The 288,358-nt window shown below is 45.5% G+C and overlaps 6 protein-coding genes and 1 non-coding gene across 27 annotated transcripts; 3 read left to right on the top strand and 4 right to left on the bottom strand.

Annotated features, from left to right (window-relative positions):
- Positions 1–3,116: 3,116 nt before the first annotated feature.
- On the top strand, positions 3,117–17,651 carry MAPK1IP1L (mitogen-activated protein kinase 1 interacting protein 1 like). The gene is made up of 4 exons (XM_005295492.4): positions 3,117–3,256; positions 12,785–12,812; positions 13,367–14,080; positions 14,883–17,651. The coding sequence occupies exons 2-4, from the start codon at positions 12,789–12,791 to the stop codon at positions 14,892–14,894; spliced, it is 750 nt and encodes a 249-aa protein (XP_005295549.1). The 5' UTR covers positions 3,117–3,256; positions 12,785–12,788; the 3' UTR covers positions 14,895–17,651.
- A 20,335-nt stretch (positions 17,652–37,986) lies between these two features.
- LGALS3 (galectin 3) lies at positions 37,987–53,855 on the top strand. Of its 4 annotated transcripts, none has more exons than XM_008170924.4 (6): positions 37,987–38,302; positions 47,228–47,249; positions 48,987–49,379; positions 50,208–50,296; positions 51,450–51,618; positions 53,564–53,855. In XM_008170924.4, the coding sequence occupies exons 2-6, from the start codon at positions 47,232–47,234 to the stop codon at positions 53,717–53,719; spliced, it is 825 nt and encodes a 274-aa protein (XP_008169146.2). In that variant the 5' UTR covers positions 37,987–38,302; positions 47,228–47,231; the 3' UTR covers positions 53,720–53,855. The 4 variants fall into 4 exon arrangements, with proteins under 4 accessions (XP_008169146.2, XP_065449965.1, XP_023963358.2 ...); XM_065593893.1 differs by lacking the exon at positions 37,987–38,302 and adding an exon at positions 38,506–38,603; XM_024107590.3 differs by lacking the exon at positions 37,987–38,302 and adding an exon at positions 38,687–38,935.
- Positions 53,856–58,202: 4,347 nt separating this feature from the next.
- DLGAP5 (DLG associated protein 5) lies at positions 58,203–110,192 on the bottom strand. Of its 3 annotated transcripts, none has more exons than XM_065593892.1 (19): positions 110,061–110,192; positions 106,186–106,436; positions 103,017–103,228; positions 101,961–102,053; positions 99,755–99,851; positions 98,204–98,305; positions 97,037–97,113; positions 80,045–80,346; positions 79,458–79,585; positions 79,239–79,362; positions 78,549–78,634; positions 77,105–77,265; positions 74,933–75,025; positions 72,419–72,641; positions 71,242–71,476; positions 62,107–62,167; positions 60,738–60,987; positions 60,261–60,310; positions 58,203–58,676 (listed from the first exon to the last, which is right to left on the bottom strand). In XM_065593892.1, the coding sequence occupies exons 2-19, from the start codon at positions 106,424–106,426 to the stop codon at positions 58,551–58,553; spliced, it is 2,661 nt and encodes an 886-aa protein (XP_065449964.1). In that variant the 5' UTR covers positions 106,427–106,436; positions 110,061–110,192; the 3' UTR covers positions 58,203–58,550. The 3 variants fall into 3 exon arrangements, with proteins under 3 accessions (XP_065449964.1, XP_023963359.2, XP_023963360.2); XM_024107591.3 differs by having other exon boundaries at positions 72,419–72,638; XM_024107592.3 differs by having other exon boundaries at positions 79,485–79,585.
- A 15,107-nt stretch (positions 110,193–125,299) lies between these two features.
- FBXO34 (F-box protein 34) lies at positions 125,300–196,725 on the top strand. 16 transcript variants are annotated; one of them, XM_065595736.1, is made up of 5 exons: positions 125,322–125,342; positions 151,713–151,789; positions 152,425–152,739; positions 187,242–187,440; positions 194,000–196,725. In XM_065595736.1, the coding sequence occupies exons 4-5, from the start codon at positions 187,364–187,366 to the stop codon at positions 196,179–196,181; spliced, it is 2,259 nt and encodes a 752-aa protein (XP_065451808.1). In that variant the 5' UTR covers positions 125,322–125,342; positions 151,713–151,789; positions 152,425–152,739; positions 187,242–187,363; the 3' UTR covers positions 196,182–196,725. The 16 variants fall into 16 exon arrangements, with proteins under 16 accessions (XP_065451812.1, XP_065451808.1, XP_065451811.1 ...); XM_065595739.1 differs by having other exon boundaries at positions 125,325–125,342; positions 152,457–152,739; XM_065595734.1 differs by lacking the exon at positions 125,322–125,342 and adding an exon at positions 126,191–126,379 and having other exon boundaries at positions 152,457–152,739.
- On the bottom strand, positions 182,764–182,865 carry LOC135983489 (U6 spliceosomal RNA). The gene has a single exon (XR_010601171.1). It is a non-coding gene; the product is annotated as a U6 spliceosomal RNA (small nuclear RNA).
- Positions 196,726–202,015: 5,290 nt separating the features above from the next.
- ATG14 (autophagy related 14) lies at positions 202,016–227,762 on the bottom strand. Its single transcript, XM_005295554.4, has 10 exons — positions 227,511–227,762; positions 219,062–219,124; positions 218,877–218,919; positions 218,379–218,460; positions 214,210–214,447; positions 212,196–212,425; positions 211,610–211,727; positions 210,513–210,603; positions 210,322–210,407; positions 202,016–205,226 (listed from the first exon to the last, which is right to left on the bottom strand). Exons 1-10 carry the CDS (start codon positions 227,708–227,710, stop codon positions 204,917–204,919), a joined length of 1,461 nt encoding a protein of 486 aa, XP_005295611.3. The 5' UTR covers positions 227,711–227,762; the 3' UTR covers positions 202,016–204,916.
- Positions 227,763–228,940: 1,178 nt separating this feature from the next.
- Positions 228,941–256,966, bottom strand: TBPL2 (TATA-box binding protein like 2). The gene is made up of 8 exons (XM_024107585.3): positions 256,777–256,966; positions 249,185–249,603; positions 248,077–248,164; positions 245,976–246,067; positions 242,952–243,119; positions 239,512–239,606; positions 234,106–234,221; positions 228,941–230,623 (listed from the first exon to the last, which is right to left on the bottom strand). Exons 1-7 carry the CDS (start codon positions 256,819–256,821, stop codon positions 234,142–234,144), a joined length of 987 nt encoding a protein of 328 aa, XP_023963353.3. The 5' UTR covers positions 256,822–256,966; the 3' UTR covers positions 228,941–230,623; positions 234,106–234,141.
- Between the last annotated feature and the right edge of the window lie 31,392 nt (positions 256,967–288,358).

The raw sequence follows: 288,358 nt of genomic DNA, 5'->3' as shown, positions 1-288,358 counted from the left end.
CATTGAAGAGAGTGGTACTTTTGTAAGTGATGTCAAAGGGGAGCAGGAGCAAGACCTTGGAAAGTGATAAAAGAGGTACATTTATGACAACAGTCAAATGCATAGAATGAGGGGCCCAATTCTTCAGACATGCGTGTACTCACATGAATACATTTCACTGAATTCAATGGGACTACTCAGATACAAAAATGTTTGCAGGATCGTTACTACAGTTTGGAGTGTCAGGCAGGAGAATGTCCCAAAATCCTACCTAAATATATCACCAATGCTTGGATATAATTTTAAATAACACATTGGAGGGTTTATGCTCATTAAGACTCAATAGCTAGGGCTACATGTGCTAGGTACAATATATGGAGCTCATAGACAGATTCATAGATTCCAAGGCCAAAAAGGCCCATTATGATCATCATCTAACCTGGCCTCCCGGATAACACAAGCCATAGAACTTCCCAAAAATAATAGAACTTTTTGAAAAACATCTAATAGTGATTGAAAAATTGTCAGTGATGGAGAATCTACCATGACTCTTGGTCAATTGTTCCAATGGTTAATTACTCTCACTGTTCAAAATTTAAACCTTTTTTCCAGTCTGAATTTGTCTAGCTTCAATCATTGGATCGTGTTAGACCTTTCCCTGCTGGACTGAAGAACCCATTATTAAATATTTAATCCCCATGTAGGTATTTATAGACTGTGATCAAGTCACCCCTTAACCTTCTCCTTGCTAAGATAAATAGATTGAGCTCCTTGAGTCCTAGATAGATCGCTAGACAGGCTGACAGATAAATGACACCTACCCCCTTTGTAATAGAGTAAGAGTTTTGGATGGATGGTGCTATATAAGTGCAAAGTGATGTTTATATATTTATTATTTATATATATAAATTTATATTGTTGCTACAGCTGCTTGACACTTTTCTGATAAAAAAATTTGTAAATAAAAATTAGGGTTTCATAAAAAATGAAGATCTACAAGATCTTCACCAAGCATTCTCAAAACTACGATACCTGCACGAGGAAATAAAGAAACAAATCAACAGAGCCAGAAGTGTACCCAGAAGCCTCCTGCTGCAAGACAAGCCCAAGAAAGAAACCAACAGAACTCCACTGGCCATCACCTACAGTCCTCAGTTTAAACCTCTCCAACGCATCATCAGTGATCTACAACCCATCCTGGACAATGATCCCTCACTTTCACAGACCTTGGGAGGCAGGCCAGTCCTCGCCCACAGACAGCCCGTCAACCTTAAGCATATTCTCACCAGCCACCATGCACCGCACCATAACAACTCTAACTCAGGAACCAACCCATGCAACAAACCTCGATGCCAACTCTGCCCACATATCTACATCAGCAACACCATCATAGGCAAGGCCGGCTCTAGCTTTTTTGCTGCCCCAAGCAGCAAAAAAAAGCGCCGCCCCCGAGCCCCCCCCCGCCGAGCGCCGCGCCGCCCCCCCCCCCCCCGCGCCGAGTGCCGCTGGAACCCCCCCCGAGCGCCGAGCCCCGCGCCGCCCCCCCCCCAGCGCCGCGCCGCCGGAGCCCGCCCCCGCCCCCTGCCAAGCGCCGCCGGAACCCCCCCCTCCAGCGCCGCGCCCACGCCGCACCCCCACCAAGCGCTGCGCGCCGGAACCCCCCCCCCCGCCGAGCGCCGCCAGAGCCCGCCCCCGCCCCCCCGCCGAGCGCAGCTGGAACCCCCCTCCAGCACCGCGCCCGCGCCGCCCCCCTCGCTGAGCCCCGCGCAACCGGAGCCCGCCCCCCCCAGCGCCGCGCCGCCGGAGCGCCCCCCCCCCGCGGAATGTCGCGCCGCGCTCCCCCCGCCGCCCCTTACCAGGTGCCGCCCCAAGCATGTGCTTGGGTGCCTGGAGCCGGCCCTGATCACAGGGCCTAACCAGATCAGCCACAACATCACCGGCTCATTCACCTGCACATCCACCAATGTTATATATGCCATCATGTGCCAGCAATGCCCCTCTGCTATGTACATCAGCCAAACTGGACAGTCCCTACGTAAAAGGATAAATGTCAGATATCAGGAATGGCAATATACAAAAACCTGTAGGAGAACACTTCAACCTCCCTGGCCACACAATAGCAGATGTAAAGGTAGCCATCCTGCAGCAAAACAACTTCAGGACCAGACTTCAAAGAGAAACTGCTGAGCTCCAGTTCATTTGCAAATTTGACACCATCAGATCAGGATTAAACAAAGACTGTGAATGGCTATCCAACTACAGAAGCAGTTTCTCCTCCCTTGGTGTTCACACCTCAACTGCTAGCAGAGCACCTCACCCTTCCTGATTGAACTAACCTCGTTATCGCCATACTGATTTATACCTGCATATCTATACCTGCCTGTGGAAATTTCCATTATATGCGTCTGACGAAGTGGGTATTCACCCACGAAAAGCTTATGCTCCAATACATCTGTTAGTCAATAAGGTGCCACAGGACTCGTTGTTGCTTCATAAAAAATGAAGCTTTTATGAAAAAAATATTTTTGACCAAATATTCAGGGTTTCTTCAAATAGCTAATCCCCCCACCCCATTATATTCTTCTTGTACTAAGCAAATCCCCAGCATTTGGGGGTTTAAGTCAGAATTTTTCAGTTCTGATTACTGGTGGTAGGGCTGTGTTTGTTCTCCTTCCCCGAGAGCTGCTGTTTCATTGTTTGTTTCATATCATATATGCAAGTGTCATGTGACTTATTCTTTCACATTAGGCTGTTGCTATTCTATTTGGGTTTTTCTTGGCTTCTTGCCAGGAGTTATTTCCATGATCAGCCTCACTGGTCAGTGCGCTATTGTTATTTGCTAATGGCCCAAGCATGGGATTCTCTCACCTTCTTCATTGCCATGAACGGCTCTGCCCCTCACAGCTGCACCTCTCTCGCCTTCCACTAGGGGCCGCTGTGGCGCCCTCAAAAATCGGCAGCGGAGCAGGGAGGGAAGGAGGGAGCCTAGACAGGGGAGGAGGCTGGAAGGTGTCACGTGATCCATCTCGCGCCGGGAAAGGCCGCTCGGGCTTCGGGCCGCGGGTGGAGGCTTTTATCACGTGACCCGTCTTTGAGGCGAGGGGGCGGGGTCCGATCGCTCCTCTGTCGGGAAGGGGCGGGGCTAGCGGACGCGACCTTCCTGTCGGGGGGAAGAGACGCACTTCCGCTTCCGCGTGCGAGGCTGGGTCGCGGTGCTGCTGTTGGGCCGGCTTCCTCCCTGCTGCCCTCGGTCTGCGGCGAGCGGTGCCCTTCGCAGGTAGGGCTGGGGGCGCCTGGGGGTGCCGGGGCGGGGCGGGCTGAGGGGCCTGGAAGGCGGGTGGGCTCGGGGGCCCGAGGTGGGAAAGGGGGCGGGGGCCGGCTGAGGAGCTGGGGGCGCCGGGGCGGGCCGGGCTGAGGGGCCTGGGAGGCAGGTGGGCTCAGGGGCCCGAGGCGGGAAAGGGGGCGGGGGGTGCCGGGGCGGGCCGGGCTGAGGGGCCTGGAAGGCAGGTGGGCTCGGGGGCCCGAGGCGGGAAAGGGGGCGGGGGCCGGCTGAGGAGCTGGGGGCGGGGGCTGTCTGAGGGGCCTGGAAGGCAGGTGGGCTCGGGGGCCCGAGGCAGGGGAGGCTCTGGCCCAGCCGGGGTAGCCTCCCTAGGGCTTGTTCTCACAGATCCTAGCCGTGGTCTCTGTGGGTCTGATCCTCTGGGCTGGGGTCAGGCCTCTGGTTCCCTCCAGCGCCCCGCGGGTGGGTGGGGGGGGGAGGGTTGTGCCTGGGGATGGGGAGCAGAATCTGGTTTCTCCGCCCTGCATGAGGTGATCCGGGGATTTATTTTTAACGCGGTGGAAGGGTTTGTTTGCTTATATTGGAAGCCGCTGCTAAGCCCTTGCAGGGTGTGGGTGTGGATGTGTCATGCGAACAGTGTAGCCGAGTGTTCCAAGGTTCCTCTGTGACTCTTGCTTAGGGGATAAGCCACACTACAGTCCCGTACACTGGAGGTTGCTGACCTAGTTATTGCCTCCTGCTAGGTGCAATTTATCGCACTAAAAGGAGGTGCCTCAAAGTACAAACACCATCTGCAACCTACCCAGAGTCATCCATCAAAGCTGCTATTTGTGCGCACAGCAAAGTGTCATTAAACGAATGCCACCCTTGGGATGACAAGAAATATTGCACAAAGGAATTCAGTTAATGCGGCAGCATGCTGTATTACATCAGGGGGCATTTTGGTAACCAGTTGGTTTGTTGCTTAGTAGCTGATCATAAAAATAGCATTTATACTAATTAGTGCTGTATTCTTACACCACATGTAAAAAGCAAAGAGGTTCAGTCTAAACTTTGTTCAGCTATATATAGTGTAATAGTACAAAAAATACTGTGTGTTTGGAGTGTCTGTTTAAAAAAGCACCCATTAAGCTTATAAATGCTTATTAAAATGTATATAAACTCGGGCACAAGGACACCTCATTGAAGAAAGCCTTTGGCGAGCCTATTTCCTTTCAGTATGACTTTAGTTCAGATCATGTGAGATGTAATACTTAAACTTTTGTAAGCTGTTTGAGTTAGTATCACATGACATTCTGACTTTAGAATTAATGTGCAATATTATGTACAAGTTAAATACATTAATTGGCTAATTCACAGACTTGAAGATTCCCCACTGACGAATTTGAGCATAGATTAGTGGGTTTCTGCTGGGTTGGGACTAAGCCTGGCACAGCAACATTTCCATCAATGAACTGGAAGTGTCACTGATCAAATTTGCAGATTGGCAGAGTGGTAAATAAGGAGCACTGAGTACTCATACAGTGTGATTTGTGTCATTTGGCAGCCTCGGCCTGTTCAAACAAGATGGGTTTCTGTACATCTGTATGCGGAGATGTGCATCTAGGAATAAGGAATGTAGGCCATACCTGTAGAATAGGGGGTCTGAAGTCTGGAAAGCTATGACTTTAAAAAGGATTTAAGGTGTCTTAGTGGACAAGCATCTGTATATGAGCTCCCAGTGCAGTGGTGTGGCAATATGGAGGTGATTTTACCTCTGTATACATAGTCATCCTATTCCATGTGTTAATCCCATCAAATGCGGACAGAACTTCAAATCCTCTTCCTCCAAATTCTCTGATGCTGTAATTAAGGCTACGAATCTCTCACGGAAGTCACAGATTCCATGACTTTCCATGATCTCCATCACTTCTGCAGTGGCTGGCCCGGGGGCTGCATGAGCAGCTCGGGCAGCCACACCGGCCACTGCTGGCTGGGGCAGTCTCAGGCCACCGCACCTCGGGGGAGGTGTCCACCGCACCTAGGGTGGGGGGACGCCAGCAGTAGCAGGAGTTTGCGTGTGGAAGGGGGCTCTGGGCTGAGGCAGTGGGTTGGGTTAGGGTGTGGTGAGGGCTCTGGTCAGCGCTTACCTGGGGGGACTCCTGGAAGCAGCGACATGTCCCTCTCTCAGCTCCTAGGCGGAGGTGTGGCCGGGCAGCTCTGCACACTGCCTCTGCCCACAGGCACCACCCCCACAGCTCCCATTGGCTGCAGTTCCCAGACACGTCACTGCTTTCAGAGGGTTGGGTAGGGACCCTGCCAACGCACCTCTTCCCCCACCCCACACACACCTCCCCAGCACCCAAGTTTTAGTTAGGGGCATATAGTAAAAGTCATGGACAGGCAACAAAAATGATTAGGAGTATAGAACGGCTTCCATATGAGGAGAGATTAATAAGACTGGGACTTTTCAACTTGGAAAAGAGGTGACTAAGGGGGGATATGATAGAGGTCTATAAAATCATGAGTGATATAGAGAAAGTAAATAAGAAAGTGTTATTTACTCCTTCTCATAACACAAGAACAAGGGGTCACCAAATGAAATTAGTAGGTAGCAGGTTTAAAAACAAACACAAGAAAGTATTTTTTCATGCAACGCATTGTCAACCTCTGGAACTCCTTGCCTGAGGTGTTGTGAAGGCCAGTTCTATAACGGGGTTCAAAAGGGAGATAGGTCCATCAATGGCTATCTTCCATTAATCTATTAGCCAGGATGGGCAGAAATGGTGTCCCTAGCCACTGTTTTCCAGAAGCTGGGATTGGGTGACAGGGCATGGATCACTTGATGATAACCTGTTCTGTTCATTCCCTTTGGGGCACCTGCCATTGGCCACTGTCAGAGGACAGGATACTGGGCTGGATGGACCTTTGGTCTGGCCCAGTATGTTCTTATGAATTTTCATTTACTGCCTGTGACCTGTCCATGACTTTTACTAAAAAAAAAACCCATGACTAAAATATTGCCTTAGCCATAATCCTGTCACACCACATGCTAACCTGTCTTTGTTTATGCCTTCCCACCACTTTTTGGTTTGGCTTCTCTCTTTTTCCTTTACTCTTTATCTGTTGGACTCTCTTAACCACATAGTTATCAGGACTGTGCTTCACATGACCAAACCATATTTTTTTCATGTATGGGTATTATTTCAAGTGCATCTCCAACATTCATGTTCTTCACATGGCCTTTCCTGCTTACACCACTTATTCACCTCAACATTTCCTTTTCTGTGGGACAGATCACTTGCTCATGTTTCTTCTTTGTTGTCTAACACTCAGGCTTGACCTACACTAGAAAATTAGGTCGATTTTAGCTATGTCAGTCCAGTGTGGAAAAATCCACACCCCTGAGCGGCATCGTTAAGATGACCTAAGTTCCTATGTACAGACCACTAGGTTGGCAGAAGAATTCTTCCGTTGACCTGGCTACCGCGCCTCAGGAGGTGGATTATCTACGCCAACCCTCCTGTCGGTGTAGGTGTTATCTACACTGTTGCATTTTAGGTGTAGAAAAGCCCTCAGTACCATATACTAAAACTGGATAGACCACTGTTTTATAGATATTTACCTTTTAATCTTCTTGTCACATACTACAGCACTTTTCTCTCTCTTTTTCTCTCTGAGCCAGGCATTTATTAGCTGAGCTCTAATTTCACCATTTTTCCTGATTCTGAAACCCATATACTCGAAACATTGCATTTTCAGTAATGTCTGCCCATCTAGTTTCAAGGATAATTCTTCAGTGTTCATATTATTGAAAAGCAACAGAGGGTCCTGTGGCACCTTTGAGACTAACAGTCTTCTGTTAGTCTCAAAGGTGCCACAGGACCCTCTGTTGCTTTTTACAGATTCAGACTAACACGGCTACCCCTCTGATACATATTATTGAAGTTATATACCATATACTTTCTTTCCTCTGTTTATTTTGAGCCCATCTCTCTTCAACACATCTCTCAATTTATCAGTATCCTCTTCTAGACTTTCTGCAAACAACTTGCACCAAAGTTCTGTATATTTCTTGTGAGGTATCCAGGGTGAGCATAAACAAGAAAGGGCTCAGTGGTGGAATACAGTGTACACTTCTGGTATCCATATCTTAAAGGTATGTTGAAAAATAAGAGAGGGTGCAGACAAGAGCCACAAATTATTTCAGGGTCGGAGAAAATGCCTTACAATGAGAGACTTAAACAGTTCTATCTGTTTAGATGATTGAAAAGAAGATTAAAAGGTGACTTGACTAGAGTGTAAATACCTTCAAGGGGAGAAAATATCAGGTACTACAGTGTTCTTTAATCTAGTGGAGAAAGGCATAACAAGAGCCAATGGCTGGAAGCTGAAGCCAGAAATACCAAGAGGAAGTGATGGATTCTCCATCTCTAGATGTTTTTAAATCCAGAATGGATGTACTTCTGGAGAATATGCTTAAGCCCTACCCAAGTTACTAGGGTCAGTACAGAGGTAACAGTGAAAATGAATGGCTTGTGATGTACAGTTCAGACTTTATCGAATGGTCCGTTCTGTCCTTAAACCCTCTGAATCTGAGAATAGAAGCTATGTAATGCTAAGAGAAAGTGAAAGAATAAAAATGTGGTGAGGCAACAAACAGAAATCCCAGCAGGAAGGAAAAGAGTGGGGTAGGAATATGAAAAAAAGCTTTAAGAAACTTACATGCCCAAATAGTTCAGTCTTCTACGGGAAACACTCTTATTTTGATTTTTAAGGTGAAGTAAACTTGGCTCTTGAGTTGTAAATAATTGATACCAAGGGCCATGTGTGTTTATGGCAATTGCCCTGCCATTCCTTATGCCTGTCCTGGAAATAGCTGTTAGTTAGTTCCAGATAATATTTAAAAATCCTACAAAGCCCTTTTTCCTGTTCAAGCCCAGTTGTGGTGGCACAAGGACAGAGATTATCAAATCTCAGTAGCTAGTTAATGACCTAATTATTTGCACATCTCCTCCACATGTATTTATAGTCCTATAGTGAAGAATGATTGTGCGGGTCAGACTGAATGATCTATTTGGTGTGGAGAGGGACTGGAAAAAGTGGCAGGGCTTCTCATAAAGCATGAAGTATAGAAAAAGAATGGCTAATAGATCACCAGCACTTAATGTTAGGGTTAACTGAGTAGTGTTTGGGGTGGGGGGGGGAGAGCGCGAGTGAGTAGCAGGAGGGTTGGATATGATTTTAAAAGTCAGTGTAAATGTATGTGACTTCAGGAGTATGTAGTCCAGTTGTTGGGTCTGCTGTGGAATTGGAGGCTGCTGGAATGTTATGCCCCATTTCATCTCTGGATCGGAATAGTGGAGTATCTAGCAGGCCCTCTTCTTATCCTAGATGCTGGGGGAAGAGGGAGGTGGTTGGCATCTAGAATCAGAATCTTTTCACAGACCATTCTAGCAGCTCCATCTCCCTTCCCCTGATTCACCCTGTTGTGGCTGTATATGTAGGTGGAGGCTGCTGAGGCTTGGTGTCTCAAAGCTGCTGGATCTGTTGGAGCAGGGCATGGAGCTGGCATGGAGGGTGTTTCCAGAGGCAGGGGTCTTTATAAGACAGAATTTCCTTTGTCTTGCCACAAATGGAGGGAAGCGTGACTTGGGTTTGATTTCTTTCTTTCAGTTCTGTAATCATCCCCACTCCCTGCCAAACTCTTAAACTAGATAACGCCTTTCTCCCTTATACCCAAAAAGAATCATTGGAAATAGAAGAACAGGAGTACTTGTGGCACCTTAGAGACTAACAAATTTATTAGAGCATAAGCTTTCGTGGACTACAGCCCACTTCTTCGGATGCTGTAGTGGGCTGTAGTCCACGAAAGCTTATGCTCTAATAAATTTGTTAGTCTCTAAGGTGCCACAAGTACTCCTGTTCTTCTTTTTGCGGATACAGACTAACACGGCTGCTACTCTGAAACCTGTCATTGGAAATAGAGTACTTCATCTTCCAAATTCTTGTGCAAAAACCATGTCCGTTAAATTAATTGGCTTCATTTTTGTCTCTGTAAGTGATAGCACTTGTGTAATGGTTTTCTAGGAAACGTATAGCAAAATAGCTGGTTTCAACAGGAAAATGAGATTCCATATACTGTTAACCACCCCCTTTTCATAAAATGAAGTCAGCATCTCATTTGCTGCGAACCCATGCAATTATGAGCCCATGGCTAGCAGTGACTTTAAAGTGGAATTATTGGATGTTGCTGAATAAAAATACTTTCCACTTCTGAGTCTAACTAGCTGTAGAGACTAGGTGGGTGAGGTAATATCTTTTATTGAACCAGCTTCTGTTGGTGAGAGACCAGCTCTTGAGCCACACAGCTCTTCTTCAGGCATATGAAAGGTACTCAGAGTATCACAGCTAAACACAAGGTGGAAAAGATTGTTTAGCATAAATAGTTAACATGTATTCTAAGGGACCATTCAAGGTAGAGTGGTCTCTCACCAACAGAAGTTGGTCCAATAAAAGATATTACTTCACCCACCTTGTCTCTCTAATATCCTGGAACCAACATGGCTACAGCTCCACTGCATCTAACTAGTTGTAGGCATATATGAAGAGTATCAAGGGAAAAGATGTCAAATGAAGCATTTACAAATTGATCTGGCATATTGAGACTTTAATTGAAGCATAATGACCATACTGGGTCTGACGAATGGTCCATCTATTCCAGTATCCTGTCTGACAGTGGCCAGTGCCAAATGCTTCAGAAGGAATGAACAGAACAGGCAAATTTAGATTGATCCAGCCCCAGCCTCTGACAGCTGGAGGCTTATGGACATGTGGTTGCATCCCTGACCATCTTGCTAATAGCCATTGATGGACCTATCCTCCACAAACTTATTTAATTCTTTTTTGAACCCAGTTTTATACTCTTGGCCTTTCCAAAATTCCATGGCAACAAGTTCCAGAGGTTGACTGTGCACTCCACGAAGAAGTACTTCCTTTTGTTTGTTTTAACCCTGCTGTCTATTTCATTGGGTGACCTCTTGTGTTTATATAAATGGGTAATACTTCCCTATTCACTTTCTCAGACTATTCATGATTATCTAGACCTCTGTCACATCCCTCCTTTTTCATCTCTTCTAAGATGAACAGTTCCAGTCTTTGTAATCTCTCCTCAGATGGAAGATACTCCATACCTCAAACATTTGTGTTGCCCTTCTCTTTACTCCGGTTCTAATATTTCTTTTTTAAGATGCAGCAGCCAGAACTGTACAGAACTGTATTCAAGATGTGGGCGTACCATGAATTTATATAGTGGCACTATATTTTCCGTTTTATTTATCCTAGTGGTTCCTAATATTAGCATTTTTGATTGCCACTGCACGTTGAGCAGATGTTTTCAGAGAGCTGTCCACAATGACTCAAAGACCTTTCTTGAGTGGTAACAGCTAATTTAGACCCCATTATTTGGTATGTATAGTTGGGATTATGTTTTTCAATGTGCATTACTTTGCACTTATCAACATTGAATTTCATCTGCCATTTTGTTGCCCAGTCACGCAATTTAGTGAGATCCCTTTGTAACACTTCCCAGTCAGCTTTGGACTTAACTATCTTGAGTAAGTTTGTGCTGTCTGCACATTTTGCCACCTCACTGTTCACCTTCTTTTTCAGATCATTTATGAATATGTGGAACAGCACAGGTCCCGATACAGATCTTTGGGGGATCTGTATTTTCACTGCGTTGAACAACTTGAATGGAATATTAATTTAAATATAATTTCTAAAACATTTTAGTGAAAAACTACATAAAATATAATTAATTCACCTTAATGTATCTAATATGTTTTAAGGGTTTACTTTTAGAGCTCTGGAAAGGGGAGGGGTATACTGGTATGGCAAGTCTACACTAAAAATATAACCACGATAGGGGATACTAGATATAAAATGATTGTCCTCTGAGCTGGCACCAGATACATGCATGGGATTAGCCCATTTATGCACAGAACATTTAAATTTTACTTGATGTCTACTAGTTTGAGGGTTAGGCCTACTTGCCAAAGTAAAAATTATTGTTAAAACCTCACATCAGGCTATGTCCTTTGTAATTTAATGGAATAAAACAATTGTGCATTGTTTTTAACGGCAACATTGTCAGTCACCACAGAAAAACGTTCATTGACTATATTTGACTAATTTTACAGATATTTAGCTTGTATTTTTCAAAGTGTTTGTTTGGTCAAATAGTGCAAAACATGTTGAATGTACCATTTGATAAATATATTTGATGAACACGGTTCAGCCATCCCTATTTATATTGGTTTTGCTTTTTGTTATTCTTTCCCTTTCCGGATTCATTGCCCATTGTCTTTTTTTCTATAATAAATCATGAGTATCTATTCCTGAGCTGGCTTTGTGGTCTGTTTCTTCTCTTCCCATTGTTTTGTATTCTAGCTCCTGTCCTAGAAAAGCTTTACTCTTTCCCTACTTTCCTCACAAATCTCTTCAGGCCAGAATAGATGATAAAATGCTGCCCTCTGGCCTTAAGGTCTGTCCATCAGTCTCTCCAGCTCACTCCTGCCCACCTCATGCCTATCTATGCACCATAGGCCTTAGAAGTTAATTGGAGATCTAATAGCCTGAAGATTAAATCTACTAGCCAGAGATTGATACGAAGGCCAGGTCTGCATTACAGACTTTTGCACCTCCACTTCTTTATGCCTCCCTCTAGCCTTCCGGCCACAGTGATGAAGGGCCATCTGCCACCCATTCTATCCCTCAAGATTTCTGGTTGCTACAAAGTATCTCCACTACTCTGCACCTCCTTTGTTTGTGGGCATCCTCAATGAGTAGCTCAAGGGCCAACCTTTGCCAACCCTCAATTTGCCCAAGCAGCAGAGTGAAACCGGTTTGATTCAGCTCACTGCTGCCCATGCTGTTCCAAATAGGAGCAGTAAAAACTGACAAGATGTCAGTTTTCATCCTGCTGCAGTTTGGGAAGGTTCTGAGCAGCAGTAGACAATGGAATGGTTTGTCTTTAGATTCACTAAGACAGCATCTGTTTAGTCAGTTCACATTTTGAAGGTTGTCTTCACAAATTTAATGCTACTTAAAATGAGCGTTTAGATTCTGCAGAAACTGAGGGCAGTTGCCTGGGGCAGCTTCCAACTTGCCTTAAGCACATGCAATTCTTAAGTTCTGGTTATATGGTCCAATTACAGGATAGGTAGGTCCCATCTATCATGTTATGACTGGTTCCCTGATGTGCTGGAACTGCAATGTAGACAGAGGCCCTACTAAAACTGACTCTTCTCCCATGAGAGAACTACCTTAGTCCGCTCTGGCAACAGATCGATATCTGTTCAGCTCTGAATCCTGAAAACAAAGCCGTGGTTGGGGAAACACTGACATCTAGTAGAGTAGAACTGCTGTGTGCACTGAACCTAGACAAATAGGCAGGGATTAGCTTCCTTACAAGCTCCTGCCTGAAACACTGTGAGAATTGCTTTCAACTAACTTCATTTTTATTTCTTTATTTCTTTATTTCAGTAAAATGTCTGGAGCTGATGACTTTTCGGTAAGTAATCACATTTTTTTCTTAATCGCTTGGCCAAGCAACTTCATTCTGAATTCCAGACAGTTATTTAAGAAAAAATGGGGAGGTGATTCTTTTGGTGCTGCAGTTGTGGTATTAGCTGTGGAGTGAGTAGATCAATTCAGAGGGCTAAATGTATAATAAACTGTCAGATGGTCTCCTTGGGATTTTCAGGTCTGAGATTAGTATTGCAATGTAATTCCAACATGATGCCTTCAAGGTAGTTATGTAGAAGATGCTTAATGACCCTTCTCTCTGGGTTTGCACTGAAAAGGTTGCTTATTGTCACATATGGTATCTCTCCTTTTGTCTTCAGTTTTATAGCTATAGCATGTCAGAATACCTCTTAACTTCTATTCTAAAGTGAAGCTGTTCTGAAGAGAGAAGCTATATGAAATTAAGCACAACCATGTAGGAGCTAATATAGCTTTACCTAACGATATTGTCCATTATTTATAAATGTAATGGATTGCCATGCACAGTTAGTGATTACAATAGTAGGCAGTTTGCAGTCTCACTGGTGCTCTATTTTCTAGTTGGCAGATGCTTTACCGGATCATTCCCCTGCTAAAACCTCCAAAGTGAGCAATACAAAATCTGGTCAACAAACTGGTCAGCCAACACAAGGCTGGCCAGCTTCCAATCCTTGGAACACCCCAAGTGCTCCACCTACGGGGCCATCTGGATTGCCACCAAATACAACAGCCTCCAGTGTGCCATTTGGACCTCCCCCAACAGGAATGTATCCTTCAATGCCACCTGGACCGCCTGCTCCATTTCCACCTCCTCCTACTGGACCCTCTTGCCCTCCTCCTGGTGGTCCATATCCACCCCCATCTGTGCCAGGTCCTGTCCCACCAGGGCAATATCCTCCACCAAATATGCCCTTTCCAGAGCTTCCAAGACCATACGGTGGTCCAACAGAGCCAGCTGCACCTCCTGCTCCTGTTGGGCCATGGGGATCTATGCCTTCTGGAGCATGGGGAGCAACAATGGGAGGGCAATATCCTGCACCTAGTATGCCATATCCACCCCCTGGGCCATATGCCACTCCTACCCAGACACCCGGGGCTGCACCTACAGTACCGTGGGGTACTGTCCCACCTGGAACATGGGGACCTTCACCACCGGGTCCATTTCCTCCACCCACGGGATCATATCCAGCTCCAGGACTATATCCTACACCCCCTAATCCTTTTCAAGTGCCATCTGGTCCTGCTGGTACTCCATCAATGCCTGGTGGTCACCATGTGAGTATTTAAATTGTACTGTGTTGAACAGTTCCAAAATTCATCACACACAAGTGCTGATGTTGGGCAGTGGAAAGACCACTTAATAAAATGGTATGGACTGTTAGAACTGCTATGTATTTTTTCCAGTCAACAGTTTAATGAGAAATTAGCTGCCTAGTGGAGTTAAAAAGTATGGGAATGCTCAGTTTAGGCAGTTAACTCAGATTTGAAATACTATTAAGCCTGAGAACTATGACAATAGTCTTTAGGGTTGTATTTTATTGGCCTGCCAAAAATACTTCCATTTTAGACATCACTTTGATGTGTTTTCTAAGCATGAACATGCAGCTAGGACCCCTTGCTTAAATGAGAGAATGGAAAGAATTATTTGTATAGGGACTAGAATCAAAGGCCATGTCCACGCTAGCACTTTTGTGGGAAAAACTTATGTCAATCAGGTGTGTGTGTGGGGGGGAAACACCCCCTGACTGACATAAGTTTCATTGACATAAGCACTGGTGTGGACAGTGCTATGTTGGCAGGAGATGCTCTCCCACTGACATAGACTTACTTCCGCTCGTTGGGGTGGTTTAATTATGCTAACTGGAGAGCTCTCTCCCGTTGGTCTCTAGTGTAGCCATAGCCTTAGATTGTAGAACTACCGGTAAAAAACAAAACAAACCACTATAGTAACAATTGACTTGTACACTTAAATTTGTCCTTGCCTTTAATTGAGACATTTGCTTAGTGCTGATTTGAGGATGTATTGTCTTGCTAAAGCCATAAATTGACCTTGAATTTCATTTTTTAATTTTTACAGCCTTACCGTTGAATTCATGCTGGGCAACAAAGTACTGTAGCTTTCCACCTTCATCCACTATTTACAGAGATTTTAAAAAAATTTGTTTCAGTAACTTTTGGAATTGTGAAGAGCAGTCACCTCTTGTACGTACTTCTGAGGTATGAAGGAGTAATCTGCATACATTTTAACTTGCTCATATGCTGGCATCTTTTGGTTTATTAAAGTGAATTAGGATGAGCAGACAGTCAAGTCCGGTGGTTCTTACTCAAGGCAGAGCTTCCTTTGGGGGAAAAAGGAATTGCCAAGTGAGTAAGGATTACAGGATCAGGCCTAAAGTCTTACTAAAAAGTTAAGCATTCACTGACATTTAATGTTTAAGTTTTGATACCAGACTTGTGGGGGTCACTAAATGGATGGATGGTCATATTTTGTCTATTTTCTGGTTATTCCAAGATATCAGTAAAAACAACATATTTTGAGATTTCTTTGTGAAATCTCTTAATATTTTAAACATGCTACAGTAATTCAGCATACTAAAGAGAAATGGAGCATGTGAATTTGAAGGTGTTCTCAGCATTTATATAAATATACACTCAAGCAGAATTTCTCTCAGATTCTGGGACTACAGCGGAGCGGTCATAGGCCAAAGTACTTAGTCTAACTTGTATGCACACCTGTTCACATTCGCAAACAGGCATTTATGTGCAAATCAAGTAGCTGGATCTGCAGTTCAGTTAATTTAAATTCACAAATGTGAAGTTTGTGCATGAAAATGAGGGCATAATTTTGCCAGCCCAAAATTAGCAGTGGTCACTAGAAGTTTGGCTTGTTCTCTACATGAAGATAAACTGATCCCACTGGGAGATAATCCTGTCTCTTAACTTGGGGTTCTATCCATCTGAAACTTGGCTTTGCTGCCAAGCGGTGTAAACTCTGCAGAACTTTTATTCAGCATCCTTGGAAATTAAGCCTGAGTTTAAATTCAAGTAGTCCCGTGGCAAAAAGCTGCTTTTGGCCTTCCACATAGTCCTATCGCCTAGATAGAGCCTTAGAATCCATCTCCCTTCTGCCATAGTTTGAAAATGAGCCAGTCTTATGTCAGAGCTCCATTGAACATAGTAATTGGGTAGTCCCTTTGTTCATACCTAAATGTACGTTGTACCTTGCTGAATGATGTGATCTGATTTGGTTTTAATTGAATGACTAGAATTCTGTGTAGCTGCCTTTCATCGGAAGGGTCACTGCTATCAATTTCATTCTCCTGACTGAGAATCTTTATGGAATTATCATACTGGTAGTTTTGCATTACCAAGACACATTCTTCACTGAGACTTGGGCTTTTTTTAATTCATTATGGTACTTTGATTACCTAGACTTTCTGTGACCATGCAGAAGTTATTTTATCTCAACCTGGGAAATCTTAATTTAGCCTCTGTTGGTGGAATTAAAAAACTGAATTAGTAATACTGACGGATTAGTAATACATCGGCTCATTAGGAAATCCCTTTTCGTAGTGGAACTGTGAAATCAAGTTACCTTTCTCTTCTCTCTTACTATGGACTTCTGCATGCACAGAGTAGTGGACTTTTAAAAATAAACTGACTGGCCTGGTAGTGATGTTGAATACATAACCATAGTCTCTATGGCAGTTGCAAGAACCCTGAAATAAATTTTACAGAATAGTGCAGTCTGTGAAGGAGCTGTGGCCACTCTTGCATCTTGACATGAGGTCTAATAAATAGCCAAGGTAGGTGTGTTTTGTACTAGGAAGACAATAGTGAAACTGAACACAACCAATTAAGATTTGTCCCTAACGTTCAACATAAATCCTAGTATCTCTGAACACTGGAAATCAGAACCAGAAGAAATCTTTTTAAATCGGATATTTCATAAATGTAGTGTAGACTACTATTCCCATAGAATATAGACTTCAAAAATTCATTGTTGAATTGACTTAAATTTCTCCAAGACTGATACAACTTCTACACGTGATTATAGCAAACATGCTTTGTTGCATCTGCTCAAGTGCATTCGACATGTGCGGCCTTAGTCTGTAAATTGATCTAAGGAAAACATAAATTATTTAAATGAATTGATCCTATAGTCACAATGTGGGTTGAACGTGCACTGGGTCTGGATCTGTTTGCAGGGGGAAGGGGCCAGATGTAGAAAATACAAAGTTAACATATCAAATTATTTTTAAATGGGGTTTTCCAAAAGTAAATAAAATAAATGTCTGGTTTCTTCCTGGAATGGGCAGGATTTATTACTGGAAAGGTTAGGCTAAAATTCAGATACACATGGGACACTTTTTCAATGCATATTCATATTTCTTGAAGTCAAGAAAACTGTTTCATATCCCCTTTGTTTTGTGAGCAAGGATCCTTGCATAGCAGTGATAGGGTTTATCTGTTAATGTATTGTGTAAAAACTCAAGTTGTCACTATATGCTGTGTAGTAACTTTATCACATGTAATGTCAAGTGTGAGCAACTTCTGGCCTGAAGCTTTTGCAATGGAATTTGTACATTTCTATGCATCATTTAAGTTAAATTGCTGAGAAGTTTGTTTTGACTTGTGCTTTGAGATTGGCCTACTGCATTTGTTTACAATATGAAATATAAGCAATCACATCTTTAAAGTATAGACTATCACCTGCTGCTGTATTTTCTTTAGATGAGACAAATATTGCTGTATGATAGTGAAAAGCTATAAAAACAGGATTTGATATTTTTTTGAAAATGCTGTCACTTTTGTATAAGATTAGACATTAAACGTATTTTCAAGACTGATGTTTTTCTGTCTTTCAATTCCTGCTTTTACCCACTTTTGCCACACTTCAAAGCACAAATTTCATATTGATTCTGAATAGCAAAAACAGGACTTCCCTGAGTGAAGAAAGTAAGGAAAAGCTGAATATAAATTTGGAATTGTTTGGCCTCTAAAAAGGCTGCTTGTGACCCTTGGATGCAGGATATACAGAAAACATGGATGTAACACTGCAGTGCTGTCTGTAGCACCTCTTATGTGGAGCCTGTTTTTAAAAACTGTCTTGCTAGCTAGTGGAAATTGGACATCGTGGATGTGATTTGTTCAGGATTCTATAGTCCTTTGGCCTTATCTATATTGGGGGAGGTACCATTTTATAAACTGTACACCTTTTCTCCTAGTCTAGACAAGGTCTATGCATATGTACTCCTTGTATACCACGTGTGCCTTCCAGGGAAAATACATACTGAGCTGACCAGTGCCTGAAAGGTCATGCTCCCACCAAATGACTGGAGGATAGCTAATGTGACGCCAATTTTTAAAAAGGGCTCCAGAGGTGATCCCGGCAATTACAGGCTGGTAAGCCTCACTTCAGTACCATGCAAACTGTTTGAAACTATAGTAAAGAACAAAATTGTCAGACAGAGATGAACATAATTTGTTGGGGAAGAATCAACATGGTTTTTGTAAAGGAAAATCATGCCTCACTAATATGCTAGAATTCTTTGAGGGGGTAAACAAGCATGTGAACAAGGAGGATCCAGTGGATATAGTGTACTTAGATTTTCAGAAAGCCTTGGACAAGGTCCCTCACCAAAGGCTCTTAAGCAGAGTAAGCTGTCATGGGATAAGAGGGAAGGTCCTCTCATGGATTGATAACTGGTTAAAAGATAGGAAACAAGGGATGGGAATAAATGGTCAGTTTTCAGAGTGGAGAGAGGTAAATAGTGGTGTCCCACAAGGGTCTATACTGGGACCAGTCCTATTCAACATATTCATAAATCATCTGGAAAAAGGGGTAAACATTGAGGTGGCAAAATTTGAAGATGATACAAAACTACTCAAGATCATTAAGTTCCAGCCAGACTGCAAAGAGCTACAAAAGGGTCTCTCACAACTGGGTGACTGCGCAACAAAATGGCAGATTAAATTCAGTGTTGATAAATGCAAAGTAATGCACCTTGAAAAACATAATCCCAACCATACATATAAAATGTTGGGGTCTAAATTAGCTGTCACCACTCAAAAAATCTTGGAGTCATTGTGGAGAATTCTCTGAAAACATCTACTCAATGTACAGCAGCAGTCAAAAGAAGAAACAATGTTGGGAGTCATTAAGAAAGGGATAGAGAATAGACAGAAAATATTATATTGCCTCTATCTAAAGCCATGATACGCCTACATCTTGAATACTGTGTGCAGATGTGGTTGCCGCACCTCAAAAAGATGTATTGGAATTGGAAAAGGTTCGGAAAAGGGCAACAAAAATGATTAGGGGTATGAAACGGCTGCCATATGAGGAAAGATTAATAAGACTAGGATTTTTCAGCTTGGAAAAGAGACGACTAAGGGGATGTGATAGAGATCTTATAAAATCATGACTGGTGTGGAGAAAGTAAATACAGAAGTGTTATTTACTCATAACACAAGAACGAGGGGTCACCAAATGAAATTAATAGGGAGCAGGTTTAAAACAAACACAAGGAAGTATTTCTTCACACAATGCACAGTCAACGTGTGGAACTCTTGGCCTTCACAACATCATCTGGCAAAGATTATAACAGGGTTCAAAAAAGAACTAGATAAATTCATGGAGGATATATCAATGGCTATTAGCCAGGATGAACAGGGATGGTGGCCCTAGCCTCTGTTTACCAGAAGCTGGGAATGGGTGATACGGGATGGATCACTTCATGATTACCTGTTCTGTTCATTCCCTCTGGGGGTACCTGGCATTGACCACTGTTGGAAGACAGGATACTGGAATAGATGAATCTTTGATCTGACCCAGTATGGCAGTTCTTATATTCGGCCAAAGTAAAAGTTGCAGGAGAGAGAGAGAAAATTTAGGTAGGAGAAATTCTATCTTCCCTCCTAGCTTACAAGGTAGCAGAAGTTGTTAGGGGTGATAATTGTGTTTTCTATCATTGAAACCATGTACACTTGCCTAGTGCTGCTAGCACTGTAGTATCTAGAGCCAGCCCGCACTCTGACTGCACCTCTCCTTTCTGATCTGAATGAATCCCCTCAAGTGATAGGCCTCTTATCTTTTCCTGTCTCGGTGGGATTTTGCAATTTTTCCACTCTGACACTGGGACCTGGGTACTGACCTATGCATACCCCCTGCTTATCATCCTGCAGGAGCACCTCTGTTTCTTTCCTTTGGGAACCTATAACCAGTATTTACCAACCACCTTCTTGAAGTATTTAGTCATTAGAACAAGTATATGAGAGGATATTAAAACAACTTCTCTCTCTCACCACTAAGATGTTACCTCACCCACCTTGTCTCTCTAAGCTAGTGTGACCAGACAGCAAGTGTGAAAAATCGGGATGGGGTGGGAGGTAATAGGCGTCTATAAAAGTCAAAGCCCCAAATAGTAGGACTGTCCCTATAAAACTGTGACATCTGGTCACCCTACTCTAAGCCTCTCTCATGTCTAATTTGATACTTCACTACATGCCAAGTTAGAAAGCCTTTCCTCTTAATTTATGGGTACAGAATAGAACCAACTTCTATTCTTCTAGCAAGACCAGATCCTCCTGTGTGTGTCCATGGGACTCTGGTTCTTTCTGACCAACACCAGTTTCACTGTTACTCAAGGAGAGTGGGCTAGAGCCATTGAGGCTACCTGCACTGGTGTTCTCCTAATGATCCGTTAGTGTAAGCTGTTAACTTTAGAAAGGGCCTCCTCCCTTTCCCTAGCTTCACGCACCTATCTCCACCCCCATGTCTTGGAACACAAGCATGTGAAATCACATGTTGGGATACAGGCCTTGTCTGCACGTAGAAGGGTTTGCTGGTGTAGATACACCAGTAGGGGTAAACTGGCAGCCTTCCCAGTGGTATAGCTTAAACCACTTCTCCGAATGAAGAAAGCTGTACAGCCAAAATGCTGCTCTTGCAGGTACAACTGCATCTCCACTGGAGCTTCTGCTGGCATAGCTCTGTCAGTCAGGGTGAGGGGGAAAAAAATCCTACCCTGACCCATATGTATACGCTAGCAAAACTCAAGTGTAGACCAGGGTGAAGTTGGAGACTAGCTGTCTGATTTGTGTGGAAGTCACGTACCTTATGGCTTCTTTGCATTCTCCTACTGCCATGTTTCCACTAAAGGCATTCTACCCAGAGCTCTGATCAGCAGCTTGAAACTCTAGAAGTGTTTGCAGTTAACTGTAAACGAAATCTAATAGACTGTATAGAGTCGCCTTACTGTTCTTCCTCTATCAGGATCTCTTTCCCATTACCATGTAGAGGCAGCACCTGACATTGCTGCAAATATACATCCCTTCCCATATCGGATTAAACACACACATGGAATTAGCTCTTTCTCTAAGGACCCTTTTTGAGAATCCAAAATCAAAAGATGAGAAATGACTCGAATTCCCTCTGAGATGCTCTGGCTGTACATAACTGGTGTGAGGATATTTAGTTTGTTTACATGGATCTCAGATAGTAAAGTATCCCACAGGCTCACTTAAAGAAGTGGCAGATTATTATTACTGTTTCTTTATCAGGCTGGAGCTCTGATCACATGACCCGAGGCGGCGTTAGGAATAGAGTGTATACAAAGGAAGACTGAGTTATTTGCGAGCTATTACTTGTATTTGACTGAGCTGTTCGTAGAGGCTGAAAACTGAAACTACTTACTCCAGTGTTGTTCTTACCCAAGGTTAAGTGTTAAATTTCTATGTGACAGCCTTGTGCAAGTGCTCAAACTATGGTATCGGTTATCTGCATGATTTGAACTCTGTGTGCATATTCCCTTTCTGACGGATCAGTCCCTGGTTGCTTTTTTTTTAGGGATAACTCAGACCCAAGTGCAGCTAGAATATGATAACTGTAAAGGGGCTTAGATGCGCAAAGCATGAATGCATGTAGCATAAATGGAAATAAGTGCTCATGCTCCTTGGGAATAGTCTATTATACAAAGCGGGAGGAGTTAGCCGTGATCCAGAAGACTGCCAGAGAGACGGTATCATTAGGGCTGTCGATTAATCATGTGAGTTAACTGCGATTAACTCAAAAATATTAATTGTGATTAATCGCAATTTTAATCACACCATTAAACAATAGAATACCAATTGAAATTTATTAAATATTTTTGGATGTTTTGTACATTTTCAAATATATTGATTTCAATTGCAACACAGAATACAAAGTGTACAGTGCTCACTTTATATTATTAGTTTGATTACAAATATTTGCACTGTAAAAATGTGAATTGAAAAATACTATTTTTTTAATCATACAACTATTGTAATGCAAACTCTATTGTGAAAGTGCAATATACAAATGTTGATTTTTTTGTTCGTTAAATAACTGCACGCAAAAACAAAACAATGTAAAATTTTAGAGCCTACGAGTCCATTCAGTCCTACTTCTTGTTCAGCCAATCACTAAGACAGTCAAGTTTGTTTACATATGCGGGAGATAATGCTGCCCTCTTCTTATTTACAATGTCACCTGAAAATGAGAACAGGTGTTCGCATGGCACTTTTGTAGCCACCATTGCAAGGTATTTAAGTGCCAGATATGCTAAACATTCGGATGCCCCTTCATTCTTTGGCCACCTTTCCAGAGGACATGCTTCCATGCTGATGATGCTCATTAAAAAAAATGTGTTAATTAAATTTGTGACAGCTCCTTGGGGAAGAATTGTATGTCTCTTGTTCTGTTTTACTCGCATTCTGCCATGTATTTTATGTTATAGCAGTCTCGGATGATGACCCACCACATGCTGTTCGTTTTAAGAACACTTTCACTGCAGATTTGACAATGCAAAGAAGGTACCAATGTGAGACTTCTAAAGATAGCTACAGCATTGGACCCAAGATTTAAGAATCTGAACTGCCTTCCAAAATCTGAGAGGGACGAGATGTGGAGCAGGCTTTCAGAAGTCTTAAAAGAGCAACACTCCAATGTGGAAACTACAGGACCCAAACCACTAAAAAAGAAAATCAGCCTTTTGCTGGTGGCATCTGACTCCGATGATGAAAATGAACATGTCGGTCCGCACTGCTTCAGTCATTATCAAGCAGAACCTGTCATCAGCATGAACGCATGTCCTCTGGAACGGTGGTTGAAGCATAAAGGGACATATGAATCTTTACCGCATCTAGCACGTAAATATCTTGCAACACCAGCTACAACAGTGCCATTCAAATGTCTGTTCTCACTTTTACGTGACATTGTAAAGAAGTGGGCAGCATTATCTTCTGCAAATGTAACAAAACTTGTGAGTGGACTGAGTGGACTTGTAGGCTCTAAAGTTTAACATTGTTTTAATTTTGAATGCAGTTATTTTTTGTACTTCTACATTTGTAAGTTCAACTTTCATGATAAAGAGATTGCACGACAGCAGTGAATGGAGGTGAATGGAGAAATATTTCTTTTTTTACAGTGCAAATATTTGTAATCAGAAATATAAAGTGAGCACTGTGCACTGTATTCTGTGTTGTAATTGAAATCAACATATTTGAAAATGTAGAAAACATCCAAAAAGATTTAAATAAATGGAATTCTATTGTTTAACAGTACGATCAATCATGATTCATTTTTTTAATCGCTTGACAGCCCTAAATATCATCATCATTCTCTACCGTTGGCAGCCTCTTTGGCACAGCGGTTACTTTAAATTTCCATCTAATCTTTCTTTACAGACACTAAACGTCACACGATTCCTAGGGCATTTCCCCATTTTCCTGCTAGGAAATCCGAGCACAGGCACCCAGGTAATCAGTGGCATAGCTTGGAACAACTGCCAGTCCTCAGAATTACTGAGTAATACAGAATTACTGAATAACCAGCTGCCTCTCGGCTGCAGCTTCTGTGGCTTAGCTACAAACCATCCTTCCTCCCTCTGTTATTTACTCTCCGTATTGTAGCTTCTTCCTCCATGATGGTGTCTTGCTGGTTCTGCACGAGGCCTGTTTCAGCAAATGCTCACCCCAAAGAGCAGCCATGTTGAGGCGACAGGCAGCAAAATCTATCTTGCCATGTTCTAATGAACTCATATAAGCTTCTGTTCTAAGACTGGGTAAACATACAATGACAGATCTCCAGGTTTGCAGGCCTTGTTTAACAGAATAGCCTGAATCTACTACAGTTTTTCTCGGGGGCTTGCGGATTGACTTTTTCTGCCAAAATTATAGCAAAAAATGGCACGAATGCAGAGTCCCAGTTTGGACAATAGAGGGCATAATGGCTATTGGCTTAACAGAGAGCAAACTGTAATTAACGAGCTGACGCATCTCCATTGATTCTCTCCACATGGTCAGACACAATTTGCTACTCAGCAGTGTCTCAGTGAATCTAGCAACCCTTTCAATGCTTCATACTGCACCACTACACTAGGGAAACTTTCTGTTTTGTCTCTGCCTGGTGCTAGCCCCATGAATTGCTTCTGCCCTTGTTTCTGAGGGGAGAGCAAAGCCAGCATAACTCATGTACTCACTCATGAGTTAATGGGGTAGTGGCCTTGTTTTACTTACTTCAAATCCATCAGCCTGGAATTCTCCTCTCTTAAAAATCTAGACTTTATTATAGGTTGACGGTGGCAGATCTCAGACCTTCTCCCTCAGCCGCAGGTATGACTTTGAATGCTGCTGTTTTCTTCCACCTGATTTTCTTAAGTAGTATGAATCCCAGTGCATTTCAGCATCAAATGTCTTCACAACAGGGATTTTTATGATCTCTCATTTAGTTTGATTGTAAAGACAGAACACAAATTGGTAGCTTCCAGAATAATATACCCCCAGTTTATAATAAGACTTAATATACCTTTATATTAAATTGTGTGCCCAGGGAACAGGGTGAAAGAAACAGCACCTGGAGGAAACAAATTCTATACGAACCATCCCATGTAACTAACAAGGCTGATCTAATTTGATTCTTTTCTGATTTAATGTACTATAGTAACTAGTCATGGATAATACCCCAATCATCACTGTTCTATATTAAAAATAAAAAAGTGTCTCCCTTAAGCTAAATTCATCAAGTGCAAGAGACACATTGTTTGGCCCTCTATCAGTCAGATCAGTTTGAACAGCCCCATCCTTTCCTCCTGAACCTACGGCAGGTCATTGTTCCATGTAACATCAAATAGGGCCCTTACTCTCTCCCACTATCTTCCCCTCAACACAGCTTCTTCACCTTGCTCGTTCCCACTCTAGCCCCCGGTCAGGACTCAGGTCTATGATAGGAGTGGGTGGATGAGGTTCTGTGGGTTGCAATGTGCAGGAGGTCAGACTAGGTGATCATGATGGTCCCTTCTGGCCTTAAAGTCCACAAGGTAAGATGGGATTTGGGAGCTTGGGGATGGGGAGAGCTGGAATCTATTTGATGTCATGAGGAGAAAAGGAGCTTGAAGGGCTATTGTGGGGGGTGGAGCCTGTCAGGTAGAGAAAGGGAGAGTCTTGGAGGAGATTGAGGACCTTCAAAGGGTACCTATGCTCATCTGAACCACACACTAGAGGTTCACCCATTGTTAGGCAATGGTGGCTAACAGATAGGGCACCGGAATGGGGTTCAGGACGCCTCGGCTCTACTCCCAGTGCTGCCCTGCTGCGTGAACTTGGGCAAGTCCCTTCACCTCCCTGAACCTCTGTGCCTTCTCCCCCAACTTACTGGCCTTGTCTGTGTAGAATGTAAGCTCATTAAGTGCACCCTATAAACAGTTCAGTGCACCTTCAGCTCTCCTAACAGAGGAGGAGATTTAATGTCTGGCTTGAAGTTAGTTTTTAGATTTTTTGAGCTCTAATTTCTATATATTAGGATCGAAATTGCGATAGTCGTCACTTTAGTTTATCCTTGGAAAGCAGCTTCACATTCAAATCGACAGCAAGAGGCATGGGGGGCTCACAGGACGAGTATGCAGCGCTCCCGGCTACGACCTTCTGCATACTAGAGAAAAGCTGCACAGTGTTCCACTCACTGGCATACCCAGCACCTGGGCAAGTGGGCTCAGCCAGGGGGGTGAGGAGCTGCCTTTGCTTTAGTTTTGCACGAGGGGAAGTGAAATGCACCCTCCAGACTTCGACGTTTGTAAACCATTAAGAGAAGAAACTACACCTGGATTGTCGGCTCTACAAACAGCTGCTGTGCTTCACAATGGAAAAACAAGCAGGAGGAAGTCACCACTTGGCTACTATGTGCAAAGGTGGTGCCAGCTCCTTGCAAGAGGACATACCACAGATGCCGAATGCAGGAGCAGCATGGAAGATCCTTAGAAGTATTTAAGTGCCTTGCTCCCATTGAAATCACACCCGCTAGCCGACATGGCCGTGCTGGCAAAGCCCCCAGTCTAGATCCAGCTATGCCAACAGAAGAGTGGTTCTGTCAGCATAGCTAATGTTGTTCAGGGAGGTGGTGTTACTGCAGAAACACTCCTGTCGACAGATGCAGACTCGATGCTAGGACTCTGCCAGTCTAGCTGTATCAGCAGAGCCTGCGTAGTGGAGACGAGCCTCTTGTCATTTGCTAAAGGCCCCGGCGGGAGAGTCAGGCAGAGCTGGGGTCAGACCATGGTTCCATGCTTTGAGCCAGAGGTGTGAATTGCAGCGCCAGGAAACAGCCTTGTGGTGGCTTTGCTCGAGCTAGTGGATTAAAAAGCATGTGGCGTGTGAATGGCAGACGGGGCTGGCTGCCCCAAGTACAATCCCAGCCGAAATGCCAGGCACGAACTTGGGCCGTTCCTGGCTCCCAGTCCTGTGCTCACACCACTCTGAATAATTATCTGCACGGCCAAGTGCCTTGTGTATCTTGTACCCTCTCGACTAACAGAAGTACTGGGAGCATAAGCTTTCATGGGTAAGAACCTCACTTCTTCAGATGCCATGTGTGAAATGGGCAGCCATTGCTCAGTGGGAGAAGGAGGCCCGAAGCCTAGCTGGCCTGGTAGTAATAATGCAAGTGAGATATTTGGTCAGTGATCATGTGAATGAATTAAATCACATAGGCCAAAAGCGAGGGAGGCGATTCACACGGAGCTTCACGACAGCGGCATTTGCTGAGTAAAAACCGAAGGCTGCATCACTGCCCTGCGTAGCACCTGTGGCGCTTGGGCTGGTGGGGGTCACTCTGCTTTGCAACCCACTCTGGGCAATGTTTGAAAGCTCCCCGATGGCAAAAGCCATTGTACTACGGTGCTAGAGCTCGGAGCTGAAGAGCTGCCCAGACTCACCCTTGTCCTAACACGACATTTCCTTGCTCTCCCTTAATAGGTTCAGATCAGGAGTGGATTTACCAGGAGACAAACTTTGCGGTGGCCTAGGGCCCCCAAGGACGGGGCGTCCCCAAAATGCAGGACAAATATCTGACAACCTGCCCCGAGTCCCGGCCAGTGGCGCAGCAGGGCTCAGGCAGGCTGCCTGCATGCTGTGGCCGGCAGCCTCACGCCGCTCCCAGAAATGGCCAGCTGCTGGCACATCTCTGCGCACCCCTGGCAGGGGAAGGGGGGGCGCTCCATGTGCTGTCCCCGCTCCAGGCAGCGCTCAGAGACCCGCTGCCCCCCTCTCCGCAAGGGGCGCGCAGAGACGTTCCAGCAGCAGGGCTAAGGCAGCTCCCTGCCCATTCTCCCGCCGTGCCGCTTCGCTCCCAAACTTCCTCCCAGAGCCCGCACCTCCTCCTGCAGCCCAACCCCTTGCCCCAATCAAGGTACCTCACTTTAGTTTCATTTACTTCCCGTTACTTATAGGAGGAGGATGAAGAAAAAAAGAATGAAGAACGGGGCGGGGGGGAACAAGAGAGAATGTTCTGTTTCTTGGCTGAGTCCCGAGGGAGGGGAGGGGGTGCGAAAATGAAGCTGCGCACAGGGCCCCACTAACTCTAAATCCGCCACTGGTTAAAATCGCAGCAGAGAACCCGCCCTGACCCCTGAAATAAACCCTGGTGCCTCCCAGCTCCCCCAGCCCAGCCACTCGAAACTGCCTCCCAGTCAGTATAAAATCCAGCTACACCCCCCTCACACCATGACTGTAGGGCCAGATTTTCAGTTTCTGAATCGGACTCCCAGGCACGCCATCAGAAATGACTTAGGGCATGAACAAGGCTGTGCCGTCCCTCTTTGCTGGAATAGCTACCTTGTGGTTTTGCAACTTAATTGTTTGGCAAGTCAAACAATTGCTTAACTGTTGGTGGCCTATCACCCAGCCCCCAGCCTGGAGGACCCAGGAACTGCTGTTCATCTGGTCCCTACCCTAACTGCCTTGGGTGGCTCTCCCAGGAGTTAAAACTGCTGCTGGCATAGCTCGCCAGGTTATTGGACCTCACAAGCCTTCAGCACTTTCCCACGGTGCTGTCCCTGGGGAAAGTTTTTCAATTTCAAAAGACTATCTAGGCCTCATCGCAGTAATATCTGAGCTACTGCGGACTCTAGCTTTGTGGTCTTATTGTGCCCAGGACTGTGGTGAAGGCTCCGGAGTTTTCCGGCCCCGGTTTTGCTGTTTCTAATGGTAGTACATTTCCCCAGTTACAAATCAGCCTAAATTTAGAACAAGCAGCTGGTCAGTGGGGCTTTAGTAGTGCAATGAATGCATCTCTTTGTCATAAAGAACCATCAGTGGTTCATAAAATGTTCTGAATCCTTTCAGGGATTTCTAGCAGTTTCTTCCCTGGTAGAGAAGGTATGTGTGCGATTCCCCATCCAGCGTTTCTCCCAGGAGGCCTGAGCTAATGACCGCGCCCTGTGTGATGCACGGTTCTTTTTCGCTGCCATGTGCGTGGCAGAGAGCTGGTGCAACTATACATGCTGCTCGCCAAAGGTGTGTGCAGAGGGATTTGAGTTAGGTGGGGTTTGAGACGCATGCCTGTGACTCAGGCTTTGGTTTGTGGAGCATGTTTGTAGAGTGAAACTAAAAGCTTTACCTCCCTGAAAGAAGTGGGTGCAGCGTTCTTGAATCTAGGGAATGCCTCGAGACATATAAAACACTTGCTCTGGCCAAGGCATCTCCAATCCCCTGATTCCCATCGCCTGGAGGCAGGAGTCACTCTTTGAGAGAGGAGGAGATGTCAAGGCTGCTTCTGCTCCCCGTCGGAAGCTGATTTTCTGCTGAAACTAGCTTCCTTTGGGCTCTTGCTGCACACTCTGGGTACCACCCGGGCTTATCCCCAGGATGCATCATGCTACTACCCTCTTTGTCAGTTGATGGGTTTTAGTGCCCATTTTAGTCACATGGCCAGTATCGCCAACCCTGTGCATTGAAAAATCATGAGTCAGGCCCCCAGAAGTCCTGAGATTGGCTTTACAATCCTGAGATTGTTTAAAAAGCAATGAATGCTGTGTTGTTTTTCTCTGCCTTCTGGTTTCTGTGATTTCAAGCTTTCCTCCACCACCCGGAGAGAGAGAAACGCAATTTATTGTTTTAAATGCAAGCTGAGATTCTCGTACAATCTCTTGACTCCAGCAGCCAGGCAAATATGGCAAGCCTCATGATCCACGTGAGAGCTGCTAATACTGCATGGCCATATTTTAACCCATGAGATTTCAATCAGAAACCCCAAAGATTTATTGTTTAGTTATTTATGGGTTGGTGTTTTTGTTTCCCTCCCCCCATTAAAAAGTTTATTTCTTCCAAAAGCTTAATAATATTCTGTGACTGTCACAGATACACAGGGCAGAATAAAGCCAAAGGCTGAAAGTAACAAACACAGTTGAAGGAACTATTTTCATCCAGTCCCTCCCCAGCCTTCTTCTGGGCCAACATTAGCCAACCCTGGGTGCTCCAAAACGTGAAAGAAAGGCAGGCAGTTACTTGGAAAAGGGTATGTCACAGTTACAAGGCTAACTGCACCTGTGAGCCCTCTCCAGTCTGAGTGTCCCCTTTCAGATGACAGGTCCTGTGCCCTCTCCTCTCTCGGGGTGGAAACCCGCAATTCTCCCATTCTTTGACTGGCCATAGCCCCAACCATGTGTCCCAACCATGATTTCTCAGCAGGTCCAACTGGGCTTGGGATCTGCAAGTCTTCCCACAGGAGCTGTGAGCAGCGATTCATACAGTGACCAGACAGCCTTTTTACACCAAGGTAGTGTTTGATCTTAGCGGTAGGAACAGTAAAAAGTAAAGCATGGAGGCTCATCTGCTTCAGACTCCCTTGCAGGACTTGTCTCTGTGTCAGCTCCCAAACACCTGCCCCTGTGAGACAGAGAGAGAGAGAGAGAGTCACTTTTTAACCCTTTTAAGTCCTATTCAACTGCCCACTCGCAGCCTTTGCAAACAGCTGTAACTTTGGGCTGGAGCCAAGGTAGTGGGATTTTCACAGCTAATGGCCCAGGCATTGTTTCTTACCCTCCTGACCTGTTTAGTAGCCAGTGATTTATCTGGGCCTGTTGTGTTAGCTTCCTGCCTGTTTCCTGCCAAGTTAATAAATTTTACTAACACTTGCGTGCAGTGGATTAATCCCATGTGGTCATACAGGAAATATTCCCGTGACTGGGTCACATACAATGCTCATGAATTAATACAAAACAATATTGCTAAATTATTACATATGAGCCCCTCCTCCTTCATGGGCTAAGCTTGGGAGGGTGGGGGGAGAAGTAAAATAATAGAAATATATAATAACTGACACCGTTCAAGGGCTGGAGAGGTGTTTTAAATGGAAAATCAATTATATTTAGAAAGCGTGTCCATATATTCTGGAGCTGTTAACGAGTCTGCATCACTAACCTGAGACACGGCATGCCCTGATCAGTGTGATCCATGTACTTGGTTCCCTCAGTCCCTCTCCTAGCCTTGCTTTATGCCCTGATCTGTGGGGGACCCTAATCTTGCAACTCATGTTGGCAGACCACTGCGCCCATGCGGCGCCCCACTGCAGCTGCAAGATCAGGGCCATAAATTGCCAGCTCTTCAGGTCAAAGACCGTGTTTCTCCTACCAGACTGTCATATTTTTGAGTGTGAATAAATAATAAAGTATAGGCGTGTGTGTATGTAATATACAAGGATCCCACCATTGGCATGCAGCCACTTCTGGGGTGGAAGGCAGAAGCTGTTTAACAGTGCACAACAACACTCTGGGACAGTTCAAGACAGAGAAGTGATAACTGTGAATCATAATATTTTTTGGAAGTGGTTTTTGTGTTCTCTGGCAGTAAACCACTGATTCTATTTCTTATTCCCAGGAGACAAAGCTTAATAATGACAACAGCCACGCCTAGGAATGTGACCACATGAGTACGGATCCGGTGAGTCATGCTATCTAAGGCAAAGTACACAACACACACTGTTCTCTCTAGACCAAATAGTTCTGTGTGCAGAGGGGCTGGTGGAATCGAGCCCTGTAATAGCTACAGGCCATCGGCTCCCTGTTTCTAGGCAGTGCTGTTTAGTGTAGCAAAAGGAAAAATGAACCAAAAGCTGAGGGTTTGGTTCATATTTCAATTTTCATCAAAAATTTCCTTTAACTTTTTTTTGGGTTTTCATCAAAAACAAAAAACAAAGCTGGTTTCTGTTTTGTTTTGCTTTTGTTAAAAACTGGAGGGGGGGGGGTAGAAATCAGGTTGGGGTTTTCAATGAAAACCTGAACATTTTCAGCCCCACAGGCATTTTTTGTGCAAAGTGCATTTGTCAAACATGCCATTTTCTGTTGGGACGGCGGGGGGAGGACGGCATTTTAATGGAACACTTTGGCCCTGCTCTAGTTAATGTTCACAAGGGATGAATGGCATTGGTGCCTATGCCACAAGGTTTTGTGCACACTAGTTTGTAACGTGGTTGGCTCAGAACATGTCCTCATACACCCTGGTTAATACTTACTCAAAGGCCCTGATTCAGGATAGCTCTTACGCATATGCTCAAGCGCTACACTGACTAGAGAGGCTTTCCTAAATCAGGGCCTAAACGCTATTCACTTTTGCCTGGGCTGCCACAGGTTGTCTTCGTGCAACATTGCCTTTGCATATTTAACCCTGCCCGTGTTACTGGTTTGGCTGGTTCTCATTTCTCCCAGCTTTCCATCCAGCAGAAAAATCCCAGGCTGCAGTGACACATGTGCCTCCTCTAGGCACTTTCACCCCTGCTTAGGCAGTAGGGGACAGCTCCCCTGATTGTCCCAGCATGCACCAATGCCAGTGAGCTTTAGGTGTGTGTGTGCATGCAAACATGGCTGAATTGTGGAAAAAGGTGTTGTAAGTAGAAAATTCAAATCCCATTTTTCAAATTATTAACATGCAGCCAAACCTCCAGCCCTGCTCTACCTCCCTCTAGCTGGCCCCCCTTAGGACAGAGATACCCCATATAGAACTGTGCTCAGGGCTGGCTCCAGGGTTTTGGCCGCCCCAAGCAGCCAAAAAAAAAAAAAAAAAAGCCATGATCGCGATCTGCGGCGGCAATTCGGCGGGAGATCCTTCGCTCCGAGCGGGAGTGAGGGACCGTTCACCGAATTGCCGCCGAATAGCTGGACGTGCCGCCCCTCTCCAGAGTGGCCGCCCCAAGCACCTGCTTGCCAGGCTGGTGCCTGGAGCCGGCCCTGGCTGTGCTCCATGATTTGCAAAGCTTACGGACCCCCTGCATGAATTCCCATGTGCAAACAAGCCCTGTGCAATGGAACCACACTACAATTATTCACCCTATCGAATTTTTGCTGCTGATCTAGTAAGTAATTGTGAGGTGGTGCATTAATGTAGATGAAATATATGGGCCCAAAAGTCAAAGGTGTTAACATAACCCAGTCACTGTCCAACATTAACCAATTTTAAACAAGGTTTGGGATGCAGAGACCTCAGCCTGCCTGGTGCCATGGCAAACATGCTGTTAACAAGCCTTGTAACCTTTTGTTAAAGACACAGAAAAGAAGGCACAACGGTTAAGGCATTTGAACTCTAAAGTAGTAAATAAGGCTTTCATGTCCACAACATCCTTTGTTCCCTTTCCCTTTAGCTGGAGAGAGTTTTTGAAGTAAAAATCCCTTTGTTTGACAGTCTCTTAGATGGGAATAACTCTCTGTTGGGTAAAAGGGAAGTTAGTTGAGATGAGCTGGAGCCAGGGGTCTTGGAACAATTTGTATAGTGGGGGTGTTAAGAGTCATTGAACCAAACTGAAAACTCTGTGGATGATGGAAACCACTTCAAGCCAAGGGGTGCAGCCACACCCCAAGTTCCAACACCTATGGCTGGAACTGCCGCTGTTGCTGTTAAAGACAAATCCCATTTCATCCCAGGTGGAGCCGATACAGGTAGCGATGTTATCTGTCTGTCTCTCTCTCTGGCCTGGTTTGGTCAGGACGTCTCAGGATTAGGATGTCGAAGGCCCGGAGTCTCAGAAGAGGTGGGGGTGGCAGTCTTGATGGTGAAGCATGGTTCAGCAGCCTCTGTCTGTTCTTCCTTATTGTCCCCCCAAAGTCTTTCTTTCAGGACCTGCGGTGGGGTGTCTGCCACACATCAGGCCTGAAGGGGTTAAGGTGGCTAGGTGGGCCAATTAACTGCCTAGGCTGCACGTGGAGGAGGAAGAGGAGCCAGGAAGCAATGAGGACTAATTAGAGATGAAGTTCAGCTGGGGAGGAACAGGAGGGGCCTGTATAAAGCCCATTAGCTGAGAGCAGGAAGGGGTTGTGTAGGCCAACTGCCCTTATGTTCTGTCTGGCTAAAATTATGATGATAATGGTGACAGAAAGATTGGTGGCCTGGTTGGAAAATAATGGCATTACAGATAAGGTGCAGAGTGGTTTTAGGAGAGGAAGATGCTCCATTGCTGAATGGGAAATGGGAATACCAAAAAGTATGAGGCACAAGGGCTCCATGATAGCGGTCTTTCTAGATACTGAAAAGGCATATGAATGCGATGGAGGGAAGGCTTGCTGTACAAAGTAGGTGCACTAGGGATAAGGGGAAGAATGTATGGGTGGATTAGAGAATTTTTGAGTAAAAGGATCATGCAGGTCTGAGTGGGAAAGTTACGTCAAATTTATATAATATTAAAAATGGTACACTACAGGGAAGTGTTATCAGCCTGACCTTAATTAATATTATGGTCTAGTTATTACTTAGTCCTGCCTTGAGTGCAGGGGACTGGACTAGATGACCTTTGAGGTCCCTTCCGGTGCTACACTTCTGTGATTATAAGTGATCTCACAAAACAAATAAATGCCGGAGTAGTGTCACTCTGTTCACAGATGATTGTGATCTGTGGGTTAGGAGCAGGAATATTGAGGTGTCAGAAAAGAGAATCAACAAAGCATTAAAAGAGACCTCTGACAGGGGAAATGCCTGGGGTTTCAAGTTTTCCACTGCTAAAACCAAAGGACTGATCTTTACAAAAAGGAAAGTTACAAAGGAATGTAAATGGTATTTGTATGGAGAACGAATAGATATAGTTAAAAGGTTTAAATTCTTAGGGGTAATCATAGAATCATAGGACTGCACTCAAGGCAGCACTAAGTATTATCTAGACCATTCCTGACAGGTGTTTGTCCAACCTGCTCTTAAAAATCTCCAATGATGGAGATTCCACAACCTCCCTAGGCAATTTATTCCAGTGCTTAACCACTCTGTTTTTCCTAATGTCCAACCTAAACCGCCCTTGCTACAATTTAAATCCATTGCTTCTTGTCCTATCCTAGGGGGTGAGGGATAGTTCAGTGGTTTGAGCATTGGCCTGCTAAACCTAGGGTTATGAGTTTAATCCTTGAGGGGGCCATTTAGCAAGCAGCAGGGGACAAAAAAACCTGTTAGGGACAGTACTTGGTCCTGCTAGTAAAGGCAGGGGACTGGACTCAATGACCTTTCAAGGTCCCTTCCAATTCTATGAGATAGGCAAATCTCCATATTATATTATTATTATCCTCAAAAGTTAAAAAAAAAAAATTCTCCCTCCTCCTTGTAACAACCTTTTATGTACTTGAAAACTGTTATGTCCCCTCTAATTCTTCTCTTCTCCAGACTAAACAAACCCTATTTTTTCAATCTTCCTCATAGGTCATGTTTTCTAGACCTTTAATCATTTTTGTTGCTCTTCTCTGGACTTTCTCCAATTTGTCCACATCTTTCCTGAAATGTGGCGCCCAGAACTGGACACAATACTCCAGTTGAGGCCTAATCAGCGCGGAGTAGAGCGGAAGAATTACTTCTCGTGTCTTGCTTACAACACTCCTGCTAATACATCCCAGAATGATACTTGCTTTTTTTGCAACAGCGTTACACTGTTGACTCATATTTAACTTGTGATCCACTATGCCCCCCAGATCCCTTTCTGCAGTACTCCTTCCTAGGCAGTCATTTCCCATTTTATGTGTGCGCAACTGATTGTTCCTTCCTACATGGAGTACTTTGCATTTGTCCTTATTGAATTTCATCCTATTTACTTCAGACCATTTCTCCAGTTTGTCCAAATCATTTTGAATTTTAATCCTATCTTCCAAAGCACTTGCAGCCCCTCCTCGCTTGGTATCGTCAGCAAACTTGTGTACTCTCTATGCCATTATCTAAATCATTGATGAAGATATTGAACAGAACCGGACCAGAAACGATTCCTGCGGGACTCCACTCATTATTCCCTTCCAGCATGACTGTGAACCACTGATAACTACTTTCTGGGAATGATTTTCCAACCAGTTATGCACCCACCTTATAGTAGCTCCGTCTAGGTTGTATTTCCCTAGTTTGTTTATGAGAAGGTCATGAGAGACTGTGTCAAAAGCCTTACTAAAGTCAAGATATACCATGTCTACCACTTCCCCCCATCCACAAGGCTTTGTTACCCTGTCAAAAAAAGCTATCAGTTTGGTTTGACATGATTTGTTCTTGACAAATCCATGCTGACAGTTATTTATCACCTCATTATTTTCTAGGTGTTTGCAAATTGATTGCTTAATTATTTGCTCCATTATCTTTCCGGGGACAGAAGTTAAGATGACTGGTCTGTAATTCCCCGGGTTGTCTTTATTTCCCTTTTTCTAGATGGGCACTAGATTTGCCCTTTCCCTGTCTTCTGGAATCTCTCCCATCTTCCATGACTTGTCAAAGATAATTGCTAATGGCTCAGATATCTCCTCAGTCAGCTCCTTGAGTATTCTAGGATGCATTTCATCAGGCCCTGGTGATTTGAAGACATCTAACTTGTCTAAGTAATTTTTTACTTGTTCTTTCCCTATTTTCCCTATTTTCGACTCTGATCCTCCCACTTTTTGCTGGGGTGGACCCCGCCGCCTTCCCTTTGTCTTCCCCCCTAGGCCCCACCCCTGGCCAGGCCAGTGTGGACCCCTTCCAGGGAGCCTGGGCAGTTGTGGGAGGGCTGAGAGCCCGGCCATGATAAGAGCTGTACGGGCAGCTGTGGGGAGCTGCGGCGGTGTGGACCCTCCACCTGCCCTGTTCGGGAGATCCGGGGAGTGGGGACACGGGCAGGGGGCTGATTTCAGCCCCACCCCACCCCAGGCAGGGGGGAACGGGCTTCCAGCTTGGCCAGGGGTGGATCCTCAGGGGGCGGGGTCCCCCCAGCCCCTCACTTTTGGGAAGGCTCCGACACCCTTGGGACATTATGGCTTAAACAAGACTCTTTTTCAAATAAATAGACACAAAGATGGACTATGTGCACTCAGTAAGGTGGCCCCTTTTCTGGGTATGTTGGGGCTTTGATAAAGAAAGGGAGGAATTCAAACATCTTAAGGTTAAAAAAATTACATTGTTATTTAGTAAAAGCATCGGGGAAATGGAGTGTTATTAGAAAGGGGCTGCTATATTACCTGAAAGACGCAGAGCAAGAGGATATAATCTGCAAATATTGAGGAATGATAGTTGGTGGTGACTATAGACTATTTAGTCAAGTCAGCTCTTGATGGCGTGTTGTAGGGTCCCTGGGCTGGAACCCAGTGTAGAGGGTGGGCCTGGGTTCCCCTATCAGCCACTGTGGAAGTGGCACTGTTAAGGAGCAGTGGGTCATCATGAGAGAATTTGATACATGCACACCCCCCCCCCCGAAGGGGAAAATAACAGTGACCTGGCCAGAGGGCCAAGCCACAAAATGGGAGCACTTGAGTCCTGAAAGAGCGAGACTGAGAGAAGTGACGGAGTGAGCAACCGCAGGAAGGGGCTTCACACGGGCAGAGCTAATCCCCAGATGTGGCCAGAAGTAGGCACTCCAGCGGTGAGTAGAGCATCTCTGACAGGGCACCAAGAGGGAGTGCTGAGTGGAATAACTCATCCCCTTATTATTTTGGTCACAAATTAGGCCTTGTTTCCAACACAATACTTTCAGTTTATTAATTTCCGGACTCACATTTTCTTATTTACCAAGCATGATCTTAAGACACTCCTTCAGTTAGATCAGTGGGCTTTTTTGTTTGGACTAATTCCATTTTTCTCTCTGGCTTTCTTGTGCCTCCTTATAACATTCTTTATTAAAAATAGCTTGATCTACTTTTCAACCGGGCCAAGCAGGCAAAAACTTCTGGGCCCAGTTGTCACAAAAGACTATTATCGCTGGAGGTGCTGATATGGACCCTCCCCCCCATAGTATTTGAGCTCCCTGACTTAGAGCGGAAGGTCTATTGACACACACAGTCAGTGAGTTATGGATTGCAGCTGAGAAGCAGGACAGTCATGTGGGCATATCGTTGGTTTTGTTACTCAGCAACAATGCTTGGGCACAGCCAGTTTAGCTTGCACAACATGGAAGGTGACCTGCGATGGGGAAAAATGGGTTTGGTGCCCTTTTTTTGCTTCTTTCTGGTGAAGGAAGGGAGGGCTGAAAGGTGTGGGTTTTCAGATTATTTTTTGACATGAGAAATTCAGGCCTGTTTTTGCGGAGGGCTGGGGAAGCAGTTGGGTTCTCTGACCCCACAAAGCTGTGCATTTACATTAGGAAACATTCCTGTGTTTGAACCTGGCTGGGAGCGCTTGAGTTAGGTGGCACAATGCTGAAGTCAACATCACTAGCTCAGGTCCTCCCCCTCAATACGAAGAGAAGCCCACAGCTACCCTGGAGGCCGGAGCTGATTAATTCAGAGGGAAACTGATTTTTATTCATTCTGTTTAAATCATGGGGGCTTGTTCATTAACACCTATTTCACACAGATGCTTAATGAACAGTGGGGAAGGAAAACTCCCCTTATTAGAGTCCATCCATGCCCCAGCCAGTACTTTTTCTCAAGTGCGCTTCAGTCTGAGGGACATTTCAAGTCCCCAAACCCCTCCCTCTGGGTGTTGCCCGTTATCGATTCATACCCCCAGCAACAAAGACGCACATGAAGTTGGAGGCAGGGCAGGAAGGACTCCCATAGCAACAGCCCGGCAGTTTCCTTCCTTCATCATTTGTTGGAGTCCCTGGTTTGGGGCCTTCCCTGTGTCCCACCTTCTGCTCCACCCCATTGGCCATGGAGGGCTGAGTCCTGCCCCGTCTCTCCAAGCGCTAAGGAAACTCCCTGCTCGCTCCTTTGGCTCTTCCAAGGGAGGGAGACTTCCAGAGAGGACAGAGACGTGCAGGCTTGACGGTCCCGATACTCCGAAGCGAAGCGAAAGGTAACAGCGTTCTCAGGCCTTGTGCCCATCACAGAGCCGCCAAGAGAGGGCGGGGATCCTGCTTCTGCCCCTTCCAGTCCCCGCTCTGCAAAGCTGGAAGCGGGGAGAGGAGAGCTGGGGCAGGAGCCCAGCGTGGTGTCTACACGCGCGCCCTAGCCCTGGCCAGCGCTGTAACCCCAGCACCCCGGGAACACGCCGCGGGGTGCACGGGCAGGAGCCAGATCGCCGCCGTTCAGGGCGCGAGTGGCTCGTGTGAACAAGGTTCAGCTTTCTCAGCCCGTCCTGCTCTGCTGCTCCTGCGGTGGGTGACGGGTCCCCCCTTTTCCTGCCCCGGCAGAGAGCTGCAGGCAGGGGGCGGCGATCAGTCCCGACGGGGCAGCCGCTTTCCCGCACCGAGCTGGTGGCTTCGCCCTCCCACCTGCCCGCAGGGAGGCTCCACAAAGTCCCCACGGTCCAGCAGCTCTCGCTGGCCCCGGCTCCCGCCCACGCACACTGGCTCCGGCTCCGGTTCTTCCAGCGGTTGCCAGGCAGAATCCGATCCGGTTCGGCGGCCGCTGGGCGGAGCCGGGCCGCCCCTGCTCCCCGGCAGCTCCCTGAGCCGCCCGCCAGCCCGCGGTCCGCAGCAGCCGGCAGGTGAGCGGGGCCGGGGGCGCAGCCTCCCCCTGGGGCCGGGCTGCCCTGCTCCCCGGGGAGGTGCCCGCCCGCTGCCCAGGAGCTGTCCCGGGGGCGCGGGGGGGGGGGAAGTGGGGGCTGCCTGCCACGGGGCTGGGGTCCTGGCTGGCGCTGGGGTCCGCCCTGGTCCTCACCCCGCCTCGCAGCGAAGGCAGCCCCTGCCCAAGTCGCTTGTGCCGCTGTTCAGCCAGCGGTAGCCCCCACTGAGCCTCCAGCTGATGAGGGATCCCCAGAGGCCCCTGTATGGTGCTGCCCAGCCGCTGCTCTGTGACCCCTACCCCCATTTCTCACATGGGGAAACTGAGGCACGGAGGAGGTAAGTGACTTGCCCGTGGCAGGATTAGAATCAGTCCGGGCCCTGTGTCTAGTCCATGGAATCTGCCTCTCAACTAAACCATTGGGCCGTTCTGTGGGGCGAATGTAAATCCTCTGTTTCCCCCTCTTCGGTCCCCCACTTGTGGGAGTGTGGCTAGCACCAATGAATAGCAATAGGAACCAGCCACCTGGCTGTGGTTTCAGGCGGTTACATCCAGAGTCAACACTTCTGTTAAATCTGTTGTAGTAATGAAAGGTGCCCCTTGTGCTTTGCGTTGCTTGGAAATAGAAGCAGCTGTATAATCCCTATGCATTGTGTGTGTATAGTAGGTGTGTGCCCCTCCCTCTGGGGTGTGTGCGTGTGTGTGCAGTAGGTGTGTATCGTTCCCTATCCATTGTGTATCCCTCTCTGCTTTTCCTATCCTCCACTCCCTATAGCTACACAAGCCTTTTAGCTGATGAGATTCAGGAATATTAAAATAGCCACGTTTCGGTGCCTTTCAGTAGGAGCAGGATCGAACATTGATATTCATGTTTATGTTTGGTTGTGAGATGTGTAGCCTAGGATGGTGATTCTCAGCTCTTTCCATATCGGGGTCCCCCTTTCAACACTGTGATCCCCTGCCCTGTAGCTGGGATCCCTCCTGGCAGGGTGGTCACGCCCACCCACGCTGAGAATTCATGCCCAAAGACACAGACTGGAAACTAATGCGTGTGTCCTAAAATTGAAGACCTCTGCTAGTGTAACACCCCGGGGTGTAGATGTAAGCACACAAGCTGGGGATTTAAAAGGTTCTTAAATCAGTGTTAACTTGTCCACGTTGTGGGTACCTTATAGTAAGTAGCAGCTAGCAATAAACATTCTGAGCATGCGATGTGAATGCCAGGAACGCTGATCATTTCATTTCCTGGCATTCCTGTGTTCATTGCAGCCTGCCTGCTGTATTAGCCGAGGGTTTTGTACTGAATTCTCTTTTCTGAAAATGGAGGCAGGCAGGTGGGCATACTGCGGGGCAATCGAGTGATTGGGTTCACCTCAAACTTTCCAAAATACAAAGGTCTGATGCCAAGCATGGAAAGGGTCAGGCCGCGAGGGGAGATTTGGGGGGAGCTATGAGTGGAAAAAGTGGTTCTAATGAACGTTATCATGTGACTTTAATCCCAGTGCTTCTGAATCTTCACCCTCCCTTGGGTGCGTGCGTGTCCACACAGAGCTGGGGCAGTGGGTGGGCGGGAAAGCAGCCCGCAGGGTGAGGGATCTCAAAGGGACATTCTGTTTCCTGCAGCAGCAGCTGTGCCAGGCAGCCAAAGAGCGGAGTGGCAGCTGCTTGTCACAGCATGCAGCGTGAGGAAGGAGTGCTGAGATGGCCAGGGGTGCTGATGGTAGAGTTGCTGCAGAGCCGTCTGTGGGGGTGGGGCTCTATTACCAGAGGATTCCCGGTGCTTTTGAGACAATCCTTTGATGGCGCCTAGCTCATGGCGCATTGAAACCTAAGGGTTAATTAGAGCTTTTGCTATGGCTCTGAAAGCCACAATAGCCTTTGCTGACAAAACATTATTATCTATGCAGAGCTAGGTTCAAATATCAAACAAAACATTCCTGTAGCCGTGAGGAGATGTGAGGAGTTGTTGGTCTACACAGAGCACGAGGAAGGGATGTTGCCAACTCTCTCAGCTTTATCATGAGTCTCAGGATATTTGGTGTCTCTGCCTAAAGCCCCAGCTCTGGGAGTCACGTGACGATGTGAGAATTGGATTCCATTTGAAACAGGAAGCTTCTAGCCCAGGGGTGGCCAACCTGAGCCTGAGAAGGAGCCAGAATTTACCAATGTACATTGCCAAAGAGCCACAGTAATATGTCAGCACCCCCACATCATCTCCCCCCCCAGCTTCCAGTGCCTCCCACCCACCGGCAGCCCTGTCGATCAGCGCTTCCCCCTCCCTCCCTGCACCTCCCGATCAGCTGTTTCGTGGTGTGCAGGAGGCTCTGGGGGGGAGAGGGGAGGAGCGAGGGCACTGCAGGCTCAGGGGAGGGGGTGAGAAGCGGTGGAGTGGGGGCAGGGCCTGCGGCAGAGACGGGCTGAGCAGTGATCACCCCCCGGCACATTGGAAAGTTAGCACCTGTAGCTCCAGCCCTGGAGTTGGTGCCTGTACAAGGAGCCGCATAGTAACTTCTGAAGAGCCGCATGTGGCTCCGGAGCCACAGGTTGGGCACCCCTGGTCTAGCCCTTACAGCTGCAGAGAAAATCCTAAAAATGTGAATACTAAAGATGCAAAAAGCAGAAGGCAAATACAAAGACCTCCAAAAGGAATATTTGTCTTAAAAATTAAGATTAAAAAAAAAAAAGTGTCCTGATTTTAGGGGGCTCTGATCATTGGTTTAGGAACACTCAGGTTGGCAGTACTGATAAGGTCAAAAATTCTCAGAATCTGTCTAGCAGATGGGCCAGATCTCCAGTGGCATCATTATGGTGATGCCTCTCAGGATGGGAATCTTGTTCCACTGCTTTTCCCCTTTCCCTGAGACTCTTCCGCTCCCCCCTCCCCCGTTGACATACAAAATGTAAGGCCCCAATCATCTGCACATGGAATCCTCACTGACTTTAGTAAGCGCTTACCTATTTACCAATGCATCCAGCGGTAGCTTGGTACCTCACAATGCAGGCTTGCAGGATAGGGCCCGAAGGGCTTGTGTTGACTTCAGTGGGCTTTGGATCAGACATCCAGGCCTCGTGGTATTGATTTGTCAGAGACAAAATCCCACCCGCAGCTCTGCCAGTTCAGCCTGGCACAGGGCAGACAGACAAACGCCACCTGGGCTGGATTAACAGCGCCACCCAGCAAACTCGACCTGCAGGCTGGCTGTCTAGCAGCTTGAGAACTCAGCCTCCGGCTCTGTGTTGTAACTTGCGGTGTTCAGGAGGAGGAGTCTGCCAGTCTCAGCAACAACACAGCAGAGCTGGAGAGCTTCGTGCAAACCTCCGGGGGGGAGGGGAAGAAATTGGGGCCTAAATAATTTGTGCCCCTTTTCAGTAGTGCTTTGGCCCATGCTTTTAACCAGGGGAAGGAGTTATCGTTTGTGCTTCGTTCTGTTGCAGTTTGCCCCGAGCTCTACTGAGAGCATGCGGATGTCCATGCTGAACGCAAGGGAAGCCCCACTCTGAAGTAGCTGTGCTACTGGTTCTGTTCCACTGCAGCTCTGACGTTCCCTCCTCCTTCCGAGGCTGCCGTCCCATCATCTTGTCTGTCAGCTCGTCCCAAAGGGACTGGACATCCTGTGTGACCTTGGCCAAATCACTTCTCCCCGCCCCTCATCGGGCCTCAGTTTCCCCTCCCATCTTTTGTCTCTCTTAGTTGTTTAGGTTGTAAACGGTTCCAGATAGGAATCGTCTCTCATTATGGGCTTCTCTATGCTAGAAAAGTGGGTTGAGGTTAGGTTGGAGTGTGTTAACTAACCTGCACTTATCCACAACACGTCCTCGTGTGGCTGCATTGCAATATCCGTAGCCTTCCCAGAGCAGGTCCAAATATCCCCATTATTCTAGCACAGACCCACCCTAGGTTTGTGTACAGCCCCTAGCACAAGGGGCTCCCTGAGATCATTTGGATCTTCCAGGTGCTTCCATTAATACAGATCAATAATAGTGTTGCTCAGAGGACAATTTTTGCGCAAACACTTGTGCTTCCAGTTGATTGAATTAATGCATTCAAATGTGTTTTGCATGGTGAATTTCTAGCCTCTGTGAGTGTGCAAACGTCGCAGATCCCGGAGTGTGCGCACTGAGAAGTGGAGGCTCTTCTATTCCATGAGTTGTAGCATTGTGGCCGTAATGATAGTACTCTTAGGCCTTGGCTATACTTGTGAAGCGTGAGTGTAGTCGCTCTCGCAGTCGCGCTGTATGTACTCCAGCTCTCCGAGGGGAGTAGCTTGCAGTGCTGTGAGCGAGCGTGCAGCGCTGCAGGCGCTGATTACACTGGCGCTTTACAGCGCTGTACTCGCTGCGCTCGGGGGGCGGGGGGCGTTTTCACACCCCTGAGCGCAGCAAGTTGCAGCGCTGTACAGCGCCAGTGTAGCCAAGGCCTTAAACACTGACTTGCGTAATGATCAACTCTCCTGTGGATGGATCCGGTGATGGGATCCGTTTCTGGTGAGGGGAAGTCAGAATTACTGCGTATCCCTGTTTGTGTTCATTTAGACAGCAATCTTCAAGGCACGTGCGGTGAGGGTCTACTGCAGGGGTGGGCAAACTTTTTGGCCCGAGGGTCACATCTGGGTATGGAAATTGTATGATGGGCCATGAATGCTCACAAAATTGGGGGTTGGGGTGTGGGAGGGGGTGAGGGCTCTGGGGTAGGGCCAAAAATGAGGAGTTGAGGGTATGGGAGGTGGTTCCGAGCTGGGGCAGGTGTTTGGGGTTCAGGGAGGGGGTTCTGACTGGGGGTGCAGGCTCTGGGGTGGGGCTGGGGGGTTGGGGGTGCAGGAGGGTGCTCCGGGCTGGGACCAAGGGGTTTGGAGGACAGGAGGGGGATCAGGGCTGGGGTAGGGGCACAGGAGGGGGTCAGAGATGCAGGCTCCAGGTGCTTCCCTCAAGCAGCTCCCGGAAGCAGCAGCATTTTCCCCTCCAGCTCCTACGCAGAGGGGCAGCCAGCCAACTCTGCGCAGTGCCCCGTCTGCAGGTGCCTCCCCTGCAGCTCCCATTGGCTGTGGTTCCCGGCCAATGGAAGCTGCGGGGGCGGTGCTTGGGGGCAGAGGCAGTGTGTGGAGCCCCCTGGCTGCCCCTACGCGTAGGAGCTGGGGGGTGGACATGCCGCTGCTTCCGGGAGCCGCGTGGTGCCACGGCACGTGCAGAGTGGGGCAAGCCCCCGACCCCGCTCCCCAGCTGGAGCGTTGGAGCAGGGCAAGCCCTGGACCCTGCTCCCTGGCGGGAGCTCAAGAGCCAGATTAAAACGTCTGAAGGGCCGGATGCAGCCCCCGGGCTGTAGTTTGCCAACCCCGGTCTACTGCATCGTTGTTGTTTGCGTAATGGTAGCATCTACGAGCCCTGGTCAAGGACCAGGACCCCAGTGTGCTAGGTGCTGTCCAAACACAGAACAAAAAGACAGTCAGGACCAAACAAAATAACTGCCCCCACATTCCTGTCTGCGTTGCAGTGATTCCTGTTTACGGCAGAGGATGTACGTGCAGTTCAGCTAAGCAGCTAACAAAGACGTTCTCTGTCCCAGCTCAGTGCCAGTGTAACTATTTCTGTTAAATAAATTTAATTCTTTTCTTTGCTGGCCTCAGTGCTGCTCACGGTTAGAGCCCGAATCATGTTTAGAGCCTGATTTTGGTTCCCTTGGGTAGAATTGTTCACCTAAAAATCAGGTGCAGTTTTGAGTGGCAGGACGTACAATATGACTGATGCTCTATTAACAACTTAGGAGCTCTCTCTGAAGTCAGTGGGAATTTTGCAGCTAGTATACTGCTAGAGAGGTAGTGTAGCCTAGTGACTAGAGCACTGGCCTGGGACTCAAAGGACCTAAGTTTATTCCTGGCTCTGCCACTGTCCTGCCGGGTAACTTTGGGCAAGTCACTTCACGGCTCTGTGCCTCAGTTTCCCTGTCTGTAAAATGGCGATAATGATACCTCCTTTCTAAAGCAGTTTTGATGAAAAGCGCAAGACAAAGCTGGGAATTTTATCACCGTACAGCATTATGTGACACTCTGAGATAAGCTAGTCGTATGCCATAACCAAACTTTCTTTATTATTAACGGAAGGAGAATCCTACTCCATCTGAGAGCAGTTGATCAAAATGGGTGAAGTCCTGACTCATATTTGTGCCACGCCTTAGCTGAAGGCTACACAGATCAGCCAGGCGTTCTACCAAGAGAGGTTACTATGGAGATATCCCTGAACTTAATTTTTTTTTTTTTTTTTTTTTTTTAATAAAAATCCATTACGTAGTTTGTGGTTTTTGCTCCAGAAACTTTGGGCTGCCCTTTTTTTTTTTAGTATGTCGAAACATCCACTGTGGTGGGGGATGGGAGGTGAATAGTCTCTGGGTTTTGTATTTGTGTCTCCTAGGATAAGAGTCACAACCACTCACGTGACAAACGTAAATGAAAACTTGTTATGCGTCTGAATTATTGAAACAAGCCATTGTGCGACTTAAAATGCAGCTACAGTCAGGGGAAAGAACGAAATAAAACAGCACCTTCTTATTGCACAAAGCTGCTGCGTGTCTGAGGCAGGTCTGCCCACTTCGCTAACACAAACCATCTTCTCCAGCGCACGGCTGGAGCGTGCTGCATTCTGTTCTGCCTAATGCACGACGCTGAATTCCTCTCACATGCTGTTTGCTCCGGTTTCTGAACCTTTCTTGTCCGTATTGGTCTAAACCAGACACTTGCAATGCCTCCAGGCAGAGACTTTGTCGTGCTACGTGACTGTAAAGTGTCCTGCATTCCTGTAGCACTATAAAAATAATAATTAGAGTGCTAGCAAATCTCTGGTTGCAAAATCTTCATTCCGGGAGGCAAGAAGAACAGAGTCGGTGGGGTTTCTTTCATTTCTTCCTACTGAGTTTTCAATTGGGCAGAAGTCTCGATGTGCAAAGATAAACTTGATGTGGTCCTTATTGACAGACTGAATATGGAGCTTTGATGCTATTTATGTCTGTAACTATAACTGTGTGTTACCACTTACTGATACAAATCTATTTCCAACTGTTATGGCCGGAGGAAAACATTGTGATGAAAAGTATTTGACAAAAAGGAAAACTTAAAGCTGACTACTCTGAGTGCAGCTCTGTCTTTTGCTGCTTATACACTGCGCCGGGCCAGATTCTGATTTCTGTAACATTGATGTAGAGCTAGAGTCACTTCATTGACTTCAGGGGCGTTACTCTGGACTTACACCGATGTCACAATTTTGGTGTCTAGGATATTGGAATTGGCTTTACACTTTATCAGGACTGGCAGCCGTTCAAAAAATACATAAAGAAATCAGAACACCGTTTGTGGAAAGGCTGAAATTTTGTTACCTAACAAAGATTCAGTAAGAAACTGTCAGTACAAAAATCATCGCAAGTGCAAATTATAGTTATCTGGAAAATGACAGCCAATAGAAACACGGATATTACGGCCTGTCTGATTTTTTTCATACTGTCGATCTGAGAGATCCATTAATTAAAAGGACTCGCGTCTGTTGGAAAATTCAGCCATGCTTGTTCTCTCACTGTGGTCCTGATTCAGCAATATACATGTGCTTAATTTTGAGATCATTGGGATTACTCTGGTGTTTAAGGATGTGCTGAATCAGGACTTGTGTAACTGAATATGCTGCTGTACATGACTGCTATATGTTTAAACAGTATTTCCTTCACTGGATTTTAAGCCCCCACAGATGATACACTTCAGATTGGCGTCCATCTCTCCAGGAAAGATAACCGTATTGATTCAAGTCCCCTACAGCAAAGCCCTTGCCGAGATAGTGGCCCTTGCATGCATATCTCACAATGTAGCAACTATCCATTTAATTTGCAGTCCTTGAGCACTGAAGATTCCAGTGATGATTAGCCTCCTTCCCATTAAGGTCTTGACCCTCAGGGTTAATATAGAAAATAACATCATCTAAATAAGGAGGCACTAATTTTAAACGTCAGTCCAGGTACAGCAGTGTAACATCTAGTATGGTACTGATATCTTCCCGTTTAATTTTTAGATAACAATGTTTCATATAGATGTCATTAGTCCTTGCTGTAGTTAAGAGACATTCACTCTGGAAGTAGCAATACTTTGAGGTGAAAAGTTGGCAGGCAAGACATAGGGGATATATTCTTCAGGACTTATTAAATATAAACCCGTGTGACTTTTAAAAATGCAATGCTGAGATCTGTATCTTGTAGATGGAATGTGGGAAAAATAAGTATTAACTGTCTCCTTTGTCTTTGTTTCAGGAAAATGGCAGACGGTTTTTCTGTAAGTTCTGACTTTTTAAACAAAATTCACAATCTTTGAGCATTATAAATGATGTTGCCTTGTACTAAAGCGTACAGTTGGTGTGGAAGCTAGAATTTCTCATCTTTTCTAGGCTGTATAGAACTCGTCAAAACTAAATTCAACTCTTAATCTGCACATTTAGTGCTGAAATAATCCCTCCTGGACATCTCAGGTTGGGCACCCAAAATCACCAGCAGCTCATGAATATTTAGGGTTGTGTGCACTGTCCCTGCTCTCATTGACTTCAATGGGAAGATTCTCATTGGTGTCAGTGGGAGTGGGCCCAGGCTCATGGCCATTATTCTGGCTTTCAATTGTATGTTTATTACCATAAACACCACACAGTGCAGCTTGCTGGAGTGTGATGCTTCCCAGGGGTGTGAGGCACCTTGCTACCACCTGCCCTTAGCATGAGGGAGGCTTGTCTGTGCCTACTCTGGATCCATTGGCAACACAAGCTGCCTTCCAGAACTTTCTGCAGGCCTTGTGTTCTCTGGACAGGTTAGCAACCCCCAACTCCTCAGAGTGTCCCTCTGAAGTGCCCAGTCCCTGATCCACTGAACACTCCCAGAACTCTCAGGTCCTCTACTCCCAAGGGAATAGCACACACCAGCGTACAAGATTCAACGCCGGATCATCAGTCTGCTGAAAACACAGCACTTAGATACATTTATAGTGAAAACAAGGATTTATCATCAAAGAGCAGATAGTAAGAAAGAATATTGGAAACAAATGGTTACATATAAAACAAAATTCTAACATGCTTTCTAGAGCTTAAACTTAACTCACAAGCCTTTTTCTGTCTCAACAGGATAGCTTACTCTAAGTCCTTTTCCCACTGTTTTCAGCCAGGATGGCTGAGATCCTGTTTCAAAAGATCAAGCCTGTTGGCAATGTGCCTTCACAGGTTGAAGGCTGCCAGAGCATCTTTCTGCACCTTCCCCCCACAAATATACCAGAACAGATCTTTGAGATTCATCTGAAAACTGGGATCCCTCCTCAATTTGCCTCTTCCTGTTAATTTCCTTCTGAAGTCTCCACAAGCTCTTCATTAGCATTTGACTCAGTGTGTTAATAGACTTCTACTGTAAGACACACAATGGTCCAGCAGGGAGATAAACATCTCCTCTTCCTGTCTGGAGAAGTTTGCCTCAAGGGACGCTACCTTTGAGTGCTCTGCCTTTAACTACAAGGCCTAGAGAACATAATTTGCTGTATATATGTGTAACTCTTCACATTTTCCATACATACATCGCATGATGATGATGATGACCAGTGTGCCACAGGTTTTTCATTAGAGACCTTACATGACATTATTTTGGTGAACCCAGGGGATCCCCGTGCCCTCTGCCAGTTGGCATCCAGAGTCTTTGGGTCATATAGAGACACTCCAGAGTAGCCTGTACTCCAAGCCAATGTCCCCTTCTTTCTAACCTCCCTAGGGCTCTCTCTCCAATCCCACTCCATGCCACCCTGGATCTCAAGGCTCTGTCCAGTGACAGGCCAGATCCTGTAGTTCGTGAAACACATTCCAAACCCCCTCTCCTGGTCAAGAAGTAGAATGATAATGAGCCTGCTGTTCGATGTTCTGGTCTCTGTCTGTCCTTTCTCCTCATAAAGCATCAAGAGACACAAGCATGTAAGGAATCAAAACAGACTCACGTTGGCTGGCAGGATGCAATGGCAGCATACTGATGATGTTTGTTTTCCATCCAGTTATCTGATGCTTTAGCTGGAGCCGGTAACACAAACCCAAATGCTCCTCCAAACCAAGGCTGGCCTGCTGGTCCCTGGGGAAATCAACCTGCTGGTCCGGGGGCGTATCCTGGAGCGCCGGGGGCGTATCCTGGAGCGCCGGGAGCCTATCCTGGAGCGCCGGGGGCGTATCCTGGAGCGCCGGGGGCGTATCCTGGAGCGCCAGGGGCCTATCCTGGAGCGCCGGGAGCCTATCCTGGAGCGCCGGGGGCGTATCCTGGAGCGCCGGGAGCCTATCCTGGAGCACCACCTGCCCCTGGACAACCAAGTGGACCTGGAGCACCTCCTACTGCACCACAAGTTGGACCTGGATTTGGATCTGTCCCTCAGCCAGGGGGACCTACTGCTCCACTGGTGACAGCTATATAATTTTTGAATAGCTTCCAGTTCTTAGACAATCTGCAGTGTCTGATAGGTTGAGAACAGGAGGGACCTGGGTGACTGAGAATGCAGTAGTGTGTGAATTAGGAACCGGAGCACATGGGGCTCAATCTTGCAAGGTGCAGAATCCTTCCTGGAAGGTGCAAAGTGCCCTCCTGTCTCCCAGCGTCCATAGGCATTGAGAGTACTCGGGCCCCTACAGGATCAGGCCCATAGTGCTGTCACCCAGCCCTTTAGAGCGCTGGTGTTACTGCCTAGGAGGTGGAAGTGCCAGTGTGCATACCTGGTCCTTCATGGTGAGTAAGGAGATGTTACAGAGCTGGGATCTTGCTGGAAGAAACTGATAGCTCTGAAAAACACCACGCTCCTTGTTGTCACCTTGCATCTAAATTAGCCCTGAACATTTTCATTCCTGAGGAACAATCCACTATTGCAATTTCTAAAGCAAACATCCCAGAAAATGTTAGTTATTCCCTTTTGTTCCAGACAAACTTGGTTCCTTGACAGAGATCTTAAGTCATTAGCTTCCAGCTACATTTATACTGTAAAGCACCAGTAACTGGGAAGTCTTCAGTCAGCGTCCCTTTAATGCTAGGGAGGGATGAGAGGGGCTCAGGGGTAGCTTTCCTGCATGGGTCAGTCAGCCAGGTGTCTAACAGTCTCCTGAGGAGCCTGTTGTGTTCCTCTGATCACTATCAAGCTATGAGAACTTAGGATTTGTCTGTGTATTTTTATAGATGTGGTTTTAAATGTCGGCTACGAGTCGGTTCTTGCTAATGAAACGTCCATGTTCTTTCACAGAGAGTCCCCTTTGACCTGCCCTTGCAGACCGGCCTCGTGCCTCGCTTCTTGATAACCATCGTGGGGACAGTGAATCCAAACCCCAGCAGGTAAAGTGAGCCGGAGCAAGGAGCGTCCCCAACGGAGCCAGGGTGACGATGCGGGGAGAGGAAGGGGTGAGGACAGAGCCTCTTCCAGCCGCGCTGCCCAGGGCAGGGCAGCAGCTGCCGGGGAAAGTGTCTGGCTGTGGTAGCAGCAGGTTGCCCCCTGCCCAGGCTCAGCATCTGGGGACAGGAGACGACTCTGAGCGTGCCCGGGGGTGGGGGCTCCAACTCGCTCAGCCGCTGTCCTGGAAGCCAATCCCGGGCAGGAGGCAGCGCGCTGGGAGAGCAGCTGAACATGCCGTGGGGAGCTGGCCCAGCGGGAGACAGAGCCCGCCCCTGCCAATGTGGAAGGGACAGGGAGAGCACAGGGACCCTGGGCAGGGCGGAGGCACAGGGGGAGGTCACGTATCCTCCCCTTTGGGCAGGGACCAGTCACCCTCTGTAATCTGAACTACACCTCCCTGGTTGCTGTTTTATGCTAACTCAGTGCAGCCTCTGCTTCCTATGAATTGCCCAATGTGTCCTTTCATTAAGCAGAAGTTTCTCAAACTATAAGTGCAAACTGGCGTGTGGAAGGGGCTATTGAAGCAGCCATTCAGATGAGGAGTTCACGGGGGCAGCCATGAGTATGGGGCAGGAACAGTCAGCCAGTCGGAGTGCAGTGTGTAGTGTGCTGTGGTTGTAATTTTAGACACACATAGGGTGACCAGACAGCAAGTGTGAAAAATTGGGATGGGGGTGGAGGGCAATAGGAGCCTACATAAGAAAAAGACCTAAAAATCAGGACTGTCCCTATAAAATTGGGATAGCTGGTCGCCCTAGACACACAGGGAGTTGCTGATATGCCCAGTCAGTGAACGCAGGACCTCGGGCTGCCTGTTTCATTACGACTGTGTAACTTGCATTCAGGTACCACTCTCCTGAAAGATAAATGTCCTTTTTGGCAGGACAGAAGTTTCTTGGCTTTCTGCTTTTGAACGTTGCCTTAGCTGTACTAGAGTCAGTGGCGCCAGAAACGTACGACCTTGTTTTCATGACTTACTCCTCCGCTTTCTGTGACTAAAGGCAACCGCTGTAGGAAATAGCCTACGAGCTGCACCACAATACAGTTCAGGGGTTGTGGAAAGAGCAGTTCTCTATCTCTTGCCATCTCTTACAGATTTTCACTGGATTTCAAGAAAGGGCATGACGTCGCCTTCCACTTTAATCCCCGCTTCAACGAGGACAACAGACAAGTCATTGTCTGTAATTCACTGATTCAGAATAACTGGGGAAAGGAGGAGAGAACCGCTCCCAGGTTTCCATTTGAAGCTGGCAAACCTTTTAAGGTACAAGCTAAACTTTACCCGGCAGGCCTGGTGACTGGTATACCTGGTACTGCACGAACTTGAAATGTGTATTTTCTAAATATCCGCTTTTAAATGCCATATATTGGACAGGAGTGTTCACTGGCTCCAGTGCCCCACTGCAAAAAGGGCACCACTGTGGTACTAACTGGCCCTTGCCTTTAGCAATCGAGGTGAATGGGCAAAAACAAGAAGCTGCCCTTTCAGCCCTATAGCTGGTCCTTCCAGCAGCCCTGGGAGACTCACATGGCTATTGTCCCTTTTGGTGACTAGAGGACTTAAATCGCCAGGGCTGTCATGCTGGTACCTTTCAACAGCACTACATGTGTGTTAAATTCCTTCTGATGCCAAGACTGTGTGTCAAAGCAATAGCAGTAGCTGCTCTGTGGTGCGGTGTGACAGATACGACCGGGTTCCCTACCAGCCAGGGCTGGCCAGTGCAGGACAAGCTAAGGGCCATGGAGTAAAGGCTTTGCTGCTTGCACAAAGGAGAAAGTCCAGTGAGTCTGGTTATAAAGAACCCTGCTTTAGTAAAAGCAGCAAAGAGTCCTGTGGCACCTTATAGATTAACAGACGTATTGGAGCATGAGCTTTCGTGGGTGAATACCCACCTTTATCGGATGCATGTAGTAAGGGGCACGTTAAGGTGGGTCTTACATTTTATGAAGTTGCCAGTTAAGGTATCCGTTCCATAACTTTCTCAACTGCTTCTGCCAAGGCTCTGGGCATAGCTTTTACCCCCTTCAAACCCTCTTCACCCCCCCCCCCCCATTCATGTTGCCTCTCTTTAAGAGTTACTAATTGGGTTGCTACACAGAGCTGTAATCATAGCCTTATGATGCAGATCAGGGAGGTCTCCCAGCAGACCACAGGGAAAGCCAGCTGATGCAGAAAACTGCTGGTCAAGGAACCCTTTCTACAGAACAGTCTAGTGGTTGGTCAAAGCCAGGCTGACAAGGTCAAGGTGCTACAACCTCTCAAAGGTTAGCAGGTCCTTGCCACTCACAGAGGGGCTGGGGCATAGTATCAAAGGGGTGCATCTTTGCCCCACCTAGCTAGCTAACACAGGGAAAAGTCTCTACTATAGGAAGCAAATGTCCTGTTACCATTGATTTGCTTTGATTGTGTGGTGGTTTGGTGGATTAAAAAAAACAAGCCCTGAAGCAAGTCCTTTTAAGGCCCTGAAGCTTGGAGGGTTTTTTCCCTTCCCTGGTTGGTGAAACAGCTCCCCAGTTTACACATCGCTACTGGAACATGTGGAAGTAGAGTTACAGTATCCAGGGCCCCTGCTCGCTCAATGTTTAAAACAGCCTAGCAAAGCTCTACTTGACGCAGGCAAGTAAAACAGCAGGTTGTTGAGCAGGTGTCTGGTCTGCTAGATATTCTTGACCATTTTACAAGGGAGCCTGGGCTTTAACAGGGAACTGTAACCCTGGGATAGCATGCAGTAGTACAGGTGGTGGACAAGACTCAAGCAAATGTTACTGAACTAGTCCTTATAAGGGAGAAGGGACTGAACCAACACTTGGCTTCAATTAGGGAAGAGAGATGCAGAATTAAGTGCTTATGAAAGGTATCAGAGGGTAACAATGAGGTCCCCCGTCCACAGCACTAGCACAGCATGGATGTCAGCCTCACTGCAAAGCTTTCCCACCAGCTCTGGAGGGATGACGGCTCATGAGGGATACTTTAATTTGAATCTTTGGTCAGTGGAATGGCAGCAGAAAGGCAAATGGCCATTTTTTGCAATAGACACTTACCCCTCACAGTGCCAACTTGTTTCACATCCACTGCTAGCTGCTGCCAGCGTGACAATGGTATTCGCCTAGACTTGATTCAGAACAGTCCCTATAGTCCCTGTAGCCTGAGACCTAGTCCCTGAAACAAATGCAACATTAAACTCATCTGCTTGTCTCACATTTTTCAGATCCACGTTCTGTGCGAGACGGATCATTTCAAGGTAGCTGTCAATGATGCTCACTTGCTGCAGTTCAACTACCGGCTGAAGAACCTGAATGAAATCACCAAACTCAGCATTGCTGGGGACATCTCTCTCACCAGTGTTACGCCTGCTATGATATGAGTGGGGTTTTTACACCAAGAAACATACTCCGGTCATTTCTTGAATAGCAGTTAACCTTTAAAAAAAAATAAAAATTGCTGGCTTCATTTATCCTTTGTACGATAAACTTAATAAAATACTTGTACTAGAAGTGAAATTTGCTTCCCTGTTATTTAAAAAGGGTATCAGAAAATGGGTACAAAAAGCTTCCCTAGCAAGCCGCGGAAGTTTAAATATGGCAAATATTTAGGTAAATGCATATTAAAGGCCCGAAGGGGTGTTTACCAAAGGACAGAACAGAGGAACGAGAGCTTTGGCATGGGCCCACCCAGAGAAGAAGTGAGGACCTCATTGGAAGAACAGCCTGATGCATGTGACCACTGGTCCTATGAGTAAAAGGAACAGCCAGGTCAGGATTTCCCTATCAGATGCCTGATTGGGTTGTGAATCTTCATGTTGTTTTAAACTGGCTCTGGGCAGAATCTGACTCCACACTAAGGGTAGGTCTACACTTACCTCCGGGTCCGGCGGTAAGCAATCGATCTTCTGGGATCGATTTATCGCATCTTGTCTAGACGCGATAAATTGATCCCGGAAGTGCTCGCCGTCGACGCCGGTACTCCAGCTCGGCGAGAGGAGTACGCGACATCGACGGGGGAGCCTGCCTGCCTGCTGCGTCTGGACCCGCGGTAAGTTCGAACTAAGGTACTTCGAATTTGCGTACCTTAGCTCGAAATGGGGGGTTAGTGTGGACCAGGCCTAATTGATACAGAAGTAAAAGCTCAACCATGCTCAAGATATCAATATTGGTCATGGTTTGGTCACCTCCTCTGAGGGATGTCACTAGGATCACTTTTCTTCCACATTCTCTCAACTTTAGAGAGAGTGCAAAACAGCCACTTTCTTTGCTTCTACAGGAAGCACAGCTGGAGCCTAGAGCATTCACTAACTCCTACTTGAACTCAATTCAGAAGGAAGCCTACAGCAAGATGCACTGTAATGTTTTGATCCTGTAAAGCACAATACAGCTCTCCACTCACCAATGTTAGCTGAAGATATTAGGAATAAATGAGGCTCAAGAAAAGTTACTCTAGAATTGCAGCTATTGGGGGGGGGGGGGGGGAATCAAATCTGGAAAGACCTTTTCAGACAAGCTAAAAGCTTAAGCATGTCCAAAAATTAATGTTATCAACTCCGGTAGCATTTAAATGGTAAGTCTCATTAAAGTTGAAGATAAAAGTTAATTAAAAGTTGCAACAGTCCAGCCTGACCTAGCTTGTTTGAAAAAAAAAAAGATGCAGGTATCTCCCTTCTAATGGTCAACCTTCTCTGACAAGAAGAGGCTGAGAGAACAAGAGGGGTTACACTTAATATAGGAAAAGCAAGAGGTTCAATAGTAACCTAGTTTATAAAATGTGGAATAAAAACTGTATTGAAAACTTGATGAATTCTTCCACTTAGGACAATGAAGTCCTAGCTCCTTTCAACTACTCCATACTATGAGCTAGTTAAAAACTTAAAGGAATTCATGTTTAAGTGGAGAGGATTTTCCTGGAAGGGGAATCTTCTGAAGAGACACTACTACACAAAGCAGCAACATGGGAAACTGACCTTTGCACCTGGTAGTATAGCTGGTGTGTAGTGAACTGAACAGTAAGAATACTCTGTGGGGCACTAGATTCCTAATAAGTTACATTTAGCTGGGAGAAATTACTCAGGTGGATTTGATTTAAATCACTAGCGAGGAAGACTCTATTTAATCATGGTTTTTTACATAAAAGCGCATTCTTGTTGGTTGTTATAACCTTAATACATATTCTTCACCACTCAGAGATAGATGTAGGTTTCCTTTTTAGAAGGTACACACTATACATTCTTAAACAGTGATTTATTTTGAAAACTTTTCAGGTTAGTTTTACAGCTACATCAGAAAATAAATGATGGTTTAGTTATTTCATTTACCAAAGGTAACTGAAGCAGATATTTATGAAGTCATTTGGGGAGGTGAACTCTCTCCAATTCAACAGGTTAATCATTAATATTTGGAGGATTTTCTTGCCATGCTCTATTAGGAGAACTTTACCAGACAGACATTTAAATTGTTTTATTTAACTGAAACAACATTAAGTATTCTGGATTTTTTTGTTCAACAGCAAACATATGTTTGTTTTGTTATAATATTATATGTCCCTCACTTCTCACATTTATCTCCAGACTTCTTCTCCTTGTCCAGATCTATTCCACCCCCAAAAATCTTTTAATCATTGAACTTTTTGAAACTTTGCACTTTTAGAGAGAGGTAAGGGATTGACTCTGCATACACAAATTTGCAGAGGGACAATAGAGTTGAGGTCTGTTATTTCTCACTTCTATATATTATTTATTTAAAAACATTTTTGCAGTTAACAAGCATGTTACCTCTGGAGACACAAATCTACAGTTTGAGAACTGCAAAACTAAGCGCATCTGATGGTATCTTCTAGACTGAGCACTAAGTCCTATTGGGTAGATAGAAAGATTAACCTAAATAATCTATAAAAAGCCTGTGGAACTCCTAAGATTGGGTCCCTAATCCATGAACTATTCGAACTCATTTACAAAACTTATATTCATGTAATGTTTAAGAAATTGTCTCATACTATAGAATTAGACTTTATAATCCCTATTCCATCATGAGATACCTTTGAGCTATAATGTATCTTTAGATATGCATTTTTGAGGGGAAAAACTTATAAAAAAAATCCAATTTAAATAAAAAAAATAGATTATTTTTAAAAATCATTGATTTTTATCCACCCTGAAATTACTCAAGCACCATGGAAATGTGTAGATACTTGCATCACAGAAAATACAGTACAGACAAGCTGATTCTCCTTCCCTCTCTAAAGTTTGACAGTGAGTTGGGGCTGTTAGCAACCTCCAACTTCAAGAAGAAGGTTTGCATGAAGAGGTGGGGAGTGGAGGGGGGAGAATACACTGATCACCCCAAATGGGAAGGAGCTGGAGTGGTGGCCTTGGGGATCTGTTAAAGTTGTACTTTCCCTTCAATCTTAGAGAGTCCATTTTTGGGATTTGATTCCATTCACATGCAGCACTCCCCAGGAAAGCTGCAATCTGAAGTCACATGAAGAACATCAGGACAGACATTACTTTAAAAGAAACCCTTAATGAACCTGCTTACAAACTTATCAAGAATGAGTCATATGTAATATACGAGTTGTACACTTAAGGTATCTAACAGATATGCCTTAATTGTGACATTACATAGTAAGGTGCAGGCAGTCTGAGTTGCCAGCAGGTGAGATGTGCTAGCCCAGAAGGACAGTGTCATCAGAACCCCCCCCCCACCACCACCATTTAACACTAGTGTATACAGACTAACATTTCACATACGAGTCTCCAACACTCCTTACTACACAGGATTTTTAAGAATACAGCTGAACAAGAAATTTGTCCTCCGTAAACGACGAATGGAGATGGCAATCTGCCTTGGGGACCGAGTTCAGCAAGTGGACCAGCACAGCAATCCTGAGACAGGTTAGCACCCTCATCTTTATTTCAACACACGACTAGTGTCATGAATACAGCACTTTCAGCTTAACATTCTGAAATAAGATCCCCTTGTCAGAGGTGAGATGCAGCAGAAAGCACTGTAACTATGGAAAGATACTAGGTATCTGACTAAGGAGTTGGTTTAAAGTAAAGCTAGGGGAGAATTGGTATTTTATTATACAAAATTGACTATTAGACAATGAAGAGGCGAAAAGTCACTTTTGTTTTTTAAATTATGTGTGACAGTTGGAGCTGATCTATAATAATTTATGAATACTGGATGTTGCCTTGGTTACTGGGATGTTTGCTGTATGAATATATTGATCTAGTTCAACCGGGGGCCATAAAGAAAAGGAAGGGTTCAGGATAAGCCACTTCTCCATTACCACTTGTAGGTTGTTAAGAGACAATGCCAAGACAGGCAAAGGCTCAGGAACACAGGAGATCAAAGAACTGTGGCAAGTTTAAGGAGTCTCTCTCTCTCTCAAAAAATGGAGGGGGAGTTTGGGGAAACCAGGGTGACATACAAGAACTTGCTGGGGGGAGTCTTAAGAAAAAACTTGCCTCAGGTGCCATCAGCAACAGACATACACACGGGTTATCAAATCCTCTTTAAATGCTTTGTTCCTACTGTTAAAACCAACATATTGTTTGTTTTAAGAAAGCTGGTTGGTCACTGGACAGCACTGATCGCTAACTCCTAAAAAGAACCCCCATCAGATCTGCTGAATAAGCACAGTCGATAGACAGGGCTCAGTGTAAGTGTGGGAGAATTGTGGAATTCCAGAGTGTAGGTAAAGACAAAGGGCCCGAATGGGTGCACTCAAGAGACCAGAAAGGGGACAGAGGTGCAGCGAGAACTGTAACAATGACTGCACACAGTACGCCCCATCTTTTGTACATAAATTATTTTTTCAGGTAAGGAAAGAAATGAAGGAGAAAAGCAAAAAACTGAATAAAATAACGTTTATATTTTGAAGTGGATAGGACATGTGTGGAAGCTTAGACATGATATATTATCCCTAAATAGGAGCGTCATCATGCAAGTCACTATGGATACAACAAGCCTACTTATCACCCTCCCTAGCTATTACTGTACAGCAGTTATCAAATTGCATCATCATCTGCTTCATAAAAATGTTACAAAACGTTTTTAATAAGTAGCTCTACTATTTAAATACCAGGTTAGACACATTTACTCAGTACACAGTTGGTCTCAAGGGTAATATCCTGGTACTTCAGATGTCCCTCTCTGTATTCAATTAGTGTAATTTACACATTCTGAATTCAAAGTCAGTCTTCATTTTTCCACAGAGGGGGGAGACAAAGGAGAAAATACAATTAGATCATTGTGTATTTCAGCTGCTGCAAACTTCTGTGCTTCATTCCTGACTGGCGTGAAGGGGAGGCTGCAATTCGAGCTTGGCTGTAGGGGAAATTAGAGCGTAAAGTGTTCAAGCAACAGTTATCCAGTCTACAGCACAAATTCACTAAATCATATTACAGCAGCAGATTACTGATTAGCACAGTGATTTAAATGCCAGACTGACAGGAACTGTCATTATCAATCAATTGTTTATGCCTGGTGTAGGTGTCTATGAATAGTAGACATGTATAAGCCCCTGGGACAAGAGGTGGTGGACAATGTTTTGACAAAGGGATTTTATTAAGGGAATTCTCATCCCCTCATTCAGTACTATGGGCACTAATCACAGCTTTAAAATACACAAGTTTAAAGGTAAAACATAGGTTTTGCTAGCAGAATCCTTAAGAGTGCTGGAAGGTGCAGAATTACTAGAAATATTAAGTATTGGATGGAGTGCTTGACTCAAATGTGGTGATAGTTGTTGTGCTGCACATTTTTCCAGAGCAAGAATTAAAAAAAAAAAAAAAACCCCAAACCAACTTACCAATGTCACTGGGGCCCCCTCTTTGGTCCAGCACTTTGCCGGCTTGTTTCCAATCACATAAGGAGAGTTTAAATATCAGCTCAGTTTTGGAGAGAAGGGGACCAATTACAGTAGCAATCCACATGCAAGGTGGGCTCTTCAGAGGAGCCAAGGGAGCTGGGCACCCAAATCCCCTAGATTTGGGCACCAACTTTCCCCTGGGGCTCTTTTGACAACTTCAGCCCTAGAAAATATTAGAGCTACCAAGGCAGAGATAGAATAGAGACCTGAAGCATTCTCGTATGAAAGAGGGAAGGAAAAGGACAGATGAAGGCAGAAAGCAAGGAGCATATTATCCATTTTTAGCAGGTATAACAGAAGGAAATAAGCCTTCACCTGGTTAGCTATCATGCCTCAACTTTTCAGGAGGGAGAAGATCACTAAGGGTTCAGACTAATTGGATTTTCTGGCTGTTTGGTAGTTTGACCAAGTCAAGGATCAAGCAGTTTGACAGGAGTTAGACAACTGTTCTACAAAAATCTTGAGCTATTTTATCCTGGATCCACCTAAGCTGTTCTTGAGTCACCACAAAAGGCAGCATGCACTAAAGCAGTGAAGTGTGAAGTGAGGGTTATCAAACTTCATTGCATCGTGACCCCCTTCTGACAATAAAAATTACTTCACGATCTGGGGCAGGGAAGAGGAAACGAACCCTGAGCCCGCCCAAGCCCCACTGCCCTGGGTGGGAGGGCTAAAGCCCAAGCCCCACTGCTCCAGGTAGGGGGGCCAAAGCTGAAGCTCAAGGACTTCAGCCCCAGACAGGGGGCCTGTAACCTGAGTCCTGCCACCCAGGGCTGAAGCCCTCGGGCTTCGGCCCTGGGTAGTGGGGCTCGGGCTTCAGCAAGTCTAAGCCAGCCCTGGTGACCCCATTCAAAGGGGGTCGCGACCCAGTTTGAGAACCGCTGCACTAGAGTAACTAGGTCTTTGATACTAACTTTTTATGGAGTTGAATTCATTGCAGTAGTTCAGGAAATTTTACAAATGCCATTTAATACGAAAGTTTAATGGTGCTACCGTGTAAATGGATTGTTTTAGTCAAGAAAGACTAAAGGTGAACTTACCACGTGAAAGGGAGTTCCATCACTGGAGATAAAATCGCTATGCAAAAGATCTGGAAAATAAGACGACATTTCAAAACTTAAAAGTTACACTGCATTGCTTGATAGTGCTGGAAAAACTATACATTTTCTGCACTTATTCCGGTCTTCAGTTCGTTTTCATAGCGTCTATCAACCTTTGCTTCCGCTTTTTATAGCGGGATTACACACCCTATTGAAGATTATACAATTAAAAAAACCTCTCTTGATTAGTATGGTTGTTTGCTGTTGTGCATTCAGTAGAATACAAGGATGTCAGTGCAAATATCAAATAGACACAGACACTGCACCCCATTTAGAGAGACTAATAGTTCTGCAGCAATAAGTTCATGTGTTAACAAGGTCCATTAATAAGCTTAAGATTGTCAGATAAAGCCTTATTCGGATTGTAAATTCCTAGTAGTAAAACAAACCATGTGAATTAACTATAAAGAAACCCACCTGATTTATATTCTGGTGTGTGTGGTTTTTCAACCTGAATGAAATCAGTTTCTGACTGGGCATTCTTTTCTGGGCTGCGCATGACAATGTCTTGACCCGCAAGATCTGTAGCAGACAGTTCCATATCTTCTGTAACATCTGGCATTTCTATTTTAGTGTCAGGATCTTCCAATGCTTGAGAATCAACAGGACCTGAACGGCTCCTTTCATCTGGGCGTAAACACACCTCAAGGCCAGCTACATTTGTTTCCTGGAGAATTAAATGGGATAAGTAGAAAGTAAGATCGCAAGAGAGACATAAATCAGTACTCAGTTCTGTTTTGTGCTTTTTGTTTTGTTTTCATTAAAAAAAATAGATCAACTTTAGAAATGGAAAGAAAGCACAAAGTGTACATGAGGGCCAGGACACGTGCAGGCCAAGAGATCATGGAAGATGGTACTCCACCATGTGTATTGTTAAGATACAAGGCCTGTGGATTGGAGTTGGTCTATGGATAATTTGTTAGAGTTTAGTAGATTTACACAAGAGACTCTTCAAAAGACAAAACAAAACAAAAGGTGGCTTCTGTAAATCCATTGCTATGATCTATTTCAGATGAAAGGTAGTTTCTTTGGTGCTTCTTTGACAAGCTTTTAAAGAGGAAAATGCAAGGTCAATTCTCCCTCCCTGAAGAAAACAATTTACACTTGCAGCAGAGGTGTCTGAAGAGCATTTTAGGTAATCAGTTAGTTCTCTTGCTACATTGTTTCCTCAAAGCACAAAACTACCTACTGAGCAATACTTAAGCTTGAAAAGTCCCACAGGCAAGGCTATCTCCCTGAGGAAAGCTATGAGAAACTTCTTGGGGGGGGAAGAGAAGAGGGGCAGTCATAACTGAACAAATGTTTCACATACAAGATCCCTTCTGCAGACAGTGATGTGGAATAAGTTCATGGAGAAGTTAGATGCAGGTAAAGATAATATAGCATCTAGACATTCTCAGAGGTGAAACAAGTGAACAGCAAGAAAACTCTTTGCTTGCTCTTTTAAGTGTAGTAGATGATGAGGATAAAAATCAATGCAAGAGATTTTTAGCAGTTTGTAGGAGAATGGCTTTAAGTTGTTGGACTCAGTTGGCCACAAAAAGGATTAAATGTAGATCCATATAAAGAAACAAAGCTTAAGATAATCTGCCATTCAATACTAATGATCCTATGCAAACACCTCTCCGAACTTTCAGACGCTCTGGAGGAACTGGAAAGTACGTTCTCCTGATTTAGAATCCATGGTATCCACTGCTTTATGGGGGTAAACATTAACAGTTTCTTATATACGGAAGATAGATCTTTAAGGCACATACATGCACTAGTCAATGAAGACATAACTCACATTAGTTCTCTCTGCTGCACCATCTGTCATAGAGCATTGTTCTTCTGCAAGTGGGGAGCCACTGAAAGAGAAAAAAGACAGTTACCTGTTCCGTAACTGGTGTTCTTCGAGATGTGTTGCTCATGTCTATTACACAGTAAGTGTGCGTGCGCTCCCCGTGCACCGGTGCCAGAAGTTTTTCCCCTTAGCAGTACCCGTGGGGGGGGGGGGGGGGGGAGGGGGGAAGAGGAGAGGAAGCACCGCTGCGACCCCTGGAGTGGTGCCTCTATATCGCGCTATAAGGGGAGCCACACTCTCCCCCTACCCTCGGTTCCTTCTTGCCGGACAACTCCAACAGAGGGGAAGGAGGGCGGGATGTGGAATAGACATGAGCAACACATCTCGAAGAACACCAGTTATGGAACAGGTAACTGTCTTTTCTTCGAGTGCTTGCTCATGTGTATTCCACAGTAGGTGATTCCAAGCTGTATCTGTTGGAGGTGGGTAGGAGTTCCCGGGACGCAGTACCGTTCTGCCGAACCCAGAGTCATCCCTAGTTTGGGAGACAATCGCATAATGCGCAGTGAACGTATGAACTGAAGACCAGGTGGCAGCCCTACAGATGTCCTGGATAGGGACATGGGCTACATAGGGAGCCGATGAGGCCTGAGCTCTCGTTGAGTGTGCCCTGATGATCGGTGGCGGGGGAACCCCTGCCAGATCATAGCATGTGCGTATGCACGAGGCGATCCGGTGAGAAAGGCGCTGGGTGGAAATAGACTGCCCCTTCATACGCTCAGCCAAGGCAACGAAGAGTTGCGAGGATTTTCGGAACAGTTTAGTCCAATCCAGGCAGAAGGCCACTGCCCTATGCATATCGAGCGTGTGAAGGCGGCATTCCTCATTGGAGGAATGGGGCTTGGGACAGAGCACGGGGAGAAAGATGTCCTGTTCCATATAAATGGAGATATCCTATCTCCTAGAACTGGAAGGGACCTTGAAAGGTCATCAAGTCCAGCCCCCTGCCTTCACTAGCAGGACCAAGTACTGATTTTGCCCCAGATCCCTAAGTGGCCCCCTCAAGGATTGAACTCACAACCCTGGGTTTAGCAGGCCAATGCCCAAACCACTGAGCTATCCCTCCCTCCTAGGGATATGAAAGGCGGAGACCACCTTTGGAAGGAATGCAGGGTGTGGGCGAAGTTGGACCTTACCCTTGTGGAAGACCGTATATGGAGGTTCCGAGGTCAAGGCCCTGAGCTCTGAGACACGTCCGGCTGACGTGATTGCTACAAGAAAGGCTACCTTCCACGAGAGGCGAGACAAGGAACACGTGGCCAAAGGTTCAAAGGGAGGCCCCGTGAGGCGGGACAACACCAGGTTTAGGTCCCACTGCGGTACAGAGGTCTAGCATACGGGAATGAACGGTCAAGGCCATTCAGGAAGAAGGAGGTCATAGTATGGGAGAAGACCGAGTGCCCTTGCACCGGCGGGTAGAAGGCCTATATGGCCGCCAAGTGTACCCTAACAGAGGCGGGTGCCAGCCCTTGGGTCCTAAGGGATAGGAGGTACTCGAGGATAAGCTGGAGTGGTGCGGACGATAGGGAGACTCCTCACTCCCCCGCCCACCTGGAAAATCGGGACCACTTCGCCAGGTATGCCTGGCTTCCAACTTTCCAGGAGGACCTGCCTACTTCCTCAGAACACCTCCTCTCCTCCTCCTCCTCTAGCCACTGAGCAGCCATGCTGTCAGGTGGAGAGCGGCCAGATTGGGATGAAGGAGGCGGCCCCCGTCCTGGGAGAGGAGGTGCAGGCGTAGCGGCAACCTCCTCGGAGGGGCCGCCAGTAGGTCCCCGTACCAGTGTTGACGTGGCCAGGCTGGGGTGATAAGGATGATACGTGCTTTGTCTGTTTTCACTTTTTCTAGGACTTTGCCTATAAGGGGAAACGGTGGAAAAGCACAGAAAAGCTGTTCCGACCACTGCAGGAGGAAGGCATCTGAGATCGAGGCCCTCCCCAACCAACCCCCCCCCCCCCCCCGGAACAAAATCAGGGGCAATGCTGGTTCTGGCGGGTCGCGAACAGGTCCACATGGGGAATTCCCCACTCTCGGAAGAGCCGGTGAGTGACCTCCTAGTGGAGCATCCACTTGTAACGGGGGGAGAAAACCCTGCTGAGGCGATCGGCCTATGTATTGTGGGCGCCCGGTAGGTGGAAGGCCCTCAGGGACATGTCGTGGGCTATACAGAATTCCCACAGGCTCAAGGCTTCCCGGCCGAGGACCGTGCCCCACGGTGCCTGTTGATGTAGAACATCGTGGCGGTGTTGTCCGTAAGGACTCTGACCACCTTGCCACGAAGCTGCATGATGAAAGCTACACACGCCAACCGTACCGCCCTGAGCTCCCTGACATTTATATGGAGGGACAGGTCCGAGGCTGACCACATCCCTTGGGTTTGCATGTTCCCTATGTGGGCTCCCCAGCCCAAGTCCGACGCATCGGACACCAGGTCTATCGATGGGACCGCCTCCTGGAAAGGAACCCTTTGGAGCATGTTGCCCGGGAGGACCACCATTGTAGGGAGGCGATTACTGGGGTCAGTACCATGAGACCTTGTCCAGGCTGTCCCGGGCCTGGAAGAACTGAGAGGCTAGCCATAGCTGGAGGGGCCTCATTTGGAGCCTGGCGTGGCGGAGCACATACGTGCACACCGCCATGTGTCCTAGGATCTGAAGGCACGCCCGTGCTGTTGTCACCGGAAGTCGTGACCGAGGCGATGAGACCTTTGAGGGTTTCGAACCTGCCCACTGGGAGAGAGGCTGTGGCCCTTAAGGAGTCCAGTAGTGCCCCTATGAATTCTATATACTGCACGGGGACTAGCACTGATTTGGTCTCGTTTACCAACAGGCCGAGATTGGCACATATGGACAGAAGCAGGTCCTGAGAGGGTGAGTTGCCCTTGAGAAGCCAGTTGTCCAGATATGGGAACATCTGGACCCCTTCTCGTCTGAGGTAGGCCACTACCACCACCATACACTTTGTGAATACCCTGGGCACTGTGGATAGGCCAAATGGGAGAACCGTGAACTGGTAGTGGTTGGGCCCCACTAGGAAATGGAGGAAGCGCCTGTGCCCTTCTAAAATATGTATGTGGAAATATGTGTCCTGAAGGTCCAGGGCCATGTACCAGTCCCCCGGCTCCAGGGAGGGGATAATAGAAGCCAGGGACACCATGTGGAACTTGGAGTGGACCATAAACCGATTGAGATTCTGCAGATCTAGGATGGGTCTGAGACCCCCTTTCACTTTTGGGATCAGGAAATATCGGGAGTAGAAGCCCCTGCTCTGGAATTCTACTGGCACTCTCTCCACTGCCCCCAGGTGTAGTAGTCGTTCCACCTCCTGACCTAGGAGATGAACATGCTCCGGGTCCCCCGAGCCCACCAGGGATGGAGGGGTGGTTGGGCGGGGGTGAACTGAACTGCAACGTGTAGCCCTTGGAAATGGTGTTGAAGACCCAGCAGTCCGAGGTTATTCGTGACCAATCCCCACAGAAGGCAGACAAGCGGTTGCCGAACACAAACTTTATTAGTAGGGGGGTTTCCATGGCAACTGCCTTGGTGCCCCCCTTCAAATAATCAAAACCACCTCTTTCCCTGCCTCTTACCCTTAGAGGGCCCAGGCTGTGGGGCAGAGCGGGACTGTCGTTGAGGCCGGCGCTTCTGGTCTCTTGGCCTCTTGTAAGGGGGCTCATATCTGCTCTGGCAGGGTGAGCTGACGTCTGCGGTTTGGCCTTGTTCTTAGCCGGAGGGATGTAGAGGCCCAAGGTCTGCAGGATGGTACGAGAGTCTTTCATCCCGTACAGCCTGACGGGCGTCTGTTTGGTGAACAGGACCTTCCCATCGAACAGCACGTCCTGCATGAGGGACTGGGCCTCCGCCGAAAGCCCGGACAGGAGGTGCTATGACACCCTGTGCATGGAGATCGCGGAGCCCATCGAGCGAGCTGCCGTATCCACCGCGTCTGCCGCTGCCTGCAGAGCTGCTTTGGCTGCCGTCGCCCCCTCGTCCACCAATGCCTTAAAGTCCTTCCTATCCCGCTCTGGGAGGAATGGCTCAAATTTTGGCAGGGACTCCCATAAATTAAAATCATATCGGCTCAGTAAGGCCTGATGGTTGGCCATCCTGAGCTGGAAACTTGAAGAGGAGTAGTTTTCTACCAAAAGAGTCTAGTCTCCTGGAGTCTTTATTCTTGGGTGTGGGCTGGCCCTGCCGCTCCCGGTGGTTCACCGATTCCACTACCAGAGAGTTAGGTGCCGGGTGAGAATAGAGGTATTTGTGGTTCTTGGCCGGCACGAAATACTTCCTCTCAGCCTTCTTGGAAATCGGGGCCAGAAAGGCAGGAGTTAACCATAGGGCATTGGAGATGTTGGCTACTCCTTGGTGAAGGGGTAAAGCCACACGGCCCGGCACTGAGGGGGACAATACATTAAAAAGAGAATCGGACGGGCCCTCCATCTCCTCTGCCTGCAGCTGGAGGCTCGACGCCACCCGCTTTAGCAGGTCTTGATGCGCCATGAAGTCTTCCTGTGGAGCAGAGGGTGGCAGTGTCGTGATAGTATCATCCAGTGCAGGAGAGGAGGCGGGCACGGGGCTGTGGGCCGCAGCCGGTGCATCAACCCCCAGGTCGGAGTCCGGGCGCGGAGCCGACAACTCATGATCTGTCGATTTGTCCCTTGGCCTAGATAGCGAAGCTGATGGGGCCCCGTCCGCCCCGGCCATCAAGCGGGTTCCCGGCTGGGTGGGCATCGGCAGCCACGGGGCTCACTGACATCATTGTCCCACCATGGGGCCTCTTGCCAATGTCCATGCTGCAGGCCAGGTGGCGCTATCTGGTCCGGCTGATGGGTACGGCCCAGCAAGGGGCAGCTGGGTGCCAAGGCAGAGGTCACCACCGACCAAACGGTACCATAGGAGCGGTGGGAGCAACGGTGCCTACAATGCTGTCTTCCAAGGGATCGGGAGCTCGATGTCGAGGACTGGTACCCCCCGGAAGTACTGTTCCGAGATTCGCTTCGGCGCCAGGAGCTACAGTGCCGTGGTGCTGATGACGCGCGGCGGGAGCCCCATGTGTGATATCTGACAGAGCGAGAGCGTGGACGTCGGTCACGCCGAGACCGGTTACGATAGCTGCGTCATGAAGAGGAACGCCTTCGATGCCTATCTTGGTGCCTGCGCCCGCTGTTGCGTGGAGGGACCCCGAGACTCCTGCCCGGACGGCACCGAACCAGGTAACCTGGCTGGTATTGAGGATGGTGGAGGCGAGCTGCAAGTGGACCTGTCGTTGCGTGCCGAATGAGGTAGAGAGCGGGCTTCGGACTGAGAGCTGCGCTGTACCGGGGAGGCCTGTCAAGCACCCAGCGGCGGTTTGCCTCGGGACCAGGGGCCTGCCACCGGCAAGCTCAAAATGTCTCGAGTGGCCCGTTGAGCCTCCGGTGTCGATGGGATCCAGACCGCAGGAGAGTTGCATGTCGACGCTGCCGGGCTACTCCGTTCAGCACAAGTCAAAGGTTTCGAGCCCGGGGGGACACCGAGGGCTGCCCAATGCGGGACCAGCCTCTCCCCCTCCCTTCTCTCGGGACCGCTGCGAAGTCGAGCTCTTCCTTTGATTCTTGGAAGGGGAGTGGTGCCGACCGGGGGAGGGGGCTTCGCTGTGCACCGATGATGCGGTGCCAGATGCCAAGTCTGCTCGGCATACTGGAGTTGGAGCCAGCACTGATTCCATGAAGAGAGCGCGAAGTCTGACGTCCCTCTCCTTAGTTCATGGCTTAAAAGACCTGCAGATCTTGCAGCGTTCACTCGTGTGAGTTTCGCCCAAGCAGCGGAGACATTCAGCACGCGGATCACTCCTTGGCATGGAATGGCAACAGGAGTCGCACGACTTGAAGCCTGGGGCACTGGGCATGCCCCAGGCCCACTCTAACAACTGAAAACTACTTTCTACAAGCTACTAATAACTAGCTAAAGGTACCACTAAGATCAACTGGAAAGGCTGCAGCAGAGCTGGAGCAAGAAATTCCGACACACCTTCACTGGCGGCAAGAAGGAACTGAGGGTGGGGGAGTGCGTGGCTCCCCTTATAGCGTGATATAGAGGCGCCACTCCAGGGGTCACAGCGGTGCTTCCCCCCCCTCCCCCCACAGGTACTGCTAAGGGAAAAACTTCCGGCACTGGTGCATGTGGCGAGCACGCACGCCTACTGTGGATAGACATGAGCAAGCACTCGAAGAAGAGCCTGAGCATTCAGTCTTCTCTAACCATTCTCAGCTTTTGGCATAGGCAACCTTGACCCCATTACATAGTTTGTTCTGCAGTTATCGTAGAATCACAGAACTGGAAGGGACCTTGAGAGGTCATCTAGTCCTGTCCCCTGCACTCAAGGAAGAGCTAAGTATTATCTAGACCAGGGGTAGGCAACCTATGGCACGCATGCTGAAGGCGGCACGCGAGCGGATTTTCAGTGGCACTCACGCTGCCCGGGTCCTGGCCACCGGTCTGGGGGGCTCTGCATTTTAATTTAATTTTAAATGAAGCTTCTTAAACATTTTAAAAACCTTATTTACTTTACATACAACAATAGTTTAGTTATATATTATAGACTTATAGAAAGAGACCTTCTAAAAACGTTAAAATGTATGACTGGCACGCGAAACCTTAAATGAGTGAATAAATGAAGACTGGCACACCACTCCTGAAAGGTTGCCAACCCCTGATCTAGACCATGCCTGACAGGTGTTTGTTTAACCTGCTCTTAAAAATCCCCAATGATGGAGATTCCTCATCTCCCTAGGCAATTTATTCCATTGCTTAACCACTCTGATAGTTAGGAAGTTTTTCCTCATGTCCAACCTAAACCGCCCTTGCTACAATTTAAGCCCATTAATTCTTGTCCTATCCTCAGAGGTTAAGAACAACAATTTTTCTCCCTCCTCCTTGTAATAACCTTTTATGTACTTGAAAACTGTTATGTCCCCTCTCAGTCTTCTCTTCTCCAGACTAAACAAACCCTATTTTTTCAATCTTCCCCCATAGGTCATGCTTTCTAGACCTTTAATCCTTCTTGTTGCTCTTCTCTGGACCCTCACCAATTTGTCCACATCTTTCTTGAAATGTAGTGCCCAGACCTGGACACAATACTCCAGTTGAGGCCTAATCAGTGCGGAGTAGAGCAGAAGAATTACTTCTTGTGCCTTGCTTACAACACTCCTGCTAATACACCTCAGAATGATACTTGCTTTTTTTTGCAACAGCGTTACACGGTTGACTCATATTTAGCTTGTGATCCATTATGACCCCCAGATCCCTTTCCACAGTTCTCCTTCCTAGGCAGTCATTTCCCATTTTATGTGTGCGCAACTGATTGTTCCTTCCTACGTGGAGTACTTTACATTTGTCCTTATTGAATTTCATCCTATTTACTTCAGACCATTTCTCCAGTTTGTCCAGCTCATTTTGAATTTTAATCCTATCCTATGCACTTGCAACCCCTCCCAGCTTGGTATCATCAGCAAACTTTATAAGTGTACTCTCTATGCCATTATCTAAATCATTAATGAAGATATTCAACAGAACCGGACCCAGAACCGATTCCTGCGGGACCCCACTCATTATTCCCTTCCAGCATGAGTGTGAACCACTGATAACTACTCTCTGGGAATGATGGTCCAACCAGTTATGCACCCACCTTATAGTAGCTCCATCTAGGTTGTATTTCCCTAGTTTGTTTATGAGAAGGTCATGCAAGACTGTGTCAAAAGCCTTACTAGTGTCAAGATATACCACATCTGCCGCTTCCCCCCTATCCACAAGGCTTGTTACCCTGTCAAAGAAAGCTATCGGGTTGGTTTGACAGAATTTGCTCTTGACAAATCCATGCTGACTGTTATTTATCACCTTATTAACTTCTAGGTGGAGCAAATAATTAAGGAATCAATTTGCAAACATCATCTTTCCAGGTACCGAAGTTAAGCTGACTGGTCTGTAATTCCCCGGGTTGTCCTTATTTCCCTTTTTATAGATGGGCACTATAATTGCCCTTTTCCAGTCTTCTGGAATGTCTCCCGTCTTCCATGACTTTTCAAAGATAATTGCTAATGGCTCAGAGATCTCCCCAGTCAGCTCCTTGAGTATTCTAGGATGCATTTCATCAGGCCCTGGTGGTTTGAAGATATCTAATTTGTCTCAGTAATTTTTGACTTGTTCTTTCCCTATTTTACCCTCTGATCCTACCTCATTTTCACTGGCATTCACTATGTTAGACATCCAATCACCACCAACCTTCTTGGTGAAAACCGAAACAAAGAAGTCATTAAGCACCTCTGCCATTTCCACATTTTCTGTTATTGTCTTTCCCACCTCATTGAGTAATGGGCCTACTCTGTCCTTGGTCTTCCTCTTGCTTCTAATGTATCAGTAGAATGTTTTCTGGTTTCCTTTTATGTTTCTAGCTAGTTTGATCTCATTTTGTGCCTCGGCCTTTCTAATTTTGTCCCTACATACTTGTGTTATTTGTTTATATTCATCCTTCGTAATTTGACTGAGTTTCCACTTTTTGTAGGTCTCTTTTTTGAGTTTTAGATCATTGAAGATCTCCTGGTTAAGCCAGGATGGTCTCTTGCCATACTTTCTATCTTTCCTACGCAGTGGGATAGTTTGCTCTTGTGCCCGTAATAATGTCTCTTTGAAAAACTGCCAACTGTCTTCAATTGTTTTTCCCCTTAGACTTGCTTCCCATGGGATTTTACCTACCAACTCCCTGAGTTTGCTAAAGTCGCCTTCTTGAAACGCATTGACTTTATTGTGCTGTTCTCCCTCCTACCATCATGGTCGGGTCCTTGTCACTACTCACTACACAACTCATTTTCTGGACAGAAAGTAAACATATACTTATGCACAATGAAGTTATATGTGAGATGCAAAGCCTTAAGATTCGCTTTAGGTCAGTGGAGGGAGAAAAACAAGGACTTGACATTTTACCCAGGCAGAATTAATGGTAAGATTTAGCAAACATTAATATTGACAATTGTATGTGCTAAAAGTTAACTGGTAACTTCTGCTGCAACTGAAGTTAGAATGAAGCTGTATTCAAGTGTCTACCTTTGTTCAAGTGTGCTGCCAAACAGAGTTTTTCTAGTAGGAGCCTGGAGCCTGTTAGGATTTTGTGGAACATGAAAGCCTCTGGCTGCTGGTGTAGTCTGTTTTGCAACAGTGTCCTCAGAGCTGCAGAGAATGGCAAGACTGCTTTGGCGCAAAGTTCTACTGGCTGATCTTGGAGTTGTCAGTTGTTTAGAAATCCGTTGGGAAGATCTGCCAGGTGTTTTGGAAGGCAAAGCTGAAAAATGGGACAAATTCAGTGACCAAGATTCTGATTAGAAACACTTTCTAATTTGCTATTTTTTCTATTTGTTGAACTTAAGTGTTTTATTCAGATGGCAAGTTAAGAATAAATTTCTTGTAAATTCTACCAGGTAGAATATGGACAAAGGTGACAAGGGTGAATAGGTCACTAACAGTTTAAATCCAAAAAAACTACAAAATATGAAAAAAAATCTTTCAAGTATTCTAGTAAACATCTTGGATTTTAACATTCCCTTGTAGTTTACAGCTGTGCTAGTACAGGAGAACCAGAATCTGAAACTGAGTAGGAATAAGAAAGTACTGTAGTCAGTTTTACTATACAAACCAACTGAAGTATAAACAGCACAAATTATACAGTACACATTTTTGTATTAATTAATTTCAACTTATCTCTGGTTTTATTAACAATGGAGATTTTTAAACCTTAAGGTTTAAAAGGACACGGTCATGTTCATAGTCTTAACTGCTTCACCTGACAGAAGCAAGCCCCCCACAGACTAGAACACAACAACTCAAAGCAGCACTAGACCCCTGCAAGAACAGATGCAAAACCTGTAGAAATATCTCCACTGCTATAATGATTAACACCCCCCACAACACAAGGTGACTTGGGCTCGCAGGGCTTGGGCTGCAGGGCTGTTTAACTGCAGTGTAGACATCCAGGTTCGGGCTCTACAACCCTGCGAGGTGGAAGGGTCCCAGAGCTCAGGCTGCAACTGGAGCCAGAACATCTACACCACAACTGAACAGCCCCACAGCCTGAGCCCAAGTCAGCTAGCACAGGCCAGCCGCGAGTGCAGTGTAGACAAACCCTAAATGCCCCAACAACAACTATGTGGGTGAAACGAAACAATCACCATGCTCTCATATGAGCTCACACAGAAAAATGATAAGACAAACACAATATCACACCAACCTGGAAAAGATTTTAGAGGACTTTCAATTCTGAAAAATCCTGCCTCAAACACCACTTTTTCTTCTTCTTTTGGCATCTCTTGGGCTGCTGAGTCAGCTGCTGTCTCTCCCTGCTTCATTTTCTCCTTCATGGCCGCTCTGATGGCAGCAATACGGTTTCGGGCAGCAGTTCTTCCAGCAGCCCCTTGTTTCGGCTTAGATATCCCACTTGGGACAGCTTTCTTCTGAACGTTGTAAAAGAGAATCTCTATCACATCTTAAAGCTTAGAGACAAAAGGCAGTTACACAAGAACATCTTTGGAGCTGCTGGCCACTGTAAATAGTGCCCATACAAAGGTGGCAATGGGGAATCTAATCGCTGGGAAGATCATCCCTGTTCATGCCCTTGATCTCTTCTACTGTCATTCAACTATTTCAGGGTTTTGGGAATGGACAAAAAGAGCAGAGCAATTTCTTTTCAAGGAGTGTTGAAGTAAAAGCCTAGAGTTCAAAACTTCCTAACACCTTGCTGATGGCCATCAGGGTTTCTTTTGCTCATGTCCTTGTAAGCAGTGGGCTGCAGAGACTCCTAGTGGCCAGGAGATAGAGATGCAGGACAGCAAAAGGGATGCTACTAGCTTATCTGTAAAGTTTCTCTTCCTAACCACACTGGTCCAACAATTTTTTAACTTGAAGCTTATATTCTGGTGCATAATTCTGCAGCAAAGAATGGATTCTGCAGCCAAACTGTGGAACGCACACAGCCTGACTGTTAGTCCAATGAGTCACTGGAAGCGATTACCTACCTTCCACTTGGCAGACTGTATTAAATACTTTAACAGTTATGTTTTTGGAGCGTCAGACTGTTTCATACCCAAAAAATCAGAAGTATTCTAACCCCAAATAGTGGAACTGTCCTATATTTACTCCCCTTTATTACAGTTTAGCATTTACAGCACAGGTTTAGCAAAGTCACCCATAACTTTCTACTTTTGCCACTGGCATGACTGCAAAGACCTCACCCGAAAAAGCAAACTGAGTTAATATTGCATTGACAAGAGTCCTTGCTCTAGAGTACAACTGAGATGTTAGCTACTACACTTTAAGTTTGTGGCTTTGTAGCCACCTTCCCTCTCGGGTCTGTGGCACCCCCTTCTGGCAGGGGCAAACAGCAGTAGGTCTGGACTCTGGCACTTTGAGTGTGGACACAATAGTCAATAGTTTATGGCTCTCAGCTTCCTGGCTGGGACAAAGAACAACAGCTGTCTCTGAGCTCTGGCCCTCTGGGTGGAGCAGAGCAAATAAACATTCTATAGCCCTCAGCCTCCTGGCTGGGGCAAGCAATCAACCAGCAGTCTCTGATGCAGGCCTTCTGGCCTAGGCTGAGTACAGTATGTAGCCAGCCCTAGAGGTGGGGCAGTGGCAGGGCATAGGGGTACCTGGGCCCACCCTACTCCACCAGGTGCCAGCTCAGGGCCGTAGCAGTGGCTGACAGTCCCATAACTGGGTCAGTAGGGAAACACTGCCTCGTGCCCTGCCAGCACAACTGGACCAAGATCTGGTTTCCCTGAGCTACTTCCTACCCAACTCTGTCGGCATTGCTCCATCGCCACCAGGCTCTGTCCTGCAGTGCTTCCTCTGATGTCTCCCCGGGGCCTTTTGCCTCTTGGGTCAGTAGGGCATCGGTCTACTCCATGGCCAGTCCTGGGTCTTGCCTAGGGTGTGGCTCTCGGGGAGTTGTCCACTTCCTTCCCCAGTCCACCTGCAACTGAGCTGTAGGGCCGTCCTCTTATACTTCCTGACCCGCCCTTACACTTCCTGTGAGGGGAGCGGGGCAGATTTGCCTGCACCCACCCTGGGGAGTGTAATGGTCCCTCCCGGTCAGGTCCTGAGGAAGCCACTGCCTTATTCCAGGCTCTCTACCTACTTTAATTCTGAGGCCTACTCTACGCTGTAAGTGCAATAGCGGTGCAGCTACACTGATGCAGCTGCATTGCGGTAGCACGTCTGGTGAAGACACTATGCCGATGGGAGAAAGCTCTCCTGTTGGCATAATAAAACCACCCCAGCGAGAGGGGGTGGGCATGTTGGCGGGAGCTCCTGCCGACATAGTGCTGTCCACACCGGTGCTTAGGCCTCTGTAATTTATGTCGCTCGAGGGTGTGGCTTATTCACATCTGAGCGACATTAGTTATACCAACATAACTGTAGTGTAGACAAGCCTTAAGAGATGGTATGCCTTTGCTGTGGTTCTCTGTGCAAGAGTCAAGATTTCAATTCCTAGTCCAAATTCCTTGGGCCAGAAAAGGCTAAACTATAGGTCACTACTGCCAGTTAATTGGGGATGGGGGTGAAAGGGTGAAGACTGTTTTTTGAAAGGAGTTCTCTAATATTACTGGTTTTATTTAGAGAGGAAAAACTGAATGAGCAGGGCTTCAGGAGGCATAGTAGCCTTATACTACAAATATTCTATTTGGAACTGTTCAAAACGGTTACATGTTAAGTCTTAGAGCAGACTTTTAGGAGTTGCACATACCTTGATGGCTCTTTTGCTTGGGATGTTAACTGGCTGCCAACCATTCTCTTGAAGTTTACTCAGGTTATCAAATTTTTTATTCACATCTTCTACCTGTTGAAGATCCAAGAAAAGACTGCTGCAGAACTAGGTTTACAGCTGCATAACTTATTTCAATCAAATGTTTTTTAAGCATAAAACAGGTGGTTTATTGGGTATTTAGGTACCTTTACATTAAAAACATAAGAACGGCCATACTGGGTCAGACCAAAGGTCCATCTAGCCCAGTATCCTGTCTTCTGATAGTGGCTAATGCCAGGTGCTTCAGAGGGAATAAACAGAACAGATAATCAAGTGATCCGTCCCCTTTCACCCATTCCCAGCTTCTGGCGAACAGAGGCCAGGGACACCATCTCTCCCCATCCTGGCTAATAGGCACTGATGGACCTATCCTGCATGAATTTATCTAGTTTTTTTTAACCCTGTTATAGCCTTGGCCTTCACAACATCCTCTGACAAAAAGTTCCACAGGTTGACTACATTGTCTCAAGAAATATTTCCTTTTGTTTGCTTTGAACCTGCTGCCTATTTATTTCATTTGGTTACCCCTAGTTTGTGTATTATGAGGAGTACACAACACTTCCTTATTTACTTTCTCCACACCAGTCATGATTTTATAGCCCTCTATCATATCCCCTCTTAGTCTTATTAATCTCTCCTCATATGGAAACTGTTCCATACCCCTAATCGTTTTTGTTGCCCTTTTCTGTACCTTTTCCAATTAAATATAGAAGTGGGCTGAACTACCAACAGATTCTAGTAGGAGAAATGAATCGCTGGCTCCCAGTTAACATAGCTGATGTGACTAACACTAATATACACACATTAGAGTCCAAGATACTTGGGTTTATTCAAAACAGTCCTTGTCACACTGGATGATCCAATGAAAGAAAACACTGGATCACCTTCAGGAAATCCAGCACCTAGAATTAAAGTAGTCTGCTTACAGCCTACTGTTCACATGCTGAATTAGAAATAAAGAGTGACAAATTAAGTTGTGTCAAAGAAATTTTCTTAGAAATCATTAGGCTTAAGGGCTATGTGGAACACATTATTGTGCAACAGTACCTACAACGGCAACACCCAGAAGTGCAGGCTCTCCACTAGGCAGGAAACATTTTTAGTGTAGAGTTGTTGCAAGATTTGCTACATCTCTGCCTCCTTTCCTAGATTTCTTCTCCTAGCCTGTTCAGCCCCTGCTTTTGACATCCTGAGACTATGGACACAAACTTGTACTACAATAGTACCAGTACTACCAATAGTACCTTGGCTCGTCTTTGAATCTGGTAAGGAGTTTGCTGTCCCTGGTCAGTCTGGAGTTACAACACTTGGTCCGTCCCTGGTGAACTGGTTCTCTGAGGTAACATGCATCTGATTCCACCAGTTCTCCTCTCACCTCTCACTCACAGCATGTGCAAGTGACTGAATAGTGAGGGAGAACTGGGCAGAGCTGGGGATATTTTTACGCCAAGTTTGTCTCCACAGCACCCTTATGCTTCCTCCTAGGTAAAGGTTTTCTGCTGCCTTTCCAGCAATCAAATAGGTGTGTGTAGCATATTCCATTCTTTCAGCATATACAAAGTTGGCTGCATTAGCCAAAGGTTTCTTCCCAAGTGCTTGTGACTTTCCTGGTGGCAGACCCACCCATTTCCCTGAGAAAATCCAAGGACACACTCCAGTTCCCTTGGGTGGTCATTGCAAGCTAAATACATTTTTGCCTTTTGATTTGACTAGTTATAAATTTGCTGGGTTAAAAAAAGGACAAAAGAAGCACTAATCAATTCCAGTTTAGGAAAGGCTCATTTTTCCCCAGGCTCAAATGCATTTCACTACTGCTCTCAAACACATGGAAGATGCTCTTCCCCACTTCTCTCAAAAGATCTAGTCTAATGGTAACCTGTACACTGTAACACAGCTGTGACCATACAGTCACAGCTGTGTTACAGTGTACAGGTTACCATTAGACTACTAAACCAGCACCTATAGTTTTGTTTTGTGTACACAGAATACATTAGGGTCTGAAAATCTACAAATGCAGCCTCCATAAAATGAACACAGTGGATTGAAAGAAGTTTCACATGAATTTCGTAGAGGTTCTGTGTTTTGTTGTAGTTTAACATTTTAAGTGCATACCTGAAAACTAACCATATCCCAAAATCCATCCAGATCTGTGCATGTCGTCTCCTTATCACCCCGTTTAAATTCACAGTTATCCACCAGTCCTTCAAACTGTTTAAACCTCTCTGCTATGAGCAGTCTCGTTTGACCAACTGTTGTCCGAATGAGATCTTTTGCTGATGATAACAAGTTAACAGTTGAAGATACACATTAAAAGAACATTTCATTCCACCGTTATTGTGGTTTAATCTATTTATGTCTAATAGTGTAGAGTGCCAGAATTTGCTTCCTGTATAACCTGACTTCAGATTCACTGCATCCAGAGCAATGTTTCAAAACAGCTCATATGGAGCGGCAGCCAACCACCGTATATGCAACTCTTCTAGGCATGCTAGACACTTTTAGAAGTAGCACAACCTCCAGAGATCTTAAAAGAGGAGGTCTGACTATGGCATTGGACTCATATTCCCCAAACAAGAACAGTTACTCTATGTTAAGTCTTAAATTTGGTTTAAAAGCTATTCTATAGCTTGGCTATGTTTCATGCTTTCTTTTTTTTTTTTTGGTAAAAGTCACACAGAGGGCAAAGTTTGAAAATGACAAGTTGTTTTGGTGGACAACCCCATTTACTTTGTTAGTGTCAGCAAACTGCATCCTAAATCTCATGCTTCAGGGTTTCAGCTGGCCACCAGAAGGGGACAGGAATGGATTCCCCCCACCCCACAGCTATTCTGGGAGAGTTTTTATTTATCTTCTTCCTCTGAAGCATCAGAAGATGGCCATTGCTGGAGATGGGACGCTGCGGGGTGGCCAGAGCTCTGAGGTGGCACCAAGCACACTCTCTCTCTCTCTGGTGCTTGGTCTGCTGGTTCTGGCTTAAATGATCATGCTATAACTAATCACCATATGTGAGGTTGGGAAGGAATTTCCCCCCACGTCAGATTGACAGAGATCTTGGGTTTTTTTTGCCTTCCTCTGCAGTATGTGGGTGCAGGTCACTTGCCAGGATTATCTGGGTATATCTCACTTAATCATTTTCCTGCCATCATGGGGGCCTCGGTCACTGGTGTACCTCAGTCCCTCCTAGTCTCTGCCTGTGGCTCTTAATAGTCTAGTGTCCTGTGGGTTGTAAGACTGGTCTCATTTCGGTTGTTGGGTTAATGTGTGGATGCTAGGTGGGGTTGGTGGCCTGGTGCTATACAAGAAGTGAGACTAGATTACCCAGTGGTCCCTCCTGGCCTAAAACTCTGACACTCTATATGAGCTTTAATGCTAACATTTAAAAATATTCTGGACAAACTACACTTTGCCCAATACAGTTTTTTCATGTGTCTCAACCAATGCAATTTGGCCCATACAATCAAAATAAATTATGCTTTTCCCCCCACCCTCAGTGATCAGACAATATAGGGTTGGGATGAAACCCATTCCGTTCCCTACTACATGTTTGTTCTCTTACCATCCTCTGGTATGTCCAGTTCAAACTTTCCATCCCACTGGAGACAGTGTGACATCAGCCTCTCCGTCTCAGAGGCAAGAACGTTTCTTAAAAAGAAAAGAAAAGAGATACCCAACCTCTGTTATATTTTACAGTAAACTTTGATCCTCCCTAACTGCCATTAGTACTTTTGCAGCTGCTGGTGTTATCTTAGTCTCTTACTAGGAGGGAAACATTTCTTCTTTCTGCTCTAGGAGAGGTTTGATAGAATATACCAGCAAGCTATAAAAGCCCAAGCAGCCAGTCTTGGAGACTGATAAAAAGAGAACTTTCTCCGCTCACTCTCCTAGGGTTAAGAAGGCATTAGTCTTCATCACTTTAAATTCTGTTTGTATTCAATATGTATATAATACAAAGCACAAAAAGAGAATAGTAATTAACATCTGCTTGGTACATATAGGAAGATAAATGTTAATTTGGAATAGATCAGTGTCTTTAAGAGATGGTTTGTCACTGGCTTTAAGAACTCTAGGAAAGGCCAGTATGAGAGTTAAACATGACTCATTATCCAGCTACCAGGAAAACCTCTTACTATTGATGTTGTTAGAGTTTAAAGTGACTTATGGAGTTTGTGTTTTATGGATATTCTAGTTTTTAGTGCTCTGTTCTGAAGTCTTGCTAGCCAGGTAAGAAGCTAATCTTAACACAAACCTGAAATAGGGAACGTCATGATCTGTTTCTCCTGCTTTGGTTTCAATTGCGGAGATATCTGCAGACACTGGACTAGTTTCATGTGAACTCTGCATAGCATCTTGCGTCTTGGTTGAGGCACATTCTGAAAAATATATGAAGGATATTTGATCACCAGGACACTGCACTTGACAAACCAGGAAGAGAGGATTACATGAAATGTGAATCGCAATACTATACCATTCTTCACTTTCAGTGAATTTGTACCAATTCGCTGTTCTTGAGAGCCTTTATCAGTCCCTTCCTGAGCAGGTGAAGCTTGACTTTTTAACAAACACTCTTTTCTTGATTCTTCTTTAGAAACATTACTAAGGAATAGAAAAGTTAGAAACAGTTACTTGGCATGCCTTAAAATGGGCTAACATGGCCAATAATATACTACATTACAGGAACAAGGCATTTTTAAGTGCAGTTAATCAAATCTAAATGTTTGACTTCTCAAGGCACACATGTTTAACTATTTTTACTAAAAAGCAACAAGTGTGTATTTCATAGCATATATCAAGAGACTGCAGAGAGCTCTACTCCTAAAGGCACATGATTATAGACCATGGTTTCCTTTACCACTACACAGTCAAATATAGGCTTGGTGGGTAATGATCAGAAGTCATCGCATTAAATGTCAGATATCCTTCAACTGACATGCTGCTACAGTTTAATATTAGACAGGTTTCCACAGCAGAACTGCCATTGCAATTTGAATCCCCTTTCATCAACAAGGTCTAAGCTGTAATGGAAGCAAAGTCATTAGAAGAGGGAGTTCTTACGCTTCAATTTTCATAGGGCTCCAGGAGAGACAGGGTGTCAAAAATGCATTTGCCCTGGAAGGAGTCATGGGTGTAACTTTATAAGTTGTTAAACCATCTAGGGGCTGAAACACAAAGTTCTGAGGAGCAAAAGAACATGTTCTCTGTCTCACTGGAACTGGAATGCGTGTCACCGGTATGTTTTCCTTTTCTAGCAGGGTCTCTTCCTGATGAATTTCTGATGTTGGATTTTTAGAGTTACTGACAGAGACTTCAGTTAGTTGATCCATCAAAGTATTTCCTTCCACTTCATGTTTATGTGCCTGTAACAGCACAAGATAGACAAAGCAAACATTCAAACCAGTTCTTATAGTAGAAATAAAGTTGAGGTTATTGTCACTTCTATTTCAACTTTAGTCCATATTACTGCAAGTACTACAGGACTTTCATTAGCCCGTTTGTTTATAAGCCGACCCCGCCAAGATGGATAGGTAAAAATAGCAAAAACTGTATGACCCTTTCATAAGCAGACCCTATATTTCAGGGGTTGGCAAACTTTGGCTCCTGGCCCGTTAGGGTAAGCCGCTAGTGGGCCTGGACGTTTTGTTTACCTGGAACGTTCACAGGCACGGAGCCCCTCAGCTCCCAGTGGCCTCGGTTCGCCGTTCCCAGCCGATGGGAGCTGCGGGAAGTGGCGCCACAAGGAGCTGAGGGCTCCATACCTGCAGACGCTCCAGGTAAACAGAACGACAATGTATTAGATATTCAATTGAATGATTCCATAGAGTTTAAAATCATCAAATTTTGGTGTAGACCCATTTATAAGCCGACCCCTGCGCTTTGATGAGTCACTTTTTATCAAAAATATTTGGCTTATGAACGAGTACATACGGTAAGTACTATATTTATATTCCAATTGATTTATTTTATAATTATATGGTAAAAATGAGAAAGTAAGCAATTTTTCAGTAATAGTGTGCTGTGACACTTTTGTATTTTTATGTCTGACTTTGTAAGCAAGTAGTTTAAGTGAGATGAAACTTGGGTACACAAGACAGATCAGACTCCTGAAAGGGATACAGTAGTTTGGAAAGGTTGAGAACCACTGCTCTAGAAGACTAAATTTAGATCTAATCCTCCGTAAAAAACGGTTACTTACCTTTCGTAACTGTTGTTCTTCGAGATGTGTTGTTCACGTCCATTACCCATCAGGCGTGCGCGCGTCGCGTGCACGGACATCGGAAACTTTTTCCCTCAGCGGCTCCGGTCGGGCCGGCAGGGATCCCCCCGCCAGAGCGGCGCCCTGCTCGTGTGTGTGTGTGTGAGATATCTATATCTATCTCCCTGTGGGCCCGACCCTCCCTCGGTTCCTTCTTGCCGGTGACTCCGACAGAGGGGAAGGAGGGTGGGAAGTGTAATGGACGTGAACACCACATCTCGAAGAACAACAGTTACGAAAGGCAAGTAACTGTTTTTCTTCTTAGAGTGATTGTTCACGTCCATTACACATTAGGTGACTCACAAGCTTACCATTGGAGGAGGGTAGGAGTCAAGTAACGATTGATTGAAGCATAGCCCTACCGACCACCGTGTCCTCTCTGGTCTGATGGACTGCGTAATGGGCTGTGAATGTATGCACTGACGACCAGATGGCCACTTTAAAGATTTCCTGGAGTGGAACCTGCGCCAAGAAAGCTGCCAAGGATGCTTGGGCCCTAGTCGAGTGAGCCCCGATCGCCGGGGCTGGTACTTTGGCGAGCTCATAGCATGTGTGGATGCAAAGCACAATCCATGATGATAATCGTTGAGCTGAGATAGGCTAGCCTTTCATTCTCTCCGCAATGGCAATGAACAGTTGTGCCGACTTGCGGAATGGCCTGGTCTGTTCCAGATAGAATGCCAAGGCTCTACCGACATCGAGGGTCTGCAGGCTGCAGTGGCTTGGGGAAGAACACCGGTAAACAAACGTCCTGCCCCATATGAAATTGTGAGACAACTTTAGGGAGGAATTTGGGGTGCGGTCTCAGCTGTACCTTGTCCTTATAAAAAACTGTATAAGGGGGTTCCGAAGTGAGGGCTCAACTCCGATACCCTCCTAGCCGATGTAACGGCCACTAGAAATGCTACCTTCCATGAGAGGTGCATGAGAGAGCAAGAGGCTAGGGGTTCAAAGGGTGGTCCCATGAGTTTAGTTAGGACCAGGTTAAGGTTCCATGTAGGGACCGGCAGGCATGAGTAGGGAAACACCCTTTCCAGCCCCTTGAGGAATCGGACTACTGTGGGGTTGGAAAATACTGAAAAACCCAACTCTCCCGGGTGGAACGCCGATATGGCGGCCAGATGCACTTTAATTGAGGAGGGGGCGAGCCCTTGATGCTTGAGGTGCAGCAAGTAGTTCAGTATTGATGGGATGGAGGCCGGCAGAGGCTGTATGTGATTAGGCTTGCACCAGTGGGAGAACCTCTTCCATTTGGCAAAGTAGGTCGCTCTTGTGGAGGGCTTCCTACTACCAAGGAGAATTTGTTGGACCTGGTGGGAGCACCTATTCTCCATAGCGTTTAACCAGAGAGATTCCACGCCGTGAGATGTAGCGACGGTAGGTTTGGATGGAGTAGGCGACCCCGGTCCTGCGTGATGAGGTCTCGGTGCAGGGGTAGGGCAATCGGGGCGGTCGATGACCGTTCCAGCAGGGTTGTATACCAATGCTGGCGCGGCCACGCCGGTGCGATAAGAATAATTGTCGCTTTGTCCCTGCGGGTCTTGAGCAGGACCCTGTGGATGAGCGGGAATAGTGGGAAGGCATACCTCAGGCTCCCACCCCACTGAATCACGAAGGCATCTACCAATGAGCTTGGGCGGAGGCTCTGGAATGAACAAAACCGAGGGCATTGGCTGTTGTCCTTGGTGAAGAGATCCACCTGGGGAAAACCCCACCTCTGGAAAATTGAATGCACGTCCTTTTTCAGCGTCCATTCGTGCATGTGGTACGACCTGCTGAGGCGGGCTGCTAACCCGTTTTTGGACCACCAGAAGATATGCTGCCACCAATTGGACTGAGTGGGCTATACAGAAGTCCCATAGGAGGAGCGCCTTGTGACAGAGGGGAGAGGATCGGGACCAGCCCTGCTTGTTTATGTAGAACATGGCGGTAGTGTTGTCCATCAGAACTGACATGCTGTGGCCTTCTATGGTAGCGTGAAAGGTCTGGCAGGCGAGGCGAACTGCCCTTAACTCCTTCACATTGATGTGGAGCAACTTTTCTTCCCTGGACCATAAGCCCTGGGTCCGTAGGTCCCCTAAGTGTGCCCCCCAGCCCAGGTCTGACGCATCTGTTACTAGTGTCAGGGTGGGCTGTGCTGCAGCGAAAGGGACCCCTTCGCAAACTTGCTGTCGAGCGAGCCACCAGCAGAGGGAGTTCGACACCCGAGCTGGGATTGTCACTACCAGGTCTAAGGGGTCTCTGCTGGGGCAATACGTTTGGGCTAGCCACAGCTGTAACGGTCTGAGTCTCAGGCGGGCATGTCTGACTACGTGTGTGCAAGCTGCCATGTGTCCCAGGAGCTGCATACAGCATCTGGCTGTGGTCGTCGGAAATTGTTGAATGGAGGTTACAGCTCTTTGAATGGCCAGGAACCTGGAAGACTTGCTCGTGCCTCCACCGAGTCCAGGACTGCCCCTATGAAGTCCAGTCTCTGCGTGGGGATCAGTGAGGACTTGGGCACACTGACCAGTAGACCGAGCTTGTGGAACACCTGTAACGCCAGTGACACGTGGGAGCGGACCTCATCCTCTGACCTGCCCGCGAGGAGCCAGTTGTCCAAGTACGGGTATACCCGCATCTTTCTTTTTCGAAGAAAGAATGCCACCACAGACATGCATTTCGTGAACACTCGAGGGGCCGTTGCTAGGCCGAAGGGCAAGACTGTAAATTGGAAATGGTGTTGGTTGATTGATGAAACGCAGGAACCGCCGGTGAGCAGGGTGGATGGCGATGTGAAAGTATGCATCTTTCATATCGAGGGCAGCGTACCAATCCCCCGGATCCAGAGATGGGATAATAGCGCCAATGGAGACCATGCGAAAGCGGGCCTTCACTAAGAATTTGTTTAGTTTGCGAAGGTCCAAAATAGGGCGGAGACCCCCTTTTTGCTTTGGGAATAAGGAAATATCTGGAGTAGAACCCTTTCCCTCTTACGTCTGGAGGGACCTCTTCCACCGCCCCTGCTCTGAGGAGGGTCTGCACCTCCTGTATAAGGAGTTGCTCGTGAGAGGGGTCCCTGAAGAGGGGCGGGGAGAACTGAAGGGTGTATCCCACCTCCACCATGCGAAGAACCCACTGGTCCGATGTTATACGGGACCAAGCACGGTAGAAATGGGACAAATCGACCCTGAAACATAGGGGAGGATCCAGTACGAGGGTCGGTATGCTGTCCTCTATCGCAACTTCAAAATCCTTGCTTGTTGCCAGACTGCGGCTTGCCTTGGCCTTGGTTAGGCGTGTTGTTTCGCCTACGCCTGTTGTCCCTGCCCCTTCTGCGGTACGGTTCCTGCCTGGGGCGAGGGTGGTACTGTCTCTGCTGCGGTGCTTGGGGCTTAAAAGGTTTCCTCTGTGTCGCTGGGGTGTGCATTCCCAACAACTTGAGGGTTGCTCGGGAGTCTTTGAGGCTATGTAGCCTGGCATCCGTTTGGTCTGAGAACAAGCCTGATCCTTCGAATGGGAGGTCTTGCAAGGTGTTTTGCACCTCTGGTGGAAGGCCTGAAGCCTGTAACCATGCTGAGCGCCTCATCACCACTCCTGACGCGATTGTCCTGGCAGCTGCGTCCGCGGAGTCAAGGGAGGCCTGCAGAAAGGTTCTGGCTATCGCCTTCCCTTTGTCCACTATGGCTGCGAACTCTGGTTGTGAACCCTGGGGCAGGGAGTCCTTAAACTTGGAGACTGATGCCTAAGAATTGAAATTGTGCCAGTTCAGAATCGCTTGCTGATTAGTGATCCTTAACTGGTAGCCCCCAGACGAGTAGACCTTTCTACCAAACAAGTCCAAGCACTTTGCCTCCTTGGCCTTGGGGGTCGGGGCTTGCTGGCCATATCGCTCTCGTTCATTGACCGCAAATACGACCAGCGAACAGGGTGTCGGGTGACAAAAGAGGAAGTCGAACCCTTTGGAGGGGGCGAAGTACTTCCTCTCTACGCCCTTCGCAGTTGGTGCACTGGAGGCTGGTGTTTGCCATACTGTCTTATAATTAGACTGTACCGTTTTTATGAGCGGAAGCGCGATTCTGGAGGGGCCTTCAAGGCTTAGGATGTCCACCATGGGATCCTCCTGCTCTACCATCTCTTCTGCCTGTAACCCCAAATTGAGGGCTACTCGGCGGAGTAGTTCCTGGTGCGCCCGATGGTCAATCGGGGGAGGGCCTGATGCTGTCGTGCCTGCCACGGCTTCATCTGGCGAGGAGGAAGAGGTTAAGGCCTTCTGTGCTTCCTCCTCTAACCCTTCCTGCAACTCCTCACTGGCTGGGAGCTCCTCTGGAGTCTGTCCAGTTGAGCGAGCCTGAGACGGTACCGGGCTCGGTGCCATGTTGGCTCTCTCTTGCTCCAGTGGTCTGGAGACCGTGGCCTCCTTGTGAGAGGAGGGGCGCCCCTGCGGGGAGCGGGACCGGTGTCCCGAGGGGCCGGATCTCGAGGCCCTGGACGGGGGGCCTTGCTGGTGGTAGGCCTACGGAGTCCAGAACGGCCACTGTCCTGGCGGGCCCCACTGTGGGTGCCAAGCGGTTTGGTGTTCCCTGCTGGCTGGTGCCCTGTGGGAATATCTGCTGGAATGGCCCGAGTCTGCCTCAGAAACCACGGACGGTGACCTTGAGGGCCACGGTGGTGCCGTGGGACGGTGCCGGTCCGGGGTCGGAGAGTGGTGCTTCCGTGACCAGGACCGGCGCCTTGTCGACCTGGACCGGTACCAGTGCCCTCGGGACCGGGAATGACTGCTAGTGGTCGGTCTCAGGGATCGCGTGACTGACACGTCCCGGTGCCTGTTTGAATAAGGAGCCGGGGAACGCTGGACCGGTGCCGGGCGCTTGCTAGGGCCAGACACCCAGTGAGGCTCTCTGCGCCGAGGGTAGCCGTGAGTCCACCGAGGCGGAGCTCGGCCAGGATCGGCGCCGTGAATGGTGCCGAGATGGTGACCCTGATGGGCGCACCATTGCCGGCTTGCCTCTGGATGGCAGTCTCGGTGTCAGCTCCGGATGCTTGTCTTTGGCCTGGAGGGGGCTCTCCACGGACAATTCGATGAGGTCCCTTGCTGCCTCAAACGTGTGCGGCATGGAGGGCTGTTCCAAAAGCTCCTCCAGCCCTTCCTCCTCACTCGATGCGCTTATCCTGGGGCTCAGTGGGCCTTTCAACGGCGGAGTCACTGGCACCGGGATCTGTCCTGGGGCAGCAATGACCTTGGGTGCACTCGAGGTCTTCACAGGTGCTACTTTTTTATGTGGGGAGTGTCCTCAGGCCTTGGGTTGGCCCTTCGATTTTGTCGGCGAAGATGACCGGTGCTGGGGGCGGTCCTGCTGTTTTGGTGCTGTAGGCTTAGGGTGCCCCACCAGTGCAGGATCAAGAATAGATGCCGGGGCACTCCGCACCAAGGCTGCCGGTGCCGTGGCCGGATGCGTCAAAGTGGAGGGCTGTAATGCAGCCTCCATGAGTAGCTGCTTAAGTCGAAAGTCTCTCTTTCTTAGTCCTGGGCTTGAAGGTCTTACAGATCTTGCAGCGCTCTTTCTGGTGCGATTCCCCCAGGCAACGGAGACACGAGTCATGGGGATCGCCAATCGGCATAGGCTTGCGGCACGTGGCACAAGCCTTGACGCCTTGGGCGTGCAGCATGCCCCGCCGCCCAGGGACGGTGTCAGGATTTGACCAAACACCTAAAACAAAGGAGCTTAACTATCTACTAAAGAACTGGTAACTGCTAACATTAACACTGATACTACTAACGCTAAGGGACACTCTCAGGCGAGAGATAAGAGTTGTTCCAACGCCGTCACGGATGGTAAGAAGGAACTGAGGGAGGGTCGGGCCCACAGGGATGGATATATATATATATATATATATATATATATATATATATATATATATATATATATATATATATATATATATATATATATATATATATATATATACACACACACACATACATACATATACACATACATACATATACATATACATATACACATACATACATATACATATACATATATACACACACACACACACACACACGCTAGAGCGGGGCGCCGCTCTGGCAGGGCGGGGGGGGACCCCTGCCGGCCCGACGGGAGCCGCTGAGGGAAAAAGTTTCCGACGTCCGTGCACGCAATGCGCGCACACCTAATGTGTAATGGACTAATGGACGTGAACAATCACTCGAAGAAGAAGTGTTATTTACTTTAACTGAATGACATTGCTTTTTTAAATTAGAGGCTTACATTTCATCCTCAACTTGCCCATTGTGTTTAGATATTAGTGATGCTACAGGGTTAGCGTACTGCCAATACTTAGGCACATTAGCCAAGCTATAGACAAAATGAAGCACTGGAGTCCTGAAAGACTGTTACTTACCTGTACTGCAACTGTTCTTTAAGATATGGGTGAAGAGGTGTATTCCACTCAGGTATGTGCATGCCAAGTGCATCAAAGCTAGAGAACTTTGCCTAGCAGTACCCAAAGGGATGGTTCTTGCGACTGTTGCCCCTTAGCCTCTCCCCAGGCTATTTAAGGGCAGTGTGGCCCTGCTCTCTGTCACTTCCTTCATACCGAACGTCAAGAATTGAGACTGAGGCAGAGGGTGGATTGGGGAATACAAGTCTGCACCCATATCTCAAAGAGCAACAATTACAGTACAGGTAAGTAATCTTTTTTGAGTGGTTGCCGGCATGTATTCCACTCAGGTAACTCACAAGCAATATCAAAAAGAAGTGGGGCTTGAAGTCTCCTTAAAGAGTAACAGCAAGACTGCCTTCCTAAAATTCATGTCTGATCTGGATGCAGACGTAACAGCATAATGCTTGGTAAAAATATGTATGGAAGACCATGTAGCAGCCCTGCAAATATTCAATATCGAAATGCCATCGATGTCACTTGGGACCTTGTCAAATGGGCTCTTAATCTCTGCACAGGCGGGGTCTGAGCTATCTCATAGTAAGCCATTGTAACATGCGATGTTATTCACCTCGGAATTGCCAGCAGAGAGAGCACCTGACCCTTTTGCAATCCACAAAGGAAACAAAAAGACAAGGAAACAAAATGGCTTAGTTCTTTCCAAGTAAATGCCAAGCATTGTCTCACATCCAAGGAATAAAGACACTGTTCATTAGCATTCGAATGAGATTTTGGAAAAAATATAGGTAAGTAAACATTCTGGTTAAGATGAAATAGTGACACCCCCTGAGGCTAAAAACTTAGGATGAAGTCTCAAGGCAATCTTGTCCTTGAAAAAGTGAGTATACAGAGGGTCTGCCATCAGGGCCCTGCAGCTCACTAACTCTTCTCTCAGAAGATATGGCTTCAAGAAACACTGTCTTTCTGCCTAGGAGAGAGAGAGAGAGAGAGAGAGAGAGAACAAGTTGCCAAGGGAGAACCCATAAGGGAGGCTAACAGTATTAAGTCTCACTTCCTTCTCTGTTAGAAAGAGACAAGTGACCACTTTCAGAAATCTGACTACTATGGAGTTCAAGAAAACTGATTGTCCTTGGACTTCAGGATGAAATGCTGAAATCCCAGTCACACAGACTCTCAACAAACTGAGATATAAACCAGAGGACTGAAGACGTAACAGGTACTCCAGGATGTCCTGAATGCAGGATTGTATCAGTTGAATCCCCCGGGCTAGGCACCAAATGGGAAAATGTTTCCACTTTTCCAAATAGATAGGCCCTAGCGGAGGGCTTTCTACTGCTAAGCAGAATCTGTTGAACAGCTCTCTTTATCTAGCCATACTAGTATTCATGCTGGGGCAGACTGCTCAGTGCTGGATGTGAAATCTGACCATGGAACTGAGTCAATAGTGCCCGTCAACAAGGAAGAGGAATGGGTGGACAAAGACTAAGGAGGTCGGAAAACCAACATTGTCTTGGCCAAACTGGTGCTATAAGAATTAGTCTGGCATGATCCATCCTTGGCTTGAGAATGAGCTGAGGAATGAGTGGGATCAGGGGGAAAGCATACATCAATTCTGATCCCCAATTCACATGAAAGGCATTGGCTAAGGAATCTGGACTCAGACCTGCTCGAGGGCAAACTTGATTGCACTTCTTGTCCTCTGTCAAAATCAGGTCAATAGCAGGAATATCCCATTCTGTGAATATGGACCTCAGTATACTGCTCTTCAGAGACCATTTGTGATTCTGGGAGAAATTCCTGCAGGACGATCAGCTGAGTGACTGTGGTAAACGAGGAGCAGTGCGAATGATGTTCTCTGATTCAGAACTGCCAGAACTTTATCATCTCCTGACAATGCTGATGGGAGTGGTTTCCTCCATTTGTTCACATAATACATTGTGGTGATGTTGTTAATGAGTATGTGAATTGCTGTGACCCAATCTGCACTTGAAATACCTTGCATACATTGTAAATGGCCCGAAGCTCCACAACGTTGATATGAAGAGATGCTTCCTGCTCTGTCCATAAATCTTGTATCTTCAATTCCCCCCAGATGTGCTGCTAACCTATTGTGGAAGCATCTGTAACTATGATCCCATCTAAGGGGACACGGGGAGAACACAAGCATAGAGAACACCTTTGTATACTTTGAACTGTCCATCACTGAAGGGAGTTCAGAACCACTGGATGCACTTGGACCAGCCCATCCAATACCTGACAATTTGGGCAATAGACCAACTTCCACCAGATTTGAAGAGGATGAACGTGAAATCTTGCATGCTGGACCATGTAAGTGCATGCAGCCATTTGACCCAACAACTTTAGGCACACTTAGATGGTAGAAGTGTGAAAGCAGAGACAGAAATCGGCAACGAATTGCCTGGAATTGCTCATTTGGTAGGAATGCCCTGGATCTTATGGTGTCTAGGAGGGCCCCAATGAACTTGATTTTTTGAGTTAGTATTAATGTCCAACCTCCCCACATTTAAGATCAGACCCAGATAATTGAAAAGGTGTAGTGTTGGTGCCTTGGAATTGAGGGGAATGTTACCCCAGAATTTGATCAAGCTAATTGCAACCATGTTGTGTGCATTCAGTCACCACGAATTAATAAAATAGACCACCACACAGTTAAGGATTAATTTGGACAAGCCATGCTTCTGGAGGCAAGGTCAAATACTAGCTGTAGGCTTGCAGTTTCTGCTAACCACAATGGAGGGGAGAAAAGACTCAAACAGATTGAAAGAAAATAAGTGGATGGAGACATTGAGTTTGGGCACCTTTGATATAGAAGCTTATTATGACTAATACTGTTAGGAATGTTTTGTTGAGAAGTAGTTTATTGAAGTTAGGAGAGGTGATGACCCAGTAGGGGTTACTATGAGCGGTGTGTTTTGTAAAGGTTAGTTATAAAAAGACAATAGAGTGTACTTTGGAACAGGTCTCTGAAGCGATTATGAGAGACTTTTTCCTGACGCCATACTCCCCGGCAGGAAAGCTAGGGGCTATTGCTGACCTGCTGCTAATTACTCACTACCATTTCAGATTCTAGGTAATTGTTCGAGATGTTCTAAACCTATTGTTTATGTCTGTGTGCTTACATCTAATAAATAGTAGTTTTAGATAAGAGCATGTTTACTTTATCAATTTTCATCAGCCAGAAGCACTGTGTTCCCATTGATTTATTCCTGACACCGCTTGAATTGAAACAGTTAAGTTACCACTGCTTTGGATTCTGAAAACCCTGAGTAACAATGTGAACTGAACATGCGAGAGGACTTGTCTTGACCCTCACTAATCAGTTGTTCAGATATGGGAAGATGTGAATTGCTCTTTTCCTGAGGTATGCAGTCACTACCACCATGCATTTGGTAAAAACATGAGGCGCTGAGGACGGGCCAAGGGAAAGCACAGTGTACTGATGTTGACTGCCATGACAAGTCTCAGAAACTTCCTATGGCTTGAGAAAATCACCACGTGGAAATAAGCCTTTGAAGATCTGGGGCAGCAAACCAGTTGTGATTTAATGCAAAAAGGATCATTGCTAGAGTGACCATACAGAATCCCACATATCTGATGTATTTGTTAAGACTGTGGAGATTGAGAATTGGCCTCATCCCTCCTTTGGGTTTGGGGACCAAGAAATATCAGGAATAGAATCCCTTTCCCCAGTGATTCAGCGGGACCTTCTTTATAGCTCTCGCTAAGCACACAGAATTTAGACCAGCTGAAGAAACAGTGGCTCGCAAGAGGGGTTCTTGAGGAGGGACAGGGTAGGAGAGATGCAGAGGAACTGAATGGCATAATCTGAAGGTGCTTAGGATGCATTTGTCAGGGGTTACTGTATCCCAAGCACCATAAAAGCAAGACAGCCTGTCCCCAAACTGAAGAGATGGGGCACAGAAGTCACAAATGGAATGCTGTCCTGGATCTGAAAGTCAAAATGTCTGCTTACTCGACGGAGGACAATGGGCTGGGCTCACTAGCTAAAATTAGACCCAGAAGGCTTCTCTCTCTACAATCTATGACCTTTCCTAGAGGAGTCCTGCTGCTTAACAGGGAAGGATGACTGCCAGAAAAATGGCTGTGAGCGATACTGTCGCTGCTGACTTCCGTAATTATGCCTCCTTGTGGCCGAGGTTTAAACCCCCAAGAAACAAAGTGGCCCAGGAGTCCTTAAACAAAATGTAAAGTTCGTCAGTTCTCTCCAAAAACAAAATGTGACCATTGAAAGGTAAGTCCTCGATGCACTGCTGAACATCGAGAACTATGCCAGAATTCTGCAACCACAAGATGCTTCTCATAGTCACAGCTGATGCCATACAGTAGAACCTCAGTTACAAATACCTCGGGAATGGAGGTTGTTCATAACTCTGAAATATTTAACTCTGAACAAAACATTATGGTTCTTTCAAAGTTTACAACTGAACATTGACTTAATACAGCTTTGAAACTTTACTACGCAGAAGACAAATGCTACTTTTAATCATCTTAATTTAAATGAAACAAGCACAGAAACAGCTTCCTTACCTTGCCATTTTTTTTTTTAAGTTTTCCCTTTATTTTATTTTTGGAGGTTACATTTAACAGTATTGTACATGCTTTTTTTTGGTCTCTGCTGCTGCCTGATTGCATACTTCCATTCCAAATGAGGCGCTAGGTTGACTGGTCAATTCATAACTCTGAGGTTCTACTGTAATTCTAAAAGAGGAGTCTGCCACATCCAGGGCAGATTGCAATGAAGTTTTGGCTGCCAGGTGGCCCTCTCCAACAAACCTTAAATTCTTTCCTGGAGGTTTCTGGCAAGTTATCCATGAATTTGGAGATAGTGTCTCAATTGATGAAGTCATATTTAGGCCAGGTCTACCATAAAGACCTATACAGGAGTAAACTATGTCGCTCAGGGGTGTAAAAAATCCACACCCCTGAGTGACAGTGATATCAACCTAGCACCCAGTGTAGACAGCGCTATGTCAGTGGGAGAGCTTCTCCCATCAACATAGCTATTGCCTCTCCGGGAGGCAGATTAACTACACCGATAGCAGAAGCTCTCCTGTCAGCCTAGTAACTGCACCTTCACTAAAGCGCGACAGCGGAGCAGCCACAACAGTGCAGCTGTGCTGCTATTTGTGAAGACAAGTCCATAGATAACAATGCCTGCTGATTTACAATGCACATTTGTAATGGTAGTCATGTACATTTCTTACCCTCCACCCCCGGCAAGTCCAGCCTCTTAGATTCTTTGTTCTTGGGGGTGGATTCATCTCTCCCCTGTCATGATCAGTCATTTACTGCTGTTACTATGAGGGAGTTAGAGGCTGGATGGGAATAGAAGCAGTTGAATCCCTCCATGAGAATGTTATAGCGCTTCTCAAAATGCTTTGCTGTAGGTGGTAATGAAGCTGGGGTATTCCTCAAGTATTTTGCAAACTCCAAGAAGGCTTAGTTTACCTGGAGAGCCCTCCTCCCGGAGTTGACACCTGGAGAATATCCAGCAACTTATGTGTCTTCTCCTGCATGAACTCAGCCTGAATGCCCCAGGCAGAAGCCATACACCTCAGGAGGTCCTTAAAAATCTCAGGCACAGGTGAGGAAGAGTGCAGGGCCAATAGAAGCTCTGGTATGAGAGAATCAGTCTGGACCAGCTCAGGAGGAATGAACTCAGACTGTGCATGTAATAGAGATAGCTCACGATGAGAAACTGCAGCCAGAATCGGCAACCTTGCCTTGGACTGCATCAAAGAATGCGATTTGGCAGACCAAGGACTGTACTAAGGATTCCAAGGAGGCAACTGGGAATAGGGATAAGACATTGGTGACCAGTAGATACTAGGGCAGGGGCCCCATCCCTACTGCGAGAATGGTGCCAATCTCTATACCAACAGTGATTTGAGGACGGTCATGAGGATTTCCGAAAACAGTGCTCCAAAGGTGAGTGAGAAGTGGAAGATATCCCCAAACTCTGTCTCGACAAGACCAGCAAGTTGTCCACTGGTAGAGGAGGAGCCATCCCCAACGAGGCAAGCAAATTACCTACCTCATCCAAAAACCAATATGGAAATGGCATCAGTACCAAGGATGAATTAGCAGTTGGTGCCTCCCGTACCAAAAGAGGCATCACAATTCCACACAATACTGAAGCAAACGAGGGAGGTACTGTGACACCCTGGCACCCCAATATTCACCACTGTCCTGTAAATTAGGATATGTTTTGTACAAAATACGCCTTGTGAGGTATCATTCTAAAAGTCTTGACTGCTAGACATTAATATCTCGTTGGATTGTATGTGCTACTATTGTATTGTATGTGCTACTGTTGTATTGTATGTGCTACTGTTGTATTGTATGTGCTACTGTTGTATTGTATGTGCTACTGTTGTATGTAAAGTTTTGAAGTTTGGTTATGTATGTGTTACTGAAATATGTTGTGAGGTTGAAAACACCCACAAGCGGCCTTTTGGATACAACAGTAAAGAGGCCAAACAATATTAATGGCTTATTGAGGAAATGCACACAAGCACAAGGATTACCCCAGGAACTGTGTACAATAGAAACCTCTCAGAGATCGTTCCCATTGTGTAGTGCTGTTTGACCCAGGTCACAGCAAAAGAACTTTCCAGCAAGTGAGACGATATAAAAGAGTGATAATATCATGATGGTACCTTACTCTTCCTACAACACCACACCTGGAAACACCTGAGGAATAAAAACTGAACAGGGGGGAAGTGATGGTCCCCGGCTACGGGATTGCTAGCTTGTGTATAAAAACCTGGGAAAGCCAAGGCAGCTTGTACCTTAAGAATCTACCAGCCTGTTTATCACTCAGGGTGAGAATTTGGTAATTCATATCCTACCTATCTAGTGTGTTAAGCTCAGTTTGCTTTGATCTGTTTGCTATCACTTATAATCACATAAAAGATATCTTTTGTAGTTAAAAAACTTGTTTTTGGTCTGCCTAAAACTGGTGTGTGGAAATTATAACTTGTGGCAGAAAGCTGCATCTCTCTCCACATTGAGGAATTTTATAAGCTTATGCTGTACAGTTCCCGGTGCAGCGCAAGACAGTATCATTTTGGGTTTACCCTCCAAAGGGGGAGGGTGCATACCTTAGGAACTGGGAGATGCCTTAGCTGAGATTTCCCATGCAGTGTGTAGCTGCAGCTGGATGTGTCCCTACCTGTGTGCTGGTGAAAGAGAGACCGGGAGTGTGTCTGCAGCTTGTCAAACCCTTACGGGTGAAAAAGGAGCCCAGGCTGGTGAGTCAGGCATTCTCAGTGGTACCCCAGTTCCAGGCAGCACCCGGGGGGGGGGGGGGGCGCGCCAGGGGCAGGGAAGAACCTGTCACAGGTACCAATACCAAAGATGAGGTCAGCAGCAAAGGCATAGTCGGTGCTGAAGAAAGCAAGCATCCTACTGGTGCAGATGCTAAGAAAAAGGATGTTGACCACAGCTCTGAATTCTGAGTCTTAGGCAGAGTAGAATACAGTGCTGACGAACAAGACATCTCTGCGATCAGACCACATGGCGCAGAGGGCACAGCAGAAGCAGCATCCCTGGCTGCCGAATGCTCTTAAATTATTGGGGAATCAGGCTAGGAAAGGCAGAGCAGGTCTGACACTGCCTTATATGCTAATGGCGTACAGTTAGTGCCAACCCTGACATCGGTATTGGACTCAACAGATGTCATGGCCAATACTGGAGTTGGCACAGTGTCCAACTCATCTTGTCGCAGTACTGGGAAGCGGTGAGACAGCCCAGCTCCATCTTGCATACTGGAGGAATTATAGTGCCAGCCAGCACTCCTCTTAGAAGATTAAGAGAAATCCCTGAGTTCTGGAATGGTCTTGGTTTGTCTTGTTGGACCTCTTCCTCGGAATAATCCCTCATTCTGTTATGTGAAGCACCAGACCTTGTGTCGGAAGCAACATTTCATGTCATCTCTGAAGGAAAGTGCAGGGCTGGACAGTCTGTGGAGGTCCCTGGTACCAAGGGGGGGACTCATGGCCTGCTCTAGAAGGTGCTGCACTTCAGATGCAAATAGCTTGTCACCAGTGTTCTCTTTTTAAATGATTGGCAGACAGAACACCCTTCTTTAGATGTGCCCTTTTCCCAGGCACAACAAACACTGCGTGTGGGGGTCACTAGTGGGGACAGCCAACCCACATGACTTACCCAAGGGTTAAACTTTGTCAAACTATGGGTATGTCTACACACCAAAGAAAAACCCTAGAGCCCTGCGGGGTGGGAGGGTCCCAGAGTTCGGGCTTCAGCCCGAGCCCAGAAGTCTATCCAGCAATGAAAGAGCCCTGCAGCCTGAGCCCCAGGAATTAGAGCCAGCTGGCATGGGCCAGACATGGGTTTTTCTTTGCTGTGCAGACATACCCTGTCTGTCTAGCCTAACTACTATGACTCAATCTAAGCGTACCACGAAACTAAACTATATACAATAAAGGCCCCCAAACACAGAGTGAGGTAAACTACCACATCGAATGTTCCAACTCTCGTGGCAGGTGGTGAAAAGGAACTGAGGGGAGTTGGGTGGCACCACCCTTAAATAAGCCAGGGAGGGGCTAAGAGGCTAGAGTACTGACCCTACAGGTATTACTAGGCAAAGTTCTCCAGCACACCTGAGCGGAATACACATCTGCAACCACCCTAAAAAGAATGTGTGTTATAGTTTTATTTTTAAAAAAGTGTACATGCAGTTTTGTTCACAAATGCCACACAATAATACCTGGATGTGCGTGCACAAGTCTAGGATTTTTGCATGCAACCCAACTTGCCTAAAAAACCACTGACGTGCATATAACGCTCATGTAAGGGTGCATGCGCTCTTCTATAAAAGCATAAAGCCAAACTTTTAATCTGTACATTGCTATAAACTACATATGCCAATTCTGAGAAACTGTTTTGGAAGTGTATGTATTTTCCTCATGAAATAAAGACCCTATTCCATACAAAGTTCCCATGTCTACTTAAATACAATCTCATCAACACCATGTTTATGGTAAAGTATTTTCTGATCAAAGTAGCAAGGGCAGTGGTCTTTTAAATAAGAATACTAAAATTAGATTAATATTGCTCACATCGAATATTTAAAGTCTGGTTGTAAGCAAAAAGTTCTGAAACTTTACAATGTGAAGAGTTAAGCCTAAATATATTAATATGAAAATTAAAAAAACCAATGCAACAGTAGTTACAAGTTAACCTGCAAGTTGCAAGCAGACCAACGAAGACATGAGTCAAAGCAGTGGTCACTATTTTAGCTACAGTGCCTATATAGTACAGTTGCTTCTTGTGGACACTCCTGAATCTGTTAATACCCTTTGTTCAATTTTCATATTTACAAATATCAAGTAACATACCTCTACATTCGCAGCTTTGACCTCTTTTTGCTGTTTTCCTCTACTTGCTGTCTTTTTTTGTTGGTGGTTACCTAAGGCTGAACAGATTCCATGCCAATTAACACAGATAGCTTATTTATACAGCATCTTTCATCAGAAGGTTTCAAATTATTATATGACCATGAAAACACAAACAAGTAAAAAATAAGGCACATCACAATGGTTACAGATAGGGAGTAGTTAAAGAAAAGTTGTACAGTTTATACAAAAAGATGCTCTAGGATTTAGCAGCATGATGAGAGCCACGCTACCAAGAACTGATATCAGATTTTTCCCCCCTCCAAAACACAAGATGTTAGTCTTTGAAATGATTTTTAGCTCCCTATAGGGCTAATACTGAAATATCTAAAGAATTATACTACTCTAGCTTCCCCCAGATAGAACACTAAAAGTAAACACTGCAATATTTCCTTAAAGATTGAAGTGACATTGTCAAATAGTTGAGTCCAGAATTTGATCTACTTTCCTCTTGCCACATGGACATACTAGGATTAAAGTCATGCATGATTACTTAATGTTAGTCATCCATATGATCACAACAGTGGTAGTGGCCTGTTTAATTCAGGGGGTACATTCCATGCGTAATGGGCAGCATGAAAGAAAGTGTTACAGCTATCTTGAGGACAAGAAGGGATAACACTAAACATTTCTCAGAGCGCCAAAGGTTGGGGTTCGACTGTTCTGGGCAATGTACAAACACAGATGGAGAGCAGCCCCAACATCAGACAATATATTTCTTTTGATTTCTGTTACTAGACAGAGATAATTTATAACCTAAATCTTTTAATGGTTATACAACCAACTAGTATGACATTAAGCCAGATAAGAAAAAGCACAAGTGTGCCAGCCTTTAATTAACATAAGGTATAAAAACTTCCATATTGCTGTATTTTCCCCCAACTCTGTCGACTTTTGCATATTGAGTTAAACATTGAAATGGAGGCTGCAGTTAAAAGATCTTCTTTCATAAGAGAAATTACTGATTTCCACATTTAGACCCTTCCTTTCTGTCTGTCAGTTTGATACTAAGTTTTCTGTGCCACCTCTGAACGCTATGTCTTAGCTGTACAAGCTGAAATAGTTTTTCTATGAATACCAAGAATATAGGAGTCTTACTGCTTCACTTACTCATAGTGGTAGCTGGCTTTGACATCTGTTTGGTCAGAGTAGAGGAGGTTGCTCTGGTGATTCTTACATTTGAGGCTGTAGGGACTTCAGGTTGCATCACCACTGCAAGGAATATCATAATTCCCAAGGCTATTTCACCATAACTTGCAAGGAGGCAACATTAAAATGATATTATCAATTTAGGCCCAAAGTTCTGGTTTTATAAAAGCCAGTGGTAAATGCATTGGCATCAACACCGATGCAGGTCGCCAGACTTTTCTCTATGCTAATGCAGTTAGTGCTCACAGAGCACTGAGGGCAGAGATCAATCCTTGCATCAGGAGCGTGCTTTGAGTTGCCAAAGACAGCGCAAAGCCTCAGAATGTATTACGGCAGTCCTTAGAAACCCTAATTGAGATCAAAGCCCATCGCGCTAGACACAGTACATATGCATAGCAAGAGTCCCTGGTCCTGAAAGTTTGCAATCCAAATGGACCAGACAGACAAAGAAAGCAAAAGTGAATATTATCCCCATTTTACAGACACGGAATTGATAGAGTTACTTGCCCAGGCTCACACAGGAAGTACAAGGGAGAGCTAGGAATTAAACCCAGACCTCCCAAGTCCCAAACTTGTGCCTTAACCACAAAGCCATCGTTCCTCTAAGAAGAAGTCTTTGAATACACTTTTCAGGCAAAAAGCTTTAGCCTAGGATCGGAGTAGATATAAGTTACTGATTTTTTTAAAAATAAATTCTACGTTTTTTAACAAAAATAAATCTGTTTACAATTAAATTTATGACAAACGATGCTAAGGCCTATATTTACTATCACCTATTAAAACCATTTAAATAAAAAATATTCTGAATCTTCATGCCCTTTCTACTACACACTTTAACAAGTTAAAGGCTGCTTTTTATAAGCAGAATCAATGACAAACATAGTAACTTTTGAGGTCAAGCTTTAAAAAAAATGACGTAATATATGTCATGTATCAAAGTATCTATATCATTTTCCATCTTTATAATGGAGTCAATGTTGGTATTTTGTTTTTCCCAAATAAGAGTACTCCCCCCCACCCCGCCCCTTGTTCAGAAAAGCTTAGTAGGAATACTTTTAGTTTCACTTTTTTCCTTATGTATACAACACAGTTAAGGTGGTTTTATTTAATGAAACACAATGTTAAAATGCTGTTTGTGCATGTTTTTAATTGAATTACAATTTCCAAATGCAGCTTGACAACTGACTTTTTACTCAGATTGTTATCTAGTAAATGATGAACCTTTTAAGAAAATAACTAAAGTACTAATAAAAAGCATGACTAAAATCAATTATTTAAATCAACATTTGCTACTTGCTGATTTAAATAATTAAAATCGGCAATTTACAACAATCCATGCTGGAAACTACTGAGATTTTTAAGTGAGTTTGAAAATTACACACAAATTATCTAAGGTATTTAAGGCACCAATATCACAGGGATATTTAAGGACCAGTGCCAATCCATGTCCCAATGCTATGACCTTTTAACCCAGTGTCCCCTTTCACATTCCTAACCATTTTACATTCCTACCTTTCTTTTTTTCAGTCACTTTGTCTGCACATATCTGTCTGCGTCCAGTTTGGGTAGGGCGCACACTATGCCCATTGGTAGCATGGTCAGCGTAGATCTACAAAGAAGGTATATTTTGTGAAACTTCACCTTTCTAAAAATAAGCAAGACTAATTCTTTCCCATCTTTCATACTTCCTTTGTACCTCTTCTAGAAAGCCCTGATTAGTGTCTCGTTGATTTTAAGTGTTTAAAATGAGAGATTGAGGTAACTGAAACAGCTCATTTTAGACACGTCTCTCAATTTTACATTATACTTCTGACCCTTCCTCAACTGGATGGGTGAAGAGTGAAGCGAGTCCTTGAACTGGGTACTGATTTCTGCTGGATCTTTATGGACATGTAATGCAAGTTAGATGCCAATTCTCAGAAAACTTTTAGTACATAGAGCGAAAGTTATGAGTAGAGATCCTTCAAATGTAAGTTCACATTATGTCAGACAAGACTGTTAGAGAGTCAAAGTGTGACCGCTTTCAAAGATTATTTCAAATTAAGTTGCCCCCAAAAGCATACAGATAGTGCCCAAAAAAGGTAGATAGTCCAAATACAACATTCAATTAAACCAACAGCAAGACGGTATTATAATGTTTCAACCTTGAAGAGTTGTTCAAAGCAGAGAAAGTTAGTCATGAAAGATGTCAGAACTAACTGCATCTGAAATGCATAAAGTACTCTAGTCCATAAAGAAGCAAGTCATAACGAAGCAGAACGTGGTGTCAAGTAAACAGCACACAGTATAACTTAGAAAGAGTTTATCCTTTGATGTTAATAAAGTATTAAGTGATAATCAAGTTAGGCATGAAAGGTGCAAGACAAAACTCTGAACTCATTCTTGCTGACAAAATAAAACTGAACTGGGTCCTGGACCCATCACTCCAAAGGTCCAGTGCTGCAGTGGGATACTTGCGTACAGTCAGTCTTTACAATTCTTGAAGAGGGGTCTCATTTCAGATTGTACAACTGCTCAGTTGACACATTTGCTAGTTTCATCACTGAAAATTAGCAAAGCAATATGCAGAATAAAGAAAGGAATGGTTAGCATTCTAAGCATCAGATTTGCTATTTTAGACTCCCTGGAGACCAGCTGGGATCTATATCTATGGCTAAGTCAATCCCTCATCTTCAGAAGGTTAAATGAGTAGTATGCAATGTTACATGTGAGGACCTTTTAAAGGAGACATTAAAAACCAAGAGATCTTGTTCCACTGTATAAGAATATAAAAATCCATAGCCTGTTTTGTAGAAGTAAACACCTACGGTGCACCTAGTGTTCAGGGTGGTCCTCAAACCATTTATGCCATGAAGCCAGAAAGTAACGTAGAATGAGAAAATACAGGTTAGGAAAGGTTATTTATCTTCAAAGATCTGTATGCAAGGCTCATCATAGTTCACCAGTTCTCCAAGCCAAAGTCATGGCTACTGAAAGACTTGGTAGGAGAAGGAGGAATTTAAAACGTGTAAAGATGACCTGAGCAGAAAAGTTGGAGAGACAAGGTGGGAGAGGCAATGTCTTTTATTGGACCAACTTCTGTTGGTGAGAGAGACAAGCTTTTGAGCCACAGGTCTGTGGCGAAGAGCTCTGTGTGGCTCAAAAGCTTCTCTGTCTCTCCAACAGAAGTTGGTCCAATAAAAGATATTACTTCACCCACCTTGTCTCTCTAATATCCTGGGACTGATATGGCTACACTGCATACAGAAAGAAATCCTACACATTTATAAACTATGTTATTTGCTAGTACAGGCGTTTTCAAAAAAATTTCCATAGTGAGAACCAGATATTGGATTGTCTCATGAACCATCTCTACTTTGTGATCATATATCTCATCCCTGGGGTAAGTAGAGCAATTGTTTTCTATGAAAAAATAATATTAAGAAATTATTTTTGATTGATACAGAACTAAGTTAGTTTCTGTTAGTGCAATTTAGCAGGTGGATGTAAGAACAGACAGCACCACGTGATCAGTCAGCTCCCTGGAACTATAAGCAAGTGTTTATACCCTTACCTGTAAAGCTTGTTTACAATAGTTAGAACTGTCAGCTCGGCAATAAAGTTTTGAATGCAAGTACACGTGACCCAAAACTAGGGATTTTAAAGGAATTACAACATTCACAGTTATTACGCACATCTAATTCTCCCAATTTGTAAACAAAAAAAACAGAAGACAAACCACGGACTGCTGAGATCTAGCTGACATAACAGTTTGTTCCGCTTGGCTCTTTGCCTTTGATCTTGTAATCCTTGCAGAAGAAGTAGGAGCAGCCTAGACACATCCCCAAAGAAACAGAAGTTAGCATATTCCTTTCCCTTCTCCCCAGTTGCAGCAATTAAGAAGAAAAGGCTTTGACATACTAAGGACAGGTGTATACTACAAAGATTTGCCTGTGGTGCTATGCTAGTTAATCACACCCGTGAGAGCACTATGTAACCACCAACCCCATGTAGATGCATCTTATACCAGCAAGAGACTCCTTTTGCATTATAGCTTATGTTGTTTGGGGGATGTGCTTTAACTATACTGACAAAAGAATTACTTTTGCTGGTATATTCCTCCCTTCCGTTAAGAGGTACAGGTATATCGGCAAAGCCTTTGTATTGCAGACTAGCTCTAGGTCAGGGGTCGGCAACGTTTGGCACGCAGCTCGCGAGGGTAAGCACCCTGGCAGGCCGGGCCAGTTTATTTACGTGCTGACGTGGCAGGTTCGGCCAATCACAGCCCCCACTGGCCGCGGTTCGCCATCCCAGGCCAATGGGGGCGGCGGGAAGCGGCGTGGGCGAGCGATGTGCTGGCCGCGGCTTCCTGCCGCCCCCATTGGCCCAGGACGGCGAACCGCGGCCAGTGGGGGCCGTGATCGGTTCAACCTGCCGCGTCAGCAGGTAAATAAACTGGCCCGGCCCGCCAGGGTGCTTACCCTGGCGAGCGTGTGCCAAACGTTGCCGACCCCTGCTCTAGGTGCTTCTGTCCTAGCTCAAGAATGCAAGTTTATACATCATAGAAATCTATTCCACTTTGTTTATAAAAAACAGGACAGTCATCACTGGTATAACATTGACGCCATTAATGTTACACCAGTGATGAAGTTAGTCCACTGTCTTTGAATCAGTAAAAATGATATGTATAATCTCTATTAATTTCTTACTGTAAGATAAAACAAAACAAAAAAACGTATAAAGCATTATTTAACATGTGCCATTGAAGACCGGTACAAATTTTACTCTTCATTACCTTCTCCTTTGGCTTGACTATCACTGGGTTCTGTGGTACAAATGGAAGAAAGCCAGGTGCATTAGGTCTGTAAAGCCCAACTTTAAACACTTCCCGTTTAGCTTTCTCTCTTTGTTCTTTTAGTTTTCGAAGTTCTTTTTCCTCTTTGTAGCGCTGGAGCAATTGCTTGCGCTCATTTTCACTTTTATTGACGGCTGCATCTGTAGTTTGTTCTATGAAAAGACAGAAATGGACATTTTACAAAACTCTGAAGATACTTTAACAAAATTTGAGAGAGTACAGTATAACATGACCAGAATACTATGTTGCCTGGAAGGTTACACAAGTCATTGGATAAATATTTAGAAATCTCCTATTTAAGATACTGAATTGCAGCAGAAAGTTGCTCTCACTGTTTACTTTGAGATTGTGCTTGCATTACAAGTTTCAACTAAGGGTGTCTATTATTTATTGTGTATTAGTGCTAGGAGCCCTGGTCATGGACCAGGGCCCCAGTTGTGCTTGGCACTGTACAAACAAGAAAGAAAAAGACAATCCCTGCCCCAAAGAGCTCATAATCTAAGTATAAGACAAGGAACAACAGATGGATATGGATAGTGTAAAAGTGAAACTTGTATCCATCCAGCGGAATTCAGGTGTAACCCTAATGCAAAAGAGGAGCAAATCACAGAATCTGTACATCTCATAGCAAGTCAGACTAAAAGAAGTGAAAGCGGCCAAAAAACGGAAATGTTTTGTAATTGAGAACAAATCAGATAGTGATTATGTGAGAGATTAAATACTTATGCCAACTTGAAGAGAAAAAAAAAAAATCACACTTTCATCTGAAAAGTTTGTACTTATTGATATAAGTATCACCTACGATGACTAAATGAAAGATATTTTTGTTTTTCAGTTTGCTTTGTGCATTGTGCAAGTCAGTTTCACTGTTTGTTCTATATAGTTAGTTTCTCCCTGGTTAAAAAGACCCTTAATGTCAGAGCAGCAAGTCACAATTTTTAAAGGTGTTTATTAGAATGTCTTAATTTTTTATTTAAATACTCTTTCAACAAGTTCAGATTGATAATACTGTTTTATGAGAGGGTCAGGGGCTGCTTCATACAGCTCCAGGAAGCAGCAGCATGGCCTTGCTCCGGTGCTCCAGACGGGGAGCGGGGTTGGGGGCCACTCCACGTGGCTCCCGGAAGCAGTGGCATGGCCCCCCTCCGGCTCCTACGCGTAGGGGCAGCCAGATGGCTCCGCTCTGCACACTACCCCTGCCCCAAGCGCCACCCCCTTGGCCAGGAACCGCAGCCAATGGAAGCTGCAGGGGCGGTGTCTGCGGACGGGGCAGTATGCAGAGCTGCCTGGCCGCACAGGAGCCAGAAAAGGGACATGCCGCTGCTTCCGGGAGCCACTTGAGGTAAGTGCCACCCAGAGCCTATACCCGAGCCTCTCTCTGCGCCCCAACCCCCTGCCTCAGCTCTGATCCCCCTCCCGCCCTCCAAACTCCTTAATCCCAGCCCAGAGCATCCTCCTGCACCCCAAACCCCTCATCCCAGCCCCACCCCAGAGCATGCACCCTCAGCCGGAGCCCTCACCCCCTCCCTGCACCCCACTCCTCCGGCCCAGCCCAGAACCCCGTCCCACACCCTGAACTCCTCATTTCTGGCCCCACTCCAGAGCCTGCAGCCCAACCCCAATTTTGTGAGCATTCATAGCCCACCATACAATTTCTATTCCCAGATGTGGCCCTCGGACCAAAAAGTTTGCCCACCCCGACCTACAGAGTCGGTGCCTATGGCTACAATATGCTATACCTTCCTGGAATCTGTTTTGTATCCGAGTTCCCGCATGTCTGCAGCAGTGCACTTAACACAATATCATCATATCTCCTCCCCAGGACTTTTCCACTCTGCTTCCCTGCAGAGTTGGAGGAAGTAACTTGTTCTTGGCTGCTAGTCATTAGGAGTTAATGGTCCAGTTGCTGGGTCTGCCATTCACATGTGTTAATTCCAGCCAGTTCTTGTTAAGATACCTTGTTCCAACCCAGATCCTTTAGACTATGGTACATCTACGCTGCAATAAAAGACCCATGGCTGTGGCTGGCCTGTGGCAGCTGACTTGGGCTCAGATTGTGGTGACTAAAAATTACAAAGCAGACATTCAGACTGGAACCTGGACCCAAAACCATGCTTAAGAGGGTGGTTCCAAACCCATACACTGAAATTTTCAGCCCTGCAGCCCAAGCTCTATGAGCCCGAGTCTATTGATCTAAGCTCTGAGACTCAGTGCCACGTGTTTTTTATTGCAGTGTAGATGCACCTTCTGTGACATCCAGCTATATGTCCAGAGTGGGAATCAACCTTACAGTAAGGGCTTGTCTACACTACTGAGCCTTTGCCAGTATAGCTATGCCAGCAGCAGCCCCTGGTTGAGACACAGTAAGCCAACCGAAGGAGTTCTGCTGGCATAGCCACACCACCTCCCCAAGCAACATTAGCTAAGCCAACAGAAGCATTCTTCGGTTGACCAAGTTCCATCTAAACCAGGAATTCTGCCAGCAGAGCTCTGTCAGCTAGTGGTGTGTGATTCTTTTCCACACTCTTAACCAGCACCACTTTGTAGTGTGGGTGCAAGTATCACCACTCAGTGGGTAAACTGAGTCACACATACTGTCAAAAATAATACCAAAACATTCCTGCATTCTCCACAGCATTTTACAGACATTGGTATGTGTTATAAGTGCATTGGAAGGTGTTATAGGTGGTTGTAAGCCAGAGATGTAAGCAAATGATTGAGCTGCTGGCTAGACAATTTATAGCAGTCATTAATCATTTATTAAAACATCTACTAATCATAGGCATCTTATAAATGGAATCAATAAAATGTGCCCACAATACGATATGCATGAAATCCAAAGCAGGTTGAAGAATGAACCATGATCACTGAAATGGGGGGAAAAAGGGAAGAATTGTATATTAGTCTTATCTATCAGTCCAATTAATAGTCAGTAGAACTGGACTGGTAACCAAAGGACTCAAATCTCCCATTATCCAATTTATAATGCTCGCCTCCACACACAGTTAAATCCCTATAACTGCAAATATAGCTTCTTTATCCATAAAACCAGCTTAAAGAAATTTAAGAAATATTTTAATGCTGAACAGTACTATAAGCTTTTACTCACTCCGTTTGGCTGTGGTCTTTTCCTGAGAGCACACTTCGTTTGTCTCGTCCAGTTTAGGAAGTCCCCTCTCTTTCGATAACTGGACATTGACATCTGCCAGTCCAAACTGTCTGCTCCTTTCAAATTGCTTGTGTCTGTTCTCCTTTTGAAGCAGTGACTTCCTGCGTGCAACTTTTGTTCTAAGCGTTTCTGTGCTCAGATCCTTTCTATATCGATTGGCAAACTGGGGTGTAGCAGCCATCTTAACTATCCTAGAACAAGTTTGTAAGGAATTAGGAAATAAGACAAATGATCAAGTTCTGGTTTATTGTAATTTTACATTAAAGCCTTTAAAGTAGCCACTGAAAGCTTCCAAGTACCTCATTTTTGTTAGAGTTTCAGTAATGGCTCTTCACTACAACCATATGCATCAGACACTAAAAATACTTTTAACCAGTGGATCCTAAGCCACTGGCATCCTACTGGTCTGGTAGGGTAGGCTTTTGCCACCGGACTGGTACTTGCCTGGCTATCCTTACTGGGTGGTGTCCTATGCAACCATACCTATTCATGCTAAGGAATCATACAAGTAAACCAAAACACTGTAGAAGCTACTTAGAAGCTATTGACAATTTAGATTATGACCTTGTTGGGGCAGGTGTAGATAAATCTCTGCATTAAACATCTTCACATAAAACTTTCATATGACTTTGTATTATGCCTCTATTTTCATAGAACTTTGTATCAGATCCTTATATAGAAAACTTTGTATTGAGCCTTGGTATAATGTTAAAAAAAAAAGTCTTTTTGCTAGGAGTAGAATAAGATCTCTCCCCACACCCCTCCCTTTTAATCAATTGCCCTGTTGAATGAATGAGGCATGAATGAGCAAGGCCTGGAAAGCAAGCACCTTCAGACAGCTAGTTGGAGAGGGGATGGAAGCCAGACCCAAGAACAATAAAACTAGTCAAGTGGGCTCACTAAAGAAAAGCAGACATATTGACAGCCTTAGGGGTTAGAAGCAAGCACCTTCTTTTGAAACACCCTCTTTGAACAGCATTAGGACAACACCCAGAAAGAAGCAGTACAAAGGACCAAGGGACACAGACACAGATTTTGAATCTGTATAGATTTGCATGAGAGGGAAGCTGCTATAAATGTGAGGTGTCTTGCACAGGACCTTGGGTCTCGTCTTGTCAACATGGGAGCATTGATCCGGATTGGCAGAAGCCCGGCTCCACCCCTCCCCCATCTAACTCACCTGGCCATTGAAGTTAAGGGGAGCAACTAATTGGTAACAACAACAAGACGGAGTATGCTTGTGTGTGTGCGCATGAGTGTAATATATATCATATGCATATGATACAGTGTTGATTGATACATGTATTACAAATAAATGTGGCGCTTTGCCTTATTCCCCCTGAAAAGATCCTGTGCAGTACTTTAAGTACAACACAGGGACCTTTTGTGTTGTGAGTGTTCCTAGCACAATGGGGCCACCAGTTGATTGGGGCCCGTAAATACTACTGCAATACAAATAATAACTAACTACCATCATTGTAGAGAAAAAGTGGATGAGGTAATATATTTTATTGGACCAACTTCCGTTGGAGAAAGAGACAAGCTTTTGAACTACAGAGATCTTCAGGTTTGGAAAAGGTAATCAGAGTGTCACAGCTAAATACAAGGACAAATTGTTTAGCATAAGGAGCAAACATGTTCCAAGAGACCTTTAAAATGAAGCGGGCAACTAACACCTCTGCAGTCATAGAACAAAGGATGGTTAGACCTGGTCTAGGCTAGAAGATTAGGTCGGTTTAACTACGATCAGTCAGGGGTGTGAAAGATCCATACCCCTGAATGACATAGGTCAATTGACCTATCTATCCCCCTGTAGACAGCGCTAAGTCGATGAAGGAATTAGCTACAGCCTCTCAGGGAGGTGGATTACCTACGCCAATGGGAGAACCCCTCCTATGGGCGCAGGTAGTGTCTACATGGAAGCACTACTGCGCCACTGTAGTTTCAAGTGAGGACAAGCCCGTAGTATGTTAAATTGTTGTAGTGAGTCACAAAACAAAACCAGCATCTCTGCTGAGTCCATGATTTTTGAGAGTCTAGCAGACTTAAGAATTTAAACTCCCAGGCTCATCTTTTGAAGGTGTTGGGTAGGTTTTCTTTGAGCTTGATGGTGACCACATCCTGAAAGAAATCTTTCCCAAACCTCCTCTTCTGGCCTACAAACAACCCCTCAACCTCATCATCACAAGCAAGCTCTCACAGACCAGGACACACCAACTCAAAGCAGAACCAGTCCCTGCCAGAACAACAGATGCAAAATATGCAGACATATCTCCACTGCTGATCAACACCCCCACAATACATCTCTCAAGATCTGTGGGTCCTAGACATGCCGATTTGTTAGTCTCTAAGGTGCCACAAATACTCCTCTTACTTTTCATGAAGCGATGGCTCCCTATCTGACTTTTCAGACCTCATACTCAAAGAAAACCCGCACACCTTCAAAAGACAAGCCTGGGCGCTTACATTCATAACTTTGTTATGACTGCAGAGATGTTCATTACCCACTTCATTGTAAATGGTTCTTGGAAGATTTGTTTACCCCTTATGCTAAACAATCTCTCCTTGCATTTAGCTGTGACAGAGTAAGTACCCTTTCCAGACGGGAAGGAGAGCTCATCTCTTTCATCAACAGAAGTAGGTCCAATAAAAGACAGTACCTCACCCAACTTTTACCTCTCCTATTCTGGAACCAACACAGCTACAACAACACTGCATCCCATCACTGGAGTATTTTGGATAAGGATCCTTTCCCTACTTTACTTGTGACCTCTATGTGCAGCATAACCTGGGCCCCAGATGGTCATTACAACGGATGCTTCGGATACTTATACATGTTCTGGTCCAGTCTACACTCCACCCTGGGCTGTTCAAGACTGGAGACTTCAAGTTGAGGGTCTGGACGTTTGTATTAAAGTACACATATGAACCAGTGGTGGGTGAAAACTCATGGATATTTTTCTCCCTGCAGCAATCCCCACCCCACGTTTTAATCCCTCACCCCACGTTCAAAGTAGCAACTGCAAACCAAGCCGGTGTTAACTCTGCAGGCGGCAAGCCACACCAGACATCGGCAAGTGTGTGGCTGCCCCAGGCAGAACAGAAAACGGCGAAAGCGATAACGACCCCGCAGAGCTTCACCTCACCAGACGGCGAGGTGCTTTAATATAATAATAATATAATTAATGGAGATATCCTATCTCCTAGAACCGGAAGGGACCTTGAAGGTCATCGAGTCCAGCCCCCTGCCTTCACTAGCAGGACCAAGTACTGATTTTGCCCCAGTTCCCTAAGTGGCCCCCTCAAGGATTGAACTCATAACCCTGGGTTTAGCAGGCCAATGCGCAAACCACTGAGCTATCCCTCCCTTTACAAAGGAGGGGCACCGCCAGCCTCGTTTTACAGGTGGGGAAACCGAGGCACGGCACGGTGAAGCCGCTGGTGCCAGTCCCCCAGCAAAGCCAGGAGGAGAACTGCCCCCTGGAGCTAGTGCCCCCAGGTCACCTCCCTTATTGCAGGGTAGCCCCGCCCCCTCCATCCAAACCCTTGGCGTAAACGGCTTCGCTCCGCGCTGGATTTTGCGCCCCCCCGCCGACGCGCCTCTGTAGCGAAACGCAGCCGGGGGGTGGGGCGGGCACTGCCAGGGAGCAGAGCCCGTCCCGTGCCGCCGCCCGGGCTGTGGGGCGGAGGCCGCCCGCCGGGACTGGCAGGAGGGGCAGGGCCCATGGAGGGGGGCTGGCTCGACCCCTCGAGGCGGCAGGGAGCGGGGCTGCAGCCGAGGGGCGCCGTGCCGTGCCGCGCCCAGCCCTTCCTACCTGTGCTGGGCCCAGAGAGACCCCAAGTCCCCGACGCCTGCACCACCCGGCGGCGCGCGGATCAACCACCCCTTTCGCGGGCCCCGGCGCAATTCAAACCTCACCCCGCCCACCTCATTGGCTGAGCCCAGCCCGCCGGCGGCCGCTCATTGGCGTCACCGAGCCTCCCACCGGCCGCTCATTGGACACCGCGAGCTCTGTGCCTGCTGTTCATTGGCTGTTCAGAGCCTCTCCCGCTGGGTCGGTCATTGGTTAGCAGGCGCGTTCCAGCCCTTGGGGGAGGGAGGCGGGAGTGGTCTGTGATTGGTCGCGCCACGGGCCCGTGGGGCGGGGGAATGATCTGTGTGAGCAGCGCCCCCTGACGCCGCAGGCGGGAGCTGTGAGGCGGTGCCTCAGTCCCGGCACAGGGGGCCCTGTCGGGGGGGGGGCAGCGTCAGGGGTCTGCCAAGGGGGCGCTACCGGGCTGCTGGGCCACCGATCTTCCTGCCACCAGCCCCCACTCTCTATGTAGAGTTTGGGGAGAAGCTAGTGTCATGGCCTTGGAAGTGCAGGGCTGTCCTGCACCTTGTGCAGGGTTTGAGGTTAGATTCTCTCACCCCCCCAAACTCCATATTCTGCATAATATGTTTATAAACGTTTTGTGGAGGGGGAAGGGGGAATTTTGCCTGAAATCGATAGTATCCCCTTTAAGAGCAGTAGAGGATCCAAAGGGTAGGTGTGAATTGGGTGACACTGACAGTACAGAAAGCAATAAGCTCTTCAGGGCAGGGACTCTCTTTTTGTGCTAGGTGCTGTACACACAGAACAATGGGGTCCTGGTCCGTGACTAGGGTCCTAGATGCTTCAGCAATGCAACTAATAAAAAAACCAACAAACAGGAAACTGACCTTTAAGACTTTTCAATTCTGCTCCCGTTCAACACTAGGCAACAATATATACTGTAGTTGGGCTTAATTTTGTAAACAACTAGGCAAAGGTAGGATTTTCAGAAGTGGTCAGCGTTGGCCTAACTCTGCTGAAGTCTTTTGAAAATCCCACCCATAGCATGTTATGTGTCCTCCATGTTTCTAATTTCCCACTCCACTCACATACGCCAGGCCTGACCCCTATTTTTTCCCCAGTAACCATATCCGGAAGAAACTGATGTTCAATTGTGAAAAGGTGGTTTGTGTTTAATATGATTCTTACATATGGAAAATGTATCAACAACAGAAAACGGAGCCATACAACATTCAAAGATAAAAGTAGCCGTTCAAAAATCAGCCACATGGTGGCATTGCAAAAATGTAGCCTGTGGATTGAAAAAACAATATTGCCAAATAGGATATTGCTAAGTTTAAGACACATTAATAAGCATAGAACATAGGCATCTTTTGCAGGCAGTGTAAGAATGTTCCTTTTAGCATCTCAGTTCAGCATGCCATCAGGCTTTATAATTTCAGCTTTCAAACCACAAGGAAGTTGTAAGAAGTTCTGAAGGTATTGAGCCCTATACATTTTTATAATGGATCAGCACATTTTTAGCTGCACTTGGGTACAGTGAATGGGAACAGCAATACATGGATTAGACACTAATTACTGTGCTGAGCCACAGAGCTGCCTCCCATAGAAAAAGTTATATTGCATAATGTAAGGCTGTTTCTGGTTACCTCGCAATGTAACATCTGAAGACGTTTCCACCTATTTGTCTGACTGTATAGACTACTATTGATTAGAGCAAAGGCCTGGGAGCTAGGAAAATCCTGGCTATAATCAGAAGAGCTACTGCCTCACTATGTAACACTAACCAAGTTACTTTGGCCCTGTCCACCTTTGGATCAGCAATCATATGGCTGGGTTCTCAGCTGATGGAAATTGGTGTAGCTCTGGTTAAATCAATGGAGTTATGTTAATTCACACTAGCAGAGGATCTGGCCCCCAGAGTCCAATTCTGCGAGGTGGAAGTTGAAGGCACTCAGAACCTCACATAAGGTGCTCAACATGTTTCAAGATCATACCTGGGATCTATGGTCATGGCTAGCATGGCTCTGATCTGAGGAGAGACAAGAGTCAACAAGAGCTGCACCCAGTTACTCTGCAGCTGTCATCCCCACATTCTAAGTTACATTCAGTTGCTAACCACTGAAGGCTCAAAAAATTGGTGCAAGTTCTGATACTTGGCCATTTACATCTGACATGCAACTTACACTACTGTTTACATGACCACTAAATTTGGCCCAGAGACTTCTATGGGAGTTCCTTGCTGACTTCAGGCTATGTTCAGATGAATTTGGGCTATGGTGGGCCACTAACTCTGGTATAAGTGGATTTAAGGATTTCTTCCTTCCAACCAAAAATCATTTCAAGATTTTCTTGGATGTGCTGTACTTGAAGCTGAGGTGTGCCTTGCTTTTCAAATTACAGGTATTTTTGCTCCCAAAAGTGTTTAGGCTAAAGCATTTGATGTGTTAAATTCCACTGAACGTCAAGATCACACCTAGGTCCCATAAAATATTTGAATGAGTGCCATGATTTTAAAGTACTTCAGTGCCACTTTGGAAAAAAAGGTAGTAAGGATCTTTTGGCCTTTCCAATCAAATGCCTGAAACACACTGCTGATTTTATTGACTTTAAAAGAAATACTTTATCATTTAATAATAGCAATAGATAAGACAGACAACCTGTAAATTTAAAGTCCTTATCCCTTAAATTTCATACACATCATACATGCTTGAAAGATCAAATGTGTAACCTGTCATGTGCTTCTGGTCACTATATAAAATTATATCCCAATTTTAGCCATCAGAGCTTTGAGAACCAATTTACATTTCTGTATTCCATTGCAATGCAACTCTAAATACCACACATTATTTCTTTATTAATATATTGTTGTGGATGCATAATATTTGGGAATTTCCTTGCCTGCCCCTGCTCTCCTCTTTATTGCCCTTACATTGGGTACTGTTCATTTGAAGCAAATGTCACCCTTCCCCTGCACAAAGTTTTTTTTATAAGCAGGCCCTATATGTGTAACAATATGGAGTTTGGGGGTGAGAGGGTCTAACCTTAAACCAGGGGCAAGGTGCAGGACAGCCCTGCAGACTCCAATGACATAGCATTAGCCCTGGTCTGAAATTTGCTACAATTTCTGCACACCTACATGGGATTTCTGCCCACTGGAACTGTATAACTGCAGCCCAGGTGGCCACATGCCCACCACTCACCAGGCTCACATACATCTGCCTCTCCATGATGGACCATTTGTGTCATAGAGTGCAACTCAGCTCCTTAGTGCAGAGGGTACAAAGCCCGTATCCTACATTCTGGGCATAGTTCATCCTGTGTGTTCCCTGTCATAGGGTGGCTGGCTCCTGTAAAAGAAGTAGGTCCAGTTCCCCTTTGCCAGGACAGGTGCTCCCATGTGGCCAATTAAGAGGGCAGGGTTATAAAGGATCAGTGAATACTACAGTGGGGGGGAGTTTCAGTGAGTCAGAGCAGAGGGGTCAGTCAGGAAGGGTAGGTGAGAACTGCTAAAGCCAAGGGGACTCAGTGAGTTCTGAAAGGAAACATAATGTGGTTCCTGGGAGAAGGCTGAAGAGCAGTTTGCTGTATGGTGTCCCAAGCAGCCAAGGAGCCGTGTCTGGAGAAGCTGAAGGTGGTAGAGCTGGCAGCAGCACGTGTTGCTTGCTTGTTCTAAGATGGAGAGTTGGAGCCAAGCACTAGAGAGGGCTGAAGGCAGGGGACCAGCTGAGAAGCTTACCTGCTGACATCTCCAGGGTTGGACAGCTAGACTCAGAGGAACTGAGGGCTGGGGGAGTGAGGGATGCTCCCGGCAGACAGGCATTCCTGCTAGGATTGGGAAGAGGGTGGGGCTGCACTCCAGTTGGAAGGGTTGGGATGGCTGGCCTGGTACAAGGACAGAATGGGGATGACAGAGTCTGGGTGTGGTCAAAGGTGCTGGTATGGGGAGTGTCAATGGATGAGATGTCTTGAGTTTTAATGACTGCTTGCACTGGGGTGAAAAATGGACTGCATGTTTGGGCCTCTTGTTATGAACTACTTGGACTCTATTGTTGTAATAAACCAGCCCCAAGGAGGGGAAGTATAGCAACAAGAGATCCTAAAGTGAAGTTATTGTTACTACACAGAGGAAACTGAGGCTGGCATGCTCCTCATGCTGTGGCTTCCTGCAGGAGGATGCTTTGGGCAGGGGTGCCCTATGACAATCCCTCTGCCCACTTGGAACAGCTCGGGTACACTTTTATTAATATGTCTGAGAAGGTTCTGAAGTTAGCACAACTTTCAATAAGTTTTTTAGACAATAGACACCTCAGAAGAGAGCTGAAGAAATGGGATGGAGTGTCTTTAGCCTGTCCACACCATTGACTCATCCAGAGGCTCATGAGGTCACATAATAGTGGGGCAAATGTGAAGGGATGAGACAGGTCTGATAAGAATATGGTGCCATACCAGAGAGATGGTAATGAAGGGCTGTCGGTTTCCATTCCATTATACTACAACTACCTTTAAAAAATGTCTTTAACTGGATTTAGGACTCCTAAAACAAACACCATTTACCGTAAATTGAAAATACTGTGTACCGGGGTGGCCAAACGGCGGCTTGAGAGCCATATGTGGCTCTTTTTCAGTTAAAGTGCGGCTCGCAGAGCCTTCCCCACCCACCAGACTGGGGTGGGGGGTAAGCTCAGGGCTTCTGCCCTGCGGTAGGGTTAGGGGCTTCAGCCCCATGGGAGGCACCTGCCAGGGCTTGGGGCTTCAACAGGAGTGGGGCTGATGCCCTGAGCCCTGGCAGGTGCCTCCCGTGGGGCTGAAGCCCCTCACCCCCCACCCTGCCACAGGGCTGAAGTCCTGAGTCCTGGCAGGCGCACCCAGCTCTTGAACTTCAGTAGATTATCGTATGCAGCTCAGAGGGTGAGTAAGTTGGGCCACCCCTGCATGTACTGTAGTGAGCTGTTGTTTTATTCTAACAAAGAATTACAGATTATTTACTTGTGCATTATATCAGAAAGGACACAAACTTAAAAGGGAGGCAGAGTCTGAATTCTTTGCTGCACTAATCCTTTATGCAGTGGAGTTTGTAGTAAAATAGTGTCCTAATTTGATAAGGTCAGGGCCCCTTTGTGCTAGGTATTGTACAAACTCAGTGAGAAGCAGTGCCTGCCTTGAAACGCTTACAGTCCACATAAATAGATGAGACAGACAAACAGTGGGAGAGGAAACAGAGGGGTGATGTGTATTATCCCAAGTCACAGAGCAGGTCACTGCTGAGTTGAAAATAGAACTTGGGTCTCGTTGGGTATGTCTGTACTACTAAAAGACCTGCAGCACTGGCCCAGGTCAGCTGATTCTGTCTCACAGGGCTCGGACTGCGGGGCTAAAAATTGCAGAATAGACGTTCAGGCTCAGCCTGGAGCCCAGGCTCTGAAACAACACAAGGAGGGTGGGTCTCCGAGTCCAGGTTCCAGCCCAACCCCAACATCTATGCTTCAATTTTTAGCCCTGTGAGGCCAAGTCATTTGATCTGGGCTCTGAGACTTGGTGCCGTGGGTTTTTTATTGCAATGTAGACGTATCCTTAAATTCCATTCCGATGTCCTATCCATTGGACCACAGCATCTCTGCATGCTAACAGCAACCCTGGCAAGAGCACCATGAGCTTTCCACTAGTGCACATATTCATGTGGGAAAGGATACAAACAACAAACACTCGGCCCTAGGATCATGGTGGATGCTATGAATGCATAAGCAAGAACCTTATTTCTAGTACTGGTGTCATAGTGTCCATAGCAGCTATAGCCGGTAGGCCAAATTCACACCGGTGTAGTTACCCTAAAGATGATTTAGATTCTCCATTTAATAGAAAAAAGCCATGCAATGCAACTATATAGCCCCAATTTTTTGTTACAAGCTGATAAGCACAACTGAATGTCACTTGTCCCAAACTGGCTTCTAATGAATAATTTTTGTGGGAGGGGAGGGGAGAGGAGGGGAGGGGGGGCAGTCAGGATATTTAGTGATAAATATAAGAAGGATTTTGCGATTTGTTTATCTTCCCTAGCCATCTGGCACTTTTTGCATTTCAGTAGCCATGGACACTGAGAGAACAGTAGATAAAACAAAATAGTCCTATCTTATCAGGACCTGGAGAAATTTAACTCTGTATTTATAGGATTAACCAAGTCACTATAGCTCTTGTATGGCTTCCATCTTAATTAATGGTCATGTTCCTCAAAGCATTTCTTTGTTGCATGTTACTAAATAGAGCAGTCCTTTATCTCCTTTTAATTTGCTTTCACTGTGAACCAGTTGGCTGCAGCAATCCTGCCCCGCCTCAGTACTGGAGGTGCTGCTGATGGAGCAATGGAGACATAAAAGACATGTTTGTGCTGGGGGAAGAATCATTTTAACACATGGTAAAATTTCTAAAGCGCCTGAAGCCCTGGCCTTGTCTACACTAGAAAATTAGTTTAGCTACATCAGTCAGAGGTGTGAAAAATCCACCCACCTGAGCAGTATAGTTAAGCCGATCTAAGTCCCCATCTAAACAGCGCTAGGTCCCATTGACCTAGCAACAGCCTCTCAGTGAGGTTGGGCAGAGGCGACGCATGGGGGGGCATACAGGGTCAAGTGCCCCCCTCCCGATTGGTCTGCCGGGAGCGGGGAGGGAGAGGGGCTCTGTCCTTCTATCCCTGCACCTCTCCCGTGGCACGTTTGGCCCCTCTCCCTGGCAGCCAGGTGGGAAGCAGGATAGACATGGCTGGGAGGCAGCCCCGGGCTCAGCTGCTGGGGACATGGGCTGAGCATGCTGGGGGGGAAAGGGGGCTCCAGCTTGCTCGGCCCCTGTCCCCAGCAGCCGAGCCCAGGCAGGGAGTGGGCCACCGCTGCCTCCCAGCCAGGCTCTCTCAGGCAGAAGAGGCTCCGTCCTGCTCCCCGCCCCACTGCCAGGGCAAATGTGCCGGGAGGAGGCGCAGGGAGAGAAGGACAGAAACACCCTTTCCCCTTCACAGATAACGTGGGGTGGGGAAAGCGTGGTGGCCCCAGGCTGGCCACACGGTGTGGGGGTCACTGGGCAAGGGAGACACGCAGGGCGGTTATGTGTCCTCCCCTTTAGATTGTGCCCCCCACCCCCCAGTATGGGGAGGCACCATTCTATACCGACAGGAGAATTCCTCCCGTCACTGGAGGTAGCTTCTACATTGCAGTACTGCAACAGCGCAGCTGTGCCGCTGTGGTGTTTTAAGTGTAGCCAAGCCCATTGTCTAGGAGAAAAGGTGCTTTTTTCCTTCTTCAGACAACTCAGTGAAGTTAACTCTATTGAAAATTCCATTTAGTACTGTAAGCAGAGTCAGGATGAGCTCTACCCTGACATCTGGTGGTGAATTATGGCAAGTGTGGAAAAGAACTCCAGGGGCTGATCTTGTTTGCATAGGCACACCCACTTGCCTGGCATGAGACAACAGCAACTGATAGTGGTTACTTTGGACGGGGTGGATCCCCAGTTTCTCTGTTATTGGGGCAGGAGGAATAAAGTGTTGTTTCCCTGATTATGTGAATCAAGGACAATGAAACTGTTTTATGACAGAGTGTCTCACCATCACCTAAGTAGCTCTCGCTAGACAAGGGACATGGGTTCCACAACCCACTGAATTTTGAGAAAAAGGATAGGGACAGGTATTTATACTTGATGGTATACCCCTGCCCCCATATTTGAGGGCTTGAGATACCCATTGTAGTATCTCCACTGTTGAATGTCAGAGCTAACTTTGATTCTATTAGGAATCTAGTTACAGACTGCTGAGCTGAATTCACTTTGGGCTAATCACAAAAGAGCTAAAGTTATTAAGAGCTGAGATCACTGAGTGCTGTGTTAACTAGTGGGGGAGCCTGAAACTATATTGCTAAGTGGCTGGTGGAGCAGTTTGTGGGGACGGCTGGAGGAGCAGCGAGCGGCGCGGAGCCTTGTGGGGACGGTTGGAGTGGCCCAAGGAACGGTGAGCGGAGCTGTTTGCGAGGATGGCTGGAGCGACTCACAGGTCGGTGAGTGGAGCCATTTGCGGAGATGGCTGGAGCGGCTCACAAGATGGTGAGCGGAGCGAAGCAGCTCGAAGAGCAGAGCAGTTCGTGGGACGGCAGGAAGTGGACTGGCTCGTGGCGGAACCCCATGGAGAGACAGCTGGCCTCGGATCACGTAAGGTGCCCCTTAACACCCTGCGTGCCCCCCTGTTGCTCTGGGGCTGCACTGACCAGGGACAGAGACTTTGGGGGTTGTTGGACTTTTGGGACTTTGGGTGGTTGCTGGACCCAAGAGACTTTAGGGGTGTTGGACTTTGGGGACTCTGGGTGATTTTTGGGTTGCTGGATTCAAGAACCAAAGGGAAAGGACACAGCCCAATTTGCTGGGGTGGGTCTTTTGCTCATGGTTTGTGTTATGAATCCTGTTTGTGGTGTTTTTCCAATTTAATGCTGATGTCATTTACCTCATGTTATTAAGCATTTTCTGCTACACTCAGACTCCGTGCTTGCGAGAGGGGAAGTATTGCCTCTTAGAGGCGCCCAGGGGGTGGTAAGTAATTGTCCCAGGTCACTGGGTGGGGGCTCGAGCCGGTTTTGCATTGCGTTATTGAAATGGAACCCCTAGATACAGAACCCGGCCCTTGTTGCTGCCAACTTAGATGGGCAGAAGGGCTACAGTACCAATACAGAAACATTTTAACACTGGGAGGGTGATTAATCATTGAAACAATTTACCAAGGGTCGTGATGGATTCTCCATCACTGGGACTTTTTAAATCAGGATTGGATGTTTTTGTAAAAGATCTGCCCTAGGAATTATTTGGGGGAAGTTTTATGGCCTGTGTTATACAGGAGATCAGACTAGATGATTACAGTTGTCCCTTCTGGCCTTGTAATTTGTGAGCATATGAAAACACCTAGGCTATAACTTGATGGGCTAAAATTGAATTATTGGTGTTAAACTGTGTCTAGGTTGGTGTTAAGTGGGGTTTTCAATCAAGTTAAACTAGCTTCTATTCTATATATGTTCTTGTATAGCTCTCAGCCCCAGTATCTGAGCACCTTCCAGGAGTGCTTTAAGTGATGTGACTAACATCTGTCATATACTGTTTAATCTCTCATCCCTTCCCTAACGGAAGAAGAGTTTGCAAGTAGAGTGTCTTGTTTTGGTAGGGTTTTGGTGTTTTTTTCTGGGGGCAGGGGGAGTGGGGCCTGGGTACAGTATATTAGTTATTGTTGGGGGGCTGTATGTGTACCCCCCTCTGGGGACATCACCTGTGGATGGTGCTGGTATGAACAAAAAGATGCACAGTTTATATTAACATAATCCTCTTCAAACAGGACTATGGTAACATGAACTAGGTACCTTTTAGTTCATGCTGGCAGCATCCACACAGGGCAGTTAGAGCAGAACGTTTTGGTGTGCTCTGCAATCCACGCCCCCGTAATCCACACTGCAGCACCATACAGACAAGTCCTTTGTTCAGATAAGTGTTTTGTTGGTGAGTGCAGCATTTGTTCCTGGGGTTAATTCCTGCCTCTCCAACAGTTGTGGAAGGGAACCAAGGGGGGCTGGGCTTAGCTGGAGGCAAGTAGGGTTTTCTCAGGCACAGGACTTGGGATCCATTTAGCCAACCTCGGGCCGCCCCGTCACAATTGCAACAAAGGTGTGCTTTTTACATCAAGATAGATCAATCGCAATAGCTCTTGCTGTAAACTCCTAGTGGAGACAAGACACTGCAGTCTTCACCTCAATGGAACTAATCAAGGCTAGCCAGTTGTGGGGTGGACTTTGACCAGTTACACTGAGATAAAAACGACACATGTCGCATCTCCCCTGGAACTGTACATTGAAAAATAATTGTATGTTAAAAAAAAAACCCACACTTTTTTGCAGTAAAGACATAGCCTCAATTATGGGGGGAAATCTTTTTTTCCCCCTACTGCTCTAGACAAAGTTTAAATGATTTAGGAGCCTAAAGTCCCATTGATTTTCAAGTCACTTAAGCACTTCTGAAAATTTTACCTAAAGTCTCTTTGGCCTGGTGTACACTACAGAGTTAGGTTGATGTAAGTCTGGAAGCATCTACACTATAATGTTCTTCCTGCCAATGTAAGTCACCTGCTATGCCAACCTAATAACTACACCTCTGCGAGAAGCATATCACTTAGCTTGATGTAGTTAGGTCGACGCAGTGTCCATGTAGACATTCTGTTGCTTACATTACCTTACCCCTGCTCGGGGGTGACCACCGGAGCCCCGCGCTGACAGCTGGAGTTCCACAATGGCCTACTTATGTCAGCGCAAGCACTCCTGGTGAGGACATGCACCGCTGGCAGAGAAGGAGCATAGTGTGGACATGAACAGCTGATTTAATTACTTCAGTGGCTGTACGTCAACCTAACTTAAGTCGACTTCATTTTGTAGTTGAAACATGTCCTTTCTATGCTGATGCTGTCTCTTTTAGTGTTTTGTTTTTCCTTGATTGATCTATTTGAGAAGGTGAAGGGGAAAGGGGAACTGGCTTCAAGATCAGTCACATAAAATGAGCACTTTTATAGACACACCAATCCCTTTCAATAAACCAGAGTATATAAAAGATACATCTGACTCACAATATTTGTTGACATTTTAAATTATGCACTTCCTGTTTCCAAAATTGGTCAGATCTGCCTCATCATGCTAACAGGGAGAGTAACAGTCAGTCAGATAAATATTAAAGCTGTCACTTATTTTAGACACTGACAGCAACTTTGACAAGTTACTTTCTTACCCATATCACAAGGTGTAATTTTAAGGTCATCTCATTCCAAATTACCAGATACTTTTTTTTTTTTAACTCATCATACAAGACGTACTGGATTTACCAGCTATAGGCTCTGACCCCACAAACACTTATGCATATGCTCAACTTTAGGTATGTGAGTAGTCCAACCGACTTCAATAAAGAACTCTCACACTTGATGTAGGATTGGATCCTGAAATCAGTGGCTTAACTGCATGATGAATTTGGGCCATTGGGAGTTTTGACTGAGTTAGGACTTGACAGATCCTTTGAATTAAAAAAAAAAAAAGAAAAAAAAATTGCCAGAGTATATCATTATTCAACTCATGTTTTATCTTATCTGTGTGGGAGCAGGAATTTGCCTCTAGTTATGAAATTTCACTGATCATGCTGTCTGTAAAGGTTAAAAAGTATTGTGGCGTATCAGACTGGTTCAGGTTGATTTACAAAGGTCTTTTGATGAGGATTCCAGCAATGTTTGGTTCTGCATGCTGTTGAATAAAACAATTATAATTGTATAGTTGCCTGTATATACTGATTTGTATTTAAAAAGTCTGCATGAGGATTATATTTTCAAGGGACTTCTATCTTCACAATCACTAGTAAAAACTGCTCAGGATATGTTTACACTAGAGTTATTAACCTCAGACTAATTGATCATCAGATCACATTTGTGGAGGCTAGTATGGACACTCCGCAATATTTGTCACCTAGAACAAATGTCTGAGGTTTAGCCTGGGGTGATCTAGATACACTATATATACACAGAGCTTTTCCTTATAGATCATCAGTTTGAATCCAAACATGGCCAAAAGTTGTGGCCTACAGGAAATACGCTTGAGTCCACTTCCTTGTAGGCATATGTCCCCCTCAAAAGAGGCCTTCATTGGCACTCTCAGCAAAAGGGATCAACGAATGAATGTCCAAACATACTGGGCTTTCCTCTTCTAGAGATAGTCCTTGCAGGCACAAGTAAGGTGCATTCATGGGGGGTGGGGGTGTATATAAAGAACACAGACACTTTAAAATCATAGAAGTGTAGGGCTGGAAGTGACCGTGAGGTAATGTAGTCCATTCCTCCCATGTGGAGGCAGGATTAAGCCATTTGCTTAACCTGTCCTTAAAAACCTCCAATGACAGGAATTCCACAGTATCCCTAGGTAACCCGTTCCAGTGCTTAACAATCCTTATAGTTAGAAAGTTCTTCTTAATATCTAACCTAAGTCTCCTTGATAGCTAACTAAGCCAATTACTACTTCTCCTACCCTCATTGCACATGGAGGGCAACGGATCACCATCCTCTTCATAACAACATTTTACATATTTAAAGACTGTCATGTCCCCCTCATCCTTTTACTCTCTAGAAGGAGCATGCCCAGTTCTTTCAACCTTCCTCATGGGTCATGCTTTCTAAACCTCTTACTTTTGTTGCTCTCCCCCAGACCCTAATTTGTTAACATTTTTTTAAAGCATTGTGCCCAAAACTGGACACAATAGTCCAGCTGAAGTCTCACCATTGCTGAATAAAGCAAAACAATTATCTCCAGTGTCTTGCTTTAGCAGGAGCACCTTGCTCAGCTGATACCTCTCTGACCCTGCCAAATGAAAGGTTACTGTCTTGCAGGAACTTTTTCCCCAGCATGCCTTTCTGGGGCCAGGGCTTCTAAATTTGTAAACGGCAAACAGCTGCTGTTCGAAAGGGGTCATTTTGTAATTGCTCCTTCAGTTCTAGCTAGCAAATATTCTTATCACAGACTAGTGAGGAGGGCTTTAAACTAGGTTCACCGGGGGAAGGAGAGTAAAGCCCTGAGGTAAGTGGGGAAATGGGATACCGGGAGGAAGCACAAGCAGGAGAGTGCAAGAGTGGAGGACTCCGGTCTCAGACTGAGAAAGCGGGACAATCAGCGCGTTATCTTAAGTGCCTATACACAAATGCAAGAAGCCTGGGAAACAAGCAGGGAGAACTGGAAGTCCTGGCACAGTCAAGGAACTATGATGTGATTGGAATAACGGAGACTTGGTGGGATAACTCACATGACTGGAGTACTGCCATGAATGGATATAAACTGTTCAGGAAGGACAGGCAGGGCAGAAAAGGTGGGGGAGTTGCATTGTATGTAAGAGGAGTATGACTGCTCAGAGCTCCAGTATGAAACTGCAGAAAAACCTGAGAGTCTCTGGATTAAGTTTAGAAGTGTGAGCAACAAGGGTGATGTGGTGGTGAGAGCCTGCTATAGACCACCAGACCAGGAGGATGAGGTGGACGAGGCTTTCTTCCGGCAACTAGCAGAAGTTACTAGATCACAGACCCTGGTTCTCATGGGAGACTTTAATCACCCTGATATCTGCTGGGAGAGCAATACAGCGGTCCACAGACAATCCAAGAAGTTTTTGGAAAGTGTAGGGGACAATTTCCTGGTGCAAGTGCTGGAGGAACCAACTAGGGGCAGAGCTCTTCTAGACCTGCTGCTCACAAACCGGGAAGAATTAGTAGGGGAAGCAAAAGTGGATGGGAACCTGGGAGGCAGTGACCATGAGATGGTTGAGTTCAGGATCCTGACACAAGGAAGAAAGGAGAGCAGCAGAATACAGACCCTGGACTTCAGAAAAGCAGACTTTGACTCCCTCAGGGAACTGATGGGCAGGATCCCCTGGGAGAATAACATGAGGGGGAAAGGAGTCCAGGAGAGCTGGCCAGAAAGGGATCTAGGGTTATAGTGGACCACAAGCTAAATATGAGTCAACAGTGTGATGCTGTTGCAAAAAAAGCAAACATGATTCTGGGATGTATTAACAGGTGTGTTGTGAGCAAGACACGAGAAGTCATTCTTCCGCTCTACTCTGCTCTGGTTAGGCCTCAGCTGGAGTATTGTGTCCAGTTCTGGGCACCGCATTTCAAGAAAGATGTGGAGAAATTAGAAAGGGTCCAGAGAAGAGCAACAAGAATGATTAAAGGTCTTGAGAACATGACCTATGAAGGAAGGCTGAAAGAATTGGGTTTGTTTAGTTTGGAAAAGAGAAGACTGAGAGGGGACATGATAGCAGTTTTCAGGGATCTAAAAGGGTGTCATAAGGAGGAGGGAGAAAACTTGTTCACCTTAGCCTCTAAGGATAGAACAAGAAGCAATGGGCTTAAACTGCAGCAAGGGAGGTCTAGATTGGACATTAGGAAAAAGTTCCTAACTGTCAGGGTGGTTAAACACTGGAATAAATTGCCTAGGGAGGTTGTGGAATCTCCATCTCTGGAGATATTTAAGAGTAGGTTAGATAAATGTCTATCAGGGATGATCTAGACAGTATTTGGTCCTGCCATGTGGGCAGGGGACTGGACTCGATGACCTCTCGAGGTCCCTTCCAGTCCTAGAATCTATTAATCTATTTTAAAGAATCCTTATTGAGGTTGTAGGAAAAAAACATCCCGATGTGTAGAAAGAATAGTAAATATGGCAGGCGACCAGCTTGGCTTAACAGTGAAATCCTTGCTGATCTTAAATGCAAAAAAGAAGCTTTCAAGAGGTGGAAGATTGGACAAATGACCAGGGAGGAGTATAAAAATATTGCTCAGGCATGCAGGAGTGAAATCAGGAAGGCCAAATCACACTTGGAGTTGCAGCTAGCAAGAGATGTTAAGAGTAACAAGAAGGGTTTCTTCAGGTATGTTAGCAACAAGAAGAAAGTCAAGGAAAGTGTGGACCCCTTACTGAATGAGGGAGGCAACTTAGTGACAGAGGATGTGGAAAAAGCTAATGTACTCAATGCTTTTTTTGCCTCTGTCTTCACAAACAAGGTCAGCTCACAGACTGCTGCACTGGGCAGCACAGTACGGGGCGGAAGTGACCAGCCCTCTGTGGAGAAAGAAGTGGTTCGGGACTATTTAGAAAAACTGGACGAGCACAAGTCCATGGGGCCAGATGCGCTGCATCCAACGGTGCTAAAGGAGTTGGCGGATGTGATTGCAGAGCCATTATCTTTGAAAACTCATGGTGATCGGGGGAGGTCCTGGATGAGTGGAAAAAGGCTAATGCAGTGCTCATCTTTAAAAAAGGGAAGAAGGAGGATCTGGAGAACTACAGGGCAGTCAGCCTCACCTCAGTCCCTGGAAAAATCATGGAGCAGGTCCTCAAGGAATCAATTCTGAAGCACTTAGAGGAGAGGAAAGTGATCAGGAACAATCAGCATGGATTCACCAAGGGCAAGTCATGCCTGACTAACCTAATTGCCTTCTATGAGGAGATAACTGGGTCTGTGGGGCAGAGACTTGAACTCACATGTTCTAGGTTAGTACCCTAACCAGCTGGGGAGGGGGAGGATTTGCTCTCAGTCTTTCCTGCTGAAGCTGTCCCACTTTGTATGAATCATTCAGTATGTATGGGAGTAAGACGCTGAAGCAGACTCTCCTTCTACTTAACCACCAAGCTATAGAGCTAACCTCTGGCTTGCTCTCTCTAGCCCAATGAATATTTAATTATTTATACAAAGTGCCAGGTAGGGGGGGAGAGTAAAATCCCTGGGTCTCTCAATGCCTAACACTAAGATGGTAGTGAGTGCCCCGTGTCTTGCTTGGCCTGGGGCGGCAAGCAGGTGTTTCTCAGTGTGTGTAGTGGGCTGGTACCCCTATGGCTGCCAGTGCATGACTATGTGTTTGTGTGTGTGTCCACTGAGGCTCTCGGTGCCTGGCACTGGGTGGGTGGCTGGGACTAATAGTTCCCGGTGCCTAGCACGGGTGTGTGTGAGATTTCTCCCTGTGCCTGACACTGGGGGGCCGGAGGGGGCCGGCGTCCCCCCGAGGCTCCCGGTCGGTGCCTGGCGCTGGGGCGCGGGAGGGGGCCGGCGTCCCCCCCAGGCTCCCGGTCGGTGCCTGGCGCTGGGGGGCCGGAGGGGGCCGGCGTCCCCCCGAGGCTCCCGGTCGGTGCCTGGCGCTGGGGCGCGGGAGGGGGCCGGCGTGCCCCCGAGGCTCCCGGTCGGTGCCTGGCGCTGGGGGGCCGGAGGGGGCCGGCGTCTCCCCGAGGCTCCCGGTCGGTGCCTGGCGCTGGGGGGCCGGAGGGGGCCGGCGTCTCCCCGAGGCTCCCGGTCGGTGCCTGGCGCTGGGGGGCCGGAGGGGGCCGGCGTCCCCCCGAGGCTCCCGGTCGGTGCCTGGCGCTGGGGGGCCGGCAGTTCCCGCTGCCTGGCGCTGGGGGGCGGGAGGGGGCCGGCGTCCCCCCCAGGCTCCCGGTCGGTGCCTGGCGCTGGGTGGCCGGCGTCCCCCCGAGGCTCCCGGTCGGTGCCTGGCGCTGGGGGCCGGCAGTTCCCGGTGCCTGGCGCTGGGGGGCGGGTGGGGGAGCTGCCTGGGCCCAGCTCTGCAGCGCCGGCTCCGCCCCGGGCCCGGATTGGCGAGGCCGCGGCGGCTCCACCCCGAACAAGTTGGCTCCGCTGTGGGGGATCCGGCTGCGCCGAGCGACCGGGGTCTCCTGAGCCTCCCGCTCGCCACCGGCTCCGGGACCCCCGCTGCTCTGGGACCCAGGCGGGCCCGCGCTCTGTACCCGGTAGGGCCGCGGCTCGGGGGAGGGGCCCGGGTCCTGCGCCGCCCCGGGAGCGGGGGCTCGGAGCGCCGGGGCGGCCGGGCAGGTGGGTCCCGCTCGGGAGGCTAAAGGGGGGGGATCCCGGCGTGGGGCCCACCCGGCCGGGCGGGCGCTGGAGAGGGGGCCGCGAGCAGGCCCTGGACGGAGCCGCGGTCTTTCCTGCCCGGCCGCGGCGGCGCTGGGGCCGGGAGGGGGCTGCGTCTGCGAGGGCGGTCGGGCCGGAGCCAAACGCCAGGCAGCGGCAACCGGGCCTGGTTTGCCCGCCGCGAGCAGGAGTGGCAGGGGCGCGGGCCCCTTAGGGTGCGGTCCCCCATGGCTGACTCCCCTCTATGCAGCTCGAGACCAGGGGGGTCCTCTCCCCACAACAGCCCCCCATCGGGCTCTCTCCCTCTGCGGCCGTGGGGCTGGGGTAGCCCCCCCATCAGGCTCCCTTTCCCCCCTTCCCTGCTGCAGCCATGGGTACCGGGCGCTCTTGCAGGGTGTGCCATTGCCCCCCTGCTGCGGGGATATGGATGGGGCACCCCTTTATCGGGCTCCCTGTCCCTCAGCGCTGGTGGGGCTCGCGTACCCTTCTTTGCATTTAAAGGATGCTTCACGTTATCGGTCTACAACACACTCTTTGTCCCTTCATAGAGGAGCCACCCCCCTGCAGAAGGTTTGATGTGGCTAGGACACCCGCAGCCCTTATAGGGGCTCGCTTCCCCTCTCTGTTGCTGGGATGCCCCCTCTGTAGGGCTTCCTGCTCTATCCTCTTCCTGCTGCAGTTATAGTGGGGCTGGGAGGACAGGTATATGATGCTTTGGCTTCAGCTGTAGTGAAGTTATAATGTAGTGGGTAATGCCATCAGGCTGTGCCTGTGACTTCATTACTCTCTGCAGTAGAATAAGATGGGTCTGTGTGCCATGTCCTATAAAACTGGTAAATCTTTAACATACCTATGTGCAACATAAAAGGATTGAGTCTTTTAAAGGAACACTGCCAACTGGAAATCGAATCAACTTCTAAAAGAGAGTTAAAGTTTTATACCTGTCCAGAGTTTCCTGGCCAGTTTCTGTGGTTTTACCATCCCATTTTTCTAAGTGTTTTTTCTCTCTCCCTCCTGTTGCCTTGTGAAACTCCCAAAGAAGTTGTTGTGAAGCTGAATCCAAACTGCAAGCCAAACAATGGAACTCTATTCACTATTAAAAATAGTCTAGTTGTTACTTGTACCAATATGTGCTCAGATGGGAATTGTATAATAACTCAAATAAAAGGTTAAAAATACGGTTCTAGTGGATGTGATATTTTTATCCAGATGATATTGTCCCTTCAAGGCTGCACCTGAAATGAGTTGTAGCTTTTTGTTTAACAAAATAAAACCTAGTTTCTTCTTTACACTAAGCCCTGGTCTACATTACAGAGTTAGGTCGATGCAAGGCAGCTTACAGAGCCCTGCTTTGAGCAGGGGGTTGGACTAGATGACCTCCTGAGGTCCCTTCCAACCCTGACATTCTATGACCTAACTCTGTACATTTCTACACTAAAATGTTGCTCCTGCTGATGTAACTTACACACTACATCGACTTAATAACTCATCCTCCATGAGAGGCGAAGTGCTTAGGTTGATGCAGTGTCAGTGTAGACGCTGCGTTGCTTACATTGACTGTTGCTAGCTTTCAGAAGCCGTCCCATAATGCCCCACACTGACAGTTAAATTGGTGCAAATGCTCCCGGTGAGGATGTGCACTGTCAACACAAGGAGCGTAGTGTGGACGTGTAAAACGATTTAATTACTGCGGTGGCAGTTGATGTTGATGTAACTTAGGTCAACATAATTTTGTAGTGTAGACATACCCTAATTGTATGGTTAAATATAGGTGAAACATGCATATATTAGTCTCTATAATGGGAGTAATAACTCTCTCTCAGAGTGTGGCAAGGTTTAATGAATATTTGTGGAGCTCTTTTTGGTCCTTGGATGAAAGGTTCTATATAAACCCTTATTGTTATATTTGGGTTCCCTTCTGATATCCTTATAGGAAAACACTAAACACTGTGGTGGCCACAGTTGCTTTGGGAGTCCAAAGTCTAAACTTCATAAACGTCTGTGGGTGTGCTAATGTTACTGCTTAACACCATGGCAGAAATACTGCTGTACTCTTTCTTTGCTAAGTGTGTACTCGGAGTCTAGGCAGTGTGTCTGGATGAATGAAATGATATTGGTTAAATTTGAGTTATGTGGTCATTTGTGACCAAATTAATCCAGGGTGTAACTGTTAACTTCATTGAAGTTGGAGTAGGGATATATTTGGCCCTTGGAATCTTTCAGTGTTTTGCTTCCTCCTCAATAAATGGCTAATCCTTTGCTTCAGGGACTGGGAGTGTTTTGAATGCAGTGTGTTCAGCCCTGATGGGAGGGGGAAGGGAGTGCCTTGTGTTGCTTTCCAACTGCTACATGCCTTCTCTATGGCTTAATGAAAGAGCCTCATTGACTGGTTTTGGGAGGTAATGTGTCCCGCTCTCTGCTTGAAAGGTAAATTTGTCAGAAACCAGGGCCTTTTGAGGGAAAGAGGAGGACTGTCCAGAAGGTGATTGATGCCTTATCAAAAGCAGGTGGATAACAAAGACAATGTCTGTTAATTGAGTAACACTTTTGAAATTGCCCTTTTTAATGACATGCACTTAATAACTAGAAGTTGCATTTTAATATGGCTGATAAATCAAATCAGAAGCTCTCAATTTAATACCAGGGACTAGTCTTCAGATATTTTTCCATGCTCTGTGACTGAGTTGGTTCTTTCATATGTGACTAGAGAATTATTAAAAATACTTAAAATGCACAGACTGTGTATTGTTAAAGGTAGGTGAAACATTAAGATCTATTTTTGCATCAGTTCAGCTATGAAAGGGATTGTGAACATATGGAGACAACTTGTCGAGCATTGAGATGCAATAGTATGTTTTATTTTCTCAAGGGTATAAAATTATTTTTGCATATTTTATGATTTAGGGAGCATATTGCAATGACCTGCTAATGTGTACCATAGTGTTCCACTGGATAGAATGAGAACGGCTTAATTAACTGTTAGTGATAAAAGCTTATGTTATGATATTTGCCTCTAGTTCAAGTGCTAGGAGGTTTTGTGCATCTGGAGCAGGAAGAATAGAGTTCTGTCTTTGCAGTTGCTGTGAGTTCTGAGTGGCTGTGTACTGTAGAAACAGCCATGAAGTTCTGGGTGGCAACAGATTTGTTACAAAGTACTGGCCTTAGTTTCTTAGTTTTGCATTCCTTTGTGGCTGACATTTTAGCATAATTCTCAAAGTAGCACAATTATTGTAATAGTGGACAAGTAGCACAGGATTCAGTGTTCTACTGGTCCCCGTTTTCCCCCCTACCCCCCAAAAAATATTGTTGTTGTGTGGATGTAAATATATTCAAACTGCAGATTAGGTAGCTGGATCCAACCAAAATATCATTGTTGTGGTTTTTTTTTTGGTAAGGAGTCTTGCAAAGATTGCTATTAAAAAGCAACCATCAATAAGACACATTTATAACTGAGTCTGTTACCAACGCCCATGATTCAAGGATAGAGCAGCGTCGAAAACTCGCATATCTCCAGTTAATAATTGTATATATTTTCCCAAAACATCTTCTATACAAATACACAAAACAGTTTTGTTCATGTCTAAGACAATTTATGGCGTTTCTGGTCACTTCATTTAATATTCAAGTCTTTAGAAATGGATTTTGGCTTGCAAAACGAGGAAATTTGTCTGTAACCTTCAAGGTAGCTTCCACTAACATTATGTGCTGTACAGAAAACTGCGGATTTATTTTTGCTGTATACAGTAGTGAAATTGAAACTTGTTTAAAAACACCATTTTGAGCCTTTTTGCTCAGCGTTAATGTTCAAAGATTAGTGCAGCTGAGACGTACTCATTTTTGTGAATATTGCTCTTGTTAAAACATGATTAATGAGATTAGGAGAGTTGCCACACTTAGCAGAATCTGGCTGTAGTTGTGGAATTAGCATATGTTTCTTTTCTTCCTCCCTCTGTCATTTCCCCCAAAGAATCTTACCTCTTTCTTTTGTGGTAGGGGAAAAATCTGCTGTACCATTTGCTATTCCTACTGTCCATGTGATTACAAAATTAATCCTCACACACACTCACTTTTCTCTGAAGTTCAACCATCTCTTTCAGTGGGCATTCTAGTGACTACTAAATACTGCTTGAAGAGTGAAAACATACTAGCCTTAGATGCTCTTCAGGAGTAACACTAAGGGTACATCTACACTACAGCGGGGAGTCGATTTAAGATACGCAAATTCAGCTACGTGAATAGCGTAGCTGAATTCGACGTATTGCAGCCGACTTACCCCGTTGTGAGGACGGCGGCAAAATCGACTTCTGCCGCTTTTTGTTGGCGGCGCTTACTACCACCTCCGCTGGTGGAGTTAGAGCGCCGATTCGGGGATCGATTGTCGCGTCCCGACGGGACGCGATAAATCGATCCCCGAGAGGTCGATTTCTACCTGCCGATTCAGGCGGGTAGTATAGACCAGACCTGAGTGACATTATCTTACACAGAAATGTTTGAGCTGATTGGAACCAGATAACTTGGGGAAAACTACAATATTGAATGTAATGCAGGAGAATTAAAAAAAAAAAAAATCAACAAATGCAGTGTCTTCAGTTAGTTGTAAAGTAATGGATTCAGGTGATCTTGAAATTGAATTTCTGCCAGGGAAAATCTTGCTGTTCTAATTTATTACTCTATACTCCTGTTTGTAGGGCTTGGAAGCTAATGAATGCTTGCTTTGCTGGGAGCCAGGAGAACATTAGTGATTAAAAATTCAACAGGTGTTGTGGTTCACTTAACTACTTGTTCTTTCATCATTTAGGTCATAGACTCTTGTGTGTGGTAAGTAGTTTTTTCATTCTTAAAAGTCAAATTCTTTGGTGCAAACTATCATAGTGTTGATATAACCGATTTGTTAAGAACTGCTTTATGCAGAGTGAGTTATTCAGTATTATTCTCAAGCTTCCCTTAAGCTTTGGGAATCTCCTTTTTATTTCTCAGCTACTGTTCCCTTTCTCTCTACCCCCCCCCCCCTCCCCCGGGCGTAGGCAGATCCTCATTCCTGTCGCTTCTCTGACTTTGGAAATCCAGTGCTTTCTGTTGGTTGAATTGAGATAAGTGCGCCCCACTGTCCAGCAATTAAGTATGAGACATACATAGTCTCAAGGATCCTCACTTGAATTCATTGTCTGAAGCAGCATTTTTATATGCAAATGCTCTTATTGTTTCAGGCAGGATTTTTAAGTCTGAAGATAAAGCCGCTCAGAAAAATTCTGTCAGTATTATTTTATCCAGTATGCAGTTTACCTGGTCTGTTAATATTCATGATTCTCGTTTTTGCTCAGTATGTTTTTTAATTTATGACTTCTGTCTTGGGGTCTTTTTACTAGAAGACTTTATTTAAATATGGAATCCTCTTCTGGATTACATGAAGTCACTTAACCCATCTTGAAATGTGTAGACTGTGTTGCAGTTTGTTTCCACTTCCTTTAACACCTCCCCTTCTATTTCTTGTTTCATGAGTATTGGTAAAAGGTGAAAAAACATGTTTTGTAGTAGATACGTCATCTTCTTTCAGGGGGGGTTGGATTCTGAAACTGTAGCTTACCAACTTCTTTTGCTGCATCTGTCGCTATTCTTCTAACTGGAAAAAAATAAAACCAAATCAAAATAAGTCTGCCTTAAGCTAGGCTGTCCGTTAAGGAGGGTCTGCCTTCATTACATAAGTAATACTCAAGATGTTCTAGAATTGTTAGCAATAGCAATACAAGAGAGTGACTAACTGGGTTATATGCAAGATGGGTGGAGTACAAAAGTGCATCCAGGTGACATAATATATTCATATCCCTTACTGCATGAAATATGCATTTTTACCAATTAACATAACATTTCACAATCTCTTATTTCATATATAATGTTGATAAGGATTACTGCTTGTTATATATAGATTACAGATGCAGAGTTTGTTCTTTGAGTCGATGTGGATTGTTTCACCTAACTATCCTCTTTTAAAAGATGGATGAGAGAATGTCTTTTATTGAGCCAACTTCTGTTGGTAAGAGAGACAAGCTTTTGAGCTTACAGAGTACTCTTCTTCAGGTGACCTTCAGCTCTGTGTGAACTTGAAAGCTTGTCTCGGAGAAATAGAATTCAGGATGTAGAATGTAGAGCAAGTATCTTGATCAAGGTTATGAAGAAAGTGGCAGTCATCATCCAAAGCAGTGCCACAGAAGGGCTGTTGAGGGGCTTTTGGCTTAAAAGAAGGCTGTATAATGTAAGGTGGTGAGGCAACAGTGATGGATCAGTAGTGAGACTGAAGACCCCAAGTTAAAAAACATACAGGACCAAAAAAGTGCCACCATGGCAAAACAACAAAGTAAAAGACGTAGCTAGAGGCAAAAAGGCATCCTTTAAAAACTGGAAGTTAAATCCTATTGAGGAAAATAGAAAGGAGCATGAACTCTGGCAAGTCAAGTGCAAAAGTATAATTTAGCAAGCCAAAAAAGAATTTGAAGAACAACTAGCTAAAGACTCAAAAAACAAACAACCCCCCCCCAGCATGCATATATATATATATATATAATTTACGTACATGAGAAGGAGGAAGCCTGCTAAACAATCAATGGGGCCATTGGATGATCGCGGTGCTAAAGGAGCACTCAAGGATAAGGCCATTGCGGAGAAACTAAATGAATTCTTTGCATCCATCTTCACTGCAGAGGATGTGAGGGAGATTCCCACACCTGAGCCATCCTTTTTAGGTGTCAGAGTAACAGCCGTGTTAGTCTGTATCCGCAAAAAGAAGAACAGGAGTACTTGTGATGAATCTGAGGCACTGTTCCAGATTGAGGTGGTGTTGGGGGAGGTTTGGGAACAAATTGTTGAATTAAACAGTAATAAGTCACCAGGACCAGATGGTATTCACCCAAGAGTTCTGAAAGAACTCAAATGTGAAATTGCAGAACTACTAACTGTGGTGTGTAACCTATCATTTAAATCGGCTTCTGTACCACATGACTGGATGATAGCTAATGTGACACCAATTTAAAAAAAAACCTCCAGAGGCGATCCTGGTAATTACAGGCCGGTAAGCCTAACTTCAGTACCAGACAAATTGGTTGAAACTCCTGTAAAGAACAGAATTATCAGACACATAGATGAATGCTATTTGTTGGTGAAGAGTCAACATGGCTTTTGTAAAGGGAAATCATGCCTCATCAATCTATTAAAATTCTTTGAGGGGGATCAACAAGCATGTGGACAAGGGGGATCCAGTGGATATAGTGTACTTAGACTTTCAAAAAGCCTTTGACAAGGTCCCTCCATCTAAGTAAACAGTCATGGGAAGGTCCTCTCATGGATCAGTAACTGTTAAAAGATAAGAAACAAAAAGTAGGAATAAAGGGTCAGTTTTCAGAATGCAGAGAGGTAAATAGTTCCTCCTGGAGTCTGTACTGGAACAAGTACATTCTTGTTCTTATGTTAAGTGCTGTTCAACATATTCATAAATTATCTGTAAAAAGGGGTAAACAGGTGGCAAAATTTGCAGATGATACAAAACTAGTTAAGATAGTTAAGTCCCAAACAGACTGCAAAGAGTTACAGAGGGATCTCACAAAACTGAGTGACTGGGCAACACAATGGCAGATGAAATTCAATGCTGATAAATGCAAAGTAATGCACGTTGGCAAACATAATCCCAACTATATATACAAAATGATGGGATCTAAATTAGCTGTTACCACTCATGAAAGAGCTCTTGGAGTCGTGAATAGTTCTCTGAAAACATCAGCTCAATGCACAACAGCAGTCAAGCTAACAATGTTAGGAACCATTAGGAAAGGGATAGATAATAAGACAGAAAATATCATCATGCCTTTATAAATCCACGGCATGCCCACATCTTGAATACTGCATGCAGATCTGATTGCCGCATCTAAAAAAAGATATACACCTCTACCCCGATATAACGCGACCCGATATAACACGAATTCGGATATAACACAGTAAAGCAGCGCTCAGGGGGTGGGGGGAGAGGGGCTGTGCACTCCGGCCGATCAAAGCAAGTTTGATATAACGCGGATTCACCTATAACGCAGTGAGATTTTTTTGGTTCCCGAGGACAGCGTTATATCAGGGTAGACGTGTATTTGAATTGGAAAAGGTACGGAGAAGGGCAACAAGAATGATCATGGGTATGGAACAGCTTCTGTATGAGGAGGGATTAAAAAGGCTGGGACTTTTATCTTGGAAAAGAGTCAGCTAAAGGTGGAGATGATACCAGTCTATAAAATCTTGACTGGTGTGGAGAGAGTGAATAAAGAAATGTTATGTGAAGGAGTAAATAACCCAAGAATTAGGGGTCACCCAATGAAACTAATAGGCAGCATGTTTAAAACAAACAAAAGGAAATACTACTTCACACAATGCACAGTCAACCTGTGGAACTCCTTGCTGGGGATGATGTGAAGGCCAAAGCTGTAACAGGGTTAAAAAAAAAGGAAAGTTAGTGGAGGATAGGTCCATCAATGGCTATTAGCCAGGATGTCCCTAGCCTCTGTTTGCCAGAAACGGGGAGTGGACGATGGATGGATCACTGAATGATTGCCTGTCTTATTCATTCCCTCTGAAGCATCTGGCATTGGTCACTGTCGGAAGACAGGATACTGGGTTAGATTGACCATTGGTCTGACCCGGTATAGCTGTTCTTATGTTCTTAGACTTTGAAGATTCTTTGAAGTTGTGCGCTGAATCTAGAATACACAACAGAGACCTCTCTGTAAACCAGTTTTGGAAGAGTAATGGTGACTTTCAGCTTCAGGGTTTTAGCTATCTGGATTTCTCTTCAGATGTATTGTTTATATACTCCCATCTAGGGTGACCAGATATCCCGATTTTTGGGTCTTTTTCTTATATAGGCTCCTGTTACTCCCCACCCCCCGTCTTGATTTTTCACATTTGCTGTCTGGTCACCCTACTCCCGTCCTAATCAGCAGTGTGAGAGGATGAGTTTCTAATCAGGGCAACCATCTTTCTTTGAAGAAGCCTGATTGGACAAAGTTAACGTATTTAATACTCATTGCTGACAGTGCTTGTTCCAGTTAACCTGTCCATAGATAAATATTTGTAAGTGGATATCTCGGGTACACCTGAAAATCTTCCTTTTCCACCTTTCTAAACATCTCGTACAGATTAGGTTTGGCATGTTCAAGATATTGTATACCATACTCAGCAAAACTGACATTCAGGGTAATATGTTTAATACTGCAAAATAATTTCACATACAGCTGACTCCGTCTGCAGGAAGTATGAGGGACAAACTAACTTCATCACTTTGTTGGGATCTGATTACAGTGTATGAAATTAACAAATTTTGCATTTTTTTGGCAAGCCTAAGCAACAGGCATGTAATTGAGGATTTTGTTACCTTCAGACATTCCTAGCAGCTCTGAACTATTTTTGGCTTGGCTTGTGATTTGTGCTTAGAATTTTACTAGTTTTTAATTAAGGAAGTGCGCTAAGATGTCTTTTTTTCTCTCAGCAGCTATTACTGTATAGTGAAGACCAATATAAATACAAAGACTCTCTCTAGAAAAAAGTGTCCAATAGCTAAAATACAAAAATGGATAAATCCAAACATAATATACAATTTAAAGTGTGTGGTGTAAAGTTAGGTCTTTTTAAAGGTGAACTGCAAAATGTTTTAAAAAACCAGAATTGTGCTTTTTTTGTCTTTGAAGTACAGTATGAAGAAGGCCTGAAATATTTTTATAAAAAGCAGTTTTGATTTTCTGCTCATCTCTTTAACCTTGGGAATATGGAGTGTGTCAAGTCTGGTCTTCCTTGGTTTTGCTGGAGGACTTTCTAGGGCAGGGGTTCTTAGACTTTTGTACTGTACATAGCAAATCTCTGAGTGTGACCCCCCCCCCTTATACATTAAAAACACTTTTTAATATATTTAACACCATTATAAATGCTGTAGGCAAAGCGGGGTTCGGGGTGGAGACTGACAGCTCATGACTCCCCCCCATGTAATAACCTCGTGACCCCCTGAGGGGTCCCAACCCCCAGTTTGAGAACCCCTGTTCTAGGGCATCTCTGATCATGTGTATTGTGAGCTTTTGCAGTATAAAGGGTTTGGTGTATTGGATCCCTATTAAAGATATCCTTTCTCCAAAACATTCAATTAGGGCTTGTCTACACAGAGACACTCAGGAAAGTTAAGGTGAATTAACTTTTAAATTATGCACATTGACTTCACACTTTTAGCCTTAACTTTCCCGAAGATATGTCTACACTAGAAACACTACAGCTGCAGTGCTGTGGTGTAAATGCTTATTACTGTGATGAAAGAGGTTCTTCCTGCGGTAGTAAATCCTCCTCTCTGAGGGCTTGTTTCCGCTTATCGTGGATTGATGCTGCGGCGATCGATACACCGGGGGTCGATTTAGTGGGTCTAGTGAAGACCCACTAAATCGACTGCCGATCGCTCTCCCGTTGACTCCGGTACGACACCGGAACGAGAAGCATAAGGTAAGTCGACAGTAGAAACTCTTCCCTCGACCCAGTGCGGTGTGGACACAGCGATAAGTCGACCTAAAGTATGTCGACTCCAGCTATGTTGTTCACATAGCTGGAGTTGCGTAACTTAGGTCTAATTAACTCCGTAGTGTAGACCTGCCCTAAGAGATGATAGCTAGGTTGATGGAAGAATTATTCCATTGGACCTAGTGGTGTCTACACCGAGGCTTAGGTTGGCTTAACTAAATCTGTTGGAGTAGTGAATTTTTCACACACTGAGCAACTTAGCTAGCTTAACCTAACTTTATAGTGTATACCAGCCCTTAGTGTCTTCTGTAGACATAGCAACGACGACTAAGGCCAACATTTACTCAACTTCAGGGTATTTTGTTTTTCAAGAAGCCTGCTGAAAATTCCTTCCCATTTCAATTGCTCAGCTTTTGGTTTTGTGATGTGCTCGTCTCACTTGTTTGCTGGTGGTTATGGAGTCTTTCAGGTTGGACAGAGCCATGATGCAGGAAAAAAATGCAGGAAAAAAAGCTTGTTTTTTAGTGTGGGAAGGGATGAAAATCAATTAGTTTATTGGAAATGCTTGTATATTAACTAGTCGTCCCTTTGACACCAGGGTCTCAAAATAATTAAAATATAACGTATATTTTTTGTTATGTTTTTAGCCTGGCTCTTTTCTTAGTAACCTGGTAGCAAGCTTACTTTTTCCTTACTCTTAATCACCGGGTCAAGGATTTTGTTCAAGTAACTTCTGCTTTACAGAATTTCATTTTTTTTTCTTTTTTTCCCCCTCTTGATATTTTTATCTTAACCACTTAAAATTTGTGCCATGGGATGAAGTTAGTTGTGCAGCTTGACTATTTTTTAGTTCATGTTAGCTTGGCAGAATGCCAAATGTGCAATCTTGTTCATAGTGATTTCTTTATGGTTAGATATTTTTTCCCTGTGTCTGCATGTTAACATATTTCAAAAGAAAATAGCAATACATTTTTAAATTTAGATTTTGCATTTCCCTGCTGCTGATCTGTTGAGGATGGGAGTTTGCTCAGCAAATTAGCATCTGGGAGTCCTTTTTGATCTGCTGCCGCTTCCAGAATTTAGGTAGCACTGGAAATCAGGAGCACCGCCTTCCATCTCATAGACTCATAGACTCATAGACTTTAAGGTCAGAAGGGACCATTATGATCATCTGGTCTGACCCCCTGCATGCTGCAGGCCATAAAACCGTCCCTACCCCTTCCCTGGACTCTGCTGCTGAAGTCCCCAATCCTGTTATTAGTGATTTCAATCGGCAGAGACCCTCCTGCTAGAGATCCCTGCCCCATGCTGCGGAGGAAGGCGAAAAACCTCCAGAGGCTCAGCCAATCTGCCCTGGAGGAAAATTCCTTCCCGACCCCAAATATGGCGATCAGTAAGACCCCGAGCATATAGGCAAGAGTCTCCATCCTGACCCCTGTTAGCCATTATACTATTTACCTACCATTGCTTGGTTTTCCTTGACTACTATGTTTTACCATTAAACCATTCCCTCCATAAACTTATCTAACTTAATCTTAAAACCAGACAGGTCCCTCGCCCCCACCGTTTCCCTCGGAAGGCCGTTCCAATATTTCACCCCTCTGACGGTCAGAAACCTTCGTCTAATTTCAAGCCTGAACTTCCCCATGGCCAGTTTATATCCATTTGTTCTCGTATCCACGTTAGTACTAAGCTGGAATAATTCTTCTGCATCTAGCTAGGCATAGTGAGTGCTTTTGTTGGATCTAGACCTCACCGCTGTAACCAATGTCTCTTTGTGCCTCTGGAAGTGGAGGATGTAGCCTCCCAATTCAGTGGGTGCACACACTGCCACCTCTTCCGTGCTGTGCCAAGGAGGCAGGGCTGTCCTTAGGATTTATGGGGCCCTATACAGTATTATTAAACTGGTGCCCCTATGCCCAACGGCAGCCCGGGCTCGCATGTGTATTTTAGATAAGGAGGGGTCTTTTGAAGGATTTGTTTAAAAAAACATATGTCTGATGAGCAAAGCATTTAAGGCTAAAGATGAATACTCAGATTGTGCATCTAAAAATCTATGCAAGGATTTTGTAGAGATGTGATTTTTATAATCTTCAACAACACACTAATGAAATATTTTAAAGCAAATGTTAAACTAAGGTCCTGTAGACTAACATGTTCTGAGTAAATATTACAGTAATGCACAACTTTTGTCAGTAAATTCAGAAACTGACAGTATGGGGCGGGGAGGGGGCTTGGCAAATGCCTGTTAAATGGCTTCATTACACCTTGAATGGCTCTTTAACAGTTTCAGTGTTGTGCTAATGGGTCTGGCAGGCTGGAAGGCTTTTTCACTTTTAAGTACTAGATCCCCTCTCACCAGGCTGCAGCAGCCAGCTGTGGTGGGAGCCCACAGGAAGGGTCAGATTAGAACAGGGATAGGAAGAGGCTGGAGGGTGGACACTAAGACCCAGGGGTTCCCTACGCAGCCATGTATGCTGCATATGACTAAGGAAGGCCCTGCAAGGAGGCACTGACCACCCACAACAGCAACCTTTTACCCCAGCATTGCAACCCTAATGCATGTTTGGTGTGAATGGGTGGCCCTGGGGGGCGGAGGGCTCCCCACTCTGGACATTGTGACTTGGTGCATGGGGTGGCCAGTGCCATTTAGATTTGGAAGTTCTGAAGTTTATTAGTAGATTGAATTAAATCAAAGTTAAACGAAATAACCTCATATCTAGTATACGGGGTAGGCAACAGTCAAGCTAACTTATAGTTACAGTCCTGATCAATTGGAGATTAGAGTTCTAGCATTCTGTGTCTGTCTCTGGAGCGATCATGGACTCTGCCTTTATTCCAACATCCAACTGGCTGAGGACATAACTGTCAGTGAGACTATTCCAGTCCCCTCCTCCAAGGGTCTGCCATTTCTACGCTCACTTCCTTTGACGTCTAGGTATCAACACTTTTACCTGGTGACTGCTAATCCTGAAGCTGACGCCGTCTCCAGTGTATAGTCCCATTTTATTTAGTGATGAGGATTCTGCTTTCGTGAGCAAAGAGTTTTTCATCGGCTGTTACTTAAGGTACATCACTTCAAAGTAACTCCCGGAACTTTGTGCATACCACCTGATTGTAATGACGTGTAGCTACTGTAGTGTTAAGTCTATTTTTGTAATGAAGAATAATGAGGGAGGGAATAGGGCTGTTGGAGAGGGCCTAGGACTATGGGGTTGCTGCCCTCCCCGCAGGGTTACGGGGCCGGGGTGTGGATGGGGCATCAGAGAGGGCCATAAAGTATTTAACCGTAATTATATATCGAATATATTTCCGCCAAGCATTTCACTGTAGTTAAAGCATCTGTGAAATCTTTACTATGTAGTCCGGTAGAGACATAATACAATAAGAATCATAATTCATTAGTCTTATGCTGAAGTAACTTGCTGCTGTGTTGCTATAACTGCATTTTTGCATTGTACAAGAGACTGATTATGCTAAATTCTTTGTAGGGTGCATGTATACAGTTGTAGCAACACGGGCAAACTAATTCAGTGTAAGAGGACTTAATTATGATAATTACAACGGTTAGAAACCAAGGCTAGCAGGGCAGGGACCATCTTTTAGTTCTGGGTTTGTATGGTGCCTAGTGCAGTTGGTTCCTGGTCCATGACTGGGGATCATAGGGTCTATGGCAATACTATTGCTAATAAACGGAGGTGCTCGAGATAGCATTACACGGAGACAAACAGGGTTGGTGTAGAACTTTGTCCATGGAAGGTTTTCAATGTTGGAAGTGGCTTCCTTACCTGCTCTGAGGTAGCCGGAATTTGATTTTCAGGGTGCAGTGCAAGGTTCATCTTTCAGGCATTTGCATTAGGGAATGAGGTAAAGAGGGTGGATGAGTGATTTTATTTTTTAAGGGAGGAATGTTTTTCCTTTATTTGCTTTTAGGTAGATGTATGTACATCCGGAGGTACACAGACGGGTACATTTTTTATGAACCTTAAATTTAAGTAAACCTGTTCTTTCCCTTGAGGATTATGGGTGGCAACTGCCAATCTCCTAGGATTGTATTTAGAAAGACCTTCTTGTTGCTCTGCAAAGAATGCTCAAGAGTTTTGCCTGGTGTCCCCTTGTCTGTTTCAGAGGAGCCTATAGCAACTTGTCTTGATGATCCACAGCCTTGGCAAAGAACAATGCAAACATGGTATTTGGTGAATGTTACAGGGAGTTCTCAGGCACAGTATGGGTTTCAGGAGGACAAAAAATTAGCAGATCAAATGAGCCAGAGGTTAGAATGGTTCAGGGTGTGGTACGTTCTCAAGCTCTGTCCGCTTATGATGCCAAAATGAGATTGTGCAATTAATGTGATTCTCTTTTCTTGCATGCTTTGATCACTAGTGCAATAGTTAAGAATAATAATACAGTATACATGTCAACATAGCACTCCTTTAAAAAGGAGAGCAGTTCATCCTTTTCAGCAATTGTTTTGGGCTCAGGTAACACTTTACATCAGGTGCTCTTTTGGAAGGGCTGCTGGGAAAGGGGGACATACTTGAATATGTGGGGAATTAGATGGTTTGGGGAAGAAATTATTAGAGATTCACCTTATGAGAAAATGCAGCCTTCCTAGATATCCTCTGACCTGCTTACTCAGTGCTCCAGAAAAGGATCTACATTTTTCTTTATTGTTAGCAGCAAGTCTTTGTATTGCATGTTATTGGAAAAATGACTTCTCCTATGGAATTGTGATATAGCAAAATATGGACTGTCCTTGTAATGGAAAAGTCTTTACATCAAGTATATATACAAGAGCAGCACCAAAACGAGGATAGGTATTCAGAAATTTGATTCTAGTGTACTCAGAAGAGAAGAGCAAGCTGGAATCTTTAGTCCGGTTCTTTGAATATTAACACGAGTCTGAATAAATAATAAGTAATGTATGATATAATACTAATATTTTATTGCAACTTTGCCTTAATAAAAAGCTTCAAAAATACAAATGTTGCTGATTACATCAATAAAGGCCCTAAGATTCAAAAATATATGTAGCACATACCAGAATGAACTAGTCTTTGTTTCAGATGAAGCTCATCAATCTTCCGGGATAGATACGAGGTTGGGGGGATAGGGGCATATTAGATTAAAAAAAAAAAAAAAATTAAAGAGTAAGATGATAAATCTGAGTGGGTTTTTAGCATACTATTGATATTCCCTAACAGAATTGCACCTGGCGGGAGTGATCTGATTCTGGGTATGCCAGGCCTCTGGTCCTTTATGCCCGGTGCTCAACCATCCATGTAATCCACATGGGCCGTTTTACAACATATTCACTGTTTCTTTTTGGGATGAAGTGCATTTCAGTTCTTTGTGCATATGGGCCAAAACTCAGGTGCCAAAAGTTAGGCTGAATGCCAGTGTGCTGGCCACTTTGGCCAGCACTGGGAATTGAACTGGAGACCTCTAGAGCTGTAAGCACAAGTTTCTACAGCTGAAACTAAGGGCTGGTCCACACTAACCCCCCAGTTCGAACTAAGATACGCAACTTCAGCTACGTGAATAATGTAGCTGAAGTCGAACTACCTTAGTTCGAACCACAAAGTACTTACCGCGGGTCCGCACGCGACAGACAGGCTCCCCCGTCGACTCCGCATACTCCTCTCGCGGAGCAGGATTACCGGCATCGACGGTGAGCACTTCCGGGATCGATTTATTCTGTCTAGACAAGACACGATAAATCGATCCCAGAAGATCGATCGCTTACCGCCGAACCCGGAGGTAAGTATAGATGTACCCTAAAGGTCCAGGTTCTGTAGTGTGAGGCTGTAACACTTCTACTGGGCACGGGGGAGATGTAACGCGCACTTAGCAGTGATTTATACCAGTAACTGCCCACGGAAGATAATAGGAACAGTGATTGCTCTGCATTTGTGAAAATCAGGCCTCTTTTATTAAAGTACCTAAAGTTACAGATTCAGACTAACACGGCTACCCCTCTGATACTTGATACCTAAAGTTAGGCATTCAAGTCTGAAAATGTTGGCCTTGTTGTGTGCTAGGGCTGATTCTGAGAACAGGAAGTGATCATATCAAATAAACCAGCAATCTCCCTCTCTGTCTTGGCAGTTAGACCAAAGCAGGTGTTATGAAAATCAGTTTTCCAGACCAGACTTCTTTGCATCTTTTAAGCAACACCCTCAAATTTCTTCAAAGTAAATTGGGGTGGGCAGGAAGAACCAAAGAACAAAATGAGATATTGTGTACTTTTTTTTTTTTTAAAAGGGCTTAAATATTTATCTTCCAACTCCAGTGACTTCCATTACTAAATAGATTAGCACTGTAATGACATGACAATGGATTCTGATAGCCCTCGAGCAGCCGAGGTGTGGCTTGTGACACTTAATCGGAACAAAACTTGAACACACTTTCCCCCCAGTGATAAACTGTAATCTCATCCTATGAATGTCAGCTAGAGAACAAAGCTCCTTGCAGCTGTCATGACTCATATCTGGGCTGCACACTAAAAAAATGGAGATGTACCTCTAGCAAATGTGGAAAAGCTCTAAAACCCTCTACCAATTTATCTGGAAACTCTCTGTGAAAGTTCTCTAAAGCTAGTGTTGCTCTTAAGCGTTGAGTACACTGAAGAAATTGTACCATGTTAAGAATGTCTTGGCCTGGGCATGCTTATTAAACACCCTGAATCCATGGTTGCAAGTGTTCCAACTGGCTTGCACCTAGGCCAATATAGTTTGGGTTAATTTGACTTCTGCAAGGCTAAATACCAGTTCAGTGTCTGTGTGGGAGGCATTAAAATGGTTGAGTGAATCAGTTCAAATAGGACTTACTACTGTACCCACTGTGCTGGGAACTGTGGGATAGGTACCCAGAAGGCATTCCAATTGAAATAGCTTAGAATGTCATAGAAGCAGGGTGAAACCTCCAGTGGTTCAGATTCACATGACTAGTGTTTTCGCATTGAATGTTTTTTGTTTAAACTGGTTCTACCCTATCACTTCAATTCTGTGGTGTAGACATGGCCCTGGACACAAGAGATGAGGTCAAAGAGGAATTACTGGGTAAAGCTTTAGAGGAGGCTTTTGTCTGCTTTTGAAACAGAATAAAAGTGCATTTGTGCAGGTGGCTCAGTTCACAGACTTAAATCACTCTGTGAACTCCTGATAAAATACTTCGCTGGAACTGGTAAATATTGTCCCTTGGGCCAGTTCTTGTTACCTCAAAGAAACACTTTAAAAAAAAAAAAGCGTCTGGTTCCTGTATACTCCCATAAAAGGAACTAATTCCCTAAACATGTCAGGAGAATACTTTCTGCTGTGATATGACTGTTGAATATCTCAGACACCATCGTAGACAAGAGGTCCGCTTGACTTTTTTTTACATAATACATCTAGAAAGCATTTCACAAGTGTTTGTGTCTCTCTCGGATTGGCTTTCACTTGAATGGGAATCTTGTGGTTAGGACTTTAAGATCACTATGGAAAATTTAGTGTATATTCCATGTGGTTTTCCTGTTCGATCCCCAGCATAACTTAGAGCAGCCTCAGAGCTATATTCCATCAGCTTGTAACTACCTTTTTCATTTCATAAACTGCCTGTCAGAGTCTCTTGGCATGAGGAGCCTGCCTCAGACTCAGTGGAGGGAGCTGTTGGCTCTGATCTCCATTTGGCAGAGGCATGAGGTGGGGTATGAGGCTGTGCTAGGGTCGGGGTAGTAGGAGCACAATAATATGCTGCCATGAGGCATCTTTATTTTAAAGTTTGTTTCTCTTGAAGTGAAAGAAAATGAGGGATGGGTCTGACGCAAATGGCTATGCTGGTAACATTTCTTGCATTGATTTGTGGCTTGTTTACGCTGGTACTTTACAGCGCTGCAACTTTCTCGCTCAGGGGTGTGAAAAAACAGCAAAAACAACGTGGAGTCCTTGTGGCGCCTTAGAGACTAACACATTTATTTGGGCATAAGCTTTCATGGGCTAAAACCCACTTCATCAAATGCATGGAGTGAAAAATACAGTAAGCAGAATATGAAAAGATGGGAGTTGCCTTACCAAGTGGGGGGGGTCAGTGCTAACAAGCCAATTCAATTAAGGTGGAAGTGGCTTATTCTCAACAGTTGACAAGACAGGGTGAATACCAAGGGAGGGAAAAATTACTTTTGTAGTGCTAATGAGGCCAATGCAATCAAGTATCGAAGGGGTAGCTGTGTTGTCTGGATCTGTAAATGCAGTGGACACACAATAGCAGATTTAAAGGTAGCCATCCTGCAACAAAAAAATTTCAGGACCAGACTTCAAAGAGAAACTGCTGAGCTTCAGTTCATCTGTAAATTTGATACCATCAGATCAGGATTAAACCAAGACTGTGAATGGCTATCCAACTACAGAAGCAGTTTCTCCTCCCTTGGTGTTCACACCTCAACTGCTAGAAGAGGGCCTCATCCTCCCTGACTGAACTAACCTCCTTATCTCTAGCCTGACTCACTCCTGCTTGCATATTTATACCTGCCTCTGGAAATTTCCACTACATGCATCCGAAGAAGTAGGCATTCACCAACGAAAGCTCATGCTCCAATACGTCTGTTAGTCTATAAGGTGCCACAGGACTCTTTGCTGCCAATGCAATCAAGGTGGCTCATTTCCACAGTTGACAAGAAGGTGTGAGTATCAGCAGAGGGAAAATTACTTTTTGTAGTGACCCATCCACTCCCAGTCTTTATTTAGGCCTAATTTGATGGTGTCCAGTTTGCAAATTTAATTCCAGTTCTGCAGTTTCTCGTTAGTCTGGGAATTTCAAAACCAAAAGGCTCCCCCAGGTTAGGACTAGCATTTGTATGATGGCTTGCATCTAGAAGGATCTGAAAGCACTTTACTAACTGACTTAAAGACACAGCGTGTTGGGGCTAATGCACACAGTTGCAAAAATTGCCTTGGGATCTTTAATAAACATGTTATTGGGGCCTATGTTAGTCTCATTATACAGGCGAGTTAATTGAGAGCCTTTCTCTTATGAAATGTGGAGCGTCTTTTGCACTGAAAAAGCCCTACCCCCTAAATCAGTATGTAAGTGAACACAAACTTTGTTTAGGTACTGATTTTCAAAGCGGTTAGGATGTTTTCAGTGTAGTGGACTGGAAGGAGACTCAAGCAGTGAAATGCGATTCTCCGAATGTGGTAGTCTAGAGTGTCAGCTTGGCATCTTGCAGAGTGAGAAATGTTATACGGCTCTTGTCTGATAGTGATGGCCTTTCCTCTACACAATGCCAAAGATGCCATAAAACCTGATTCTGCTCCATCAGCCAGGTAACAGGTCGTTGTGGAATGATTATATCACATTTCCCTAGTCATAATAGTTACTTGCAGGGGCTAACCCATTTTCACTGAGTATTGTGTATGTTCCAATCATGGTATTTGTATCTACTATTTTGAATTTGTCCTTTTATGCCCATGTAAGCTGATGGGGTGATCTGCTGGCCTGGGATGGGGAAATTATGCTTCAACTAGTGGCATAGCTCCATTTCTTTTCTTCGGGCTTCAGACCAAAACTGCACAACCTGAAAAAGTTTCACCACCCCTCAGGGTCTTTTCTGCTTTTGTCTCCAGGGCTTCGCATCTACCCTGCCAGTTCCTCCTTCTTGTATAGAATGTCCTTTGGGTCTCCTCTGCCTGCCGCTCTGGGTAAGAGGCAGCAAGCCCGATATGAGACTTTCTGCAGAGCATATGCTAGGTGCAAGTATGGGACCTGCAACTGCAACTTCCAATATAAAAGGCCGAGGGCCATAATGGATGCATTAGGGCATGCTTATGTGCCCCAAGGTCCAGTGCCCTGTTACAGTCCTTGCCTTCAGTGTGTCTTCGACAAAGCATCCTGTACCTACTCTTCTCAGGGGGCAAAACTTATAACGCTGACCTGGAGGGCCAAGAACCCAAGACACACAATTGAGGTGTAGTGCCATGTAGACATGAAATGACCTTCTCCTTGTGGGGCCTGGATGCAATTCTCTGTGTCTTATGGTGTGGGGGGTATGTTTTAAAAAAAAAATCACTCTTCCTTCTCTCTCCCCACTCTCTTCCCTCACATCCCCATCCATTTCCATTATTAGCAAACCCAAGTCCTTGTTTAGTTATAAACAAGACCCTGTGTCCTGTAGGGCTCATTCAGCCTGCATTATGCAGCAGGGCCTTGGATTCATTTTGATATTAAATTCAGTTTACTTAATGCAGCCCCAGAGTTTCAGCTCTCACTGTGCTACAGATTCCTGTACTGGAAAAGAGGTGACTCTTGTTGTAACAGCTGTCGGAAGGGGCGGGAAAAGGCTGAAGGCTTGGACAGTTGGTTTTCTTGAGGTTGTGTTTGGGTTTGGAAATTGGGAGACAATTGAGGCTTTGTGCTGGAGAGGATGCATTTCTTTTTTCTCTCATCCTTTTGGGTATGGGTGGAGGTGACGTTACATTTAGAGGTGGAGAGATCTGACTTTTGTTTTCTTCCCAAGCACTCCTCAGCAACAATTCGCTGTCCTAATATTTGCCCCTACGTCCAGTGATGCTAGATATTTGCTCAAACTAGGTGTTTCCACTAAAGCGATTGGCAGTGAATTAGTTAATAGTGACACTTGAACCGTTCAGCTATTCAGAAGCTGATGTAAACCAGAGCTGAACCAAGCTCAGATTCTTTAGGCTTGAACAGGCTGCAGAATTTATTTATTGCAGCACCATAGGTGTGTATGGCAATGAACTATGGGACCCCGCCCTGCGGTTTGCGTTTTAAATTTGATAACACAGTGTGGGAGGATGCTGATAAACAAGAAGTGGGTGGAGGGGTTAGATGAGGGTGAGGTGAGATCGTGAGATGCTGCTTGTTGGTTCCTCTTTTAGAAACTGGGGGCGGGTCCAGGATTATAGTAAAGAAGGTCAGTGTTGGAAGATTTCAGAGTAGTAGTGTTGGAAGAGGAAGTGTTGAGAGTGAGTCAGGGAGGATTGTGACGCTTCTCTTGTGGCACTTAGAACTGAGAGCCACTGTTACCCCTCTCAGCCTCAGCAAGTGAGAGCTTTGCTACTGCTAAGCTGGATGGCAGCTCCCTGACACACCAGCCTGTCTGCCTTGCCAGCAAACTCTCCAGGACTCTGTGAGGCCAAACCTTGACTTGCAGGTGCTAACCAGGAAACCCCAATTCCCGAGTTCCCCAGAGATGTGTGTCTGCAGTGTCCAGTCCCTCTCACTGGACACTCAGAAGTTACATTCTCTGCCTCCAAAGAGATCGTGTGCTCATCAGCCTGCTAGGTTAGTTGAGGACTCACTCTCCAGTTTAATACAAAAGCATCTCAGTGCTGTGTAATAAAACAAGAGTAAGTTTATTAAGAAAGAACAGAGATCTAAGTGCTAATAGGCCAGGATGAAAGGGACAGATATGGTCCAAATAAAACAAGGCAAAACGTGCTCTCTAGTGATTAAAACTTAATTTCAGCAAGTTGCAATATTTGTCTGAACAGGTTTCTCCCCTATAATCGGTTTCCAGCTACTGTTGCCTCCCAGGTCAAGAGGATCCGCATTTTATGAACTCAAAGACGGCTGCTCCCCTTTGTCCCTTAGGTGATGGGTAACTCAAAAGCTCTTTGCCCTCATTATATTACTTCAAAGTTCACTGTCTCTGTTTCAAGAGCCCAGAAGGCTTCCTGGGGGTGCAAACTCCATCCCCTATTGTGATTAAGAGGTCATCTCCCCTGCTTGCTAGCTCCTGGCTTTGTTCATCTTATAGGTCAATGTACTTTTCCTTGGCCTCTGTGATCAAGCTGCTCAGATAGGTAAATACACATTCCTTTTGTCTGGGGAAGGCTGGACTTTATGCCAAATGCATTTTAAGAACATATTTCCAGCAGGCAATTATACATTTCTCTGCATACATCACACAATGAATTTCGGGACCAGCATGTTACCAGTTTGCTTACAATACTTTGCACAACGTCTTTTAGATACAGATTATGACGACGGTGGTTTGGGGGCAATGAATGTCAGGCCTGATGCGAGTGATGGTATAGGTTGCCCTCTGCCAGTTGGCACTGAGGGGCTCCCAGGGTTGTAAGGATGTTCAAGGGCTGGGAGCAGTAGGTGATGGGGGTGGAAGAAAGCAGGGGAGCCAAAAGGTGAGCTGAAACATCCACAGTGTAAGAGGTAAGCCGGGGTTTGATAGATGCTATAAAGGCAGGAGCAGCACCGTGCAGGGCCTTCGCTGTGAGTATGAAGAGTCTGATTGTGGTAGAGAAGTGTTTGGAAGCCAGTGCATGATCCCAAGAAGGACATATGTTTGGTGCAAACGGAGGAACAGGCAAGGAAAATGATGGGCATCTTTAAAAATGGAAGCTCCGCAGTCTTCCCTGGAGTCATCCCATCCGCGGACTGACCCATGGATGCCCCTAGATGCCCGCACCTCTTGCGCTTTCCCTGTAGCTGCAACACTTGTTTTGGAAGCAACGATGACACTGTTCCCCAAGTTCCTGGCTGACCAATGGAACTTGCCCTGGTGGCAGGGTAGCCACCCTTTCACTGTGGTAACTTGGCCCTCTTGAGCCAGGTGTTTGGCAGCTCTCAACAAAGGCATACATTTGTCTGTGAGCAATGAACAGCCATCGTTGTAGCAGTCCTGGGTGTTTTAAGGGAGCAAGACATGGTGCCACCGGTGCAGCCAGAAGGAGGGAAATGCAGAGGTGGCTTTTAATCCCCCTTTGCACTTTTAATCAGCCTAGAATCCTAGTGACCAAAACTGTCTGTGGTGTAATTTAGGGAATTGTCTGTGATGCCCAGAGTGGCTGTAGCAGCGTGTTGAGAGCTGTGCCCCAGCCCCTCTGCTGCTACTTGCAAGGGGCATGCACAAGGCCGCCTGCGGCATAGGCGCCGACTCCGTGGGTCCTCCGGGGCTGGAGCACCCACGGAAAAAAATTGGTGGGTGCTCAGCACCCACCGGCAGCTCCCCACCCCGCCCCCCTGCTTCAGCTTACCTCTGCCTCCGCGAGCACGCCGCCACGTCCTGCTTCTTCCCCCTCCCTCCCAGCGCTTGCGCTGCGAAACAGGTGATTTGTGGGGGAGGGAGGGAGGGCGGAAGAGGGGGAATGCGGCGTGCTGGGGGAAGAGGTGGGGCTGGGGCGGGGATTTGGGGAAGGGATCCAATAGGGGCAGGGAGGGGGCGGAGTTAGGGTGGGGACTTTGGGGATGGGGTTGGAGTGGGGGCAGGGCAGGGGCGGGGAAAGGCTGGAGTCGGAGCGGGGCCAGGGGCGGGGAAAGAGGTGTGGGGGGGGAAGGAGCGCGGGCACGCAACAGCGCCGGAGAAAGTTGATGCCTGTGGCTGTCCAACACACCATCTGTGCTGGGGAAATTCTCCTCTGGCTGGCTGTGAGGCTCTTACGGAGCAGTGAATGTGGATTGTAGCTGCAGGGAGAATTCCTCCTGTTGTGCCTTTGTGGGTATCTTTGAAAAGTGTTAAACTTACGACAAAGGTAATATAGCCATTTTCAGTCAGCTAGGGTGTGATTCCACCTCTAGCCTGAGGCTGGACAGTTGCCACAATGCCTTGCCAGTGGGTTTAGATCACATTTCAGTAAAGTCACAACTCTTTCCTCTCCTTTGAGCTGACCTTGACTGTCATTCATTTGTGGATGATACCAAGGTAGGAGGGGTTGCAAGTGCTTTGGAGGATAGGATTAAAATTCAAAATGATCTGGACAAACTGGAGAAATGGTCTGAAGTAAATAGGATGAAATTCAATCAGGAAAAATACGAAGTACTCCACTTAGGAAGGAGCAATCAGTTGCACATCTACAAAACGGGAAATGACTGCCTAGGAAGGAGTGCTGCAGAAAGGGACCTGGGGGTCATAGTGGACCACAAGCTAAATATGAGTCAACAGTGTAACGCTGTTGCAAAAAAAGCAAGTATTATTCTGGGATATATTAGCAGGAGTGTTGTAAGCAAGATATGAGAAGTAATTCTTCCGCTCTACTCCACGCTGATTAGGCCTCAACTGGAGTATTGTGTCCAGTTCTGGGTGCCACATTTCAGGAAAGATATGGACAAATTGTAGAAAGTCCAGAGAAGAGCAACAAAAATGATTAAAGGTCTAAAAACATGACCTATGAGGGAAGATTGAATAAAATTGGGTTTGTTTAGTCTGGAAAAGAGAAGACGGAGAGGGGACGTAACAGTTTTCAAGTACATAAAAGGTTGTTTCCAGGAGGAGGGAGAAAAATTATTGTTCTTAACCACTGAGGATAGGACAAGAAGTAATGGGTTTAAATTGCAGCAAGGGCGGTTTAGGTTGGACGTTAGGAAAAACGTCCTAACTGCCAGGGTGATTACGCACTGGAATAAATTGCCTAGGGAGGTTGTGGAATCTCCATTATTGGAGATTTTTAAGAGCAGGTTGGACAAACACCTGTCAGGGATGGTCTAGATAATACTTAGTCCTGCCTTGAGTGCAGGGGACTGGACTGGATGACCTCTCAAGGTCCTTTCCAGTCCTATGATTCTATGATTCATATGGTCCCTTCACAGTGGAACCCTCCAGATCTGTTTCCTGGTCAGTGTGTTCTCCTCTGTGCATTTGTTGATGTTTCTGGTGGCTTTTTTTAGTTTAAAGAGAGTGTTCGTTACATATTAATTGTCTGTGGTTCTAACCTCCCTCTTTCTTTTGCTCTTCAGAAATGTCATTCCCGGGAGTGTGCAAGAAACCCTAGAGAACTGTAATGTCTAAGCCTACATGGAGTGACAACTTTAAGGTACTTTTTTAATTGTCACACAACTTACTATGGGAATTGTTTACAGGTACACAGATCATTGCTCTCTGATTTCCTCTCCTCACTGCAAACTCTTGGCATCCAACTCAAGACCCCTTGTGATGTTTGGAGGGCCTGCCATGTGGAGCATCACCTTTTCCACAACAATGACCTTATCTCATGACCCCCTGGAACGCTGAGGCCAAAAATGTGTTGTTCCACAATAACAGGCCAGCAGGCAAAGCGAGCCTTCCCTCGTAGATAAACTACAGCGGCAGGATAGGTCTGGGTTTGTGTGGGAACACAAGTGACCTGTGCAGCGTCATGTACCCAAAGATATATGTGCTGTTCCAAGCCATCACTCATCACTCTGGCTGCCCTAGCGGACCATTCTCCTTTCTGTTTGTATGGGCGCACCGAGTCCCCTATAGTTGTCTCAGTAAGACCACATCTTGAGCTGGTACTTGCTGTCAGCCTTGGTGGTGTTCCCAGGTCAGTGAACTCCTGGACATCTGTGTAACAGAAGGCTTTTAAAAAATACTTTTTAGACTGCAGCTATCTCTTGAGGATAACATATTGCTAAAATTTAAATGAAAGGCCTTTTAGTAATTGTTCCTGCCACACTTGTTAACTTTCAGATGCTAGCTTTCTCTGCTGCTTGATCCTGCAGTGATGCCATAATGCTGAATTTTGGACAGCCCTCATCATTACCATGGCAACCGACTGATGTCACAGACTCAAGGACATGACTTCAATGCATGATCATGCAGAGGCAGAACCTGGTTTGTGAAGGAGAAAGCTGACTAACAGACACCTGAAAAGCAAGCAAGGTGTTTCAGTTTGAAAATCTCCCTTTTTAAAAGGCAAATATGAATCTGGTCACATCTTAGAGACGGGAATGTTCTGCATGGATGGATGGACGTTCTTAGAATCGATATGCTGACATTTCACAGGTATCCTGTATCTTTTAATCTGAGTGTTCCTTCTTGGCTGAGAAACTTTCTTTTTAGTTTGACCTTTTAGTGTGCCATTTTAGGACTCTTTGTATCTCGTGTACATAGTGAGCAAATTTCTGCTTAGTTAATATATTCAAATAATTAAATTTTGTTTTCTGAAGCTTTTATTTCACCCGTAACATTTGAAAGTGAAAGGGAGCGCTGCATCTGCATTATGGTCACATTTTCCTATATCCTATTAGCAGATTCCAAGATTGTTTAATGTGGTCTCCACCCATTTCATTTGGCTGCAACCTTTGCTCCCATGAAAGCAAGGCTGATTGTTCTGAATTGCTCTGTATATGTGCTTTGGCACGGCATAAAGGTACCTATAATAGCACATCCATTGTCTGAAAAAAAGCAACTTGCAGTAATAACTACAAATAAAAGGGTGCAGTGCTGGGGCAAGACAGATAATGGTGCTTTTCCCACCCGTTACATACAGCAAACTCTTAACGTTCTTGCCTTTTGTGTGAGCTCTTAATAACAGTGATCTAGGGTTTAGTTTAATTAATAGAGTGAGGGTGGACTAAAGTATTTGCATAGTTCATTGCTGTGCTCTAAGTCAGTGGCTCTTAATCTTTCCAGACTACTGTACCCCTTTCAGGAGTCTGATTTCTGTTGTGTACTCCCAAGTTTCACCTCACTTAAAAACTACTTGCTTACAAAATCAGCCATAAAAATACAAGTGCGTCACAGCACACTATTACTGAAAAATTGCGTACTTTCTCATTTTTACCATATAATTATAAAGTAAATCCACTGGAATATAAAGATTGTACTTACATTTCAGTGCATAGTATATAGAACAGTAGAAACAAGTCGTATAAAATTTTAGTTTGTACTGACTTCGCTAGTGCTTTTTATGTAGCTTGTTGTAAAACTAGACAAATATCTGGATGAGTTGATGTACCCGCTGGAAGAACTCTGCATATCCCCAGGGGTATGTGTACCCCAGGGGTATGTGTACCCCAGGGGTATGTGTACCCCAGGGGTATGTGTACCCCAGGGGTATGTGTACCCCAGGGGTATGTGTACCCCTGGTTGAGAACCACTGCTCTAGGTCACTATCTCCTGAATGTGGACTCTTTGGCTCCTCACATCTGAGGATGGGAGACCTAACAGCTCTTAATTGCACAGTAAAGTGTTGTGCTTTTATTTGCATGCCTTGAACAGGTTTTTACCAAATGGACTTGCTGATTTAAGTAAAGCATTTGCACTTGCAGTTAGCGGCCTGCGCTCCTCCAGGAAAAAAATGCTTACGTGTGTGGCTAATATAGTCTTGAGTAGTGTCATTCCATTCTGAGCTATTGAATGGATGGCCCAGTGTGTCATATTGGTACAGGATCTGATACAGATGACTGAGAGTTGTTCATATTGAAGAGTTCCAAAAAATGACTGGGGCACACTTGTTCAGTCCACCAGTGTTCCCTAGTGCTGAAGTCCTTTGCAGGCACTCTGTGAATACTTCTGCTTAATATAGTTACATTAGAGCTACTGTAGGCAACCTTCGGAAGTACCAGTTGTTTTTAAATGTTTCATTGTACAGTATTTGACAGGGAAATTTTTTTCAAGCTGATCACTTTGAGTTTAGAAAAATGAGCAGAGACTTCTTCTTGCAGCACAATCCCCTCCAAAAGCAGGAAGCCGTAGAATAGTAATAAGCAAAGAGAATTATCGGCTCAATTGGGAGACGTGGACTGAGTACCTAGTCTCCAGCTTCAGAGGACGGAAAGTATCACGAGACCTGGGGCTTCACATTGCTCTGCAATGACCAATCCAAGAGTAACATTCATGGACTATGAAGAGTCCTGTCAGCCTTCATCCAGGTGAGGTCATTATGATATGACCCTTTAAGGGAGGAAAGTTAGAGGAACCCAGAAATGTGTTTTTAAAAAAAAAGTTGGGGGAGCTGGAGGAACTTAATATGTACAGAAGTCCAGTCTTGCAGTGGAGCCTGTTGAAAGAGCTCTATGCCCCAGACAAATGTAGGGACACCCGGCTTTTAAGTGAAGGGATACTGGAAAGCTGCTATCTGGTCCCCTGAGTGTTTGGAGTAGTTGCTTTGGCCTGTGGGTATTTTTCTAATTGAAGGTGTATTATGTGATGACTTTGTACTTTGGCAAAAATGCATGTTGTGTAAGTGCTTAAGAAATGTCTCTTGGATTGTTTGTATGAAGAACCATGTAAAATAGGTTGGAAATATTTATTTGTCTCTTGTTTTTGAGGTCTGTGTAAAATTATACAATCAATGCAAAGAGCAGGGGATGCCACTTCCTAAAAAGAAGGAAAGACCTGACAGTGGGAAAAGAAAAGGTGTGAAAAAGGCAGAAGTGAAGAGGAAGGATGGTTCACAGGGTGTTTATTGAATAAACACTTCATCAGATGGAAGTGTGACAGATTTACAATGTGTAACAATAGGTCAATGATCTACATCTCCACGAATAAAGGCCATGGGGTTTCAAATTGTTGAAACTCGTGTTTTTAAAAAAAAAAAGACTCATGGTCGTTCTTAATCTAGTAATCCCTAATGAACGTACGAATACTTATACTTTGGGGAATTCTTCTCCTGTTCCTGTGATATACAGTATTCCCTTTGGCATCTGGTAGCTGCCCTGAAATTATTAAAACTGAAATCTTTCTGTAAAGCCAGTTCACTTTTTGCCATTTGTTTGCTTTTTTCATCCTGCCATTTGTAACAGTCAATTTCACTTCTAGGTTCTCGTACCCTGGCAGAATGCTGCAATGGTAGGGTGGTGTAGTCTTCAGGTGAATAATATTTCTCTAAAAGTAAAGTGTATGCAAAGAAATTTCGAAATACATTTTTTCACTGGTATACCTTGACCAAAAGTTGTTTTTTACATACCCGAAATTTTGGGCCTAACCTGACTCAACAGTGTGTCTTTAAAATATTTCCCCCTCTCCCTACCTTTAAAACCAAATAATTTGTTACTGCCATTATGCGTTGGCCTGTCTACTTAGGACGTGGTTATACTTCCCCAGGAATTGCATGAGCAGTGTTTCGGCACAGGGATTCCTCCTGCTCCAGCACATAGTTTCATTTCTCTGTAGTGTTTTGAGAGGCTGTAGGGTGGGATGCAGCTACGCTGAGTTTCCAGATTCCTATCAGTGTGAGTTAGGAGGGGCTGTTTATAGTAGTGATGATAAAAACAATTATTCCCAGTTGGAGGTTAGTCAGTGGTACAATTATCAGAGCTATGAAATAGTGCAGGAATAGCTCAGAACTGAAAAATTAAGACTTAAAAAAAACCAGTTTTTTTTCTTGAGGGAGATGTTTGAAATTTTTTCCTGCAAGCTTGTAGAACTCTAATGAGACGTGTTAAATGTTGAGAGATTAAGTTGATACAACTTGACTATTGCTCTAGCAATGTTCTTTCATGCTAGGGATTTAGTTGTGATTTGTTGCCCAAATCCCAACATTAGAAGCAAGCACTCTGAAGTTTCCTTTTTATTATGTCTGTAGTATTATGTTCTCACATCAGGCAGTAAATCTCTTACAGAGCATTCATGTACAGAGACCTAAACATCTGATCCCATTGCCCCTACCGACTTAAATCAGGTCCATTTAAACAAGCCTATTAGAAATCGTACTTTATCTGCTTCTGAATCCCATTGTCGATTTGTTTGTGGTTTGTTTTTGTTCACTTTTCCTCTTCTTAAAAATTCTTTTGATCTCCTCTGTTCTGTGGGTTTCTCCCCCTACATAGACGATATTGACTGACCCTACAGGGAAAACAGGGAAATTGACTATACACAGAGTTCTGTTTTCTCAGTTTGCTTACATTTGACATCTTTTTATTTAATCTTTCAACTGGTCCTTCTAGAGGTTACTTGGAATAACAGTAGGGACAACATTTTCAGACAGATCCGCTTTTTAGAAAAGCGGGTATCTCTTTAAATTAGTAGTTTGCATCAACAGAGCCCATAGCAAATGGGTAGACTTTTATAGTACACTAAAACCTTAGGTGGGACTGGGATCCCATGGGTCCTGCAGGACCCACTGCCATAATAACAGGAGTGGATAAAATGTTCTTTGTTGCAGGTGGGTAAAAAACCCAAACTGCAATAATTTGTGGAAAAACACTAAATCTCTCGTCAGTTTGTCATGAATAGAATTTCAGCAATGTAAAGCAAGTTTTTCTTTTTTAAATAAAGGTTTTAATAGTTAAATTTAGGTGAGGGATAGAAGCAAATTTGATGTCTATTATAACCAGAGTTCAAGTTTTGGGTTTTTTTTACATGGTTTAAGCAAGATTTGTTAAATTGTTTGTGGTAAAAATTGTGTCTGAATTGTGTGTGTGTGTGTGTGTGTAAAAATATAAACAAACTCTTTTTTTTTATATATGCTGCAATTTTTTTAGATTAAAGTATGAAGGGAGGGACATTGAGTGAGATTCCTCTTCATTCATCTATGATCAAAATTCCAGTGCAAACTAGAAAACATCTTTTATTGAAACTTGGATATTATTTTTTCAGCCTTTATTTTTTTTTTTCTTTCCAAAGAATTAATGAAATTGCAATTCATGCTGTTTATATGGTAGTTGCTAGTGCTTGGAACAGTTAGAAGTTTAATCATCTAAGTAGTTGCTAGTCATAATCTTGTGGTTGCTAGCTCTAGGTTTTTGTGGCCCTGCTTTTTTTTGTTTTTTTTAAAGAGCCATGAAGTTTGTAGGTCTTGAAATTGACTGTTTCAAAGGGCTGTTGTAAAATCTGAGCCAGTAATGTAAGCAGATACTGTACTGAACTTTGGTCTTTGCTGTTGTTATGCTGTTGACTTGCTCCCCAAAAAGGCTTATACACAGTTGAACTTGTTTGCAAAGGACACCCAGCATGTTTTCTCCATTGAAAGGCTTATAGAGAATCTGACTGGTAATTTAATAAGGTATGGCTTTTAACGGAGGTTATCACATGCCTCTGTTTTTATCCAACATGTAACGTCTTTAAGATGAATTTAAGCTTGTGGGCATATATCGCTGCTTTTGAATAAATATTATGCTGCCTAGTCCTTGTCTATGTGAACAGCCCCTCTGTCTGGGGTGGCTGTGGCAAGTAGCTTTGCACTGGTGGGGTTGCCAAGATGTGCTTAGTGCAGTTGGGGATTCCATCCGTGTGATAACACTACTGGAAGAATCAAGCCCCGTGTTTTCTGCTTTGACACCTCACTAACCTGTTCTCTTCTTCATGCATGTGCTCTGACTTCATAAACTGATCCTATAAAGTTTGTATGTAGGCATCCTCGGTCTGTGTCTAATGGTACTTAGAGAATGTGGTGCCACATGGAAATCACAGGGCCTGATCATGTGAGGTACTGAGCCCCCCCCCACCACTGTGGAGTTTTGAACCCTTAATGAGTGGGTTTTGACTGCCTTCAGTGTGCAATCTGTCTGACTGGGAATCCATTAAATTCTCGTACGTGTGCTCTGACTGTAAAGCTGCACCCGCAACGTATGATTGAGAGTCTGGGGCATTCTAGTTATTCTTTGAGTGATTGCTCATGTCAGTTCTAATTAGGTATGGCTATGCTGTGTGCACGGCAGCCGGAAGGTTTTTCCCCTAGCAGCACCCGTTGGGTCCGTCCAGGTGCCCCCTGGAGTCGTGCCTCCATGGCGCTGATGAATATAGCGCCCTGCCGACCCGCCACCACCTCAGTTCCTTCTTACCGCCTGTGACGGTTAGCAGGAACGCTCATTATCTCTTGCTTTGCAAGCATAATTTCTCTAGCAGTCTTGAACTGTTTTCCTGTAAATAGTTAGGTTATAGTAGTAGTTAGTATAGTATAGTTTAGAAAAGTTTCATTTTGGGGTACCCCCCCTCCTTTTCCGGGGCATGCCTCAGTCCCTGGAGTTTAAACCCTGCTCAGCGTGTGGCAAGTCTGTGCCAACAAGTGACCCCCGCACTTTCTGCTTGAAGTGTTTGGGGGAAAGCCAGCAGGAAGAATGCTGCAAGATCTGCAGGAAATTTTGTCCGAGGACTCAGAAGGAGAGGGATCAGCACCTCAAGATCCTTCTGATGGAGGCTGCTCTCCAAGGGTCATGTCAACTCCTGCCCCTGCATGGGACCAGTCGAGTCCGAGCCCCCAGCACTCCCCTATCTGGGAAGGCCTGTGATCTACAGTTGCCTTCCACGCTGGAGATGTTCGAGGCTGCCAAGGACCTCATTGCCTTCATGGCGCTGCCTTCCTCTCTGAGGCGAGACAGGACACCAAGCTCAGTTTCAGTGGCACCCGTGAGACCCTCGGTGCCATCCAGAGGCAAGATGGCGATGGTACGACGCTGGTCGTCATCTCCTTGGCACCAGTCGCCGGTACCATCCACCAGTGGGCGGATAGGGGAGCTGCACTGGTCCCCAAATTACAGTCCCCTCTCTCGGGCACTGGTGTGCGGTTGGTTCTCTTATAGCAAGACCTCAGAGTTGGAAACAGAATCCTATAGATCCAGGAGAAGCAGGAGAACCAGGACCGACAGACGTGGACAGCAGCAGCTTCTTCCGGGGCCCTGGCCCAGTCAATGGCAGGCTCCTGGCCAGTGGCCGTTCTGGACCCCCTGGACTTTCCACCAGGATCAGAGGTCCTACTCCAGGTTGGCGTCAGTGGCCTCAGTATCATATGGTGGCCTCAGTATTATATGTGCCTTCAGTACTTCATGTGGGACAGGACCAAACGTTTGCTGTGCCAGCACCGACCGCACCGGAAGACTGGGTGCTGCGAGATCCCCTCAATGCCGAGGGCAGGGAACAGCTAGGACCTCGTCCTCACCTGTTGAGGCGGTGGCAGGAATGTCGACGGTCCCTGCCTTGCAGGACAGCAGCTGATGATGAGGTTGGTGCAGAACCTGGGGATTCAGGCCGAGCAAGTCATAGAAACATCAGACCCCATGGTGGACTTCTCGCCCCCTCTGTTCCCTCCTGTATTACCTTGCCACTCATTAAAACAATACAGGACACCACGAAGACCTTGTGGCAGACCCCCGCCTCCTTACCACCAACGGCGAAGAGGAATGAACGAAAATACTTAGTTCCCTCTAAGGGGGTCGAGCACGTATACACTCATCCCATGCTGTACTGCCCATTGATGGCGGCGGCTAATGAGCAGGGGCGCCAAGATTACTAGGAATCCTCCCTGAAAAACCGGGAGGCTAAAAAGCTGGACCTCCCCGGGAGGAACATTTATTCATAGAATCATAGAATCATAGAATATCAGAGTTGGAAGGGACCTCAAGAGGTCATCTAGTCCAACCCCCTGCTCAAAGCAGGACCAATTCCCAGCTAAATCATCCCAGCCAGGGCTTTGTCAAGCCGGGCCTTAAAAACCTCCAAGGAAGGAGACTCCACCACCTCCCTAGGTAACGCATTCCAGTGTTTCACCACCCTCCTAGTGAAATAGTTTTTCCTGATATCCAACCTGGACTTCCCCCACCGCAACTTGAGACCATTGCTCCTTGTTCTGTCATCTGCCACCACTGAGAACAGCCGAGCTCCATCCTCTTTGGAACCCCCCTTCAGGTAGTTGAAGGCTGCTATCAAATCCCCCCTCATTCTTCTCTTCTGGAGACTAAACAATCCCAGTTCTCTCAGCCTCTCCTCATAAGTCATATGCTCCAGACCCCTAATCATTTTTGTTGCCCTCCGCTGGACTCTTTCCAATTTTTCCACATCCTTCTTGTAGTGTGGGGCCCAAAACTGGACACAGTATTCCAGATGAGGCCTCACCAATGTCGAATAAAGGGGAACGATCACGTTCCTCGATCTGCTGGCAATGCCCCTACTTATACAGCCCAAAATGCCGTTAGCCTTCTTGGCAACAAGAGCACACTGTTGACTCATAATGTTGACTTTCGTTCATTCCACCAGGGGGCTCCAGCTCTGAATTTTTAATCACCAGGCCGTCTTCAGTAGGTACAGCTACAACTCCTGTGGAGCGATAGCAACGTTTACGGAGCTGTTGCCACCAGGGCAAACCTCTCCTTGGTAGAGGAGGGTAAGCTCATTGCCTGGACTTTGCTGCAGGAAGCCCTCTGTGGCTGATTCGGCCATCCACGTTTAACCGTTAGGCTCCGCTGCCGGCCTGGTATCCCAGGTGCCGGCCCCAGGGACTCTGCTCACTGCCAGCCCCGCTCAGAGTCCCGGGCGCGGGGCCAGCAGCGGAGTTTAAATGTTAACCGGAATACCTTGCCGATAAGACTGATGCTAATCGGTTAATGTTTTACATCCCTATCCAGGGCCACCTCTTTGAGGGCTCAATCCTCTTTTCAGAAAAGACGGACTCACGGCTTTATAGCCTCAAGGACTCGAGGGCCACCCTCAAGTCCCTTGGTTTGCACACTCCAGCCACGCAGCATAGCCATTTTAAGCTACAACCTATGCCTCGTTTTTACCACCCTCAAAACATGCAGGACTTTTCTCGGAGGCAAAATAGGAACAGCAGGAAGAGGTGTCACCCTTCGTCAGTCCAGGGCTCTGGGCAGGCGAAATAGTCTGCAGGCCAGAAGCAGAATTTTTGAAGGTGAGCCCCAGGGCAGACACACCAGTCCAGACACTGGATCCATTCCCCCTTACCTTCTCGTGCCGACTGTCTACTCTGCGTGGGCCCGAATTACATTGGATTGATGGGTACTCTGCACGGTAGAAAGGGGATAGTCCCTCCAGTTCTCTTCCCTCCCTCCCTTCCACCCCTCTTCCCTGTCCCTCTTTAGGGACCCTTCTCATGAGCAACTCCTCGCGCAGGAGGTGCACTTGCTCCTATTGCTGGGGGCAGTGGAAGAGGTTCCTCAGGAGCTGAAGGGCAAGGGGTTCTATTCTCGGTGTTTCCTAATACCGAAAGCCAAAGGAGGCCTATCCTAGACCTGCAAGACCTCACAAGTTAATGAAGAAACTGAAGTTCCATATAGTCTCTTTGGCCTCCATTATCCCTTCCTTGGATCTGGGGGACTGGTATGCCGCCCTCGACTTGAAGGATGCTTACTTTCATATTTCAATAAGGCCGTCCCACAGAAGGTATTTCAGGTTAGTGGTAAACCACAATCATTATCAGTTCACAGTCCTTCTGTTCCGCCTGTGAGCGGCTCCTTGAGAGTTTATCAAGTGTATGGCAGTCGTGACTGCGTTCTTACACAAGCGTCAGGTGCAGGTGTTTCTGTACCTCGACGACTGGCTAATCAAGGGCTGCTCCAGGGGACAAGTGGAGGCGCAAGTGAGCATCATAAGGGCTACTTTCGATGACTTGGGCCTTCTACTGAATGTACAGAAGTCAACCCTATCTCCCGTTCAGCGGATAGAGTTCATAGGGGCAGTATTGGACTCTACACAGGTGAGGGTGTACCTCCCAGAGTAGCGTTTCCGGTCCCTGTGCAACATCATATGAAGTCTCAGGCAGTTCCCTACCACCACAGCAAGGAATTGCCTAAAACTTCTTGGCCACGTGTCTGCTTGTACCTATGTAGTACAGCACGCTGGATTGAGACTCCGACCTCTTCAGGCGTGGCTGGCTTCGGTATATCGGCCTATTTGGGACGGTCTAGACAAAATCGTCACTCTGCCCCGCCCGGTCCTCGAGTCCCTCCTATGGTGGCTTGACCCATAGGTGGTGTGTGCAGGTGTTCCTTTTGCCAGACCACAGCCATCCCTCTCACTGGTGACGAATGCGTCAGCCTTTGGGTGGGGTGCGCACCTGGAATGACTCAGGGCCTCTGGTCCCAAGCAGAGCGCTCACTTCATATCAGCATCAGAGAGCATGCGAGACGTTCCAAGTACATTTGGAAGGAAAATGTGTATCAGTCATGATGGACAATACAATAGTGAAGTTTTATATAAACAGATGGGGGTGCACGCTCCTCTCCCCTGTGCCAGGAAGCCCTCAAACTGTGGGACTTTTGCATAATGCACTCAATACACCTGGATGCTTTGTACCTGCCTGGAGTCCAGAATGAGTTGGCAGACTATCTCAGCAGGTCCTGTCACAGCCACAAATGGTCCCTACACCTGGATGTCGCGAATACCATCTTCCAACAGTGGGGATTTCCCCAGATAGACTTATTCACCACGCGGCGCAATAGGAATGATGAATGGAGATATCCCATCTCCTAGAACTGGAAGGGACCTTGAAAGGTCATCAAGTCCAGCCCCCTGCCTTCACTAGCAGGACCAAGTACTGATTTTGCCCCAGATCCCTAAGTGGCCCCCTCAAGGATTGAACTCACAACCCTGGGTTTAGCAGGCCAATGCTCAAACCACTGAGCTATCCCTCCCCCAGAACTGCAGGAAGTGCCTGCAGTTCTGCTCCTTCCTGAATCATAGCCCGGGCTCCATTGCGGATGCATTCCTCCCCTGGAAGGGACACCTTCTTTACATGTTTCCACCACTACCACTCGTTCACAAGGTGCTACTCAAAATTAGGAGGGATGAAGACTCAGTGATATTGATAGCCCCAGCCTGGCCCCGTCAGCACTGGTACACCTCTCTCCTGGAAATGTTTGTGGAAAACCCGATGACCGTACCGCTGCTCCCAGAGCTGATAACTTAGGATCATGACCACCTCCAGCACCCAAACCTCGAATTGCTCCACCTCATGGCGTGGAAGCTCTATGGCTAAACCCATTGGAGCTGGCTTGTTCGGGTCCAGTCAGATAAGTCCTCCTTGGCAATCGGAAGCCCTCCACTAGGGTCACCTACCTGGCCAAATGGAAAAGATTCACATTTTGGTCTTCACAATATCTCCCGTCTTCAACTCTGTCATTGATACCCATGATATTGGACTATCTTCTCCATCTTAAACAGCAAGGGCTTTCCATGTTGTCAATAAAGGTCCACTTGGCTGCCATTTATGCTTTCCATCCAGGCGTTGGGGGCCAGTCAGTCTTTGCCAATCCGATGGTGAGTCGTTCTCTAAAAGGTCTTGACAGACTATACCCTCATGTACGACAGCTGGTCCTGGCCTGGGACCTTAACCTGGTCCTTTCCAGACTAATTGGGCTTAGGGATGTAAAATAGTAAATGGCTAACCGGCTAACCGGTAAGTATTAGTCTTACCCATTAACTGCCCGAACTCTTAACCCCAGCCCCAGACCAGTCAGAGCAGCCCCGGCACCAGCTGCGCTGGCTGGCTGGTGGGAGCAGCCCTAGCCCTGGCCCCAGTGGTTAACCAGTTAAATGATATAATATTATTTACTTTACATCCCTAGTGGGGCCACCTTTTGAACCACTTGCAACATGTTCTCTACTGTACCTCTCCTATAAGGCATCAAGTATCAGGGGGTAGCCGTGTTAGTCTGTATCTACAAAAACAACAAGGAGTCTGGTGGCACCTTAAAGACTAAAAGATTCTCCTATAAGGTGACATTCCTGGTAGCAATAACGTTGGCCAGGAGGGTGTCTGAGCTCAGGGCTCTAACATCTGCGTGTCCTTACCCGGTGTTCTATAAGGACAAGGTTCAGTTTAGACGGCAGCCAGCTTTTCTTCCTAAAATTGTCTCCCAGTTTCATATTAACCAGGATATTTTTCTACCCTAAGCCGCACGCAAGCAGCAGGGAGCAAAACCTTCACTCATTGGATGTTCGCCTGGCGTTAACCTTCGATATCGAATGGGCGAAACTGTTCTGGAAGTACATTCAGCTGTTTGTCGCAGTAGCAGACAGAATGAAAGGACTTCCAATCTCCTCCCAAAGAATTCCGTCATGGATCACATCCTGTATGTGGGCATGCTAGGACCTGGCGAAGATACCTACCCCTCCACTTACAGCACACTCCATGAGGGCACAGATTTCGTCAGCAGTGTTCCTGGCTTGGGTTCCAACCCAGGAAATCTGCAGAGCTGCGACGTGGTCCTCAGTCTGCACTTTGACCTCACATTACGCCATTACCCAGCAGGCTAGAGATGATGCAGCCTTTGGCAGAGCAGTGCTACAGTCAGCAAACCTTTGAGCTTCTACCACGCCTCCAAAATTTAGACTTGGGAATCACCTAATTGGAATTGACTTGAGCAATCCCTTGAAGAAGAAAATACGGTTACCTACCTTTCGTAACTGTTGTTCTTACAGATGTGTTGCTCATGTCTATTCCAATATCCACCCACCTACCCCTCTGTTGGAGCAGACTGGCAAGAAGGAACTGAAGTGGCGGCTGGTCGACACGGCCCTATATTCAGCGCCATGGAGGTGCGACTCCAGGGGGCGCCTGGACCAAACCAATGGGTACTGCTAGGGGAAAAACCTTCCAGCTGCCGTGCATGCAGTACATACACACGTAAGTGGAATGAACATGAGCAACACATCTCGAAAAACAGTTACAAAAGGTAGGTCATTTTTTTTTTTTTCTGGAGACCTGCTAAAATGTAATGGTTATAGATAAGGTGGAGGTCCATCCCCGACTAAGGCCATGTCTACACTTACAGGCTAACAGCGGCACACCTGAACCGATACAGCTGTGCTGCTGTAAGATCGCTCGTCTAGCTGCGTTATGCTGATGGGAGAGAATTTTTCGTCAACGTAATAAAACCAGCTCAACAACCGGCGGTAGCTATGCTAGCAGGAGAATGTCTCCTGCGGTGCACACAAATCTTATGTCACTTAAGGGGATGTTTTTTTCATGCCCCTGGGTGGCAAAAGTTTTGCTGGCATAAGTGCTAGTGTAGATATGGCCTGAGTTTGTCAGGGCATTGCTAGTGGGGTTGGAGGAGTTTGTGTTTGAGGGCAGAGGTATGGTAGCTTGGAGACCTTCATTGTGAAATACAATAATTCTGCATTTCCTGGTTTCTAACACTTTCGTTGTCTTTAAACTCCTCCAATTCTAATTTTTTTTTCCTACTGGAAAACCTGGCTGTCATCTATTTCTGTGGTATCACTTGCATGCATACGTACGTGTGTGTGTGTATTCCATATTAAAAAAGTAAAAAAAGTAATGCAGTACTCCAGACTTCATTAAATTGGACAGTTGGGAAATACATAAGCCAAGGCTTCCACAGCAATGTTATTGTAGTGGGTACCTTCTAACCTGTATAGCATATGTTTAACAACATATAAAAACAAAGTATCACACTACACAGTGAACGATTTTAAATAGGAGTGGAAAATACTGTGCTGGAGTATAGCGGCTGCGTTGACATTTCTGGTGCAGTATTTTTTTTTAACTGTGACCATAGCAATGCACTAACTTTTTTGCATTTAATTTCCGTTTTTTAAAATTAAATACTAGTTGAAAGAAGGAAATTGCATCTGAAGCTTTGTCTTGCAGAACTTTTCAAATCCTTGCTCTGGAACTACTCTGCTTGCAAAGCTCACAGGCTGGTTGTTACTTGGCCAAAGCTTTAAAAGCCAAATAAATTACATTAAACTACCCTAAGAACTTCTTAGTTTTTAAAATTAATTAACCAACTGCAACAAGATGCACACTGCAATACAGACTGGACCATGGTCCTGAATTTGTAAATGTCTATAACTTCAGACAAATTTTCTCTCAAACCTAGCAAAGTATAATCAGTTGGAGAACTGATGTACCAAGTTTGACATTTCAGAGGTCAGCTGTTTTGAGATACCTTTGCAAAATAAAAAAAAGATTAGGTTTCCATTAAAGCATTGGGTGGGAACATTATCTCTTTCATAACTTAAATCCTTTCAAACTTTCATTCAGATCTTCTCTGAGCAGACTCTAAGAATGGCAAATTCCAGCACAACATTGTTTGAGAAAGCTGTTAGCATGTGAAAATGGGGAGGGAGGTTATAATAGAAAGTCTATGCAATTTGAACTAAAGTAGTACTGTAACTGTTGGCACAAGTTCTGTAAAAGTTTTGTCTGACCATTGCATAGTTGTTGGTATTTTGTAATCTGGTATCCATGTTGATGTATCCGTAGCTTACGTCTGGCAGAGCTGGTCTACGGGAGGCCCCTGGGAAAATTTGGATGCTTGGCTATGATGGGCAACATAATCTGACATCTCCATGTTGGGATGGTCGAATGAGTCTGTGTGGATGAAAAGATGTATTATCCTTTTGGCATAACAAATGGTGTTAAACAGGGTTGCGGTACTGCCCCTTTGCTGATTGGACGCTTCTTAACAGCAATGTGAGATGGGACAACTCATGACATAACCTACTGGGAAGATATGTAAGATTCCACTCATAGTCGGTGTACAACAGCAAAGGTGTCGGAAGGATATGTTCTTCTTCAAGTAGTGTCCCTAAGAGAGCTCCATTTCCTTTGATTGGAGATCTTCCATTAGCAATGTCCATTGGGTCTACGCATGCGCTTCATACAGCCCCATGCCACACACTGAGGATATATAGGGCTGTGCGGGCGAACCACCCTCAGTTCCTACGCTAACACCTTTGCCTGAGGTGGAGCTCTAGCGAGTCTGCCTTCTGCATGCCTCAGCATGTTTTGCAGTTGTTCTGTATTTAGTTGAGTGTTTCTCATTGGTGTGTGGTGTTGTCAGTACAGTATAGGATTTAGTTAAATAGCAGTGAGAGGTTTGGATTTTTTTCCTCTCCCTTTTTCACCCTTTTTTTCTGGGAAGCTTATTTGGCTTCGCTGGGTATGCCAGGCTCTGCAGGTTGTTCTTTGAGTAGATGCAGCTGTGTATTCCACTTAGGTGTGTGCACACCCAGCACACCGGGGCTGGAGAATTTGCCTAGCAGTACCCTTAGAGGGGTGGCGCTCACACCTCGTGGCTGTAGCCCCTCCCTTGGCTGTCTGAAGCGGCACTGCGCTGACCCCCCCTCCAAAACCTCCCCCCCCAAGTTCTTTCTTACCGCCTGTCGCTGGAGACCAAGCTCTGTGTTGTTTTCAACCTCACAATCCCTATTCAGTGAGTTTTTTCTAGTTGTACTTAGTTCATTAGTAGCTCTAGTACGGTGTTAGACTTATTTGTTGGTTAGTTGTAGTTTAAGAGTTACCTGGCGATGCCCTCACCAGCGTTTAAACATTGTCCATCATGGGGGGGGGGGGGAATCTTAACAATAATCCCCGCACGCGGTGCTTGCTGTGCCTAGGCAAAGCCCATGTCAAGAAATGGTGTTCGACTTGCAGATCGTAGTGAGGGATCTTTGTCTGAAGCAGCACCGGCTTGAACAGGCCATGTGGCTTTTTTTTGGCATCGAGGCCCTCATCAGATCAGAGGTCGCCCTTGGGTTCTGAGTGTGATGTTGCTTCGTATCCTGGAGCTGGCACCTCTCCAAAGAGATGGAGTTGTTCCCTGTCGAGGAAAACATTGTATAATACTGACTGAGGTCACTCCAGCTCCTGTGGGGACTCGTCTCCTTCCTCGAGAATGTGGTGAACACTGGTGCTCAGGATGGCAGCGATTGACAAGACCTGCTCCCAGCACCATGCAGGGAGCTCAGAGACCCCATACTGTTGATTCCAGTTCTGGCCCCAGGATGTCCATCGCGGGTGATGCTGACACCAGCTGTTTCTGTGCTCGCAGTGTACCAGGCATCAGTGGACTTCCTCTGTCCCAACCTCTCTCTTGGTCCAGGACTTTGCCAGGGCTGCATCCTTTATAATCCCATTGGCTGGGCGGGCTGCTCAACCCTGTAGGTCTATTGACCCCGCAGCCTGTTGTTTCCCTTCCATGGGCACCGGAAATGGGCCGGTACTGGACTTGGCACAAGGGACTTCTTCAATACTCCTGTGGCTGCTGCTGCCAGTGCTACCATGGCAGCAGTCACCACTCTTCACCTCAGCAACGTTACTTCAGTATCGATGCTGACTTCAGGGCTGACACCGCTCTCGGCACCGGAAACAATGGCAGTACCATTTCCACCAGCAGCGCCAGCCCCCTCATCATTCTGGGCTATGGGCAAGTCGGACCGTCTGCTCGCAGCCTCAGGGCTTGTCCCAGATTTCGGAGGATAGCAGTGGGGCTCCTTGGCATCTGATTTGGGAGCTTACTCCCCCTGCTCTCTATTGCTTGAGCGAGGACTGTTCGTGAAAAGTAATGGGAGCCAGGATTGGTGCTTATCTTGTGATTGGGACGGGGGGGGCCTGGCCTGAGGCATACTGGCCACCAATGCTCTATCCATGTCAGTGGCCTAGATGAAATCTGTAGGCTGCCTGTTGGTCACAGAGGTCCTACTCCTCGTCTCACTCGAAGCCGAGATCGCTAATGTAAGTTCATTATCCAGTCTGCCCCTTCTTCAATGTGGAGAAGACATGCACTAGCCTTTGTAACTTGAGCTGAAATTTCCTAACCACTTCAAGCAAGATACACTGTTTTAGATAAAATATAAAACAGGGTTATTAACTACAGAAAGATCGATTTTTAAGTGATTATAATTAGTAGGCATAAAAGGTCAGAGATATTTATTATTTTGTTTTGGTAACTAAAAGATAAGCGCACAATTTAAATCTTATTACACTCGGCGGTATTTAGATCAAGCAATTTTCTCACACCACTGGATGTTACAATTTTTACACAGGCTTCTCTCTCTTGAGCCTGGGACCAGTCTCCTCAGTTGAAGTTAGGGTGACCAGACGTCCCGATTTTATCAGGACTGTCCCGATATTTCCTTGTTTGTCCAGTGTCACTGGACAAACAAGGAAATGCTCCAGAGCCTGGAAATGCTTGCGGGGGCGCCCTTGACTCCGCCCCGTCCCCCCCCATTGGCTCCCTCCCCGAATCCCCGCCTCTTCCCCAGGCTCACCATTCCTCCTCCCTCCACAAGCGCTGGAGGGAGGCCAGGGAGATGCAGGGGGAGGGGTGAGTGAGAGTCCGGCCTGGCCCCGAGCAGGCAGGACTCAGTTGGGCGGTAGGGAGAGTAGGGGGGCGACCCGCGGGGCCAGGCGGCGGCTGTTTTCCCCCCCGGGCAGCGGGACTCGGGAGCAGCCGCTGCTGCAGCTCCCACTGCCGTGGGGGGAGGAAGCAGCCAATGGCCAACCTCGGCGGCTGTGGCTCTGGCGCCCAGGTTCGAACCCCTCGGGCTCAGGCCTGCCGCAGGGACCCAGCAGCGCACACACTGCGCCCAGCCCCTAGCCAGTCGCGTCTGGGCTGCTGCCCAGCTGGTGCTATCCCGTGGCGGCCCCGGGGTGGAGGCATCGGCAGCCCAGTCCCGTTCTTCCCCCCCCGCGTCCCAATATTTGACTTGGGTGATCTGGTCACCCTAGTTGAAGTCCTTGTCTTTCCCACGTTCTTGATGCTTCCAGTGTAGGTGGGGGGAGGAGAAAGGCAAAAGCATTATGCCACTATGTCCTTAGTTCGTATACCTAGAAGACACTTGCCCAGACATGTCCTTGTGGGCTTTGCTGAGTCACATGGTTGAGCAATTCCCATGATGTGATTTTTTTTGCAAATGCGTCATAGAGTTGAGCAGTCCCCATTGTGTGGTGCTTGTGCAATTGTCATTGAATTGTAAACCTTTTGATTACAACTCCCCTGTTGATTAATGGTCGTTTAACACCCTCCTGGGAATGGTTCATCACCTAGCAGTAAAGACTCTCAAACTTGTAACATTTTTCAGTACAACTACAAAGCAGAATCTCATAACTTCATATGCACTAATGATGTACATATTTGGACAGAACAGTGGGTTTCAGCAGATCATGACCTTTCATATGACATCTTACATGGCATGCTGTGTATGAAATATCACAATCATATGAATGATAAATATAGGGGTTACAGGGTGCTATTTTGAGGTACAGTGAGTCACACAAACATCCTTATATATGTTACAGACACTGCCACTAGATCCATTTTCACAGCAGTTGCCATGTGCAGGGTGTCATGGCTCCAGCTGTCAGGGCACTTCTCCCAGAATTATGAATGGGACTGGGACTCTGAGTCTGGGATGGGATATTCCAAAGGTGTGGATTTCCAGAGGTGGACCTATTTGCCACATTCAGCAACAAGAAGTGCCCTTTATTTTACTCAAAAGGAGGCATAGGTTGTAACTCTTTGGAAGACGCCTTCTCCTTCCCTGGACAAGGGACCTGTTCTGTGCGTTCCCTCCAACACCACTAATTCTAAGGGGAGGAGGAACAAGATCACACAAGACCAGGGTTATCCTTATGGTATTGAGCTGGCCAAGTCAAGCTTGGTGTCTTTGCCTGCTTCACCTGTGTGTCTCACTTGCGCTTAAGCTTCCGACCATCTCTCTGAGGATGCAGGTCGTGTTCTTCACCCCAACCTAAGGGTCTGCCACCTCCAAGCATGGCTCCTAGATGGTTCACAGGATTAGAATCCACCTGCTTGAGAGGAGTACTACAGGTATTACTGAACAGTAGAAAGGAGTCAATTCTGATTATCTTCAGAAATGGAAAAGGTTCAGCCACTGGTATCGCCCTCGCTGTATTGTGCCTGAATCTTCTCTCCTCTCAACCAGCTTGGATTACCTGCTGGACTGGAAGAAATCAGGATTATCAGTTAGCTATCATGGTTCATCTGGCTGTGGTATCACATTTCATTCCCCAATAGAGTGGTTTTCTATATTTTGCTCATCCGATGTCCTCTAGATTTATTAAGGGCATGGGGAATCTTTTCCCCCAGGTTAAGAATCCTACTCTGACATGGGATCTCAACCTGGTACTTAGGTGCTTCATGGGACCACTGTTTGAACCTATGGCAACCTGCTCCTTGTTTCATTTATCTAATGAACACCGCCTTGCTAGTAGCTGTCGAGTCAGCCCGTGGGGATGGGAAGATTGGGGCCTTGATGGCAGACCCTCCATTTATGGTATTTTTCAAAGACAAGGTTTCCTTATGACTGCACCCAAAATTCTTACCCAAGGTGCTGTCGGATTTTCATCTTTTTTCCCCCCTAAATCACAAAAATCTCAGTGTATCCTCCTTTCATATATGAGATGAGCTTTGGTCTTCTATCTAGATAGGACCAAGCAATTTAGGAAATCACCTAGACTGTGTTTCTCCATCGCAGAAAGATCGAAAGGATTCATGATTTCTTCCCAGAGACTTTCGAGGTGGATCCCTGGATGTATTATTGCGTGCTACAATGCAGTTGGTGCCTTACCGCCCCAAAGGATTATAGCACTCTCTACCAAATCATAGGCAACGTCCACAGCTTTACTCAAAAACATTCTAGTATTTGAGATCTGCAGAGTTGCTACATGGGCCTCCGTGCATGCCTTTTCTAACCACTGTGCCTTGGTTCACGCCATCAGAGCTGATGCGGCACTTGGTTCTGCTGTATTGTCTTCAGTCTTGGACTTGATTCCAAAGCTCCCTCCTCCCTGGGGAGATACTGCTTGGGAGTTACCTGAAGTGGAGCATCCATAGGGGCAGTACTTGAAGAAGAAAAGGTTACTCACCTTGTGCAGTAACTGTGATTCTTTTGAGATGTCCCCGTATGGGTGCTCCACTACCTGCTCTCCTTTCTCTCTGCTTCAGTCTGTTCTTTGTTGGACATTTGGATAGAGAAGGAACTGGAGGCAGTTCACCCACGCAGCCCTATATAGCTTTGGTATGCAGAATGAGGTTGTATGGAACACATGTGCAGGCCAAGTGGATACTGCTAACAGAAAAATCCTCAATCAAGGGCTCGAGAGGTGCATGCACACCTGAAGTGGTGCACCCCTAGAGGGACACATCTCGAAGAACCACAGTTACTGCACAGGGTGAGTAACCTTTTCTTATTGAGCATTTCTATGTGATTGTGCACTTGTAGCATGTTCAGAGCTGGACCTGCAGACAATGAGATCTCGTTTTGCAGTTGCCCCAGTACGCATTGGAGTCACAATTGACACTTTAGCAGTTTTGGTTCTGTATACCAACCGGAGCCAAACAGGTGATGTGTTGAATTAAGCATGAAGATCAATGATCCAATATTGAAGTCACCAAATTGACCTGTTGTGGAACTGCCATCCCTAACAAAACTGTAATAGATGAAGGTAGTAAGTCAAAGTGCACTCAGAAGCATGCTGTGCATTTGGTTGTCTATACAGTTGTATAGAAGCAACTTGGGGCTGGAGTCACAAAGAAACTTAGGTGCCTAGAAAATCACAAGGATTCACAAAGCCTGCGTTTGGCACTCAGGCTCCCTATACCGTGAATGGCGAGAGGTAGGTGCTTCAGAATGGGATTCACAAAAGCCAGCATGCTTGGTGGCTTCCCACCTAAGCTAGCCAGTGGGAGATGCCAAGGTGAGGGTTGCGTGTTAAGCATCTCTTTCCCCCCCCCACCCCCACCCCCGCTTCCCTCCCCCTTCGGAGATAGGTACTTAAGTCCAGGCTGCAGGGAGGCGCCTAGTCAGCTTGGAATTCTCAGCTGCAAACTCTCTCCTGGGGTTAGGTGCTTATGCTGTTTTTGCAAGAAGCTTGGCAGGGAGGGGAAGGACTTTCCTCATAACTTTTAACCCAGTAGTTAAGGTACTCACATGGGATGTGGGAGACCCCCAGTTCAAATCCCCCCTCCACCTGAGTGGAAGAAGGGATTTATACACAGTGGAACGGTGTCAAATAATGGAAAGAATCATTGGGCCAGAGAGAATGAGCATGAGTGATTCTGTAGGCTGGTGGTTAGTGCACTCACTTGGGAGGTGGGAAACCCAGGATCCAGTCCCCCTGCTCCAATGACTTTTAACATTACTTAGCCACAATGGACTAGCTTCAACAGGAGAGCCTGAGGGAACCTCATACCAGAATATCCCCTAGCTCTGTGGCTTGGGCACTCCCCTGAGAGGGGCAGATCTCTGTTTAAATCTCTTCTTCCCCCTTGGGTGGAGGGGGACTTGAACCAGAGGTTTCCCACATCCCAGATGAGTACCCTAACCACTGGGCTAAAAGTTATGAGGGAGGTCCTACTCCCCCTCATCCCCACCCTGGCCGTTTCGGGTAAGCTTGTCTACAGGGGCTCAATCCGGTAGGTGAGCTCTGAGCATACTCACAGGATCAGGCCTTGCAGGTGAGTTAGGCAGAGGTACGCCTGTCTTCCCCTGGTTTGAGCCTGACTTTGGTATCCAGATGCCAGCCATGGGGTTGCAGTGTGCATGCCCATAGGCACCTAGTGAGCTTTTCACTGCAAGAGTTTGGCACCTACAGGCTTTGGTGGCCAGTGGGGCCTGATTCTGGAATTTAGGTGCCTAAAGTGACAGTTTTGTGAATCTAGCCCTTGGTATGTGTCTTTGAACATTTAACTGTTACTGTCCACTATCTACCATGGTGCTGAGATGGACTTTTTATCAGTGTGATGTCAGTTTCAATTTGCATGAGACATAATTTTGGTCACCTATTTTGTATAGTGGCAAGATAAAATAGCCAAAACTGTCTTGGCGTGCATAGAGGCAGTGGAGTTGAAGATACAAGTTTTGTTGTTCACATGGATAAGGGTACACCAAAGCAGTTGAAAACTGGCTAACAGAAATTGCCACGAGCCAAGGAAACCTGTTTTTAAATATATTCAGAGACCGTACGAGTGATGCTGCATGGCATATGGGTGACTATTTATATTATTGATACCTTACACAGCATATCTTGTAAGATTCAGAATATTGGTATCAGTGGAAAAGTTATTATTTTCTAAATATGATACGCTTATTTATATGTATGTAACATCTTTGTATCGTGAGGTATAAATATGTGATCTATATCTGCATCTCAAACCTGTTCTGTGTTTCTTGGGAAAACCCCCAAACAGATTGGCATCAGCCTGTTTGATGGCCCATCAAGGGCAATCAGGTGTACAATGAACCCATTGAGAGACGCTAGGGGCTATGCCTGAGTCAGCAGGACATGTGGACAAGAGACTCCAAATGCTTTTCTATGCTCTTGTGCTATGATCCTGTTTTGTGGGACAGAGAATGTACAAACTACATGGCGAAGGATATAAAAAGGCAGCTGCATCGTCTCCATTGGTCTTCAGTCGTGCTGCTCACCTCTGGAGTAACTTGTCTACAAACTGAAGGTTTGAACAAAGCACTGATAGACACATCCAAGCTTTGGATGTGTTCCAGAGGGACTTTAAAAGCCAACAAACTCACCAGTGCTACTAAGAAACTGATATATGGACTTTGAAGTCATATGTATGTATCTGATTGCTTTGACCATTTTACATCTCTCTTCTTGTTCTGTTCTTTTTCTTTTATAATAAACTTTTGGTTTTAGATATTAAAGGATTGGCTGGCAGCGTGATATTTTGGGTAAGATCCAAATTGATCTGGTAATGTGACTGGCCCTTTGGGGATCAGAAGAACATTTTGTACAATTAATAGAGTTCTAAATAACTTCTCACTTCACTGGACCTATTTGCTGATTGAGAGCCAGAGACTGGAATGCAATAAAGGGGTCAGTGTGATATTTTTCCCTCAGCTTCTTGGTAACTAGTGTGGGGGATCAGGAGCAGTTTGACTGGGTGGTGAATCTAACGACTGTATTAACCACCAGTTTTGGGGGAATCAACTCTCCTTTTTGCAACCTGCCCTGCCCGTGGCATTTTCAGTGTGGGCTACTCTAGGCACCTTGGGTCACAGGCACCTTGGGTCACAGGCACCTCTACAGAATTTATCAGGATGAGCCAAATTGGTCTCTTCAGCCATAAATGCTCCTTAAACCTGAAAGCCTGCAATGATGCTTATGAAATGATTCACCATCGTAATCAATCATGTCGTTAATCTACAGGAAAAGCTGTTTAGAATTAACGTTGCTGTTCTAAGGAGAAAGCTGGTTTTTAAAAAAAAACCCACAAACAAAATAAAAAAACCCAACCCCAACAGCCCTACCACTAAGTCTGGGGTCCGTTAGGTTTGAGATCCAGAGTGGTCACAACAGTGTCATAATTTCCCCCCTCCACATACAGACTGTTTGGATGGAGAGCCTGTAGGCCAGTGGTCCCCAACGCAGTGCCCGTGGGCGCCATGGCACTTGCCGGGGCATTTATGTACGCCAGCCTAGTGACAAGGTGTGAAAAGTAGTGCCGCGGCCCCGTGCCTGCTGGGGACAGATGAATGTCATTAAAATAATTAACTCTATTCGAGCAAAACCTTTGCAACACTGACTTTTTAAGGCCCTGTTAGAAGATGTTGATGATAAACAATCTGATCTTATCTTGCACACAGAAGTACGATGGCTGAGCAAAGGTAAAGTTCTTGCACGTTTTTTAAGCCTAATTGAAGAGATCAAAGAATTTCTAAAGTTCATAAATCAGAACTTCGAGCAACTAGAAGACTCCAGCTGGTTAATGGACTTGGCTTTTCTTGCCGACATCACTGACAAATTGAACATTTTAAATCTTGAGCTCCAGGGAAAAGACAAATGTGGCTCAAATGATATGTTTTGTAAAATCATTCAAAGCAAAACTGATCTTGTGGATGTCACATATGAAGACGAAGTCTCGTACATTTCCCAAGTATGAAGAAAATGGTATGTGACCGTGATTTTAACCCATCACCATTTGTTATCCACATTCAAACACTTCTGGAACAATTTGAAAAGAGATTTCAACAGTTTACCATCATTGAGCCTGTAGTTGCCTTTCTTGTGAATCCTTTTACTTGCCAAATAGAGGTAACAGAAATGGCTACATCAATTGCGAGTCTCATTCAAGTAAGAACAGAAGAAGTGGAACTGGAGATTTTGGACCTTCAAAATGATATTGTTCTAAAATCCTGCGCAACAGATGAAAACTTTTGGAATCTGGTTGACTGAAAAAAGTTTCCTGCCTTAAAAATGTCACATAGATAAGTGGAACCAAAATAAGATTTTATTTTGTATGCTAAGTTCTGTTTTCAACAATGAACAACATAAAATCAAAATACAGATCTCGGCTTACAGATGCCCATCTTGATGATTGCTTACGAACGGGAATATCATCCTACTCTCCCAACTACGAAAAATTGGCTGAAGAAATGCAGTGCCAAAAATCACACTGACTTTATTAGAAAAACCACATGAATTAATGATACCTATTTTCCATTAAGTGCTGATGAGCGCGTATGATTAACTTGTGTTTAACTTTTTTTTCATATTTGTTTTTATTGAAATCCAGATACAAGTAACAATACAAAGAATATTTTTAAATTAACCATAACTGGCTATCTCTGTTAAAGTCAGAATAATAAATATATTTGCACCGGCAGTTCAACAATGTTTTACTTTTTTAAAATAAATTAGATGAAAACTGTTTGATATTTATTTTGTGAAAACTCCTTAATTTTTCTTACAGGTAGATAAAAAAAGAGCCAATTCACATGGTAAGGTGAAAGAGTAATTGCCAAATAATAATTTAATTAATACCTTTTCATGTAAAATTACCTTTTATCTTATTGATTCATATTATGTAATTAAATATGTTTTTCATATTATTTAATGTACAAATACAAAATAAGCCTTGAAAAATTGTTGGCGCCCGCCACACTCTTCTGAAAACATGAATGTGCTATTGGCCACAAAAAGGTTGGGGACCACTGCTGTAGGCTTTGTCCTGCAATTGAAGCTTGCTTCCAGCATCTTTCATGTGTGGATGAATAACCCAGCAAATCTTGTAAAGAAAAATCCAAAGGTAGCTCTAAAATGAGAGCATGAAGTCTCCAGGGCTCAGAGAGAACATGTCTATTTCTAGAGCAAATTCTGTTGCTCTATATTGGGGAAGGATTCAGGAATATCTCTCGTCCCCCTGCTCACAAAAGTAGTGGCAGCTCAGCTGAAAGGCTAACTTGGAAATTTCCACAGCATAACAAATTGTGGGCTTTACATGTTGTATAATTCAGAGGTAGTTCATAAATGGTGGCCTTGAACATGAAGCATTGTAGCCGCAAATTTTACCTGTACCTAGTAACCCCAGCACACGGCAGCTCTGAAACAACTAAGTAGAGTGTAGAACTACCTCTCTGTTCTGGGCTTGCTATAGATTATGAAGCAGCTTGTGCCAAAGGACTGAAGACTGGCCCAGCACCAACTAGAAAGTGGAGTAATGCGTGGTCCATGTGACACAATTTCTGCCGCCAGCACAATAATGGCATTGGCAATTACTGGGTTGTTTTCACTTCTTTGTTTCCTTCTAGGAAGAAGCAGAACTAGTCTAGTGAGCTGGTTCTTGTTGTTCATCCTATGGTAAATTAACAGGTGGTGTCTGTGGCCAAATCTTAATTCTGCTTCTTATTATTTGGAAATGGTTGGCTTAGTAAAAAGTAATACTGAAACTGATCACAGGAGCTTGAAAATACTTTTTTGGCAGTAGGTGGCAGGTGATCTGCTCTAGATGTTCTCTGTCCTTCATTTGAAGTTTTCTGGCCACCTTGAAGTGTGGCATGTGTTGGAATGATGGAGGAAATACTTAGCTGCAGGTTTGAGACATCCTGAAGTGACATGATCTAGGAAAGGAAGACACAGATTCTCTCCTTAGTATTCTATTAGATGAAGTGTTTTATTAGAACGAGCACTAAAGTTACTCGTGTGGTTTTGTCTTTCACATGCATATGTCTCAGTGCATATTATCTGTCAGATACTTTGCCTTCTGGTCTCTTTTTTTTTTTTTTTTTGGTCTTCTCTCTTATAATCCATTCAAAGAGCTTGAATTTTGTCATCTGGTTTGTAGCCTATCGATGTCTAGAGTGTTCAAAAGTATTTCTAGGTGCATTGCTGAGTTTCCTGGAATAAGACTTGTTGCACAAATACCATATTTAAAAAAAGAAAAGAAATCTTCACTCTCTAATGTTGAATCAGCAATATTTTTGAACTGTATTTGATATAATAATCCATAAACGTTTGAGATTCAATTTTAAACTTCCCCTTTTTTCTTGTAGTGTGTAACTTTGACTCTCCTCTGCCTGCTCATGGGCCTCTCCCTCCCCCGCCATTGGTGTTTTTTAAAGCATGTTCTTCAAAAGAATCTGAAAAGAATTTGAAACACAGTTGTGGCAGTGATGTACCTCCTGACATGAATAAGGTTGCTTGCATGCAAGCTCTGACACTAGGGTTCCCAAGATCAAATTTACACAAGTAAAATTTACCACTGTTCAGGTGCATGAAAAAGAGACTGGGGTGGCCCCTTCCCTATGCTAAGTGAAGGAGGACAAACAAAAGTTTGTGTTGCCTGTATAGATGCACCTGGGATAAACCCATTTTGGCTGGTATTACCCCCCAGGGTGTTAATCCCTGTCTTGTAGACTCAGTGAAGACTAAAGCAGTCAGTGACTTTACTCTGTGTCCAAGCGAGATCTGGGTATGGATGAGAACTAGCTGACAGAGTCTTAACGTATGCAAGACTGAAGTGATGATGGATGACTGGGGAAAGCAACTGGAGGGTAGGGTAAGAATGGTATCAACCACTCATTACTTGATCAGGTTTGACTCCCAATGGCTACTAGAAGACGAAGTAGCAGCAATAACTAGTCAGCTTTTTATCGTTTACATACAGGCAGAAGGTTGTGACCTTTCCTTTCAAATGTGTACCTTGTGACTGTCACTCATGTCTCTGTCACCATGAGATTAGATAATTTAGTGTGCTCTGTGTGAGGCTATGCCTTAAAATAATTCCAAAACTGAAGCTGGCACAGAATGTGGTGGTCTGCTTGATAAGTTGCTTTCCCCAGTTATTCATCATTACTTCAGTCTGCTTGGTAAGTGGAGTATCTCACTGTGAGCATATTCAACCAGCCCCATCATCTGCTCTGGCTCCTTGTGATTTTCTGGGTGAAGTTGAAGGTGTTGGTTGGACCGATAAAGATTTCAACGGCTTTGCTGCCTACCTGAGCCTGCCGCTCTCCCTGTTCCATGCCATACTACCACAGTGATCAGGAGAAGCACTTGAGCTGAAGTCCTCTTGGTATGTATGAGAAGGGACTACTGACTAGATGTACTCTGAGAGCCCCACAACTTTGGAATATGCCCTTTCCCCTGAATAACAGTCTGAATCTGGGGACCTTCAGGGAATACTGCAAAGCTCATTCTTTTTCCAGGTATCTGGAGATGTGGGTTGTGTGAATTGTAAGGGTGGGGTAATACTGGAGAGGGGCTAAAGGTTCTGAGTTTCCTGGTTTTTTGTTGGTAGACGTTATGTTGCATTGTCTTGCTATGTTCAGCCAGGACTGTGGGTATTCATTTTGTCGCATTCTTCAGTAATGTCCAGAGTGCCTGGAGAGCATACCAAGCAGTGTCCTTTCTAGTGTTCTATATCTGTCTGAAGTGTGTGTGTCGCGTTTCTGGGGTGAGCAGTACTATTGACCCCTAACTCGACCTCTCCATGGGCACCCCCTTCCAAGTTATAGGCCCAGATCACAGCACCTCTGGTTACCACCTGTGTGTCTTAAGCAGGTCCAGCTGGGTTTTGGCCACTGGTCTAGACCTCCCTCCAAGAGCTGTGGACAGGTGTGAGAATGCAGACAGGGCAGCTTGTTCAAATCAATGTATTTATTTATCCATAGGAATGTACCGGTCAGAGGGAAAGGGTCAAAACAACATAAGGCTTCTGTGGATGTTATCTTATCTAAACCTTAGTCTTTCCTTGCCAGGTGCGATTTCCCCCCCCCCCCCCCCCCCCCCCCCCCCCCCCCCCCCCCCAGCATTGGGGCTGGGTGAGACAGGCTGCACCCCTGCGGCTTATGCCTTTATCTCAGTCTGTCCCCCAGTCACTCTCTCCCCCTCTGAGTTCACAGGCAGTCTTGTTCAAAGCTTCTTTGTCTGCCCTGGGAACCCTGGACCTAGTCAGTGTGGTTTATATATCTCACCAGGGGTCAGAGGTAGGCTTCCAGCAACAGATTCACTGTATTGTTCATTAAGCATGAGCAATTGAGTTGGTCATGGTCCGCCTTCCTGGAGATGTGTAAAAGCCACTTAGGATGGAGTTAACTCTGCCCCCATGCAGCAGGCCACATGGTAGCTTGTACCCCTGTACAATTACTCTTTATAAGAAATACAGATATCTCCCATGTTCTTCATGAAACAATACAGAGAAAATAGCTGCTAGGACTATCAGGGCTCCAATCAAACAATGAACCTCCTGGGCAGAAAGAGGCTGGTGGAGGTGGGAGCAGCTTTGAAACGGCTAAAAGCTCAAGGAGAAACATCATAAGATGCTCATAGTGGATATTTACCAGACTTCTCATCAAAAGATTGTGTTTGTAGAACTTCTTCCCTGCTTGGAGGCCTTCCAGTGGGGGGCTTGATCACAGAAACATTCAGTTGTGGATGACTGGTGGGTGGGGTGGGTGGGTGAGATCAGAAATGGATGAGGGTTAGCCTTCATACTTGTCTATCTGTCTTGTCACTTTTAAATGGCATGGTTACCTTGAAGCCAGTCTTTGAAGACCGTGTCACAGGTCTGTTACGTGGAGAGCAGGAGTACTTGCCGTTTTGTTAGCGTAGACACCATGAACCGAAATGTGTTAGAAAAGTTAGAATGCTCTACAGCACACAACCGCCTCCTCTACCCTTTCGTTTGGTAACTGACCATTAGTCTGAGGACCCGGGTCTCTAGTGCCTCAGCACATCATCTTTGAAACCAGTTGTTTTTTAAATTTAAAGTGTGCCTGCTTAGTCTTTCCCACCCCTCTGCATTACTCCTCCTTATACTGCTGCTGTTTAGCAGTGTAATTACTAAAAATCTGCACCGTGGTCTATGAGATTATGAATGGGAGGGGGAGCACAATGTTTAGGAGGTGTAAGTGTTTTTGAACAGGTGGATTAAAGTTCCATCAATGGCTCTATCTATCGCTGTTAGGCTCTGTTGATGTCTTCCAGCTCTTCTGTTCTGGCTGTGGCAAGCTTACCTAATTACACAGAACTGGCTTTCTTTAGAGAGCAGGAGAAGCTCCACTCTTCATTGAGCTAGTTGTATTGAACAGTCCGGTAGGATAGTAGACAACTTCATATTCTTTTAATGATTTAACTGGTGGACTGTGTGAATTTTTATGCTCCTGTCAGCACCTTTGTTCTCCAACTCCCTGATCATCTCATGATGTTTAAGTTTATCAAGTATGGCAATGAATACTGAATCTTAAGAGTTTATTTAAAGCCGCACAGTATTTGTGTTCAACCTGCTTAAATCGGTCGTGGCAAGCTGTGCAAGATTATGTAGTGCCTGGGGAGTTAGTCTGACCTGCCTGTAGTCTGGGTAGCCTCTTGTAATGTGAGGCTATGCTTGTACTGGCTGGCTTGCTCTCTCTAGTGACGGCTGCCATCTGGTGTGGCTTCTTTATTCAGCTTTGCTCCAAATAATGTTGTTTGGAAACCTGGTATAGCATCTTGAGTTAGGAAATATTACCAAACAATCTTGGTTTGTGCCAGATACTTCTCGAGTCCTGGATTCAATGAACTGAGTAGTTGATGCTGGAAAAACTAACAACCAAACCCTCACAACTTGCTCAATACACTTTCTGAGTGGAGTTGTATGTACTATTCAGTGACCACAATTCCTGCACACTTTTCCCTCCTGAACGAAATCATGTGCAGTATGTATATAGTACATATTGATGTAGGTAGCTGTTTCCTGTGTTGTGGGGTTTTACTTAACTCTTGGGTTTAATTCTTCCTGCACTTTGGCCCTTGAACCTCTGCTGTTCTTGCAAGATCAGGGTCAGATGCAGAGCATCCTCAACTCTCCTTGACATCCACTTACAGTAGCTCCCACTGAAGGGCTTGGTCACCTCCCCCCCTGCCCCTTTGTATCTTCCTGGCCATTGAGCCTTATTCTTGTTGGCCCATCAGTGTCTTGGGTCAGTGGTGTTTCATAAGCCAAGAGGCTGTGGGTGTTTGGCTCTGACATAGACTATCTCACCACTGTACTTGGCCTACACACTATTGCCAGTTTCTGTGAATAGCTTTGTGCCATCCAGAGACGTATGAATGTTGAGACTAAATGAAGTATAAGCAATGATTTTGCACTTCTCTAGGATTCTCTCAGATATACCTATACCTATCTCATAGAGCTGGAAGGGACCCCGAGAGGTCATCGAGTCCAGCCCCCTGCCTTCACTAGCAGGACCAAGTACTGATTTTCCCCAGATCCCTAAGTGGCCCCCTCAAGGATTGAACTCACAACCCTGGGTTTAGCAGGCCAATGCTCAAACCACTGAGCTATCCCTCCCCCCCCAAAAAATATGGAACGCTTCACGAATTTGCGTGTCATCCTTGCACAGGGGCCATGCTAATCTTCTCTGTATCGTTCCAATTTGATGAGGGAAGCTACAGAGCATTTTTCATAGATTCCACGCTCTTTATAAGTAACAGGGCTGGAAAGTGAAAACTGTAAATCTCCTAGAATATTCTAACTAAAACTGTAGGGAGAACTTGAAATAGGTGAAGTGCTACGACCCAAAATGGAATTTGAACAAATGCTCTTGTTTTGTGAAATTGCTGTGGGATTTCTAATGACAAGGTGTCAGGATTTGACTTCATCTTTTGGAAGACTGGGCACTTCCCCCAGCAGTCTTTTAACACCGTGTTGAAAATTTCCTCATCTATGGCATAGATAGCATCACTTCTACAGCATCCTGAGAATGACTTGGTAGTCTTTCATCCAACTAGTGTAGTGACAAAACCTTGTTTAGCTTGATAGCACCCTGAGCTTACCTACCTGACCAAAAGGTCAAGGCGATAGAAGCTTAAATGACCCTTATTTTCACAATTTTGAATTTTCTTAGGTCTAGCCCATTATACTTCCTCAGTGGATCAGGCACGTCAGGCACATTCAAACAATTCTGAATGAAAATGGAATGGGCAAGGAGTTTATTTTGTTTGACCAGGAACAGTACAACATTTGTTTCTGCTGAAGAATTATAGGTCACTGCCTTGTTGCTATTTCCAGCTAGAAGGTGCCTTTCTGACCAGAGTGACTGGCCTGGCCTAACAGTGTGAATCCTTTCATTTTGTAAGTTAGGGTTGCCATGGTGTAAAGCTGAGACATTAAATAAAGTCCATGCCAGAAAAGGCCGAGCTACTGATATACCTCTGGAGCTCAAATAGTACAGTATCTCATTGCCCAAATTAAGAGACTTGACTCTGCGTTTGCCCTCATCTGTATTTCCTGAGTTAGGATCTCAGTTTTCACAAACTGTGGCAGCAGTACAGGTTGCGCTGCCTGCCAGCCATTGCCTTAAAAGGGAAATGTGCCTATTCACACAATGAGGGGCTGAATTCCTTCCCAGTGCTGATCTGGAAGCGGGGGGTGGGGAATGCAAAGAAGTCGAACTGGATGAGGCTGCTGGTTCCCTTTTCTGTTTTCCATACAGCTTTGGCCTGGTCCCCACTAAGCCCCCACTTCGGACTAAGGTACGCAAATTCAGCTACGTTAATAACGTAGCTGAATTCGAAGTACCTTAGTCCGAACTTACCGCGGGTCCAGACGCGGCAGGGAGGCTCCCCCATCGATGCCGCGTTATCCTCTCGCCGAGCTGGAGTACCGGCGTCGACAGCGAGCACTTCCGGGATCGATTTATCGCGTCTAAACCAGACGCAATAAATCGATCCCAGAACATCAATTGCTTGCCGCCGGACCCTCTGGTAAGTGTAGACGTACCCTTTGTATTGCATTAATTATCAAAAAAGTAATTAAGGATGAAAACTGGAATACTTCCTGGTGGGAATGCCTTCTCCAAGAGTAGCATTCTATAGCCGTGTGGTGAGCATTTCTGGGACTGAATCCTGGACGTCTGGATCTAAAACGCAAACCTCTACTGCTTGAGCTGAAGAAGTGGGTCTATGAAGTTGGAGACATTAGCCATCTAATGAACCCCTGTATGTGGACCAGCCACTAGAGGGGGACTAAAACCCACACTGAGTTTATGCTTTCTTGCCACACAGCATATCCTTAACTGGCTTATATTGGGTGCAATAGCTATCCATATAGTAACATTGAATAACACCTTTCTCTGATGAATTATGATGACAAGTCTCTTAGCTCTGCTTTTCTTATCCCTCCCCCAACACACACTTCTCTCTTCGGTGTACCTCCACTTTTAGCTTGTTCCAAAATGCCATGTGAATTTGCCCTTGACTATTTTAATGCAATCCTGGGTGCAGTTTGGTTTTCTTCTTTCTGCAGTATTCTGAATGAGCTATTTTAACTTCCCATGGAGCTTGTGTTTGGCCTCACTCACCACCAGTTAGAGTACCCTGGTTTTTTTTTTTTTTTGGTGTGACTTTGTACCCTATGGTTACCGGTAGGATTTGGAGATGGTATCGGTGCATGGCTAGTTTATGAATATTAACGTGCTCAGAAGCATTTAAAATATTTTTATTGGAGTTACCCTACCACAATGCACTTAACTAACATGCACATTGCTTACAGAAACACTTTTCAGTATCAGGTATCAGAGGGGTAGCCGTGTTAGTCTGAATCTGTAAAAAGCAACAGAGGGTCCTGTGGCACCTTTGAGACTAACAGAAGTATTGGGAGCATAAGCTTTCGTGGGTAAGAACCTCACTTCTTCAGATGCAAGAAGTGAGGTTCTTGCCCACGAAAGCTTATGCTCCCAATACTTCTGTTAGTCTTAAAGGTGCCACAGGACCCTCTGTTACTTTTCAGTATGTTACTTTTAACCCATGCGAAAGGTGTCTGGCATTTTTAAAATGCCCCAGTTGCCATTACATGGGCACCAACCCAGTATTTCATGCCTACACGTGATGGCTCCCACTGAGTCTGAAATCCAAGTGTGGATGAGCCCAAAAAGGGAAGCGAGCGACACTAAAGCCTGGGTGAAAATCAGGACCTAAGTGCTCCCATTGAGCGCTGGTGAGGCAGAATATAAGTAAAGACCTTTATGTAACTTTTGGTTTAAATCCCTGTTACGACTCCAGGTGTAAATTCTTGATAGAAACTCACAAGTTACTCATACATTTGCATATGTATTTATCATGGCCAGAATTTTTTTTTTTAAACACCACTTATTGGGAGTGGCTTATAGTACAGTTTATATTCTGTGCTGCAATTTTACCTTTGCAAATAGGTCTTTGTCACACACACACAGATTAGGTTATGACTGTGCTAAAGCTTCTAGTAAGAAGCTTTCATTCTCGTGCGAGTTCAAAGCCACCTAAACTCTTGTTCTGTGTTCCATAGAGTCAGTCAGAAATTCTCTAATTCCCCCCGCCAGCTCTATCATTCTAATGTGGTTTTTTTTGTTCTCCAATTTGTCAAGAAACTTGTGTGTGCCAGGAATATTCAGCATTGATTTTTTTTTTTTCCCTGTGAAGACTGCAGGATTACAGAGTAACCTTTATTTTTAGGCTCCTGCTTAGTCATATATGGGCAGTTGATTGACCTGCCTTCCCACCTCCAAAGGCTGCCACTCTTAATCTCCACCATCGACTTGCATCTGAATGCAAACCAGCTTGCCTTCTCTTTGCAGGAAAGTTGCCCTTAATTAGTTTTTCAATGAGTCGTGGTCCGATTTACTCTCCCCCTCAAGGAGAGCTGCATTAGTGAGGCGGAGGGTGGAGTTGCTGAGAAGATACAATCAACATCAGCCAAGTATTGATTAGCGGAGCCATTCATAGACCTATGAAGAGAGAGTTGGTTTTTGATGGGCAAGGCTTTCTTTTTGGCAGGCAGGCACCTGCTAACAGATTGTGCTATGCTCCCTGGCTGCAGAATTTTCAATTTCAGTAAACACTTGGCTTCAGCAAGTTCCTCCTCCTGCCGGGAGATTCTGCTTGTCTACGCTACCAAGATTCCCTTGTAAGAAAGGGGCAGCAGGAAGAGTGTTGTGCAAAGCAGTTGACACGGAGAACAACCTGCTACAATAAATGGTAAATCTTCTGGGTCACGGAGTTACAGTTAGCTTGGAAAAATGGCATTCCTTCACTATGGCGTCACTGCACATTGTCCTCTAGAGAGGAAGCAAACAATGCGCTGTAGAACAAGCTGTTGGCAGCTCACGTTTTAATGCATGAGTTTTTCCAGGTCTCATGTGCTGGTTCACTTTTTCCTTCTAGGTTTCAATTTTGAAGGTGGCTGTTGTTACTGTCCAAATGTGAATGCAGTGCTAATCGTGTCTGCTGCAAGGACAAGGAGTGAAAGAACCTAGTACAGATTGGAGATACTCCATAGTAGCGTTGTTTTGGCTAATTTGCTGTCTTATCTGTATGTGGTGTTAACAGAGGACAATTTCCACAGAGTTCTAAGGCAGCCTGGCAGTATGTGTTTGTACTTTTTAAAATCCAGTATGTCACTCAGCTTGGAAAGCTAACATCATTTTCTGGCAGTCTTGATGATTTTACTGCTTCAACATTTTAATTTCAGTCTTGAAAACCCATACCTCTGTGCAGTGCCATTAGGCAGAAAGCATAACGGAGCGGGTGTGTTGTTTGCAAAGGTCTTTGAAGATGTAAAGCATGCGAAGTGTTGTTGCAGCCACAGGTAGAATCAATCCTTGTAAGTACACCTGACTAGCTTTTCAAGCACGTGGATGGTTGGTGGTGGTGATGTATCCTAGCACTGCCCAGAGACCCTGATCAGGTTCATAGCGCCGTTATTTTGAGTTTTGTTCCTACACCTAATGTAGGAAGAGACCCTTCCCTGACTAGGCTGTGTTCTAACAGTATCATTTCTTTGTTTGTTTTGTTTCCCCAGTTTCTAGGTGACAGAGAGACACTGAAACGCTGTGGGGGGCAAGAAAAGCGGTTGCGGGAGCCTGCATGTAAACAAAGATGGATTGGCTGTGACAGTGTGCCTTAGGTGGGGAGATCGGTATTATGAAGACTTCCTACAGAGCTGGCCTCCACAGGGAACCACTGAATTCCACATCTTCTACATTCCATCAAGTCAAACGGTACAAACAGACCCCAGTTGGGCCATGAATGGTTAACACATGTAGGCCTACTCCTTAATTCCCTGCTTTGTGTGCCAGTCAAACTCTTAGATAAAACCCTTGCTTTGGAGAACCTTTGCCTTTAAGTGAAATATTAACAGTAGTTCTAATGACTATGAGGCACAATTGTTCCTTAATATTTTTTAAATTAGATAACGGCAGCTACATCGTTACTGCTGCTCGTGTCCTCGGAGAAGCCTTTGGATTTTTTTTTTTTTTTGTAGCAACCGCTGTAACTTTATGGGGATATGGCTTTGAAATACAAATATAATTGGAGAGTGGATTGCTGTAGTAGGATTTGAAATATGCAGTGAGCTTAAAAAAAGCTAGCAGAAATACCAGTAATCAGTAGGGTGGTCCGTCTGCCTAGAGAGTAAATAATTAGATTAGTACAAACTTAAATTTTGCTTCCAGCGGACACCTGTTTCTCTGATTAAATTGTTGTGCCCTTCTTTTTCAAACGTTACTGCTTACAAGGCAATTGAGAGCATCTGTGTTGCTATTGCAAGACTGAGAACAATTCATATGGATGCATTAAAGAAAATGCAAATGACAAAATACAGTGCTGAATTCAAGCTTAATAATATAAAATGTGTTTCTCCTTTTTAAAGATGTTGAAAACTTCCGGACTCTGGGGGGGAAATAGCTTTCAGCTTCTCATACTGTGTGCATGTGAAAGAAACAAATTCTGTGTAATATCTTTCTTGACTGGGTGGAGGGGACAGACGCTTCATCAGCCTGTTATTGACCTACAGCCAAATCTTGCAGTCTAACTAGGGCAAAACTCCCACTGACTCCCTGGGGGGGCTGTTGTCTCTGTGGCGATCAGTAAGAATGCATTGTATCCAGCCCTGCTTGCTCCCACCCCGTGTCACTCTCCATACACCGGGGGAAGGGTAGTGGGTGGTATAGAGCCAGATATGCTGACTTTATGCCACCCAGAGATTGCCCTATGCCACAGGGTTCTTTGACATGCCCTGTAGAGCAGCTTTTGGGTTGCTTTGCCGTGCCTGAGCAGTGCAAAGGGGACAGAAGCAGGGCTGAGAATCTGGGCCAAATGATTTTGGGGGCTTCCAAAGCTTACAAGTGGTTGACCAGAACCAAAATGTATTTTAATAGTAACTAGCTCTTACTCTGCATTCTTCATCTGTAACTTTCCAAGGGCTTTACAAAGGAGCTCCGGATCATTATCCCCATTTTCCAGATGGAGAAACTGAGGCACCGGAAGGGGAAGTTACTTGCCCAAGGTCATGTTTAGCAGTTGGTCCAGGCAATTCATTTAGACAAGGCACTGGTGAGACCACATTTGGAGTACTGTGTGCAGTTCTGGTCTCCCATGTTTAAAAAGGATGAACTCAAACTGGAACAGGTACAGAGAAGGGCCACTAGGATGATCAGAGGAATGGAAAACCTGTCGTATGTAAGGAGACTCGAGGAGCTTGGTTTGTTTAGCCTAACCAAAAGAAGGCTGAGGGGGGATACGATTGCTCTCTTTAAATATATCAGAGGGATAAATATCGGGGAGGGAGAGGAATTATTTCACCTCAGTACTAATGTGGACACGAGAACGAACGGATATAAACTGGCCGTGGGGAAGTTTAGGCTTGAAATTAGACGAAGGTTTCTAACCATCAGAGGGGTGAAATATTGGAACAGCCTTCCGAGGGAAATGGTGGGGGCGAAGAACCTGTCTGGCTTTAAGATTAAGCTAGACAAGTTTATGGAGGGAATGGTTTAATGGGATAACATGATTTTAGTCAAATCAACAGTGTGCCATCGCTGGCATCAATGGCCAATGAGGGTCTGGCTGGAGAATCTTGCCTACATGCTCGGGGTTCTACTGATCGCCATATTTGGGGTCAGGAAGGAATTTTCCTCCAGGGTAGATTGGCAGAAGCCCTGGAGGTTTTTCGCCTTCCTCCGCAGCATGGGGCGGGGGTCGCTAGCTGGAGGATTCTCTGCGACTTGAAGTCTTTAAATCACAGAATTTGGGGACTTCAACAGCAGAGTCAAGGGAAAGGGGTTGGGTCAGCTTTTGTGGCCTGCATCATGCGGGGGGTCAGACTAGATCATAATGGTCCCTTCTAACCTTAAAGTCTGAGTCTATGAGACTCTGTCCTTTTGTACTCTACAACACGATGGCCATGGAACTTGCTGCGGACTAGAGCTGGTCAACAAAAAATTTCTTTTCCTGTGGAAAATGTCAGCGTTTGGGCAGAAATGTGACTATTGAAATGTTTTGGTATTCGGCCAAGATTTTTTTGATTTGGAAGTGCAGCTGTGGTGCCTCATGGTCTTGTTCTCTATACGCCAGATGGAATTTCCCATCGTGCTGTGGCCTCCTCTCTTGAATCATGAGAGTCCCTGGCCATGGTGCATTCTGCGGGATGTAGTCTGATTGGGGAGCCTGGCCCATAGAGCAGAAAAATAATTTAGATTGAGAACTTCTAACCAGCCGTACTACAGACTTCTGCTCCCGTATCTAAGCTTTCATGGAAAGTAAACCATTTCTTTGGTTTCTGAGCCTCCTTCATTGTGAAGATGACCTTCCAAATATAAAACGATGCAGTAACACCTACCTGAGTCTGCAGGCAGCTTGAAACAGTAGCTCTTAAATCTTCTCTTCACTAGGAATAAAGGTGTGTTCTTAACTTGTGTTAACTAACACATGGTAAATAACTTGGTCAAATCCTAGTGACGACAAGGCAGGTTATCGTTTTAATATGAGTCAACACCTCTTTTCCTAGCGAAGATGCACCCTTAGAGATGTGTGAACCGCTCCGTTATCTCAGTGGCTTAAAGGTAGAATAATGATACTTTAAATAACATAGCTAATTATTTTACTACTGATCCTTTTCAGAAGAAATATCCAGGTAATGTTCTTGCCCTGGGGCCCAAAAGCCCAAACTGTCCATTAACCAGGTGCCAAAGCTTCCAGCTCCCACTTGCTGACTTCTACAATGTCCTTGTCTATACAAAAACATCCGAGACACCACGGTAGAGGCAAACAAATTGAATTTAATATCAGAATAAATATCACAAGGGGTAAGACCCTGATCTTGTGAATCACTCTTGTATTTAACTCATTTTAAAAAATGCTCAGTTTAAAAAACTTACCTGCAGCTCCCACAATAACTAGCCTGTAGCACTGGATGCTGCAGAAATTGGGGAGTGAAAGGGTATCTAGGCTATGGTTCATATTGTGCGCGAGTTCTGATCAGAAGATTCTTGTCTTTTATAGCTTCTAGAATGAGAACATGTGCTGTTACTCTGGGGGTGGGGAAAATGCTTGCTGGTTGATCTAAAACTAGCTCTTTTTTCTAATCTTCACACTGCAGTGGATGAGAACTTTTTTCCAATAAACTTTTTGCTGTAAAGTTTGTGACATTCTTTTAAAATGCAGCTTGCTGTCTCCCCAATGGCTGAAAATGTTGAGAAACGGATGCCACCCCCAATCTGTTGCTCAGATGGAATTAGCAGTGCTTCCTTATCACTGTCTGACGCTATTAGGATTTTCAGTAATTCTAGATAGACACCGTGTAATTGAACCCTGAATTCAAATGAGGCAATTGTTCTGGCAATAAAACTTAACTAAACTATGACTTCCTGATGTATGATATAATTTCTTCAGCCTTCAGGAATATTCTCCACCTCACCCACCAGTAACCTAAATACTGGAGGAAATGTGAGAACTTAAATGAAGAATCCATAATAGATGATCTGTGATTCTTCTCTTTCTCTTGCCATAAACCAGAAGTAGCCTTGAGCAGCTGAACCACTTCTGCTGACTAAGCATGTTGGAGTAATTCGTTCAGTCCTAGTTTATTAATTTAATACCTGGCCTTACTTTCAGCGGCAGTCTCCTTAACGAAGGATGTTTTACTGATTGCCCTGCTTAGTGCATGTCAGAAAATAAGTGAAAAGGGAGAAATGAGGCTCTGTTCGATCTTACGAATTTCCTGGCACTAGAAATTCCATCTGGGAATTTTATTTTGTACTTCCAAATTACTGGACTCCAAAAGGCAAAAACGTCTATGTAACTGCAGCTCTCTCTGTTTGCAAGATACCTGCAGTTCTAAGTGGCCAGAAATTTTTATTTCTAGTGCGAAAGGTGGCACTTCAGCAGCACAGTGCAGTTCCAGTATGAAGAGGAAAGAGTGCCACCTACTGTATCACAAGCACCACTTTCTGCATGCAGCAGCCTGGAAGCAGTGGATTTTTCTGGGAGGTTTCTCTTCCAGGAAGTTTAGTGACCGCTCACCCTGATTACTTTCTGAGTGCAGCCTGAGAGGACACAGCTAATCAGAAAGTTGGGCGAAGGAAGCAGATCTTAGTGTTGTGTAGTTCAGAAACCAACTTGGAAGGAAAACAAAGGACAGGGTCACAACTGTTGGAATACCGAGGAAGAGGTGATCTAGATCCAATAAAGGAGTCAAAATGAACACCTGGAATTGCGTCCAGAAGAGACTTAGCAGCCACATTCTGTACAAGCTGAAGCTTCCAAATGGCCACAGGGAATAACGCCCAGTGGTGCCTGTTGCACTAATCTAGTCGGAGACCAGCACATAGGTGACTGTGGCACTGTCTGCATGCGACGAGAGGTTGCGATCGTCTCACCACACACAGGCTGGGAGCAGAGGGAGGATGGGAAGGTGTTATTGGCTACTTCTGCTACTGGACTCACTGAAAGCAGCAGAGGATCCAATAGGACCTCTAGGTTGTGCACCTTCTGAGAATGTGGACTAGCCGACAATCAAGACCTCCTGTCCATCAGTTTCTAGTGTACACAGCATAGATTTCAGGTTTGGTGGGTAGGGCATACTCTTCTTTCCCTTCTGCCACTAAAGCCAAGGTGGTGAGCAAAACTGGAAAGGGAAAACAAAGGCAGAGCCCCCCTCCCAACCATGTGAAAGGAGTTCCCTCACTTTGGACAATCTGTTGCAGTGTCTCAGTCTAGAACTGTTGTCCCCAAGCACCAACGCATTTTACCCTGGCAATTGGAGTTGAGGAATCTTAGCTTCTAGCAAACACTCTTTGCTGAATGTCCTACTTTTCTCCTCCGAGGCTGGGTTCCTACTATAGGCTGAGTTGAGGAAAAAACAACAACTTGGGATGGTCCAAGTGTAACTAAGGGCATCATACAGAGCCTCTGTTGTGATGTGTGAGAAGGAAAGAGCCCAACTAGCTGTTGGGTCTCGGGTTGGATTCAATAGCCTGACAATTAGAAACACCTCTTGTCTATTGACTGGGCACATTTGATCTCTAAGTCATTCCACGACAGCCACCATGGAGCTCCATGATGCCTTTAAGAGACTTTTCCGAGTAGAAGGGCAAAGGTAGAGAGGCTGGTTTTGGAGTGGCTTTGGTCACTTGTTGCAAGCTGTCCCAATGAATTTGATGGCATTTAATTCCCATTTAAATGAACAGGAAGAGAGATTATTCCAGTTTCAACACAGGCTTTACAATATAAAAATTTAAATCTGTTCCCATGGAAACATACCCTACAGCTGTTCCGGTAATATGCTTGTGTAACAGTCCAGTGAGACCAGAGACTGAAGGCTGCTGGTAATTAGTCCTGCATCTCCCCCATGGCAGTGTGGATGCTCCCCTAGGCCTTTAACCGAGCCGAATTACAAATGTATAAATGCCCACGGTGAAAAGAGGGGCTGAGCGTAATCCTGCTGGAATAGAAATGCCACTTTTGGTCCAGTATACGTCTAATTTATGGCTGTTAGATTCTCAATAGAAAAACTTCAGATTGGCTCAGTTCATCATAAATATAGAAACAAAGAAGGTGACTCTTAATTTGATATCTAGTCTCTCTCCTCCCCCACTCCCGGGGGGTGTGTGTAAATTTTTCAGGTTTACCCTGCGCAGAATGTAGATATCTCCATAGGCAAGTGCAGTTAATTGGTTGTTAACAACATACTAAGGGATATCGTTGACTATAGGAGGTATCAGCAGATCAGAAATCAGGTGTGATCTTTGTATAACAGTATAATTCCAATTGCTAATTTCTCTATTCAGCTTTCATCATTCTTTATAAAAACCCTTTTCAGTAGATAATCCATGCTGGATATCAAGGCGGGGGGGGAGGGGAGAGAAGGGGGTTCTGGCTTGGTTAAAACATGAATGGATCAAGAATCTAGACGAAATCAATAGTTATAATAACAATAACTGAAAGCTGTAAGAACAACTGGGTGGAACCTAAAATGCTTTGGGGAGAATGTTTATATCTCAAATCTGTTTCCATGACATTTTAGAGAAATTATAATGGAAGCTTTTGGTGGTCTTTGGGGCTTATCAAAGCATTAGCAGGGTGCTAACGGAAGTTCTCCAAGGGAGAACTGCAGTGACATCACAGGCTGGGGACACGACAATTGTTGGTGCCTCTCCTGGCTCTGGCCCCCTCTTGTGGCTCCTGTCCCCCGTGGTGGGCCTTATTCTTATGACACTCACATTCAGGGGGAAGTGAGCCCTGGACAGCTTTTACAATAATTCCTTTACTTTTGTTTTCTAGGGCTTCTGGCATGCACTTAAAGCCATACCTCAAATTACAGAAGAAAGAGCGATCTCTAGATATAACCCAAGATTCCCTGAGAGGCCTGCATATGAACCATCAAAGGTCAGCACAGGAGGAAAAGTATACAAACAACTGCACCAAACTGAGCATTTTACCTACGTCCCCGGTCGTGACTCCCTCTCGAAAGCCTTTGGGAATTATTTATCGTAATACTATGTGCAATATGAGTGGGAAAGCTCCAGCAGAAGGCCCAAGTGTTGAGAAGAAGAAGAATGCCCCGTCTGCGACAATCCACCAGGGGGATGAGGGGGAAGGACCGTTAGATATCTGGGCCGTCGTGAAACCTGGGAATACCAAGGAAAAGATTGCCTTCTTTGCAGCCCAGCAGTGCAACAACAATAGGATGGGCTCAATGAAACTTAAAAGCAGCTGGGATATAGATGGAAGATCAGCTAAACGAAGGAAGAAATCCATGGATCTTATAAAAGCAAAGATTCAGTTAGAAAGGATGAGAGAGGCAAACAGGAGGTGCACCCAGCCTGAGCCTTTTGCATGTGGCATTGAGCACTGTTCTGTACATTACGTTAATGACAATGGTGAAGGGATATTTCCAGGTCGATCCTTGTCTGTAATCGAGATGGTAGCTTTTCTAGAACACCGAGCAAGTGCTTTGCTGGCCGACTGCACCAAAAACTGCACGAACGCTTCTACTACAAGGCTGAGTGGGCAATCCAAAGGTGCACTTCCTGCTTCAGACCCTTTCTCTGCCCCGGGGGCCTGCGAGGTACATTCTGAAAAAGGGACCTGTGTGAGCGGTGAGCAGCAGAATGAGCCTGTGCGTGTGCTGGACATGGTTGCAAAGCTTGAATCGGAGTGCTTGAGGCGCCAGAGCGAGCGTGAAGCCGGGGGCCTATCCAGGAACAACAGCTTCCGGAGAAACATAGGGCGGATGTTACTGGCGAATGGCACGCAGTCGGAGTGTGACGCTGGGAAGGTATCTTCCAAAGTCCTTGGCCAAGAGGTAAGTTTAAAAGATCCCGTTGCAGCGGATGATGTTGGACAGAGAACAAAGCGTGGCCCTTCGGCTGCTGATGAATCATGGGAAGGAGCTGCGTCTGGTCAGCAGTCCTTGGCGGCAGTAGCAGCTGTGGATATCCACATGGTGAACGTCAGTGTCAAGCTTGGTCAAGAAATCTCAGAGAGACCCAGCACCAGAGGTGATTCTGAAATGATTGTGGAACCTCTGGGGTCCATCCCTTCTACATGTCCCGTAGCTGTTGGGCTGTCGTCAGATGCCATGCGGAGCGGGAGTACGACTGTTGATTGTTCAGCTAGAGAACCTGTATCTGTTCCTAATCTGAGTTCGCATCCAATGAGGAGAGAGTCTTTATGCATCAGTATATCGGTCACCAAGACAGAGAAGGGGTGCAGGAAAGAGCAGCCTTCTAATTTTAGCTTTGGTGAAGATCCACTTCCAGGGAGGCTGTTCTTTCTGCCTCCTGGTCACCACACCAAGCAAGAACACACAGGGTTAGGGGAAAGTACGAAAGAAAAGCCAGGAGAAGTGGGCCAAGCTGAGGCTGACAATAACAGCGTGTGTGAGATAAATAATGTTTCCATGGAGCCATTTGCCCTGTCACTATCTCCCATGGAAAGGGCTTCGCAGGTACTTGACACTTCTTGTTTGAGACGGCAGGTGTCTCATGACTTTTTGGAGACTAGGTTTAAAATTCAGCAGCTTTTGGAGCCTCAGCAGTATATGGCCTTCCTGCCCCACCACATCATGGTTAAGATCTTCAGATTGCTCCCCACGAAGAGTCTAGTTGCTCTTAAATGTACTTGTTGTTACTTCAAATTTATCATTGAATACTACAACATAAGGCCAGCTGATTCCCGCTGGGTCCGTGATCCACGTTACAAAGAAGATCCTTGCAAGCAGTGCAAGAAGAAGTATGTGAAAGGGGATGTCTCACTGTGCCGGTGGCATCCCAAACCCTACTGTCAAGCTTTACCATATGGCCCGGGGTATTGGATGTGCTGTCACAAGTCTCAGAAAGGCATCCCTGGGTGTAAATTAGGTCTTCATGACAATCGTTGGGTTCCTGCCTGCCACAGCTTTAACCGCACTCTTCACAAGAAAGCCCGAGGAGGAGGAGCAGATGCGGAAGAGGAATATTAGTGCACATACACTTTCTCTTGGGAGGAGGACATTTTCATGCTCTGTGCTGTTTACAGTGTATATAATCGTGTTTTCACAGGGCTATGAAACTGCACATACTTAAACACAAGAGCCTTTACCTTTTAGATTACAGACCGCTTTTAGCCCATCATTGTAAATAACACTATTAAAAACAAATTGTACATATAGAGTCTACAGCTGGCTGAACAACTTAATCACTACAATGCAGCTATGATAGTGTTGCGGCTATAGTCATGTGTGTTTTTAAGTGTCTTGTTTCAAAATCTGTATATCCTGTATAATATATGAAAGTTTCTGAGAAGAAACTCTAAATAGGTAAAGGTTAATTTGTTTAAAGGATCTTCAAATGATTTAACTGGACAACCTTAACGTTAGACTAGAACAGATATTTGTTATAGTAGTGTAGCAGTGAACAAAAGAGAGGAATATTATTGTATAGGCAGAGTATAAAAAGGTTCTTGTCTCCATTGCCCATGTTGTCTGGTGGTTATTTTTTTTTTACTTTAATAAAATGTGCATTCTAGATCTGCCTAATCCGACTTTCTCTTCTTGTACAATCTGCCCTGAAATAAAGTGATGGAAAACTTCAGGCAGTAGTTCGTACTGTGGTGTAGTTCAGAGGGAGAGAAAAAGTGTGTTCTTATTTCAAATTAGTGCCGTATTTGAAAATCAGTTTTAATGAATGAATTCCTCACCCCACCCTTAGCTTGTGCTCTTTCACTGCTCCTTACACGGGAGTGAACGTTGAATTCCAAAAGATACTTTTAGGCCATGCCAGCTGCAAAACTTAATGGTAGAATTATGCTAAAAATGGTACTGGCTGGCTAATTCTATAACATCAGCTTCCGGTCCCCCTCAAGCATGGCTTGGTTCCTGCCAGAAGCCAGGCTAAACCATCGGTTGTGCTCAAGATGCTGGATTGATCACACTTTCTACAGTGGGTGTTTAAATGCTGTTTGAGTGTGTCCAGTGGCGTGGGAGCTGAATTCACTGCCCCTAGCAGGGCTTGGGAGTCTGAAGAGCAGCTTGCTGTAGGTACAGAGCATGTGCCTGACTCTTGTTTGAACAGCAATTCCATGCACCAGTGCATCCTCCTGAGGCCTGACTGCTCACAGTTGTACTTCATAAAGTCTGCGACCTGTTAAATTTTTAATCTGTGTAATTAATTGCCTTTTCATGGGGATTTTGCACACTCACCCAGAGGATGTCCTAGCTCCTGTGTGGATTACAGTGAAGGCCTGATATCGAACGATCAGGCTGAGAGAATAGTTTCCATAAGAATCCTGTTTTCGCATCACACAGTCTTTCAAAACAAATCCCCTTTTGACATTTTGCATGTCAGTGCTGTGGAGGCAGAACCGAAGAACTGCAGCTGTCCGCCCAGGCTTCCCTCCTGCCAATGGAAATGTGAGTGAACGTGTGTCACGAGCGCTTTTCCAGAGTGTTTTGCCAAGCAGAGTGCAGGCAGAGCCATGTAGCAGTCGCTTCATTTTGAATGCAAGCCTCAGTCGCAGCAAATTTAAAACATTCAAAAGGACCAAAAAAAGGAGGGTCTATAACCCGACTAGGTTAAGACAAGTAACTCCTCAGGCAAGGGGCAGGGGAGGGGAGGGGAACAGCTAGGTGCTGCTACAGGACAAAGCATCGGTCTGGGTGCTTCTTTCATACGCCCAAACAAGGCTGAGGACGTGACTGACCAGGATCACTGAATCACCGGTTCCAATTCAACTGGATCAAAATACATCTTGTGGGAGAGGAGCCCCAATGCACCTTTAACAGACCTGGTGGTGGTGTGATACTCTACACAGGCTCTGGCAGCAAAAGTAACAAGCAGTCCAGTCTGGAGCCAACGAAGGCCCTGCCTCCTGCATGGCAGCCTAGAACTGTGCTGCAGCCAAGTGTTTTGTTTGATGGTATTAGCTACATCTCAACCACTAACTTCATTTCCAACCAGAGCCTAAGGACTAGCAGCTGAAGGTGAGAGGAGAGATCGGGCTCCCACGGTGGCCAGTCTAAAAGCATCTCTATGCTATTGACGTGTGTTCCTGCTAGGAAAGGTGGCTGGCTTGTGTTTAGTTAGGGGTATGTCTGCACTGTAATTAGATGCCTGGACCAGTTGACTTGGGCTCAGGCTGCAGTCTGGGCTCTGGGCCCCTCACACTTCAGAGGGTCCTAGAGCCTGGCCCAGGCTCTACACTGCCCTTAAACAGCCCCTTAGGGTGAGCTTGAGTCAGCTGGCATGGGCCAGCCGCAGGTGGCTAATTGGAGTGCAAACATATCCGAAATCACTTTCCTGTTCCTTACATGGAGGGAAAGGGAGGGTGCTGGCCCCCTACTGAAGGGGTTGAGCATTTCTCTCTCTCAAAAATGGTCTGGAGCGGCCCTTGTGCGTCCTAGTTTCTGTCCAGCACAGCTCTCGTCCTCTGACCATGCAGGACAACGTGATTTTAAGAAGTAAAATGTTACATTTAACTAATCCATTACCACAAACAAACATTCCTCAGGGCAGCTGTCGGTGCTGTGGAAATCAATGGGTCTCAACTCTTTTGGGCAATTTAACCTTGCTGCTGCTCTCCTGGGGAGACTTCCATGAGCTGGGCCCAGCAAAGGCTGTGACAACTCAGAGGAGAGAACTGAACTTGGAAGGAAATCAGAAAGAAGAGAAGGGGTCCCTGGCACTTGCACTCAAGTGAACAACAGCAACTGAATCCCGTGGGGAGGAAGTGGAAGAGTGGGGGTGGCCCTTGTTAATTTGTGCTGTGACTTCACCTGCAGCTTTCCCTGAGCTCTTCAGGCCTGGAAAAGGAAATCCTAGCAGCTCAGCTCAATGCAAGATGGAACAGATTGTTTAGCATAAGTAGTTAGCACATATAGTAAAGGACCATTCAAAGTCCATATGCTAAACAATCTGTTCTGTCTTAGCTGTGATGCTAGGCGTTCCTTTCCCAGACCCGAAGAAGAGCTGTGTATGGCTCCAAAGCGTCTCTCACCAGCAGAAGTTGGTCCAATAAAAGGTATCACTTCACTTTACTCACCTTGTCTCTCTGATATCCTGGGCCAAACACAGCTCTAATGACATTGCAACCTCAACATTAGGTAGGTGCAAGTGCTGCTCTCCTTTCTAGTCCCACTGGAAAGAGCCGTAAAACAACCCGAGAAAGGATTGGGTGTGATTTGGCTTTGAGCTGTAGTTAAAGTAAGGAAGAGGGAGACTTCTACCCTTCCCCCCCCAGAAATGAGCAAAGATAAGATAAAATGCTCTAGCTTCACACCAGCCAGGCTGAGCTCAGCAAGGCAGAAATAGCAGCAGCAGTCCGAGGAAAATATTTTGTAACTAGAGATGGGTTCGTGGGATCAGGTGTGGAGCAGCGTGTGGGGATCCTGGTCACCTTGTTAGGACAAGGCAGTCATAAGCATGAGACAGTCTGGAGCCTCCAAGCAAAACTTTCCTCAAGTCTTAGAGGAGGAAAAAAAAATGTACATACCAAAGGGGAAAGAAGTCAACTGCTGCAGGATGCCTGAGCTAGCAGGAGGGCCAAGGGCCATCTGCCATCGCACCAGCCGAACCAGTGCTTTAATTAGCTGGGTGCAGCAAGCACAACTTGCATATTCTTTTCCAATAAACGGTCTTGGTGATTATATTGATATTGCACATACATAGACTCCTTTATCAAACAACCTCAGCCTCCCCAAGGAAGTCAATTCTCAGTCTGAGCAAAGGGGGGGCAGAACTGAGCCCCAGCAATTTGCTAAATAAATGGTAAATTCTAAGTCAGGGTCTGAGATGTCTTTCTCCCCCACCCCCTCCCTTTATGCAGAGGCCTGGCTTAGGGCTGGTCTACACTACAGGCCTGTAATAGTAGAAGTATGTTGCTCACAGATGTGAAAAATTCACACCCGAGCTATGTAGTTATACCGACCTCACCCCATATGTAGACAGCTGTCAACAGGAGAGCTTCTCCTCTCTCTGTAAGTACCACCTCCTATACCGCTGGGAGCACTTCTCCTGGCAGCATTTTCACTAAAGTGTTACAGCAGCCGGCTGCAGCGCTGCACAGGAAGACAAGCCCTGAGAAAATTCAGGTCCTGTTACACGTGAGGGATTGAGTCTGTGCACTGGAGTCAAAGCCTCCATTGCAGATGTGTTCAAAGCCAGGACTGGGATCAGCCCGGTCTGTGAAGAAGCTGCTGGAAATACATTACAAATACAAAACTGCCGTTGTTTCCATGATTTTTAATGAGATCTTAATTTTCTTAACCTTAAGCTGCTGGCTCCAGTCCCAAACCCTCAACATCTCCCATGCTATCCCTCCTCCCCCTTCCACTCAAGTATTCTACTGCAATGCTCTCCTGAGGGGCCAGACACATAAACCCTCTGCTCCACCTGAAATGTCGCTGCTAAATGCTATCTCTCCTTTGCATCCTTCTAGTGCCCCCTGCTCTCCCACCATCTGCTGGTGCATCAAGTTTAACCTCCCATTCCCCTCCTTCACGGCTCATTCTAGAATCTGCCTTTCCCTGACTATCCTTCCTCACCCCCCTGCTCTTGTCTGCCTCTCACCCAACCACTTCCATACATTCAGTCACATGGTCACCTATGAATGGCACCACCCCAGTGTAAGCTCACCTGTAAGGCCCCTGCCCTCTCCACTTGTAAGTCCCTCTTGCAAACACCACTGTTGTAGTGAATCAAGCTGTAGCCAGTTGCCTTTTGAGTTCCTTGAGTTACCAGCCTGTCCTGTTCACGGGAGCAGGGACTATCCCTCTTTGGATGGCTGGAACGCACCCAGGGCATCACAGGTGCGATTACAAACAAAATGCTGGAACAGTAAGAGTGCAACCCTTACTGATTAGCAACAATGCACCCATTCACGGAACCAGGCACCTCAAAGCTGGGACTGGCCGTCAGGCATTTCTGGTTCAGTTCTGTCTCAGACACCCCTCCCTAAGGTTTTTATGGCGAGTTACTGACCTGTGACAGCACTGCCTTGCGGCAACATGCAGCCAGGAACTTTGGTGCCAGCTTTGTTCTTACTCAATCAGCTTCTTGGGGTTGGAGAAGATGGAAGCTGATGGATGTTGGTCTTTCTTGTCAGTCACAGATAAAGAAAACCTGAACTGGGCCGAGCTAATCTTTAGACTCACCTTTGACTCCAGTAATTTTCACATTGGGATAGTCCACCAATCTAAACTATAACCGCTCAATGGCAGGGACCAGTTCTCTCTGCTTATGCTGATTCTAGCATAATGCAGCCCCTATCACAGTTGGGGCTTTACATGTTAGCATAGTAACAATAAATGTAATTTAAAAAGGTACCTATACAAAGAGTATCTGCTTCAAGTTACCTGGTAATATAAGGAAGTATTCTCATGGATGAAAAGAAAATAAACATTCATGAACAGCAATTGGCAATGTGACATATTTACCCAACATGTAAGATAGCAGATCAAAACCAGGCCTACATGAGAAACTTCCCAGAATAGTAGTGTCAACTAGGGAGGAGTTTTTTTCTTGGCAACATTTTTATACCAGAGCCTCAGTGTAGACAAAATTAAACTGGCAAAAAAGTGCTTCTGGCAGGATAGCACATTTTGCTCGTCAGTAGGCTATACCAATAGAAGCACTTTTTTGCCAATATAACTGTGTCTACACTAGGAGGGGTTTGCCACTCTAGCTATACCAGCAAACCATTTCTACGATAGACCTGACCCAAGTGCATAAGGTACATTTAAATTCTATAAACACTGATGCTCTTTACCCATATTTATGAACAAAACACACAAATTAAAAAAAAAAATACACCTTTGGAAAATGACTGTTAAAGATTTATTGCAGTAATACAATAAAATTTAGATAAAACATTTGTGTTTAGTTACACCAGTTTGGAAGTTGCAGAGGAAGGCCCAGCTTTTCAAAAATGACTAGTGATTTTTAGGTGCCCAATTTGAGACACCTGAAAGGGGCCTGGTTTTCAGCTGGTGGGTTCTCAGCCCTGTCCCTAAAAATCTTGGGTTGGGCACTTAAGATCACTAGTTGCTTTCAAAAATCATGGCCTAAATGGAAATTCCTGCATTGATGCTACCGTAAATCATTTAATAAATTCTCCATTGGCTGCCTTCAAATAGAATATGCATAATTGAAGGGTGTTTTCCCCCTCACGACCCCTGGAAAAAACAAACAGTCGATCTATAAACTAATCCAGTCAAGTGCACTCAAGTTTTGGACACATACCATCCCCCACCCCCCAAACTACATACGTGCAAAACACTTTTTTTTCTTTTCATTTTTTTTTTTAAGAAAAAAATTCTGCATTCTGTTACAAAAGCATTTCTTGAAAAGATATTGTATCCCATCTCATTTTAACAATCTTTTGGTGCCTTTGCGCACTTTGAGTGAAATGACATGTTTGCAAAGAAATTATTTTAAAATACGGAAAACATGATGTTTATGACGGTCTATGGCTTAAAGATTTTTTTGTCAAGTACCTAATTAATTTTAGTGTATAAAAGTGAATGATGGTTCTTGCATTTACATGAAAAGAGTTTTAATAAGTAGCACATAAAATGGTGGTAGAAATGTGTACAGAAAAGGATATTTACATGGCGGGGTCGAGTGCAAAATAAATGGAGAACCGAGTAGTATCAGAAGTGACACGAAGAGCCCGAAATACAGTACTTGTGAGCACGCGCTGGTTGCTCACACACACCAAGGGATCTGATCGGTTGCAACTAGTAAAGTGCCTTTACTTAAACAGTAACGGAACCCTAGCTTCCCCCGTCCTTGGACAGAGTTCTAATCTTATCCTCACTAGGAGTCTCTAGGGACCTGGCAGTCTTAATTCAGACTATATTAGACCAGGATTCTTGACTATTCTATTAACTCAACTGTTCCCTTTCCCAAAATGAACCCAAGTCTTGGGTTTCAACCAAAGCAGTTGTATGGACTGAGGATCAATCCCATCTAAAAGTTTACGTTCCAACATTATGGATTTAAGGGTCTTTGGTTTAAAAAAAAAAAAAAAATCCCCCAAGTTACAAGGTAGGAAAAAATAAAAGGAAACCCATATCCCCCCAGGGTTCCTTGTCACATCCTCACCCCTGAGGCCACGTGGAAAGAGCTGCCATACAGAAGAGGGAAAAGGGAGAGAGAAGAGCTTGTGAGTGATGCCCTTCGGTAAAAGGGCCCGTCACCGTGTGTAAACCTGCGTGGAAGTATTACAAGTTGCCCTTCTTCCAGTACTCCTTGCTGGAGCGATGTGAGCCAGCACTCAGGAAGTCACACATCTCATTCTTCTGGCTAGAAGAAAAATCACTACAGAGGGAAAGGAAGAGTGAGGTGAGCAAGCCCCAGAGCCAACCTCTGACGAGTGCACACGCACAGCGATGACGAAGTAATCCCACATAAGCATTAGCTCATCGCAATCTAACACCCACTGTTTGTACAGGAACAGAAGTGTCACCATAAGAGACCAAGAAGGTAGAATGGCTGAGATCTTCCATTTGAGGGGAACGCGAGGGGGACATGTGTTTATGCCATTTACCCCATGATGAAGTAAAATCATCTCAGCTGGATAAAATGTAAACCATGTGTTTCTGAAGCCTCGCTGAGAAAAAACATTTGTAAGCAACGTAATACGTATCTGCAAGGCAGGAGGCTGCAGAGGGGTGCTTGCTAATGAAAGCATCTGCCCGTACCACACCTTCCTGTGGTTTTACAAGCAGGCTGACTGCACCATAAGCATTTCTGCAGTGAAATGGACTTCTCAGTATTTAGTGAGCAAGAAAACCCCGCACTATAAATACAAAATAAAATAGCTTTTCAAATGCACGTAGCGTGGAGAACACACAACTTCATTAAACTAGCTTGAAGTGAAAACTGAGACCATGGCGATGTTGTAATCGATGGGTATTATTGCAGCAATGTCATCCTTCTGTATTGGTGAATGTGGGTCCAGTGAAAAGAATGTCCAGTGTTTCTTTGGTGTGTGTGGTATTAATATTACAAACCCTGGGTGCTTTGAACAGCACAACATGAAACTTTTAGACAACCTGCTAATGAAAACAGCGTGAAATGAACCAGCTTTCTACCAGAAGAGCATAACCCACAACCCAATTTTAAACAAAGCAATCCGCTTCGTAAGTCACCATCCAGGCTGCTTTCTATTAAAAATATGGCAACAAAGACAAAAAACCACGTTAAAAATGTTCATATCCTGAATGAGCAAAAAGATTCTGAAATGTACAGTTGTGCTGTAAGTTTTCTATGCGTTATGTGACACAGATCTAAACACACACAAACAAAACCCTGGTGGGAGTTTAACCAAATGTGAATCATGTGTTTGCGCACCACTGTCCCGTCTGAATTTTTAGCAGCTTTCTCCCCATCCTTGCCCCTGATCCAAGTATTCCAAATCTACTTTAGGAAGTAAAAATCTGGACAGTGCTGCAGGGTCCTTTTTCTTCACTATTCAACAATGTAGACAGAATTCAGAGGCAGCAAGTGCCCTTATGGAATAAGTCAGAAGTGTAGATCCAGCTAATTTACAAAATGTCACCATCACCGTCATCTTGGGTAAATAAAAAGGTTCTTCCGGCTTACAAAATTAAAGTCTGACCGTTTGCGCTCCAGGCCCTACTTAACTCAGCGTGTGAGGGTTACTACAGCATTGCTGGGGGAGATTCCTTCCGCGAGGCCTGGGACCCCGCCTAGGCGCTCAGTAGCGGTGTCCAGTGTACGCCTTGAGCCAGGATGTCACAGAGGCCGCAGCAGAAGAGATCATTCCGCCTGCGCTGCTGCTGGCGTTAGCCTGGGAGGCCTGCGTGCTCTGGCTCTGTGACAGCTCTGCCGGCTGAGAGGGGATATCGCAGAATCTAGGGCTTGGCAGGTTCTCCCAGTCTGTCCCTAGGTCAGTCTCTTCATCGCTGACGTGCTCGTCTCCGCTCTCATCCGTTTCACCAGCAGCACCGGGATCCACAAACTCCATGGAGTCTTCGAGATCAGCACTTATTTCAAATGGCCCAGACCTGTGAATGCATCGACACAATCCCATCAGCCCCCACAGTGGAAAACAGCAGCGGAACTACATCTTGGGTACATTGGGAAGCAGATCACGGCCAAGTAAGAGTGTATATCAGCTATATTACATGGTTACCATGTCTCTTTATTAGTTGGCTGAGAGAAATACTCAGTGATGACAGTGTATGCTGAGGAAATGGTATGTGATATTTAAGTTTTGGTCTACAGAGCAATGAAGAGGGAGGAATTGCTAACAGTGCTCTGCTTTGGACTCTGAAACATTAAAAAACCTGCAGAGTAATTATTCACCAACAGCCATGACGGTGGAAGTCTCTGACTGCTACAGAACAGCCGGTTTTAATTTTTAAAGCTAGCTCAGTATAAAATTAAATATACTGGGATGTGTCCGATATGAAATTACCCACTGTAGATCTCCACCTTGTACAAGAACTAGGACAAACTCATAGGTGGAACTCAGGAGCCCGTATTTATAAATGTATTTGCTCAGCCTGATTGTACTGTTCCGTGTGGCCACGCAAGAAGCATGGGTTTATTTTCTGCCCCCATCTTATAAGAACATAAGAAAGGCCGGACCGGGTCAGACCAAAGGTCCATCTAGCCCAGTATCTTGTCTACCGACAGTGGCCAATGCCAGGTGCCCCAGAGGGAGTGAACCTAACAGGCAATGATCAAGTGATCTCTCTCCTGCCATTCATCTCCACCCTCTGACAGACAGAGGCTAGGGACACCATTCCTTACCCGTCCTGGCTAATAGCCATTAATGGACTTAACCTCCATGAATTTATCCAGTTCTCTTTTAAACTCTGTTATAGTCCTAGCCTTCACAACCTTCTCAGGTAAGGAGTTCCACAAGTTGACTGTGCGCTGCGTGAAGAACTTCCTTTTGTTTTAAACCTGCTGCCTATTAATTTCATTTGATGACCCCTAGTTCTTGTATTTTGGGAATAAGTAAATAACTTTTCCTTATCCACTTTCTCCACATCACTCATGATTTTATATACCTCTATCATATTCCCCCTTAGTCTCCTCTTTTCCAAGCTGAATAGTCCTAGCCTCTTTAATCTCTCCTCATATGGGACCCGTTCCAAACCCCTAATCATTTTAGTTACCCTTTTCTGAACCTTTTCTAGTGCCAGTATATCTTTTTTGAGATGAGGAGACCACATCTGTACGCAGTATTCGAGATGAGGGCATACCATCGATTTATATAAGGGCAATAATATATTCTCAGTCTTATTCTCTATCCCCTTTTTAATGATTCCTAACATCCTGTTTGCTTTTTTGACCGCCTCTGCACACTGCGTGGACATTTTCAGAGAACTATCCACGATGACTCCAAGATCTTTTTCCTGACTTGTTGTAGCTAAATTAGCCCCCATCATATTCTATGTATAGTTGGGGTTATTTTTTCCAATGTGCATTACTTTACATTTATCCACATTAAATTTCATTTGCCATTTTGTTGCCCAATCACTTAGTTTTGTGAGATCTTTTTGAAGTTCTTCACAGTCTGCTTTGGACTTAACTATCTTGAGCAGTTTAGTATCATCTGCAAGCTTTGCCACCTCACTGTTTACCCCTTTCTCCAAATCATTTATGAATAAGTTGAATAGGATCGGTCCGAGGACTGACCCTTGGGGAACACCACTAGTTACCCCTCTCCATTCTGAGAATTTACCATTAATTCCTACCCTTTGTTCCCTGTCTTTTAACCGGTTCTCAATCCATGAAAGGACCTTCCCTTTTATCCCATGGCAGCTTAATTTACATAAGAGCCTTTGGTGAGGGACCTTGTCAAAGGCTTTCTGGAAATCTAAGTACACTATGTCCACTGGATCCCCCTTGTCTACATGTTTGTTGACCCTTCAAAGAATTCTAATAGATTAGTAAGACACGATTTCCCTTTACAGAAACCATGTTGACTATTGCTCAACAGTTTATGTTTTTCTATGTGTCTGATAATTTTATTCCTAACTATTGTTTCGACTAATTTGCCCGGTACAGACGTTAGACTTACCAGTCTGTAATTGCCGGGATCACCTCTAGAGCCCTTTTTAAATATTGGCGTTACATTAGCTAACTTCCAGTCATTGGGTACAGAAGCCGATTTAAAGGACAGGTTACAAACCTTAGTTAACAGTTCCGCAACTTCACATTTGAGTTCTTTCAGAACTCTTGGGTGAATGCCATCTGGTCCCGGTGACTTGTTAATGTTAAGTTTATCAATTAATTCCAAAACCTCCTCTAGTGACACTTCAATCCGTGACAGTTCCTCAGATTTGTCACCTACAAAAGCCAGTTCAGGTTTGGGAATCTCCCTAACATCCTCAGCCGTGAAGACTGAAGCAAAGAATCCATTTAGTTTCTCCGCAATGACTTTATCGTCTTTAAGCGCTCCTTTTGTATCTCAATCATCAAGGGGCCCCACTAGTTGTTTAGCAGGCTTCCTGCTTCTGATGTACTTAAACATTTTGTTATTACCTTTGGAGTTTTTGGCTAGCCATTCTTCAAACTCCTCTTTGGCTTTTCTTATTACATTCTTGCACTTAATTTGGCAGTGTTTATGCTCCTTTCTATTTGCCTCACTAGGATTTGACTTCCACTTTTGAAAGGAAGTCTTTTTATCTCACTGCTTCTTTTACATGGTTGTTAAGCCACGGTGGCTCTTTTTTAGTTCTTTTACTGTGTTTCTTAATTTGGGGTATACATTGAAGTTGGGCCTCTATTATGGTGTCTTTAAAAAGCGCCCATGCAGCTTGCAGGGATTTCACTTTAGTCACTGTACCTTTTAACTTCTGTTTAACTAACCCCCTCATTTTTGCATAGTTCCCCCTTTTGAAATTAAATGCCACAGTGTTGGGCTGTTGAGATGTTCTTCCCACCACAGGGATGTTGAATGCTATTGTATTATGGTCACTATTTCCAAGCGGTCCTGCTATAGTTACCTCTTGGACCAGCTCCTGCGCTCCACTCAGGACTAAATCTAGAGTTGCCTCTCCCCTTGCGGGTTCCCGTACCAGCTGCTCCATGAAGCAGTTATTTAAAGTATCGAGAAATTTTATCTCTGCATTTCATCCTGAAGTGAAATGTTCCCAGTCAATATGGGGATAATTGAAATCCCCCACTATTATTGAGTTCTTAATTTTGATAGCCTCTCTAATTCCCTTAGCATTTCATCATCACTATCACCGTCCTGGTCAGGTGGTCGATAATAGATCCCTAATGTTATATTCTTATTAGAGCATGACATTTCTATCCATAGAGATTCTATGGAACATGCGGATTTGCTTAAGATTTTTACTTCATTTGATTGTACATTTTCTTTCACATATGGTGCCACTCCCCCCCCCCGCAACACCTGTTCTGTCCTTCCGATATATTTTGTACCCCGGAATGACTGTGTCCCATTGATTGCTCTCAGTCCACCAGGTTTCTGTGATGCCTATTATATCAATATCCTCCTTTATCACAAGGCACTCTCGTTCACCCATCTTATTATTTAGACTTCTAGCATTTGTGTACAAGAACTTTAAAAACTTGTCACTGTTTATTTGTCTGCCCTTTTCTGATGTATCAGATTCTTTTTTATGTGAATGTTTATCATCTGATCTGGCCCCTACTTTATCCTCTTCCATCCTCTGCTTCTGACTGTAACCTGGAGATTCTCTATCATTAGACTCTCCCCTAAGAGAAGTCTCTGTCCGATCCACATGCTCCTCTGCAGCAGTTGGCTTTCCCCCATCTCCTAGTTTAAAAACTGCTCTACAACCTTTTTAATGTTTAGTGCCAGCAGTCTGGTTCCACTTTGGTTTAGGTGGAGCCCATCCTTCCTGTATAGGCTCCCCCCATTCCAGAAGTTTCCCCAGTTCCTAATGAATGTAAATCCCTCCTCTCTACACCATCGTCTCATCCACGCATTGAGACTCTGAAGCTCTGCCTGCCTACCTGGCCCTGCGCGTGGAACTGGGAGCATTCCTGAGAATGCCACCATAGAGGTCTGGGTTTCAGTCTCTTCCCTAGCAGCCTAAATTTGGCCTCCAGGACATCTCTCCTCCCTTCCCTATGTCATTGGTACCTACATGTATCACAACCACCGGCTCCTCCCCAGCACTACACATAAGTCTGTCTAGATGCCTCGAGAGATCTGCAACCTTCGCACCAGGCAGGCAAGTCACCATACGGTTCTCCCGGTCATCACAAACCCAGCTATCTACGTTTCTAATGATTGAATCTCCCAATACTAATACCTGCCTTTTCCTAGCAACTGGAGTTCCCTCCCCTGGAGAGGTAACCTCAGTGAAAGAGGCAACCCCAGCACCGTCTGGAAGGAGGGTCCCAACTATGGGAAGGTTTTCCTCTGCTCCCGTTGACTGCTCTGCTTCCCTGGGCTTTTCATCCTCCTCAACAGCGCAGGGGCTGTCTGACCGGAGGTGGGACAATTCTACAGTGTCCCGGAAAGCCTCATCAACATACCTCTCTGCCTCCCTTAGCTCCTCCAGTTCTGCCACCCTTGCCTCCAGAGTCCGTACGTGGTCTCTGAGGGCCAGGAGCTCCTTGCACCGAATGCACAGATACGCCACCCGCCCACGGGGCAGGTAATCATACATGCTACACTCAGTGCAATAAACTGGATAGCCCCCACTCTGCAGCTGGGCTTCTGCCTGCATTGTCTCCTAGTTAATGAAGGGGTTGTTTAAAGCAAGAAGTTTTGAATGTAGTTTGGGCTATAGGTTTTAAGGGGAATAAAGGGTATAAGATAGAACCGGCAAGGGACCCACGCTCCCTTCCTGCTCCCCTTCCAAAACTCCCCGTTAGCAGCCCCTGGTCGCAAAAGCTCCCTGGTCGCTTGTGCGCTGCTTTATAAAGCCCTGGCCTGGGTGAATGCCCCGCCCACTGATTAAGGCTCAGCCAATTACCAGAGGCTTCTAGCCTTCAGACCTTCCTTTGAACCTCACAGCTTCCAACTGCCAGCCACAGCACACGGCCCCTTCTAGTGATACTAACCATGATAAGTCAAACCTTTCGAATTTAAAAAGAAATTCTACATTACGGAGACAAGACACAAATGTTCCATCTATTTACCTGCCCAAGTTTTCAGTGTCTGGACTGACCAGGTACATAAGGTTCCTGAGCGTATGTAGTGGATGCAATAAATCTAAATTTACATGCTAGAAAAAGGGAGAGAGAGGAAAAAAAACTAGTTACTGGAGGATCCTTATAACTCCAGTTATTTTAAAATATATTCAAAGAATCTAAATATGTATTCACCCGACCTGAGAAAAACAAAGATAAAGGATATTGGCATTCAGCTTCTTCACTGCCCGAGTAAACTTCCGCCTGCTGAGGTTCTCGCTACAGAACTCACTGTTAAAAAAAGAAAACACACACAAACTGAAAAGCTGTTCATATTGTTTTGAGTCAGGAACTTGATCTTTATTTCATAGCACTCTGCCTTGGCTTATCACCATATGCGTACACATAAACACCCCCATGTTAAACATTTGTTTAAATCAATCATAGCACCAGTGTCTAGAGCATTTGTGAGAACACACATCCTCACCTTGCAAGCTCACTATTTTTTACCAGACAACACCCATTGGGGGCCAGATTCTGCCCAGCTTATTCCAGTGAATACTGCCATTGGCTTCAATAGGGGTAAGTTAGGACAACAGAAAGGCCCATTTCTCTTAGCAGCCTAAACCTCTAGCTTTAAATACTGAAAACGTCTCTGTAGCTTTTGGTTCAGACCTCTGCAGGGTTGACTGGGCCCTCACCGGCCTAGGTAGATAAACTGAACTCCATACAGTCTGCTGGATATGGAGCCCATCTGCTCTGCACAGACATTAAAGACTCAATGGCACTTTTGAAAAAATGTGGAGTTTGCATAGTGCTTCCCATTGGTTTGGCTCCCCACCCCAGAGATGGCTGCATTGTAGTGGGGCAGTGCGTATTATCCAGCTCCATGCTGCAGCCCTTTCTCAGCATGACTAGTACTGAGTCACATGACTAAGTTGTTGAATTGGGCCATAGAACTGAAGCTCTGTGGGTTCCTTTAGGATGAGAAGTACTATATTAATTCTATGTCATATTTCATTCCTAAATTGAAGTCACTGAATGCTTGTAGTGAAAAGCTGCAAATCCGACCTATCCCAAAAACTCTGGGCTCTCAAAAACATTAACTGGGCTCCAAGCTCCTATTACCCTCCCAAAGACAAGTAAAAGTTGCACAAAAATGTAAACATAAAGCCATTACAAACCAGCCAGCCCAGGTAACAGCTTCCTGTAGGATATACTCACAGAACAAGAGTGAACTAATGTCAGGTCTAAAGTAGTCAGGGATTCAGCTTCTTAAAAATGTGGAACTACTTGCCTGTTACACAACTTCTTGGGAAGATTTACATCAAGTATATGAGACAAAATGTTAACGAGTTGAGTTGCATAGCACAATGCAGCACTGATGGTATAGGCAGGATTATTATGCTCCATATCTAAAAGAAATCAAGAAATCATTCCAATATGGCTTTAATCATATCCAGGTTGATCTGTTAATGAAACAGACCCAAGACAGTGTCATTTATGGGTATTCAGAACCTCGGGAATCCAACTCTCGGTCACAACAAGGCTGCCAGGAGTTGGTAGAAAACAGTAATTCTTGGAATCGTTACAATTGTTCTACAGCATGTAAACCACGTTAACAACAACTGATATTGCTTTTCTTCTATGACGTATCTCACTAGTGTCTCCCCACCAGACGAGAATTACAAAGATTTGATCCCTTTATGAGCAATCCTTCATCTCTTTAGGACTAAGGTGAAACAGCTCATTTGCAGCTACAAATCTGCACAAAACAATCTGGGGAGGTCTCAGTCCTGAAGTGCCTTCTGCTGGCTGCACAACTTAAAGTTCTACAGACTGAGCCAGATCACTGAGAAAGTCAATAAGACTTTGCTTCTTACCTGGTCCTTGTGTAGTTTTTTTCTCTTCCACCCAATTGTAATAAGCTGAATAGTCTCCATTATTAGGAAGACTTATCCAAGGCCCTGCAATGCTGATGCTGGTGTCCCCATTGTGGTCATCACACACCCATCTCCCAGAGAGATACGTAGTTCTCCTGGCTTCTGCAAGCTTGCTCACAGTGCTAGAGGTCATGGCATTGTCACACTCAGAAGAAACATCTGCAGGGTCTCTGAAAAAACACATTGTTACACAGGGTTTGTAGAGCCCTTTAATACAGGCAATGGGTTTGGCAGCCATTTAGCCACATATCAAAGACAGCAAAATTCCTGAAACAATAACTTGCAAAAAATCTCTACTGCCAGGATAACTTTTCCTTGCATCTTCTGATCAAAGATCCCAGTTTTTTGTTTATTTAAATCTTCCAGTATGTTTTATTTGATCGCTCAATAACGTTTCCTTTTACACAGTTTCAACTTTCCTTATTTTGTTCAACAGATTACTGCAACAAACACAGTCAAACTCTTTGGGTGAACATGGGAACTTGTAGCGGCCAGCTTTGCAAAGGCTGCCCTGGCCATTCCGCAGCCCAGCCCATGCCTCCAGTTCAGCATGTCACTTAAGTACTTGCCGGACTAATTACATGGGTCCTCTCATTGATGGAACTATTCATGTCCTTTGGGCACATGCTTAAATACCTTGCTGAGTTGGGGCCTATGTGATGACTTCCTACTAAGGGGCGAAGCGTTCATAACTGGACAAGTATTAAAATATACAATAAGTTTTTTTCGGAAAAGAAAGACGTTTAGAATGTAATGTTAGAAAATAGTGTTAAAATGAAGTGTACAATCCACTTACTATTTATGTTCCTGTGATGCATGGCTAGAAAGGGTTAAACATCCTGCAAAACAAATAACCCTCAAAAAGACATGTGGGGAGATAATGTTTGTGGTTTTGTGTATTTACATATGTATGAGTAGGGTGGACAATGTAATCAACAGTTCCTGTCTATGCTGTATTCTGATAATCAGAGGTCAAAAGAACATCCTATCGTGTAAATGAATTGTAAACACGGGATATCTCAGTATTCATCTCTCTTTGACGTACTGTGAATGGTGGAGGAATAAGCAAATGGCCTTATGTTAATTCGTCTAGCTAAATACCGGTGATGGACCTCCTTCAAAGTCAATTAATTTTTGTTCCCTGAGGAATTCCAACTTGTCAAAAGACATGAAATTGTATAAAAGATCCTGGGGTCCTGATTCTGTAATCTCAGATCTGCTTAGACTTCATCAGGGGAAGTTTGAGTCGCAAGACTGAGGTCCCAGTTATGCTGGTATGCCCTGAATGAGAGATTTGGAAATTGGACTATAACCTATAAACTATTTCAGAACTCTTTGCAACTACAAAGCTCACCATCTCTGCTTTGAATCTGCACCCCCAATGGATTGAACTCATGTCTGTAGGTATATTGATCTTTTAGCCATACTCTCTCTCTCTCTCTCTCTCTCGTTTTTTAATAAATTTTAGTTTAGTTAATAAGAATTGTCTGTAAGCGTGTATTTGGGTAAGATGTGGAATATTCAGTAACCTGGGCGGTAATGTGTCTGATCCTTTGGGATTGGTAGAACCTTTTCTTTTATATGATGAAATAAGATTTACAGAATTTTTCATCATATTTGAAGTGGGTACGTGGATGGGGCCTGAGGCTGGATCACTTTAAGGGAACTGTGTTGTTTGGACTAAGTAAGGTAATAAAGAAGTTGTTTTGTGCTGGTTTGGTGAATATTGGAATATCCACCAGCTTTATGGGGACTGTCTGCCCCGTTCTTTGCAGTTCACCCCAATTGAGTGACCACAGCTGGCTCCCCACTAGGACCCCGGTCACAGTCCCCAATATGCCAGTTTGTTTTATTAGGACCACAAGATACAGACCAATACTTAGAAAGCAAATCTATCGACTTGTGTTCAGTTTTCTATCCTAAAAAAAAAAAAAAAAAATTCTGTATTCCATACCTCATGCCAGTCTTCACTTCCTCAATGGGAAAAATGACAGACGTTAGCTCCAGTATGTGTGACCGTCGAAGATTTGCCAAGTGTTCATGTTGGCTTCTCAAATCGTAATTTTTTTTCTCCACCAGGTCTCCGAGCTTGCGGTTATGTCTCTGGATCTTCTCTTTCTTCTCCTGATGCCTCTGAGCCCTGCGGTAAAGCTTCTGGTTCTCATCTTTAATTCTGAGAAGCCCCTCTGAGTCTATGAGAATAACAGCAGGCGTTATCCTTGGAAAATGAATGATGTAATGTAGCTCATATGGAAGGTGAGTCAGAGTTTAAGGCCAGAAGTGACCACCCAATTATCTTGTCTGATCTCCTGTATATCACAGGCCACCAACACCAGCCAGCACCAGTGCACTAACCCAACAACCGAAATTACACCAAAATATTATCGCCCACAGGAGACTGAACTATTATTTGTCACAGGCAGAGAATAGGAGGGACTGAGGTGCACCAATGCCTGAGGCCAGGAATTGATTAAGTGAGATACACCCAGATAATCCCAGTATGTGTCCCATGCTCCATGCTGCAGAGGAAGGAGAAAAATTCCTAAAGTCACTGGCAATCTCAGCTGGGGGGAAAATTCCTTCCTGGGCCCACATATTATGATCAGTTAGACGCTGGGCATGTGAGCAGGAGCCAGCCCGCCAAACACGTGAGAGAGAGAATGCTCCGTGTTACCTTAGAGCACTGGTCTACACCATCCAGTGTCCTATCTCCGATGCTTCAGAGACCAAACCCCCCGAGAATACACAGGGGCAAGGGGATCCCTTCCTGATATTTATAGAAAACCAGATATATGACAGCTTATTTTTCAAATTCTTTAACAGTTTCCCCCCTGCTAAGTGGTACAACCTATCAGTGGTACAACTTTTCCAAATGTCTATAAAGAACAGATTGAAATTGACTCTGAGCTTCTTCTATACCTTCTGTCCAAGTATTTTCTGGACTTTGAGCAGGAATGTCACGCTCTCCCAATTTAACTAACGAGCTAGTGTAAACATTTTTACTTATGTAGATTAAATGTAGAAATTAGCATGACGCTGGCCAAAATGGTGCACACTGCTGCATGCAAAATGAGTGCGGATCACATCTTTGTTCAGAGTTTGTGCCATCCACCTTTGCATTGGTACCTATTCTTTGGCTTGTCACAGTGTGTATGCTCGCTCAGGATATGTGGATCCCAACATAACAAGCCTTTATTACTGCAAAGGATAGCACTGAACACCACCGTATACTGTCAAATTAGAACATGCTAGCATCCTCAATTACTATAGCTGCCTGTATTCAGCGTGTGAATCAGACACACCACGCCTCAGAAACTTGACTTCATGAACGCCTGTTAACAAAATCATTCACTGCAGAAAAGAGCTTTCACAAACATATGGTGATGGCGACTGAGTGATGATTATCACAATCTTTAAAGAAGAGGCTTCTCAGACATGTTTAAATTAGCTTACTAAAGGAAAAGCCTTTAATATTTAAAACAATAGCCCTCAGATGACAATAAATTTCAGTGTCTATGGTCTCATTAGCAATAACATCAGCCAGGTTTTCTTTATACTGAAGCATAGTATTCATTTTTTAGTAATTTAAATAATTTTGGAGACATTTCTTAGTTTCTTGGGGAATGCTATCCTGGCACAGGATAGTTATTTGGTCAGGACTGAGTCCTGACATCATTTTATTATAATGTATGTTGCTTGTGAAGCACAGAAGATTCTGGAGTGATAATACCGTGGGAAAAGAACAGATTCCCTATGGTGTTTATTACTAAAATTAGCTGCATTGTATTATTTAAAAAACTCTCTGTGTGGTAGAAAGATCATCACAAAAATACCTGAACAGACCATTCAAACTGCTGACCTATAGAAAAATTAGAGCACAAAACAAGCAATGAGTCCAATCTTTGGAAACTATGGAATTAATCTTTACTTGGCCATCCAGTCTAGAGTGCTTTCAGCTTTACAAAATGGTGAAAAATGGACTTTTGACTGAATTGTGGGAAAACTGACTTTTTGCTCCACCAGTGCAGAAAATCTTTATTCACCACCATAGACAGTTTCCTTCAAACATTCTCATACCATCAACACAACCTCTAATAACAATTTAGATCAGCTCTCTCAAACACACCTTTTAAATAATAATAAAAACAGATGGAGAAAAAATTCCACGTTTACATATGTGCACTGCATTTTGAGAGCTACTTTCTTGTTACAAATTCAGCCTTTGTCTTGCACTAGAGTCAACAGTAAGACGTGAAAGAGAGAAGGAGGGGGGTGTACCAATGTTTTTTTAGCTATTCCAACATTGAAAAAATATAAATGTTCAAAAGTTGTTAAAATGACCAGCTATAATGACTTAAGGGGAGTATCTGACTGAGCTTGATAAGTTTATGGAGCAGATGGTGTGATGAGATTGCCCACAATGGCACATGGCCTAGCCACAACTGCTATTAGCAAATATGGCCAAAGATGGGACACTAGATGGGGAGGGCTCTGAGTTACTACAGAGAATTCTTTCCCATGTGTCTGACTGGTAGGTTTCACCCACATGCTCAGGGTCTAACTGATTGCCATATTTGGAGTCAGGAAGGAATTTTCCCCCTGGTCAGATTGGCAGAGACCCAGGGAGGGGGGATCGCCTTCCTCTGCAGCTTGGGGCCTGGGTCACTTGCTGCTTTGATAAATGATGAATTCTATGTAACTTGAAGACTTTAAATCAAGATCTGAGGACTACAGTAACTCAGCCAGAGGTTATGGGCCTATTCCAGGAGTGAGTAGGTGAGGTTGTGTGCTCTGCGATGTGCAGGTCAGGCTAGATGATCCTGACTGTCCCTTCTGGCCTTAAAGTCTATGAGTCTGTCTGTCACCTCCCGAGCCAGGTTTATACAAACATTAAAAAGTGTCACCCAAATTATGTCAGACTAGCATGACGTCCCATGTTTGCCCTGCTTGACCAATGTAAACACAGCCACACTAGTAACTGTTCCATAGAACGCGTGTCAGGTATTTGAGCCTCCTACGACACTTGCCATCCTGACCTCCCCTCATGGGCAGATGGTCCCTGCAGATATTTTAAAAGCTTAGGGTCTGATTTTCGGAGGGGCTGATCACCCCAGTCTATCACAGTCAACGGGAGAGACAGATGCTCAGCATCTCTGAAAATTAATGTTCATTTCTGAAAGCTTGAAGAATTTCATGTTCCAAGGTCAAAAGTACTTCAAATTCCATAAGAGGCCGTGAGGACTCTCTTCCATCTGGGAGGGATTTCAAGATGGGAGCTAGATTTCATTAATAGCCCCCTGAATGAGATCCTCTGGGATCTGCGTGCAAGAATAGGTGTCAAGTTACTAATTTAGGGGTGACTATGCAAATGAGGTTGTTAGTACAGCAGTGATTATGCTAATACGTTTTTTTAAATCTGAGCACGATCTGTGAGCTAGACATTTAGAGAAGCCTCGAGCAGACTAAAACTGAGCTGAGCACTCATAAATGTAAACAGTGTTTCACGCGGTCTCCTGAAACCTGACACACTGCAAATCTCCCATCTGCATCAAATCATGAAAATGAAAGATACAGAAGGCTAAAGTGCAGCTTTTACTCTGGCAAAATCCCCTTTGACTCCAGTGAGAGGTGTCCCACCCAAGTAAGGACTACAGGATTTGGCTATGAATCAGGCGCTTGATGTGGGCTAATGTTCACTGATAACTACACGAAATTTAGAGCAGCTCACGAGCTGTTTGATACTCTTAATCATAGTGGCAATGGTCAGGAGTACCAAGCTCGGGAAGCAGCCATTCTTGGAGATACAGCTGAAAGATGGAATAGGTTGCTAAACATTTACTCCATTCAAGCTGCCCCAGAAGGATTTTAACATCCCCCCCGTTGAATAATACATATCTACTTTAATTAAAACCCAAACATAAAAGTGATTAACAAAGATCACCCCACTTCCAATAGACCTTCCTGTATTGATCTCCCAAATAAGATCACACATCAGGTTTAAGAGGGGAGGGTTTGGCAAGTCACTTTTTTCTTTTAAGCTAAAACTCAATATTACATTGGTTGATGCTCTCTCTTCAAAACAATACAGGTATTACAATTGGCAGATACACAGACACTACTTACTTCTGGTCATTTCATCATTCTCCTTGCAAATGGTTTGTTTCAGCTGCTCAATCCTCATCTTGCAAGACATTATTTTCCATCTCTGAAAAAGAACATGCAGTGATTGCATGACAAAAACTAAATTGAATCCATCACCTTGATATTAACAACACCGACAGCTATAACTCAGACGGACTGGGATATTTTTAACAAAGTCAGATCCCAAGAATTTCAAATAGTCTCATCTCTGTACAGAAGAATGCCGTAAGCAAACAGAACCTTCCAACAGTAAAGTCAGGCAAAATCAAACGGTTGCTGACTAAATACATAACCAGAAATGATGAATACTGGTAGTTTTGAAAATTCTGTGCGTCCAAAATCAATTTCAGTTTTGTTAGGATCACGTTTTTCAGGCAGGCAGGCAGTACAACACCATCTCCAAGTTAAAATGAAACAATAATCTGAAAGATCTAGGAATACAAAGAGTTAGAAAACTACTGTAGACTTCAAATAACTCACCAGCTGATCAGTTATCCTTTTCCCTTCCATAGCCTTTAAAACACTATGGGAAAAAGATCATAATTGAAGATTAGCTGACAGTCATGATTACATGTGGCAAATACAAGAGGTTGGAGAGAATGTTTTATCTAAAATTGTTGTAATCAACCAATGACAACACTACCAAAAACTAAACTATAACTTACTGGTTTTGGAATTCACTCTGTTTGTTTTTAAGATGCTTTAACCTCTCTTTCTTGTCTAAAAACCTGTAAGAGAATAGATTAATTTGTTTACTGATGTTATGAACAAAGTATTTTATACAATGAGATAATGCAAGGTATCTGAAACATTAATAAGAGACCTGAAGTTTAAGAGCACCTAAATCCCAATTGTTTGTCTTAATCTCAGGAAGTTATGGCTAAATTCATATGAAACCTTACAGAATTCTAAGAGTAGGTCTACTGTGCCACCATGAGATGCAACCACAGCTCATGCAGACATACCTGAGCTAGCTTTAATCTAGCTAGCCAGGGTACTGCAGTAGCATGTGCTTCAGCATGGGTTGTACTAGCTCGCCTGGAACTCTAGGTAATTACTCGCAGGGCTAGAGCCCACATTATTACCCAGGTTTCCGGGCAGGCTCTTACAACCCGCTCTGAAGCATGTGCTGCTGTCGCTTCACTGCTTCAGTATGCCAGCTACCTAGGTTAAAGCTAGCTTGGGTAGGTCTACACACCCAGTGATTACAGTGTAGACATATCCTAGGACACACTGTAATATGAACAGAACCCATACACTGCAGAAACATCTGCTAGTTTGCCATCGAGCCCCGTCAGCATTATCCTTAATGACAACTATTCTCAAAGGTTTATTACTCAGCAATAAGTTTTGTTTAAAAAAAAAAAAACCCTCATAGAAATTTCAAAAACTCTCCGGTCATTTAAGATATAAATGGAACTCAAAGTCTTTCTGAAATTTTGAACTTAAAAAGAACACCGTTTCATAGGCCTTGAGTGAATTAGTTAAGCAAGTCTATTCTGATATTAAAAGGCTATATATGAAAAGCAAAATTTCATATATTATGCCTACAACAACCATGAAGACACAGAACCGAGAGTTAATAGGGGAGTAGCAAGAGCAATAACTAGGGGAGTTACTAAAAAAAAAAAGGGGGAGGGCGGGGGGTTTAATCTCTAGTTTTCAGTTCGTGTGCAGATACTGGACTTATTCCCAGATATCTGATTTGGCATTGTACCCATCCTGCCCCACACCTCCACTGGGCACCATACACTAGCATTCCAATCTGAAGATAATTCCATAGAGGATCAGAAGTTTTCTATGTGGCCTGGGCCACCTCTCCTCCCACTTGTGTTGGTATTTCATTCCTCTGGCAACTTCAGCAAACACATACATGGAAAAGTAATATTACTAAGCTCTTGGTGTAGATTAGCTGTCTTTAAAGCAAGCGTTTGCCTGGGCCTCTTCTTCTTCTCTCACACCGTATCCAGCCTCCTCCTGCTATACTACCTGACTGCCTCATTCCATTCTACCTTAAATATTCTTCTCCTGCTGGTGCCTGGCACCTTCATTCTTACTGATGTGTCCAGATCTGAGGGAGGTTCCTGTTTCCTCTCCTGCTCTTCCACAGCCCTATCCCCAATCAGAAGACTTAGATGCCACCCTCTCACAGCCAGCTGGCTTGAGAGGCCTTCTTCCTCGCCTTTACACTGAAGAATCTGGACACCTGCAGAGGCTTCTTGGAACAAAGGGAGGAGCCAGTACCATGCATCCAGCCAGCTTTCTAGGGCCCACAGACCACAGTTTGGGAGCCATTGATTTATAGTAGAAAAGCAACTTTTTACTAGTTTGAGGGGAAAAAATTATGTATCAGAGGGGTAGCCGTGTTTGTCGCTTTTTACAGATCCAGACTAAGTGTCCTGTGGCACCTTATAGACTAACAGAAGTATCGGAGCATAAACTTTCGTGGGTGAAATTCACCCATGAAAGTTTGTGCTCCAAAACTTCTGTTAGTCTATAAGGTGCCCCAGGACACTTTGTCGCTTTTTAAAAAAAAAATTATTGTTACTGTTTCCAACATTGTAGTCAGGTTTCCAAGCTAGTGACAGACCTCACCTACACTTCACAAAGCTGCCCTGGTCTAAACATAGGCTAAGCACTCAAAGGATCAAGGACCAAGGGCATGTTAATCCTTGACAGGTTAGAAAGTTGGGGTGTTTCTTTGCCTGACTACGTGGATTTGATTTGAGACAAAGGAACTGTGTAAGGCTTGCTTTAAAATGCTGAGGGTTGAGAGCTCACCGATATAGTGTAACTGTGGGTTTAGATAGAGTTTATTCAGCATTCCTACTGACTCACACAGTAAAATGGCAGCAGAAATATTTTTAGTCAAACAAATACGTGTTATACTCTAAGAAAAATACGGGAGGTGCTACGGAAGCTAGAGGCAGATCATGAGTTTGAGGAATGTGGTATTACTGGCATTCAACCTGCACAACTCAGCACAGTCATCCTTTCTGAACATTCCCAATCTACTAGAGATCATAAAAAATTACACAAGGTGCATTGGACTAGATTTATGTTTACCCTGGAGAAATATACAGGCCTACTGTAACTCTGACTTTTGGCTATAACTAAATGTAACTTGTCCAAGGACATGCTGCCCAGCAATCATGCATAGAGGGCTTATGGCAATTCTGTATTTTTTGTAACTAGATTAACAGGTGATGGAAAAAGGAAAACAGTGCTGGAAATCTGACAAAACTCATTGCCCTAATCATGTGTTTCACTTTAGGGAAAATGAAGACAAATGGTTAAGTATTTGGAACCAACTTCAGAGGGGAACTAACAATAGGAGGGGAATGAACAAAATGTAAGGCAGCAAAAATTGTAGACTACCACACCCACTCCATCAGTAATGTCAAGGAGCTCTCACAGATTTATTTAGCAGGTTTCTTCAAAACACAAAGTGCCATCCCTTTAATATGCTCCTAATTTTAATGTATATAAAGAAAATCAGTTACATATACACACACACACACAACATTTTAGTTTAGAAGGAAACAAGTGTAACTTTGAATGAACAGTTATAGATATTCCTATTACATGTAACTGAGAAGATGTAGAATACCTAAAGTTGTACATTAAATCTGTAAGCAAAGGAAGGTTTTTCTAGCTTCAAGTATCAACAGACAGGTCTCTCTACGTATACGTTCCTCTGAATTATTTCTCTAGAGTCAGCAATCATTAGAAAGAAACAACTGGAAAAGAGCACTTATTAATTGGTAAGTGCTCAACAGTAATGACAAAAGTGGGAATTGATAGGGAGAGCTGTCACTGTATCCATTTGTTATAATAAAAACCTACATAGTTTATAATTAGTGTGTACATCTGATTGTATCCCTCTTCGTATGTCACTTTTCCTCAGGGCAAAGAAGATATTTTTGTATGTATTTTATGGCGCCTAGCACAATAGAACTCTGACCCGGATTGGCACCCACAGATATTACAGGCCCTGATCCTGTATGCACACACATATATGCTTAACTTTGTGTGCACAAGTAGTCCCACTGAAATATGCAAAGTTAAGCATGTGCAGGTTTATAGGATTGGGGCTCTAAGTATTAAATAAATAAGTAATAGACTCTTTTTACTTAATAATGACTAAATTCCTTAATTATACCACTAACTTCTGATGTGGACAAAATGTAATTCTTTACCTCTACTTCAACTACTGGGAAATGTACTCTCCTCTTGTTGCATGCATCCTGGAAGAAGACTATACCTACCAAGTCCATATTTAATATGAGAAAAGGAAAAAGCTTTTTTGTCCCAGTCAAAAAATGTAATGCAAATTTTCATTATGTTTCAGTTTTTGTATTTTCGACCAGAGCCTGTAAGTTTCCAGTAAATAGCAAATGAATACCTGCAGAATTACTGTCATAAGAGAATTTTTTTTTAAAACAAATAAACATACGTTGCCCTTATTGTTTCCAAGTCAGGTAATGATAGATTATTTGACAAGCTGGCAAACAAGCATTCTAGGCTGCCAAATAGATGGTGTAAAATGAAAGGTCTCTTTTGCCAGAAAGCAATGATCATTTAGTTTCCAAAACAACAGTCAGTTGGTTGACCTGTCTGCTTATTAAAGGAACTGTATTTTGAATACAAGTACAGTATAAATATTGACTGCCAGATCAGAATGGAAGAATGGCCTATCTTACTTGAGTTTCCTCCTTCTAACCATGGAACACTCATTACTTCCAAACATGCACTGTATCTGACCATAAATAAGGCTGCGAGTTTGTCACGGAGGTCACGGATTCTGAGACTTTCCAGAACCTCTGTGACTTTTGCAGCAGCTGGTGCAACTGACCCAGGGGCTGCCTGAGGAGCTTGGGCAGTTCCTGGGCCAGCCTCACCGGCCACTGCCGGGGCAGTCTCGGGCCACCGCCCCCCACCCAAACAGCAGCAGGAGTTTGGGTACGTGTGGGAGGGGGCTCAGGGCAAGGGGCTTGGGAAGGAGTGAGGGCTTTGGGCAGCGCTTATCTTGGGAGGCTCCCCAGAAGCAGTGACATGTCCCTCCCTCTCAGCTCCTAGCACCGCAGGAGTACTTGTATATAGTATAAGTCATGGACAAGTCAGAGGCTGTGAATTTTTGTTTACTGCCTGTGACCTGTCCATGTCTTTTACTAAAAATACCCATGACTAAAATGTGGCCTTAACCATAAACCATGACTTACAGAAAGTGTACTTGCTTAAGACACCCAAGTTAATTCTTGGCTTTGGCATTTGTCATCTGTAAACAGCATTGCAAAGCTATCTGATTGACAGGTCTGGTTAACTCCCAGAAAAATTAATCATCCATGCTCAAATGTAAAGGTGTTGGCATGGATTTAAAACATGCCAAGATGCCCTATGTGAATAATGGAAAGAAGGATGGTGGTGTTTATATTACTGGAGGACTTCCGGACACATCAGTCTTAATTATGATTGCACTTTAGTAATTAACCTACATAGAGTTTCAGACTCACACTCAAAATTAGGTATGACAGTTCCCATCAAGGATGAGCATTATCTTCCAGGGTGAGCTACCATTATATGTAATTTTTGCCAGACATATGAGCAACTTCAATCTTATTATAGTTTAACAATTAGTGTATAATATTCTCCAGCACAAAGCAGTCTAAAATGATATGAAGCTCAGTGCTGGAATATGAAAAGTGACTAATAGCTCATAATGCTAAATACTCTAGAGTATAGGAAAACTAATAATAATTCCACAGTCTGGAATGAATAGCGATACATTTATTTTTTAACTTCTACCCCACCAGCCCTTCCCCCCCCCCCAAAATCTCCACTAATGTGTTTAATCAATACAAACGGTGGGCCCAATCCTACTCCAGTTGAAAAGAATAGGAAAAGTGTCACCAACTTCATGTAAAGCAGGTCTGGAGCTTGTATGAGGTACACTTCTCCTCTCTTTCATTACACGGGTAATCCTGAAGTTGAATTACCCAGGTCATGCATAGGACTGATAGGATCAAGGCAAGGGCCATCTGTGTGTCTTGTATGGCATTGAACAAATCGCTGGTGCTACATTAATCTAGGCACTACTTCAATATAGATGATAAATTAATAATAATAAAGGCTACGGTGACCAGATAGCAAGTGTGAAAAATCAGGACAGGAGGTGGTGGGCAACAGGTACCTATAGAAGAAAAAGCTCCAAGTATTGGGACTGTCATGATAAAATTGGGACAGCTGGTTATCCTAAAAAAGGGACACGAATTGAAATCTAGTCAATTAAAAAAAAAAGTTAAAAGTACTTCCAGTGACTGCACTGCTCTGGAGTATCTCTGCCAATTTATGTGATCACATTTTTTTAAAATTCTTCTCGCGCCACCCCATTGCTGTGTGAAAGACTCACACAAACAGCAAAAACTGAATAAAAAGAGGAAACAATGAAAGAAACAATCCACAAAATGCTCTCAATTGCAGAAACTAAAATAAAGACGGCTTTTCTAGAATATTTCAGTTAGTCACCTTAGGTGTTACTTGTAACAATAGTAGGTACAAATTTTCAGACAGAAAAGTGTGATTTTTTTGCAGTTGATGGTGTCCCACTAATCTTACAATAAAAAAAGAATGACAAGAATTATTAAGTTACATTCACACCCTTCAGTCTCCTGCTACAGAGGTGAATTCACATTAATGCTCTGTAATGGATTAAGAAGAAGCTGTTGTATGGTGGCCCTATGGCTACACAAATCCTGGATTGTGAGCTCAGTGTTTGTGTAAATAGACTGGATTTATCTAAAGAACAGCTGCCACTCAGAACCTTGTGCACAGCAGTGAAACTTGAGAGTCATGCTGGTGTCTGGTAAAGCTACAAGCAGCCATAGACCCTGGGGGTATTCAGCAGGGAAGGCGGCCCCCAAAATGGAGGCTGCTAGAGGAGTAGAGTAGTGGAGATCTCTCCACAGATGCAACTAGAAGGCAGTGAGAGAGGAGAGGAGACAAGACAAAACTCCTCCTCACTTCCAGCAGTTGGAAGGACATAGCTCAAATTTATAAGACTCTGTCTGGCCAAAGATGAATGAGGAAGATGGAACTTCCAAGTAAGGTCCAGAGAAAGCATTAGGGCAGAAATCTCAGCACCCATCATATCAAATGGGAATGGAAAGGACAGCTGGGCTTTTCATCAGAGCATTGGCTCTAGAACATCCAAAAGGGCTCCCCCCACCTTTGTTTCTCATAGCCACTTTCAAAGAGACTGGTATCCGATAAACCTCTGAAGCCTTAGCAATTATGGAAGGACAGCCATCACTCTATAGTAAAGGCTGTAGCTGAGTTTCCTGGTCTTGGTCGAACTCTTGATGCTAGAAAAAGGATAGAAGCCCCCAAATGCCCATTTAAGTTCCAGACTCACAAAATGAGATTAATCACAGAAGCTGTGGGTAACCCCTACACAGCCTTAAAGAAATGTTAGTTTCCATCTATTTTGGGAAAGCTAAAATATAGTCAGTTTGTAGTTCTATGACACTAATAAGAGCAGAGATCAGACTAAAGCCCCAGTCCTTCAAGATGGTTAACACAGGGCTCCCTGTAACCCATGCCCCACAGAATTCATTACGACTAAATGGCATACGGGTTCCATTATGTGGATCAGTTTGCAGACCAGGTCATAAGCGGACTTTCTACATTTAAGTTATATTGGAGAAAGGGTCACTTTTAGCTACATGAAAGGTCCAGCATACGATTATGCGCTAGTACAAATCTGGGTGAGTCAATATCTACAGAAAATTTTTTACATTTAAAACGTCAGTAGAACATCCTGAGTCAAGTGGCAAGTAGTGACATGATTGTGATTTTAAGATCAGTCGGCTAAGAAGAGATGCTAATTTCCTTGACCAGTTTTACATTAAATGTACTTGGTATCCTTCAGCCAAAAGTAAAGACCCAAGCATACAAACCTGTTCCCCACCTTCCCAAAACAGTTCAAGAAATCACACACAGCAGCTGCTAATGAAGCCTCAGCTAAAAAAGCCAAAAATTGGGACAATTCTTCAGACAGACAGTGCTGTGCAGACTATTTCTCGGGAATCTCAGATGGTCATCTTGTAGCAGGTAGGATGCCTCAATAGTTGAAAATATATTATGGAAGTGCATAGTTAAACCAGAACATTGTTTGCAGCCTTAATAGTTATTCAAATAACCTTGCCATCCAGCCAGCTCTTTGCAGGAAAGAACTATTGGGTCTGAATTTTTTTTTAAGTGAACAGTACAATATTTGGACAATTTAAAAACATGTAAGATAAGAACAGTTTCTATGGAAAGGGATAAATATAAGGCTCACACAAAACAAGGTGTCTGATTTTACCAGTTTACCGTAGAATTTTGAAACTCCACACATATGTGCATTTCAAATAGGCTACTATACTTTTGTTTCCACCTCTGAATATTTTTAAATATATTTCCATTTGTCTTAGTTTCGTAGTGGTATGTCATGGCATTTGTTATCAGATGCATTTGTTGACAAATGTTTCACAATCTCCGCAGCGGGCGGAAGGAAGGAACGCAAGACCCCGGACACAGCCCCATCTCTCTGCAATCCCTCCCACTCTGACCCCCCCTCCCCCACAAATCTCCTGAGTGGGGGAAGGAAGTTCAAGATCCCAGCTGGCGTGGAAGCTGAAGAGCCCCCAGACCCCCCCCCCAATCTTCCCAGCCGGGGGAGGAGCACCTTAACGTCCTCCAACCCTATCTCCCGACCCGTGGGGAGCTCAGACCCCCACCTCCCATTGTCGCTGGCCGGGAGGGGGCAGCTCAGCGCCCCCCCCCCGCCCATCTCCCCAGCCCGGGGAGAGCTCAGGACCCTCCCCATCTCCCCGGCCTGGAGGGGGCAGCTCAGGACCCCCGCCCATCTCCCCAACCTGGGGAGAGCTCAGGACCCCCCTCTCCATCCGGGACGGGGAGAGCTCAGGACCCCGCCCCCCCATCTCCCCGGTCGGGAGGGGAGAGCTCAGAACCCCCAGTCCGGGGGGAGCTCAGGCCCCCCCATGTCCCCAGTCCGGAGGGAGGGAACTCAGCCCCCCCACATCTCCCCGCCGGGCCGCGCGGCGCCGCCGCTACCTCTCGGAGTCGCGCCCGTCGAAGAAGACGAAGTCCCCGCCGCGGACGCACTTGGCGCAGGTGAGGCGGCGGCGGGTGGTGTTACACAGCGGGCACCGCTCCACCGCCACGTACAGCCCCTCGGCGTCCTCCTCGCCCAGCGCCCCGGCCCCGGGCCCCCGCCAGCCCGGCTGCGGCCAGCAAGCGCCGGGAGACGCCATGACGGGCCCGCCGCGCCGCCGCTCACGTGGGACTTTGTTTTCAAGCGCGGGCATGCTGGGAAAAGGGGGCGGGGCCGAGGGGAGGGGGCGTGAAGCAGGCAGGGAGGGGGAGTGAGAGTGGGGCAGGCAGGTGGGGGGGAGGAGTGAGTGGGGCAAGCAGGGGGGGAGGAATCAGGCAGGCAGAGGGAAGGGGGCAAGCAGGCAGGCTGTGGGGGGAGGGGGAGTGAGTGTGGGGCAGGCCAGGGGGGAGGGATGAGTGGGGCAAGGGGGAGGGAGGCAAGCAGGGAGGGGGAGTGAGTGGGGCAAGCAGTGGGGTGGGGGGAGAAAGGAATCAGGTAGGCAGAGGGAAGGGGGCAAGCAGGCAGGCTGTGGGGGGGAGGGGGAGTGAGTGTGGGGCAGGCCAGGGGGGAGGGATGAGTGGGGCAAGGGGGAGGGAGGCAAGCAGGGAGGGGGAGTGAGTGGGGCAAGCAGTGGGGTGGGGGGAGAAAGGAATCAGGTAGGCAGAGGGAAGGGGGCAAGCAGGCAGGCTGTGGGGGGAGGGGGAGTGAGTGTGGGGCAGGCAGGGGGGGAGGGATGAGTGGGGCAAGCAGATGGGGAGTGAGTAGGGCAGACAGGGAGGTGGGGGGAGGAGTGAGTGGGGCAAGCAGGGAGCGGGGAAGGAATCAGGCAGGCAGAAGGAAGGGTGAGTGGGGCAACTGGGGGGGGGAAGGGGGTGTGAGCATGGGGCAGATGGGGGAGGGATGAGTGGGGCAAGAGGGAGTGAGAGTGGGGCAGACAGGCAGGTGGGGGGAGGAGTGAGTGGGGCAAGCGGGGATGGGGGAAGGAATCAGGCAGGCAGAGGGAATGGTAAGTGGGCAGGCAGGCAATGGGGGGAGGGGAGTTGGGGACTGCCAGGGATAAGGGGCAAGCTTGAGGGCAGCAGTCCTGTGGGGCAGGAGTGTTGGAGCAAAGGGCCCCCATAAAGGAAGGAAGGGATGGGGGAATGGAGAGAGGGGGCTGCAGGGCACATGGGTTAGGACTCAGGCTTGGCCTTGACTAGGGGCAGTTTAGGCAACAACATGCACAGGCCAAGCCAGCTCCCTCAGTGTGATCTTAGGACCACACACTTTCCCCCTCAATGCCCCAGCTCCCGCCAGCCTCTGATTATACAAAGAATCTGTTTCCGTCAGCAACAGAACAGTTTAGCCATGCTGGTTGTGGGAGACTTACTTGAAAACATGAACACCCACAGCTGTGCCAGTGGTAGACAGAGAACCCAATGTGGTTTTTTTGAAATGTAATGGCGGCTGAACGGTGGGACTTACTGACAGGCAATGGGATTAGCAATACTGGTGTAAGATACCTGTATCCGCACCAACTGGAGAATGACCTCCCTTCCTCCATGAAAACAGAAGCCCTGTATTTACTGTTCTGCAAGTTACGTAGCCACCCATCCCTTCCCATAACAGACTTCTCCTTTTACACCCAGGAGTTTAGTATGTGTCACGGTAGCTTAAGTCAGTGTAGGAGAGAGTCCCTTAAATTAACTTTTACAGTTTTCACACTCCATTCTCTTTGAATTGGAGCAGCACAGTCACCCTCGCTGCATTACATACACCCACCTCCTTATTAAAAATAAGATGACCAGTTACAAAGGTTGGGGGTGGGGAAACGAAGAGGACTACTCTGTCTGCCCTAAGCCTCTAAAAACAGCATGACTAGGAGTGTAAACTGCCCCTTTAATAAAGGCAGAACACACAGGAGTGCTGCTTACAAGTTGGTCTTTGTTTCTTAGCCCTGTTCACAACATAGCTCAGGCTTACAAAAAGTTATTTCCCTGGCCCCTGACAGAGCAATACCACCACCCCACCTCATTCACTACTACTGCAGCATCCCCTTTTTATTTTAAAAATATAGTATAAATAAACCTCACTATCTTTCCTAACTTTCTGATCAGCCAGCTGCTTGTCAAAATTGCTCCTTCAGCAATAGCCTTTTCTGGCCTCTGGGATGCCCCCAGGAAGGCCTGCATTTGCTGGAAAATAAGTGACAGAGTGCGTTTGTGCATTCTGGATAGCCCCAGAAAAGCAGAGCCATCTTTGGTTTTGTTGATATGGTTTCTGTCCCTGCTGTATGTACTTGATGCAGACAGTTTAGCATCAAGCGTGCCAGCCATTGGATTGAAATCTAACTCTTGCATATACACCTAGGTTAACTATTTGGCAATTTTGTCTTCTATTCCAGTTAGGGTGACCAGACAACAAGTGTGAAAAATCAGGACAGGAGGTGGTGGTGGTGGTGGGGGGAATAGGAGCCTATATAAGACAAAGCCCCAAATATCAGCACTGTCCCTATAAAATCAGGACATCTGGTCATTCTAATTCCAGTTTCCTAGTTTATATAGTTCTTTTGCAACTACCGCAGGGTTACAAGTCTTTGGTGCAAGATACCCACTGGAAATTGGCAAAGGTATTTCCCCCCTGGGTCAAAGCCTCTAAAATGGGTGACCCTACTACGACATTTTGCAGTGTAATGATAGTCTAACAGTGGTCAGCATGAATCTCTTATAGCCAACAGTTCTTTTGTTTCAAGCGGTTTGAAATAAGTACTACTTTTCTGGTAACACAGTTGACTGTACATAGTAAAGTCTTGATGGGGTGTACTTGTATTGATATAATAAAAAAAATTGCCCAAATAAGTCAATCATGAATTATGGACCAGCTCATCTAAAATCCCATGACAAGCAGTTAATTTTTTTTTAAATAAATGGAACCACCTGTGTCCACTCACTGGACTTTCCCTCATCTAGTTCAAGCAGATTTGCACCAGCATTGGATCAGGAATCTCATTTAGTTTCAGTGGTTCTTCTCCATTCTGCTTCTTGAGTTGATTGCAGAGTTCACACTAATATTTTTTCTTCAGCATCATTCACACCTGCCCAAAATAGGACATCATGAGCTCTGATGTATACACTTCTCAATGCAGAGCACATGTCTGGGCACTAGGCTTATTTCTGACCTAGTACTATATGGTATCATGACAGCATCCAGAACCCCCTCATGCACCAATTTCATCTCTACAATCCCTGTATGTTTTGAGGTACCAGGGCTTCTCCCTTCCAAGCCAGCCATTCCATCTAGAATCACTCTAAAGTTCTCTAACTCAATTTTTCATGTTAAGTGACTCAGTACTACCCAAACACAAGTGACCTTTCCAAAACAAAGTCTAACAGACTCCTCTTCCGGCCATTTTGTTGCACTATTTATAGGCATTCTTGAAAGCATTTCCTTGCTCAGGTTACAGGACATGAGTCAGGGCTACAAAAAGTTTTACCATTTCACCTGACACTGCACAACCTATCGTCCCCCCCCATAGCTACTGTCATAACCAGCATGCAAATAGTGATCCATAGTAGTAATCTCAGTCAAAATCCACATACATTTCCTCCTCCACAAAACATTAAGATTAAGAATGAAACCAAAAAAAAGAAAATATCAACTGCTCTGAATTAAAGATCATTCCCAAGACAGAACTTGAATAAAATTCAGTGTACAAGGCATTGGGAGGGGAAAATAAAGCCCATTGAATTGCTACAAATCCCTACCAGAACCTGGACACTAGTATACTGCTTCATAAAAACAAAATAGGTAGAACCAAGACAAACTTACTAAACTTTTTAAAGACAAAAGCCGGACAATATCAAGAATGAAAGAAAACAACATACCAATTAGGCCTAATTCTCATTTATGAGGTACCTTGTCTACACCTTAAAGTTTTGCTGCCTTAAATATACTGCCATAGTTAAAGCAGTGAACACACCATCATTTAGATAGTTATACAGATATGAAAGCGTTGCTGGTATAACTGTTGGAATAAAACTTTAAATATAGACCAAGACGGGCTGCTTTTCACTTTCAAACTCAGAATGCTGCTCCCAATGTAAACTAATTTGTAACTACTTTAAAGCTACCAGAACTTCACAAACTGGCTTTAGTGCAACCAAGAATCAGGCCTATAGTTTTAAAGATTATTATTAGAGAGCCAGGAAATTGTAAGCTAAGGTTAAACTGGAGAACATTTAAAGTATGGAAATTCACAATTCAAATATTGCTCCTAGAATAGAGATTTAACACAAGGGAATGGAAGAAAGATTTCATCAAGTTATCAAGAATGAGATGATTTTTCCATTAGCGATGAAAAAAACAACAACTAACTATGCATGACTCTAGGAGATAGGAAAGGCTTCAGAAATAGCATTGGATTACATGGCAACTTGACAATCCAAATTAGACAAGTTGAAATGGAAGATAAAACTCCCAGACATGATTGTTAAGTCTTATCATGGGCAGAGGCTTGATATACTGCGTCTGCTGTCTGATACAAGGGGTGGAGGGAGAGACACAGAGGGAAGGGTAGGGAAAGTTTCTTGGCAATGGGTTATGCTTTTCTTCATTTCACAAGAAGGCACTCAACAGTGACCTCTAGTGGCTCCGTAGTGTGAAAGCTAATACCAGCACAGCTTTATTCTCTTGTGGGGTTTATCCTAGTTGCAGTTCAATGAAAGAAACAGATAAAAACTCCAGTCTCTGAAACCCTATCCTGAGGAGAGCATTGCTATATTGCATTTACCTCTGACATATAGACAAGGAGCTGACTTTTGCACTTTGATAATGCTGCTTCACCATTCCTCATGAATGAGTGTTGCCAGTTTGTATGGGGACAAGACTTGTAAATTTGCATGAAACAAAAAGTAGTAATATTTAAAAAAACAGTGACAGAAGAGGAAAGAAGGGGCATAAAATAGATTACCTACTTGGGAAGTTATTGAATCATGAGCAAAAAGTAGTCTGACTGTGTGTGAAATGTCAATCTTGCAGAGATTGGGCCTTCCTTCAGTCACTCATTACATTTAAAAGCAGTGTTGCAGGCTCTTTGGCCATGTTGCCAGGACGGACAAAAACAACTCAGCAGACTGTGCTCTTAGATTCTCTATTGACACACAAAGGAGTGCACCCCCTGACCCTACTTGGTACCACTGTAGGCCCACCCCACAGATTTGTGGATTTGCAGGATTAAACCAAATCTGGGAGCTTCACTACACAATACCAGTGCAATGCCATCAACTGTGGTCACACTGCCTGGTGCAGTGATCTTGAGCGGACTACGCGTGTTTGATGTTGAAGTTATCGAATGTCTCAAGGATGTTGGTGGGATCTCAGCTCTGGCTAAGCCTCAACTGGTTCTCTAGCTAAGCCTCGACTGGTTCTCTAGCTACTTTAAAATAAATAAATAAACCCTAATAAAGTTTGTATTTTTTCTATGATTTAAAGTAAGATGGTAAAGTCAGTATATTAAAGTAGTTTTCTAAACTAAGTTGAGAAGTTTTGTTGGTTCAGACCCGATTGTACTTACATACCCTGCACTTCGAGAGAGCTGTGATAATGCAAATGGAAACATCAGATTTTAGGTTTCAGAGTAGCAGCCGTGTTAGTCTGTATCCACAAAAAGAACAGGAGTACTTGTGGCACCTTAGAGACTAACAAATTATTAGAGCATAAGCTTTCGTGGGCTGAAGCTTATGCTCAAATAAATTTGTTAGTCTCTAAGGTGCCACAAGTACTCCTGTTCTTTTTATCAGATTTTAGATTACCCTTTACTTGTCCAAACCCAACTCCAGATACTTCGTAGAACCTGTGTCCACTATGGCTGGTGATTTTAAGATAACAGGTAGCTTGTCAGTTTTCAGCTGACACTCACACTAGCCCTCATTGACAACTTTACCCTGACCCAGTGCCACCAAGGGTCTTCACTTATTGTCAGTGAGGGGAGTGTCAACAGCAGCATATGACATAATTCACCTGATCTTGTATCATTCTCTGAGCCAGAGAATGATACAAAGATCATTTGTGAACTCATGTGTCTGGATGTTTGACACGAGTAAAAAGGCTCGCATTAAATTTTGTAAGATATATTATACACAAAAATAAGGTCTCAATTAACATGAAATTAGCTGTCAGAGCTACAAAATATTGATCAAAACCTTATGGATTTTAACTAGACTGATCTATGGACTAACCTCCATGGATACATCCATTCTACTGCAGAAAAACAGATTTCCATTAATTGTACGGTAAAATATTTTTTAGTGCAATAATGGTGCTAATTTACATTCCTGTTCAAAAGTAAATGTACTTTTGCTTATTGTGAATTCTTTAACAGAACTTGATACAATGACCAAACTCATTAGAAACATCAAGTTTTACAGCAAAATTGTTTCATGCTACTTACAAAAGAGTGCATTTATCTAGTCATAGTTTATAGTGTGTTCAAAATGGCTTTATAGGCCTAGTAATCCACAAATCTGTATTTAGATATAGGAATACTGTTACATTGGTTCTATGCATAAACATACAAACCTATATATTCCTCTTGATTTTTTTTGGAAAGAAATTTTAAGACGCTTTCTTGAAACCCTTTAGAATAGGATAGATGTTTTCAAATGCCTCATAGATTTCAGAACGCTCCTTGGCACCTAGAAAAAACAGTTAAAAACAGTTTAAGAACTCAGACAATATTAAAGATGGCTCACAAGGTCTCATTCATTACTATTAAGTCAACACCAATAAGTACTAGAAAAAATGGATGGAAAAAAAAAGGTTCTTATTTAAAATCTCTTTTAGGGGCATAGTCAAAATGAGATATAATTTAAGAAGCAAGATTCCTTTCCACGATACCATCACCACCTTATATTCTTAAAACAGTAGGTTTTTTCCCCCCTTGTTCTCATCTTCGGGGGGGGCAGGGGGGGGGAGCAGGGGGGGGGAGCTAGACTAGTCAGTATCTGATCTTTCGTTTTGGGTTCTTGCAGTGGAATACTGCTCTGATTTTTGGAGTGGCTTATACCATAAAGGAATACTACATTTTTTAAAAAAGAGAGAATACAGTGCCCCAGGGAGCTTTTTAAAATTCCCTGGAATTGTTTCTACTAGTTAATATTAGTCTTTTTTTATTATTATTTAATAGAAGAGTGTATGAATCCCATAATTTTTCAGATCAAATTTGGATGCAGCATCCCCATCACTATTAGTTGTAGGACTGACTAATTAGTCAGCAATTAATGTACAGTTATGTTATGAAACATTCAAAAGAACAGCCACAGTGGGTCAGACTAATGGTCTATCTAACTCCGTATCCTGTCTTCCAACAGTGGCCAATGTCAGATGCTTCAAAGGGAATGAAAAGAATAGGTCAATTATCAAGTGATCCATCCCATTGTCCACTCCCAGCATCTGGCAGTCAGAGGTTTAGGGACACCCAGAGCCTGAGGTTGTGTCCCTGACCATCTTGGCTAATAGCCATTGATAGACCTGTCATTCATGAATTTAATTTTTTCGAATCCAGTTATACTTTTGGCCTTCACCACGTCCCTGGCAACGTGTTCCACAGGTTGACTGCTATGTGTGAAGAAGTATTTCTTTTTCTTGGTTTTAAACCTGCTGCCTATTAGTTTCAGTGGATGACCCCTGGTTCTTGTGTTATATGGAGGGGTAAATACCACTTCCTTATTCACTTTCTCCATACCATTCATGATTTTATAAACCTCTCTCATATCCCCTCCCTTAGTTGTGTCTTTCCCAAGCTGAATAGTCCCAGATTTTTTACTCTCTCTTTATACGGAAGCTGTTTCACACCCCTAATCGTTTTTGTTGCCCTTCTCTGTACCTTTCCATTTCTAAATTTATCTGTTTTGAGATGGGGCAACCAGAACTGCACTCACTATTCAAGGTGTGGGTATACCATGTATTTATATACTGACATATGTTCTATCTTATCTTTCCCTTTCCTAATGGTTCCTAACATTGTTAGCTTTTTTGACTGCCACTGTACATTGAGCAGATTTTTCCCAAGAACCATCCACAACGATTCCAAGATCTCTTTCATGAGTGCAACTGCTAATTTAGACCCCATCATTTTGCATGGATAGTTGGAAATGTGTTTTCCAGAGCGCATTGCTTTGCATTTGTGAACATTCATGAGAATAATCTTAGAAAGAGACTGATCAAGAGAAGTCCAGTGTTGACAGGTTAATGGGACATTCTAGTTAGAGTCAAAAATGGAACAAAATACGAGGGTAGGCAGGGATAATCTCCCCTGGTTTTGCATTCAAGTACTCAGTATTATGAATATTGACCAGCAGTGTTTCCCAACTCTAGAGCATTTCTCCTACCCCTCAGTGCCTTAAGTTTTTATTGTGTCTTGCATCATTCATATAGAATCAGCCGGCAGTCTCTAATCCAGTGACATCTCCACTACCATACTAACTTTTTAATTAACAAAACCATGGAGGCCAAGAACATTTGTTGCGGACATTAACATTAGCATGGAGGAGCAACCAGCAAACACTAAAAATAAGCAATATGCACTGAAATGGACCTCTAGCCAGACTAAGACACGCCAACACGTGTGCCTTGTCATGCTGGCAGACTAGGTGCCAGCTCATACCAAGGTCCCCCTCCCTCAACTGAACAATGCCAAATACACAGGTGAGCCAGACTGATTTCAGCTGCGTGTCAGTAATTGTCAAATAGGTACAATTCTAAGAATGTGCTTAGTGTTTAGATTTTGAGTTGCTGCAGGCATTATTCTCACTTACAACATCATATCCCATGTTGTAAGGCAGTATTTGAGCATTTGCATTGTAAGCCTTTGTAACGGTGTAAGTCACCAGATAGGAAAGAGATGAAAATGATCAAGGGGCTGGGACACATGACTTACAAGGAGAGGCTGAGGGAACTGGGCTTGTTTAGTCTGCAGAAGAGAAGAATGGGGGGATTTGATAGCAGCCTTCAACTACCTGAAAGGCGGTTCCAAAGAGGATGGCGCTAGACTGTTCTCAGTGGTAGCAGATGACAGAACAAGGAGCAATGGTCTCAAGTTGCAGTGGGGGAGGTTTAGGTTGGATATTAGGAAAAACTTTTTCACTAGGAGGGTGGAGAAGCACTGGAATGGGTTACCTAGAGAGGTAGTGGAATCTCCATCCTTAGAGGTTTTTTAAGGCCCGGCTTGACAAAGTCCTGGCTGGGATGATGTAGTTGGTGTTGGTCCTGCTTTGAGCAGGGGGTTGGACTAGATGACCTCCTGAGGTCCCTTCCAACCCTAATCTTCTATGATTAACTATCAGAAGCTGTTAACAGAAGCTGTTATGTCCTGCCTGACAAGGAAGGCCCATCAACACCTGACAGACATTAAAGAGGACAAAACACTTTACTCTCCCCCTCCACCCACAGGAAGATGAGTCCTGCAAGTGAATTCCTTCCATCAGCTGTGTTTGCAGCTCACAGCAGAAGTGTGCCGGGGCAGGGGGGGCGGGCGGCACAGAGAGAAAAAAAAGAGGGAAAAGAAAAGCCTCACAAAATGGAGAAAATGTATTTCATTGCTGCTTGGACTCTGGGGGGCAAGGTTTCTAGGCATAAGCAAGGGACCCCCAGCTGCTTAGCTGAGGTTAGCTCTACAGGATATATAGAGCTTGCCTATTATAGAACCTTACCTTTTGAAACCTAAGACTTAATTTGTGGATGTTATATTTACCTACATTAACCTTGTAAAAGAACTCTTATTTCAGTTTCCTGTTAATAAATTTGTAGTTTATTATAGGATTGGCTACAAGCATGGTCTTTGGTGTGAGATCCAAGGTGTACGTGACCTGGGTAAGTGACTGGGATGCTGGAACAATTTTTTACAGTGGGGGTGCTGATGAGGGAAGCCATGTATTTGGTGGTGGTGATCACTACTTCAAGCCAGGGAGTGCAGTAGCATCCCCCAAACCTCTCATTCCAGCACCACTGTAAGTGACGGGTCCTTTGGGACTGGAAGTAACCTGAACAGTGCTCTGCTTCATGGTGTAAGGGGCCATCTACCACTAAGCCAGACTCGCCTAGGTGACAAGATAGATTGGAGTAGCCAATGGGACTGTCCGTGACTCCATGTTTAGGCTGTTGCAGTGCCTGAGGAGTTTACACGGAGGCTATGTCTACAATAGCACTTTTGTTGCTCAAATTTGTCACCCAGGGGTGTGTGTGGAGGGAAAGACACCCCCCCCCCCCCCCGACCAACATACACTGACAGAAGCGCTGGTGTGAACAGCACTACATTGGTGGGAGATGCTCTCCCACCAACATAGCTACCGCTGCTCATTGGGGGTGGTTTAATTATGCTTACAGGAGAGCTCTCTCCTGCTGGCATAGAGCGGCTACGGAGGATACCTTACATCAGCGCAGCTGCATTGGTACAGCTCTGCCACTGCAAGGTCTCCAGTGGAGACAGCCTTAGATTTCACCAACTAATCATCCAAGTATAGAACTCTCCGCCAATTTGGGGTTTGTGCCCTGGTTCTCAGTCTGCCTTGAGGTTGGTACGCATGTTCCTGAGCACTGCAGGACAGCATGACCTCAAACCTTTTTAGTTTCCCCCTCCATCGAAAGATAAACCTCACATCACACTCCCATTGACTCTGCTCCAAAACATTATTTCATGATGTTTGGATCACCAGAAAATTCTGGATCAGCCAGGGGACCATAGGAGCTCAGTAAGTCTTGATTTAGAATTGCAGTAAGGCCCAGCTTTCAAAATGGGACTTACCTGAGCTCTTATGGGCCTGCTGTATGCCTCAGCAGAGTGTGTTTTTTGTTGTGTGGTTTGTGGTTTTTTGTAGTTATGACATCCAAAAATGTATTCTGGAGGCATCAATGGAGTGTAGATGGCCAGGATGACGTCATGGGACCTAAGGAGGAGGAGATGTTTTAGCTTTCTGTCCTGAATGCCCAGTTAATTGAGCTCATTCATAATTATGATGGGAAGATCCTTTGGGCAAAGGCATGTAATTTTATTTGCCTTTAAAGTACCATCTAATACCCATGTTGGTACATTGGCACCATTCAGCCTGTATGTCTGATAGAGATACAGCTTGCCTTTTTAGTCAAGTTGAATAAGGGGAAGTTTTCCCAAGATGGTAAATGTTCCAGAAAGAATGCTCGGAAGTATTCATCCAGGAATGTTAATGTTTACTTACAGACTTGGATTCTAGGTTATTGACAAGTGTTCTGATTCTTCATAGCACTTAATTTTAAGTGCTTTGCTGAACACGGGCCAAAATTAGGACAGACACCTTCCTTTCCCATCAGCAACTACTATGCTAACCATAAAGAAATTTTCTAATTGAGGAGGGAAAGTATGACCAGGTTTTGTTGCAGTAAGATTGAGTTCCCTGAGAGTATCAGAATACATTACAAATAGGCTTCTAGTTATGGTGCTTATTAAAACAGCATGCTCATGCGTTTGATACCTTGACATAAGTGGAGAATTTAAAAAAAACCCCACAGGATGCACAAGTTTAGTGATGTGTAGGATTTCTTTTGAGTGGTTATTTGAACGCCTGTGGAGTGTTCTAATAGTACACAACTATGGTACTTTTGTATCCTCCATGTTTTGCTGAAAGGGATGCCTCTAGATTTTGCTAGTGTTTGCACTATGCAAGAAACATCAGCGTGGTTTAAATGTCATCCTACTATACAGAGTGCTCCGAGTTACTGCTGTACATAAACGGCTGGTCTACACTGGGGGAGGGGGGGGGAAATCGATCCAAGATACGCAACTTCAGCTACGCTGTGCTACCGCCGCTCGCTCTGGTGGAGTTCCGGAGTCGACGGTGAGCGCGTTCGGGGATCGATATATCGCATCTTAATGAGACGCGATATATCGATCCCGGATAAATCGATCGCTACCCGCCGATATGGCGGGTAGTGAAGATGTACCCGATCACTTACCAGTCAAAACAACTTTTCCAGACACGAAGATAAGCAACACAATCCTTGGTTTGACCATTCTATAAATAAGGCCAGGAAATAGTTCTGGTTCATAACTGTTGAAAGAAACAAAACGGGAAAAAGGGTTAGGAGCACTGCTTGGCAATTTGATTTTTACCACTAGTTTATTTGATGAAATATAAACTGCTCCTTTATGTTCGAATTTTGTTAGTGAAGCCAATGTTTTTGATGACCTATGATTAGATCCCTGACTAAGTAGCCCAATTTTCAGATGTACCGAGCACCTGTACCTCCTACTGAAGCCTTATAGCATCTCACCTCTTGCAGCCAGTAAGGACTGTGGATACGCAGCACCTTTAAGATCTGGGCCACTTTCAAATGTGAGTGACTGAAGGTAGGTTCCCAAGTAAGTGTTGGCATTACTGTCTTAGAACAGTCCAAGGAAGGATTCTCGGGGACAACACACAAAGCTTCAGTTACAAATGATTTATAAAAATACAGCAAAGAAGAAGATAACCAAGTAGTTCTACAATCCACACTAAGCCAAGATGGCCCAAGATAACAACACATAGGGCATTAAGCCTAATTCAAACAGACCCAATTTGAACTTTTTAATTTCTGTTGCATTCAAGCTTCACTCTTTTCCAAGCATCCTGTGGTGTCCTTTGTGGTGACTAAATTTTGAACAAATGCATCTTAAACACGCTAAGTCAGTCACCCAGCCATGAGGTTACACATGTATTACACGTTCACTTGAAATAGTCCAGAGCATAGATCAAACCTTGTACAAGAATACGCATACAAGAACTTTTCACTTGTGTATTGTCCACCAATAGGAAGTGTTCTGTATTTCCTTCAATATTTCTCTCTCCACACAGGATTAGACTACCTACCTCAGTGCTTCTAGAGGCACATTATCCCTGTGTACACACAATTCCCATCACACCAGAGGTTTTAAGACTAGCTTAGTAAGACCGGTTCAGGCTGCTGGAACTTGATCTACACTGTGGCTCCAAGGGTTTTAAAGAGTTGGTTCAGCTGAACCAACTATGAGATTGGTTAGAATTGGAGGAAGTTTCTCCATTCGTTACAGACTTGGTCCATGGGACCAAAACCTCACCATGACTAGATGTGCCATATGGCAGTGGCGAGTGCCAACCTGAGACCAGTCCAATATTATCTTGGATATGAATGTTGTTCAGTTTTACTGAACACCTCTGGCATGTCAAAATTCTTTGTACACAGCAAGTATGCTGCAGCAACATTGGATATTGCCATTATCTTGCCATACATGCTCCCCAGTCAGCAGGAAAGCTGTTTAAAGAGAAGCAGTTCTCTAACTGTGAGCAAAGGAACCAAGAATCATAGAATCGTCAGACTGGAAGGGACCTTGAGAGGGCATCTAGTCCAGTCCCCTGCACTCACGGCAGGACTAAGTATTATCTAGACCAGAGGTTCTCAACCTTTCCAGACTACTGAATCCCTTCCAGGAGTCTGATTCATCTTGCAATCCCTCAAGTTTCACTTCACATAAACGACTTGTTTACAAACATCAGACATAAAAATCAAGAGTGTCCCCCAGCACACTATTACTGAAAAATTGCTTGCGCTCTCTCATTTTTACCATATAAAGTAAATCAACTGGAATATAAAAACTGTACTTACATTTCAGTGAATAGTACAGGGGTGGCCAAACTTACTGACCCTCCAAGTCACATACGACCATCTTTAGAAGTTCGGGAGCCGGAGCGCACCTGCTAGGGCTCCAGCCTTGCAGGGAGGGAGATCTTGGGGCTTCAGCCCCGAGACCCTGCTGGGCAGAAGCCAGAGGTGATGCGTTGGGGGTGGGGGGGAAGGGAGCACATGGAGTCGTGTGTCCCCCCTGATTTTTGCCAGGGTTTGCTGACCCCACTCGGTCACATGATGCCACCAGGCCCCCTCCCTGCTGGCGTTGGCAAGCTCGGAGCTGCAGCCATGGGGAGAGGCAGTGGCAAGCAAGTGGGAGAGCCACTGCTTTTGCTGCTGCCTCTCCCTGTGGTGCTAGAGCAGCGGCCCCTCCCTGTAGCTCCCAGCTGTTTGCCACTGCCTCACCGCAGGGAGCTAACACCTGGGAGCTGCAGGGAGGGGCCCCTGAGGGTAAGGGGAGGATGACTCAAGCTGTTGGGGGTAAAAAAATTTAAATTGTGCCCTCCTCTGCCTCCCCCCCAGCAATCTCTGGCAGAAATCCTGAGCACTACCCCCCAACCCAGTGTGGTAGGCTCAGGAACAATTTGTATAGTGGAGGTGCTGAGAGCCATTGAACCAAACTGTAAACCCTGTATGATGGAAACCACTTCAAGCCAGGGGGTGCGGCAGCACCCCTAGTTCCAGCACCTATGGGTAGAAGGAGAATGGGGGAGGGCATGGGGGGCTCCGCGAGCTGCACTTTAACTGTAAAAGAGCCGCATGCAGCTTGCGAGCTGCAGTTTGGCCACCCTGGTATAGTACATGGAGCAGTATAAACAAGTCATTGGCTGTATGACATTTTAGTTTGTACTGACTTCGCTAGTGCTTTTTATGTAGCCTGTTGTATAACTAGAAAAATATCTAGCTGAGTTGATGTACCCCTGGAAGACCTCTGCGTACCCCCAGGGGTACTCGTACTCCTGGTTGAGAACCACTGATCTAGACCATCCCTGACAGGTGTCTGTCCAACCTGCTCTTAAAAATCTCCTACACTTGAGATTCCACAGCCTCCCTCGGCAATTTATTCCAGTGCTTAACCATCCTGACAGGAAGTCTATTTACACTTAGATTTACTACTCTCCTGTCCTTCATTCTAACTGGATCTAATATACATAAAAATTAGTCCAGAAAAAACCCTCTAGCAGGGCAAAGCATGCTTGTAACACTTTGAGAAAACCAAGCTAAGAAAATACAATGTTGAATATTTAGGTACCGAATTCCTACGGCGAGAGAACTGCCAAGCACAACACTTCTCTTCCTAAAGATACTCAGGAGTGTACTTTTAAATAGCCAGCCACTGACTCGCTGAGTTAGTCACTCTCCTAGAGCGGTGGACGTTCCTGCCAACATCAGTCGTGCTGACGCACAAGCCATATTGACTTTTACCACATTAGAAACAAACATGCTGCGGAAGGTTTATCAATAGGCGTTACTGCAAAAGACCATCAAAATGTTATGGGTCTAGTCTAGTGTATGTGAAACAGACAACGGATGGCACAGAGACAGTGGGTGCAGCAGACCACGGGTATGCTATGGCAGTTAATTGCTCACTGGTACGCAGTACACACCTTACCATGCTAGCCCAGTATCAACATTTCTTCTCTTATGTCCTTTTACACGTCAGTTCATCCCTGTGTGTTATTCATAATTGAACCCTCTCTATGATAGGAGCCTGGTACCTCTCTCTGCCAGTCACCACCCCCTTGCCCACATACCTACTGAATTGCTGATGAGTTAGAACCAATCCTTCCAGCCTGATGGGGAACCTCACATCACAACTGCCCACCATATTCTGTATTTTGAAGTCCAGGAACTTGGCAGGGAACCCAAGCTTCTGCACCACACGTGCGTACTTCCTAGCCGCAAGCCGGGACTGCTCTTCACTGCAGGGAGCACAGAGATGGAAACAGGAATTTGAGGTCTAATGGTTTCTGGATGTACAGCCTTATCCTGAAATTTAAATAAAAAACCCCCCACGCCTTGTTGGCTGTAGTCACATTCTGGCCTTGATCAATCCCATCTTGTGTATAGGAGAGTTTGGTGTCCTCAACTCAGAGAGCAGGCCAGACTCAAGATCCTGAATAGGTATAGTGTCCTTATGGTCCAGCAGCTGGAATTTACATGGGTGTTTGTTTTAAAGTGCCACAAAGATTGTGTGTTGCAACCAGTTCCTACAGATCCAGGAATGGGATCAGAGGTAAAGAGGAAGGCCTTGCATTGCTGCAGCACTAGGTTATATGGAGGGCCTTACCAAATTCACAGTCCGTTTTGGTCAATTTAACGGTCGTAGGATTTTTTTAAATCATAAGTGTCATGATCTCAGTTATTTAAATCCAAAATTTCACGGGGCTGTAATTGTAGGGGTCCTGACCCAAAAAAGGAGTTGTGGGAGGGTTGCAAAGGTTATTGTAAGGGGGGGTTGCAGTATTACTGCTGACGGCAGCAGCACAGAAGTAAGGATGGCATGGTGTGCTATTGCCAACCTTATATTTCCCTGCAGAGCTGGGCCCTCAGTCAGCAGCTGCCACTCTCCGGCTGCCTAGCTCTGAAGTCAGCACCGCAGAAGTAAGGGGTGGCATGGTATTGTATTGCCAACCTTAATTCTGTGCTGCTGCTGCTGGCAGGGCACTGCCTTCAGAGCTGGGCGCCTGGCCACTAGCCACCGCTCTCTGGCCATCCAGTTCTGAAGTCAGCACAGAAATAAGGGTGGCCATACTGCAGCCCCCCTAAAATAACCTTGCAACCCCCCCTCTGCAACTCCCTTTTGGGTCAGATCCCCCCAATTTGAGAAACGCTGGTCTCTCCCTGTGAAATTTGTATAGTATAGAGTTAAATATCTATATCACAAAAGACCAGATTTCACAGTCCATGATGCGTTTTTCATGACCATGAATTTGGTAGGGCCCCAGTTATACGGCACCACAGATGTGCACCGTTCCTTATGAACTTCCTCCCAGATGAGTTTACAAAGTTCAACAAGAGAAGAAAAGATAGGGCTAAGTTTTTTGGACAATTTTTTTTTGGGGGGGCCAAAAAAGTACAGTCAGCAAGAAAGCATTTTGCAAAATCATGTTGGTTTCACGGAATTCTCCCATCCAAAAAACCAAACATTTAGAAAATGTCAAACCAAAATATTTAAACATAACATTTCAATTTTTTTGGTTCTAAATGACAGTTTAGAAATTTCATTTCATTTTAATAATAAAAAAAGTGTTACAAAGGCTCAAAATCCACACAAAATCTTGCGTTTGAGTTTGAACAAAAATGAACTTATTCACACAGCTCTCACCAGGTCTTTCTGCTATGGAAGGGGGTTGGTCCAGAGCTAGCTTATGCTTCCCAAGAGCAGCAGCAGAATTTAGGACAGGCTGATAAAAGCACCCAGGAGCCTTTGTACTGTCCCAGGATTTTTGGAACACAAGGCACTCCTATTACACCTCCTGCACTGGAAGGGGGCACCAGAAACAAGTGGCTATATAGGTGAATGCTAGAGCCATGTAGCGGGACTCCACAGGTCCAGCAAGACCACTGCTATAATAGCCGGAGAGGGTAAAATGTACTTTGTTGCAGGCAGGATTGGGTGGGACCCCCCTCAAAAAAAAAAAAAAAAAAAAAAAAAAAAAAAAAGTCAGACTGTGGAAATTTGCAGAAAAACGCTCATCTCGTCAGTTTGCTGATATTCTATTTATGACAATGTAAAGTACATTTTTGTGTTTTTTTAAATAAAGGTTTTAATACTTAATGTGAAGTGAGGGATAATAGACATTTTCTAGCAGGAGTTAAAGTATTTTCTGCATGGTTTAAGCCAGATTTGTTTTTATTCTTTTAGTAGTTAAAATTGTTTCTGGAATTCCATTATATATATATATTTTAACGGACTTTTAAAAAATAGCATGGGGGGAATCTGTCTCTTGTGGGATCTGCGGATAGGAGCAGGATTAAAAATGCAAGAAAATGTGGGAGCGGATTGGAGTGCGCATTGTGGGGTGGGATGGGAGTGGATTTAAAGACCAGTCCCGTGCAGGGTTCTAGTGTATGCCACTCATTCCCCTGTGCAGGAGGAAAACTCAGTTGGCCATTTAAGCCAGTTTCCCCATCTCTGTGCTGGAGTAGCACTGATGATCTGGCCCAGTAAGATTAGGAAGCCCTCCGGGAAACTAATCTAGCACCTTGGTGGTTAGAGATATTACAGGGTGTAAGTTACAAGCTAGAGTTTAAAGTAGAAAACAGCAATGCTTGTTCTGAAGTAAGACCCAGCGATTCCCCTCAGGAAAGAATAGGATAACAAGGGGGAGAGAGGGAGGGGCTTAAGGACCAAGAGCATGAACTACAGAGGGCAAGGATAAAAAAAAAACAAAAACACACACACACACACACAAAACAGGCAGAATATTTGTGCTATGAGGGCACCTCAGCTAGACTTGAGCACATCTACTTAGAGACACTAGACAGCCACACAGGTTACATTGAGGCAACGTTTGGACTGAGTGGGAAATGGAAGTTACTCGTTATTAGTGATTTTCTATTAATAGCGGCTCAGCTCAATTTATAGTTCAGAACAGCAGCGTGCAGTTTAGCAATCACGAGAGCTCCCGTTACCGACGGGTAGACATGTTCAGTGACGACTCCCCGCCTTTTTGGTCTTGGGATGTTGCGTTTTGTGGAACAGGCAGGTAATGTCACAATTTGTCCCGGAATGCCATCTGCTGTTACAGCCAGACAGAAGAAATGTTTCCTACCTTTTTGCTCCCGTGCAGACCATTTTGCCGGAACTGAATATAAGGGCCGTTGTTCTTGGTTCTCTGATTCTCATTATCACAGCAGCAAACCTCTAGAGATTAAAAGTCAAACAAGAATACTAGTGGGGGCCTGGTTCATGACGGGGCGCTGGGTACTACAGTAATACAAATTAGAATATTAACTTGGTACCAACTTGACACAAGCTTGGTTACAAGTTTCATAGTAAATAATACAAGCTTTAAGAGGGTTTTATTTAAAACCTTCCCTTTATATCAAAGACAGCTTCAAACATTGCTCTGAAAACTACAACTGCTGTTATGCTTAATTCTTTGTTGTGGTGCACACTTGGTAAGAAGTATGTTATTTACTTAAGTATCCCTTCCTCCAAATTAAGGCCTCCATTCTGAAACTTCAGGGGAAAACGTTGCTATAAATCTGCTGGCTTATCTACATGTGTAATTTAAGATCATGAAGAAATGCTTCCCAATAGGGAAGTCTCATCCCTCTGTGCTTAGCCCACAGTGAATTAAGTTAAACAGGAACAAGGTATTTATAATCTGGAATAAGCGTGTCCACACAGAGTTGTTCCTGATCATCGGGCCCCTTATTGGGAAGTGGAGTCTCTACTCATGATTGCAATAGGGGAAATGCAGGGGCGCAGGAACGATTTTTACAGTGGGGTTGCTGAGAGCCATTGAACCAAATTGTAAACCCTGTATATAATGGAAGCCACTTCAAGTCGGGGGTGCTGCACCACCCCCTGCATCTCTAGTTCCAGCACTATGGGGAAAAGAGCTATTTTCAGTGCCGTTACAACTATCAAACATACTGTACCACTTTAAGAAATTCACACCTGAGACAGTCATGCGTTTGTTTAGCACTGAAAAGTTCAACTCTAAGGGTACGTCCAGACTATCCGCCGTATCGGCGGGTAGCGATCAATTTATCAGGGATCAATATATCCCGTCTCGTTAAGACACGATATCGATCCCCGAACGTGCTCCCCGTCGACTCCAGAACTCCACCAGAGCGAGCGGTAGTGGAGTCGACGGGGGAACTGCGGCCGTCGATCCCGTACTGTGAGGACCCAAGGTAAATCGATCTAAGATAAAAAGCAACAGAGGGTCCTGTGGCACCTTTGAGACTAACAGAAGTACTGGGAGCATAAGCTTTCGTGGGTAAGAACCTCACTTCTTGCATCTGAAGAAGTGAGGTTCTTACCCACGAAAGCTTATGCTCCCAGTACTTCTGTTAGTCTCAAAGGTGCCACAGGACCCTCTGTTGCTTTTTACAGATTCAGACTAACACGGCTACCCCTCTGATACGATCTAAGATACTTTGACTTCAGCTATGCTATTCATGTAGCTGAAGTTGCGCATCTTAGATTGATCCCCCACCCTAGTATAGACCAGCCCGAAGAAGCAGCCTCAAGGGACCTGTAAACTGCGGGCCTGTCCCCTCAGCAAGGAAGGAGGGACAACACCCCCCACAGGCTGGTTCAGGCCTTGAGCTTTGTTTCTTCCACATAAACCAGCATAGCACATCAGTCATCCATTTTCCCCCTGCCAACCTGGGGTCTTCTGCAGGGGTTTCTGCATTTCTACTGTACAAGCCACTTGTCTGACAGTTCTACCCTGCTCCAGGGCCTCACAGGAGCCAGTCTGCTTTCTGGAGCTCCCCTTTGACCCAAGTGCTTCCTGCCAGAGCCTCCATGCTTCTAGCAGCTCCCCACTCCCACCTGGCCCATTTGCTGGCTTTTAGCCTCAACCTGACCCCTAGCTCATCAGTGGCAGGTGAGGCCAGGCCCACAATTCCTTTTAAAGGGCCAGGCATCCTGTGGCAGGATCTTCCATAAATGCTTTATTCAGCACATAGCAAGACAGAACTGCAAGGATATGAAAAAAGGCGACAAAGATGTTTGACCTTCACGGACTATATCTGAGTCTGCAAAAGCTTTTATTGACTTGAATTCAGCTCATTTCTTTTTTAATGAGCTGAGTATGCTAGTAAAGAAGGGACAATCAGGTGATTAAAAAGTGTAAAGTGGAATCCATGCCTTCAAGTATAAACTCCCAACGAAATGGTTCTTTAAAATCTCACCTTTGGATTATATTCTGCATTTCTGGCATGCAGAGCTATATTCTTCAGATCTAGTTTACAAGCCAAGTTTACAGTGGACACTATATTCCTAAAGGAATAAGAAAGCGGATACATGTTTTTAGAAAATCATAGCTCAAAGTGATCTATTTTAAAAAGAGAGTCTGAAATCACAATACATTTAATTGTTACCTCCTATTACTTTCCTGACCATTCAGTGAGTAGTCCACCACAAAACTCATATATAGCAAATTATTTGTTGAAAGTCAGTAACAGAAGCGGTCTAATGCCAAAAGCAAGATTTTAAGAGGAAGTGTAAAAAGGGCCCTACTGCTGCAACCACGGAATATGCTAGTTTTTCCTCCAGTACGACAGCTGCATAGGCTTGTGTGTCTTTAACCTGTATTATTATAGCTAAGAACATTGACGGAGTTACAGTTGCACTCTGGAAGTAGTCCGTGAACTACCCTCATGTCACCCTGGCCTAGAGTCTAATAGGCTAGAACAGCTCAGGATTCTTTCTGCTTCTGCAGCTGTGCCCTTCCCTTCCCCACACCACCGCTGGGGTCACAGAGAGACTATTTCAGCTCCCTCAATAGAGCACTGCAGCAGTTAGACCAAACAGGAGCCTCACCAGCCAACTGGTGGCTACGCTGTAGACCCCTATGGTGACAACAGGTACTGAACACCTGTCTGGCTAAAGAGTTCCTACTTTTCAAGTACTGTTACTTTGGCTCCTGCAGTCTAGTGTGTGGGCCGTGGCTGAGGGCCCTTGGAAATTTAACTAACATTAAACTATTGTTTTCTCGACAGGAGTTTGCACAGCAGAGGAGGGTTGCAGCTCCTTCAGAGGCAGGAGTTACACACAGCGCACGTGAGGAGGTCATTTGAGTCTTCCCAATGCTAAGCCAAGGACACGGCTTGCCTGGAGACCACGTGACCTCTTTTGCCTTGAGAAGCTTTCACTACTGAAGCCTGAACCACACTTCACCTATTTGTTTATGAACTATTTATATTTCTACAATTCGCTCCCTTTTCATTTTAGTCTTTAGCCCTTCTTCATGTACATGGTACCACCTCCCCCCACACCTCTAAGCTTAAGTTTACTTACTGTAACTGAGGAACTATGCCAGAGCTTTCTGAAACGGGTGTCATTGGGGTGATAGGAGTCATAGGTGTCAAAGGGGGACAGGCACCAGACGTTTCAGGTGAGGGCTGAGTTGCGTCCGCATAACTCAGTTGTGACAAATTGCTGTCATTTAAGAACCCACTGTCCTGCTCTGTCAACTGTGACCTGTATTGCTCTCTTTGCACTTCATGACCATCTTCCGAATGAGTTTGTTCTCCATTTTCTTGGTTAAGATCATCTGGAAGAAAGCTGAGATCCACAGAAGAGAAGTCTGTAGAAAGTTCTTTGGATTGGTCAAGATGAGAATCGAATGATGCACTTTGAGCGGCTTGAATCGGTAGGTCTGTGTCAAAAGGGCTCATGGGAGTGTATAGTTGAGGACCAGCTGATGAAAGGTCATCCTTCATTTAAAAGAAAAGATGATAGCATGTTTTAGAAGACAAGATCTCATTTACTTCAAATGACGGTGCTCAAGAAATGCATTTTCCATTCAATGAATTCAAAGAAGATATTCCTCCCCATCACGACTCCATCGTCACACAGAGCACTTTCAAGTTATAGTGTGAAAGTTTGTCAAAAATAGCTTTACCGGCTCATACTTCAGTGACTTCTCTCCCTCTCCTCTCACGGAGGTCAGTGTGTAAGAGCCAGAGGATTTCTATGGGTTTTTCCAAACCGTTTTGTTATTACACAAGCTAGATCGAGCTACACCATAACACCAAGAGATCAGCATTCATGAACTGTGTGTGATGGCCAGAGGAAGACATTTATTTCAAGGGGTTATTGTGAAGACAAAAGATTTAAGGCTGCAAAGCACACACTGGACAGCAGCCTTTCAAAATTGCACTCCCACCCCCCACCCAACAGCTTCTCCGATGGATTTAAACTTGAGAAGAGTTCTCAGCTGGCAAGTTAAGTCACCGCAGTAAAGAAATATCATGTAGTTGGATTCTATTTACCTTCTTATCTTTAAGACTTTAGGGTTCACACTGGGAGGGGTGACACACCCCTACCTCCCCCCCATAGGGAGATGACACCCCCCCCCCCCCCGTAACTCCCTCTCACACAGCAGGGATGGGGAGTGGGTGTGACTGAGTGACTGACCCTATCTGCCCAGCGCTCTCTGCTTTCAGGCCTAATCGGGCCCCCGGGATGAACCTGCCTCTCCTGGTACCTGGCATGTATCTTCCTGAGGCAATGTGTGCGGGGGGGTGGGTGGGAAGAGAGACACACATGGTCACATTCCACCCCCCGCCCAGATTTCTGCCAGGCATCAGATTCACATCAGAAATTGGCCGCCAGCAGCAGCCTTTTGGCACTGTGCAGGAGGAGAGGAAAGGGATAGGAGCTGCTTCCAGCCGCAGGGGAGCAGGCCGGGGGGGGGAGGGATGGCCTGGCCCAGCTCTTTGCAGAGCTCATCCCTTCCTGCCCGCACAGCGTTCAAAGGCAGCTAACACCTCCAAGCTGCTGCTGCTGGCCACAGGACATAACCCAGCCACCTCCTGTCCCCCCCAGCTACAGTGCCCGCAGGAAGGGGTTAAGCCCTAAGGATGCATTGTGCACCAGGGCCCAGGGAACCCAATTGCAGGGGCTTTGGTGAACCGGGCCAGAGAGGTGGCTCAGCAGGGGAGGGAGCCTAGGGGAAGGAGCAGGACCCAGGTGGTGCGGGGAGAGGAGGGAAGAGGGTGCTAAACCCCTGCCCGGGATGCTGCTGTGGAACCTGCAGGTTCAGGGGAGAAACAGGCTGGAAATCGCTTTCCCCCCCCACTACAGAGCTGGCACACTGCGGGGGCTGCGCTGATCCCAGCAGGGTGCTGCAGCTTTACCCCACCACCAGCCTTGCACCCTCACCCCCCATCATCTGCCACTGGACCCAGTCCCCACCCTCCTCACTGCTGGTGGGCGGACGGTTAGCAAGCAGGGATCCAGCCAGCAGCAGGACCCACCTGTACTGATAGTACGGGGAAGCATTTTTAAGAACGAGTTAGGACGCCTGCAGGGCGGCTTAAATACTGGACTGTCCCGTTAAAAATGGGGCGTCCGGTCACCCTACTTACTGTGCAAGTTTTAGGAGTTCAGTGATAAAGCGGAGCTCCTATACTACTAGCCGAATAGGTGATCGCTTGGCTAGAAGTTTTAAAGCTAAGCACTGTGGAGTGCAGAAATATCTTCTTTCCTCGGCATCGTCTCAGTTACACACATTTGGTACCTGGCACTAGACAAGGGTCTGTATATGTCCCATACAGCCTTTGTTTATTGAATGTAAGGGCAGATCGAGTCCAGTAGAGGGCAGGGATGACCTTTTAACTGATCAAAGGGACCACTCAGTGTCTTTTCACCTGTTACACGAGCTTCAAGACTTGCTAGTGATCGGGGGTCTCAGGAAACAAGGCAACTGATTTTCACAGGCGCTGAGCACCCACCCCAGCGCCAGCAGCTGCTTAGCACTTTGGAAAACCAGGTCCAACACGTGCTGAGCCCTGCAAGCACCCACAAAAATAAGTGACCTGATCTCCCAAGAAGGTGCTCTTCCTTGACACTTCTCACGAGGCTTTATTTAGACAGATGTTTAAATGTATTAACGTCTGTTAGAGCTGATCAACTTATTAGAAATAAATTTAAGTGAAAACTGGCTTTTTTTACTAAATTAAAAATGGTCAAAAATTCTTATTTGGGTCAAAATGTTCTGGTTTTGGGGCTGGGTTTCTCTACAAATCCTTTCTAGTATTTTTGATAACTTTTGGGGGGGAAAACCTCAAACATTTTTCAAAGTTGCTCCATGGAAGACAATTGGCATTTTTTGACTAGCTCTAGTCTCCATTCAGTATAGATAATAATCTAGGAATCCATCTTCAGGTTTTCCCTGAACAGCTCACAACTGAATAAATAAATGTATTGGCCTGTGTATCACTGCTCTCTATTACACAGTACCTGATAGGCTCCACCGGCCATGTATTTAAATCTATGACTAATTTATGAGAAATAAATGCCTGAATGCTACCATAGCTAACCTTCTTCTTTAGATCAAGTGGTAAAGGCCTACGGCATTTCCTAATCACAAATTCCTGAGTTCTAGCCCTGTCTTCCATCACCATTTGTTTGGCTTTGTATCACAAATGTATAATGCCTTATAATATTAAAAAAGGCAACAGTTTGGGGAGGAATTTAAACCCTCTTGCCTCAGCATGTAACCAACTGCTAGTTAACGAGGGCTAGGAACACACTTTCTCTAGGGGCAAGTTATTAAATAACAGCCTTCTGCACCATCCTCTGAAACAGCTAATATTAGCAATTGTTGGAGACAGACAATACTGACTGAACCGGACCACTGGTCTGATCCAATATGACACATCCTGCATAACAACATATACACTTTGAATGTCAACAGGACTTACGCATTCAAGTCACTTAGACCCTTTCTGGAAATTTTACTCAATCAAAAAAGTAGACAGGTGCCCTTTATTAGCTTGGCAGGTACAAGCAGGAACTGTGATCACTCATTAAAGGTGCCATAGAAGCTATTTTTAGCCCTAAGTATTCATAAGGCTCTAAGTACAGTGTACCTAGAACTGTCCTTTAGAGATAAAAACCCCACATTCAGGTTCTGCACAAAGAGTTTGACAACTCATGCAAAAGTCTAGGCATTATTACAGAAGGCCCTTTGCACTCTGTATCTGAGGTCCTGCCTTAAAGCAAGAGACCAGCTGTATTTAACACACCTTAGCATCATGGACTTGGGTGGCATGCAAACTATCTGAAAGTGATAAGACATAAGCATAAGCATAAGTCTTGCATCTGAAGAAGTGAGGTTCTTACCCACGAAAGCTTATGCTCCCAATACTTCTGTTAGTCTCAAAGGTGCCACAGGACCCTCTGTTGCTTAAGACATAAGCAGGCATTTATACAGGAGAGCCCCTAGCAAGTTTGGCATTAGTCTCTCAATTTAAAATACATAGTGTTTCATATTAGCCAGGGGGAGGGGAAGTCTTAGATTGCTACAACACCCTAAGCAGGCAGTATAAAGAGGACTCTCAGAACAGAAAGATAGCTTCCACAAAAGAACTGACACACTGCAGCAAGATTGCATACTTTAGTGATACCAGCTAAAAGTCTGTGAAAAATCCCAGAATTAGTCACACAAAGAAATATCTGCTTACTAGTGTAACCACTTATACAAGTCTGTGTCTCCACAAAAGTGAATAAACAATTTCCTGGTTACTTGCTTCTAACATTCAGGCCCATCCCCCAAATGGGACAAAGTTGTGCCCAAAATGACATACTGCCAGACAAAATGAGCCCCAGAAGTTAGACGGCAACCATACCTCTTAACCCACTTATTCCTCTTAACCGAGTTATGTGGCAGTTCATTAATACCACCACAGCTGCTGCTTGTTGGAGAGGAGAAATCAACACATGGAACTTTAGATGCAATGCTCTTTCCTTCCCTATAGAGCATGGGAGACATTTCAGCTCCCCCATAAGGTGAATCAAAGCAGACACTCTCAGAATAAAGTCAATCAATTAGAGGCTTAGATGGATGAGAGGAGTTAGTGGAATGTGAGAACCACAGGGAAGTATAAAGTGTGTTTTTTTGTTTGTTTTTTTTTATTAAAGGGGGACAGAAAATAATGGGGTAAAATAAATGAGAGGAAAGCAATTTCATGAGAAAGGTGGATTCAAAGAATGAAATTCTTTAAGGAAAGAAGACCGAAAATTAAAGATGTATTAAATAGAAAGCTGGCCTCCACGTGTGGCGGGAGACAGACTAAAAGCACAGGGAAAGACATCCCATGCTGTGGAAGAGAAGAGGGAAAAGCAGCACAAGACAAGTTTTATACTTAACTGGCTGCCAAGCCTTACGCAATGTACTCTAGGTTAGCTGACTTGATTGATGATTATCTCTGCCATCAGCAATGTATGTTTGGAGGGTTTCCTATTGCCTCCCTGAAGAAATGAAAGCTTGGCACCTATACCCGGTCTGAGAGATCACTACAATTTAAGGCCGTTTGTTGGTAGTAGAGGGATATTGTCCATGTACAGCGTAATGGGGACAAGACTGATTTAGACCCCAGATAGGTTAGATAAATGTCTATCAGGGATGGTCTAGACAGTATTTGGTCCTGCCATGCAGGCAGGGGACTGGACTCGATGACCTCTCGAGGTCCCTTCCAGTCCTATAATCTATGATTCTATGATTCTATAGGTTTGGTGGGGGCCTTTTTTTAGCCACAATATACCCCCAAACAATTGCTGCCATGAGTTTATCATTTGTATTGTAGTACCACCACACATAGGCCAAAAATCGAGATCAGGCCCCAGATGTTAGGCACTGTTCAGACACGCAGGAAGATTTGGTTCGTGCGGCAGAAAGTTTATAGTGTAAATCCCCCAACACGGCAAATGGATTTCTCTGCAACTGGGCAGAAGCTTATGATTTCAAAGGGGTTCTTCCTGGGCATGAGAGGTCCTCGGGTGCAGGGGTTCAAACTGCATGGATCAGTGTGAGGATTGAGGACTAGCTTAAGACCAGACAATGAATTAGTGAGAAACAACAGAAGGAGGACTGAGTAACAACAGAAGACACATTCCATGGGTTAAATATATGCCCAGCTCTGTGATTCCAGGCCATTTAGTTTTTCCTCATCCAGTATAACTATCAGGAGCACCTACTGGCCCTCTCCCTACCCATTATCTATCGCCATAATTACTTCATTTAGAGCAGGGGTGGGCAAACTGTTTGGCCCAAGGGCCACATTGGGGTTGCAAAACTGTATGGAGGGGCTGGGTAGGGACGGCTGTGCCTCCCCAAAACAGCCTGGACCCTGCCTTCATCCAAGCCCTCCCACTTCCCACCCCCGACTGCCCCCTCAGAACCTCCAACCCATCCAACCCCCCCCCCCCCCGCTTCTTGTCCCCTAACCGCCCCTTCCCGGGACCCCCCACCCCTAATCATCCCCGGGACCCACCCCCCTATTCAACCCCCCTGCTCCCAGTCCCCTGACTGCTCTGACCTCTATCCACACCCCCTGCTCCCTGACAGGCCCCCTGGGACTCCCACACTTATCCAACCCCTCCCTCCCGTCCCCTGACCACCCCCCAGAACCTCCGCCCCATCCAACCGCTCCCTGTCCCCTGACTGCCCCCTGGGAGCCCCCACCTCTTAGCCAATCCCTTGGCCCCCGCCCCCTACCATGCCGCTCAAAGCAACGCTACCATGCTGCCCTGCAGGAGCTCGCAGCCCTGCTGCCCAGAGCACTGCCTGCATGGCTGCAGGGGAAGGAGGGACAGCAGGGGAGGGGCTGGGGACTAGCCTCCCCGGCCCAGAGATCAAGGGCCAGGCAGGACAGTCTTGTGGGCTGGATGTGGCCCACGGGCCGTAGTTTGCTCACCTCTGATTTAGAAGGTTAGATTTAGGTCCTCTCTACATTACAATGAGGTGTCTGTCCAAAAACCACTTGCCAACAGTGGGAGGGCTATTAGAACAGTTGATGAACAGTTGAACACAGTTTAAAAATAGTGTTCGACTACCATTAAAAAAAAAAATCTGAACCTTTGCAGGCACCATTACAAAAAATGGAACTTGCCCCTCTGCCTGATTAGCACAGGCCAGACTCAACCTACTACCTGAACAGAGCTCAGTTCTTCAGGAGAGCTTCTTAACACAGGCCACGCTGCAGCCCAGGCAGGTCCTTAAAAACCTGCAGAACCCCGCTACAGTGCATGAGACTTCAAAAGGGCCTCTCTAATCCTAAAGAGATTTCCTAGATGTTTTCCACCTGTTCAGTCTCACAGGTGTTAGTGGTGAGGAGGAGAGCCCTCCTGGGGGCCCCAGCACCTTGAGTAGACTTAGGCAGAGTTAGAGGACAAGGAATTAAGACACCAGCTGCTCCTCTGCCTTAGGGCTCTTGTCCCACAGTGTGGAAGTTTTAAAGACGAGCTTTTGGGAACAGAGAAGGTCAGGGTGAATCTCACTCATTTGTTTTCATTGTTGGAGCTGACTGAAGCCCAGAGAGGAGCTGGAGACTGTCTAATCCTACAATAGGATTATTTGTATGGGTGGGATGGCGTTGTTACCCAGGAGCCCCCGTCACAGGCTAGCACAGCAGTGTGCTAGGCGCTGTACAAACAGAACAGAGAGGCCCTGCCCTGAGGAACTTGCAGTCCAAGTGTTAAATGACACCACTCGCAGAGGACAGAATGCTCTGGGCAGGCCCCAGCTGGCAATACAGGGGCAGCCCCTTAGGTCCCCGGACCGGCTCCAGAGGGAAGGGCAAAGGACTGAAAAGCCACAGCCCCCCCGCTGCAGTAGGGCAAGGAAACCCTGCAGGGACTCAGTGCCAGCTAGAGGGCTCAGCCTAGCCCCTGGGTACTCCAGGGAGCTTGGAGAGGAGCCAGATTGGGGGAGAGAAGGAAAACAAGGGGGGAAGTTGATAGCATAGCCAGTTCTGGGCCAGCTGGGGGAGCAGCAGGGTCCCACCGCCCCCAAACAAGGCCCCCACCCTCCAGCAGCAACTGGCTGGGGTGCTGGGCTCTGCCACTGCTCTAGCAGGGCTGGGGGCCCGGAGCGAACCCACCTGGCCCGGGCTCTGGTCCCAGTAGTTCTCCAGCGAGGGCTCCATGCGGGGCCGAAGCGGGCAGCGTCCTGCCGGGGCGACCGGGCGGGGGCATTTCGGGGGCCGCGCTCGGGCAGGCGCGATCCAGGGCGCCGCTTTCGCACCTGGCCCTGATTGAGGGAATGAACTGAGCAGCTGGGGCCGGGCCGGCACGTGCAGGGAAGGGGGCGTGTCCTCTTTAAACTGGGACCTGGGGGCCCTTCCCCCACGGGATAAAGCGCGTCGCCCCTTGGCTAATTGCAGGGAGGCTGGAGAGTTTCCCAGCCCGCTGCAGGTGCGTGGTGGGGGGCAGCGCCGGGGCCTGATTGCAGCGCCTGCCGGTCCTGCATCCAGCTGCATTAGGGAAAGGCTCTTGTCTCTACAGCCTTTCCAGTCCAGCCAACACTTCCCCGGAGATCGTCCCATTCCAGCGGGCTCCGAGGGCTGGCTTGCCCTTGTAAACAGGAGTGTATGTAAATGCAAGAACTGGACCGGGTCTGGCTACTGCCTACTGAAACGTGCAGCCCCCCCAAGCTGATGGCTCATGTCTGGGTACAGCAGCCCAGCGTAAAGGTGCTGCCTCTCTGTGGGAGACGCTGTGCATGTATGCAATGGTGAACCCAAGCCAGACGTTGGTCTGCCCAGCCACTCAACAAGCTCTTTAGATAACGGGGAGTAGGGTTGAATTTCTTCAAGCCTAGGCCATGTAAAGGTTTGCTTTGGTGTTAAGGGAAAAGTGTCTTTTTCACATGGTAGACTTGGATTTCATGGCTGAACTTTACATGTGGATCCCTCTAACAGAGCTAGATGCAAAAAGAGGCGTTTTGAATTCCAAGGCTTTCACAGCCATGGGTCTAGTGCACCTTTCCATAGAGCTTTTAACTTAATATTTACCATTAATATTCTAAAGGTAAATTGAAGATGAAGTTTCCTTAATGGGGGTGAGGTGGTCTAGACTGAAAGCTAGCACTTACAGCAACTTTCCTACCAATTAGTTAAGTGTGAAAATGTTATTCCTGTCTTTCACTGATGGGCTTTCATCAGCGGCATTGCAAGATCATTCTCTTTAGGTGAAGCAGGGCTGGTGAAAACAAGCATGATTAAAGGTGTGTTTAATTGGCCACAATTAACCATCCCTCCCAGACCGGCTGGGTTAATTAACCAGAACTGTGGATTCTAATGAGGCTTTGATGAATTGCTTACAGGTTTGTTGAGAGTGCAAGGTTCAGGTCAAGCAGGAATGGTGTATTTCAATATGGTTTAGAACCTTCTTTTCAGTGGGATGGTTGGGAACAGCAGACTGCTATCAGGAAGGTGGAGATGAATAGAAAATAGACAGCAGATTCATAGTAAAGCTGTTTGAGACCACATTATGGTCTCAGTCTTAATGAAAAATAGCTGTCTGTTAACTCCAGTTTAATACCCGGGCAATCCTAGAGTCCACGGACATTTTGGGCTTGAGTTAGCATTAAGAGTTTTAATCTCCTCCCAGAACAATGTTTATAACCTATCCTGGTGCACTGAGTATCTGAGATCTTCAGGTGTAAATCATGAATAGCTATGGGGGTTTCAAGAGCTGAATCAAAGTTGATAGATTTCCATTCCATACGGCTAAATGCAGTGCCTTGCATGGTGTCAAGTATCAGAGGGGTAGCCGTGTTAGTCTGAATCTGTAAAAAGCAACAGAGGGTCCTGTGGCACCTTTGAGACTAACAGAAGTACTGGGAGCATAAGCTTTCGTGCATCTGAAGAAGTGAGGTTCTTACCCACGAAAGCTTATGCTCCCAGTACTTCTGTTAGTCTCAAAGGTGCCACAGGACCCTCTGTTGCTTTTTACAGATTCAGACTAACACGGCTACCCCTCTGATACTTGAATCAGAGTTGGACTCTCTGGATATATTAGTTTTTTCTATTGAACGTATGTCAGTTCTGAGGCTGATTTTCATTTCAATGGAAGCAAGCATGCATCCTTGATTCCCTAAGGTTCTTCTGCTGATTTTAAGGGGTGCAACATTCTTGCTCCATTAAATGTCAGGGTTGGATTAAGGCAGACTGGGGTCCCATGCACCCCTTCACATGGCTCTGGCCTTATTTGATGTGAGCATGAAAAAACTACTTGCTTACAAAATCAGACATAAAAATGTCATAAATTTCATTGAAATCAAGGGCCCCCTACACCAGAGTTGGCTGCTGGGTGGCTCATCCTTTTTGTTGGGCAGGCTAAACCCTTCCCATGTCCAGGACTACCACTCATTGCCTCCAGGCAGGCTGGTGCCTATCCCAGAAGAGGGAGGACTCAGCCGTTATCCACACAGGCAGACAACACTGTTGGACAGGTGAGCTACTGACACCACTGCAGCAGAGCTCCCCTCCTCAGTCCAGAGGAGAAGAGCAGTAGGTTTCAGCATTACTATCTGTGACAAAGTGGGAATGTTCTTAATGTTTTCTCTGAATACTGTGTGGGTGCCTCAGTTTCCCCTATGCATTTCTCAAGTGTCTAGGGGTGTGTGATTGTTGCAGAGCCCTAGGGGGCCAGTGTGATCCTGTCTACCCAGAGAATGGCTGACACCCTGTCTTCTGGCAACTAATGGCCTGAGCCTCTCCCATGCAAAGTTGCCAGCTAAAGGTGTTGAAGAACAAAGAGATCAGGTGACCTCCTGGCCTGGGAAAGGGACAAAGGGTGAGGAGAGGCTGGAGAGTTTTCAGTTTGAAGCTGGCTGGGAAAAAGCCCTGTCTGGCCTCCCTGGCCCCCCAAGATGGAACTAACTGAAGGGGTCCTGTTGACAGGCCTTGCAGGTACAGACTTGGACTGTGTTACTGTCATCTAAGTAAACCTTCTGTTTTACTGGCTGGCTGAGAGTCATGGTGAATCGCAGGAAGCCAGGGGTGCAGGGCCTTGTCTCCCCCAAACCCCGTGACACCATCCCATTGAGATATCTGGGATGGTTTATCTCTCACAGTTATTGTTTCATGATGTTGGCAGACGTCACTGTGTTGGTTACACCTGAGTCACGTTTCCTACCTTTTTTTCCCCAATCATGAGGGCTACAAACCTTTTTTTTTTTTTTTTTTTTTTAAATGAAAACTTAGATATTGATATAACCACATAACTCCAGGAGCTGAGACCCTAGGAATGTTTCTGTGCCTTAATTGACTCTAGTAAATATATATGCACAATAGCGATCTGTTCAAGTTCATTTATTGGTCATGTGGAAAGACACCAACTCAAACTAAGGACTTGCCAATTTTTTGTTTTAAAAATAATCTTTTTTTTGTTTTGGTAGAAGGGAACAGTTCACTCTTCTGCTCATAGCAGGGAAGTGCTGGACTTCTTTAGTCAAACAGTATGGATCTAAAGCTGAAAAGCAGTGCTCCAGTTTTCAGCCAAAATGGAAAAGTGTGGGTCCGAAAGTAAGGTTGAATAACTGAAGTATATTTAAAAGGCTGTGATCGTTTTTTGTCATTTTCTGCTCACTGATCTAGCATAACTGTTTAGATCCCTGACACTGAAATACATTTCTTCACTTACCCTGAAAACATGTATGCACCTGCTTAACTTTACCCATGTATAGTCCTGCAATGGAACTATGCACATGAGTAAAGGTAAGCAGAGATTTAAGACCTTGATCCTGCAAAGTCTTTAACTTGACTTACAAGGTACGACTCCTATTTATAATGTTAGGCATGTGTGTAAGTGTTTGCTAGATCAGAGTGTAAGTGTGTGTGGTCTTGAGGCTTATATTTTACACTAATAAACTGATCTTATGTGCAAGTCTGGTAGTGAATTAATTTCCTCCGTTAGGCAGAAAAAAATCAGCATAAAAGATAAGGGGGAAAAAAATCTTAAATCCAGCCCCTTCTTCCTAGCAAACAAGTAGAACCTCCCCTTATTTCCCCTCCCCCTAAAACAAATAAACAGAGTGGGTCATTATCAATTTAACATAAAGAAGGGCCCAAGCTGTGCACTTCAGATCCCAATCTTTCCCTCCCCAGAGCTCAGGAGCACTGAACAGAAACCGTTCATTCATAACCCAGCAGGCTCCATCGGCATCACTAATACTGTGTCTAGGAGTGTGGGAAAGCAGGGCCTGGAAATACTGCTGCCCTAGCCACAGTGTCTTTTTGTCTTTGTGCTCTTTTCCCCTGCAGATGGTGATGTAAGAACGAATCCCTCCGCTGTCCACCTGGTCTCCCTTAATAGCAACATCCATATTGTTGAGAGTACAAATAGCTGAGCAGGTGTGAAACAGATAGTGCAAAAAAACCTCTGCCATGCTTCTGAGATGGATTTCCTTGTTGTGTCTGTTAGTACTAATTGAGACTCAGAGAGTTTGACACTGCAGACACAGCTCTGCTAGGGCAGTTCTTGACTTGAAGTTGGCATCTGTTGGTACTGTTAACTTGTTCCTTTTCTCCTTGTTCTGTCCCTGCATGTTGATGAATAGATTCCCATGAAGGCACAGGTGGGGAATATGCCGTGGAGGAAGTACTGCATGATAGAATAATTCATTCACAGAACAATTTGATTAATAAACCTGACACTTCGCCAGAGAAGTCTTTGCCTTTTGAGTTTAGATTTGGTTTCTGCTGTGAATGCACACAAATAGTTCTACCAACAGCTGGCTGTACTGAAGAAATCCTTTGGAAGAACATGTCAGAGACACTGCATGCAGCTTGCCTTCTAGCAGCGAAACAGCCTGTTCCTCTTGCTCGCTAGCCCATGATAGCTGCTCTACATCAGTGGCTCTCAATCTTTCCAGACTACTGAACCCCTTTCAGGAGTCTGCTTTATCTTGCGTACTCCCAAGTTTCACCTCACTTAAAAACTACTTGCTTACAAAATCAGACATAAAAGTGTCACAGCACAGTATTACTGAAAAATTGCTTCCTTTCTCATTTTTACGATATAATTATAAATAAATCAATTGGAATATAAATATAATACTTACATTTCAATGAGTAGTACATAGCACAGTATAAACAAGTCATTGTATGATTTTTTAGTTTGTCCTGATTTTGCTAGCGCTTTTTATGTAGCCTGTTGTAAAATTAGGCAAATATCTAGATGAGTTGATGTACCCCCTGGAAGACCACTGTGTGCCCCCAGGGCTACGTGTATCCCTGGTTGAGAACCAATGTGCTAGATAACAAGGAAGATTCTACTAGGCTGCTAGTTTTCTGTCACTTATACTTTTGTACTTTCTGTGTTGAGTACACAAGGATCCTTTTCTCCAAGAACCATGCTACCATTTTGGTTTGGTAGCACTTCACATCCACTTTGACTCACTTTGCCCAGGTGTTTTATAGATTTTTAAGGCTGGAAGGGACCATGCAAGACATACAGTTTCAGATAGGAATTCCTGCATCTAGACCAACAACATGTGATTGGTCATCAGAGGGTTGAGCACAATGTCTCAACTAAAGAGGCAATCAAGTGACAAAGAGTTGGAGGAAAGGAAGCTTAGAGTGGTGGCATCTGTGATTCTGGGAGCCCCACAATGTCAACTGGCAGAGGGCCCCCCAAACAGTAACACCCATCAGTCCTGACACACACATTGCCCCCAACACACTGTTGTCGTTATATATCTATAGCCCAAGGGTGTTATATAAGATATCATATGTAAACTGGTGACGCACTGTTCATGAGTACCATTGACTAAAGCATGGATGGATGGTTACATATCTGTGCTGGAAATATGTTACAGGGGAAGACTTGATAAACACACTTGGCTTAGACAGAGGTATGTGGATCTACCTGTCTGAGTCAAGCTTTGTAAGTCAGAGGACAGTGGAGAATACATTTACATATAAGGTAAACAAAGCCATCAAGCTAAATAAGTGGGGGAGAAGACTGTTTAACAATCATGCCAGGGTCAGAATCTGCAGCCCAGGAAGCCTTTCTGGATCTTGAGGCAGAGACAATGGACTTTGAGTAATAAAAAGGGACCAAAAAGACTTTTTGGCTATCCACCGCAAAGGGAACATAGGGTACACTACCCTTTGAGCCTGTGAAAGTTGGATCCCCTAGTCCAGGGGTTCTCAAACTTCATTGCACCATGACCCCCTTCTGACAACAAAAATTATGACACGACCCCAGGAGGGGGGGACCAAAGCCTGAATCCACCCAAGCTCTGCTGCCCTGTGTGGGGGGGAGGGCCAAAGCTGAAGCCCAAAGGCTTCAGCCCCATGGCAGGGGGCCTGTAACTTGAGCCCTGCCACCCAGAGTGGAAGCCCTCGGGCTTGGGCTTTGGCCTGGGGTGGTGGGGCTCAGGCTTTGGCCCTGAGGCCCAGCAAGTCTAAGCCAGCCCTGGTGACCCCATTAAAATGGGGTCGTTATCCACTTTGGGGTCCTGACCCACAGTTTCAGAACCACTGCCTTTAGTCTGAAGGGCTAGGGATGCTGGTAACTTGAGGTAAGTAAGAAAACTGCTTAGGCAAAGATTATAACTTGCTAAAATTACATTTTAGTCACTGGAAAATGTGTTTTGTTTTGTTTGTAATCATACCTGTCTTTTATTCTTGCTTAGTGTAGTAAGAGGAGGCCCTGAGATATAAACCTTGGTATCAGAGGCCTGGTATGAGGCCTAAGGCTTGAACTAAAGTAATGGTCAAGACTTTGCTAACATAAGGCAAAGTTAAGCTGTGAGCCAGAGGCAGGCCCTGCTCACAGAAGCTGGCAAGGAAAGGGCTGATGCTGCAAAAAGAGACATACCTAAAAGGTACTGGACACCAGATATCAGAACATTCGCACACTTGTACACTCCACACAGATAACAAGGAACAAGCTGAACCATCCCAATGACAGGGCCAAAAGGGGAATATGATGGATAGTGTTGTTTTGTTCGAACCAACATGTACAAGGTGAGAGGCGGCACCTTACTACGCAGAGGGGTTGTACCTTGCTGCGTAGAGGGGTTGCACCTCAATACGTCAGGAGTGATGTGTAACTTGTTGGTACCTCTGTATAAGAATGCACTCCTGAGTGGGTGTCTTCGTCCAGCTTCGGGGGCAGTGGAAACTCCCGCCACTGACTGAGCTGAGTCCATTGCCGGGAGCACATATTCGTAGTACGTCCTGTAGAGTAAAGTCTAGAGGGAACTATTACTGTGCTTCATTGGACAATAAACCTGGCCTGTTGCCTTCGTCCCTTACTAGAGTCTGTGGTCATTGGGGGTTCTCTTCGGGTCTGCTGGGTCAGCTATCTGCGCAGAGCTGGGGCAGCACACAGAGGGAACACACGCACGCAGCCGATTGATATCAACATTGAACAGAGCAGAGCACCACACCGGGAGCGTCTGACAACACTTAGTATCACTTAAATCTCTGTTCTTTGCTAATACGCTTATTCGTGTTTTATTACAAAACCATCTCAGTGCTGTGTATTAAAGTGAAGTGTGAGACTTCAGCTAACCTAACAGGCTGATGTGTGCTCTGTCTCGTCGGAAGCGGCGAACTTAATAATTTCTGTGAGTGTCCCGTGAGAGGGACTGGATGCTGCAGGGAAAAGTCTCTGAGGTTCACTGATTGTTACGTGCAAGGCAAGGTTTGGCCTGGCAGCGGCTTGAAGAGTTTGCTGGCCAGGCAGGCAGGTTGGTGTGACAGGGAGCTGACACCCATCTTAGCAGCGTCAAAGCTCTCACGCATGCTAAGGCACAGTTGTAACCATGGCTCAGAGTTCTCTGTGTCCTGAGCACGACTCTATAGTGGGTGAACCTAAAGTGTAACCATTTTTAGACAAGATGCAGAACAGCATGATAAAGCTGAGATGTTTGTTTTATCCCAGTGATGAAAGACCACGGTAATAGACCACAGCAGTGACACCAGTGGCTGACCTGGGGGAAGAGAAGGCATAGGTGCTTATGGCAGATGCTCACTTCTCATTGCTGTGGTTAGACAAAATTGGAGCATTCCCTTGCTTCTTAGGGGTACAATTATATTTTCCCCTGCCTACATTAAGGCATTTCACACCACAAAACTACCCCAATGTAATTAACCGCTAGTGTTGACAGTCTGCATTAGTGCAAAGCAGGGCAAGCGGAGCCCTAGTGAGATAAGAGAGCGATGCTGATTGACAGCAGCTGAGGATTTGATCCACTATCTCCATTTCACATATGAAGAAATAGAGGTAGAGAACTGAAGTGAGTTGCTTAAAGCAACTGAGGGGGGCAATGTCAGATTTAAGGAATTCCTGTGCATAATTCTCTGTCAACTGAGGGGTAGCTTCTTGTACTGGAGGAGGGACATCCCACAGTTCTGAGGGGGGCAGTTCTTCCTGATGTCAGTGTGACTATTCGTAAGAGTCAGGACAATTTGTCTGAGGAAAGGTTGCAGGATCAGTCCCTCTGACAACACTACCTAGTGTAATAGTGCATTAAAAGTATAGAGGATAAATAGGTCTGTGTGTGTATTTATTTTTACATGCTCGAGTTCATGGCAGCATAAATCAAAAGAGGTTCGTTCTGAATCTTTTCCAGCCATCTCCACATCAAACACACCTTCCTAAAAAAATGCCCTACTTGCCCAGTCATGTTTGCCAGTACTTACCGGATGAATTTCTGGTATCTTTTTCTTTAAAAGCTACTTTTCTGCACATGCACTGGGGGTGGGTGGGTGGGGAGGAGAAAGCCAAAGCTACAACACTGATAAATATTAACCCCTATAAACACTTGGGTATCATTGTGTTTCTTTTACCCAGCAATTTTGAAAAATTAGAGGCCAAATCCTGCTTATTTTACCCATGTAAATGAGGCTGCCCTTGGGACTGAGGTGAGCAGGGTTTGGCCCTACAATGCTACTCCTATTCATTTATCTTCAGGTCCTCTTTTTTAAGAAGGATGGTCCAATAGTTAGGGCACCAACTTGGGCTATAGGGAACCTAGGTTCAATTTTCTGTTCTGCTAGAGCAGCGGTCCCCACATTTTTGTGAGTCGTGCCCCTCCCTTACCCCAACCATGCTCCCTTGGAGCTGGAAGGGGGGACGTGGCTCTGGGGTGTGTGTGTGGACAGGGATAAGGGGGCCGAGGCTGGGGCCACAGCTGGGAGTGGGGCTGGGGCCATGGCCAAGGGTGGGAGCGGAGCCACAGCCGGGCTGCGGTGTCGGTCAGCAGCCAGGCCCGCGGCCAGGGCTCTGCTCCTGGCCTTGCTCCCAGCCTGGGAGCAGAGCCGCAGCCAGAGTGCAGTACGGGCCAACAGCCAGGCCTGCGGTCAGGTACGGCTCCACTTCCGGCCTTGTCCCCAGCTTCGGCCCTGGGCCGGGAGCGGAGCTGCGCTGAGGCTGGGGCCGGGAGCCGGGGATGCAGCTGGGGATGGGAAGAGGCTGGGTTGTGCTCTCTCTCCGCCCACATGGGGACTGGCCCAGGCCCCAGTGCGCCCCCCAGATGTTCCTCGATGCCCCCCCAGGGGATGTGCCCCACACTTTGGGGACTCTGTGCTATAGACTTCCTGTGTGAGCTTGGGCTAATCACATAGTCTCTCTGGCCTGGATCCACACCAGGATGTAGGTGTTGTGTTGCAACATCTAACTTTTAGGCATCTAGAAAAATCACTGAGATCCACAGAGTCTGAATTAGGTGCCTAGACTGCTATACAATGAATGGGGAGAGATAAGCACCTCAGAATGTGATCACAAAAGCCAGCATGCTAGGCAGGGAGCCTAAGCTAGCCAGTGGCAGATGCCAACGAGAGGGTATGTCATAAGCCCCACCCCTCTTGTGGAGATAGGCACCTAAGTCCAGGCTGTAGGGAGACACCTATTGCAACTAGCAATCCACAGCCAGGGACCCCTGTCTGGGAGTCAGGTGACTTAGGCACCTAAGCTGTTTCTTGTGAGAATGAGTTAGGCACCTGTCTCTCTCCCCACAAAACGGCAGGAGGAAGAGTTGCTCGGCTTATAACTTGTAGCCCAGTGGTTAGAGCACTCACCTAGGATGTGGGAGAGCCAGGTTCAATTCCCTCCTCTGTTGGCTGGGGAGAAAGAATTGAAGGCAGCTCTCAACCCTGAGCTCTGGGATATTTTGAGGTGGGGCTCCCTCAATCTCTCCTGGTGAAGGTATTCAACTTTGAGTAAATACTTGAGTTGTTGGGCCAGGCATAGCAAGAGAAAGGGAATGACGCTACGGCCTGATGTCTAGGACACCCAGGTGGGAGACCCACAGTCCAGTCCCCCTGCTCCAAGAATTCAGTAGAACAGCTTCAACAGGAGAGATTGTGGGAGTCCCAGATTAGCTGCTCCCACAACTCAGTGGTTGGCACCCGCTCCTGAGAGGTAAGAGACCCCTGTTCAAATCCTGTCTTCCCCTCTGCCTAAGGGGGGCAATTGAACCTGACTCTCCCACACCCCAGGTGAGTGTCTAATCTTTGGGCTTGGCAGTTCATTGCCCCAGTAACTCTGGGCCTGAAAGTAAAGAAATTGCTTGAGCCCCGGCACCTCTTTCATTACAAATTAAGCACTGCCTCTGCTTCCCGCCAGCCATTGGATGGGACCTGATCTGCAAGATGGCTTCTGAGCATGCCTATTAGATCGGGCCTCTCAGGGGAGAAAGGCGCTCCTCTGCCTGTCTTCCCCCCAGGTTTGTGGATCACTCTGGGGCTTAGGCGGGAGATAGGCATCCAGACGCCTAGAGGGAGGCTGAAGTGTGCATGTCCAGAAGCAGAAACGTAGGTGCATAGGGAACGTTTACCCTGATAATGTAGGCACGGGGTGAGTGTAGTTGCCTCCTGGGTTAGGTGGCATCCAAGTCGGGGGGTTTGTGGATCGCAGGGGTGTCTAAAACTGAGACTATGTCTGGGGTTTAGGGGCTTAAGTACCTTTGGGATCTAGGCATCTCTGAGTCCCCATCTGTACAATGGGGAGAATATCCCTGCCCTGCAACATAGGATAAATACATTAAAGATTGGGAGGTGCTCAGATGCTATGGCGGGGAGCACATAACTACCTTACCTAGATAGGTTATGCGGTATACTTGTTCTATGGGCGTGTCCTATAGAAATGGTATGTGAGGTGGCAGGTATGCTGGGGCATGGAGAGCTTTTTTCCCAGCAGCCCCCCCCCCCCCCCCCCCCGCCCCTCCTGTAGTTGGAAATTTCAAAGCCTCCACTTGTGTCTACTGTAAGATATTGCCGCTCCTTCTTCAGCCGGAAACAGTGAACCCTGCTATGAACAGGACAGGAATTAATTTGAAATACACAGCTAAGAATTCGACCTTGCTCATGAAACTTGTCATCATCTGTTCAGCTTCTGTTTAACTTCTGACATCCCACGTTGAATCCTTTTAGATAGGGCCATTATTTCTCTCCTCTTCGTTTTTTTAAAAAAAAAAATTGTCCCTAATGCCTACTTTTTGGAAAGCACCAGCAACATGGTGCACAGGCCAAGCTGAGCCACAACTAGCTACAACTAGCCACCGTCTGCTGAGAGCATAAAACATGCTGTGTTCTGCGACTGCAGAGTGCAGCCAACAATTACACACACTCTGTGAATGGTGCAAGCCAATTAATAGCATGATGAATCATGTGAAGTGCATAGTTACCATAATGATGAATTGTCATGTGGCCCTAATTATCAAATCGGTTAATTTTATTTTGAAAGTTGATGATTAGAGCAACAATGTGGCTTTGTGCATTGTTTAAATGGAGTGATTCAATATCTGTCGTGGCTCTCCCTCCCCCAAGTAGTATTGCTGGAGAAATGTATTAAGGAGCTTCTGCTAAGATATCTGTCTGAGGTTTTACTATAGCACTCATCACCACAGTATCTAAGCACTGAACAAATTTAGATCTGGATAGTGTTGTCCATAGAAGATTTTGTTGTGGATTTTGCTCTTTGCCACTTTTGGGTTTTAGGAAGTTCTGCTTGGTTTTTGTTCCACCCCACCCCAGTCTTCTGTTATAGTTGGAAGCATTTGGTAAACAGGTGGGTCTTGCTTCATGTTCTCAAGATGGCTAGGGTTTGGCTTAGTCTCATCTTCTTCAGGAGTTCATTCCACAGTTAAGAACCCTTGACTGAGAATGTGCTGTCTTCTGTTCTCATGAACATTGTCCTAAGTTTTGATATCTGACTTGCCCCAGAAAAGCACAGTTGTCTCACCTGAGACATGGTCTCTGGTGTAGGTGGGATCTTGAAGTTCAACACCAAGTCTATGGAGCATGAGGTGTTCTGTTCTCAGTGATTTATCCTGCTGAAGAGGAGAGCCATTGTGATCTGCCCAAGATGTCTCCTAGTGCTACATCTTTCAAATACCCCATGGCACTGGCTTTTGTGCCAGTAAGCATTTATCCCAGTGCATTCTCAGGTATACAGATAAGAACAATGTTTGAATTAAAGTGACTCACTCAATTTGATTTAGCTCTAGATTTGCCCCCTGCCTGGTGTTTGGGGTCAGATTCTGCTCTAGATCATGGGCTAGGCTCTGGGGACAGAAGGTGGCCACAAATCTTTCTTTCTTGATTTTAAAAATGCTACATTCCAGGCCTGACCAAATACCCATTGATTTAAATAGACATTGGCCCTAGCCCTGTGTCACTAAGGAATTAAAGAAATTACAGCAGCCATTAATGACATAAACTGCAAGTAATTCCACTTAAAATCATGACGTTCCATGGAGGTAAGTAAGAACAGAATTGTGCCCATTAGATCTGATTCTGATCTCACTTGCACCAGTATAAATCAAGAGTAATTCCTCCAACTTAAGTGAAGTCACACTCGTGTAGAACTGGAATGAGATCAGAAGTGGACCCATTGTCCTTGGCTTTCCTGGGCCCATAATGACAATAATGAGAGAGCTCCCCATTCTTTGATGACAACAACATCCATCAGCTAGCACACTCTTCTCCCATGTATCGGAGGGGTAGCCGTGTTAGTCTGAATCTGTAAAAAGCAACAGAGGGTCCTGTGGCACCTTTGAGACTAACAGAAGTATTGGGAGCATAAGCTTTCGTGGGTAAGAACCTCACTTCTTCAGATGCAACCTCACTTCTTCTCCCATGCTTACTCATGCAATCTCCAGTGCACAAGCGAGGTAGCAATCAAAACAGATTTCAGTCCTGATTCTAATCACACTGGTTTTAAAGCCATGTAACTCCACTGCCTTACATTGGAACTACTTCTGATTGGCACCAGTGTGAGGACAGAATTTGGTCCAAATTGGCTTCTATACCATGAAAAATACAAGAAACAAAAATCAATGTTTGCCCAATGGAAAGGTACAAAATCATCTGGAAAAGAGAACTCTTATTTTCTGGCTTCTCTCCACAGGTATTGCATAGATCAGAGAGTCAGATCCAACAAACAGTTCACTGCTTGATTATGTTGCCCTTAAATGTTCTCTGACCACCTCCCTCATCTCCTGGCAAACAATAAGGAAAACAATGGAAGTGCAAGCCATCTTTCTTTCTACTGTCTATTTCTACAAGTCTCTCAGGCCTGGTCTACACTAGAAAATCCACACCCCTGAGCCATGTAGTTAAGCCTAAGTCCCTGTGCAGACAGTGCTAGGTCGACAGAAGAATCCTTCCACCAACCTAGCTACCATCCCTCAGAGAGGTGGAGTATCTATGCCGGCAGGGGCAGCTGTGCCCCTGTAGCTCTTCAGAGTAGACAAGGCCTCACATTGAAGAGCATCATTGAAACTATACCTGAGCAAATAAAGTGTCATGAATTTTCACAGGCGCCGACTTTATGATGTGCTGGAGGGGATCGGCCCCCGTCTCTGCTCCAGGCCCTGCCCTCCTCCATCCCTTCCCTCAAGGCCCCATCCCGCCTCTTCCCACCCCACCCCACCCCACCGCCCCCCCACTCTTTCTGCCCGGTTCCGCGCACTTCTCCAAGTGCGTGCGTTCTCGCTCCTCACCTTCCCCGCCTCCCCGAGCCTCCTACATGCTGTGAAACAGCAGTTTGCGACAGGCGGTAGGCGCGGGGATAGAGGGGGAGGTGCTGGGGGGAGGGGGAGGTACCGATAGGGGGCCTGCCAGTGGGTGCTCACCCACCACTTTTTCCCGTGAGTGCTCCAGCCCCGGAGCACCCACGGAGTCGGTGCCTATGGTTTTACCCCCCTTTCCTGTTTGCGAGCGGCCATGAGACAAAGGGATCAGATCAAAACCTTCTTTCTCTTGCTTGACAGATATTTACTTGCACTGGCCCAGTCATGCCTTCCAGACCCAAAGAAGAGCTCTGTGTGCCTCGGACGTTTGTCTCTCTCATCAAGAGAAATTGGTCCAGTAAAAGATATTACCTCACCCAGCTTGTCTCTCTAATGCGTTTAAGGGAACAGTCTCACATTGCAGGCAGTATGGAGGGGAAAAAAAAACATATCAGTCCATTTTTATTTGTCTTTAAACATCACCTTTAAAAGCAGGTCCATAAAAAGTCTTCCTAGCAGCACACTCACTTACAAGCTTGAAACAGCTCTCATTGGCTGATGCCCTCAAGCTGAGGGCAAGACATTGTTACCTAGCTATTACTGGGAGCTACAAGCTTTTATAGCGGAACCTGTTCATGAGTTTCACAAACATGTCCCAGGCTTTAGGTCAGAAATATTCTTTCTGTGCCGAATTTTGTAAAATAAGTTTTTCCATACTTTTTTTGTCAAATGATCTGCCTGAATCTAATTGTCTTTGATCCATGTGAGTGTGAACCAAAGCAGCCTAGTGCAGACACTTTCCTTAAAAAGAACAGGAGTACTTGTTGCACCTTAGAGACTAACAAATTTATTTGAGCATAAATTTGTTAAGTCTCTAAGGTGCCACAAGTACTCCTGTTCTTTTTGCGGATACAGACTAGCACGGCTGCTTCTCTGAAAACTTTCCTTAAAGTTTCAGGTAAAGCTAGGGTTACCATACGTCCGGTTTTTCCCAGACATGTCCTGCTTTTCGGCAATCAAACCCCCATCCGGGGGGAATTGCCAAAAAGCTGAACATGTCCAGGAAAAATACCGGCCGGGCACTTCCCCTCCCGCGGCTGCTCTGCTCCTCCCCTGACTCTTCAGCTCTGTTTAAGAGCAGAGCTGCCCGAGCACTATGGGCTTCAGGCAGCCCCCTTGCCTCTGGACCCCAGCCGCCGGCCGGGCACTTCCCCTCCCGGGCTCCGGCGGCGCAGGGTCCGGAGGCATGGGGGCTGCCCGAAGCCGGTAGCGCTCGGGCAGCTCGGCTCTTAAACAGAGCCAAAGAGTCAGGGGAGGAGCAGAGCCTCTGGCCGCGGCGGCTCTGCTCCTCCCCTGACTCTTCGGCTCTGTTTAAGAGCCGAGCGCTACGGGCTTTGGCCAGCCCCCATGCCTCCGGACCCTGCGCCGCCGGAGCCTAGGAGGGGAAGTGCCCGGCCGGCGGCGCAGGGTCTGAAGGCATAGGGGCTGCCTGAAGCCCAAGCGCTACCGGCTTCACGGTTTGCCGGGCAGCCTCCAGACCCTGCGCCCCCGGCTGGGCGCTTCCCCTCCCGGGCTCCAGCTGCGCTGGGGAAGCGCCGGCCGAGGGCGCAGGGTCTGGGGGCTGCCCAGCAAACTGTGAAGCCGGTAGCGCTCGGGCAGCCCTTTTCGCGTGGCTGGGAGTGGGAGGGAGGAGGGGCGGAGTTAGGGCGGGGAAGGGGTGGAGTTGGGGCGGGGCTGGTGGGAAATGGGCGGGGCCAGGACCCCTTGGAGGGTCCTCTTTTTTTATTTGTTAAATATGGTAACCCTAGGTAAAGCTCTATAAAACAGATACAGCATTAACTGCACCTCATTGCACTTCAAACTTGCTGCTACACTGAAACACTGATAATTGAATCTTATCTGGAAAAGAAATGCAGCGATTATAATTCTCTGGGCATTGTGCTATTATTTTGGTAAAGAAAAGGAAGAAGAGTCTTATGCAAATCATATTAAAGAGTTGGAGCAGTAGAATATAGCTTGGTTTTCCATAGAATCCAATATTTTAGTCTATGATAGAAGATTAGTGCAATAATAACCACTAACAAAATTACAGGAGTCCTTTATATTTTAGCAGATAATTCCACTCTTTTTTTGGTTATGGAACACTGAAGAAATAGCCAATTTTTTATATATAATAAATAATGTTCTTTCTTTTCAAGCTATCACATTTGCTTTTTTCCTAGTCCATGGTACTATCCCACTTGTCTGTGACTTTTCAGAAACATTTCAGGGGTTTGATCATTTTGGCTACATGCCCACACACATTTACGCATCTACTTATCTTTACTCAGGAGCTCAGTCTATTTCCAGTTGGCAAACTCAGTGGGATGCAGGTAATTTACGCGCATGTGTAAATGTATTCAGAAAAATTAAGGACCCAAGTAAGTGTGTGCAGAGGCGGGTCCTGAGTTAGCCATTTCCTGGAACAAGATGCATGTTATCCAGATCCATTAATTTCTATATGGCCACATTAGTAAGTATCCTTTTATCCTCTGTTATTGATAGCTGCTTTTTACAGCTTTAGTTACTCCCTAATTGCCCGTATTCTTGGCTTTATTTTTCTTTTTTTAATTTGTGAAGATGAATTGTAAAAGGAGTTCAGCATCTCAGGCATTTTAGTCATTAAATTTCAGCCCAAGCCTCACCTAATACGGGTGCTTTTTTCTGCAGAACAGCAACACTTTTTGCTCTGACATTTGTAAAGGACTTCCTGATTTCCTTTAGCCCTTTGGGTAATAGCAAAACAGTTTGTTTTTTCCCCGCCTTTATATTTTCCCTTCAAACTTTAACTGATTCTTAGCACTTTTCATCCTCAAAGATACACTGGTACTACTCATCTGTAGGACAGTAGCACCTAGACACCCCATTGTGCTGGGCACTGCACACCCAGCAAGAGGCCATCCCTGCCCCAGAGAGCTTACTTACACAAGTCAGGAAAAAGATGGGAGAAAGGATGGGGAACAGAGACACAGACAGATTCAGTGGTTTATACAAAGCCACACAGTGAGTTTGTGGGCATGGCAGAGCTGGGAATTTTACCTAGATCGCCTGGGTCCCGGTCATGGCTATTGTATGTTCTATGATATTTATGGGGCATCTTAGAGTGAATGATGATCAAGCTCTTTACATACATTACTTAATAGAGCCTCACATCAACCCATATTTAATGGGGACCACATCCTGAAAGAAATCTTTCCCAAATCCCCTCTTCTGGCCTTCATACAACCCCCCAACCTCATCATCAAAAGCAAGCTTTCCACAGACCCGGACATGCCAACTCAAAGCAGCACCAGACCCTGCCAGAACAACAGATGCAAAACCTGCAGACATATTTCCACTGCTTCGATGATCAATAACCCACACAACACACCTTTCAAGATCCAGGGGTCCTACACATGCCTATCATAACATATGCTGTACCTCTTCCAGAGCATCAAATGCCCCAGTAACAACCATGTGAGTGAAACCAGATAATCACTACACTCTCGAATGAACTCACACAGGAAAGTGACACAAGACAAACACACCCCATCACCTGACGGTGAGCTACAGACTAGGGACCGAGTGGCTAGGCAACAGTTCTGCAGAAAAGGACCTAGGGTTTACAGTGGACGAGAAGCTGGATATGAGTCAACAGTGTGCCCTTGTTGCCAAGAAGGCTAACGGCATTTGGGCTGTATAAGTAGGGGCATTGCCAGCAGATCGAGGGATGTGATCATTCCCCTCTATTCAACATTGGTGAGGCCTCATCTGGAGTACTGTGTCCAGTTTTGGGCCCCACACTACAAGAAGGATGTGGAAAAATGGGAAAGAGTCCAGCGGAGGGCAACAAAAATGATTAGGGGGCTGGAGCACATGACTTATGAGGAGATGCTGAGGGAACTGGGATTGTTTAGTCTGCAGAAGAGAAGAATGAGGGGGGATTTGATAGCTGCTTTCAACTACCTGAAAGGGGGGTTCAAAGAGGATGGATCTAGACTGTTCTCAGTGGTAGCAGATGACAGAACAAGGAGTAATGGTCTCAAGTTGCAGTGGGGGAGGTTTAGGTTGGAAATTAGGAAAAACTTTTTCACTTGGAGGGTGGTGAAGCACTGGAATGGGTTACCTAGGGAGGTGGTGGAATCTCCTTCCTTAGAGGTTTTTAAGGTCAGGCTTGACAAAGCCCTGGCTGGGATGATTTAGTTGGGGATTGGTCCAGCTTTGAGCAGGGGGTTGGACTAGATGACCTCCTGAGGTCCCTTCCAACTCTGATATTCTATGATTCTATGATTATTCCCCATTAGACCCCTCTGTCCTCATCCTCAAAGGAAACCTTCACAACCCCTTCAAAAAGACAGGCCTAGGACCCTAAATCCCTAACTCCACTAGACACCAAAAATCACGGGCTCAACAACAACACTGGTTTTATTTCTCATTACAACAATCTGTAACCCGCTAACCCTCCTTTGCCCTAAAACCGCAAAGGTGTTAATGGCCCACTTCACTTTAACCAGTCTCCTGCAACATCACAATCTGTCCCACCTTGTGTTTAGCTGTGACACTCTCATGAATTTTTCCCATTCTGTGAAGCTTAAAAGCTTTCCACCAGTAGATGTTGGTCCATTAAAAGATATTGCCTCACCCACCTTGTCTCTCTAACACCCCTGAGAGGCAGGTACGTGCTACTGACAACATTACAGATGGGTAAACCGAGGCACGGAGCAGTTAAAGTAATTTTCCCAGTGTATCAGAATGGCTGCACACAGACAACTGCTGATGTAAGCATCCCACAGGTAGCTGTGGATACAGTGCTAAATGTTAATTTGATCTGTAATGGTATTAAGTTGAATGCTAGCCAGGATATTCCCTACTCTCTTAACAGTTACGTTGTACCTTTGATTTGTAAAAAGAGCAGAATAGGTTAAAAGGATGTTTGCTGCACATTTCATTAGAAATTCGTTACAACAAGAAGCCCAATCATTCCCATGATGCCTTGCTGGCGTGGGGGGGTTAACAGAACACAGTCAATTACCTTCTTATTCAAAGGCAAAAGTCAAATATGCTGAGACAGCCTCATAAGTTACTTCAGAAATGGAATATGTTACCTTGATAATTGAAAGAGCTCTTTGAACAAGAAGATCTGCTAGATTGTGTGTGTGTGTTTGTTGTTCCTGTCTGATAGTAATCCTATTACATTTCAGGTGAGTTAGGGCTGCATGTTAGGAAGGAGGTAGAACATTCCCCGGTTAAAAATGCACATTTTGTGCAAAGGAAAATGTCTTCCTGGTTTAGGTACTGAATGAAGACAGGCAATCATTACAAAGGGATTGGGTTAAATAAATAGGTGCTTATAGATTATTTTACTCTTTTATATAACCACTGAGCTTGTGGAAAGTGAGTAGGAGAAAAGTGATTTGAGCTATTTATCATATCATACAGAAGCAAAATATAATGACTACACCACCATAGGGAATTGTTAAGGGAGACAAGATTTTTTTTTCTGCATTTCCTAATTTTCTTAGCTTTAAAGGGACCCTCCTTTTAAAAAAATCTCTTCTTTTCACCATTATGCCACCAATGAAGGGAAAGGAGAAAAGGGGAAAATATGTTAGACACAGTTTTCTTACCTCTGATCTTACTATCACTCAGCACAGTGCTCGTGATATGTTCTTTCCCTTTACCCCCTCCATGGTCATCTTTAGCAGGATCTGATCAAGAATTGGGGGGAGGGATAGCTCAGTGGTTTGAGCATTGGCCTACTAAACCCAGGGTTGTGAGTTCAATCCTTGAGGGGGGGGGCCACTTAGGGATCTGGGGCAAAAATCAGTACTTGGTCCTGCTAGTGAAGGCAGGGGGCTGGACTCAATGACCTTTCAAGGTCATCAAGTCCAGTTCTAGGAGATGGGATATCTCCATTTATAAATAAATAACTCAGCAGATGGGAAATCTGATTTCACTTCTACCATATTCCATTACTAACAACCCTTTAGAACTGGTTTTCCTTGCAATGAACTCTTTCAGCTGAACAGGATGCATCTGAGTCAAAACTAAACTCTTTCCAAATAAACCCTAATTTAGAGCAGCACACTATAGATGTAGGAAAGAATCATCAGAGAGTGTGATGATAAGATTAAGGATTTTTCTATAGAGAATGATAACAGGCCCCAATCCAGCAAGGATTTATGCACATGAATGTACAAGAAGTCAATGGGACTCCTCTCTTGTTTACAACGAAGCACGCCCATAAGTGTTAGCGGGATTGGCCTAGTGTTCTGATGGCCCAATGTGCTTGTTCACCTTTTTGAAATCATATTTCACCTGGTTTTTACTTCATTGATTGCAACTGGTCCTCCTTTAACCATAGTGAAAGTGTACAGTATACCCTTAAAAATCCTCTGCTTTGCAAAATACTTCTAACTGGCCTGTTACAGAGATTGTGGAATGGACGGGATCTGGAAATGAAAAGCTAACCTGCGGTTTGTTAAAAATATGTCAGTTTTTCCTGGTATCTCTAACATAACCTATAACAGATGCAGAATATTACTAGCTATATCACCTGAATTCTCTCCTCTGGCTTTCTGGACCTCAGGACTATTACACATCAAACTTCTTTTAATTGAAGATAAATTGTGTGTATACAGATGTATATTCAATACGATAATGCAAAGTGTTATCCTGATTGTCTCAGCTTAATGATAAAAAACAGAACTAACTTCTTCTAGGAGAGGAACTAGATACAAATGGTAAAATTCCTGATGCAGTTGTACATCAGCGCCTCATGATACTTTATCTTACTAGAACACATTTTTTAGATTTTATTTTTTTAATTGATGGCAAGAATTGTGTTTATGACAAATGCTAGCTAAGAGGTGTGTAATATTATTTTTACATGTGTCTGGGCTTCATTCTGATCTCTCTTGCCTGTGTAACTCAAAAGACTTCAGTGAGATTACTCCTGATTTACCACTGTAGTTGAGATCAGAATCAGGCCCAGTTGTTTCTACAATGTTAATTTTTGTGGCTTTTTTTCTAACAGGAGTCGATACAGTTTTTCATGTGTGATATGTTCATTATTAGTCAATTCCTGCATTTTGGAAGAATGCATGCTTGTAGCTATTTCTAAAGCTTAATAAGAACAAATTAAACACAAACGAACAAACAAACAAAACCCCCTAATCCTTTCTTGTAACCATTACATGAGACTGAATCAGAGATGGGCTAAGCCAGTGAAAATATTGGGGCATTTCTTCAATATTAATAAGGATCTCCTATATCACCTCTATGTGTGTATAATTTTTAACTAATGTATAATTAGCTCCCATGGCTTAGATCATGTTTTGACTAGTAGAGCCAAACTAAACACATGACTTGTTTCTCCCTATGGATTTTCTGGCTTCCCAGATCTAAAGACTCCTCCACTGTTTGTCAGCAGAATTCCATGCTAAAATTACGACACTGATGCTTTGGGCCCCATTCGATGTTTGAAAAGAGTTTGCCCCCTGAGTAGCAGGCTTGTATTGCTGACATGAAACAGGTCTAATTGGGTCTTTGCATTTTTTCCTCCATAAATTTGGAAATATGTGTCAGCACTACAGGCATTTCGTCATGCTGGCTGGTCTACAGAGCAATAAAGCTCAAATGGTTCTTTCACAAAGCTTCTCAATCTACTTAATTTAGATTTCTTTTTTTGTCTTCCGCTTGGACAATGGTGCATGAGGCATGATTTTAAAAGCTCTCATTTAATAGCTTTTTCATGATGTCCTATATTGTGGGGTCATGGCAAGTGCCTAATATACTTTGGTGAGGACCAGAGATAGCAGAAGCCATACTAAATGACAAGATATTCTTTCCTTTCTTAGACCATAGGGATTGATATATCAGAACAAACCAGTGGACCATTTAATCCAGCATCCTGTCTCTGGGCAGTCAGTGCTGGATGCTTCAGAGGAAAGCATAAAGGTCCCATAATGCACCTAATTCTGCATCACTATACTATGGGGGAAAGTTCTTGATCCCAACCAGTGATCAGCATACATCCTAAAATTTGGGGCACTGTAGCCCTTACAATGTTTGTTCTAATTAATGTAACTGCAAAGGCTCTTCCATCTAATATTTTTTAAAACAACCATTTAATCACACTATTGTTTTGCAGCAGGGAGTTCCGCTGTGTTAACTATAATTGTTCACGTCATACTGTAGTTCAAAATATAGATGATGATGTGAGATCCTGATAGGGGCCTGGATTGTGCCTGCTAGATCCACTCACAAAGAAGACCCCCTGTGAGCTGCTTCTACAGCACCTGCCCCCGGTCCCAAATGCTGAGGTAGGCCCCATAACTTTTATCCCCCTGCCACTCAAAGTGAATAAGCCTGACAGCACTGTGTTATGGCATGGGGTCTTGGAGTCAGTGTCAATAGACCTGGCCTCCGTGGGGATTCCAAGATCCATGAGTTCTGGGTATTGAGCTATCTGTCTGTTCCCAAGGAGAGTGGGGACAGATTTTATGTACATCCCCTACCTTCCCAAGCCCCCGCCACCAACAGATCACTTTGAGCAAAAAAATATTTTTTTTGCTAGGAGGGGCTGCTTTAGATTGGGGTTTTCAACGGGCAATGCTGCTAACAGAGGTTTTTTTTACAGTGCAACTATGTAAACGCTGGGTACAGGGCCGGCTCCAGCATTTCTCCCAATGATTTCAGTGAGACCAGGATTGGTTCAGTGGCAGCGAAAGTTGCATTCTAACGAATAAAGGGAGCAGAGCGTGTGTCAAACTCGACAACTGATTTTCTGCAGTGAGGACAGTAAAAATAAACAATGGCAATTCAATTGGTTGGGGTGGAAGCTTGGTAATAGCTGCCAGTGGGAAATTCAGGTTAGGGACCAAACTTGGTACTGCTACCTTACTCATGTAGGTAGTCCCACTGAAGTCACTGGGCACAGTGAGTAAAGTGAACAGATATTGGCATTAAACTTGTAGCTATCAGAGTGCTATTTTGGAAATAACATGCTAAAGCATGCGGCGCGGATGATGCTGATTACGTCACTTTTCGGGAAGCCTAATGGTTGGCTCATGCAGCAGCATTCCTGATGATATCCTTGGAAGAAAGAACAGTTCAGTCAGAGGGAGACAGCACAACAAGGACAGCAACCCGGCTGAGACATGCAAAAAAGGCCAGCTCCAGAACGGAACGGCGAAATGCTGTCTCCCCAGTTGATGGCGAGCCTCACATTCAGTCGGCTGAACAGCTTTGTGACTGTAGGTGCCCACGTACAAGGGCGCTGACTCAAGCCCTGCTTATCCTTGCCTATAAGACACGGAGTCTCACGGAACATTAGTCTCGCACTGTTGCCGGTGTTTGCTGGAGATATCCTGCAAATCCATCAGAAGCCTGGAGTGACAAATGCAGCTGGTGAATAGGCTAAGAATGAGCCCTCAGAGAGAGATTCTATGCAAATCCCTCGCTGATACCTAAAGCAGTTGAGTTGCTCATTCCTCAAAGACTCCTTTGTTGGGAACAAGCAAACAAACTGTTAGTTACATGTGACAGGGCCTGAAAAATATAATATAGCAGGCATCTACTAGCCAGAGGCCAATAGGACCCCCCATTGTCAATAATGGTTAATTTGTGGGTGTCAATAAGTCTAGTGTCAGAAGCCTAGTTCATGCTTTACATACTCAGCTCCTAGGAAGGTGAGTGTACAGGGATTTCTACTAGGGTGCTGTCCCTAACCAAACAGTTCAGACCTTTTACCAGGGTGGATTTGATCACTAGTCAGGAAGACTCGATTTAATCCTGGTTTTCTACATAAATGTGCATTCTTGTTGGTTGTTATAACCTTAATACATATTCTTCATAACTCAGAGATAGATGTAGATTTCATTTTTAGAAGGTACACACTATATATTTTTAAACAGTGATTTATTTTGGAAACTTTTCAGATTAGTTTTACAGCTATATCAGAAAATGAATGATTGTTTGGTTATTTCATTTACCACAGGTAATTGAAGCAGATATTTATGAAGTCACTGGGAGGTGAACTATCTCCAATTCAACAGGTTAATCTTTAATATTTGGAGGATTTTCTTGCCATGCTGTATTAGGAGGAGAACATCACCAGACAGGCATTGAAATTGTTTTATTTAAAATAATAATGTTATGTAGTCTGGATTTTTTTCTTCAACAGCAAACATATAACAAGCATATGTCCCTCGCTTCTCACATTTATCTCCAGATTTCTTCTCCTTGTCCAGATTTATTCCGCCCCCAACAATCTTCTATTCATTGAACTTTCTGAAACTTTGCACTTTTAGAGAGAGGTAAGGGATTGACTCTGTGTACACAAATTTGCAGAGGATCAATAGAATTAAGGGCTGTTATTTCTCACCTCTATATATTATTTATCTAAAAACATTTTTGCTGTTAACAAGCATGTTACCTCTGGAGACACAAATCCACAGTTTGAGAACTGCAAAACTAAGCATCTTTTATGGTATCTTCTAGACTGAGCCCCATTGGGTAGATAGAAAGATTAACCTAAATAATCTATAAAAAGCTTGTGGAACCCCATAAGTTTGGGTCCCTAATCCATGAACTATTGGAACTCATTTACAAAACTTTTCTTAAACATTACATGAATATATTGTCTTATACTACAGAATTAGCATTTATAATCACTAGTCCATGATGAGATATCTTTGAGGTATAATGTATCTTAATTAAAACTATCTTTAGATGTTTTTTTTCCTCAAAAAAGCGTTTTACCAAAAATTCCGATTTAAATTTAAAAAATCAGATTTTTTTTTAAAATAATTGATTTTTATCCACCCTGCCTTTTACTGATGAAACAGATTGGTAGCTGGTGCCCCTTTTGCAACATCTCAGCAGTTGCCACATCTGTACAGTTTCCTCTCCATTCTTTCCTTTTTCCCTCCCATTTTGTCTTCATTCTCTCTTTCCCTCCCCACGCCCTGTATTTGGTTTCTTTCCTTTATTTTTATTCATTGACTCTTTTTTCTTGATTGTTTTTGGCTCCTCTCCCCTTTCCTTGCACTCCAGAAGGTTATGGGCTTTTTAGGGTGGAGACATCATCCACAGCGGGGCCAGGACACATGCTTTCACTTGGCTGTGTGTTGTGAGAGCAGAGATACAAGCTCCGGTAGGCAAGCGGCTTCCTGAGCCTGTAGTCCTGGACACGTCAGCTGCTCCTGTGTCCAGCTATATGATTCTTGCTCATTTCCCTGCTGCCCACAGAATTCTGAATGACAGCAGTGAAAAAAAGATTTTGGTAATTTCACCCAATTGTTACTTGGTAAAGCTACAGGAAACAGCTGATGTTCTGGAGCTGGCTGCAGATGGAGACAGACAGCACCGTATGGGTTCACATCTGGAAAACATCAGAGCCCTGTCTACACTATAACTTCCACTGGTGGAGGAGAATCACAGATCATCTTCTAAAGGAGATGAGACCTTAGAGCAGTGATACCCAGGCTGAGACTTGCAAGCCGCAAGTGGCTTTTTAATATATCTCCTGCGGCTCTTTGCAGCATGATATTAAAACACTGTGAGATTTAATTATTAACCAATCTAAGTTTTTAACCGATCAGGATGCTTTTACTATGTTATTAACCAACTGTAGTTGATAAAATAATAATACTTGGCTATATATATACACAAACTAAATATTTCCCCTGTTACACTGTTTAAATATGAATATATAGTACGATAGTAAATGAAACAATTAATTCACACTACTGTGGCTCTTTTGGGTAATGTTGATCCCTAATTTGGCTCCTGAACCACAGAAACAACAAGAAGCTTTCGTGGGTAAAAACCTCAGTTCTTCAGATGCATAGGTTATGCATCTGAAGAAGTGAGGTTTTTACCCATGAAAGCTTCTGCCCAAATAAATCTGTTAGTCTTTAAGGTGCCACCAGACTCCTTGTTGTTTTTGTAGATACAGACTAACACGGCTACCCCCTGATACTTGAACCACAGAGTATCACTGCCTTAGAGTCTTGTAGTAATGTGCAGAGCTCACATGCAGTGGTCATAACCTCTGGCTAATTGGTTAGATACATGGGTGACGTGTGAGCCCCCCTTCGGGGAAGCTATCCATGTGGCCCAGCCCCTTGCACCCAAGGCCCCACTCCTACCCCCCGTCCATTGGAGCCCCAAGCACCCTCCCCCCGGGGTTCAATTATTGGCTCTGCCACTGACCTGTGGGTGACCTTGAGCAAGTCACTTTGCCTCTCCATGCCTCAGTTTCCCCATCTGTAACATGGGAATAATGATACTTGCCTCCTTTGTAAAGCACTCTGAGACCTACTCATAAAAAGAGATATATACAAGCTGGACATAAATATTATACCAGTATAGGGGCATCCACACTAAGGCCTGGTCTACACTATGACTTTAATTCGGATTTAGCAGCGTTAAACCGAATTAACCCTGCACCCGTCCACACAACGAAGCCATTTATTTCAAAATAAAGGGCTCTTAAAATCGATTTCTGTACTTCACCCCGACGAGCGGAGTAGCGCCAAAATCGATATTGTCATTTCGAATTAGGCTTAGTGTGGCCGCAATTCGATGGTATTGGCCTCCGGGAGCTATCCCACAGTGCACCATTGTGACCGCTCTGGACAGCAATCTGAACTCGGATGCACTGACCAGGTAGATAGGAAAAGCCCCGCGAACATTTGAATTTTATTTCCTGTTTGCCCAGCGTGGAGAGCACAGGTGATCACAGATAGCTCATCTGCACAGGTAACCATGCAGGCCGATAATCGAAAAAGAGCACCAGCATGGACCGTACGGGAGGTACTGGATCTGATCGCTATATGGGGAGAGGATTCAGTGCTAGCAGAACTTTGTTCGAAAAGACGAAATGCCAAAACTTTTGAAAAAATCTCCAAGGGCATGATTGAGAGAGGCCACAATAGGGATTCAGATCAGTGCCGCGTGAAAGTCAAGTAGCTCAGACAAGCCTATCAAAAAACAAAGGAGGCAAACAGTTGCTCCGGGTCAGAGCCGCGGACATGCCGCTTCTACGCCAAGCTGCATGCAATTCTAGGGGGGGCTGCCACCACTACCCCACCTCTGATCGTGGATTCCGAGGCGGGGGTAATCTCATCAGCTACACCTGAGGATTCTGCGGACGGGGAAGAGGAGGAGGAGGAGGACAAGCTTGCGGAGAGCACACAGCACTCCGTTCTCCCCAACAGCCAGGAACTTTTTCTCAGCCTGACTGAAGTACCCTCCCAACCCTCCCAAGCCAGTATCCAAGACCATGACCCCATGGAAGGGACTTCAGGTGAGTTTACCTTTTAAAATATAAAACTTGTTTTAAAAGCAAGCGTTTTTTAATGATTACTTCGCCCTGAGGACTTGGGATGCATTCGCGGCCAGTACAGCTACTGGAAAAGTCTGTTAACGTGTCTGGGGATGGAGCGGAAATCCTCCAGGGACATCTCCATGAAGCTCTCCTGGAGGTACTCCAAAAGCCTTGCCACAAGGTTTCTGGGCAGTGCAGCCTTATTCTGTCCTCCATGGTAGGACACTCGACCACACCATGCTAGTAGCAAGTAATCTGGTATCATTGCATGACAAAGCCTGGCAGCGTAGGGTCCTGGTGTTTGCTGGTATTCAAGCAACATCCGTTCTTTATCTCGCTGTGTAATCCTCAGGACAGTGATATCGCTCATGGTAACCTGGTTGAAATACGGGAATTTAATTAAGGGGACAGAGGTGGCCGTTCCTACTGGGCTGTTTGCCTGTGGCTGAAAAGAAATCCTTCTCTGCAGTTAGCCAAACGCGGGAGGGTGGGGGGAATTGGCCCTGAGCTTTTCGCGTTTGGCTAGCAGGGATCTTCCCTGATATCAGCCACACGGTGGGGGTGGGATAAAGCGATCATCCAGAGAATTGGATGGGGGGGTTACTTTGTTTTCTGCTGCTGAAGGTTAACAGGAAAACCGCAGCACTCAACGTGCTTTGCTTGGTATGTGGGAAAGGAGGGCGCAGAAGCCGAAAGACAATGGCTTACCATGGCCGCATGCAAGCCGAATTCTGTTGCCCGGACCTGCATCTGTGATCTCTAGCAGCAAAGCCACAGGCACTCAATATTAAGAGGCAAAATGCGACCTTGCACAGAAATCACATGTGCTATGTAATGTGAATAGTGTCGGTCACCATGAAAGAGTATAAGCATTGTTCTGTAAAATGTATCTTTTTAAATACTTCTCTCCTCCCTTTTTTCCCTCCCTCCAGCAGCTGCAAATTTTTCAAGCCTCCCTCCTCCGTCCCAAAGGCTTTCTCAGATAAGGCGTCGGAAAAAGAAGACGCGAGACGAGATGTTCACGGAAATCATGGAATCCACCCGCAGTGAAAGAGCTCATCTGAATGAGAGGAAGGACACGGTTTCAAAGTATAGGAAAGATGCCAGTGAACATGAGGACAGGAGGGACCAACGTGAGGACATGAGGGACCAATGTGAGGACAGGAGGGACCAACGTGAGGAGAGGAGAGACGCTCGAGATGAGAGGTGGCAGCAGGAAGATCAGAGGAGGCAGGATGCAACGCTGGGGCTGCTGCGTGAGCAAACAGACATGCTCCGGCGTCTGGTGGAGCTTCAGGAACGGCAGCAGGATAACAGAGTGCCGCTACAGCCCCTGTATAACCCCCCTCCCCCCTCCCCATGTTCCATAGCCTCCTCACCCAGAAGTGTAAGGACTCGCGGGGGGGGGGGGGCGGAGAGGGAGGCTCCGTACACCCTCCCATTCCACCCCAGTGGACAGCCCAAGCAAAAGTCTGTCATTTTTTTAACCTTTTTTTAGTGGCCTTTTCCTTCCCTCCGATCCTCCTCCCAAACCCCACCCGGGTTCTCTCCCTCTTTTTATAATCTATTAATAAAGAATAAATGATTTTTAAATGATAGTGACTTTATTTCCTTTGAAAGCAAGCTGGGGGAAGAGGGACGGTGGGTTCCTTACAGAGAATGAGTCAATAAAGGGGGTGGGTTTTCATGAAGGAGAAACAAACAGAAATTTCACACTGTAGCCTGGCCAGTCATGAAACTGGTTTTCAAAGCTTCTCTGATGCGCAGCACTTCCTGGTGTGCTCTTCTAATCACCCTGGTGTCTGGCTGCGCATAATCAGCAGCCAGGCGATTTGCCTCAGCCTCCCACCCCGCCATAAAGGTCTCCCCCTTACTTTCACAGAGATTGTGGAGCACACAGCAAGCAGCAATAACAATGGGGATATTGGTTTGGCTGAGGTCTGAGCGAGTCAGTAACGATCGCCAGCGACCTTTTAAACGTCCAAATGCACATTCTACCACCATTCTGCACTTGCTCAGCCTATAGTTGAACAGCTCCTGACTCCTGTCCAGGCTGCCTGTGTATGGCTTCATGAGCCATGGCATTAAGGGGTAGGCTGGGTCCCCAAGAATAACTATTGGCATTTCAACATCCCCAACGGTTATTTTCTGGTCCGGGAAGTAAGTCCCTTGCTGCAGCCATTTAAACAGATTAGTGTTCCTGAAGACGCGAGCGTCATGAACCCTTCCTGGCCAGCCCATGTTGATATTGGTGAAACGTCCTGTGTGATCCACCAGTGCTTGCAGCACCATTGAAAAGTACCCCTTGCGGTTTATGTACTGGGTACCCTGGTGCTCCGGTGCCAAGATAGGGATATGGGTTCCATCTATCGCCCCACCACAGTTAGGGAATCCCATTGCAGCAAAGCCATCCACTATGACCTGCACATTTCCCAGAGTCACTACCTTTCGTAGCAGCAGCTCAGTGATTGCTTTGGCTACTTGCATCACAGCAGCCCCCACAGTAGATTTGCCCACTCCAAATTGATTCCCGACTGACCGGTAGCTGTCTGGCATTGCAAGCTTCCACAGGGCTATCGCCACTCGCTTCTCAACTGTGAGGGCTGCTCTCATCTTGGTATTCTGGCGCTTCAGGGCAGGGGAAAGCAAGTCACAAAGTTCCATGAAAGTGCCCTTACGCATGCGAAAGTTTCGCAGCCACTGGGAATCGTCCCACACCTGCAATACTATGCGGTCCCACCAGTCTGTGCTTGTTTCTCGGGCCCAGAATCGGCATTCCATGGATAGAACCTGCCCCATTAACAACATGATCTCCAAAGCACCGGGGCCCGCGGTTTGAGAGAATTCTGTGTTCGTGTCCATGTCTATGTCCTCATCACGCTTGTCGCTGCGCTGCCGTCTCCTCCTCGCCTCGTTTTTCTGGTCCTGGTTCAGCATAAACTGCACGAGAACGCACGAGGTATTTACAATGTTCATGACTGCTGTCTTGAGCTGAGCAGGCTCCATGCTTGCCGTGGTATGGAGTCTGCAGTGTTCACCCAGGAAAAAAGGTGCGAGATGGTTGTCTGCCGTTGCTTTCATGGAGGGAGGGGTGAGGCTGTACCCAGAACCATCTGCAACGATGTTTTTTGCCCCATCAGGCACTGGGATCTCAACCCAGAATTCCAATGGGCGGGGGAGACTGCGGGAACTATGGGATAGCTCTGGGATAACTACCCACAGTGCAACGCTCCGGAAATCGATGCTAGCCCTGGCACATGGATGCACACCGCCGAATTAATGTGCTTAGTGTGGCTGCATACATTTGACTTTATACACTCTGTTTCCAAAATTTGAATTCTGTAAATTCGGATTAATTCCGTAGTGTAGACATACCCTAAGAAGGGATGTAACTATACTGGTATAGTTAAAGCATTACAACTTCTATGTGCAGACAAGCCAAGGCAAAGAGTATTGAGAGCCATGCTCTCCCCTCGGAGGAGGTGGGGTTGGGTAGAAGGTCTTGGCAGAGAATAGCATCCTTAATCTGCTGAAGCTCAGTGAAACAGTTTAAATGTGCTTCTACAGGCCTCTGATTCCCAAGGGTTCGGAACTCCAACCCTCTCACTCTGCGGCTTTCTCCATCAGGGAAAGATCCTTCCAGGGGCCACATGGCCTGACAACATCTCATCACGTTTATTCTGTGGACACAGATATGGCTCTGCAGAACACTGGGGCCCCCATATGCCATAGCATGGGAATGACATTATGGGGGTGTCAGGCTGGGGGATCCCTGGGGGAATCTCGGTAGGGAGTGTCTCAGGCTGTGGGATTCCCATGGGGGTGTCTGGGGGAAATCCCCACGGGTGGGGTCTCAGGCCGTGGGATCCCAGGGGTGTCTGGGGGGAATCCCTGTATGGGGTGTCTCAAGCTGGGGGGTCCCCCCGGGCAGGGATCCAGGGAGGTATATGTGGAGAATTCCCACAGGCAGGGGCTGGGGGTTCCCATGGGGAGAGTCTGGGAGAATCCCTGTGCAGGGGTGTCTCAGGCTTGGGGTCCCTGTGGGGAGAATTACAGTACGGGGGGTCTCAGGCTGGGGATCCCTGTGGGAGGGGTCCAGGGGGAATCCCGGTGGGGTTGTCTCTGGCTGAGGGTCCCCGTGGGGAGCGTGGCTGGAGGGAATCTCGGTACGGGGGTGGCCTCAGGATAGGAGTCCCCTTGAGGAGAGTCTGGGAGAAATCCTAGTGCAGGGGGGGGTCTCAGCCTGGGGGTCCCCGTGGTGGGCATGTCTGGGGGGAATCCCGATGGGGGGGTCTCAGGCTGGGGATCCCCGTGGGGGGAGTGTCTGGGGGGAATTCCAGTGGGGGGGGTGTCT

The sequence above is a fragment of the Chrysemys picta genome, chromosome 4, assembly GCF_011386835.1.
Source record: "Chrysemys picta bellii isolate R12L10 chromosome 4, ASM1138683v2, whole genome shotgun sequence".
NCBI lineage: Eukaryota > Metazoa > Chordata > Testudines > Emydidae > Chrysemys > Chrysemys picta.
The sequence above is the reverse complement of the archived record's forward strand: the minus strand, read 5'-3'. Positions and strand labels throughout refer to the sequence as shown.

Coding starts and splice junctions, on each gene's coding strand:
- MAPK1IP1L (XM_005295492.4), top strand. CDS start 12,789: ATGTCTGGAGCTGATGACTTTTCG. Junction 12,813..13,366: donor CTGGAGCTGATGACTTTTCG/GTAAGTAATCAC, acceptor TCTATTTTCTAG/TTGGCAGATGCTTTACCGGA.
- LGALS3 (XM_042841349.2), top strand. CDS start 39,193: ATGAGGGATCCCCAGAGGCCCCTGTATGGTGCTGCCCAGCCGCTGCTC. Junction 49,380..50,207: donor GGGGACCTACTGCTCCACTG/GTGACAGCTATA, acceptor GTTCTTTCACAG/AGAGTCCCCTTTGACCTGCC. Junction 50,297..51,449: donor GTGAATCCAAACCCCAGCAG/GTAAAGTGAGCC, acceptor CATCTCTTACAG/ATTTTCACTGGATTTCAAGA.
- DLGAP5 (XM_065593892.1), bottom strand. CDS start 106,426: ATGGCTGCTACACCCCAGTTTGCCAATCGATATAGAAAGGATCTGAGC. Junction 99,852..101,960: donor CTAGATCTCAGCAGTCCGTG/GTTTGTCTTCTG, acceptor CCTTCTTTGTAG/ATCTACGCTGACCATGCTAC. Junction 77,266..78,548: donor ACTGGACATACCAGAGGATG/GTAAGAGAACAA, acceptor TGTTATCATCAG/CAAAAGATCTCATTCGGACA.
- FBXO34 (XM_065595740.1), top strand. CDS start 187,364: ATGAAGACTTCCTACAGAGCTGGCCTCCACAGGGAACCACTGAATTCC. Junction 187,441..193,999: donor ACATTCCATCAAGTCAAACG/GTACAAACAGAC, acceptor TTTGTTTTCTAG/GGCTTCTGGCATGCACTTAA.
- ATG14 (XM_005295554.4), bottom strand. CDS start 227,710: ATGGCGTCTCCCGGCGCTTGCTGGCCGCAGCCGGGCTGGCGGGGGCCC. Junction 219,125..227,510: donor GACGGGCGCGACTCCGAGAG/GTAGCGGCGGCG, acceptor ATTCTCTTACAG/GTTTTTAGACAAGAAAGAGA. Junction 218,461..218,876: donor AAAGGATAACTGATCAGCTG/GTGAGTTATTTG, acceptor GTTCTTTTTCAG/AGATGGAAAATAATGTCTTG.
- TBPL2 (XM_024107585.3), bottom strand. CDS start 256,821: ATGGAGCCCTCGCTGGAGAACTACTGGGACCAGAGCCCGGGCCAG. Junction 243,120..245,975: donor GTCTGCACGGGAGCAAAAAG/GTAGGAAACATT, acceptor TGCTCCCTGCAG/TGAAGAGCAGTCCCGGCTTG. Junction 239,607..242,951: donor ACTCATCAGCAATTCAGTAG/GTATGTGGGCAA, acceptor TTCTTTCAACAG/TTATGAACCAGAACTATTTC.